Source organism: Sander vitreus, chromosome 5 (genome assembly GCF_031162955.1).
Source record: "Sander vitreus isolate 19-12246 chromosome 5, sanVit1, whole genome shotgun sequence".
Lineage (NCBI taxonomy): Eukaryota > Metazoa > Chordata > Actinopteri > Perciformes > Percidae > Sander > Sander vitreus.
Genome location: NC_135859.1, coordinates 8,365,761 through 8,584,513, shown reverse-complemented (window position 1 = coordinate 8,584,513; position 218,753 = coordinate 8,365,761). Strand labels below are relative to the sequence as shown.

General features: G+C 40.2%; 1 protein-coding gene across 1 annotated transcript; it reads right to left on the bottom strand.

The window, feature by feature from the left end:
* Window positions 1-22,904: 22,904 nt before the first annotated feature.
* On the bottom strand, window positions 22,905-201,762 carry cacna1ba (calcium channel, voltage-dependent, N type, alpha 1B subunit, a). Its single transcript, XM_078249618.1, is given in 46 exon segments — window positions 22,905-23,459; window positions 28,040-28,254; window positions 42,279-42,513; window positions 44,244-44,282; window positions 49,483-49,602; window positions 49,754-49,889; window positions 52,079-52,260; window positions 53,081-53,199; window positions 57,210-57,317; window positions 58,364-58,469; window positions 60,372-60,468; window positions 61,705-61,832; window positions 70,101-70,251; window positions 72,685-72,776; window positions 72,927-72,992; window positions 73,210-73,326; window positions 77,425-77,430; window positions 78,132-78,215; window positions 78,295-78,405; window positions 79,258-79,422; window positions 80,400-80,601; window positions 82,485-82,622; window positions 82,764-82,924; window positions 85,729-85,825; window positions 98,025-98,131; window positions 99,010-99,069; window positions 99,753-99,882; window positions 101,154-101,274; window positions 104,844-105,028; window positions 106,293-107,078; window positions 113,569-113,675; window positions 120,295-120,362; window positions 120,524-120,641; window positions 120,727-120,799; window positions 122,239-122,370; window positions 122,467-122,579; window positions 122,752-122,864; window positions 124,995-125,213; window positions 127,310-127,390; window positions 143,652-143,738; window positions 143,849-143,964; window positions 171,122-171,225; window positions 196,997-197,184; window positions 199,418-199,570; window positions 201,060-201,151; window positions 201,737-201,762. Coding segments are annotated over 46 exon segments (6,609 nt in total).
* Window positions 201,763-218,753: the final 16,991 nt, after the last annotated feature.

Genomic DNA, 218,753 nt, shown 5'->3' with positions numbered 1-218,753 from the left:
CATCAATCATCAATCAATGAATATAAATATTAAAAACATCATCAGCTTTATCTTGGCTGTAAAAAAAAAAAAAAAGTGACTTGATTTGGGACTTGACTTGCCTACGTATGTGCCTAAGTACTCGACTTGAGTTGACATAACCTGTGACTTGACCAAAAAAGAATATCTCGAGACTTGCTCGAGACTTGGACCGAATGACTTAAGACTTACTTGGGACTTGAGCAAAGATGACTTGGACACAACACTGCTTGCATGGTTCTTGCAATTTTTGGATTGTATGGTTGAATGTACTTAAGTAAGGATTGTAAGGTTAAGCATCAGCTTAATTATTAATAATAAATAAATGTAATGTTATGTTAAAGTTACTATATGTAATTTTTAAATGTTTCTGAAACTGTGTCATTTTTCATCTGATGATCATAAATGACCTGTAACAGCAAACGAGACTAACAGTGAAAAGAACGCTATTTTATATAGTTTTTATTAATGCCTTTGCCTGGGTCCGATTTTTCCCGAGAAGTCACAAAATGATTTACAGCAGGTAGACGGTGCTACAGAGCACACATTCTGACGGGTCACAGATTTCGGTGTAAAACCGGAAAAGACTATTATTGTATCCAGGGTAGCAGGAGATTTCTTTATATAGGCGTAATTGTATTTTACTTTTATTTTAGAAGTTACGCTATAGTTATGGCTAATAGTGGGGCAGGAAAAGAAGGAAATTAAACGAAAAACAACTAAAAGCTAAAAGGGAAAGTGAAAGACAACGGGCGAAACCGAGTCAATCTCGGTCGGGCTTTCAACAGATGGAGACAATTATGGTATTGTAAATACCAAAATTTATACAAAAATGTCCCCGAATTGGCCTACTATTTTATTTTCCCTTGTCCCCCTATACTTGTGTTAAGCGTCCTTTGGTTTCATGAAATGCCCTATATAAGTTATTATTACGTTGGTTGCTATAACAAACTCTTAATGCTTTGGCTCATGACACAGTGACAGTGATACCAGGTTTAGCTCACGATACATCCAAAGTACGCTAAGTTACCGTTTGCAACACTTGAAATGCAACATATTCTCTTGTTGTAAATTAATGATTGTCTGTCTAAGCAAAATAATCAATGCGACTATATGACCTCCCGGTAACGCTAACTCAGTAATATACAGTGGACAATAAAGCACCGTAAATAAAAGACCTTTACAACAGCAGGTGTGGTAAAAACACTACCGCATTTTTCCAAAGCGGCCGCTAGAATCAACACAAACTGAAAGTTACATATAGCCACTTTAAGCTCATTTCCCCCCATGTAAAACAATATGCAACAAAATCCATTTAAATTAAAGTAATTCATAATGAAGCACCATACAGTATAACATGTAACGTATAGAAAAATACATTTTAGTTGTAGCACTAGCAAATGTAGCTTGGGGGTAATACACCCTCCAAGTCTGCAGGATACCTACTGAGCAAAACACAGCAAAAACCCTTCATTTACTGGTTAAAGCTGCACCGATACATGTTTTTACATGGGCAATGGATCAAATGACTACATGTAAAATGAGGAGTTATATGTCTAATACTTTTTTTTAGAATTATCATCGGACTGCAGTTCCCCTCAGATCTAACAGAGCTCTTTAGCCTTCTTTAGCACAACGTTTTGTATTTCCAGCCCCGCAACTCTGCTCCAATTGACCCCATTTATGCACTTCCATTTAGGTGCTATATCAATTAGTGTGTTAAATGTATTAAAAACCTCACATAATTATAATTCCGTTTTACATTCTAAATGCCTGATGCATATTACAGAGGTATTGCTGTAATTGTTCTCCTAAACAATGTCCTCAGTTTAGCAATCTACGCTACCATTTATAATTTTGAAAGCACAAATTACTAAATTGAGTGCAAGGTCTAGCACACCTGTGTTTCTGTCTATTGTATGTTCTCTGATAAATCCTGTATATTGGTGACTTGTAAATCAGAAATGTTTGGACTTGTTGAAAGATTCCTTTTATCCTCTTTTGACAGAGGCTTGATGTTTTCTCCTGTTCTCAGTCTTACTGCTGAGCTAGGATGAGTACTTCTATAACCAAACAAACAAGAGTATTTCCCAAAATATCAGAGTACTTGTGTGGCAACAGTGGAAGTGACAGTAGCAACATTTATCCAGAAAGCTATTTCAACTAGTTTCAGACTTACTTAGATTATCCTAACCTCAATCCCATGTTTTTGATTTACAGCCCAGGGTTGGGTAGTATTGAATTACATGTAATCTGGATTACGTAATCAGATTACAAAAATCAAGTAACTATAATCAACCCAGATTACAATAAAAAATGTGTAATCAGATTACAGTTACATTGTTGAGAATTACCTGATTACATTTTATCATGTAAACAATGCAACTTTTTTATGATAGCCTGTTTTAATTTGACAAGCAGTTCATTCGTTTGTCCACTAGATGTCACTATCATCCAATTGCCTGTGTACTTTCTTGACAAGAAAAAGGTTCAAATCAAAACTCAAGATGGAGGAGCCATCGACCTCAAAAGACAGACCTGTTTCAATTGGGGAAAATGCGTTTACTAGTTGGCAATATCGCCACAACTTCGATTTAAAGACAGTGGAAAATAATAATGTGTATGTTGTGTGCAAGTTGTGCAAACCAAAAGTGCAAGTATTGTCAACGGCGCTAACATCTACTTCAAATCTGAAGAAACACTTGGAGGTAAGTTGAACATTAACATTAACATTACAGGAACATGCTCGGCATCGTTCAAACATTGCTAGCTATCAGGTGGTCCAATGATGATAAACTAATGGTTTCAGTTATTTCACCATTTAGTGGAGGTTAAATTTGCATTTGCCACATCAGTATTGATCATGCTAACTCAGTAATATACAGTGGGCAATAAAGCACCGTAAATAAAAGACCTTTACAACAGCAGGTGTGGTAAAAACACTACCGCATTTTTCCAAAGCGGCCGCTAGAATCAACACAAACTGAAAGTTACATATAGCCACTTTAAGCTCATTTCCCCCCATGTAAAACAATATGCAACAAAATCCATTTAAATTAAAGTAATTCATAATGAAGCACCATACAGTATCACATGTAACGTATAGAAAAATACATTTTAGTTGTAGCACTAGCAAATGTAGCTTGGGGGGGTAATACAAGCTACAACTTCGATTTAAAGAAAGTGGAAAATAATAATGTGTATGTTGTGTGCAAGTTGTGCAAACCAAAAGTGCAAGTATTGTCAACGGCGCTAACATCTACTTCAAATCTGAAGAAACACTTGGAGGTAAGTTGAACGTTAACATTAACATTACAGGAACATGCTCGGCATCGTTCAAACATTGCTAGCTATCAGGTGGTCCAATGATGATAAACTAATGGTTTCAGTTATTTTACAATTTAGTGGAGGTTAAATTTGCATTTGCCACATCAGTATTGATCATGGTAGCGATGGTTAGGCTAAACGTTATATTGACCGCTCTTAATGTTATATTGGATTTTTTTAATGTTTCTCTTAACGTTATCCTCGGATTCATTGTAACATCACTCGACTTGTTAGTTAGCTTAGGTAACGTTAATACAGCAGTGTTCTGCGGTAGTAGCCTAACTTACTGTGATCTAAGAGTAATCCTAAAGTAATCAGATTACATTACATGTGTTGGGTAATCCACTGATTACGTTACTGATTACAAAAATTGCCATATAATTTGTAGTTGTTAATGGATTACATTTCAAAGTAATCTAACCCAACCCTGCTTACATCTTACAGTTGGATGTGATCTCCAAACGATCATGTTTTAAATGCTACAGTAGTAGATATTGTAGTGTGTGTTGTTGATAACTGAGGTTGGAATGGAGACAGACAGGTCTTGAAGGTGTGAAGTCACAGTAAACTTGAAAAGCATCAGCTGGGCTACCCTGGTTAGGGTCAATGTAATACATCTCTGAAGATGAATTTTCAAATGTATTTACAAAATTACAACACAGTACAAACAACAAACATGTTGTTAACATACTCCTTTGCCTCTCTACAGATAATTGATAATGATGGTATATGATTTATACATCATACACTTATTAAAGTGGAGCAACAGTTTACATTATTCCCTTAAAATACTTTATGCTTGTAATTATTCAGCGCATCAGTCAATGATCCAGTGTCAGTGTGTTACCATTAGTGGAGTTGGGGTGAGTGAGCCACAGCTCCAGACATGTAGTAGCTGGGTGTTGTTTGCTGCCATCTGTTGGCTATATAAGCCAGTGGAGATCTCTCTGAAGGGAGTCCAAGAGAGTCTAGACCAGGATGTAGTTGGGCTTGTGTGACATATGCATGAGCTCCTGAGATATTAATTGCAAAATAAAGAGTGATATACAATATGCATGGATGAAATTACATAATAAATTATTAGATAAGTGCTAGTAAAAGCTACTTCCTGGCAATACATCTTTTTCTAAATCTGATTCTGATTCTACATTGAAGAAACTACAAGCAGCAATTTAATTTAATTTAATTTTGGAAGTGCAGTACTAATGCTGTACACTAGATACTAATCAATCCAGAAATAAGTCGGAGACATTAACTTTGTTGCATATCAACATTGTGGAATCAAGCAACATTTTAGTCACATGTTGACCTTTTTTTTTTTTTTTTTTTTTATCTTGTCAATATTAAGATTTCACAAGAGTGATCTTATTTAGATGTGTTTGTAACCTTTGACCTTTTAGGTAGAAGACACTCTCTCTAACCTAATTTATAAGATAAAATAAGATAAGCCTTTATTAATTAAAATGTAATGACTACAGGCCTGTCTCCCTTATGTCTGTGGTCATGAAATCCTTCGAGAGACTGGTGTTGGTCCACGTGAAGGACATCGCAGGACCCCTGCTGGACACCCTTCAGTTTGTCGACCAGGCATACAGGTCAGTGAATGATGCATTTAATATGAGACTGTACTGCATCCTGCAATACCTCAACTCCCCCAGGGCCTGTTTGTGGACTTCAGCTTGGCATTCAACATCATCATCCCAGAAGTCCTCCGCTACGAACTTACCCAGCTCACTGTGCCAGCCAGTGGATCACAAACTTGAGGAGTCAGCAGGTGAGGCTGTGGAAAATCCCATCCAGCACCCAGACAATCAGTACTGGCATCCCCAAGGATGTATGCTCTCCCCACTGCTCGTCCCCCTCTACAACAACAACTGCACCTCAAGAGACCCGTCTGTTGAACTCCTGAAGTTTGCAGACGACACAACAAGTCATAACAACCTGGAGTTGAACACGCTCAAACCATGGAGATGACAGTGGACTTCAGGAGGAGCCTCTCAATACTGTCCCCCATCACCATACTCTGCAGCACTTTGTCTGCTGTGGAAGCCTTTAGGTTTCTGGGATCCACAATCTCCCTGGAGGTCCAACATAGACTCTATTATCAGTGCCAGCTCAGCTAGTTCAACCTGCCTCAGGAGCTGCTGTTCCAGTTCTATACTGCAATAACCCAGTTCTCTCTCTTGTTCAGCCACCAAACAGGACAGGAACAGACAGTCAAGACTGCAGAATAAATCCCTGGTGCCAACCTGCCCTCTATTAAGGATTTAAATATATGTACAGAGTGTGATTTGCCAGGGGGAGACGTGTAGGATTTCCCCCTTTCTGGTTATCCCTGCCTCTGCTGAATTATTTTTATCCCCAGTGGGGAAAAGATTTATCCCCCCCCCTTTAAAGTGATGATTGCTACTTCACCAATAGACCATTATACACCCGAAATAGATATATTTTTAACCAAGTACTGTAACGTGAACAGTTTATGGCGTTTAGCCGCAATAGGTGACTGTGAGCCGGGTAGAGGCTCACAGTCATGCAGCGATGACAATTAAGGTGAGGCACCAAAACGACTAGTTAAGTTTAGGACAAAGAACGTGGTTTGGATTAAGACATTTCCGAGGAACGAACGAGAGTTTCCTGGGCGAAAGTATTTTGTTTTCGCCGCAAAGTGAACTCCACGCTTTGGCTTGAAAGCGCTGTTTTCCATTGAATATTGAAGTGCATATTTAAATGTTTGGCATGCCTGGCACTATATCCATAGTATTGCAATGCAATACACACACACAGGCCTTGTTGTTATGACAGAACAGACCCAAATAAAAGGCTTCACAAAAACAAAGTTTTATTTAAATAATTCAAAGGGAAGGAGGTGGGGAGGCGGACACGGACAGGAGCTAGGGCAAGAGGGCAGAGGTAGGATGGCGAGGGACTGATAGTCAGGGTAGGATGGCGAGGGAACACAAGGCGGATGCCAGGGACAGGAGGTAGGGCAAGAGGGCAGAGGTAGGATGGCAAGGAACTGATAGTCAGGGTGGGATGGCGAGGGAACACAGGGGAGCGTAGGGAAACCGGGGCCGAGGAAGCCGAGGGAAAGGCACTGGAATCCAGGGAGCCGAGGAGCTGGAAGGGAGGTTGGAGGTGGAACGGAGCAGGGAGCTGTGAGGGGGGGACTGGATGGTAGAGCCAGCTGATTGGAGACAGCGTGAAGGTGGAAGATGACTGCGGAGAAACAAACACAAAGAAGGGGTAAGGTACAGACAGCAACAACAAGCTGAGACAGGTAAGTACAGAATCTTGCTCTGGAGCTTGGAGCGAAAGTCACCAGTGTGGCTGAGACAACGATCAAGCGAAAATGGTGAGTTGGTCCGGGGTTCATATACTGAGCTTGATTGTAGATGACTGGCAGGTGTGTACGGCAGGAGAGGTGATGATGGGATGGCAAACAGGTGTGCGTCGTCAGCTGGCAGCAGTAGACTGGAGGGGAGAGAAAACAGAGGAGGCACAGAGAGAGGCAGGACCAACAGAGAAACTAACCATGGAGAACAAAACAGAACGAGAAAATAAACAAAAACTCACAGCCAACTGACCCCAACCATCACACTTGTAGGTCATTTTCAAATATATTCTTAACCTAATGGCAGAACATTCTAGATTAAGTTAACAATCTAAAGATAATTATAGTAGTCTAGGTTCGAAGATATAAAAGCATGTATGCTTTTTTCTGTGTCATTAAAAGAGAGCTTGTACTGTACCTTGCGTTTCTGAATTGATAAAAACAAGCTTGGATAATACTTCTAGAATGCTATTCAAAGGATAAGTGGCTATCAAAAGATACCCCAAGGTTCTCTGCCACAGACTTGACATTGGCATTCAGTAAACCAAGGGAGGACTGTATATGTATTTTATGATGTTTTTGACCAAAGATTAAAACCTCTGTTTATTTGCTATTGAATTGTAGGAAGTAAGCTGCCATCCTGTCCTTTACATTGGATAAAAAGCAATGTTATCTGTGTTTTCTGTGAATGTTTATTCCTTAAACATTGAAATATGTTATGTTGCTGTATATGTCCAAAGAGTAACATGTACAGAGAATAAAACAGGTCCTAAAATAGATCCTTGGGGCAGTTGATGACAGGTGATGCTAGCTGTTGAAATTGACGACAATCCCCCATCATCCTCCAGCTCTGCCTCTAACATAGAGGGCATATTAGTTGGATTTAGGAGTTCCTCAAAGTGCTCCTTCCACCGCCCTATTACCTCCTCAGTTGAGGTCAACAGCGTCCCATCCTTACTATCCACAGCTTGGATGGTTCTCCGCTTCCCTCTCCTGAGGTGGCGAACGGTTTTCCAGAAGCACCTTGGTGCCGACCGAAAGCCCTTCTCCATGTCTTCTCCGAACTTCTCCCACACCCGCTTCTTTGCCTCTTTCACGGCAGAGGCTGCAGCCCTTCCCAGAAACACTCCTTCAGTCGGACGGCTTCCCTGACCACCGGTGTCCACCACAGTGTTCGTGGGTTACCACCCCTTGAGGCACCTAAGACTCCCCGCCACAGCTTGAGCAATGGAAACTTTGAACATTGTCCACTCGTGTTCAATGCCCCCAGCCTCCACAGGGATGCACGAAAAGCTTCGCCGGAGGTGCGAGTTGAAAGTCTGTCGGACAGGGGCCTCCTCCAGACGTTCCCAATTTACCTTCACTACCCGTTTGGGCTTACCAGGTCTATCCAGAGTCTTCCCCCACCCCCTGACCCAACTCGCCACCAGATGGTGATAGGTTGACAGCTGCGCCCCTCTCTTCACCCGAGTGTCCAAAACAATCGACATCAGATCAGATTATCATCATATATATATATATATATATATATATCTCATTATAAAATTGATCATTGACTTTCGACCTAGGGTGCTCTGGTACCAAGTACACTTATGAGCATCCCTATGTTCGAACATGGTGTTTGTTATAGATAATCCATGGCTAGCACAGAAGTCCAACAACGAACAACCACTCAGGTTTAGATCAGGGAGGCCGTTCCTCCCAATCACGCCTCTCCATGTGTCTCCATCATTGCCCATGTTGAAGTCCCCCAGCAGAACTATGGAGTCCCCCACTGGAGCCCCATGCAGGACTCCATTCAAGGTCTCCAAGAAGGCCGAATACTCCGAGCTTTTGTTTGGTGCATATGCACAAACAGAGTTTTCCCCCCTACAACCCGCAGGCGTGGGGAGGCGACCTTCTCGTCCACTGGGGTGAACTCCATTGTAGCGGCGCTCTGGTACATCTAGTGTAGAAGCTTTTATCTAATTTTGTATAGTCGGGTAGTAAGAATTCGAAAGTTATTAAAAAATGGTCTGATAATAAAGGATTCTGCAGAAATACTATTACATTTTCAATTTCGATGCCATATGCCAACACAAGGTCGAGGGTGTGGTTAAAACAGTGGCCTTATGCACACTCTGACTAAAACCATTGAATCGAATCCTGAGATACCAAAAGATGCACAGCCCTACAGTTTTCCCTTCAGTCCGTCTTGTCTTAGCTTCATTTAGCACTTTTAATTTGGCAGATGTATACAGAGCTCTGCTCCCTCCCCTGATGGCTCAGTTATGAAAGGTGAGTGACATTAACCCCCAACCGGCACCGTCAGACACCGCCTACCAAGAGTCTGGGTCTGCCGAGGTTTCTTCCTAAAAGGGAGTTTTTCCTCGCCACTGTCGCAATAGCTACTGCTAATGCTTGCTCTTGGGGGAATTACTGTAATTGTTGGGGCTTTGTAAATTATAGAGTGTGGTCTAGACCCACTATCTGTAAAGTGTCTCGAGATAACTCTTGTTATGATTTGATACTATAAATAAAATTTAATTGAAAATTGAATTGAATTAATTACTGGTCGGACTCATCTGCTCGTCAACACTCAGTGCAGACTTAGACGGATGCCCTAACTGGCTGTCAGTGAGCTGGACGGCAGGCACTTTGATGTGACATGAGAGAACACTGAGCTCACAGATCAACTTTCTGCCCAGTGAGCTGTTCAAACATTGCATCAGATACAACAGAGCTGATAACACCACACTGTCTGTCACACATCCAAAGAAGGATTTCCCTTTAGAAGAGATACCTATCAATCTTTAATAAACTTTAGAGGGATACTTTAGGCCTACTGTCCTACTCAGATCCAACTGTATACAGAAGGGCCATAGTGCCAAAAGTACTAAACCAAAAACCAATAAGTAGCCTACCAGAAACCAAAGTGCATGGAGCATCAGAAAAACTGCATTTCTCTTTCCTGTATAAGAGAAGATAAGCTAAGATAGACTTTATTAATCCCATTGTAGGGAAATTCCTATGCTACAGCAGCTCAAAAGAAAATGTACACACATCGGAACAACACAAATACACATTAATTAGACATAGGATAAAAAATATACATAAATAAATCAATACTGACTCAGTTTCTGACCCTGCATTTATTTGGCAGGCAACTAAAGGATTTATTAGAGATTTCACATCTTCCTTCGCGGTGAACTTGAAGAGGAAAAGAGAGGCAAGGATGGCAGAGTTGGAAAAACACTATACATTTTTAGAGCAGTCTCTTAAGACTTGTTTTTCTAAATCTACACATGCTCTTTTAGTCACAAGTCGAATAAAGCTAAATGATCTGCTAAGAAGGAGAGCTGAATTCATAATGCACAGAGTGAGGCAAAATTATTATTTTAATGGCTGTAAACCAAGCAAATTGTTTGCTCTGAAATTAAAACAAAGCAAATCCACAAGATATCAGCGCCACTGTTCAATCCTATTTAAAGTTGTATGAGTCCTGCAACCCAGATCCGACACAGTGCCAGGAGTTCCTAAAATAACTAAACCTGCCACTTCTTGACCCAGAGGAGGCAGAAGAACTGGGTCAACCTTTAACGTTAGAGGAACTTGAACAAGCATTAAAAATAGTTTAAAAAAATAATAATAGGACTTTGGGTTAGATTTTTTTGACAGTTTTCAGTGGTTATGAGGAGCAATATGTGAGAGCATTTTGTTGATAACTGATATGTGTTTGGGTACATTAAACCACGTTAAGCTTTTTCACCTTAAGCTTTTTCCCCTTAATGGAGCAGAAACGCTTAATGTCAGCTAACATCCATAATAATAAGACTTTGGGTTAGATTTTTTGACATTTTTTGCTTTCAGTGGTTATGAGGAGCAATATGAGAGAGAATTTTGGTGATAATTGATCACTGTTTAGGTACATTAAACCACGTTAAGCTTTTTCACATTAGGCCTTATAAAGCATAGAGAATCGTGGAGATTCAACCCCCAGCCGCTCCGCTGCCCTGCAGCAGAAATGCTTAATGTCAGATAATGTCCTTAAAAATAGGACTTTGGGTTAGATGTTTTGACAGTTTTCAGTGGTTATGAGGAGCAATATGAAAGAAAATGTTGGTGATGATTGATCGTTGTTTAGGTACATTAAACCACGTTAAGCTTTTTCACGTTAAGCGTTTTAGAATGTCCCCTGCTAGTCGACCACAACATGCATGCATTATTAATATTATTCACTTTAGCCTGGATTGATATTATATGAATACAATGGTGTCATGTCAGTCAACTAGTGTATTTCTTCCTAATTTCCCTCTCCAAAATCACTTCAGAAGAGTAATCACAGCGCTTACTTGCTTTGGTTTTTGTAAAGCATTAAAGTTCAACAAAGACTGGTTCACATAAGAAAATTTCCTTTCATTTTTATTTTCTTTGTAGATGCACTCCCCTACAAAATCACCCCAGTAGTTGAGAATGATTTACTATTTCTAAATAGGCCTATTTATGTCTCTTGTAAAAATTAGTCTTTTTTTCATATCGCAATATATATCGCAGGGAAAAAAAATAATCGCAATGTAAGTTTTTTCCAATATCGTGCAGGCCTACTTGAGACTGAAGCCGTAAGTGAACAATGCAGCAAGCCAGCGGTGATCCATAGCATCTAGCTTGGCAGACGTCAACACGTAGGTTAACGGGTTGTTATCCGTTCTCACTTCAAACATTGTCCTGTACAGGTAATCATGTAGTTTGTCCACCACCGCCCACTTCAAGGCCAAAAACTCTAGTGTATGGGCCGGATAATGTAGGCTCGGACGGGGAAAGGCTTTGACTAACAAAGGCAACTGGTCTTAACCCTTCTCCTTGGTCCTGATACAACACGCCACCTAGACCTTCTTGGCTAGCATCCACATGCAGCATATATGGTAGTTGTGGGTTTACGAAGGCCAACACAGGAGCTTGGGTAAGCCTCTGCTTCAGCTCCTGAAAATCTACTTTGTCATCCCACCTACAACCAAAAGGCTCCGACGGGTTTAGGTAGGTGTTGCCCTCTTTCATCTTAGACTTCTTGGCAGCGGGTGGGTAGCCAGACAACAGCTGGTTCAACGGATCGACCACTTTGGAGTAATCCTTCACAAAGCGTCTGCAGTATCCACAGAACCCAAGAAATGACCGCAAAGCAGTCACAGTAGTTGGTCTGGGCCATATGGTTACAGCTTCAGTCTTCTTTGGGTCTGTGGATACCCCATCTTGAGAGATGATATGTCCCACATAAGTCACGGATGGTAGACAAAACTGGCATTTATCCAGTGACAGTTTGAGACCCTCGGTCTTTAGGCGGTCAAGCACCTTTAACAGCCTTGCCTTGTGCTCTTCAAGGGTTCCTCCAAACACGATAAGATCATCCAAATAAACTAAGACTAAGACCAGCAAATTCATATCCCCAAAAGTTTGTTCCATGATCCGCTGGAAAGTTGCTGGAGCCCCTGTCACTCCCTGCGGCATCCTTTCAAACTGATAGAAGCCAACTGGGCAGATGAAAGCTGTTTTCTCTGTGTCAGCTTGATCCATAGGCACTTGATAGTATCCACTTCGGAGGTCTAGCACACTAAACCACTTGCTTCCACTCAGACATGCCAATGCATCTTCAATCCTTGGCACTGTATACTGGTCAGGAATAGTGCATCTGTTTAGTGTCCTGAAGTCCACACACATCCTAATCTTTCCATTCTTCTTCCTCACCACCACAATGGGCGAAGCGTAAGGACTTTGTGAGTCAGTGATGATCCCAGCAGCTTTCAGTTGTGACAGATGCTGTCTCAATGCCTCCACGTCAGCAGGTGGCAGCCGACGCGACCTCTCTCAAAACGGTTTGTGCTCAGTGCATTTGATAGTGTGGTGTGTACTTCTACAGCAGCCGACATCAAACTCATGGGTTGAGAAAACCTCACTGTGTTCCATCATTTTCCCCACTAATCTGTCCTTCCATTCCTAAAGGACTGGCGAATCTCCAAAGTTGAAGATGGGGTCACTTTTTCAGCTGACTCAACATTGGACTCTTTATTTACAGAATAAGATGGCATGACGTTGACGGGAAACAGGTGAGCAATTGGCATTCCTCTGGTCAATGTGATTTCTCTTGTTGACACATCTTCTTAGACATCACACCAGATGCCTGCAATTCTGGTCTTACCAAGACCCCTTCCGGAACCCGCGGTTCCTCTGCAAGCTCATCAGATGAGTCCACAAGTATGGCATGAGTACTCCGCATTCCTTGAAACTTTGGCACACCTGTCACTCTGGCTACCCCTCCAGGGCGCAAAGTAATAGGTTTATTTTGTGTGAACCACACAGTTCCTCTCTTGTTGTCGTCATTATCATCTTCAGGTGGGAGCTCTACAAAAACCTTTCTGAAAGCAGGGTGAATGTGCATTGAGCTTAAGACATTTTCTCCTCTTCTTTCTTTACAGCTTTTAAGTAGTCGTCTCACGGTCGGTGTGTTTGTACCAACAAGTATGGAAGCCTCACCTATCACAACTGGGTCGGGACAGACCAACACAAGGGCATCAATGGTCTCAGTCAGTCCTACGTCAGCTTCCAAACACTCCAACTTAAGTGACAAATAGCCATCGTAGGGGTAATCAGAAGAACTAAGACCCCATAATTGCAAAACACTGATGGGTGCCGTAGAAGGATCTGTACAGCAAAGTGACTTGATAACCACTATCCAGTATGGCTTTAGCATAAATGCCCTCAATCTGCACTGGTACAGCAGAGCTTGGCCCCACTAAGCCTTCTGGTATAGCGTCTTCAACTTTCTCGTCTGGATTGATGCACTTGGTGGAACGTGTTTTCACCACCGGGTTGCCAGGCCGTTCCTCTACTGGTTCCCACGGTAGTTTACCGACTTCCTTGTTAGTTTGATGAGGCGCTTGTTGACTTTCTTTAGGTTTTCTTCACCTTTACAATCCCTCTTATAATGTCCATCCTCCCCACATCTGTAACAAAATACTCTGGATCGTTCATCATCGTTGCCAACCCTTTGTGAGGTTTCATTACTCCTGTATCTTGCCGTGATGGGGATTTCAGGCTGTGGACTTTGGGTGTCGGGCTGTGTAGAAACTGTAGCAGCTTTGAAGCTAATCATTTCAGCTTTCATGACACTAATTTCTTTTCTCAGTTGTTCCATTTCAGGATTGACTTTCGTTTCAGAAGCAGACTTGGAAACAGGAGTAACAGTGTTGGATATCACTGTGCTCTTGACATCATTCCTAGTCTGAAGCATGTCCTCTTCCTCTCTTACCTCTTTTAACAACTCACTGAAAGTAGGAGGATCTCGCAGTTTGTGTCATACGGCTGCGAAGGGCAATCATGTCTTGTGGCAATGCACCTCTGAGTCCTGCAACCCAGATCCGACACAGTGCCAGGAGTTCCTAAAATAACTAAACCTGCCACTTCTTGACCCAGAGGAGGCAGAAGAACTGGGTCAACCTTTAACGTTAGAGGAACTTAAATCAGCATTAAAAATAGTTGTCTAATAGATGTCTTGTGGCAATGCACCTCTCACAATCTGCTCAATGCGGAGTTGATTCATTTCAGACAGCTCCACTCCCCCTTTCCAGAACACACAGTGTAGCAGTTTATCCAACCTAAGCAAGAAGGCCGACATTTTCTCCCCTTCACATTGAAATGTGTGTCTGAATTTTACAAGAAGGTCAGACGGACTCTCAGTGGGGTTCTGCGCCCGTAGAAACCTCACTATGTCAGCAGCAAGACCTTTTAGACTTTCTACTATCCTTTGTTTCTTCACATTGTCACTGCATTGCCACTCCTCCAACAAATGCATTGTCTGCTCCGCCCATGCATCATATTCTTCTTCCCCACTGGGGGGTAGGTTTTACACCAGAAAACATGCGGAGCTTTCGGTAACTTTGAGAACTGATTGCATTAATCAATGCAGTATTCATGTCAAGAGGTGAAGGGTTGAGTAGGCCTTTAACGTCAGTCATGGACTTTCCTTCATGCTTTAGAAATGTCAAGAGTTTAGCTTCAAAATCTTCACCCTCCACAAGAGCAGGGAGCACATGGGCAGGCCAGGTTCCAGCCCCTCCAGGAAGCCCAACACGATCAGGTAAGGTATGTTTAGTAAGGTCAGTGGATGTCTGAATCAACACAAAATGTGTCTTGGAGGCTGTATCTAGGCAGCGATCAACTATCTCAGTCTTTACTAAAACTTTAACTAGACTCAAAGCTTCAAGCAGAGTATCATCTGTGACATCAGTAGCAACATCACTTAACAACTGCATTTTCACGACATAACTGCTTCCTTTTACACCAAGCTTCAATCTCAGCAGCATCCATTTTGTGTGCTCAAAACAAAACAGGGAATGCACAATGTTAATTACACAGCTTAAATATATTCTACATGAAAGTGTCAATCTGCACTCAACATCAAAAACATCTATACAATTTACACAAAAAGAATCCCGGGCGGGCCCCCAAAAATGTAACCCTTTCACCATAGGCTCGTAATATGAAAAAAACACTTTATGCAGCAATCATAGTGTTACACCCTTGGACTACATACTTGATAAAATGGTGAAAAAGACATCTCAGTGTATAATAAATCTATCTAGGGTAGCTATGACTCTCGTTATGACTTTAGTAACTAATGAGAGGCTAGGGGAACAATCCTGATTTAATAACAAAAAACAATATTAACTTAATACTCAATATATATGAATTAACTAGAGATGCACCGATTACAACTTTCTAGGCCGATTCCGATTTCCTTTGAGTTAGGCCAGCCGATACCGATTTTAGCCGATTCCGATTTCTTTTTTTCTAACCACTTTACAGCACACACAAATATTTATTTTCTATCATTTCTTTAATAGAAAATGTTACATTTTGCATAGAACATTTTTTAAATAGGTAATTGATCGCTATAAAATACAACTATATAAATTACTCCTGGTGTGGGAAATTTACACACATCTAAAGTGCAATGTTACGGAAGAACCATTTCCTTCTTTTCACATCCAATATCCAACTAAAAAAAATTTGATATATTTAGCAAACTAAACTTCTGTATGTATGAAAACAGGGAAAACAGGTAATGGCAATAAAATAATATAAAAATAACAAATAAAAATACGAAGGATGCGGCCGTCGTCTCTCCGGCGATGGTGGCGTGTTAGCTAAGCTGGCTAGCTGCTTCAATCCGACGAAACCACACTTGGCCAGCAGCAAACAGTGCCGACTCACACTCGTAGAGCAATAAGGAAAACAGTTCACAGTCCTATGTATTTAAAATACACATTAAAACGCTAGGCTATACGTTTTGTCTCTCACTATGTGCTCAACTCTGCTCTACTCTACACCCTCGTGTTTCTCCTTTTTTTCTCTTCCTCTCCTTCTTCTTCTTCGCGTGATTACACTGAGGTCAACAGGAAATCAAACTCTCAGGTCACCTCTAAAGTAAATAATTAAGTTCTTTTGCTCTTTTACTAAACAAGCATTGACACGTCATGAAAATATTATTACCTGCAAATAACTGTATGAACAGAATGACGAACTTATTGATTTCAATAAATGTAATGCACATAAACCAAAGAAAAGTTATGCATCTTATCAATAACCCACATATTTAAGAACAGAGAAAAATACAAAATAACTGATGTGAATCAGGTTATTACGTAGCCTACAGCTAGCTTTAACTGTTCAAAATTCATTAAATCACCTCGTTACTGCATTCACTGCCGTCAAACTGGTCCTATAACTTTTAAGACATCTTAATGACAAGTCCAAATGGTTCCACTTTACTTAAGGTTATGGATATTATTCATGACACCGTCATATAAGCATTTGATGATGAAATCAAACTTCATGACAGGTTCAAATTGTTTCACTTTACTTGAGGTCAAGGAAAAATATTCATGACACAATTATAATGGTCTCATGACAGCCAATGTAAAAACTAACCTCTTAATGACAGTTTAATGTAATGTTAACACATAATGCCAAATAGTTTATTAAAGTTTGATAATTGGGCCTGTCATGACATATTTATGTTGTCTAGGTTAATGTTAAGTTGTCATTACAAAGACACTGACAGGTTGTATTGTCTTGTTTAATGTCAAGTTGTCATAACACAGAGATTGTTGTCTTCGTTAAAGTCAAGTTGTCATGACAAAGACATCTCGGACAATGCTAACTTTGCATTAAAAGTGTCATAATTTACAGAATGAGACTTAATGACACCAGTCATGAACACTCAAAATGACTCCTTCATGTTCATGACGGTGTCATGTCAGTCTTATGCACTCTCCTTCAAATAAAGTGTTACCCAATTCCAGTAATTCCCACAAGAGCAAGCATTCTTCGCTGAGCAGGACCACGGCAACAGCTGCAACCATGATTTAATCCAAAGAAAACTGTGGGGGCGAGAAAACATAACGGCTCCAGGGAATAAGCTCCCCAGAGCTAAGGTGAATGCACACTAAGAGAGGAGCTCAGTGTGTCAAAGGAAGTCCCTCTGTCAGTCTAAAATTATAACAGCATAACTAAGAGCTGGTCCAAGGCAAACCTGAGCCAGCTCTATAAGGGTTGGTAGATAACAATGCATAGAAGAACGAAATTGTGTAAAATGTAGTCCAGTTTATTGTCCTGAGCGCGGATATTTACTGTGAAAACACTAGGGAGTTAGTTAGTTTGTGTTTTTGTGTGCCTTTCTTTAGCATTAAGCAAAATAAAGTCTGTGCTAGCTGCTAGTGAAGGCTAACCTTACCTGCGCTGTGTTCCATAGCAACCGCCTTGGTATGTGCAGGCATTTTTATTGTGAACCTGATTATTTATTAATACAAATCAATTTAAATTTGAATGTGACAATAGCTCCCATATTGCCATACTCGACCATTTTATAAAAGCAATAGCTTACTTCAGTCCCTGCTATGTTGTGAGTTTATCAAACACCTGATGGTGCGTGTCCACAGGTGTTTTTTGAAGGCAGGGATCACCCCGCTTCCCAGCATTGGACGCTTGATGACCTTGCCAATAGCAGTTATCACTAGGCTTGTTCGAGATGAGCCATGCCTGCGAAGAATCGATCACCGGTGATCGCTGCCCAATGCACGCTGGTTAGATTTGTGTCTGACTTGATCCCGACTTGATCTGACATCATAAACACGTTGGCAACGATAACCTCACGAGATCAAGGCGGACGCAATTTTTGGAGTAAGGCGCTGCAGTTGCTTTCCACCGACTTCATGACCCAGGGCATGATGGGAAACTCCTGGCTCTCAGCTGATCTAACAGCTGATTGGGTCACAATTGACTCAACATGATGGCGTTTTATATAAACTTTTTATTGTTTTTGAATTGGATGGATTGGCTGACGGTGACTTTAGAAGTCAGAGAGACTAAATCTGTTTAGATTAGGTATCATCTACAGTCTGTTGTTTATTAACATCAGCAACAGATCGCATGTAGAGCATTTTAACAGGCTACTCTGTCTTAATAAAAACAACTGGAGACTGCGTACAAACTGATACATGGGTCTGATTACATTTTAATAAATCGTTATCGGATCTAACAGGATGTGAGTGTTTCACTTCCTATTCAGACTGAAGGCTGCTGTAAACGGCTGTAAACTGACCGCGGCTTTTTGTCACCGCCCCCGGCTGCTGCTGCCTGCTCTTGTCCACTTTACAGGTGAGGCGCAATTAATCTCGAACAAGCCTAAGTTTCTCTTCAATGACCAATGACAAGAAAAAAGAAACGCGACTGCACCTGATTGGAAGAATGCTTTACTTGTGGGCTGTCTGCTCCTGGATTTCAAAACAGACCAACATGGCCGCTCATTTGGAAACTTTCTCTAATTTTACGAAAATAGTTCACCGAAATGTGTTTCTGATAACATTTTCAGTGAGTAATAGGCTATGCAGTTGCTGAATCTGTCTTCATTTTAGATCAACAACGGTCAGTTTAAAAGATTCTTCGAGAGTCTTTGAGAGGCGGCGAGTTGAGCTGGACGCCCCTAAAGTGCATAAAATAGCCTGGACCTCAACTTTATACAAATGAGCAGACAACTCGACGCCCACGCAACTCGAAATTCGCCGCGACACACAACAGAATGCATGCTGTAGACATAACAATCCAGCAAATTAAATATAGACAGTGTACCACAGCTGCATCCAACACTCAAATCATTTGTCTTATCAGAGGCAGTTTCATTTCATTCTTTTTTATTTCAAGGAACTTTGCTTCATACAAAAATGTTTAATGTAGAAACAACTGCAGAATTCAAAGTCTTGCCAAGAAACAAAATCAGGAAAACAAACATTTCACTGAATCCCAAGACCCAAATAAAGGAATGTTCCAGCTCTGCGGCACAGGGTGGAACTGTCAACAATGTCTAATACTGTTTCTAATAGAAATGTGTCCTTTAAACCCCACACTTTATATCAAATATTAAAAATCAACAACAAAATAACACATGGTATCTAAAAGTAATAAGTTTTCTACATGCACATACATTGTTAGAACATGCAATCATTTGTATTTTCTCAAGAAAAAGCCACATCTACACTGATAATGGTATGCAGAAATAAAGCGATTGGATCCCTCCTATTGTTTGGTGGACCTATTCATTGGTCCAGACTTGGGGATAGGTACTTTTCCTTTGACTCAATACAGAGGCCACATTGTTAAAGAAGATACAGGTATTTTTTTTTCCCATAGCGTGACAAAACATTTAGAATAATGAATGTATCTGCAGAATAATGTGCTCCTGTCTTTGAGAAAAAGAATCACACTGACAGTTTTCAAGGTTGACTTATAAAAACCCTTTTATTGTGACCTAACAGGACACACCACTTCCTATTTTGAGCCATGGGATTTCCATTTGATATTGTCAAAGTGGGTACATTGTATGCATGCAAATATATGTATAAAGTTGCTGTAATCCTACATACTCTGTTTCTTGTTTACACTTTCTGCCTTTATGCATTTTAAGTGTTTTTTCTTTGCATGTTTTTTTTTCATAGCATTTTCTATAAAACATTTGGTCACAATCATGCTTAAGCCTGAATCTGAAGAGACCAGCATGTAAAGCTACATAATGGATGGAGAAACTGGTTGTCATGTTGCATAGCTCTACTCTCTTGTCTTCAGCTTGTGTATGGCGCTGTTATGTTTGTCACTGTGGTTAAACAAGTCTTTCTCCTAGTACTACTGAGGGGTCAATGTCTCTCAAGGAATCCTCCACAAATACCTTATAGCCAATCTGCTGCTGCAAAGCTTAACATTTTTCCCTCATGTTGCAGATTGCTATGTAAAAGCACAGCAATAGATCAACATTTCACAAAAAACAATCTGATGTTGATGCCAGTCGTGTATCAATCAAGTTGCATATAACAAATATTGTGTGCCAACATATCCAGTTCACAGCAGAGTACAGCTTCAGGCATCAACAGACAGTCCTCGAGAGCTTTGTGACTGATAGATGTTTTGACGATTTAAGTCTGGAAATCTAAATACTGGAGAGTTTCATTCTTCAAATTGGAAGCAGAGGTCAGTGAGGCAGCAGGGCAGGTTTTGGCCAGTAGGACCACTTGAAGGAAAAATCCACCCCCCAGGACTGTCAGATCCACTTCTAACCATTGTTAGATTTTAATCTGTGGTATTCCGAACATTCCAGGAGTTGTTTTGTGATTTGTCTTGTAATTTATCTTTTGGAGTTGTAGCGGAGTCTCAGTATTTGAAGGTGCAATAGGTAAGACTTATACAACTAACTTTCTGTCATATTTTCTGAAACTGACCCTATGTTTGAGTAGAACCACATGAAGCAGGTAATTATATTAATTAATTATAATAAAAAAAAAGCAAAAATCCACAGCTCCCTGTTCAGATGCACCAATCAGGGCCGGGGGGGGGGTGTGTCTAACTGCGTGTCAATCACTGCTCATGCACACGCATTCATTCTCCCTTGTGGGGGGAGGGGCGTAGGAGACTGTTTTGGGCTTTAGCAGAAAAGGGGGAGGGACTGACAAGTTGTCAATGTTCCAATTTTTCGCAATCCTACCTACAGCATCTTTAATGCTTTTTACACAGCTGACAAGATTTACTCTATCTCCCTCATCTCCTACTTCTACAGTACTTCAGTTCTAAATGGATTTCCTACTTTTCCCAGAAATGTGTTTTAACAAATCCCAGCAAAAAGGCATCAACTTGTTGCTTTCAATCAAAAGTGTGTATGTGGGGCGCCTGGATAGCTCACCTGGTAGAGCGGGCGCCCAATGTGTTACTGGCATTGATGTAACTGGATTGATATATTTATGCAGTTTTCAGTTGGTAAATGCTCGCATGTTGTTTTCATAATATTGATTCCACCCATATCAGATTTTATGGTTTATCAAAAAAAAGAAAAATCATTGAATTTTATAAGTAAATTTTTACATTTCTGTTTTTATAGCGTACTGTAGGTAGAGTTCTCTGCTTGCAGATAAGGCTTTCTGTACAACATGTTTTCCTGCAGAGCTACATACGGAATGAAACAAACATCTACTTAAGTGTGGATGCATTAGAAAACAATTGACATTGCATCTTTTTCTACGGTATATCTAAAAGGATAGGCACTTTGTCTTAAAACATCGCAAAGAAGTCTATTAGAAACATTAGACCTGAAACGATGGAAAACCGTAAGCAGTTCACATAACCACACCCTTGTTTTTTTCATGTCATATAAAAAAAATGCACACAATGAAAAGAACATCTACAAGGACATTTTATAGAAAACAAATCAGTCAGTCAGGTGCTTTTCCCCACCACGCATTGCTTCTCTCTTGAAGTTTGCGAGAAACATTTAACCAACAGGGAATGTCATAAAGGATTAGGCATCATCATGGAATGGTAGTAGTCCTAAACTAAAGTACAGTGTCATGTCTTTGAGGTGTTCCAACATTTTAAATCATTTCTCTGAACTATTAACTTCTTTTTCATCTTGTTCTTCATGACATTGCAGTGCCATTACTTTCTGCTGAAACTGCCATACTGACTCTCAAACGCTCTTCAAACCTTCAGCTACTCTTAGAATCGATAACTTTACTTACAGCTTAAAAATTGCCTGTTATACAGTATGTTGTGCTCTTGGCTGTAATAATGTGGAAGAAGGTGAAATGTTAACCAGCTGATGGAGAGCACAACTTATCTTGAATGTGGTGTTGTCTTTAGACATGCTCATATTATCATGAAAAAAGTGCTTTTGCATGTGCCTCTTCCATTATTGTGTATGTGATGAACAGAGTGAAAGTCCAAAACTTACATTCTCAGGTGGTCAGAAACACGACTCCAAATGAATGCTGTTTCTTTGTGTCTTCTGTATCTGTAATTAGGCAACTGTTTGCTAATATGTTAACTTTATGTCAATGTTGTATTTACAGGTTGTTGTTCTACTCCCAAATGGCAAATAAACAAAAAAACAAACAAACAATGAATGCATCTTTAAGTTTCTATTTGCAAAATTAAGCCAAATAGTCCGATGCACAGACAACCCCGAAGAATGTTTAGAGCAAAGCAGCATGCACAGTGCAAGAGCCTCATTTGTAATTGCTTTAAAGCTTCACTGCTTACTAATCAGAAGCAAATCACCCTGAAGAAAAACAGCAAAATACATCAGCACTTGTCTTTACATGAATGGTTTCCCTGGAATACAGACTGGAGTTATGAACGACGCACAACAAGTCTGGTAGTTTCTCTTTTCTTTGGATCTTCCCTTTTCTTCAAACGTCAGGAGATATTTTCATCTTAAAGCAACACTATGTAACTTTTCCAGCTTCGGTCCCCCTACAGGTTACAGGAAAAGTTACATAGTGTTGCTTTAATGTATAGTCTCGTCTGTGTTCATAATGTAATGCTGTTTGAGGGTCAATATGGTGGTGTCAACAAAACACTGAAGTCAAAGCAAATCAAGGGCAGCTTGTTGTAAGACATTGGCAAAAGTCTAGTCTTCTGTTTGATAATGCTATGTGCCCTTTGGTGAAGATGACACTTTTTATGTTCACATTCAAATACTACCCACTTCTAGCTTTCTCCCTGTTTAGATGCACTCCCTATCCTTTGCTTTCCACATTAGAATTAAAATACGGCATTAAACACACACACATTGACAATGTAAACTAAAGCCTTCAAATAAGATGATAAAACTCATCACACTTCCTCAAAAATGCATTACAAAGGATGGTTTAAAGCCATGCTAGCACCATTAGTCCTCCTCTGCCTCCTGGTAATACCTGGGTGCCCTGACGCCAGAGCCTGGGCTGGTTCTGCCCCCAAAGCTGAAGTGGTACCCGTTGGGTACCCCAAGGTTCTGCTGCTGAGCAGGTAGCAGGGCTCCCATCATGCAAGGCAGTGCGGTCCGAGATGAGTGCCCGGCACAGGGGCTGGGCGACCGTGACACCGCATCCTGAAAGACGTCCAGCTGATCACGGAGGCTGCCGTAGAGTCTGCCCAGGGCCTCACCGTGGCCCTGGGCCAGGAAAGGCTCGGAGCTGATACGAGTGACGGGGCAGGGAAAGTGGTGGGAGCCGCTTTGCCGGAGGGTATTGTGCTCCGACTGGCCGCGGCTCAGTCGGCCAGGACTCAGAGAGGCCTGGCTGGACACAAAGTGCACAGGGGATGAATTGGCAGTCTTGTAGGCAACCCCGGGCCGCGGGGTGAGGGGGGTCTGGGGGAGCTGCCGACGTCCGCGGCTTGGTGTGCTAGAACTGGAGCTCAGTGCCACTGGGCTTCCTTTAACCCAACCACTGCCCTAGATGAAAATTGGACAAGCAATTTGAAACGATAAAATGATGAGAAAATTATGTATGAGAGGAAAGGAAAAGGGTAAGAAACAGGGACAGGGCCACCGGAGGGAGGAAAGGAAAGACACCAAAATGTGATTTGTGATGATACGAAAGATGAAAGATCAAATGAGGGAGAGAACACAGACAGAGAAGACAGAATGAAAGAACAAACACTAATGGAAAGGCATTGACAGATAGACAAAATGGATGGAACATGATGAAAAGAGAAAGTGGGAAAAGAAGTGAAAGGCCATGAGAGGCTGTACTAAAGGCAGACAGAAGAGAAAGTAGTACTAGAACATGAAGCGGAATCTTAGTCGCATTCAATTTCCATTTTTCATTCTCTCTTTCTCCTATACTTCCATTCCCACATTTAACACACTATGCTGGTCTAAGGTTGCTTCATCTAAATGTGTAATGTAATATATAGAAGTCTGACAATGAGATAAAAAAAACATATCTGGTCAATGTGGCTCACCTCTGATATGAATCTTGGTATAGTTTAATTTAAAACACATTTATCATAAAATTGGTCCATTTATACACAGACTGTTGAAGAATCCCTGAGGCCTCTAGTTTCATGGTGGTCCAGTGGCAGGAATGGCAGAGGTCTGTCTCCCATTTGCGCTGGTTCAACTGCTGTGCTGTGTGTGATGATCTGACGTTTGCATGTTATGAATATTTACTTATACTGTACAGCTTTAAATAGACATCACCATCTGTGACAGACAACTGGCAGATAAATCCCTTCCCAGTTATCTGGAGAGCATCTGGACAGGACGCACAGATGTTATACTGATATAAAATAAGAAAAGTATCATATTAAAGTTTGGGAACCAGTGTTATAATGAATGTATGTTACTATATGATATGATCATTTAAAACTAATGTCAAGCTTGATGAAGGTATACATATACACAATGCAGATGACATAAGTATTGGAGTATGTTTGTTATATTGTTATATTGATATTACAAATTCCGTACAAAAATGTGGAGTATGTAAAACTAACCGTAAAAACCTGCAAGAGTTGCTGGCTTTACTTTGCTTTTAAGTTGCTGTCGGAATATTATTATAGGAATACTAAACAGATGTTGAAATTGTGAGCTAAGTATTGGTACAAGTCTTTCAATAGGGTAAGGCAGATGTTACATATACATATTTGTTAATGTTGACAAATCCCATTAAAAGACCTAAACCAAAAATGGAGCCACCCATGCCAACAGACATGTTGTTATGTGGCACGTAGGATTGGTTTAGTTTTTTTATCCAACGTTACTCAAACAGGAGGACATCAGCTATGGATGAATACACATTTTGGGGTTCTAGAGATTATTAGGGGCATCAGGAGTTTAGAGTATGTGGGATTGAGTCAAAATAGACATTATTCAATTAAACAAATAAATATTTGAATAATCGGAAAAATAGGAAACTTCTGGGTTAGGGTAGTAAATATTTTTTATGCAAACATAATTGGAATTGGTTACATAAGCCACCTAAAGAAATTAAAAACATTTTAAGCTGATTCACTAAGTGTTTGTCCTTAGATCTGAGTCAGAAGCTTGAGTAAATAATTAGTATTAGTAGTACAGTAGTATGTCTGGAGGCTAATGAATGGGGTGAACTCTAAAATGTTACTGATAAACTTCTGTTAAACTGCGTTGACGTTCATCACATCAGATGTAAGCTCATTATTTTTAATTATCTCTACATTTCTAGCAGCTTTGCAAATACTGCCACTGGTCCTTCTGCCAATACATGTCACCCTACCACATCGCCATGAAACTAGAGGTCTTAACCTTAATTATTATAACGTCTCATTTTGATCAGGTTCCACATAGTGTGAACATAGTTCAACAAAAATTATGACGAAATATCTTCGTCAACGAACCTTTATCACGTGACGAAAACGAGACGAGACGCAACGTAAATGCTGGTCATGTGACGATGACTATAATTAAATGTATAATGCAATATTATTGACGAATAAAAACGAGACTAAATGTGGTTTACAAAATAAAAACTATGCTAAAATGTCTCTTCATTTTCGTTGACCAAAACGAGACGAGACGAAATGTTATGACGTTATTTCGTCTCATTATTTTGCAGTATTTCTGTTTCCTGTGTCTTGCTTCAGGGGCTGCATCAGGTAGTGTTGACGAACTGACCGAAGAGCCGGTTAATTAACCCGACTCGTGTCACTGAACCGGGAGAATCGAGTGCCATACATCAATGAACCGACTCACTCCTGTTTTTTTACCTCATTCGTGGCGTTGTGTGTAGCTGGTATTCTTCTGCTACTGTGTGTGTAGTAATCTAGCTCATTAGCGCCTCTACTGGAGTGGTGGTAGAATCAATCAGGAAATGGCCTAGACCACGCACCAGGCTACTGAACGAGACCGAATGTAATAGTGTTGATGAACTGACCGAAGAGCCGGTTAATTAACCCGACTCGTGTCACTGAACCGGGAGAATCGAGTGCCATACATCAATGAACCGACTCACTCCTGTTTTTTTACCTCATTCGTGCCGTTGTGTGTAGCTGGTATTCTTCTGCTACTGTGTGTGTAGTAATCTAGCTCATTAGCGCCTCCACTGGAGTGGTGGTAGAATCAATCAGGAAATGGCCTACTAAACGAGACCGATGTAACCACGCAACCGGCCGCTCGAGTCTAATGTAATCTAGCGGTGTCTTGGTTCTCGGCAAGTTTGAGTTATTAACGAAGCCTTGTTTCTGGTGCATCTTAGATGATTGTGTTCATGGCAATTCACACATTATCGATGGGGAAGTACATCACGTACAAATACACGTCATGTTATCTTGGTAGTTATGTTAAGTTAAATGTTTGTTACATGGTAGGTACGCTGTGTAGTAACTGTGCATAATGCATGAGTCTATGTAATCAAACGGGTCTAGGTCTAGGTTCTCGGCAAGTTTGAGTTATCAAGCGATCCCAGAAGCCTTTATGTTTTGTGCATTTTAGAATTGTGTTCATGGAAATGCATAGGCTACATTACCAAGGGGAAAGTATTATATCACATACATATACACGTAATGTTATCTTGGTAGTTATGTTAAGTTAAATGTTAGAAGTGAATGTTGCTACATGGTAGTTAGACTGTCACGAGGAGACCGCGCACCAGGCTACCAAATGTAACCGTGGCCAGTGCGTGAGTCTAGTGTCGGTCAGAATGAGTGTGTAAATAGCATGTCGAGACCGAATGTAACCGCAACCGCTCAAGTCTAATGACTACAGGTGAAAATTAGCATTTATGCTATAACCTGGCTCATTTACAGTCTGTACAGAAATGTTAGATTGTTCATTAATGTGCCATGTCCCGAATAAATAAAAAAATAAAAAAAATAAAAATAAAAAAATGTAATCAAGCGGTGTCTTGGTTCCTGGCGGGGGAAGTAAACGCGAATTTGGCATCAACAACATGATGAAATACTTTATTCTAGACCACTACATAAATTTAAACAAGTGGTATTGGCATTAACATGCCTCCCGAGACTACTGCTTAGACTACTTCTATTTTGATAATGTAGACTTTTTTTTCTTTTACGGACAGTCAAGTCACTCACTCAGAGGTTGATTTACTATGGTAAAAATCATAGCAAGGATTTATGCTACTTAATATTTACAACAGTTTCCAAAGGCTGTATCTATTCCTGTGCTAGATTCCAGAAATGGCACCAGTGAAGCAAGTCCCACCCAAGAAGATGGACAAGCCAACTAGTGCTCAGGATTTCTCTGCCACAAGGAGGTACAACTTGAATATATACATTTTTTTCTGGCATTGTCATGTGATGCCATTTTATTTTATTTAAATGTATGTGTGTGTACTTCTAACATGTTTGGTTGGTAAAATATGTTGTAAATTCAAATCAGAGCATCTTCCGTGTCTGGAATGGATGTATTCTTGAGTCTATAAGGTAACAATAATATAATAAGATAACCTTGTTTGAAATGGGTTTGGCTAAAAGAAAATTTTGGTTTTGTCTATACTACTAGGTACGTATACTATGTTACCTGGGTTAAATAGAATTGCATTACTAAAAAGAGACTAAAATACAATTTTCATTGACTAAAACTAGACTAAAATCTCATCAGTTTTCGTCGACTAAAACTAGACGAAAATAGTCATGGATAATTCTGACTAAAATAAGACTAAAATGCTCAGACTTTTAGTCGACTGAAACTTGACTAGACTAAAAATAGTATAAACGTGATTAAAACTAATACAAACTAAAATGACAGCTTGACACAAAGACTAGATTAAAACTAAAATTAAAACAGGCCGCCAAAAACAACATTCCACACAGGTCTAAATTTATCTCATTACTATTATGATTTAAGAGTATTAGCGTTCTTTGATATAAATGGAGTTTTCTAATTGATAAGAATGACATTCTGAGGTAAGTAGTAAGTAGTATTCAAAGATAATGAACACTGAACCCAAACTCGATAAAAACCCTTTTAAAATCCCTTCACCTGGTCTAATGCCTTGTGTATCCCTACTCTACATGCTGTTGCCCTCCCACCTGCTTGGTGCTGGTTTCCTGCCCCTCGCTGGGGGAGGCGGCACAGCTGGTGGTGGCAGATTTGGTGTGGCAGTGTTCCCGACTGCAGTAGCGGTCGCAGGAGTAGTAGCGCTGCTTGTCCGCTGAGGAGTGGTGTTTTCTGTCATGGGAGCGTCCACGGTCGTGGGCTCGCTCTCTGGAGGCAGCTGGGTCAGACTCTGGATCTTCTGTTGCACCTGTGGAGGAGGACACAGTCCATCGTCCATACGACTCTGAGATTTACTTTTGTCGGGTCCGCTTCGTGGAATGGATGATTAAGTTAGACTCAATGTTTTCTGAGATGCTGAAGCATTGACGTCATGCTACTATTGTGATAAGCTAGTTCGATTTTGCAGTAGACACACTGTACAGTTTCGTTTTAATTACGTTTAAACTGATTCCAAACTTGGTACACTTTCTGTCGTTTTTTCTCCAGCCTGTCTCTTCTGTTAGTCCCTCACTATTTACACTGCCATCAGTCTTCATGGCATGTGTCGCCTGCAGCGTCAGCCCGGTGTGCGACAGTAATAATCATCCGTGAGCGATACGACGTTGGTAACATTGATTAAACGAAGCTTCGAGGCAAATCATTTTGCATCGAGGATTTTTAGTAATCGAATTATTCAAGTTACTCGAGGAACTGTTTCAGCTCTAGTTATTACTTCTACCAAGGCGGTCATGTTTTTGGATCAGTTTGTCTGTCAGTCAGTCTGTCAGCAGGATTATGGAAAAACTACTGGCCCAATTTTCATGAAACAAGGTGGAAGAGTGTAGCATTGGCCAAGGAAGAACCCATTCAATTATAGAGCGGCTCCGAATCACATGTCAGATACATAAATTATTTATCACTTTTAAAAACATTGGGGCACATAGGGCATTTGTGTTGCAATCATGTAGTTGGAATAATGATGAATGATCATAGTGAATACATTCCAATGAGAGTGCTCAAAAGCACATAAAGCAATCATGGAGCTTGGATCTTCCGCGTTGACTGGCCCATGACGTCACGACAGACATGCGCACTAGCAACAATTTGTTTGTGTTGTTGTAGCAACCTGGTAGCAACATGTGCGTTCATGAGCTTCTCTCTGGTGTATCTTACAACCACGGTAAACGTAGCAAACTCATGAACTCGCCGTTTCATTGTCTAAAATATTCACTAACGTTAAACATTATGTTTTCGTTGTTCTTGATCTTTTACATGCTTATCTAAATAAACGATGGATGTATTTAGACAACCAAGGAGATGTAATCATTATGTCATGCTACTAGCTAGCTAGTAGGTTAGCCTGCAGTTTCGTGAACAGAGCTTCTCTTAATACATCCATGGCTTTATCTCTCTCATCCACGTTACAGGCTTTACAGCATAGAGCCCTCGGATGTATCGTAAGGTAAGTGTTAAACCCTAAACCCACATCGGCTCTTAGGGACATATAAGATATTACATTAACATTAGCTACCTAACTAGCTCCATTATTTAGCTTGACCTGTATTCTGCTTTTTTAGCTTTTGCAATAAACCACTAAACCAGGTCGAGTAATAGTGACACTGTATTAAAGTTACAAACAACATTTTCCTTATTTTAAAATGAATTACCTTAATTTAAGATTAATACTGAAACTTTCACTCATTGTTTTGTTAAATCGTAATAACTTTTCTCTTTTTTTTCACAGACAACTCCAACCTTGGGAGTGCAGTTATCATCTATTCATCCATCACCTATCTTCCAGCTGCATGACATCTATGAAAATATTTTATCTGGGATTCTTGAGCGCAATATACAACTATACAACTATACCTCACAATGAGTTAAAACCATGCATGTATTAAAACCTTCTGGTGAAATTGTATGCATAATGTGTAATAACAATTTCAACTCATGCTCATTACAAGTTACATGTACTCCAACATTTTTGTTTTCTGATATACAGTGGGGCTCGAAAGTTTGGGCACCCCAGGTAAAAATTTGTATTAATGTGCATAAAGAAGCCGAGAAAAGATGGAAAAATCTCCATAAGGCATTAAATGATAGATTAGACATTCTTATAATATGTCAAAAAAAAGTTAGATTTTATTTCCATCATTTACACTTTCAAAATAACAGAAAACAAAAAATGGTGTCTGCAAAAGTTTGGGCACCCTGCAGAGTTTATAGCATGCACCGCCCCCTTTGGAAAGCTGAGACCTGACAGTGTCATGGATTGTTCTCAATCATCGTCTGGAAAGACCAGGTGATGTCAATCTCAAAGATTTTAAATGCCCAGACTCATCTGACCTTGTCCCAACAATCAGCACCATGGGTTCTTCTAAGCAGTTGTCTAGAAAACTGAAACTGAAAATAGTTGACGCTCACAAAGCAGGAGAAGGCTATAAGAAGATTGCAAAGCGTTTTCAGATGCCAATATCCTCTGTTCGGAATGTAATTAAGAAATGGCAGTCATCAGGAACAGTGGAAGTTAAAGCAAGATCTGGAAGACCAAGAAAAATATCAGACATAACAGCTCACAGGATTGTGAGAAAAGCAAGTCAAAACCCATGTTTGACTACACAATCCATCCAGAAAGATCTGGCAGACACTGGAGTTGTGGTACACCATTCCACTATGAAGAGATACTTGAACAAATATGGTCTTCATGGAAGAGTCATCAGAAGAAAACCTCTTCTACGTCCTCACCACAAAAATCAGCGTTTGAAGTTTGCAAATGAACATATAGAGAAGCCTGATGCATTGTGGAAACAAGTTCTGTGGACCGATGAGGTTAAAATAGAACTTTTTGGCCGGAATGTGCAAAGGCACGTTTGGAGAAGAAAGGGCACAGAATTTAATGAAAAGAACCTCTGTCCAACTGTTAAGCATGGGGGTGGATCAATTATGCTTTGGGGTTGTATTGCAGCCAGTGGCACAGGGAACATTTCACGAGTAGAAGGAAAAATGGATTCAATAAAATTTCAGCAAATTTTGGACGCTAACTTGATGCCATCTGTGAAAAAAGCTGAAGTTAAAGAGAGGATGGCTTCTACAAATGGATAATGATCCTAAACACACCTCAAAATCCACGGTGGATTACATCAAGAGGCGTAAACTGAAGGTTTTGCCATGGCCTTCACAGTCTCCTGACCTCAACATAATTGAAAATCTATGTATAGACCTTAAAAGAGCAGTGCGTGACAGACAGCCCAGAAATCTCAAAGAACTGGAAGACTTTTCTAAGGAAGAATGGGCGAAGATACCTCAAAAAAGAATTGAAAGACTCTTGGCTGGCTACAAAAAGCATTTACAAGCTGTGATACTTGCCAAAGGGGGCAGTACAAGGTATTAACTCTGCAGGGTGCCCAAACTTTTGCAGACGCCATTTTTTGTTTTCTGTTATTTTGAAAGTGTAAATGATGGAAATAAAATCTAACTTTTTTTGACATATTATAATAATGTCTAATCTGTCATTTGATGCCTTTTGGAGATTTTTTCATCTTTTCTTGGCTTCTTTATGCACATTAATACAATTGGGGTGCCCAAACTTTCGAGCCCCACTGTATAAAATATTGGTAACACTTTACTTTAATAAGTGTACATCAATTAGAATTACTAAATGCATTAATAAGCATTAATTAATAAAGTAATGAATTAATAATTACGTAATGCCGTAACTGTTAATCACAGTTAACTAAGGTGTCTGTTTTACCATAAGTTAATGCAGTAAGAAGCCTTGACTAACTGTTAATAACAGTTAACTAAGGTGTCTATTTTAACATTAGTTAATGTACAAAAAAGCCTAAACTGGAAATAACAGCTAACTGAAGTGTGTAACTATCATTTACATTTTAAATGATTTACATTTACATTGAAAAGGTCTATAAAGATATTACTATTACTACCGTTTTAATGTTGGTTTTGAGCGGTATGCACCCCCACTAACCTGGAAAGCGTTTTAAACAGTAACGTTAATACAGTGTGTCGGAGGAATACAGCGTCTCTTTTTACAGTGTCTCCTATAGTTGCCAGCGGGGCGTCAGAGGCATGGATGTATTAAGAGAAGAGCCCATGGTGGCTTTTAGACATGGCGCTCTTCCTGGGGGCTTGGTCAGAGGCAGAGGGACCACAGTGTTTGCTAACGTTAGCTTCTTGTCTGATAAACAGTAAATTTATCAAAGTCAGTGTGTCATATTTCACGGGACCCGCGTGAGTGCGGTTTTCATGTTCCAGTTTTTCGGCCTCAGAGGGGAGAGAGAGAGAGAGAGCGACTGACTGTTCGAGCCGTGTATAATTACGACTTTATGACATTTCATAAACAGCTGATTGAGCGGCAGTGCACCGCTGCTACATGCATATAGCGGAAACCCTGCATGTGCACGTGTGGTGCTGATATTGCGCAATGTAAATCATGCGGCGCCCGAGTGAATTTGACCGGCATAAAATCGGCATATGTCAGACTGACCGGCAGGTTGCAGGTCATGGCCGATGACGTGAAAATCGGCCAATTCCGGTCACCGGCCGGTCAATCGGTGCATCTCTACTACCTATCTATCCATCTGTCTATCTATCTTTCCATCTATCTATCTATCTATCTTTCTATCTATCTATCTTAATGTTAATTAATTTAGATTTAGCCATGCTTGCTAATATGAGCCTATGTTAGAGGTGATATAACAGCTAAGATAGCTCAAAATGACCCTGATATTATTTTTTCTCTCATTTAATAATTCATAGCCGTTTTCTAGCGCTTTTATTTTGAAAAGTTCGAAACCGGACGTATTTTAAGCGGGCTGCAGGCAACATGTGCTGCTTATACTCTGCCAATGAAAGCAACGTGTTGTATGCTTATCTTGTTTATCATCTGGCTGATAAGGGCACAAGGTTTGTCAGTGTTTTTCCTCTAATATTGTTTGTATTTTAAGTCACTTTATGATATGCCGTTTAAGAGTTTTACGGACTTGGAGATGAGTGTTGTGCAAGTAAAGCTAGCATGTCAACATATTAGCCTGCAGTTAATATTACCAGGCTAATGAGCCTGTTTAGCTACATGAAACTGCGTAACTTGAGAGCTAGAAATGCAATTACTACGGTATATTGGATGTGACAGAAGGTTCAAAGGAGAATCATTTTATATTGCATTTAATATTTTATTAGGCCTTTAATTTAGGTTGATTTCTGCTACACTATGATAATGATTATTTATGGTCCATAGTATACTGTGATCTATACAAACATTTGAATGCTATGATTGCTGGCTGTTAGATGCATCAATGCATTAATATTCTTGACACAATCTAGATAATGGATAATCATGATCGTCATTGGTAGAGTGTGCACCATTAAGGCTGCCCTATCATGTTTTGTTATTATTTGAGTGTACAACATGTGTAAAGATATGATGTTGATCTAGTGAACGATCAATCCTTGCATCCGTAGCTTTTGCATGCATTTAAAATAAATTGATATATCCCACTTGGTTTGTTAGGTTTCAAGAGAGGAAAACTATCCAGAAGACATGCCAGTGAAGATGACAAGAGGGGGAAAATGTCCAGTGTAATCTCCATACAGGACTCACACTGTTATAGCTCTGAGTCTTCAGTGGAGAGAAAGAAAAAAACTGACTGAGTCAAACTCAGAATCAAATGAAAACCTTTTTTACAATTTAAATATGTGTGCATAACAAGGTTGTCATGAAGATTTGATTTCACGTTGACAATGTTTCACTTATGTTTAAAAACTGTGTGAATGTCAACTTTACAATAAGGATACCAAAGAGCATTAATAACTGTTTAGTTATGATTTAGTGATGCTTATTCAGTTTTGTTATACATTAATTAAGTGTTAGTTAAGGTGTATATGTTCTCAACTTTACAATAAGGATACCACAGAGCATTAATACCTGTTTAGTTATGGTTTAGTACTGTTTATTCAGTATTGTTATACATTAATTACGTGTTAGTTAAGGTGCATATGTTCTCAACTTTACAATAAGGATACCAAAGAACATTAATACCTGTTTAGTTATGGTTTAGTAACGCTTATTCAGTATTGTTTTACATTAATTGTTAGTTAAGGTGCATATGTTCTCAACTTTACAATAAGGATACCAAAGAGCATTAATAACTGTTTAGTTATGGTTTTGTCATGCTTATTCAGTATTGTTCTACATTAATTGTTAGTTAAGGTGCATATGTTCTCAACTTTACAATAAGGATACCAAAGAGCATTAATAACTGTTTAGTTATGGTTTAGTCATGCTTATTCAGTATTGTTATACATTAAGTGTTAGTTAAGGTGCATATGTTCTCATCTTTACAATAAGGATACCAAATAGCATGTATAACTGTTTAGTTATGATTTTGTCATGCTTATTCAGTATTGTTCTACATTAATTGTTAGTTAAGGTGCCTATGTTCTCAACTTTACAATAAGGATACCAAAGAATATTAATAACTGTTTAGTTATGATTTAGTGGCGATTATTCAGTATTGTTATACATTAATTAAGTGTTAGTTAAGATGCATATGTTCTCAACTTTACAATAAGGCTAATAAAGATCATTAACAACTGTTTAATTGTGGTTTAGTGATGCTTATTCATTATTGTTATACATTTATCAAGTGTTAGTTAAGGTGCATATGTTCTCAACTTTACAATAAGGATACCACAGAGCATTAACAACTGACCAGTTATGGTTAGGTAATGAATTTATATAGCATGGACAATTAGTTATATAAGTTGGGCTTTAAGTTAATGTCTACATGAAGACAAAGGAACAAGCAAACCTCTGCATGGAGACTATGGAGTCTTTTCACTGATCTCACCCTCAACCAAAAGTAAGTCATATGTTGGAGGATGGACAAATATAGTGGACAAAAGTATGTAGACAACCATAACCCATAAGTTAACAATAAAAACAGTTTTCTCATAATGAGATGCTGTGAACCTTAAGACATACAACCACCTAGTAATATTAGGAAATACCTTAATTAACATCAACTAAAGGTTTACTTAGACACTTTAGTTAGCTGTTATTTCCAGTTTAGGCTTTTTAGTACATTACCTAATGTTAAAATATACACCTTAGGGACCATTCGGTATTTATGGAATGGACCACCGGAGGAAAATAGGGGAGGGTCATGTCTTTTTATTCTTTGCTGAGGGGAGGGTCATCCAACATTTTTCAGTCCGGGGGGTCACCCAACTTTTGTATTCATGAAACAGCAACATTTCAAAGTGGCTTGTTTGGTGCATATTTTTCCATGTAGCTCTTAGTCTCTGCCCTCCTTCGCTACCCAGACATGAAAATCATCACCTTTCGGCGAAATTCGCCGTTTCGAAACCAAAATAGGTGACCTACGTGAATCGTGTAGATTCGATGACAAAATGTTTAGGGGGGGGGGGGTTAAGTACTCGGGCCTGGTGCCCGATTTCTGGCGTATGACTATTTTAGAAAAATAAATAAATTAAAAAGTCCACATAGGATTTGTTTTGATGCACTGGATTTAACCAATCATCGAACTTCCACCTACCAATGAAACAAGTTCTAGCCAATCAGATGCAAAGTAGGGCGGGTCTTTGCCGAAATGTGAGAGTGCGGTGCCGGTATGGTCTCCGTGGGCATGAATAGAGGACAAGAGGAAAAGGGTGGAGACGGGAAGCTGTTTAGCACTTGGTGCCTCAGATTGAGGGAGCCGGGTGCTTGCTTCTGCAGCGCATGTTCAAGGAAGACACTGTATGGCAGAAGTAGTAAGACAGTGCTTGCTAGTCACAAAGCTTCGGCCTGTGCAATCTGTCATACGAGTACGTTACCGGCAACGACCGCTACCGTTGCGACTGCGACTGTTCCTTTAATGACTGACCGTGATACAAACAATACGTGTGTGCACGTTCATAGCGGAACATGATTTGTCATTAACGATGGCCACTGTGTAAAAGCTATCTGAAGCCCAAACTACATTGACAAAGCTGTCTGTTTGGAATTAGCATGGCAGGTATTTAAACATAACGGTCTTGTCCCAGAGTTTAGACGTCTAGCTATATGAAAAGATAAACAATGCAACGTTTTTAATAAATGTAAATAAAGCAGCTAATATCAATATGGACAAAATCATGAATGTACTAATTCGCTTTTTTGATGATGACCTGGCCAAAGTAGTAAAGTTTAGTTTTCACAATGATTCATTGTAGGATTATGATATTATTGCAATATGTAAATCCACATTGACTCTTTATTTAACATATGGTTGGAAGAAGTAAAAATGTATCAAAAACTTTTTAGTTTTAAAAAATTATGACTTTTATTATTGTGTAATGTCAGAAGGACTTTAACTGTTTTGCCAGTCAAATTCACTTTAATGAATGCATACTGAAATATTACACTGTTGGTTGGCAAAAAATGCATCTCAAAATACATCAGATTGATGCTAATATGGAATATTTAAAATTTTCTTCCGGGGGAGCATGCCCGCGGACCCTCCTAGAGGGGTAATATCCTTCTCACCTTTTTCACCCCTGACCCGTTTTCATGCCTGGCTACCAAATGGGTCTGACCCATGAGTTTGCTGGGGGGCAGAAGGAGCTGCCCCCCTGGTGGCTGAAACGAATAATTGCATTGTTTAAAAAATTTGTGGAATAATTACGTCTGACATGATCAGATATTTTATAAATATCTTAAATAACACAAAACAACTAACTGGTGGTAGGTAATACATCATATTTCATATACTGCTTTAGTAAAAAAAAGTATTTCCTGGCTGACGATGGGAGCAGCAGGATGCAAAAAATGAAAATGACTAGACATCTTACCGTGCCAAGTTTGCAATAAAGGTTTCCTAAATGCCACATTTCATGTCAGCTTACTAATTGATTGCGGGTTTTGTGTAGATTTCGACTTTTATACGTTTATTCCACTTTGTTTAAATGGCGAAGTGGAGGAAGCCTAGTGACGAGTCCATAGCAACCAGTTTGTGTGTTGAATGTTACCCAGAGTGCCTTGCTGAATGGTCTCAATATTTTATTGTTTTATTTCATGTGAATACTAGTTTACTAGAGGAGTAACTTAGTATCTGAAGTAATGCAGTAATGCAGGAAGTGTGCATTTAGTTTCCATGCTTATTGTGTTTCCACAACAATGTTAGTGAGTAAATCTACTGAAATGGCCACCACACCATAACAGAGGAGTTTGATGCGTCAGATGGGAATGCAGAGGTTTAGTCACATATGTCATGGCTGTTAAAAAATAATGGGAATCTGTTTACATTTGCCAAGTGAAAACCAGTACAGAAGGTATCGATAAATTGCTGGGGGAGGGTCATGCCTTTTTTCCAAATCGTTTTGGAGGGTCATAGAATTTTTTTTACTGGCGAGGGGAGGGTCATGTCTTTTTTGGCTAAAGGTCCCAAAACTCCTCCGGTGGCCCCTTAAATAAATAACAAACAGTCCCTTAGTTAACTGTTATTAATAGTTAGGCTAGGCAATAGGCTTGTTACTGCATTAACTAATGGTAAAATAGACACCTTAGTTAACTGTTATAAACAGTTAGTCAAGGCTTGTTACTGCATTAACTAATGGTAAAATAGACACCTTAGTTAACTGTTATTAACAGTTAGTCAAGGCTTATTACTACATTAACTAATGGTAAAATAGACACCTTAGTTAACTGTGATTAACAGTTAGTCAAGGTTTAATATTGCATTTACTAATAATATAATAGACATCTTAATTAACTGCTATAAACATTTAGTCAAGGCTTCTTACTGCATTAACTAATGATAAAATAGACATCTTAGTTAACTGTGATTAACAGTTAGTCAAGGCTTCTTACTGCATTAACTAATGGTATAATAGACACCTTAGTTAACTGTGATTAACAGTTGGTTAAGGCATTAACTAATGGTAAATAATGCATCAATAAATACCTTAGTTAACATGAGCATTGTTAATAAATGTTTATTATACAACTTATTAAACTGTTAATAATGGCATTAACTAATGCTAATTAATGTACCCTTATTGTAAAGTGTTACCAAAATATTACACACTTTCATATAGCCTACTGTATGTAATATATAAACATATGCTACTTATATGTAACGTTACACGTTTTGCTATTTCTTAATAAACTCTTCTATCATTGTTGATGTTGTACCGTCTTTGTCTCATATTACTTCATGAAAGGAAATTAAATGCTTTTATTATTATCATCACCAGGAGGTGAAAATGAGTGCCACCATACATAACGTTTAACTTTATTACAGACAATAGGGCATACAGTAGATATATTGTATATAACTAGTCATTGACATCAACAGTCAACGACAATGTTTATTATAACACTTCACTTTGGCATGTATTAATTAGTAATGCTTATAAAAATAAACAATGGATGTTTTGAGAAAACCAAAGCGATGTAATCACTATGTCTGTAGTAACGTTATCTAGGCATATAGCTATGTACAGTGTTACCATTCTCCCATGCTAGCTACCGCTGATGTTAGCTACCGGCAGTTTTGGGAAACACTACTGACGTTACATCCACATAACAGGCTTTACAACATACATCCATACTTCCCTCGGATGTATCATAAGATAATACCATGGATGTATTAATAGAACACATGGTGAATTACAACCATTAGCTGGAGATATATCCATTATTATAGCTACAGGATCCAGAACAGTCATATGAGCATGCGCAGTGCAGGCGACGTGTGCGGGCGCAGTCCCACGTGTCTGCTCGTGTCCATTATGCCCGTTCATCATGCCTAGTTTAATAACTCTGAATTCGGCTACTAGTGAATGTTAAAAATGTGACGTTTTAAACAAGGACCCTTTAAGTGTTTGGGCTGGTAAGTTGATGTACCCCCAAAAAAATTATCCGCTGAAATATAGAAGTTTCTTTCGCTATGCAAAGTCTATGGAAAAAGTCTCTCTGGGCCACAGGGTGCAATTCCACCCTTATCCGCTAAGCCCATGGTGGCTTTAAGACATGGCGCTCTTGGGTGCCTGGGTAGCTCATCTGGTAGAGCGCGCCCATACACAGGGGTTTGCTCCTCGGCGCAGCGGCTGTGGGTTCGGCTCCGACCTGTGGCCCTTTGCTGCGTGTCATTCCCCCCCTCTCTCTCTCCTTTCATGTCTTCAGCTGTCCTATAAAATAATAAAAGGCCTAAAAGAAACATGGCGCTCTTCCTGGGGGGCTTGTGTGACAGTGTACAAGCATGAACAATACTAGGACCCTGAAACTGAGGCAGCTAAATAGAATCCCGCCATTCAGTTTATTATTAGGGCCTGAGCGCTGACAGCGGCGAAGGCCCTATTGAAACTGAAGGAATTATTATTATTACGGCAAATGAATCGCCTTTTTGAGGAGCTTAACATACTCAAAAACTCACCAAAATTGGCGGTCGCATCAAGCCTGGTGAAACTTTACGTATTTTAAGGGTTTCGGGAATACGCGCACGAAAATGGCTCGCTAGTGCCCCCTACAAGATTTCTAAAATTGAGCCCCTGCAGTATGTTTAATGTAGACTAACGAAACAAGGTACACATATGTAGCATGTCAAGACGTACAAAAAAGCTCATTGGAGCCATACCCTTAACGCAACAGGAAGTCCGCCATTTTTAATTGAAAGTTCGAAATTAGTGTGATTTTGGCCATTTCCACGTCATACTTTAACAAACTCCTAGAGATTTCATTTGATCGACTTTAAATTTGGTCTGTACCATCTTAAGACGTTAGAGATGAAAAGTTATTAAAAGAAACATTTTTTGTCATGGGGCCTGGCCGTGGGAGGGTGGCCATTTTGTGCGTTTCGCAATCGAAACAGGAAGTGGGTGTAACTTGAGTGTACATTGTCCAATTGGCTCGAAACTTTTCAAGATTCATAAGACTCTAGCCCTGAGGACATCTACCTGTCAAAATTGACTAAAAGTCATAGCGTCCCCTAGTGGCAACAGGAAGTAGGCCCAAAACTATAGATGCTATACTTTAACGAACTACTCTGAGAGATTTCATCCGATCAACTTCAAATTCGGTCTGTCATTTAAAGACCTCAATGATGAAAAGTTATTTAAAGCAAAACTTAACGGTGGCCATTTTGAGCATTTATCGATGAACGAAGGCCTGAGGACATCTATAGGCCAAAATTGACTTTTGGTCATAGCTGGCAACAAGAAGTCCGCCTTATATGACAAGTGGTCTACATGTGATACGGAGCCGCCCCCTATACTTTAACCACGCCCATGTATTCAGGCCACGCCCCCTTTTATGGCTTTTGAACCGTTTAAGGTAGAGCCTTGTGTGAGGTATCATTGAACTCAGCAGAGAGTTCCTTTTTGATTGGTGATGGTTTGACTCGCCTCTATGCTTTAGCTATGCTCCTTTTTGTTTTATAACTAATGACCCGTTTGATGTAGACTATTGTGTGAGGTATCACTGAACTCAGCAGAGTGTTCCTTTTTCATTGGTGACTGTTTGCCTGCCCCCTCTACTTCGTAAATTTGCAATACACCATTTCCAACGCTGCACACTCCACCATGTGCGCTGTGTACGACCGTTGCACAAATGCAGGGTCACGTGGAGCGGTGTCCGCCAGTAACCCCGACGCGCACAGAGGAGCGAGGGCCCGTCCAATGCTGCTTGCAGCTTTAATTTGCTTAGTATTTTTTATAAAGTTGGAAACTCTTGATTCTTCATTAATGAACATTTGTAACTGCAGACTTTATGGATGTTACCCTTCATTAATGACTTTTGAATAATAATGTACAGCTGTAGAGTTGATGTTTATTACTGTGCTACTAAGTCTGCAGCCATGCTAATGATGTTTACCATCTGCGTTTAGCATGTTAGCATGCTAATATTTGCTAATTAACACAAAACACAAAGTAGAATTGATACTGAAGTGTCATTAGTTTTGCAGGTATTTCATCACAAACCAAAGTATTGGACAAAGTATAATTCTGATCTGGCACTAGATTAAAGCAAATGATCAATGTAGCAATTCATCATCAGGGGGACATGGATGTCTGTACCAGATTTCACAGCAATCTGTCCAACTTCATGAAGGTGAAAAGTCAGGGCATCACCACAGATTCATCCTCTGGGGACCACGAATGAATTTACCAAATTCCATGGCAATCTATCAAATTGTTAGATATTTTAGTCTGGATTAAAATGGTGGACTGACAGGACATCAATAGAGCCACACTGCTAGCTTGGCTAAAAAGGGAGTATGGTGAGCTTCTGTTTATACTGAGTTGAAAGGATAGGAAATATGCATTATGCAATTGCAAAACATTATGCTGAAGCAAATCACAGTTTACCCTCTTTATTAAAATTCTGTGAGATTGAGAGTTACGATGCCTACTAGAGGAGGTGATGTTCTGAAGAAACTGGCCCAGAGATAAATGTTTTGGATACACACACTTAACACCATGACACCAAATGGACTTATTGATGACTACAGTTTAAAATGTTTTCTAGGTTAAGTCTTTTTGAAATATGTCTTTTTAATGTCAACCAAGGTATGGTCTCAATGGCCAGAAAGTGTGTGCTTTAGAACTTTGTTAGATTGTATGTGAATCACCTATGTTTTTTGTTATGTTAAATTAGGCCCCAACTCCCAGCTGTATTGACTCTGCCCTTGTATGTATAACACTGGATGGAGCCTGATTATTTTAAATGCTCTGAAGAAGGCTTTGTGTCGGAATGCGTCAGTGTTGATTTATTGTGATGTGAGCCTAATTACATAAGTGAAATGACAGTATTCTGGCCTCCTTAACTTGGGAAACTGAGATGTGCTACCCTTTCTTAACTTTGGAACATGCCTCTCTTTATACTGTAATAAGATGCCCCCTGACTAAAGCGTGCATGCAACTTACTTAAAGCGTGCAAGCAACTTACTTAAAGTACATGTGCAACTTACTTAAAGCACGCTATGCTTTATAAAAGAAATCCGTTCATATCACTTTCCGGGCTCCGACGTCTCACAGCCAACCTAGATAGAGCATTGCTGATCTCCATCACAGCTGAAACCTGCCAGGGCGGCCACGACTCATGCTTTAACACTCTTACATAAGGTGCTATACCCTAGACGTTATACTGAAATTATAGCTGAGTAAAAGTGCTGCTTTGCATTGGACATGATGAGGCAGTCCTTGGGGTTTTCTGGTTAAAATATCCAACAAATGAGACTTCAGGATAAAGTGTGTTATGTATGCTGTGCTGTGTGTGTATAAGTAATGACTAACCAGCAGAGCTAAGTGGTTGTCCACCCAGAGGTGCATCCAAAGACCTCTGCCTCTTCTCTCTGTCTTTATCTCTGTCCCTGTCTCTGCGATGGTGGCAGCGGTGGTGATGGTGATGGTGGTGGGGTCGGTCCTGGCTGGGTTTCTCCAGGGTGTAGTCCCGCAGGTTGACCTCTTGGGGCCGCTGTGGGGCTGCAGTGGAGGCTGAGCGCTTCATAGGGCTGGCATCAGGGACAGACTAAGAGAGGAGGGAGAGAGACAGACACAGAGAGGCTCACTAATAATCATGTCTGCCACAAGGTTTTTATCCAGCATCAAAATACTTCTAGTTTTTGTATAGCTACAGCTTAGTACAATTATGCTGATGCCTTGAACCTGAACCCAAACCTAAACCAGTACCTGATCTGTTCCTGCTTTTCTTTATTGCCGGCTTTCTGACCTGCTCACCTGTCCTGCCTCTCTTGAATTTGTTTATTCAGACTGCCATCCTGTTGGCTACTAGGGGTGGGGGAAAAAATTGATACAGCATAGTATCGCGATATTTTCCGTGTCATTACTGTCTTGATACACAGATGCCAATATCAATCTATTATTATATACACTGAACTAAATTATGAACGCAACACTTTTGTTTTTGCCCCCATTTTTCATGAGCTGAACTCAAAGATCTAAGACTTTTCTATATGCACAAAAGGCCTATTTCCCTCAAATATTGTTCACAAATCTGTCTTATCTGTGTTAGTGAGCACTTGTCCTTTGCCGAGAAAATCCATCCACTTCACAGGTGTGGCATATGAAGATGCTGATTAGACAGCATGATTATTGCACAGGTGTGCCTTAGGCTGGCCACAATAAAAGGCCACTCTAAAATGTGCAGTTTTACTTAATGGGGGGGTCCGAAAACCAGTCAGTATCTGGCGTTATGGTTATGGTTACGGTTCATCCACTCTCTCTCTCTCTCTCTCTCTCTCTCTCTCTCTCTCTCTCTCTCTCTCGACCTGACTGCAGTTCGTCGTCGTAACTGACTTGAGTGGGCAAATGCTCATATTCAATGGCGTCTTTAAATAAAAATCAACACATTTAAAAAAAGAAAAAAAAGAAAAGATTATTAACTTATCAGAATCGATAATCGACTCATTGTAGAGAGAATTGCGATGCATCTAAGAATTTATTATTTTTCCCACCCCTAATATTTTTCTTAATAAACATTTTTTCACAGCAGACCTAGTAAGAAAAGCACAGGTGTAATTGATGACATTGAAAACCCAGTCAGGTCAGCTAGTTCCAGCGTGCTGGTATTGGCTAGGTCATGGCTTACTGGGACAATTTATGGAATCTAGCCATCGTTAACAAAATTAGTTTCACCTGTGTTTTTTTATGACGAGTCAAAATGTCTGCCGGCAAAAAGGTGAAGAGCCAGGCTTTCTGAAGTCCCTCGCTGTCATTTGAAAGCGGGACCCTGAGTTAGCCCAAGAATTGTCTTTCTTCTTTAGTACTGCATGCACTGAGACATTCCAGTGTTAGACCCTGCGTCCAACTGTTTCCACACATTCAGATGGTAACATATGAGACTTTTATTTATTCTACCATGTGATTAAAGGCACAGACAAAAGAAAAGGCATTAGACCAGAAATTTAATAATTTGAAAATGTATCATGTTTTAGAAAAAAATTCTTATATGCCACATGGTACAGCAAAAGGAATGACAAAGCTTTTATCATCTTTACATTAGGAACGCTGCAGTGGGAACACCTGGCCAGTCTGCAGCTACAGCCCTGACCACATTTTCATTGTCTATTGAAAAAATAAATGATAAAGAAGTGCGCTAACACTTCTGGGAACAAGGTGGAGAAATGACTGGTATGGGTTTTTGGTAAATGTAATTTCTTGTTGAAGAGGTTTGGAAAAAAGTAATTTTCAAACTACAAACAAGTGTGTGACATGTTGTGTGTGACAGTGTGTACATACAGCTAGATGGATCCCTGGAGAGTGGCGTGAGTGGCTCCGCTGTTATGCAGGTGATGGATAAAGGGCAGACAAATAGAAAGAAAGAACAGCAGAAAAAGAGATCAGGATTCAGGAATATTAACCAAGATCCACAACAGCTATAGTTTGTTTTGTGTTCACATATTTTACTAAAAGCCACTTTGTATAGAATCTTTAGGTAATCATAGCATTTTTGTTTGTAGAAAAATTATACAATCTCACTGTTGAAAATTGATGCTCTATAGATATTTAGTACAGAGGAGGTAGTTGTCATTGTTGTATGCCATAATGTCTTTTTTGATACCACCACTGGTGGGAGGCAAAGTCAGAGATTTTTTAAATCCTACACAAAGTGTGTTTAAAGGGCCTGTACTCAAAACACTGAAAAAAAGAGGTCTGGGATTGCCTCCAAGCGGTTCTCCCAGAGCGTTTCCCAACTTGTCAAATGCCAACGACTGACAGCCAGACCCGCTATCAAAACAGAGAACAGAGAAGCTTGGATTACAACACACAGAGAGGGAGTCTGTGTTCATTCTCTGTTCAGGACTCCATTACTCCACTATATCTTTACATAGCAAATATTTGCTTACTGCTCTATTCATGTTCTAAAGATATAAAGTACAGCCCCTTTAAGTATAAGTTAATCATCGAAAGATAGTTAATTTGTCTAAGTATTAGCAGCAATATGTACATACTTATCAATAGTAAATGTACTGTAGATGTATTGTAATTACCTCATTTATTTCAGAGTGAATATTCATGTTAAAGTTGCAGGAGCTTTACAATATATACTGTACATTTGGGTGAGAGGGGACTTTGCACCCCTGTAACCCTGGCAGTTGTGTTTTTTAGGGGATATAGCTCCTGGTAGGGCCCCCTAAGGCAAATTGGTCTAGAGGAGGGGCCAGACTAAGAGCCATTCACAGACCCCATATGAATGGGACAAAAAGGAGCTGCAGCACCTTGCCCGAAACAAAGAAACCGGGGCTCTCTCCTGGAGCCAGAACTGGGAGTGGAGCTTTCCGGCTGCCGGTTCTTAATCCATGGGGCCTAGTCAGGGCCAGAGCAGAGCTGTCAACTGATCAACACCTGGGGTCTCATTTATAAAACTGTGCATAGGATCCTTACTATAAGTGTACATACGCCCAAAAGCCCAAAATGGTGTACACCAAAAACAATTCAGATTTATAAAACCGTGTATACGTACATCTGTAAGCAATGTTCCCTTTATAAATCACAGATTACCTACAAGTGTGCGTACGTGAATCAGCCTCTTATCCCGCCCTGTACACGCCCATTTTTAACCATAAATAGTCAATGCAAAGCACCTCGTGAATGCTGATAAGTATGTTAATGACACTGGCAGTCACCGAATCATGCCGAATCATGACGACTGGCAGAGAAAAAGCAAAAAACCTCTCAGACGCTGGTGAATTGCTGCCAATTGAATTATAATTTCGTTGTCACGCAGTGTAGGGAAACCTAATCTATAGACTACCTTTATTAATAACATCTTCCAAAACGGCAGGCATTATGGCACTCGGGGACAGCTTTGATATACCAGACCTATAGATAAGATTAAAAGAACTATACTGTATATTATATCCAAACAAGCCTTAGTGATAAAGGTGAAGATTATATATAATATTTATTTAAAAAAAAACACTTAGCTGGCCATTTCCCTCTGGAAACAGCCGATTGCCCCCAGAGTGGCAAGTACCTGTATTTGGACCGGGATGGCACGGTTTCGGCGCGATGCCCTCTCTACTGAACCCAATTCAGTACATAGATCCAAGAGCGCAGCTTTAGGGAATTTAAATCGGCATATTAGCCAGTCATAGTCATGGTCCCTGAAGCATTTTTCTCTCCTGATTCTTCCATTGGGGGTTAGTCCTCCTGCAGGGCCAGCAGTGCCATCATGCAGCATTACGCACGGGGGTCACCGCAGTATTAATATGTTTATAACAATTAGAGTGATTGTAGACACCTTGCCAAAATCACAGCATCAACTAGTGGTATTCCCCCCCCCCCCAAGATACAATTTGAAGACGAAAGTCTAATAGGCAAACACACTTTTCTTCATGCAGGTTTTGTCACAAACAGTATTAAATTTCGGACCGATAACGAGGACATTAAGTGTAACGATTGCTCAAGAGCTTAACGGCTGTATTTCCAGACTTTGACATTTGATGATATGTGCACAGTATTAAAGACTAAAAAATATTGAGTTATTTACACTGTATTCCATGAAGTCGGGCCATATCCTCCTGCACTCCGTAGCGGACAATGTGACGGTGAGACAGCGGCGATTAAATATTAACAAGTTTTGATTTAAGATTTGATTTGTATTTTACAAGGTGTTTATCATGTTAGTCATGACCGAAAGAACAAGATCCAGGGTACAAGCGGCCGAAATGGGTTTCCTCAGGAGGGTAGCTGGCGTCTCCCTATCCGTGAGGAGCTAGGAGTAGAGCCGCTGCTCCTTTGCGTCGAAAGGAGCCAGTTGAGGTGGTTCGGGCATCTGGTAAGGATTCCCCCTGGGCGCCTCCCTAGGGAGGTGTTCCAGGCACGTCCAGCTGGGAGGAGGCCTCGGGGGAGACCCAGGACTAGGTGGAGGGATTATATCTCTAACCTGGCCTGGGAACGCCTCGGGATCCCCCAGTCGGAGCTGGTTAATGTGGCCCGGGAAAGGGAAGTTTGGGGTCCCCTGCTGGAGCTGCTACCCCCGCGACCCGACCCCGGATAAGCGGATGAAGATGGATGGATGGATGGAAGGTGTTTATGGAACAAGTATCACTCAGTACAAGCGCAAATAACACTGCTGGATTTAATCTACATGGTAACGTGGATGATATGGAGTGAAGAAATGTGCGTGAGGCATTAATACTTGAAAATATTAAGAGTAATCTTTATTCCCACATACTTTCTGCACCTCACCATCTGCGTCGCCAATTCCCATTGTCTCCAAAATGTGCGTACGCATGGGTCAGAGTTTGCGTGGAGGACCGCACATTCTCCCATCAAGTTTGTTTTTTATAAATCACAACCTTTGCGTGGGAAGTGGCGTACGCACATTTTCAGCCCCGTTTTGTGCGAACACCACGTTTATAAATGAGACCCCAGGTGGTGAGTTGGATCAGATGGCAGAGAGACAGATTGGACAGATCTGGTAAACCCAAACATGTAGTCAGGGTGAACTGGGAACATGTTTCATCAGCTGCCAATTTGACAAACTGATGCACTGCAGGATGCACTGGAGACATTTTTCTATGTATTTCTGCACAGCACTCCCTCTGCTTCTTTCAGCACATCCTGGAGTCTGCCTCTGTGACTATCACAGATATCTCTAAGAACATTTCAGTTTCTGTTCTGGCCGACAAGAGTATACCCTGCACATTACAATATGGTTCTGCACATACTGTATTAAAAGGTGATGAAACTTGAAAGTTAGGATCAAATCCCAAATCAGCTGGGTTAAGGGAACTTAGTGTTGGCTTTGATTTCCGTGCAACTTCACTGTGAACAGATCAGGAGGCCAGATGGCTGACTCACTGAGGTTTCCCATGTCACCACGGCAAAAAGAAGGATCTTAATAAAGGTACACAGTTGATAACATATGTCATCTCATGATCCTGGCAAAGATGATCTCAAATTAAGCAAAAGAAAAGTGCTGTGACTGAGGCTGGAGCCCCAGAGTTCAGACTGTACAGTACAGTTCCCATCACACTCAAGCATGAGGAAATTTACAAAAGGCCAGCATTAAATGAATTGGCTAGAGGATTTCCTGCCCTCTGTCCCAGAAGGTGAGAAAAATAAGACAGCAAGTCAACAAGGCAACCTTCCACACACATTCCTTTCATCCATTGATTAATCCTCCGCTCCAGATTATTTCTTCTCTACACTAACGTAATTACCCTCTTCCTCTCTCAGTAAATCTTGGGTCCAAAGCCATTTGGAGCCACTATCATCTCCTCGGTTGGCAGCAAGAGAAAAATGATACTGGACAAATAGCTGTCGGCCTGCCAGGATTTACTTCTCTGCAGTGAGAGTAGGATCAACAAGCTCTTCCAATTGGGCTGTAAAAGGAATGCACCTCAAATGCATGAATCGATCAACATCACTCAGGAAATGAGGAGCTTATCATATTTATATATAAGATCTAATAAAAGCTTTATTTAGATTTGTTTAGCCTTAACCTTAAATAGTTAGTCCCAGCTCCTACATGTTTGTAAGTTCCAATCACAGTGGTATGTTTGTGTTTGCAGGTGAAATCAGAGATGTAGGTGTTGTGCAGTGGTAATTGTGAACAAAAACTATAAAAGAAAAATAATTGACAACCCTGTTCCCAGACAAAAAAAATAAAAAACATGTGTCACATGTTTCAGCTGCGTTTTTAAGTTGTCTGTCTCACGTTCTATTTTAACAGTACAGTTGTCGAGGCAACAGCGTAACGCTCACATTTTACCCAAGCTATACAATACTATACCCAAAGCGTATTTTTACGCTTTGTCTATTTTCTTCCATTTTACAAGCCTAATCCTGTAAAGACACGGTGTAATCTACAATCCCACTGAAAACAAGAAAAAACAGCAGGAAAAAAACAGCTGAAAAACATGCAGGCCAGCATGCCCGCATTTCTACTTGCTTAACTTTTACTTTAAGTTGGCTATCTTTTGTGTTTTTAGGCCATCAGTAACTATTGGCTAAAGGAATATTATCCCATGAATGTTATCTGACTGCTTCACGACCTAGAACAGATGAGTAAATCCAGCTTCTGCAATGCAGTGGAGGGATCATGCAACTGTGATAATGCCACGTGAGCAAGAACAAGAGTGAACAGCCATGAGTTTGGAACTGACAACTGGATTTATTGTACTGAGGACAGTCAATCTGTTGTATAACTCTAGAGCAGAATGGCATGGGCACTGTATGTGGGTGAACCATTACAGTCTGCTATTAAGAGATACGTACAGGGCCTATTCTGCTAAACTCGCAATAGTCAAGAAACAACGCAACATTAAAACAAAAAATGCACAACAAAAATTAGACGAAAATGTAACAATAGAAACTAAAGTTTAGTTTTTGTTTACTAAAAGCAACATAATATTGAATGATGACTAAAATGTGACTGAATAATATGCATTTCCGTCAAATGGCTAAGACTAAAACAAAATCAAAAGGTCCTAAAATGAACACAGTTGTGGTGAAGATGAGGTGTTACCTGCAGCTCAGCACTGAGTCGAGGCATAGAGGCAGCTCTGCCCTGGTTCTCCAGACCTGAGCCAGGGACTGGGATTGTACTGCTGGCACTGGTCTCCATCTCGCTCATTTCCACCGACTCCTGGACACACAGACACGCATGCACTGTTTAACTATGTTTTTAACAAATAGTATTCTAACTTTTGTCATTCTGTCATTTCATGACCATGAGCCATATAAACAGCTCTGTTCAACAATGAGTAAAATATTGAAAATGTGTCTGTCTATAGTACCTGAATGATGGCAGTGTCTGGTGTGTCCTCAGATGGGCCCCTGGACATCGTTCTCTTGGTCTTAGCTCGGGGTGCTTCCTTGGGTTTCTCCATCGCCCAAGAAGATGATGCCTTGATGTTGTGATCATGGCCTTGCCTGTGTGTTGTAGCAGTCACAGCTCAGCATAATAGTTATACAGTGGGAATCTAGGTCAGAGGTTTACATTTCATCTGCTGACACCCAAATGGAACTTCATTTGACAACTTGATAACATTTGATAACTTTCATCCCCAATGATGAATGCATGTGTGTTAGTGCTGTATCCACAGTGTGTGTGACCACAGTTTAGTGATTTTGGGGAAACCTTGAATTACTGTTCAATAGTCACTGATACATTCTGTATAACTATTATTTCTAGTAACTAGTGAAATCAAACAAAATTGTTCTCGTTTTTTTAGAAGCTCTTTTAGCACTGTAGGGGTCTCTTGAAACCACATTGTGTTAAATTACATTATACATATAATCTGCCCATGTCTGTGGAGATTTTCAGTTAACCAGGTCATAGGATATCTATAATTTAATTACTTTAATTCAAAGTCAAAGGCTAATGGACTTGTGGTAGATTTCTTGAGGATGTTTCAGCTCTCATCCAAAAAGCTTCTCTAGTTCTGACTGACTGGTGGGGAGTCACAGACATTTACATCACTCAACAAAGAAGGAGTCAACAACACCACTTATCAGCCACTTCCAATGCTGTCTTGACATTCCTTCCCAGGCGGTCGCTTTGCCAGACCTTCCTCCACAGCGCTGCGGAGGAGGGTCTGGCTAGTCCACACAGCATTCTGGGATGGGAGAAAAACGTGCTCTGGTTTATTGGCATTTCTTTAAACCAATCACAATCGTCATGGGTGGCACTAAGCACCAGGCAAAGCCACGGTGCTGCTGGAAAATAGCCTCGGGAAGGAACTTGGTTTGGTGGAACGTGTATGTTCAGAAGTTGTTTTAGTTGTGCAACAGAAAACTCTGTCTGATTGGACAGATAGTCTAGCTGGCTGTCTGGATTTACCCTGCAGAGATCTGAGGAGCAGTTAACCACAGTCGTGGATATAGACTAGATATTTGACAAATGCCAATGGCATGATGGACAAGTTGACTACCCCTAACTGCACTGATGCATATATACTCTATAATGAGCACTGAGATATTGGATCTACTTTTTTGTTCCATTGAGGGGATTCTCAGCCAGAATTTGAACAATCAAATGAAATGGTCGAAGTTAAATATAATAATAATCATAATAGGTAATAAACATTTTCTATAAAGCACTTTTTCAAAACAGAGTTACAGAATGCTTTATATGAGAAAATCAAGATAAACAATTCTGCCTCGGTCCCCCCTCTGATGTAGAGATGGAGATGGATGCAGAGATGTCCATGTAATAAATTGCCCTATCTAGTAAACAGTGAGTGATACCTGACACAGCCATTGTGTTGACATCTCCAAAGAGGTTACCGGCCTGTCAACAGTCAGGATTGAAGAAGCTTTTCGGATGAGCTCCACTTTCAGCTGCTGGACCTGACCCCCTTTTCTGAGTTTGGTGATTTGCACCAACTGAGCCTCATGTCACTTTATCTTTATACACTTTACTTAAGAACTGTTTACGCCTCTGTATATATATAATGCATATATTGAATACTACATTCCTTGTTACATCCACTCTTTTTAATTGCAAAACTGTCTACACAAATGTATTTATTATATAACTGTACTACTTCATTCAATTTGTTTTTCTTATATTTTAGCCCTATATCTTAACTAACACTATTTTATAATATTTTGTCTTTGTCTTAGATTCAGATTTTGCTTTTACTTTTTAGTTATTTAATGAGCATTGTTGGAGGTGCATGAGGCCTACGATTACGAACGACTACTTCCGTAAAGAACCTTGAATCTGACGTCCTTCATTCACAGAGTGCGTCTGGAGCGCAGTACCGGGATCAGTCCAGCTGCCAACTGTGTGACAACCTTCTGCTCTCTCTTACTAAATCAGCCACTGAATACGCACAGCTTGCACCCCCAGCACACAAGCACAATGCCATTCTCATAAAAAATCTGGCCCTCTGTCTTCGTCTTTAATTTTTCTGGGGTGAGGATTTAATGGTCAGGATAACATTTTTAAATAGGGTGCAGTGAACTACACCTTAACCTACTGCATGTTTAAAAACTACCTTGATTGAAAGCGTTGATGTTGTAAATGTTGTTTGTTAAATTTGATTTAACTCTGGATGTAGTTTTAAGTGTTGATGTGGTAACTTAGGTTTTAGTTCCTGAAGCGTTGAACTTACAGTGTGCCTCCATTGTTGAGGGAGTTGGAGCTAGGTCTGGTCTGTGGCTGGGACTTGGCATGGGATTTGGGCTGGGGCTGAAGCATGCTCGGAGGCTCCACACTGTTTAACATCATAGGTAGATCTTTCTCCTGCATGTGAGTCAGAGGCAGCAATGGCTTAAACAGAGCCCCGACCTTGCACTGTGGAGGAGAGACGTATGGCAACATGCTGAAGACATTCAGAGGCAGCAGGCAGAATATTGTTGCGCCCAGGTCTGGCAGCAGGGTCTCGGTGCCACCCAGATGTGGAGACTTGGGCCAAAATATTCACTCCTTGCAGTCATGCTTGTATGTAGTACATCTGTGTGTATCTGTGTGAGTGTTTGTGTGTGCGGAAACAAACATGCACCTCTACAATAGATGTGCAAGGTTGCAAATAACCACCAGCCAGCAGCCAAATGCAAGTTCATCTTTGGCTGCAGCTGCTAAGTGTGCCTTTGATAAAAGCTACTTTAGAAGGTAACCAATTACTGGGTGCCTTTAATACTGAAAAGTATAATATAAATATATATATAATTAAATTAGCAAAGCAGATAACAGATTTTGTAACCCACCAGCGAATGACTAGTGGATACAAAAGCATCTTCTTTGCATGGGTGCTCAGGCAAAGTGTGTATCAGTGAGTATGTTTACATGCACACTAATATTCCACTATTATTTCGAATATGGCTTTATTCCCAAATATGGTTCATGTAAACAGCATATTTCGTTTGGATATTCTGATTAAGGCCTTTTGCCGAAAATAGCATTTCCCAATTAAGACATGGGGGATATGCAGGTACTATTTGGATATCAACACTTGTTGGTGGATGGATTAATATATGCATGTAAACGTAGTCAGTGTGTGCAAGCATAATATATGTGGGTGCATGCATACAGGTTTTCAATAGTACATCCAATGTGTGTGTGCTTCAGTGTGTGTGCGGTGTGTGTGCAGGCAAGAGTGGTGTGGATGTTGTACCTGGGAGCCTGATGTGCCTTGTTGCTGCTGCTGCAGCTGCAGCCTCCTCGCTCGATTCTGCTTATAGTAGTCGAAGATCATCAGGGCTGCATAAACCTTCCCTACCGTCAGTTCATTGTCTGAGAAGGTGAGGAGAGAAGAAAGGATGTGAGGTAGGAGGACATCATAGGAAAAAAAGAGAGGAGGAGAGGAGAGGAGAGGAGATTCTGCTGACTCATCCCTATCTACTTGCTCGTCTCCCTAATGCTTTACTTTACAGAAAAGGAACTTCTTACAGTAAGTGATTTGATTAATTCACAGTAAGTAATTAAAATAGACATTTAAGGTAAATAAAAAAAGAATCTTGATAGAACTGACTGGAAATGCCTTTATGTAGTTTGGTGGTAAACACATATAATATGGGAACATATCTATGTATGAATGCATTTTAGCTTATAGGTTTTAGCATTCATTATACAGAAATCTACATCCATCTAATATAGATTTCTTTGGGATGGTTTATCATTGTTACTATATAACGTGTTGTATTTAAGCTCTATATGTATAGCAAAAAGATGTTGCCAGCTATTAAATTTATCTTTGCAAGTTAGACAGCGTGCAGGAGTTTCTTTGCAAATTTTGACCTACTCTTCCTTCTTTTACGCGCCTGTCTAATTTAATAATAATTAATATTATAATTAATAATTTTTATTTTAACACAACACACGAAACATACAATTTGCATTTACACCCCCCCCCATCCGCCGTCATAACCACCCACGCAGACAAAAGTATAAATAAATAATAACAAAATAGATAAACTATAAACCAAATAAACATGTATAGATGACAACACCATAAGCCCATCATACATGCTCAAGTACCTACCCCATGCTCTGAACAATTCTTACCAAAAGGTGAAAGCAAAACCAAACTCACAGCTGCAGAGTAAGTCTTGTCTTTTGCATGCACTTATGTGGATCGACACACACAAGTGTTGCTCTTTGGAGAGACTGTACAATATCAGTGGTCATGATAGATTATCATACTCATACGTCATACTTAGGATTCTGTTAAACAGTCAAAGGTGCTGCATTTCTCTGTTCCAGGGTGAACGTTTTTAACGGCTGATTCACGACAAAATGTTATTAGAATTGAGTAGTGGGATTCAGCCTTGAACTCTCGATTCTCAGCAGACAGAGAGAGACTCTAGACATAAATGTTGTAACTAGACAGACGAAACACAATGGCTCTCATTTATCAACCTAACGTAGAAACCAGCGCAGATATGAGCGCGGAAATCATCTTACGACAGGCTTCAAGTGTGATTCATGAAACGTTCGTATCACACCAATCACAGCGTAAGAATGGTCGAACATTGATAAAATGCAGCTGGAAACGATCGTAATTTAAATTTCACGCCCCAATATATTCTCGGTTTTGAGGCCTCGCCCTTACAATTTACGACATGGCGAGACGTAATCCGGCTAAGAAGCGGCACTTTTCAGAGGTGGAGATTGAAACCCTGATATCTCAGGTTCATTTGCACTAACGTGTACTATTTGGCAGCCTGAAAACTGTTTTTTTCAGGCTTTTTTCATCGTTCACTTGTGGCCATTAACGACACTTTAAAAGAGAAACGAAAACCTGAAAAATAAATACAAATGTTGTGCATCGTCATGTTTTCCTGTATTGAGTATCATTGCCAAACATTACACTATACCTTTTAAAAGCGAGGAATAATATCCTGTCTCCTTGGTATAGCCCGAGTTGGGACTGTGCTGGACACTGCTCTCTGGGCATCGGGTCATCTGGCTCCATCACTACATTTACGGCACCCTGTTTTCCTGCGCGATGTTGTACAGAACCCCACAGGCTAAAACAATGTTGCAGATGTTTTATATAGCATAGTAGGGTCCCTCCCGCTGATGCAAGACAGAGCCATCTGCCCTTAATCAATCCGATGGAGTGCTCCACCGTGGCCCGTGCGCATACGTGTGCACTGTTGTACCGGTGCATAGAGGTCCTCTAAAAGAGCCAGATCTGCCAATGCTGATAAGTGATCAACTGATGACTTCTCATTCTCCTGTTAAACTGATTATATGCTGCACCGCAAGTCCACACTGACTCGAAAACCTGCGTACACGAGTTCAGACCAGACGTTAGATTTTACTGCAGCCTACACTCACGTTCAAATTGATAAATGCCTTGCTTTGCGTAGGAATCAGCGTACGCCTGTCGTTATAGACGTTATATTTTATTAGGCTAAGAGGAAGGTTTCCACAACAGTACCACTACATATGTAGACTCGCATTGCCAGACCTATCTCCACAGTGCTGTGTAGTAAGGTCTGGCTACACCCACATACAGTACATTCTAGGATAGGAGAAAAAACTCTCTGGGTTGTTTGCATTTCTTTAAACCAATCACAATCGTCTTGGGCAGCGTTAAGCTTCGGACGCAACGAAGGTGGCTCTGCAAAATAGTCTCGGGAAGGAACTTGTTTTGGTGGAACATTTGCACCCCGCAAAAGAAAACGCCACATACATTATTAAATGAATTTAACTGTTCACACAATACAGTAATGTGAGCTATTTAAATTAGCTGGATACATGGTTAAACGTAATTAGCTCTTACTAGTGTATCGCCATGTGAATTTTGTCCATAGAAAATCCCCACCAATTGGCCCCAAAACGTCCCAGTTAGAGAGTAAATGCCATAAACATATTCTTTGTAAATCTTTACAATAAATGAAAGAACCAAGCAGGCCTGCTTGCTAGCTCAAAGGTTGTTGTTTTTTCTGTAGCAAAGGGATTTTAAGAACGGCAACCAGAGAGCAGGCATCCTGCACGTCAGCCACACGCCGGATGTCAATCCTGGAAATGTACTTCCTAATTTTGTGGCAAAGTTAGGTCCTCCATATATTTTATGCATTTTGCAACAACTAGTGCCGTGCCCCAAAATTACTTACAGAAGGACCCCAAACCACTTCATATGCCGCCCCTGTATACCCTACTACAAACATAATGATTTACCTGACAGAGAACGTTGCAGATTCAGAATGTAATCACAAAATATCACAATGAAAATGTGGAGTAATCAGACATTAGCGTCATGGACTCATGGCAGTGCGCTACCCAACCGGCCCGTTATGACAGCTAATCAGCACATATCTGCGTTAATCAACCACCAGAACCGGACTGTGTGTGTGTGTGTGTGTGTGTATGTAGAGAGAGAGAGAGAGAGAGAGAGAGAGAGAGAGAGAGAGAGAGAGAGAGAGACGGTGTTGTCTTGTGTCGTATGATCGTTAAAGAATTTAACATTTCAGTAAAGGTGTTAATTTCCATACAGGTTTAGTGGCTTGACAGTGACGGTGAAGTAGGGGATTTGATTCGCGTGGGTATTTTGGCGACAGTAATATTAGTTAGCAGTATACTTAATTAACCCAGGGTGAGTCTGATGAAAACTGCTGTCTGCTTGGTTCAGCTTTGAGATTATCTCGCATTGCACAGCGCTGTGAAGGAATAATCTCCGAGATTACGTTATGTTCTGCCTCTGTTTAGAAGTCGTGAATGTAGGCTACAGCTCACAGCAACTTAATACTATATAGTGTCTGGCTTTTGTTTGATATTTAGTGTTGGCAAATGGGTTTTTGTTGAGTTTCCTCTCAGCGAAAAAATAGACACGGAAAAGCGTAGAGCCTTTTTGTCGTCAACCTTATTCCACACAACAGTCCGATACTTTTACCGATATATATTTAACAATATCTTTTGCATTTCTAATCCAAACAATGTCAAACCTGGCACCGCACTGACTCTTGCCCGTAGCAAGACACCTGTCAAGTTTGAAATCAATCGGACTAACGGTTCAAGAAATATGCACATATCACACAAACACACAGACAGACGTTTTGCAATTTATAGATAGATCACACACCATTCTCGCCTTCCATGCACACCACTAATGTACACATCCAATGTTTTTTAATGTTCTGTTATATGCATGATTTAGTTACTTTTGTTAAATAAAGTGTTATGTAAACTTTAAACAGCACCTCTCCCACTTAACCATGGTCATAGGACTCAGGTTGTGACAAGGACATTGTGTAAAAACAGAAAGTTCAAAATGTAGATAATGGTGAAATGCTTACGTTTATGTGGCGTCACCAACAGATCCATGGTCTTTTGAGAGAGGCTGGGCCACACTGTCGACAACTCCTTCTTTAACTCATAGTCAGATATTCGCTGAGCTACCATGCCTGCAAATCCACAGAGAGAGAGACTTTTAACCTCTTTTATTAAAACACATAGACCATCTGCCAGTCACAGCACCGTGTACAGTGTTTTAAATTTAAAAAAGAGACAGAAAAAGTGCCAGAAACATCTTCTAACTAGTTTATTCCAGATTTACAACAAAATGCAAGCAAGGCTATAAATAAGTTGTTCCTGAGGCAAGATGCAATGAGAAATCCTCATTAAAAGTGCAAATAGAGACAGTGAAACTAGGAGACAAAATCCAGCAGACACACCCAGCACAACACAAATATTCCTAATGAGTACAGATGGAAGCAATCTGCTTATTTCCAGCTCTAAGAACAATAAATAGCAGCTGGCTATCTGTAACTCTGGTCGGAAATGGCTGGCTGCTAAAGCTGCCATTTTACATAATATAACAGGTGAGTGAGGTGATGAGGTGAGTTTTGAAATTTCAATACATCACTTCAAATACTATATTTAAGATGATAAGGAAAAATGCCACAGAATTTGTTCTGATTGTTCTAAAGTCTTAAAATCTGGTACGGGCACATTTTGGGTTTCTAACAGTAAATTATAAACCCATTAAAAGCATAGCTCATATATAATATGACAAATATATTATTAGTTACTGTGGTACACTGCTATAAATTATTTCCCCTGTATCATTTGCACATCATGTTTATTTAGTTTAATTTAAGCACTACATTTATCTTTAATTGGTCTTGGAGGAGGAGGAGAACACACTACCCTAATTTAGCATCCCTTTATTGGCTTCACATTTCTTCAAGAATACAGTTCAAAAGTCTATTGATCACTTGTAAGGTGTTACAATTGGCTAAAGTGGCTACAAACACAAACTCTACATAGCTCTGACTGACTTGTACTAGTAGATCTATAATTTATGTTGTAGTGTTTTCTTTCTTAAACCAAGGTTAGAAGGAGGCAACGTTAACATTATTCATATGTTGTTTTTTCTTGGGATGGAACTGTCTAACCTAGTCATTTTTATTCTATTCTATTCCAATGATGTGAGGTGTGTTTCTCTGACCTGAGGCCAGTTTGATCCCCAGGGCAGTGCGAATCAGGGCCATCAGAGTGGAGGTGAAATGGACGCTGTTGTCATCAGCGATGGGCATGTTCATTTTGACGAGGCGCTGAGGAGAGGAGATGAGTGGTGACAGAGACTTAAGATCACTGAGTGATGGCAAACAACCCCATCAGAAAATACAATTCACCCAGAGAAATCAATCTGTGTGCTGCTGTGATCTAATACCCTCCATTGATTCACTCTCTTAGCATAAAGTACTTTACAAGTGCTTTGCTGAATTCTGTTGAATACGTGCAAGTTTGGCCATGTTAAAAAAGTTACTGAGACTGAGTTCAGCACACAAAAAGCCTTCTCTACAAGTACATACAGAGGAGACAAACTAGACATTCACATTCACTGCTATTGGCTACAGTATGCACTACGCTGCAAGTCAAAGTGCACTGGTGCAAGACTGACATTGACCGAAAGAAAGGTGAGAGTAGGCATGTAACGCATAACCATGAAGGTGCCTCGACAGTCACAGGAGCTCGACTCTGTGGTTGCCATCCTAGCAATCATCAACTTGGAGTTGAGGGGGTTGAGTATGCACTACATGTACAGTGGCAGCTAGCAATAAACAGTGTCCATTCCTCCAAGCTTGGGCAGCCTTAGCAGGAAGACTTGGTTCATATAGGACTAACGGCACCACTAGATGCATACATTATGCTGTGGGATTGTTGTTGTAAGAGTGGAGCTCCCCTGGACACAAAAAGCATTCACCTACATGTGCTATCAGTGGCAGTGCAGAAAGTAAGACAGACCAGAGTCAGAATGAGATGAGGATGGGGAGCTGAGACACACACACACACACACACACACACACACACACACACACACACACACACACACACACACACACACACACACACACACACACACGCTTGTACAACCACGTCAGTTTGCATGTCGTCACACATTCATCTACACATACATACAAACACAGACACAACCTCAAGCTGCACAATCAATTAGAAAGACATAGACTCCCTGCTGCTTTCGCCTATGCCTGGTATTATCATCTTGATTCTGCTTACATTGTAAGTAGACTGAAACATTCATTAGGTAGGCAAAGCTGTTGGATATGTGAACAAACATGGTGGATCTCAAAGAGCTTCATCTTTAAATCATTTTCATGTCAGTCTAATGGTCATACTCTATGACAGAAACAAAAAACATGTTGTACACGCTAAAAGTGTTATTTATTAAAATGGAGTCTGGTGAGTTTGGCAATTCAGCCAAAATAAAATAAAATTAAAAAAAACAAAAACACATTGACTTATTTTTGTCAATGCTGTGCAGCACTAACATTCTAACACAGACACACATGCACAATTTTACACACACACACACACACACACACACACACACACACACACACACACACACACACACACACACACACACACACACACACACATTTCAAACAGTGGATAGACTGAGATGAGAGAAAGAATGAGAGGGAATGGGCAGCAAAGACAGAACAACAAAGTGAAAAGCACACATAGAAAGTATTACTCCTACAGAAAAGCAACAGAAGCTACATATATACACACCCACCTGCGCGTGTTCGCGCGCACACACACACACACACACACACACACACACACACTGCTCCACAAAATAAAACACATACTAGGGCGTACCATTCAAAGGAAATAATAATAAAAATGTATAATAATTTTGACAAAAGGGAGCACATTTCCTCCATAAACATTATATATGCTAATTGTCATTAACTTTAAGTCTTCTTAGTTAAGCTTTATGTTATTATCATTAGTGATGGGTATTAGCCCACACAAAGAAACGGTAAAGACAGTAAAGATGAGATAGGGGCTTACACCAAAAATATCAGCACACTAGCAAAACAAAGTAAAGAAAAGAGGGAACAGAAACATTGGCTTGACTTCACTCCAATCGGAAAAAAGATTGTCGAGCATAGGGAACAAGGTGGAGGAAGATGAAGGTCTACCTTGTAGGCGACTCTTGGCGGACATTTCTTTCCCAAACCTAAGGGTGGGGACATGTGGAGCAGCATCTGATACATATCGAGGTACTTGATACGGCCACTTCACAGGGTAGGAAATCAAACATAAACAAAACGCAAACAGAGAAGGATGGGGAGTTAGAGAGGGAGGAGAGGAACAAAGGAAAGAAACCAACAAAACAGGAGAATAATGGAAAGGAAAAACAGAAATCTGTTGTTAATAGATTTCCTAGAGTGAGATGTAAGGTGGATGTCATCCTTGGCCGCTGTGATGGGGCACAGGGATGCATCACTGTGGAGCTCAGGATCCCTGACAGGAAACATGAAATGGTAAAGAGTGAGTTTGGTGGGAGAGGGGAGGAGGGGAGAGAAGAAGGGATGATGGGTTGACCCAGCACACCGAATGCTGATGGGAGGGAAGAGAAATGACAGCATTGTAACGGGGATGTCTGCCTCAGCATGCTAGCAAACATCCCACTGGTACGTCAACCAGGGTGCACGGAGACAAAGGTTTCAATGCCAGCCCAAGCTTTGGTTTGGGGTTAGCCTGGCTTTCCTCTGGTAGACATCTTCATAACAAAATATATCACATTCAAGTCAAGTCAATTTTTAATTTTATAGCCCAATATCACAAATCTGCCTCAAGACTTTACAATCTGTACAGTATACGACTGCCTCTATCCTTAGACCCTCAGATGTAGTGATCAAGACTTTTGAGGGTTTAAACTGATATAAATGGGAAGTAAAATGTGTGTACTGTTTAGCCATTACAGTAGACAGTAGAAAGTAAGCATGGCAGGTGGCATGTTGGACTATGCCGTGGCTTTGAAAGCTTTGTTTCCACTCCGGCATCATCAACCAAAGCCAGTCAGTTTGGAGGGGTGGGTGCTCGTGTAAAGGCAATTTCATTGGTGCACAGCCATTCAGTTAAAAGTCTTTTGGCATAGAGGTACACAAAGCACCCTAGTGACGGAAATGTCTGGTATTTGCAAACCTTGTATGCTACCCTATTAGGGCAGTTCTTCCCTAAGCCAAGTGGGGGTGAGATAACGCGTAACAAATTGTACATATCCTTATAGGAAATCCGTCCGCTGTGGAAAAGAACAAGCACATAAATAAACAACTCGTTCAAGACAAACTTAAAATAAAACAATGATCATTAGTGGGCTGACTGCATACAACAAGTACAATGCTTGTGCATGAGGCTTCATTTAGCCACCAGTCACAAACAGGGAAGAGAGGAGTAAAGTTAAGGTCTGTTCACCCCACTTTACTTTGTGTGCTACTCTCTGGGGCCCAGAGGGACGCGTGAACATACCATGCAGCCGGGTCGTACTCAGCCCAAACCCGGATGAACTCATCAAGGTGATGAGGCCCCAGGATGGAGGAGTCTCTGGTTAGGTACTCAAAGTTATCCATTATGACAGCCACAAACAGGTTCAGCATCTGGAACACAGACATTAGGTTGAGTTTAAGCCAGTGTTTTGGCCTGGTCGCAGCAACAAACAAAGTCATTTTGGAGCAAAATTAATTAATCTCAATGACACCGGCAAGGACAGCTGAGCTGCTTTTGGAGGCGAAGCAAATCTGCACAAATCTGTTGTCTTGACGGTGCTGACCTTTGAGGAAACAGAGAGCGTCTAATTTATAGTATTATATTTTAGCATTTTAGCTGTGTTGCACCATCTACTTAACCCTGGTCTGTCGGAGTATACTGCTTCACAAAAAAGACATGGCTTAAAAAAATAAATAATGATACAAATATGTCACTTGAATAAACTAGCGATCAAGATTTAAAAAACCAGCTAGCTTGATAGATGGCAAATTGAGCCTGCTAGCTTGTGACTGACTAGCGCTAGCATGTTCCTGGCTGGCTAGCTTGTTAGCTAGTCTGGATCAGCAGAAGTACATTTCCAGGATAAAGCCTAAGATCAGATGTCCTCATCTTCCGCTCTCTGTGTGTTGCCGTTCTAAAAAATCCCTTCGCTACAGGAAACAACAACAAACTTCAAACACGCTGAAGATGGCAAATTTTGAAGAAAATGTGGATCGTGCAATAAGGCAGGCCTGCTTGGTTCTTTCGCTGATAGATTGTAAAGACTTAAATAAAAAACGTTTAAGGCATTTACTTTCTAACTGGGACGTTTTGGGACAGATTGTTAGGGATTGCTGTGGACGAAGTACACACGGCGATACACTGGTAGAGGCAAATTACGTTTAACTATGTATCCAGCTAATTTAAATAGCTCATGTTAATGTGTTGTGTGAACAGTTAACTTCATTTAAAGTCCCACTCCAGACCCGTTTTAAAGTATGTTAAAAATACATACTCTACTGTTATGATTAGTTTACTGTAACATGGTTTTCCTACATAAAAAGTAACAGTGAAAAGGGACTGGAAGCACATCTGCTCTTTCTACCTCATTGAGAAATTCTGGATCTGACCTCGCCCACTACACCTGCTTGCGCTAGGTTGATGCTTGTTCAGTGACTATATTATAAGATAAGATAAGATAAGATAAGGTAAGCCTTTATTGTCTCCTATAGGAGAAATTCGTCTTGGGCATTCGAAAGAAACGAATGGCGACACATAAACACACAATAAACATACATTATCCCTACATAGAAACATAATCATACATTATCTCATCCAATGCTTCAATGAACACCTAATAACCACACACAATACCCCCCCCACCTTTCCTCACATTCACAGAAGAACAGAAGAGAACCCACAACACATCCTCCCCCTCGTATTGCACTTAATTTTGATAATGATTGCACATTTCCCATTAACTCATGCCCAATTGCATAATACCATATCAAATTTAACATAGCATATATATATATTAGGGCTGTCAGCATTAACGCGTTAATCGCGATGCGATTAAGGGCCGAGCATAACGAGTTTTTTTTTATCGTATTAATCACATGCCGCCATTTATTAATTTATTTTCACTTCACTCGGCTTTGCGTCGTGCCTAACAGGCTACTATTTTGCCGTACTTCCTCGTAACACATCCTGCTGCTGCAGGAATAGCAACGCGGATTTCGGTGCCTCATTCTGGTGCCACTGATATGCCTGCACTTCTCTCTGATGGTCTGAAACACACATTACAAGCAACAGAAACATTGCTGCACGTGACGCTAGTTAACACTATACTCGACAGCAGCTAACGTTAGCCTACCGCTAGCTAGAAGCTGGATTAAACACGGTTACAATGCTGACAGCTAACGCTAAACGGTGTAAAGTGTGACTGTATTTCACTGTAGAGGATTCAACACCGGGATGTAACAATCTGCAGCTGCTGTTGTCGGAAAAACACAGATGGTGCGTTCAATGAAACTGGTAATTTACAGCCTCGTGGTGCATTCAAAGTTGTTGTTAAATGCCCTTTTCCCATCTGGTGGTTGTTTTTGTCATTCAACAGCTATTTACTAGTGAAATAAGTTATTGTTATAGTGATTACATTATTATTAAACATTTAATTTTGACGATATGGCCTTAGCAATGAACAAGCCGTTCTTTAATGTCGGCAACTGTTTAGTACCCTTCTTTTTTTAACTTTCTTAAAATGTTCAGGCACCGTTAAGGCACCGGTACCATTTTAAAAGTACCGCTTTAGCACCGGTATCCAAACCAAACAATACCCAACCCTAATATTGACTCTAGATTCAAATGTGTGACTAGATTAAATAAATAATAAACAATTACAAATCTTAAAATCAAGTTCATAAAGTAACTTTCTTTGCATTCATTTGATTCCCAATCAAGATACACTGGTAAGAATGGCAGTTCTGAAATGCAAAATAATAGAATTTTAATCATGTGATAAAACATGCGATTAATCGTGATTAACTATAGAAATTCAACAATTAATCGCGATTAAGAAAATGTAATAGTTTGACAGCCCTAATATATATATATATATATATATATATAAAATGGCATGCCGTTCAGGAAATGATTATATGTGAAGTTTGAATATATTGAATGAATCTTATTCTGAATATATTGAATGAAAGTCAGAATAATTGAATGTCTGAATATATTGAATGAAAGTCTGAATATATCGAATGAACATCTGAATATATTGAATGACCCTCAAATATATTGAATAGGAATGGCACGGTTCACAAAACCCATGGTTCGGTTCGTATCACGGTTTTAGGGTCACGGTTTTCGGTTCTGTATGGTTCTTGTTATTTTTTCTTTTAATCTTTAACACTACAGAAATATACTTCAGCATATGATATTTAGCTTAATTATCCACAATGTAGGATACAGTATTAAAAAATAGTTATATCATGTAATCATGCACAAACTGAATTTGACTTGACTTTAAGCACATTAATGGGACCATCTCTGAGGAAAGCTAGGTGAAATTTTGATACAGCAAGAGGGAAGACATTGATGATTTCAACAAGCTTTTCATTTATTTGGTAAAAAAAGGAGAATGTGTATTGCCATCTACAGGAATTTATGTGTCTTTTTAGCACACGAAGATTAAAATATTACAGAATATCAATTGAAATAACTTGCATTTATCTTACAAAAATGTTATCCTTTAAAAGAAAAAGAGAGGAAATCTTAAAGCTCCGTCTTTTGAATAAGTCTGAATACATTAAACTTAAACTTGTTTTGGGGAGAATAAATTTACTCTAGGCTGAGTTTTCCTAGTAACCTTACCAAAAAGGTTCAGGATGCTGCAAATGTTGGTATAATATGAAAATGGCTGGTGGATTTAAGACAAAAAATAATAATTTATGAATGAATCAAATTTGATGTGACATGTCTGTCAGTGGCTTGTTGATCTTTACATTATTAGTTAATTTCCTATTCTGGCCTGGGCTGGGACACACATTCATACGGTTTGATAAAGTACTTATTGGACTTTAACTTATCATTGCACTTACAATAACAAGTGTAGCTGTCCTCAATTTAGGTCATCCTGTACGTCTCATCTCCGTTTTTTCCTGCATTCACCGTGTGTGTTTGTGTGTGTGCGCGTGTCAGTCGCGGGGCAGAGAGCCGACAGGACTGAAACAGCAGCCGCTCCAGCGGCTTTAGAGTGAAAAAACGCAGCGTTCATTGATGTTGAAATGTTTACAGGTTGGCAGGACGTTCTAAAATGTTTTGTCTTTCGCTGTACGTTTTGTTGGTAACTTGTCCACACCTCTTCTTTCGTGAAAAGGGAAACACACTGTCTGAGGTCACATACGGGCACCTGACGGGCACGAGGCTACATTGCGCATGCGTCGAACCGTGCGACGCACACACGCTCCGATCCGAGACAAGCGGACCGAACGGTTCGGATGTTTTTTCATGAACCGTGCCCCCCTAATATTGAATGAACCTCGAATATATTGAATGAACCTCGAATATATTGAATGAACCCTGAATATATTGAATGAACCTTGAATATATTGAATGAACCCTGAATATATTGAATGAAAGTCTGAATATATTGAATGAAAGGCGTGTTGACGTCGCCTTCATCATCGTCCATGATGAAAAAGTGAATAAACTTCTTCATTGGGAGAACGGTACTGGATACGGTTACCGTTACCAGTGTTTTGGCCCATACATGCATTCGCCAGTGTGTTAGTAATCTCTTCATTGCTCAAAATTGCTGACACTAGATTTCTTGCTGATTCACTCATAGTGTGACACTTCGGTTAAGATTAATCACAACGAAAACACAAGATGGCGGCAGACAATGACGTCAGATTCCATTTCAACTTTCATTCAATATATTCAGACATTCATTCAATATATTCAGACTTTCATTTATATATATATTCAAGGTTCATTCAATATATTCAGACATTCATTCAATATATTCAGACATTCATTCAATATATTCAGACTTTCATTTATATATATATATTCAAGGTTCATTCAATATATTCAGACATTCATTCAAAATCAGCTCATACTCACTATACAGGCATCTAGCACCTATTCGAGCATCTACCTAAGGTTGACCCATAGTCTCGCATTGCCATACCTATCTCCACAGCGCAAGTAGATTGGTAAAAGAGCAGCGCATCAAGATGGAAAGAAACATTGGAGAGATTCAGCTATGGGCCTACATGTATGAGCCTCTTCCCGGATTCAGACAGGAGGCGGTGGGCAGCCGTCTTGCAGAGCTTCGCTGGTGGACAGACATCTAACAGACCCCTGGCAGCCCGTTCACAGAGCTCCATGGGCTGGCAGCTTGCTTGGAGCAACTATAGTTTCTGTCTGAACCAGGGGACAGTCAGATCCAGACTCAGATGAGGAGTCTGTTGTGCACCAAAATTGGCAAATAACAGATGAATTAGTGTGGTAATTTTTTTTTTTTAAGATTGTTAGCTTGTAACTGGCAGTGGCTGACAGCAATGATGACAGTGTGTTTTCGCTTGGACTGACAGTCCGCTATGCACAGGTTTCAGGTTTTCTTGCTGGCTTTTGCATATTAAACAGCGATTGGTTTACGGATTAGTGACGTACCTAATCAAACTTGCCCGTGAAACGTTTGAATCTCAGATTTTAGTGAAGTGCATAGACATCTCTCCCTTCAGCAGAAGAGTGTGAAAACACCTCTCTAGTGACAAACTTTGCACAGATAAAAGTGAGTATGGTCAAGGTCTGACATTTTAGGTGACAAACATAAGAAAAACACATTTGAGTGGAGGGGGACTTTTTTTATATGCGTTTTATTTTTGCGGGGTGCAAATGTTCCACCAGAACAAGTTCCTTCGCGACTATTTTGCAGAGCCACTGTTGCTGCATCCGGAACTTAGAACTTATTGTAATTGGCTTGAAGAAATTGCAAAAAACCCAAAGCTTTTTCCTCCTATCCCAGAACGTACTGTATTGACCCGAATATAAGACGACCCCGATTATAAGACGAGCCCCTTCAAGACTCATATTTGGAAAATACCTTTTGAAGACCAAATCTCGCTTTTATAGAGAAAATCATTTGACCTGAAAATAATGATATTAAAAACACATTGAATAAACTAAGGTAGGCTGTTATTTTAATATCTTTTAAATACAATCATGTTTTCAATATCTTTTAGATGAAATTGTCACATTTAAAATGAAATCAAATTTGCATTTGTAAATTAACAACTAATGGTATTTATCTTAAATACAATAACATTTAAATGGTGTAAGGTATTTTATTGTGCAACCTCTCAGTGTAATGTTCAGCGGATGTTAAGTCATAGAGGGTATCTGCCTAAAGCTTTTATTGTGAAGGGTAAACCAGATGTGGTGAATTCTGACATTTGTCATTATTAAAGAGAAGACGTGCACTGCCGTCTCGGTTCAAAAGTTGTTTTTATTTCATCATTCATTTAATCTATTGATAGGCTTATTTCTAATTCCACTTAGGCTGTTCAAGTTCTTTAAAGTGAAAATATAATCTGTCAGCTTCAGCAGTGGCCCCAGACAGACATACGGACAGAACTAGGTGTATGCATCCCGAGCCGCACTCTCGACAGCATACCAAAAACTCGTGCTTCAGTTTACATTAACTGAGTCAAGCTCGGGTCGGGTTTGGACATAAAAAACAGAATGCCTGTTGTGTACAGGTCAGGCTCGGTTAATAATAATGTGAATAAGCCAGAAGTAGTAGAAAAGAAGAAGAAGAGAGCGGAAGTAAAGAAAAGCAGGCTGGCTGCCTGACAACAGTTGTAAACACATCCATGACAAACAACGATATACCGCCTAACATTACATCTATCTACTCTAATTGTTAATATGTAATTTTTCTTCAAATCAAAATTACTGTCTGCATCTAACACTGTTAAAAACAGTCTTTCAATGAGGCCATTTTTTGGCTTTGACAAAGCGATCTCTCAACCTCCACCAAAATGCTTTTTCTTATCCCAGTGGGGTGTCTCTCTCTGACCACATGGTTAAGGCTGTTTGACTCCCTGTGGTCTGTACATTAACAATCATACAGATGTTTGTAGAGATGAACCTACTCGGCCAGTCTTTCCAGCCGACCATGTTGAAGTGAAAGCACAGGGCGCGCCGAGTTACACCGCTGCGTCGTGGTGACGTCATTTTTTGGCTCGCGCACCTCGCACCAGGAACCACGGCTACCATAAACCTAGCTTTACTGTTCTCTTAATACATCCATGGCTTTACTCCACATCGCTGTGGAGATGGCAATGCGAGACTAGGGGTTAGCTGACTAGCTACAGTAGTTCACCAAAATTAGCCTTGCAAGTAATACTGTAAATACATTTTACTATCTATTCTCTTTACTTTTATTTATTTTGTGTTTGTTTATCTTTAGAATGTCTTGTACTTTTTCCCTATCCCTAGCTGCTGCAACATTGTGAATTTCCTCATTGTGGGATTAATAAAGGATTTTGAATCTTGAATCTTACTTCATCTTTTGTTTCCAAGCTTCTAGCACCACCTATTTCTTGATGACACTTGGATGAACTGAGCTGGGGTGACTGGAGCTGTAATCATTAGGTCTAGGAGAATGAAGGGCATTCACATTAGGATGCTCCTGACTGTGTCAGCTACTTTCTCACTATAGTGATGTAGGCAATAATTACGTACATAACATTGATCTTGTGAAATTTTTGCTACTCACTGTGTGGAAAAAGCCCACCTTGCTTGGCAGTGAGGTGCTTAAAAAACTTATATCAAACATTTTCTTTCAAATGCATAGAAGGTTCTTGTTTAAAAAAAACTAAACTCAATACTTAAGAAAAAACTATTTCTTTGGCCACTCTACTTGGTTTAAAGGATCAACACATTCTCACTCCCATCTTGTAAAATACGGACGCTTGGTCAGGTGCCTTTGTCGTTATTGATGCTAAAAGTCTCCTTTAGCGTCATATAACGCGCTTTAACTAAACACGCTTGGTCGGGACTATTGGCATCCCTTTTGACACGTGGGTTGGCTTACGTTTCCGTGACTCACGGGAACGGGACGGTTGAGTTTAGGGAAAGGTCGTGGGTGGGCTTACGTTTCCGTGACTCGCAGGAAGATTGATTTACATACTTTCTCTCTTGTTATTATTAAACTGTTTGCATAGAATAATATTATACTGAATACTCTAAACAACATAACATGGAGCCATTGCGTGTCCTTGTCTGAGCACGGTGTGTTCCACAGGGCATACATGCCCTCTCAGATCAGATAGGGGAGACGCCATCGACTCTGACAAGATAAACAACTGACGACACCAACTCTTGTATCATGATTATCACATTCTACGTTGTATTACAATGCTGCTGTAGAGAGCTTTTCGTTAGGTCATTGTCTGTACTATTCCGTAGTGCGGAGAAGGCCTCCTCGTTGGGTTCTCGAGTAAAATGAACTTTAATATCTCTTCAGTGGTCTCTGTCTATCATTTGATAATGAAAATATTCTAACAAACGGGACGGTTGAGTTTAGGAAAAGGTCGTGGGTGGGCTTACGTTTCCGTGACTCGCGGGAAGAACGGGACGGTTGGGTTTAGGAAAAGGTCGTGGGTGGGCTTACGCTTCTGTGACACGTGGGAATAACGGGCCGGAAAAATATAGTAAAAGTGATTGGACATATACAGTGAGTCACATTACATTTATTTACACTACAAAATCAAATGAATCTAAACTTTTCTGCAAGGCCAGTGTGTCACATTCATGTCACATCTGACAAGATAAATCAGGCCAACAGTTATAGTGGCTACATTTAGGTGCGTTTCAGTACTAACCAGGAAGGAGCAGAGGAAGATAAAGGAGACAAAGTAGAAGTATGCGAAATCACTGCCGCACTCTTCCCCATCGGACCCTGATAGCTTGTCACAGGCTCGATGACTCAAACATGATAACATGATCTCGTGCCAGGCCTCACCAGTTGCACTCCTGATGCACATAAAAACACAGACAAAGAAAAGACAAACAGAGAAGCTTTGATTTGAGAGACATAAAGGGCTGGCAGCATTTTGGGCATATACAGTTCAGCTTCAACAACATCAGACAAGGTTGAATGATAATTTAATTATATCTAAAAAAGAAAAAGTCAGATAATGCAGACTCAAAAGAAGTTGAATTGAAAATGTTCAGTGTGCTTGATGCTACGTTGACTTGGTTGGCAAACCTACTGCAGCTTTATGTTGCTTTAACTCTCTTCCTAAAGCCCCTGACAACCTGGTTTCAAATCTTAAATATTTCTCTCACATTAAATATTCATGATTAAATAAGCAACAATCAATGTATATACGTATATATAGTTTAAGACTCAAGGAAAAGACATCAGCACATTATATTTTATTGACAGTAGCATGTCAATATAAGCAACAACCCAGTAACTGCCAATAGATTTTGATATAAAGTTGCCTAATTCTGATTAGAATTACACTGGATTAATTACATCTTCTTCCAACAGAGCCCATCCACTTCAAATCAGTAGGAGAGCACAGACAAAAACACACAAAGACACGAAATCTCTCATTAAACAACAAAAAACTTTGGACCTCATGGCTAGAAGCTGGGTAAGAAGCTGATTGAGAAAATAGGTTTTCGGGTCCTTTAATGATTAATAAAGATCAAATTTGAACAGATACATGAGTTACGATCTCCCCTTTTATAGGACCATCTGTTATCATATGATTGAAGTTTATGTTGACAACTGAGCTAATTATATGAGCAAACTCCATACACTAAGGGTGACTGCAAGATGCCAATGAAAGCTTTTGCAAAAGCTAGTAAATGAACGTTGAGTTGAACCTTTTCACATTATTGCTTCCAAGGTCAAGAATGAACTTTCATGCTCAACATCTTGCACGGTTCTTATGGCAGTATGTGATAGAAATGACAAATTTGCCATGGTTCATAACATCATTAGAGGATGGAGGTATGAGGATGCAGAACTTGTTGGTAGCACAACTTCATAACTCTTAATACAAAACTGACTCTGCTGCGACCTGATGTCCTTCCTGGCAGTGTAACACCCAGCCCATTGAGTTAGATGTTATGCGGCTTTTCCACGGTGTGTTAACCACATGGCTGGTATCCAAGTATTTACAGAAATTCAAATAAAATGAATAATTCATTTTCAAGACAAAAAATGATTTGGCCACAGCAAAATCTGAAAATTTTTCCAGCCATGGATGGTATGTTTAAATTCACCACATTTCAAAGTGCAACTTGCAAAGCATCTTTGTTACAAAACAGCTGTGCTCAGAATTTGAGGATGCTACACTGTTTACTAGAGCTCGTTCCTGGCTCTTGACGAACATCACAGAAATACGGGTGTTCATACACACTAATTCTCTTATAAAACGGCTGAAATTCCATGCTTTTTGGTCTAAACGGCATACCCAAATTAAAAGTGGTACAGCTCCCATATACTTTGACACTCTGGGGTGTGCTTGATATCATTGGAAAGGTAACACTCTCAAGTTTTTGTTACAAGTCAAGGTGATTCTAGGCCTTACTGACACAGAGTTACAGAGGCTAGAATGGAGGTTTATTATTTCTGTCCAAGTCTTACATCTGTAAAATGACTAAAATACACTGCTGTAAACACATCTAGGCGAGATACAAACAACACAAGGCCATAGCCACATGTCTCAGCTTACTACAGAAAAAATGGATTTTATATGAATTTCTTTCTACAGGTATGTCTGTGCGTTTTTCTTAGGTCCATTTGAAAAGTGCAAAGAAAAAAGCCAAAAAAGTGCAAAATAATATAATAATAATAAATAATTTGAATCGTCTCCTTATTGGCTAAAAAGGTAGGAGGGTCTTGTAACATGAAATTGCAACTGGCTCAAGCAGCTGTTGATCGCACGCAACTTTTGCTATTTTTTATGAAAGTTACCTACCGAACCTTTAACCTTTCATATGTTAATGGTTATTAAAGTCAATGATTATTCAATCAATAATATTTGTGTTGCCATAGGTGAGGCCCGTAGACTCTATGATGGTGAGGGCCTGTGGTAGCGTCCCTACACACCACTATTTTTGCCTTTAGTGTCTACTTTCTAGTTTCGTAAAGAATCTTCATTTTCCTCCTCTGCTCCCTCAGTTTTTGAGCAGTTACAGTTAAGTTAGATTGTTTGACTGCGCAGAGTGTTTCCCCACTGGGTTCTTGTTCTTTATGATATCATCAAATCTAGATAAGGCGCAACTTCAGCATTATGGTTTGTGTACAGTTGCTCATTACCTGCTGGGCTGTCTGCCCGTCTGGAAGTCCAAGTGATTACTTTTTATAAAATAAAAAACTGTCTGTATTTGGTCAAAGTGATCTAATGTCCTTCTGAGATTTACATCTGATAATGAAGCTTCTTATACCTGAACAGCAGCATGAGCGCTTGGAGGAATGTGCGGAAGTTGTTGTGGTGATTGATAGCTGTGTCCTCATTCATCTCAATGTTGCCAAACACCTACAGCAGAGACACAGTGAGGAAAATGGATTTGTACTGTCTTAGCAATGTGCAAATTATGTTTTTCACGTTCAGGTCACAACATTTTAATGGTGAACCAATATATGAATATCATGGCCTCTGTGACCACAGCAGAGCGGCATCACCCACCTGCATCCCAATGATGGCATAAATGAAGAACAGCATAGCAATCAGAAGGCAAACATAAGGCAGGGCCTAAAGGACAGGAAACAGGAAACCAAAACACATTTACTTATTAATATCCACTCTGAATTATTCCAGCCAGAATGTTTGAGTTCAATAAAATAAAAAGACAAATTACTTAATAATAACTCCATTGCTATTTTTTACACACACACACACACACACACACACACACACACACACACACACACACACACACACACACACACACACACACACACAGACGCACCTTAAAGGACTGGACGAAGGTCCACAGCAGGATGCGGATGGTGTAGCCCTGTCTCAACAGCTTGATGAGCCGAGCGGCTCTGAAAAGCCTCAGGAAGCTCAGGTTCAGCAGTCTGTCCTGTTAGACACAGATGGGACATCAAGCACTTAGCAACCAAATACCCTTATAGCTCACTGATAAACACACCCTTTTCAGGGCTGAATTATTTCAAGTCACTTCAGCTGGTTACTAAATATCACAGTGGTGATATGCTGACTCCCTCTAACAAGCATGCTTGAGAAAAAACATACAAGGCCCAGGTTTCAAGACATTCAAGATGCATTAAAGATCCAATCACCATACTCAGATAATTGTGGTCATGTTAATAACAAAGTGAACAAAAACTGATTTCACTGTGTTGATGTTTTAGCCATTTATTATTTATTGATGTCTTTAGTCATGTATTGAATGAATCCCCAGTTTGTTTCTGCATTTGTACATTTAGGGAAATATTTATTCATCAGGACTAGGATTGTACAGTAATCTGGGTCCCGGGTTAAAGAAGGCATTCTCAACATACCCATCCTGACTCTTTCTTCTACAGCAGGGATCAACAATATACTGTGGAGGAATAAAAGTCTACAGGTTTCCAGGAGCTTAGAAAATCTGAATCGTGTCTTATGTGGGAGTGAATGCGAAAAAGTACACTGGTGTTATACCCATATTACAGTAATGTATCTGCAGCTGAAATATCTGGTTGCATCAGAGTTTAACACATTAACGTGCACTAGGTTCCGAAGTTGTTTTGAGTCTATATTAAAACAATACTGACAGCCCATATGTAAATTGAAAGAGTTTTTGATTGCTGTAATTGTCCTGCCCATACTGGCCGCAAAAAGATTGCTTCAGCCATTTCAATGTGAGTGATGGGGGATAAAATCCACAGTCCTCATTATGTGTACAATCTTCCAGTTTTTGCAGTATAAAATTCCTGATTGGTGTTACTACCGCTGCACTATAGCTCAGTAAGGAAACACTGTCCGTGGAAGCAAAAAGAGGGAATTTCACACCAAAAAATGTGAACCTATCCTTTAAGCCCATCACTAAATATGATTGCCAGGCCCACATTCTACACCAGAAGATGTAAATTATCATGCCATGAGCTAAGCTCATTAAAACATACTGTGATGACCCAGTAGAAACAAACCCACTCCTGCTTTGGGCCTTAAAGGGGCCATTAATTCAACGTTTCAACATCAGAAAACAGCTGTGTGTGGCTTTGGAGGAGCTTTGTCAAGTCTAAGAAAGTAACCCTCAATTAATATAGGCTACACAAGATATGAGAAAGACATGTTTAAAAGATAGTGGGTGTTTCCAATGCAGTGAGGGTCTGACAAAAGATATTATCAACTTGCATCATGAAAAGTGGAGCACCCACTACACTTCCATAAGTGTAAAAAGCTTGATCCATAATAGTGAATAAAGCCCTTTTAGGCATGGAATCTGTAGCATTCATTTTTCTGTTAAGGTGATGGGTTTAGTCATTCAGACATAGGGTTCTGTGGTATTTTTTATGGCTCTATTTATGACAGGACAGAGACATGTATGTGTCAATATTTGACACCTGGTGCATCAGAAGCAGCAGTGTCACAGCTGCAAGTCTAAAAAGAAATTGTATGTTCTCTGTTGTCTCACAGGATTCATCAGAGATGGATTTCAAAATGTTTTTCTTAATGAAGGCTTAGTTAATGACCATCAGGAGTCTGAGGGATAATTAACCCCTGCTTTCAAAGTGAATCTCCTAATACATTTTCTAATCAACTTCATAATTCATTAGAATTCTGCTGCCTGTTTAATAGAACATAAAATGACGACTGAGAATGAAGACATTGAATCCGGCTGCACATTATCCGCGGTAAAACTGCTCTGTGCTGGCTATGCCATTGTTTTCCTATAGGGACAGCGGTGGAGACAACTCGGAGGAAGAGCTACCCTTGCCGTTGCGCACTGCTCGGAATTGCTGCTGAGCGGTGCGCTCAAAGTTCAAATTATTAAATTAAAATCGTTGCCGCGCCCTACCTCGCGGTTTTACCTCTTATCATGTGTAGGCTTAAAGGTTTAGTGCTTTTGATATTAATGAACGTCTATTACATTCAAGCCAATGACAAATGAGTTGCTACAAAGCTAATTAAGACTATCAGCTCCACACAACTCTCTCTGTATTTCTAAGTATGGCTATGTTCAGAAGATTGTGGTGTCCGGTGACTTTCCCGCGCAGAATCCTCTGTGTCCTCCTCGGCTACTAGCAATTGCGTGGGGGAGGGGTAGGGTGCTGTTCGCGACCACTGAATGCTTGTATCATGTGGATACGCCAACAGTTTTGTTGTCATTACTTTGAATTCCTCATGGGGGCGACAGAAACTACGCACTATAGCTTTAAGCTGATACTCATTTAAAGGGGTGATTCAGAATTTTGGACATAGGACCTCATTTCCAAGTTAGCCAGTGTTTTATTTATCAGTGGAGACCGTTTTCAACACTTTTCATCCAGTCCTTCCAGTTGCAGAGTTCGCTGGTGCTAGGCTAGCGCAAGTCAACAGTAACTGCTAGCCTGCCATTAAAAACTTAGTCTTACCCACTCCACAGTACACCTGAGGCAAATAAATTATAGCACCAGACTATCGATGTAAATGTCTGTTGATAGAATGTTAAAAATAAAACTACCATTGCATCTCAATGATCGCATTACATTTTGTAACTAGTGCTTTGCTCCAGTTAGTAGTACTGTGCCGAAAAGTAAACAGAGAAGCGCACTCCAGTCGGGACACCTAGTAGTAGCCTAGTACATTGGTATTGAAGCATTGGATTGGAAACTAAGGACTAGGCAACATGGTGATTCAGTGTGCATTTAGAAATTGTAAAAATAAATCAAACAGATGGGCACCACAAAGTTTCCACAAATTTCCATTGCAAGATCCAGAAAGGAACCAACTGTGGCTTCTTGCTGCTGGCTTGGACATCAAGACACCGGCGGAGACTCTACTCAAGTTACGAATTTGTAGTGATCATTTTAGACCAGACAACTTTGAAAAACCCCGCAATCTAAAGGACCACAACGTTACAGTTCAATGCATTGTGGAGAGTGCCAACGTTAGCTCACGGCTACTCTCTTGGTAGATACCTGGCTTGGCTAACCGCTAATTTTAGGTAATTACTGACAGAAAAGTCATGTAAACCAGCTTTCTTGGTAGCCTAGGTAATATCACTCCGCCACTGCTGTAGCCTATGCTACCAACTACAGGGAACAAAGTATAACTATTGCAATGCGATGCAAGGCTAGTTTTATTTCTAACATTATTCTATCAACAGACATTTACATCAATAGAATGGTGTTGTAATTTATTTGCCTCGGGTGTACTTTGGAGTGGGTAAGAGTTTTTAATGGCAGGCTAACAGTTACTGTTGACTTGCGCTAGCCTAGTACCAGCAAACTCTGCAACTGGAAGGACTGGATGAAAAGTGTTGAAAACGGTCTCCACTGATAAATAACACACTGGCTAACTTGGAAATGAGGTCCTATGTCCAAAATTCTGAACCACCCCTTTAATACCGATTAATTGTATGTAAAGTGTGTTGCTGGATATTCATAATTTCATTCATGCAGCTGGCAGATGATGGCAGTGTCTGGCAGTAAGATGAAAATGTAGGGATGGAGTCCGGGTCTGATGGTTACTGTGGTTCTAGTTGTACAATTTCTCTTTTTTTTCCTACCACAAGGGGAAAATATTTTTTTATAGACTAATCTGACATCAGAAAAATCTCCTTAACAAATTAAAATTGACTCATACACACTTTCTGTTTTACTAGAATGATTTTCTTTTCTTTGTGCATAATACATGATAGTTAAGTGATACATATATATATATATATATATATATATATATATATAGTATTACAGTGCTATTGACAAGGCAAAATAGGATTTTCTGGTTACAGATCTGACCTAGTCAGAGATTACCATTGTGACTATATCAAAAAAGTGACTTGGGGACCTCAGATATTTAGTTACAAGATTTGTAGCTTTTTTTAAGGCATCTCTCATAAGTTCCCCAACTTTATAGAAGGACAATACTAAATTGCTGAAGTCCTCACATTTAAAATGACCACAACATTGTATATATTAAATAAAATAGTAGGGAAGCTATGAGCAGAGAATGGCAACAGAAAGTCACTCACCGTAGTCTGGTGATGTTTGGGACCAGGGAATGGCAACAGCGGTGATGACATTCAACAAGATGGAAATGTAGAGAGAGAGAGAGAGAGAGAGAGAGAGAGAGAGAGAGAGAGAGCGAGAGCAAGAGGGAGACAAAGAGAGAGACAGAAAGCAGAGGAAGATGAGGAGAAAGGACAGAGAGGCAAGAGAACAGAAACAGTCATATTGCACGACAAACTGATACAGTTCAACAAATATACACATGTAAATCAGTCAAAAGCTACTTCACAATACACACATGTATACAGGTGACTGCACAGAAAGGAAGTGTCTGGAATGAATAAAGAAACTGTCAAAACAACCAAAAAAAAAGCATAGCAGAGCATAGCTCCGCTGTAAACCTCACATTAGAGATTACTCTCTGAGGTGGATTCAATGAAGCAATCCTTCCTTAACTCGTTAGCATCCTTCCTTATCAGCCCTCTGTGATAAATTGATCATATCAACAAAAGACTGGCTCACAATCCTCCCCTCTTTCCTAGTCTAAAGCTGTCTGGACCGCTGCCATGTGATTGTCTTTGCTGATGTGGCTAGTTAACTTGTTTGCACAAAGCTTGCTGTACAGGATGTCCCTGTCCCAGCTCAATACCATGGCCGCTGTGTTGTATGGATACAATGCATTTAGCCTTGTTGAGGTGAGGGTGGAGTGGGTGGGTACCGGTGCTCTTACATTGATTTCAGTCACCAGGATGTCAGTGATGCTGCCCAACACTGTGACAAAGTCAAACACGTTCCAAGCATCCTTTAAGTAGTTCTGAAAAACAAGAGTTGAAAATCATTAGTTCTTATATATTATTCAGAATATTTAAAGTTGTTTCCTAAATGTTACCCACCAATGGACCAAAAGCAATGATCTTGAGGATACACTCCAGAGAGAAGAGAGTGGTGAAGACTATGTTGAGGTTCTTCAGCATTGCTTCATAAAAGTCTGGAGCTCCATGAAACTGAAAGATAGGGGCAAATGATCACGTTTTCCTTGCTGGCATGTAGGTGTAACACTGTTATAGAAATAGTTTGACTATATCCATGGCGGAGGACAAGATTGACACACTGCAAAAAATTGTGGAGAAACTTGAAAGGACGGCAAAACTCCTAAATGATAAAGCGGAGGACTTGGAGAGCAGAAGCCGGCGCAATAACATCCATGTACTGGGTGTGCCTGAGAGGGAGGAGGGCTCAGCCTCAGATCCCTGCTCTTACATGGAGAAGTGGATGGCGGACATTCTGAAAATATCCCTTGCTGTTCAGACACAAACGCAATACTTTGAAGCTAGACAAGATGGATTTTGGTGTGATGTGTGATCCGGCGATTTTATGTGATCTCGTGATATCACGAGAATCCAGCTGGCAAGGTAAGCCTCGACCACCAGCGTATGAATGTGTGTGTAAGTGGGGTGAATGCTTCCTGTAGTGTAAAACCCTTTAAGTGGTCACTAAGAGTAGAAAAGCGCAATATATATAAATGCCGTCCATTTACCATTAAAAAAATTGCCTTTATAATTAGTTTTTTGTACAGATGTTACTTTTGGACAGAGCCTGGCTAGCTGTTTCTTCCAGCCTTTTGCTAAGATAACTGGCTGCTGGTGGAAGCTTCATATTTACTGTACAGGCATGAGAGTGGAATACATTTTCTCATCCATCTCTCGGCAAGAAAGGGAATAAGCGTAAGTCTCAAAATGTCCAACTATTCCTTTCCTGAGATAACAAATTCAGGAATTCATATAACAGTCAAAAAAGCCTAACAAACTATATATATTTCGGATTGTATTATTAATATCCTCTTCAAAAGTTCTTACCTTCATCATGAGTACCACAGTATTGAGAGCAATCATGATCATGATGGAGTACTCAAATGGAGCTGACACCACAAACTTCCACATCCTGTACTGGAAGGACTGCATGTTCTGGGGCATGTAGCGTGTCAGAGGTTTGGCGTTTATGGCAAAGTCAATACAAGCCCTCTGTAACAAAGAAACCACATCTCCACTTCACTGTCTACGGTAATTGAAAGGAACTGCTCTTAAACCTCAGTCTTGGATGAAAGCATATATTTTCTATTGATCATTCAAAATCTGCTCTTGTGTGAGCAGCTGGCATCTAAAACTAACCATTTTATACCAAAAGAGTACACAATTTCAGTTTTTAATTACTGTGGATAACTAATGTGAACAAACATTTTGGTCCCAGGTGTTTTTATGGTTTAAAAACTGTGGCTCATTAAGTATCAAATGAACATACAGCTCTTAAAGTTGATAAACCAGGAACAGACTTAAAGATTATTGAAACCTTAAAAGACTAGACACCCAACACACACACAACCAATGTTAAGACCACCATATGCAGATCTTTTTAGTTACGGAAGCCAAAAAAGGACACATATTGTACAACAGCTTAAATACAGAGACAACACACTGGGCAAGTGGATCACCAAATAACAATCAAAATCCTGCAAGAACATGAATTATTGTGTGTTACTGTACGAAATAGAAAACAGACACTCATCAGAAAGAGTCAGTAGAGCCTTGCTTATGTATAGTGCAGTCAAGGGTTAGAAGAGAAAGAAAAAGAAATGGAGGGAAAATGCTACATTTACAGTAGATGAGTTTTATGGATGCAACATGAGGGCAACGGTAAACTCTGCACAGCTGGAGAGCTGGAGTAAGGTAAGTATCATGTAAATTGTGGTTCTTCACTAAAACCTGCTGAAGTGGATTATACAATAACACTGGTCGCTCTTACTGGAACTTTACTGGAGGATGAGCATTCTTCCAAAATATATTGACATATCGCTCCAAAATCTTGTAAAGATGTTCAATTGGGTTAGGATCTGGTGACTGTGGGCCACAGTATATTACTTGTTTATAAAAAGGCTGTGTAAGCGATTCTGACTGTCAACATAACATAAAGCTCAGAGTTGTTTGTTATGTCTCTGCTTTACCTCATTCTTTTCCAAGCTGCACTCAGACAATGCCTTGTCTCCCTGCTCCTGGAAGGTGATGATGATCAGAGCCACAAAGATGTTGACAAAAAAGAAAGGGAAGACCACAAAGTAGACCACATAGAAGATGGACATTTCTATTCGGTAGCCTGGACTAGGACCTGTGTCTTCAAAGGTAGCATCCACAGAGTGCTTCAAAACACTGCGAAGAGAGAACACAACACAAAGCAAGGAGGTGAGATAGGTGCATTCCAATACCCATACGACCATACTATGTGGTATGCCAGAAAAAATATTTAGTATGTCCCAATACATAGTATGTTAATGCATGCCAAAAATACCAGGATTTCCTACTGCATCCAGTTGCATTATGAGAGGGCACAGATGACAGCTCAACTTTAAAGTTCGCGCTACGGACTGCTACGGATAAATGAGGAGTATCAAAGTTCAAGGTGCAATATTATGATGATGAAGTATGTCCTAATTGTATGCCTACAGTACTGCATGCAACAGCACATACTTTGTAGGGGCAGCTGCAGTATGTACTAAAAGTTAAAAGAAAATTGTGAAATTGTATGGAGCTATATATATATATATATATATATATATATATATATATATATATATATATATATATATATATATATATATATATATATACTCCCCGTCAAAAGTTTGGGATCACTACGAAATTTCCATTCTACTCCATTACAGACAGAATACCAGCTGAGATCATTTGCATTGTTTTTTTAATCAGGGCAGCAGTTTTCAGATTACATTATGCGTTTACATAATTGCAAAAGGGTTCTCGACTGTTGTAGAAAGAAGTGTCTGATCTTTAACGCAATATCTACATTGCCCATTATCAGCAACCATTCAACCAATGTTCTAAAGGCACATTCTGTTATCATTTTAAAAGGCTAACTTAGAAAACATTGGAGAACCCTTTTGCAATTATGTAAGCACATAATGTAATCTGAAAACTGCTGCCCTGGTTAAAAAAACAATGCAAGTGACCCCAAAATTTTGACCGGTAGTAAGTATATATATATATATATACATACTCAACTAATGAAAAAGATGACACAGCATATTTGCCTTACAGCAGATACTGACAATTAAAAGTCTTTCGTGTGTAATAGGCATGAGATTAATATTCAGCATTACAGATATGAAGGCTTATTTTCTCACTAGGCCACAAAAGCCCTCAGGTTATGAGAAGTGACTTGTATATAAATAACTTTAAGAAGAAGCTCATGTCTAGCATTTTTTACATAATTTGTCAGCAAATTACTTAGAGAACAAAATCATGAAAGCAAGTGCAAAGACACCAGCAGGTCTTCAATAAGTGGGTCACCATGGACAAATGACCATCCGGAGCAGCTGGATCCAACAGCAGGCAGCTGTTTTCAGCAGCAAATCTCTGACTTAAAAAATAGAAATAGAAAATTAAAAGTGTCTATTTGTATAGCACTTTTAAAAACCAATAGGCAACTGTTTGCCAACATGTTAGCAATAACACCTTTAAGGTGGCCCAAAAAAAACAATTAAAGCAAAACAAATCCTTCTTACTTCACACTGTCTTACAATATCATACGTGTGTGTGTGTGTGTGTGTGTGTGTGTGTGTGTGTGTGTGTGTGTGTGTGTGTGTGTGTTTGTGTGTGTGTGTGTGTGTGTGTGTGTGTGTGTGTGTGTGTGTGTGTGTGTGTGTCAGAGACCTTTGAGGCTCATAAAAGTGCCCCTAGGACTCCCATTCAAAAGGCCATTTGACCGAAAAACGAGAATACGGTAAATCTTAAAAGTGACGCTTCCGTCCTAAATATGCTTTTAAACGAAAGTTTGACTCGGGTACATTCACAAAAAGACCCTAGGTTGCTTTGACAACTCCTTTCATACTAATGCCAATTTGTATGTTCTTAATATGCAAAATTTGTTGCAAAGTTGAATATCGTCCCAGACCTTTTAGTATATTTTGTCTTTATGTCCTTTTCCTACTTGCATTTTGCAGATAGACATCGTTTCAAATATGACAGCCTTACACATGTCTGTAACTTAAAGAGGGAATTAAGTCAGCTGCACTTACGTTGGCCAGCCCTCCCCAGTGGAGACAGTGAAAAGGGTCAGGAAGGCCCACAGCACATTGTCGTAATGGAACTCATATTTCTTCCACTCTCTGGGCATGGCGGCCACCTCGTCCCTGTCGTAGTAGAGGAACTGTCCTCTGGAAAGCATAAGGACATAAATAAAGCTGAGTGGGGTAAGACAGGTACAGGGTCTGGTTTTGACCACACAAACATTTGACGGTTTACAATTTAGCAGTTTCTGAGATAAGAAATGAGGAAGTGAAGGATTCTAGACCAACTTGCAGTCCTTCTGCAGGACCTTGGACTCATCTGTGCAGTAGAAGAATTTTCCCTTGAAGAGCTGAACTGCGATGACAGCAAAGATGAACATGAAGAGGATGTAAACAATGAGGATGTTCAGCACGTTCTTCAAAGAATTGACCACGCAGTCGAACACCGCCTGAGGACACACAGCACACACATTTTATTTAGGGATGAAGTGGAAAATTATTTCTGAATATAGTTGAACACTATCATCTGTCAGGATGCTGAAATGTTACTCTAACTCTTCATTCAAATCTGAATCAGATTTGATAGAAATCTGAGTGGGACTAACCTGCAGGCCCAGCCTGGCCAGCAGGCCAAGCCACTGAGAATTCTCACAGTATTCTATTCTTAGTGGCTTGGCCTGCTGGTGCGTCCAGCTCAGTAAGTGCATTAACATGTAAGATACACAGCATAATAACTAATATGCTTGTTTAAGATCACTTTGCAACAATTCAAACACAAGTTAAAAAATAAACTAAAAATAAAAAAGAGAGTAAGATGGAGCTGAGAGGAAGAAAAGCCTTTAGGGACCGTTCGGTATTTATGGAATGGACCACCGGAGGAAAATAGGGGAGGGTCATGTCTTTTTATTCTTTGCAGAGGTGAGGGTCATCCAACATTTTTCAGTCCAGGGGGGTCACCCAACTTTTGTATTCATGAAACAGCAACATTTCAAAGTGGCTTGTTTGGTGCATATTTTTCCATGTAGCTCTTAGTCTCTGCCCTCTTTCGCTACCAGATGGGTCTGACCCATGGATGTATTAAGAGTTTGCTGTGGGGCAGGGGGAGCTGCCCCCTGGTGGCTGAAACGGATAATTGCATTGTTTAAAAAATGAGTGGAATAATTACGACTGACATGATCAGATATTTTATAAATATCTTAAATAACACAAAACAACTAAATGGTTGGAAGGTAATACATCTGATTCATATACTGCTTTAGTAAAAAAAAGTATTTCCTGGCTGACGATGGCAGCAGCAGGACATAAAAAACAAAAATGACTGTTGCTAGTCTGGACATCTTACCGTGCCAAGGTTGCAATAAAGGTTTCCTAAATGCCACATTTGATGTCAGCTTACTAATTGATTGCGGGTTTTGTGTAGATTTGGACTTTTATACGTTTATTCCACTTTGTTTAAACGGTGAAGTGGATGAAGCCTAGTGACGAGTCCATAGCAACCAGTTTGTGTGTTGAATGTTACCCAGAGTGCCTTGCTGAATGGTCTCAATATTTTATTGTTTTATTTCAAGTGAATACTAGTTTACTAGAGGAGTAACTTAGTATTTGAAGTAATGCAGTAATGCAGGAAGTGTGCATTTAGTTTCCATGCTTTTGTGTTTCCACAACAATGTTAGTGAGTCAATCTACTGAAATGGCCACCACACCGTAACAGAGAAGTGTGATGCGTCAGATCAGCATGTAGAGGTTTAGTAACGTATGTCATTGTTTTTAAAAAACAATGGGAATCTGTATATTTGCCAAGAGCAAACCAGTACAGAAGGTTTCGATAAATTGCTGGGGGAGGGTCATGCCTTTTTTCCAAATTGTTTTGGAGGGTCATAGAAATTTTTTTTCTGGCGAGGGGAGGGTCATGTCTTTTTTGGCTAAAGGACCCAAAACTCCTCCGGTGGCCCCTTAAATAAATAACGAACAGTCCCTTAACAGAGAAGTAACTTAACGCTGTAAACTACTGATGCTATGTTCAGCACGATATCAAGTCTGTCAGGGGGAAAAAGTAAGCTCCCTGTATTCACAAAAGCCTGCAGCAAAATATTATTAACATCAAAACAATGTAAACACTAAATTGCCACAATGTGACTCCATTAAGAAAATTAAACAAACTCAGGAGAGAAATTGAAAGCTACAGAAGGGTGACAAAGAAATAAAGAAAAAAAAATACTTTATCATAAATAATACTATAAGAAATACTTTACAATGCACAAGCATCACAGTCATCAAATGGGTGCTGTCAACCACAATTTCTAACCCTATTTACTGATGTCTTTACCACAGATCTAAATGCAGGTGTCATGCTTGTCACTTTTCCATTTGAAACATTAACAAGTGTGTATCCAAAGCCTGATATATCTTACTCCTCTGTGCCGCAGATCTCCATTGTTGTCCAAAAACTTTTAAAAGCACATCAGTGATCAACACTGTTGCACTGGGTGACATGTTCCTTCATTAGCATAAAAGTGGTCACAGTCAAACATACTGTATGCACAGTCATACAGTATGTCATAGGGTAGTCTGGATCAATGGAAGTACATTTCCAGAATAAAGCCTGACATCCTGCGCGTGATGTCAGACTTTGCACCTCCACTTCCGCTCTCTATATGTTGATGTTCTCAAAATCCCTTTGCTATGGGAAACAACACCAAACTTCGAGCTAGCAAAGTACACGCTGAAAATGACATGTTTTGAAGAAAATTTGGATTGTGCAGCAAGGCAGGGCTGCTTGGTTCTTTTGGGGAATGATTGTAAAGATTTACCAAGAATATGTTTACGGCATTTATTATCTAACTGGGACGTTTTTGGAACCGACCATAGCGGGATTGCTATGGATGAAGTACACACAGAAAACTACGTTAATCCATCCATCTTTTGCGGGGTGCAAATGTTTCACCAAAACAAGTTTCTTCCTGAGACTATTTTGCAGAGCCACTGTCTTTGCGACCGAAGCTTAGCGTCGCCCAAGACATTTGTGATTGGTTTAAAGAAATGCAAACAACCCAGAGTGTTTTTTTCTCATATTCCAGAATCTGTAGTGTGGCCAAACCTTATTCCACAGCGCTGTGGAAATAAATGCGGCAATGCAAGACTAGTCATAGGGCAAAAAACTAGCGCTCCTGTGGCCTGCCTTAATCACAGCCCTGCAAATATGGCTAAATAAATTAAAAAAAAGCAACAACAAAAAGCAGCACTGGAGCAGAACCTTGAGTTTTGGCAGACGTTTGATGGTCTTGAGAGGCCTGAGCACTCGGAGAACCCTCAGTGACTTGATAGTGCTGATATCTTTGCCTTTGGTCCCCCTGTGGAAAGCAAACACTGTTAGACCACACATAATTATTTACAAATGACATGTTGTTCATCAGATCTTTTTCTGCATTACTTATATTACTGAATAAAACTAAAAACTAATAAGCAGGACAGCAGGAAAAAATATTTTTCAGATTTAACTATGTTTGTGATTCATTTTGTCACACTTGTAACTATGTTTGAAATGTGGCGGGAATCTGGATATAAACAAAAACCACATCCATGAGAAGTCCATTTTAAGTACAGAGCTTGAGTCAGGACCAGGACGTGGTTAGTCTATATCGACAACGATTTATTAAGGGGATTACTCAGGTGCCGCCGGATGTCCCTCATTTTCGGCTGGATGTCCCTTACCTTCCGCTTTCTTTGTGTTGGCATTCTAAACTCCGATGGATTTATGAGGACTATGATTAACTGTTCCTCAGATCTCTGCAGGGTAAATCCAGACAGCTAGCTAGACTATCTATCCAATCTGAGTTTTCTGTTGCACGACTAAAACAACTTTTGAACGTGCACGTTTCACCAAAACAAGTTCTTTCCCAAGGTTATTTTGCAGCGGCACCTTTAATGCGTCTGGCGCTTAGTGCCGCCCAAGACGATTGTGATTGGTTAAAGAAATGCCAATAAACCAGAGCACGCTTTTCTCCTATCCCGGAATGCTGTGTGGACCAGCCAGACCTTCCTCTGCAGCGCTGTGGAGGAAGGTCTGGCAAAATAACATTTAAGACGTAGACGCAGCATTTTGTTTCCTTCAAAACATATTTGCTTTGCGTATTAGTACTATATACATTTACATTTATTTATTTGGCACTTGCCTAAAGTGAGGTATGAATCAGGTATAATCTAAGCCACAGTAATGTATAATAAAGGAGAGTAATGAAAGTGGAGTGACATGAGCTGTTTTTGGCTGGTTAAAGACCAGACCTGCTATTGCGTTAGTCTTTATGCTTCCAGTCTTTATGCTAAACTAGGCTAACCATGGCATGACTCCAGCTCTGTGGTTAACACAGAGATATTAAACTAATATCGGTCTTCTTGTCTTACTCTCAGAAAAAAGGGGAATATGCCTGTTACCAAAAACTAATCATTTTTAGAGAAAGCCCAGCCAAAACATCATTACTTTGTCTTGCCAAATGTGTTCCCACTGTTATTTATTTATAATTCAAATTGACTTTAAGCAAACAAAAATATTAGGGTATGTTGAGCAGAAATTAACAAAGCAACCCAGAGAACAGTTCTTGACTTGATCCACAATTACAGTCTCTTGCACAGTAAACAGCTGATTCTATCAAAAACAAAACATCCAACGCAATACGTTTAAACATCTGTAAGCTTTACAGCTAAAATGCATGCATTTTAGTATATACATGTGTATGACTGTACAGGGGTGGAGCGAAAACATTTCATTGACACTATTTGGGGTATTTTTGGGGTGTGTCATGGTTTTCCTAAATAGTACACACTCCAATACAGACCTTACACGGGGACATCTCCTAACAATTCAGATGTGTGCATCATGTAATCTTACTAAAAAAGTACAAGTCAGTGTGAAATCGCATGCAATTAATCAATATATTCACATAAAGGTTCGTCCTTTTGTTAAAAGGTCTCCATTTGAACAGTTAGTTTCTGTTTCTTCTCTCATGACTTGTGTGTTCAACACAAAGACATATGACGAGCAGAGAGTTGGCAACCAACTTACCACTGTGCAACAAGTAAGAATAGTTGCTTCTCCTACTGTCTATGACTAATATTTATTTTATTTTCACTAGGACATGTTAACACTTGAGCACAGTGTCTATCCTGGAGATTGATGAAAAGGGAATGGACAGATGGCAAAGGGCTAACTTTACAAATAGCTTATTGGCCAGAAAGTCTTTATTTTTATTTTTTTATTTAACCTTTATTTAACCAGGTTAGTCTCATTGATATATAAAATCTCTTTTTCAAGAGAGACCTGGCCAAGATAGCAGAACAAATTAGTTACTTATAAAACAATTTACAATCACAAAACAAACAAAAGAAATTTGGATATGTAACATGGGAGCATGCCTATAATGCCCTTATATATGAAGATATAAAGGTGAGTGAGCCGGCGATTTGACAGAGAGGACAAATTCACTGTGAAGTAAAGTGTACAGTGATGAGTGAGGGGTCTGCAATAAACCTTAAAGCTCCATGATACACAGCATCCAACATCTGAAGACACTTTGATGGGGCATTCATATACAACAGATCGCCATAATCAATAATAGAGAGAAATGTGGCATCGACTAGCCTTTTTCTGGCAGAAAAAGTAAAATAAGATTTGTTCCTAAAGAAAAAAACCTAGCTTCAATTTCAACTTTTTTTACTAGGTTCTATGAAGCTTAAAAGAAAGGTGATCATCAATTAAAAATCCTAAATATTTATACGATTTTTTTAGAATAGTAGACTCGCAAGTACTCTCCCTACAACATTCTTATGATACTTTAAAGGCCCTAAAAACCTATTGTCTCAATGAGCTTCTTACTATGCGTGATGGGTTCCTATATGAACACACTTTCTGCCAAAGATAGAACAGTGGTTAATTCACATGACATATTTCTATATTTGTGTTTTTCTCTGCGACTGTACTAGATTGAAGTGGGCAAGGCGCAGTTGGAAAAACATGATGGCACATAAGTTCGTGCATTCTGATTAGAGGGATTATTACCTTATATGTCTATTGAATCTAATCAAACCACACCCACACAGTCCTGAGGAAGTTGTTTTCAGTGATAACCTTTAAAAAAAAAAAATTGGAAAAAGAATCGGAAAAAGAAGCGCAAGAGAAAATAAATATAGGTAGATAGATCAATTTTTATTATCTATGAAATTTGTTTATATATATATATAGTAAATGCACACATACAAAATTATAAGGTGCATATTTTCAAATTCCCAATATAAGTTTGTGGTATATCTATAAATACCTGTCTATCATTTAACCAACTATATTAAAGAGTACCCACAAACTATATAAATGCATATATATATATATATACATATATATAAATGCATATATATATATATATATATATATATATATATATATATACATATATATAAATGCATATATATATATATATATATATATATATATAAATAATGGTGAGCCAGGCCACCCTACGCACAGTAAAAGCTTCACAGCTTCCATGCTCTGATACACATTAGTCTAGAATGCATTCATGGTGACAGAACCAGAGTGTGTGTGTGTCTCTCTCTCTCTCTCTCTCTCTCTCTCTCTCTCTCTCTCTCTCCCCATTTATCCTGGAGAGTATGGATTGCATTACTCAGCAAGCCAGCTGCATTACAAAATAATTTAAAGGATGGGTCTGTCTTAATACTCCTATGTCATTTGTGAGAGTTATAGGTTTCTCATCTCCACCTTAGATTTGAAGCATTACCTTCGCAGAGCAACAATACTGTAAAGATGTGTTCAGACCATAGACTGTATAAAATATGGACGTAGTGTCCTTAACGTCACCCATACTTTTCTGAAGCGCCAAAATGAAGCTAAAAGTGGGCGGCTCACGGTGGCTCCGACCGTCGCCATCTTGGCAGTGTCTGAAGTCGACTATTCCAAAAATGGGCAAAAAGGTGGAGCATGGCTGAAGCCTACAGTCTATGCTGGCCTCCTGTGCCTGCACCCCTTCGTCACTCAAAGCAGAACACCCTTAATTATGCAAAACTTTAAGCCTTACTATCATTTAAATTTAAATGGGTGAGTTATCATGACAGTTGTCATGAAGGGGAACTTAGTTATAAACAGTTTAATTCTGCTGTAAAGTTGAGCATTTTAACAAGGGGGTCTATGGGGATTAATCGACTTTGGAGCCAGCCATCAGAGGTTGCCGCTTGGTTCAGACGTAACATTATACAAATTTTAGAGGCAGAGTAAATAGAAATGATGTCCATGCAAAGAGGCTAGTGTGAGGGAATTTTCCCATGCCGACCAGAGCGAATTGAGGCAAAGACACAACCACGCAAGTTGAAAATGTTTCAATATAACCCTAACGTCGACACACATCAGCCACTACATACAGTTTTGTGTAATGTCCCATCATTTGACTCCAGTCAACCGGTACGAGAACCACACACCCCAGCAGAGGTTATCTGAAGACCTTTTGTCATTTTGATAGTGTTATGGTTTTGGTGTTTTGTCTTGTCTTATTGTAGTCTGTTTTCCTGTCATATTTTGGTAGCCTGGTTTTCTGTCATGTCTTGTTTCCTTCTGATTGTGTGATTTTCGGTCTTGTCTTGTTTTATGTTCTGTTTCCTGTTTTATTTTGATAATCTGTTTTCTGTCTTGTCTTGTCTAGTTTTACTCCCTGTGTTTTCCCGCTCTTGTGATTGCCTGATGTTTTCCACCTGTTTCCCAGCCCTTGCGTCACCTGCCTCTTGTTACCTCGTTACCCTCTGTATTTAGTCTTTGTGTTCCCCTTGTCCTGTGTCAGATCATTGTGTGCGTTTGTGTTGGTTCCTGTCGTGTTTCTCCGTGTCAGCTAGTCAGTTTCTGTGCTTCTTATATTTTCCTATTTTTGTATTTTCCTTTGTTTTTGGATTCCTTTTTCTACATTCTGGAATTTGTTTTTTGCCTGCTGCAGTTCTCAGGACTCCCTTGGTTCATTTTTGTGTTTTGGTCTAATACATCCTCACCTAGCTGATATTATCCACTCGAGACAGTATTTTGCTACGTTAAAGCAGCTAGCAATTCGTCTGTGTTAGCAAGCAAGCTAACATTAGCTAACATTAGCAAGCTAAAACCATAATATCACAATATATTTCACATGCTTTGCAGTAATGTTAGCTAATCTGTCCAGTAGGAAGAAAGCCAGCTTGGGGTCAGTTTTGGAAGGTAGCCTGGCTCCACCCTCCTACGTACCTCTGCTCAATTTTCATTTTCCTTCAGTACTCCATCTGGGTTTGCGGTATATTCGCGGGTTTTCTCCAGCAAAATCTTTACCGGTCCAATCAGTGAACAGAGGGAGTGGCTGAGAACGATGACGTTGAGGTTGTGTGCTAGTTTGAGTTGTAGTTCCGTAATGGCGGTGGAGAAAGATGCGAGCGAAGCCATTCGGTCCGTTGTGGCAACGCTGCCGAATATCCAGAAGTTAAAGCCCGAGCAAGAACAATCTTTGAGTTTTGTTGGTGGCCGTGATGTTGTGGCCCTCCTCCCCACGGGGTTCGAGAGAAGTTTAATTTTCCAGCTTGCTCCGTTAGTGATGGAGTTGGCTAAAGCGAACGCTAGCGATGCTAAGCCGACGTCACAACCAAACGTTAGCAATTGGTTATGGCAGATCCAGAGTGGCTCTGGGCAGATCAAATAGTTCTTCAACAGAGTACCCGCCTTCAAGGAAGTTAACACTTGTCAGTGGAGAATGGCCAGACTCAAATGAAATGTACGAGAGTCTGGTAGGACCAGGCTAAAAGGAAGGTCCCTTCATGAACTGAATACCCTGCTCTTCTTCTTCTTCTTATTATTATTATTTTATATATATTTTATTATCACATCCCTGTTTTGGCCAATGCCCAAGATGCTCGCTCATTCCTATGGAGTGCGAGCACGAGTGCAAACAGGATGCTGACTGTACTGTCATTAATAACAATGATTTTATGAAAATTCAACATAGTACCTTTCAGTGTGAAACAGTACAGTGAGTAGGCCTACTGAAGGCTAGTCATATTCTCAACCCAACAGGTTATTCATTACATAGCAATACTGTGTTCAGGCATTTCTCAGTCTAAACACAAAAATAAATGTGTGCAGAATTTGTTTTTTCATAATCTGTTTTGAGTGATTCATACTCCCCCCCTATAACTTCATACTCTCATGCTGAAAAACACCTGCTGATATCTAAATGAGTTTTCATTCCAAAATGCAAAATAAAGAATTTGTTTATACTTTATATATGATATATCTTAACTTAGCACAAAAAGTAAGGACATTTGTGTTTGGTAGATTATTTCTCTGTGGCAATAAATCTTATACCGTTGGAAAGCCTGTTTAGTTCCCTTTCAAATGGTGCCCCATTTGTCAGGAACATGCATTTGTGGGATGAGCAGCAGCGCTGAGTATGCGGGTTGCGCCCATGACAAATGTGCCAAATCTTCTCTGCCAATGCCAAACAGCTTATTCTGCCATTGACTCGTTTGGTGTTTAGTGGATTGGATGATTGAAGTTTGACGAAACAAGACATATTGGCAATTGAACAATTTATTCATTTCACAAACAGGAGCCTCAGTAGCGTGTGGAAGAACCATACACAGCCTGGCACCTCCTCCTCATGCTGGTCACCAGCCTGGTCACGCACTGCTGTGGGATGGCATCCCATTCTTCAACCAGCATTTGTCGCAAGTCAGCCAACGTGGTTGTGTTGGTCACTCTGGCATGAACAGCACGCCCAAGCTGATCCCACAAGTGTTCAATGGGGATGAGGTCAGGACTGCTGGCAGGCCATTCCATCCTCTCTACTCCCACATTCTGGAGGTAGTCTCTGATAAACCCCGCCCTGTGGGGGGGGCGAGCGCTGTCATCTTGGAGGATAGAGTTCGGTCCCAGACTGTGGAGATATGGGATTGCCACTGGTTGCAGAATCTCATCTCTTTCATGGGCGCAACTCACATACTCAGCGCTGCTGCTCATCCCACAAATGCATGTTCCTTACAAATGGGGCACCATTTGAAAGGGAACTAAACAGGCTTTCCAACGGTATAAGATTTATTGCCAAAAAGTATTGTTACCACAGAGAAATAATCTACCAAACACAAATTTCCTTACTTTATGTGCTAAGTTTATTTAAACCCAACCTTTTGATTATGATTGTTATTACTGAAAATGACTTATAAAAATAATTAATTCAATTTAGGGTAATTTAAAGAATGAAATTGAAGTTATGACCTAAAATGGAAAGTACTGTTTGATTTCCACCCAAAAGGGTAATAGCATTTTGGAATGAAACTGCTAAAATCATCAGTTGTTTTTGGTAGGCTGAGGCAGGTTTCAATTGAAAGCTGTCACACAAAGGTTACTGTTGTGTTAAAAAGGCATTTGAGTCACTGAATTATGGGTCTGATTGTTTTATACATGAAGCTGGTCTAAGCATAAGAAGAATGGTAGTAAGAGAGGGTTGGATTTGGGGAAAAGGGTTGGGGTAAGGCATGGGTATGGGTTGGGGTAAGGCATGGGTATGGGGGGTCAGGGTAGCATAGGGAGGTTCCCCACCTGGTCACACCTTGTTGCGATCTATTTGGGGTAAAACAGTGGTAAAACAAAGCACAGCACATTTATAGATGCTTCAAACACACCAACAAAATAAAGCATAAGTTTGCATCAAATGACAACAGCATAGTTTATACCAATGAAAACCAATATAAGATTATATATTATGGTTGGTAGCAAACAACTGAGTGGGTAATTCCCAGTAAAGAATAGGCTTCACAATGAATTCAACTCAATTTAGCAGGTGTGAATGGGCCTGTTATTTCTTAAGGTAGCCTATCACTGAAGTAACACAAATCAAAGCTGTGACTATGATGCTCAGCTCTTGTTCTGTAATTTGCACGTTGCTACTTCTAGTTCAACCAAAGCATTAAAAAAAAGCCTCTCAAAACAGGCCTTTTTCTAAATAATAATACTGATAATTTAATAAAAGAAAATAGAAATATCATTGCAGCCCTCAAAACCAAGTTATCATCACTAGCATATGGAGCTAATATTAAAAAGCAGTATTGCAGTTTGCAGCATTCAATATGAAATGCACCAAAAAGCTGCAGACTGAGCTAAACACTTTTGGCTTTGATGGAGATGCTATGATTCGTTGTCTTTGCCACAGGCAGTCAACCAAATGGATTGCAGGCAGAACGAGCTTCAGCGACATGCATAATGAGTGAATGACAGCTATCCATCAAACAGAACTTTTTATCTGTCAAATCAGCCCCTGACTTTTTTTTTTTTTTTTGGAGTTTGATTAACCTGCTGAAGCATCATATATGTTGGACTTAATGCATAAGAACAAGACAGAATCATAGCTGTGGAGATCCAAAGTGTTCAATATCAAATGAATAGATCAGACACTATGAAATAAATATTCACAAGTAAAAACTGAAAAATATGTAATATAACCATGAAATAAGCATACAATATATTTTTAAAACTCAGCTCATTGTTTTGAAATTATATTTGTATCCTGCTTCTTTTCACAATCACAGAGATACTGCCGGTAAAATTGACCTATAAAAATTTGATTTTTATTTGAAAACTGACTTTTCCACGTTTTTATTCCACAACACAACTTTTAATAACGAAATCACGGTCTGTCAATCAAGACAGACAGGGCAGAGCCAGTTATGTGATTGGCTGTTGCTTTGGTCTGAATGATGCAACAGTCAATTCCCATAACTAGTGCTGCCCTTTTTGTTATGAGTGACAGACAGAAGTGGCCTACCTAAACATTAAAAATGGCCATTGGGAAAAACGGTTTTGTGAAATTAAAACTGTGTGAATTGAGTGTTTGCTAAGCCCTGCCCCCCTTACTTACTGTTGCTCCGCCTGTTAAGATCACCCTTGTTGGCACATATGTTGTTTACATTGATACACTGTAATGGTGGCAGATTTAACACTCAAAATGCTTAGAAAACAATGGTTTATTGATTCTAAACATAGGTAGCTGGCATCTCATTTCCAGCCAATGGACATCAATTTTTCAGCTAAAATAACAACTGTCAGATTTTATCAGCTGTACCTAGCTAGCTAATAAAGCTAACTTTAGCTCTATTTATTTTCTATCTAATTTTTTTAAGCTGACTCGTTTTAAAACCAAGATATTGTAAAACACACTTACATATGCTACATACATGATGTTATTCTAAGACTGGGGTTAAAGCTACATGTCCCAGGCAAAAAAATCAGCATCCTCACCAGATGATGAGCCATCCTTGAGACAAAATTACACATAGGCCTACTTGTTTGTATATTTAAATAGCATGTTTTCACTTTTTACATTACAAGTGACAGGGCACTTATTTGGCAAAGTTGTGCTTCTCGGGTTGGGGTTGCTGGAGTGTAACCTTGCCCTAATCCAATAAATATCAAGACAGAGCTCGTAAGTGCTGTTAAATATGTGCTGTTTATGACGCATAATTAATGCAAAATTCATAGGAAAATTTATAGTTTATACTCATAGTCTCATACAGTAAATAAATAGGAAATGTGTTTAATGTAAAGGTTAAAATGAATGTGACGTAATAGTTATTTTAGTCCACTGTTTTTTTTTGTTTCTCTTGGAACTAATGTTCTCTGTTGTGGTTTCCACTGCTGCGGAATTTGTTAATGGATGAGGAAAAAAATCTAACGTCAGCATGTTACGGTGCCTGGCTCTGCTAATTAAGTTGGAGTTACACTGTTGTAGAAGGCCAAGGCGAACAGTGAAGGATTTTCAAAGGATTTAAGAACCTCCTTTTCAGGACAAGTAGCCAACGAGGTATTTTATCTTACATGTGAAGCTTTATTTATATTCGCGCTAAGCGCAATTTGTATTTTTATTTTCTTCGGTAATGTATCATTAATTTGACGTGCTTACTATGTTCATTCACATATAGTTCTCACGGTGTGACGTGAATGCATTAAGGACAGAAGAGCAAAGCAATAAACGCCCGTTTCATAAAACCAACCTGTGTCTGTGTTGTCGTGAAGAGAGCTACAGAGCTGTTAACGTTACTCTACCCTAATGTTAGTAAAATGATACGTGAACTCTTGACCTCGCAAGCAGCGCTAGGCTACTACTTTAGATAGTAAACAAGTTAACATTATTTCATAATATCAATTTACTATTGAACATTGTGTCTCCATATTATACAGGTTGTCCGTCACTGAAAAGTACCGTTTATGAGTTTCACTGATGAAAAACTATTCACAAATGCTATTCAGCACAGGTGTGGAACCAAAACATATATAATAATTATCCCCATCTACAGTATGATGCTGAGCAGGCAGACAAAGAATAAGTAGGGTAGTGTAGAACATGGTGCATTTAAATGGTGATGATGTGACAGTATGGTTATATGGCAGTCATTAAAAACCTATAGCTAACAGAATACATGTCATACATTTTATCTAATGTGCATGCTAAGAACACAGAGAAGATTGCTATTCCCTGAGACATACTCATGCCCTCCAGCAGCACCTTGCTTGTAACATTAGCAAGCCTCTGGTGAATTAATGATAGAGAATGTGAAATTGATGGTATCATTACAGTCCAAGCAGAGCTGTGGCAAGGCAAAGTGCTAATGAAAACACCTCCCATCAGAGGCTCGGGGGAAGATAAGGATGATGAACACGGTAACATGCCCCTCTATAGGTTAGGAGAGCATGGAGGAAAGACCTTTAGCCAAGCAAATACAGGAAGATCTTAGATGGACGACGGGATGGGAGTGTGTCTCAGACACAGTGCACACTGCAAAAAAACACCCATCCTCACAAGCAATTTCTCTTCATATACTGAATGTCTTACAGTCTTTTAAAAGAAAAATACACCTTAACAGCTGATGGTGATGCATCTTGTAAGTTTGAGCTAACTTTGCTGTTTTGCTCCTTCAACAATCACCATTCTGCACTAAAAATCAAAATCATGATGGTGAAGGAAATCTAGTGAAGCAATTTTTCACTGACAGTAGCATTCAATGCAGCGGTGTGTTGTGTTTTGAAAAAAACATGGTATGGTTCAATTCAGAGAATTTAGGAAATCAGTAAAGAACAAGCATATTTGTGTCTTAATTCCAAATGATGGGACACTTTCAGAGACCGATTTTTTGCATGTACATAGATTATATTTTGAGCACAGAAGGGATAATTCCTTGTCTACATTCTTCTTTGCTTGTATTTCTCTACAAAATATAACTTATGTGTGTGCAGAAATGTCATATGTGTGTTCTAAATGTCAAATTTTTCTCTCAGAATTGAGGTGCAAATATAATTCCATACAGTAGACAGGGCAAGTTTAGAAAGAGTGGTTATACCAAACCAGTTAACTCAATAGTACCAACAAAATTATCTTCTAGTAGAAATAAAGTTGTATTCCTCATCCTTTGACTTTAAAAAAAAGCCTGGATCCATTTCAAGAAGTAAGACTGAATATGCGAGGAAATTACTTGTTTTGGCAATGTAGGTGTATGTATGTATGTTTTCTCTCACATACAGTACATACACACATATAATGACACAAACAGGCAAGATGAGAGAGGTAGAAGAGGCATTACCCCATGAAGCTCCTTCAAATCGATCCCAGCACAGAAACAGGAAGAGGGTCATGTCAATAAACACACTACACAACAGCACAACACACACACACACACACACACACACACACACACACACACACACACACACACACACACACAGACACACACACACACACACACACACACACACTTCTTGCCATTCTTGATCTTCTTGTAAAATCCAAGAATTAAAATATCAATAATAGTAATAGAAGTGTGGTAGTGATATAAATAAGTGAGATAGCTGAATAACTGAATTACAAATACACCTATAATGCAACAATTGAACTGTCACATAAAAACACCATATTGATGATCATGTACTATAATTCTAGCTCTATGAACACAGACAGGGCCTTCTAACATGGGTTTAAACTTTCATCCTAGTGGATCCATACAATGATTTGCATAATGTTTGCTCAGCCATCAAACCTGGGACAAGTCCATGAGTCCCATAAGAAAGTGGGCACTCACTCATCCGCTGAAGTTCGGCATCTAATGGAAAGGCAGGGTTTTACATGTGTTCACAGGACTTGAACTATAAGACATCAATCGTTGTTTTATTATGCACAGGCTTTGCCCTGTAACAGGGCATTAGATGATCTTTACCAAAAGATGAACACTTCCTCTGTTAATTTACTTTCCAGTTTTTGATTTATACATACTGTTCCTTTTTCTTCTAATAGACATTTGACAGACCAGATGCTGTAAGACGGGTTCCTGCCCCCCACAGTCCACATTACATTACATTTAAAGTTTATTATATACAGTATATTACACCTGACACACCAGATTAGACCACCAGTCACCACCAACTCTGATGATCAGGATTAACTATTTACTAATTGGAGACATCATATTTTATGACAAAGAGATAGGAGTTATTGAACTTACGAAAATGCAAACGCCACCAGCGCCCCACTGACCACTATGAAGTCCAGAATGTTCCACAGGTCTCTGAAGTAGGCTCCAGGATGAAGCAACAGGCCAAGGTCCACCATCTAAACCAAAAACACCATTATGTCTTTTTATTTTCATTTTACTTTTTGCTGTTTTATTTAGTTTAATATCTCTTACATTTATTTATTTTAAATTAACTTTGTTTTGATATGGAACTATGTTATTATGCCTGTACTAAGTGAGTCTATTAAATTATATATTTTGTGATTATTGATTATCCTATACTCTTTCTATGGTTAATTGTGTATTGATTAATACATTAAAGCTATAGTGCGTAGTTCCCCATCAGGAATTCTATGTAATGACAACAAAACTGTCGGTGCATCCACATGATACAAGCCTCAGCCAGAAATATCACGGGTCTGGAAAGAAGTAGAACCAAAAATCTCCTTCGTGCCAAAATTGTACTCTGCTTCTGTTTAGTGGCCATAGCCGACAAACGGTGACTTAACCTGGGTACGTGATCTTTTAGCGATTGTTGCAGTGACGTTTAGCCGAGAAAGGGTGGCTGTGAGTCCATACAGAGCTCCGCACTTTGCAGTCTTTTTAGCGGTTGTTGTTGTTGTTGCGTTTAGCGAGAGCACAGGCTTTTATGACTGTCAACATAGCCAGCATCTAGCTACTGCGCTGCGGAGTAATGTCTGGCAATGCAAGACTAGCATCTAGCTAACACTGACATTGTGGGATATTGGGTTCAGCGTTTTCAACCTGGCAACACCCGTGACCTTCGAGTCTGGGGAGGAGGGGGTGGGGGAGACGGCTCTCTCCAGTATTTCGAATTTGGACTGCAGTAACCATTTTAAACGCTACCTGTCAACATTACATATTGCACCTTTAATTGAGGATTAAAAGGTGCAGTGAAAGACAATGAAGTCACAAGGTTATCAGTGTTTTAATGTGTATTCATCTGCATGCTTACCTTGATCACCATTTCAAAAGTGAAAACACCAGTGAAGGCATAATCCAGATATTTGAGCACCTGCAAAAGAGAGACTAAATCAGTGCTGAAACAGACGACAAATGGAGAAATGTATTCTGCTCTGGGTGGGGTCATGGCATATAATGCTGTGTGTAATAATCATGTAATCATATCTGTCTGTAGGTTTGTGTGGCCTGTTTTAGGCACTGCATATAAAGTTGTTAGCATTGAACACCAGAGTCAATTATTTACCAAATGGCAGATAGTATATATGTTCTTATTACTTAACAGGTTAATGAACTTAAGGGTCACTTAGTTTTTTTTCAAACTATTTTCCTATGTCTTTGTGTCTAAGTGACTGATGGGAACAACGCTCTTTGAAATTGGTCCAGTATTAAGCAAAACCGCTGCAGCCAGCACAGCGAAACAAGCTGTAATGTAACGTAAATGGGCAATTGCAGAGCTGTTTCTGGTTAAACAAAAAATATTTTACTCTTTAACAGAAAGGTCTATCTCTGTAGGGATTTTTTCCATAATGTTGTCACCAATTACTGGACCAATTTCAAAGATTTACAGGTTTACATTAGTCACTTAGACATCAATGCATGGGGAAATTGGGTCCAGGTTGAAAAATACAAAAATGACCCTTTAATTATGTAGCAGGCAAAGCCCCATGCTGACAAGAAAAGAAGTGTGAATGTGCATTGTTTATGTGTAAAGTTCATATACACTGTGTGTCTCACATTGTTGCGAGGGGCGTTCGTCCAAACAGGGTCCTCTGCTGCCAAAGCGATACTGCTCATAGCAATGACAACCAGAATGGACATCTCAAAATAACGCAGAGTCACAATGTAATGACATAACCGCCTCACCCTGAGGAGAGAGAAGAAGGGATGGACAGACAAAGAGAGAGGTAAAGAAACAGCAAGCAGTGGACATAGAGATTAGGCTGTAGCTGCAGCAGCTACTATCTCCTCACTTTTAATTTGCTAAAAAAGACCGATGTAAGACAAATCTTAAAGCTTATGATGACAAGAAATAGAGCAGACCTCTGGTTTTTCACATGGGAAATGCAATGTACACGCGCTTCAGATACAACATACTAGTAGTAGAAGTAGCAAAATGGCAGGAAATATTAGCACAAATGTAGATCATCATAAAGAGCAGTACCTACAACCCTCAAAGGCATACTGTAAGTTAACTTCAAGTATAGCATAATGCTCAGATCAAAATCCACATTGAAACTTACAGGATGGAGAGAGCCTTGTGTATACCCTGATTGCTTTCTGTATTGATTTATTTCCAGTGTTTGTGATATAGTATCTGTGGATCTTTATATATTTGGACCTTAGGGACTATGTGAAGTACATTTCCCATTTTGTAAAAAATTTGCCATGATAAAGGTGTAATGACAAAAAGCTTGGCCTGCATTTGACGTTTGAAGTGTGCACAGCCTTCCTTTCTCCATATTTGACATTTTTGCCCTTCTGGCACCTTAGCTTTGTGTCTAAGGTGCAGTCTTCTGGACTTCTAAATAATAACTAGAAAAGGTAGAATAAACAGTATATATATACATATATATATATATATATATATATATATATATATATATATATATATATATATATATATATCATATATATATATATATACATATATTATGGTAGAAATATAGCAACTGTATTAAACAGCCTATACACACAGGCTTACTAGAGGCTATATAAAAAAATGCAGATATAACTAGATACTACTTTATTTTTTTTACTGTGTACTGCAGCCAAACCTCAAATAAAGTTATCTCATCAGTACACAAGTTAGTGAATAGGCTTAACCTAAAATTATTAGTGTTGACTGTGAGTGTGTTGGTAGTGGAGGCACTGGCCTCTTGAGGAGGTACACTTTACTGCTTTTACTAGGCGGGAAAGCAGAGAGGGGACAGATCAACACACACACAGGCTAGACCTTAGCACTTAGAATTGTGGTGTAGGATTGGGTGATTCCTTATAGTATAATAATGATATGATAGCCTATAGATACAAAATAAAAAAAGTAATATCATCCAATCTCTCCATGGTTCAACTTCCATAGCGTGTGGGAGGTCCTACAGGGAGGTGAAGAAGTTGAAGAAGGTTGAGGTGACTCACGGATTAGTCTGTCCGAAGATGAACATAGAACTGTAAGGCAGAATGGGTTTGGGTCCACTTTGACCTCGATCTGCCAGGGCCTTCTCATTCATGGGCATTGTCTCACAGTCAATACTGTTAACTGGGGAGATAGATAGGTTGTTTACAGCAATGTAAGCAAGCGTCAAGCAAACAGTCACATTTGACCTCTAAGAGGCATCAGTTTTCACCAAATACAGCATGTAATTTACATTGGGACCTTATTTAATTATTGACATGGCAGAGTGGCATTGAATCACAACCCCCAACAATCGTTCATCTAATTCATTGCCCTCAAAACACCAACACAAGGTTCATGTTTTTATTACATTGTAAACATTTGATCGGGTAAGTTTTGGTTTCACACTGCAGTTATGCAAGCGCACTAAAGATCTATACGTGACAAAACTACGTCCTGCCGTCATCACATACGTGAGATGCGTCTCCAGATGCTTATAATTGATTGGTTTGTAGACGGGCTTCCCCGTCCTCTCGTATCCTCTCTCTGTGTCAGAGTTTTTTCAACTGACTGCTGCTCTCCCCTACTGCCGCGGGCCTTTTTGTTTTGTTGTGATGTTGAGAAGCAAGAAACGGGAACTTTCTTTCTGGAGCATTTATTCAGAGACAAACGGAAACCTACACTGTACATTTACTACCACTTAACAAGTAAACTGCTGATGTATTCTCAGCTCTGATAGCCGACAGCTGTCTGCTCTGAGCGCATTCACCGTCACTCTCTCTCATGTACAGGCTAAGCACCGAGCTATTCCTTAAAGGAGCTTCCCCGGTCTTGTAACACAAGGAGAGCCTGCTAGAGCTTCTTGTATTTGGTCCGAAAGTCCGAACCATCCAAAAAATGCTTTCACACTATAAACGAACTGGACCATGGTTCAGTTTGATCCGGACCGAGACTACCTCTTTTGGTCGGACCAAATTTTGGTCGTTTGGTCCGGACCATAGTCTGGGGGAGGTTTCACACCTGTCATTTTGGTTTGGATCAAACCCCCTTTGAGAAGGAATTAGATCTCTTCTTCGACCTCTGCAAGGCAGAGTCTGATACAATAAAATAATCTTCACTGTTACAATTAAACCAAGGTCTGGCTGTATCGTTGTCGATCTCTAGATACCAACCATTACATTTTAATCATGTACCTGTATAAACAACTATTGTTTGGAAGTATTTAATACAATCTCACAAAAAGCCTCAGCGCCTGTTGAACCATCTGTTATCACTGCTTTATTTGGTGTTACACTTAAATCTTTACTCCAAAGTCATATGAAAGACCTTTTGGCTGGGTGCTTGATTTTTCCTGTTTTTCCCGCCTATCATTCATGGATTTTAGACTTTTTTTTTTCTCTGTGGGACAGCACGGTGGCCTAAAGACACTAACCATGGAAAGCAACATTCCCAGTTAATGTACAGTCGGAGTCCTTTGATGCATGTCACTCCCCATCTTTCCATTATTTCCTGTCATCTTTCTACTGACGGTTATAGTAAAGGCGTAAAATGCCCCAAACAATATTTAAAAAGATCATCTACTAATTTTAAAAAGACACATTTTCCACACAAGCTAAGAAAATTGACATTTTCTGCCATCTCAGACTAACTTTCTTATTTCCTGTTAGCGATCAACCTTTTTTTATTCTACCTTTGTATTTTATACAACCATTTTTCTTTTATTATTATTACTTTATTACTATTATGTATTACACGTAGTGTTAATTTCGTCAGACGAGAAAAGACTAAATATGTTCGTCAACGACCTTTTTTTCCATGACTAAGACGAGACGATGACGAGACTGCACCAATGTCCAAAAACGCTGACTAAGACTAAATTAACATGCATTATTGTTGACGAAAAAAGACAAGACTAAAATGTTTTGCATAAAATAAAAACTAATCTCTCTTCATTTTCGTCTACAATCATCTATGTTTTCATCATGAGATAGAATATTCCAAATGAGTTTGTGCTGTTGCTGCCAGCCTCTGTCTTTTCTCAGAAAACACTTCTCTCTCTATACGCCTTTGGGGGTGTTGTGACTGAAATGGTTATCAGAAATAATCTCAGAAATAATTTGTTATTTAAAAAAAGACTAAAATGTTGAGTCAAGTTTTCTTTTGACTAAAACTAGACTAAAATGACGAGACTTTTAGTCGACTAAAACTTGACTAACAAAAAAAGATGTCTGAATGACTAAATATTACTAAAGCTAACAAGGACATTTGGCACAAGACTGAGACTAAGACTAACTTAAAATAGGTGACAAAGTTAAAACTAATTACACGGCTTGGTTGAATACTTGATTGTGATTAGTCAATCACGGCATTCTGTGGTCTGCTATTTCTGTATAACAAACCAATGCTAAGTATAACTGACCATTGCCATGGAGGGAGTTCTGATCATAGACTCGGGTGGACCATTTTTAAATAAAAAAAAATAGTTTTTAAACAATATTTAAATACAGCTGATTAATGGATCACAGAGCAAGAGAGAGGGAGGAGGAAACAGGGATCGCTGACAGAGTAACCTTTGTATGAATAGCCGTATAATAAGCCGTGTAATAGGGCTGGTCGATATGGAGAAAATCAAATATCACAATATATTTGACCAAATACCTTGATATCAATATCACAATGATTTTGTAGGGTTGACTATTGGTGCTTTCACAAACATATTTACACAATGAGATTTTTGATAAATAATTATCAATGATGTGAATATAAGGCAAATAATAGAACAGCTAGAACAGTCTGGTAAGTTCAAAAAATGGTATCACTTTACTGTAATGCAGCCTGTAAAACCAGGAAAATTATGACACTTACCCCATATTACGATATCCAAAATCTAAGAAGATATCAAGTCTTTTATCACGGTATCAATATAATATCATATGCTAATTAGAACCCCTTCAGGCTGATTCGAGTCCTGCATCAACCTGTCTGGGTTCTAATTCGCAATAATAACCAGTTCGGTTCCCTTACTTATTTGATTGTATTTATTTTTTTGCCTTTGTATTTGCAGAGAACAGTTCCTATAGTAGGCCAATTAAATACTCAAATAAACCCAAAATGATGTATTACTCTGACTCCACAGCCCTTATGGACCAAACTGGAACAGCTCTTACCAGAGGGGGTAAACCTTCCAGGTCTTAAAAAACAAATGCTTATTAAAGAACCTGTTTAATATGCTATTTACGTAATACTGGCCTCAGCATGCTGGTCGCCCCGAGATGGTGTTACTTTGGTTCCAGGTTGTGTTGGGTGCTTCTACCCTGTATCCCTGTACATCTGCTTGCAGGTGTATTTAGGTTTGGTTTTAATTTTTCTGTCTGACATTTACTTCCCCACATCAGCTTAATTTTGTATGTCTTAATAAGTAAGTAATATTCATCCCTTGTGAAAAGACAAAGACCTTGTCTCCTGGGGTGATCATGGTACTGATAATCAGATTTAAAAGTCAGATTTCACCATCCTTGGGCCATCTATACAAAAATGAATGTCATCTGTTTAAAAAGTTCCTCACCCTGCTTTCTTCACATTAAATGTAAATCTGTACTCAGCATACTCTACTTAGTTTAGCTGTATGTGGCTATAGAAAAAGACCTTCAATGTATTGGCCGCCATGGAAGTTAAATTATGTGTGCATCCTGCAGGCCTCAGTTGGTACTGACTTTGTATGAGGGTGGTATCTCCAGGTGGGGAAGTGATAGTCACAGGAGGAACGTGGATGGAGGTTTGGCCAGTTCGTGTGATGTTCCTCTGGTTGTCTGAGTCCTCTGGTCGGTCAGGACAGTTGCCCCCTTCAGAGCCCTGCTGGGGGGAGATGGCGAGCAACTCACCCTCTGAGTCACCAAACCTATCCCGAGAACAGAGATAGCACCTTAGATATGAATACACTGTATTTTATTAATTAATATCTCCTACTGATGGCCCAATGATTTGTTACCTGCCACCAATGTCAGTGACATTTATTCGACTGATGGATATGGCTAAACATTTACCGACCAGTAGAAACACCATTTAATACTGCAGGGTCACTGAAAACCTTTGATGATCTCTTTCAGTGCAATTATTATTTTTTCATTCCAGAAGGCAAGGTCGAAAATTAGTAAAAAACCTTGAAATATCGCAAAAAAAGGTTTTTATGCTTGAAAGCACGTGACTTAAATGTCTGCTGAAGCTTCCGCTCCACTGGAGAGACGAAAAATGGCGGCAGATGAAAACATCAGACCTGTGTGGAGAGATGCGTTTAACCTTCCTCAAATAAATACATGAAACATATTTACATCAGGTTTTCTACACGTTTTCCCCACCAATTGGGGTTTGACTGGTGCTCTTTTGATTATGCCATCTTATTGCATCTTCTTCTACTGCAATAGTATAATGGCACCTGACTGGAGAATTAGTGCCATCTATTTCTTAGTTCAATGAACCAACTCGCTAAAGTTGCATGTAGTAGATAGAAATGTGCATACATTCGCATTTTTTTTCCTGAAAATTTGGTTTAAATTTGATGGAATCCTGGCTACTGACTACAAAGAACTTACAACCCGGTTCTAAATTTGATGACTCAACTTTATGTTGACCAATATTCCAAACAACTTCAAACGACACTCGAAACTGGGCTTCCTTGGGTCCTGAGCAATACAGTATAGAGTATTTGCTAACAGCTAGCCGTTAGGGAGCAGGCTATTTCCTGGAAATGGGCCATTCTGCATAATGAGTGCTTTTACTTTTTTACTTTAGTTTCGGTACTTTAAGTATATTTTGATGCTAATGCTTTTGTACTTTTACTCGAGTATAATTTTCAATACATGACTTATGTATTTTTTGATGTAGTGTTGTTACTTTTACTTGAGTAAGATCTGACCATGCATACACGCCCGACCGCGGCACGTCCTTGGGTACCTAGCCATGCACCTGCGAAGTGTGTAGCAGATTGGATGAGTAGTCCTCGAGATATGCGATGGACAAAACGGACAGGCAGAGATTCTTTGCTTTATAGTTAGAGCTATTATAGCTATTGTTTCATTTAAAATCCGATGTACTTGAATACAGAGCTAAAGAGCCACAGAGCCTGTGAAGTCCTGTATCGACCATGCAGTAGTTTTGATTTTTACCTGTGACTCTTCTCTCTCTCGTTGGACACCTCTCCTTCAACTGTGGATTGGCCCCTGGATCCATGAGTCTGATGTCTCCTCCGCTCTCCATTGGCACCACTGTCTCCTCTGGAATTCCTATCCCCATCCCTGTTAGACGAACGTCCATTTTTGTGGCGGGATCTGCGCTCTCCCCTCCCGCCACTGTTCACTGTCCCATTGCCCCCTCGGGACTGCCGGTGTGAATGATGATGCCGATGCTCTCTCTCGCTCATAGCTCCTCCACCTCCGCTGTCATCCACTGAGCTCTGATGGTGATGTCTCCTGCCTCCTTCTTGGCTTCGGGACCTCTCACTCTTCCCCTCTTTGCCCCGGCTGCTGTCATGGTCTTTGGAGCGGCTGTGATGGACGTGGTGGCCTCCGTCCTTACTGGTGCCACTGTTATCATTCGTCACCTCTCTTGTTCTGGCCCGGTCCCTGTCTCTGTGACGGTGGTGGCGACGGGCCTGGTGAGGCACAGGAGGGGCGCGGTCAGTGGCAGTCTCTGCCTCCTCTGGCATGGAGGACTTGTGATGGTGGTGTTGATGGCCGGCCAGCAAAGGCCCGTCCCGAGGCTCAACAACCAGCGGCCGATCGAGGTGGGTCTTCATGTCAGGTCGGATGTTCAGGGCCGAGGACAGGCGAAGACGCTCCTCAAGATCCAGCTCACTGTAGAGGGCCTCGCAGCTCGCCTGGTTCTGCCTCCTCAGCTGATTGGCCCTCTGCTCCCACACCGACATTGTCTTCATTGACTTCTGCTGCTCCTTACTGGGGGAGGGGCAGAAGAACCAGACAAATCAAAATTAATGACATTAATATTAACATATAAAATACTGTGGAAATAATTTTCTAAATCCCTCTACTTCGACATCAGCGTCACAACAGATTGTCATTTCTACAAAGGGAATAAGTATCTCCAATGGATACACTTACAGATATGGTTTCATTTGAGGCATGACACATTCACTATGTATGTACTTTATACTTCATGGCACATAATAACAGTTGTATATTTCATTTTACATCTCAGGATGACACACATAGTCCCTACATGCTGAATGATTTACAGTATGACCAAGGTGCAATGGAGCTTTCAACATAGCAAACCACTGGGTCCATTTATCACAGGCTACTATGGAGAGAGCACTTTCATGGATATGTCTGAACAAAGGCCAAGCATGGCCACATTACCATGCTTTGACATGCTACTTTTTTCTGTCAATGTCGGTGTGTAATACAGTACTTTGAAATGGCTGATTGCATGCACTTTTCATACCGTGTAAACTAAAAACAGTCCTATCTCCTCACAGTTGTAAAATGATATCTTACAATGCCATCTCTTTATGAAGCATTTCATCAGAGAAATGAATCTGATCAATACACAAAACACAAAAGGAACACAAAATAACTTTATCCCACTTTCTCTACAGTAGCATTCTTTGTACCCACCGTTCTACATTAGTACAACTTCAAGAGCAAGCACACTGCACTATGGATGGACAATATGGGACTGGACTCATTGAATGAACAGAAAAGCCTGTAACATGGTGAGCATGATAGGAATGCAGGGCAGCTCTGTTTTATGTGTGTGGTCTTGCTTTCAAGAATGTAAATAATGAGATCATGATGAAGTATATTTTAAACATGTAATCATCATCGACCACCTCGCTAGCAGGCAGTTGGGTTTACCTCAGGTAGTGGACTGGGGTGCAGACATAACTCCTACAAACACAAAAAGGGAGCAACAAACAGAAAAGCAAACACAGGGAGAGAAGGAACTTCAAAGGGGCAGAAACAGGTTACAGACAAAAGCACGTGGGGGCAAATAAGCTTCAGAAAACTGACAAGGGGAGAAACATGTACAGTACAGATGCAAAATTAAACAAAAACCCAAAAGAAATTGTTTTGCTGAGAAGAAGCAGGAGGAATAATGGGGACAGGAGACAAACACTGAATACACACCTGTGCTACTACAGTGTAAAAGAGCTGTGGAATGTTTGGCTTGCCTAATAATTCTCTTCCATAGCATTTGTTTCAATATACATAGTGGGATATTAAACTGATGCTTCTCAGTTGTTTTATTTAAGTAACCTTAAAGGACAATTCTGGCGCAAAACGAACCTAGAGGTTAATAACAGATGCGTACCCACTCTGTCGTTCTCTGGGACATGTTTTCATGCTAATCGAATGTGTTTGTAGCTTGAAACAAGCTAGCGCGGACCGCTGATTAGCTTACAACGCTAGTATTCGGGGCACAGGGAAAGTAAAAACAAATCGCTATTTATACCACTAAAAAGGATCAAAATATCACCACACTTCAACGGTAGCATAATGAGGGTCCCTAAATGTTAACCGAAGCATTGAGAACTTTGTGGTGATATTTTGAGCCTTTTCAGTGGTATAAATTTCCCTGTGCCCCGAATACTAGCATTGTAAGCTAATCAGCGGTCCGCGCTAGCTTGTTTCAAGCTACAAACACATTCGATTAGCATGAAAACATGTCCCAGAGAACGACAGAGTGGGTACACATCTCTTATTAACCCCTAGGTTCGTTTTGCGCCAGAATTGTCCTTTAAGTTGTTTTTCATAGCGTTTCGTTCGTGTAACTGAAGAACTAAAGAAACAGTGTGTGACCATTAACCTATTTACAGGGGACATTGGTATATGTATGTATTATCAACCCAATCTGTTTGATTGATTGAAACTACGATGTAGTTTTTATTATTGAAAACGAAATATCTACAAATAAAATGCTCTAATGCTTTTTAATTAACGAGTGAGTGTGATCTGATCTGAGAATAGGATGGTAAACCACCCCCTTGCTTGTTGGTAACAAAGTCTGCATATTACAGAAATTGTAGCAGCAGCAATAAGCAAGCTCTTAGTGGTCTGTCACTTAATAAAGGTGCTACAACAATTTTGGATGTAGTGTGGTAAAGTGTAAAGTATCTGGTACTGTTATTATTGTTCAGGCTGTTCATATGAACCATTCGTATATAAAGCTACGAAAAATAATGCACTGCAATTCGTATGCCATATTTATTACTGTATGCACCACATTGACTGCCGCTATATAAGACTGCAAAGACCTGCGATAGGAGGAGGTTGGAGTGGATGGTTGGGTCCTAAAACACAGGTTAAAGTTAAAGTTAAGTGAAAAACACAAGACGTTTACCCAGGAAACGGGTTTCCCTGGGAGTACTACTTACAGTAAGGAAAACATAACTGCAACGGCCACTGAAATGCCTGTCCCCTCATAGTGCCCTGTACCAGGCTCACAGTCACATTTTTGTTGGCTAAACTTAACTGTCACGTGACCGTCCGGCGTTCGTCCTAGTTTTGTAGGATATCATACAAATTGTTGTGCATAAGTTTTCATAAAATATTATACGAACCCGTTCATGACAATACGTTGTATTGTTATAGGGTAATCAATATACTCAAAATGGTTATTAAGTTACTACTTTTTGTGTTCTTAGTGCATGACGATGAAGAATGATAGTAACTCAACAACTGCTGTGTTCAACTACTAAGTTACCAAGCATCTGTCTGTGTTTCTACTGAGCAGTCATGTTTTTCATCTGTATAACACAAGCCTAAAGCTGACACAGCAGCAATATAACATACAGTACAATACATATTTACAACCAGCTTGGGAAAATGAATCACACTTGATATTATACATAATGAACACACATACATTATGAACAATGATATGTGCCATCTTCAAATCTACAGAAGCAGAGGTGCAGTTATTGAAAACAATCATTCTCAGACAGAAGGGTGTCGATTACAAACAGTCAGATAGCATGATCACTGACACAGACACTTGTTGATCACAGGGAAGCAATAAAAACAGAACACAGTAATGGAAATATTGAAACACTCACGCAGCTCTACCAGAAGGTGTGATCACAGAGGAGCTGTCATGTTGTTTTGGACAATTCACACAGAAGAATGACATAATGACACCAGAAGAAGACAGGGTTAGACAGCAGAAAAACAAGGATGAGAGAAGGGTAATGGGAGGATTTAAAAATTGTAACAGAGAGGTAATAACTCACAGTGAGTTAACGCTGCAGATGGATGAGCTGCTAGAGTGCGCGTTACCTCGACTGCGTGTTAGAAAACTGCACATGCACAAAACAAAAAAGGGGAAGGGGAACACCGTATAGGATGAAGTCAGAAAAAATAGCCAGAACACAAGGCTGAGACTGAACCAGAAAGGAAATGTCACACAAATGGACCATCAGGGAGATTTTGACTGCCATAGTGACAGTTTATTCATTACATATTATTTATGCTAAAATGAGCAAGATAAATACCATTAAAGCCCAGATATAAAAGCGTAGGGTTATACTGAACACAAAATACAAAAAGCAAATTGAATTTTACGGATATTTGTAGAGGTAAAGCTGCTCTGGATACAAGAACAATATCAAGGGTGAAGCTTTAAAATATTAGTCTTAATATTGAGGTCTGTACCAAAAACTCAGTAGTGCTGCAGCTCAATTGCAGCAGCTAGAAATGTTTGTGTGGTGACACAAAGTATATTGTGCTGCTATTGGCAATCATGTTAAATCCATGAATTTGGTCAAGTCTACTCATGAGGGATCAGGTGAGCTTTGCATGTTTTGATTAAAAACAATGTAATCAGTGTAATCACATTATAGTTTTACTGATGGCAAAATGGCCTGTGGTTTCTGTATGTAAGACCATTTTTTTATTTACATGTAACTGGCCCCACTTAAAGTGCAATGGTCTCAGTTGTGGTTTGAATTGGGGCACAACTTTCACAGCCTAGTTGTCTAGTAGCTCTTGCATTTGGTTTAGATTAGGTAAACAAAATCAAAACCATGAAAAACTTGCAGGACTTAAAGCTACATTCATATTTTTTTGTAGACCACTTGTAGGCAACCTGATAAAGTTGTTACAGTAAATGTGTTGCCTATTTACACATTCAGCAAACAAGGAACAACATTAGCATTCAACTGGAATGGGTTTATATAAGTATAATATTCACTGTCCTTTTGTCAAGAAAGGTTGATGAGAGTGGAGTTTGTTGACTGTAAAACTAAAATAAGCTAAAATATGCTTAAAAGCTCCATAGGGCTGAGGGCGACTGCATAGCTGAGTCGGTAATTATCTGTGATTTTGTCACTACGAGTGACTACTTTTACATTACACATAGTCATTTAATCTATTATTTATTTAAAAGTATTGATTAGTGCAACTTTAAAGACCAGAATGAAAGAAGATAATACCACTGCCATTTATATTAATTGTCTTTTGATCAAATGTCCCTCCTTCACAGTCTAAATAAACAAAGTCACAAACTAATACAATTTTAAGTCATTGTAAGTCTAAGGATATATTTTGAAGCATCCTGCAATGCTAATAAATTAAAATGTACTTAAACTCTGCATGTCCATTGTGTGTATAAGCCAGCACCTCAAGATTAAAGGTGTATATTATTTTTGCCATGCAGCTTTGCCACATAGGGTATGTACCATGTGCTCAGTTTTTAAACAGTGAATAAGTCTTTTTGACGCTACTCGATGAGGATCAACACCACCAATGAGATTATTTACGACTCCAGAGCAGTACTCTTAAGATCTTTGTTACACAAACTCTATGTATACAAATGAGCCTTAACATGCATAATAACACAGTTTGTTACAGAACACCAAACAGCATACAAAGCAGTATATTTAGAGGAATGGTAAAGAAGAGTTAACAACAATGCAATGTAGATTGTTCTGTATATAAAATATTTTAAACAAGAATAAAGCAATATATATATATATATATATATAAGTTCTATCTATAACTATCAGTTCATATTTTAGTATACACTAGGGGTGGGAATCACAGGGTACCTCACGATATGATACACGATACATGGCTCACGATACCGATAATATCACAATACAGCAATTCTGCGATAATCAATATATCGCCTATCTACTATATCGGTCTAAATCTAAATACAAAACGCCCGTGAAAAGGTTAAGTGCATGTTTTCTCTCTTTATTCACTGCAAGTTTCAAACAAGTCCAAACTGTTAGAAAACAGCACAATTCTGCAGCACTAGTTTTTCAGTCTGTAAATTAAAATTACAGAACCATAGAGCAACTATGGATCCAGACTTTGGACTTAAACGTGGCTGGGGCATCTGTTATTAGCCTCAAACTGCTGTCCGCTATCACGTTGAAAACCTCTTCCTCTTCGGCTAGGTAACTTAGGTTCAAGTTTCCCTCATTCATGTGTTGAGCGACACTTGGAGCAGAGAAATCTATTTAGAGCGCCTTATTTTATTAATTAAAATATAGATATTTGGCGCCTGCGTATCGATTCTCATATCGCACGAAGAAGGATAACGATATATTGTCATATCGATATTTTGTCCCACCCCTAGTATACGTATCATATACTGCCTGGGGAATCTACAGTAAGTCCATAATAAGCCTTGTGAATGGTTAGACTGAATTACAAAACAGCTGTCTTTGCTTGTTCTGTAAAGCTTTTTGTTAAATATCTGTCTATCCCAATATCATACATAGTATATGTGTGGTTTTTAGTGCCCATTCTGCCAACATGTCAAAAATATAATGGGATATCAAGGACATACTGGCTGTAAAATATATATAACTCTATTTGTGAGTAGTATTCTGTCAGTGGATGTTATAATTTGTAGTCCATGTAGTCAGATACAGTAGAGGTTATTTAGGAAACAGAAAACAGGGATCTGTCTTGTGAAGAAAAGAATGTGTGTAGGTGAGGAGATTAACATTGACTTTCACTCGGACATAGACTCTGAGGAGGTTAATCAACATTATGCTTTGGGATAGCAAATAGCAAATATCTTCTGGCATAGCAACCCAAGAGCTGAATCAAACAGAGACCATGCATCATGTATCAACGAAAGAAAATTCTGACTAGGTTGTGTATGTTTGTTTAAATACAGACAGAGAAACAGCGAGGGCTTACATACATATTCTACATATTTAGGCTATAAGTAGAATGTAAATCTTTTTAGCTATAGCCATGGATTGCCCCTCAAACAAAAAAACTAATTTTGGACACTGAATAATAGGGCAGGATGGAGAGAATTACATTTTAAAATTCTGTATATGTGCATCCTGCATGTATCGACAAAACAGCAAACTGGTCTTTCGCAAGGGCAGTACAACAGCAAAAGTACACCAAATTCCCATGTGTCTTAAGCCAGAACAGACATTAGAAGAGATTGACTTACGCTGTGATGGACATGTTAGTGGCTGACATGGGGCTGACCTCCTTTACCTCCATGGCCTTCTGGAGTGCGATCTTCTTATTGATGGCCACCTCTTGCTCCTCTTCATCCTGGACAGTATGTGCAAAAAAAAAAAAAAACACACACACACACACACACACACACACACACACACACACACACACACACACACAGTACATACATACATACACATATATGATGAGTTTATCTGTGGAGTACAGTACAGTTACAGTATTGTTTAGGGGTGGCACGCTTGTCTCGGTGCGTCGCACGGTTCGACACATGCGCAATGTAGCCTCGTGCCTGTCAGGTGCCCGTATGTGACCTCAGACAGTGTGTTTCCCTTTCGTGCGAAAGAAGAGGTGTGGACAAGTTACCAACAAAACGTACAGTGAAAGACCGTGCAAAACATTTTAGACCGTCCTGTATACATTTTAACATCAATGTACGCTGCGTTTTTTTCACTCTAAAACCGCTGAAGCGGCTGCTGTTTCAATCCTTTCGGCTCTCTGCAGCGGGCGGGGCTGCTCAGTTCCCCCCGCGACTGACGCACGCACACACACACAATCACACACGGTGGATGCAGGAAAAAACGGAGATGAGACGTACAGGATGACCTAAATTGAGGACAGCTACGCTCGTTATTGTAAGTGCAATGATAAGTTAAAGTCCAATAACTACTTTATCAAACCGTATAAATGTGTCCCAGCCCAGGCCAGGACAGGAAATTAACTAACAATGTAAAGATCAACAAGCCACTGACAGACATGTTCAAATTTGATTGATTCATAAATTATTATTTTTTGTCTTACATCCACCAGCCATTTTCATTATATACCAACATTTGCAGCATCCTGAGCCTTTTTGGTAAGGTTACTAGGAAAACTCAGCCTAGAGTAATTTTATTCTCCCCAAAACAAGTTTCCTTTTTATTTTTAAAGAACTATACAAAATACTTTGGACCGTAGCTCGTCTAGGACTGCGTCCAAATCCAGTGCAGCCTCTCAACTGCAGCTTTTTCTTAATACTAATGGTATAGCTGATGCGTGGCGTTTTCAAAATCCTACAGCTAGAAGTTACTCCTTCTTTTCTCCGGTCCACGGAACATATTCCCGCATAGACTATTTCTTTTTGGATAAAAGCCTTCTTTCACTAATAAGAAAGTGTGAATATCAAGCTATAATTATTTCAAATCACGCCCCTTTGTTGATGACTCTATGTATACCAATTTTTCATGCCAACTATCACCCCTGGAGTCTTAATACTTTACTACTTTCAGATGAAGACTTCATTAACTTTATTTCTTCTGAAATAATTTTTTCCTCGAACATAACCAGACCCCAGGAATGTCTCCTTTAACAGTGTGGGAATCCATGAAGGTGTACTTGAGGGGACAAATAATATCATATAGCACACAGCAAAGAAAACGTCACAATATGAAACTTGAACAGCTAACAAATGATATTCTCAAATTAGATACTACACTTGCTGTCACCCCATCCAATGATTTATTCAAACTGCGATTAACTCTTCAAACAGAGTTCAACCTGCTATCAACAAGACACATTGAAAACCTAATAAATAAATCACAGAGTAAAGCATACAAATGTGGTGAAAAGACAGGGAAGATTCTTGCCCATCAGCTCCACCAGAAAACCGTGGATAGGACTATAGCTGAGATAAATGATGATGAATGAATGAATCGGACACTAAGCAAATAGATCATTCTGAGATTAATTCATGTTTCCATAGATTTTACTTATAAACGTCCCCACAATTGATAACAGAACTGCATCCGAACTAGACAAACCATTTTCTGTAGAGGAACTTATTAATGCAATCAAGTCCATGCAAACTGGAAAATCCCCAGGACCCGATGGGTTCCCGAGTGAATTAAAAAATTTAAAATATTTGCGGACCAGCTTTCTCCTATTCTGCTCTCTGTATTTGAGGAGTCACATGCCACTGGTTCCCTTCCTCTGACTATGCGACAAGCGGTCATATCTCTTATTCCTAAAAAAGATAAAAACCTTCTGGATTGCAGCTCATTCCGTCCAATTTCACTCTTAAATGTAGACAGTAAAATCCTTTCTAAAATGCTGGCCTGCCGCTTAGAGGCGGTCTTGCCCTCAATTGCAGCCGACGATCAAACAGGCTTTATTAAAGGTCGTCACTCTTTTTTTAACATTAGACGCCTATTTAATATTCTTTATGGTCCCACTCCACCTGACATTCCAGAAATATTACTATCACTGGACGCTGAGAAGGTGTTTGATCGAGTGGAGTGGGATTATCTCTTCTATACTCTCAAACAATTTGTCTTTGGTGAAAAAATCATCTCCTGGATTAAAATTCTGTATTCTTCTCCATTAGCAGCTGTCCGAACAAACAACAACCTCTCTTCTTACTTCCCTCTCCATCGTGGCACCCGACAGGGCTGTCCACTGTCGCCCCTCCTATTCGCTATTGCGATTGAGCCATTGGCTTTAGCGTTACGTGGTGAAGCTAATATAAAGGAAATACGGAGATATGACTCGGATAATAACGTGTCCCTGTATGCTGATGATATGCTTTTATATCTGTCCCATCCTTTAACTAGTCTACCAAATGCCCTGAACCTGCTTGAGGAATTCGGCAAAATATCGGGGTACAAAATTAACCTACAAAAGTGTGAAATTATGCCACTGAACGCAGCAGCTAAGAAAATTAACTTTGGTTTATTCCCACTTAAAGTCAGTCCACAGAAATGTAAATACTTAGGAATCTGGATAACGCATGCCTTTAAAGATATATTCAAAGCTAATTTTTCACCACTATTAACCCACCTTAAGCGAGATTTGGAACGTTGGAGTTTACACCCCCTGTCACTAGGAGGCAGAATTAACATAATTAAAATGAATGTTTTGCCAAAATTTCTTTATATATTTCAATGCATTCCCCTACACTTATCTAAATCCTTTTTCATGTCAGTGGACAATTTGGTGTCGGGATTTATATGGAATAAGAAAAACCCTTGAATACGGAAAAGGCTCTTACAACAGCATCGTCAACATGGAGGATTATCCCTCCCTAACTTCCAGTTTTATTATTGGGCTGCCAACATTAGATCTATGCTGTTTTGGAAAGATTCCCCATCTGGTGATACTACCCCCGAGTGGTTACGAATGGAAAACTCCTCTTGTCTTCATACTTCTTTACACTCATTATTCTGCTCAAAACTTCCTCTTTTGGAATCTATATCTAAAGTCACCATTAATCCAATTGTGAAACACTCTTTTAGAATTCTGACGCAGTTCAGACAAGCTTTTTCTTTCAGGGATCTGCCCACTGCTCCTATAATAAAAAATCACCAGTTCATGCCATCAATTATAGACAATGCTTTTCATGAATGGGCTAATAGAGGAGTTGCCACAATAGAGAACCTATTCATTGATGATACTTTTGCATCCTTTGATCAATTAACGCTTAAATTTAACATTCCTAATTCTCATTTTCTTTAGATTTTTGCAGCTCCGTAGTTTTATATCAACATCATTTATTCACTTCCCATCCCAGCCACCCAACTCCCTCTTAAATTCCATTCTGGAGCTTAATTCAGGTTCTAGAAGGACTATTGGGAAAATATACTCCTTACTAAATACATATAATTTGGAATCTTTGACGTCATTAAAGACTCAATGGGGGAGCGAATTGGGGTTCGAACTTCCTGAGGAGGTCTGGGAAAGAGCCTTAGATAGAATTCATTCCTCTTCAATCTGCTTACGACACACAGTTCTCCAGTTCAAGGTTATGCATCGCCTTCACTGGTCTAAAGTAAGGCTAGCAAAGTTCACACCGAGCATCAATCCTATTTGTGATCGGTGTAGGCAAATGCCAGCCACCCTCTCACATATGTTCTGGTTTTGTTCAAAACTAGATCATTTCTGGCAGTCAATATTTGTTTGAGACGTTTGTTTGAGACGTTGTTTGAGACGATGTTCTACAAGTAACTACAGGACTTTCTGCCATCACTGCCATATTTGGAATAACTCCACAAGACACTCACCTTAACCTCCAGGCAAAGAATATGATAGCTTTTGCATCTCTCATAGCTAGGCAGTTAATACTCTTTAAATGGAAGGAGAAACTTCCTCCAACCTTTAACATGTGGATCAATGACATTCTACATCATTTGGTATTAGAGAAGATTCGCTATTCTACAAGTGGATGTATTAAAAAATGTTATGCTACATGGAAACCTTTTTTAAGTTATATAGAGAAATTAGATGTCACTAATATTGATGTTTCGTATGACTGATCCTGTATTCTGTATAATTTGAAACCCATAAGGACCATTTTTGATTACTTATTGATTTTATATTTATTTATTTATTTTTATTATTATTTATTTTTTTCTTTTTGATGTATTATTTTTATTTACTTATGTATCATACTGTTTTGTTTTAATTAATATATATATATATATATATATATATATATATATATATATATTGTGTGTACATTTTGATTGTAATTTTGATACTTAAGTGACGCATGTAATATAAGTGGTTGCATACAAGTTCAATCAATACTAGGCTGTTGAATGGTACAGTAATGTTGCAGGAACGGGGCTCTGTTGGAGCAAAGGGGTTTATACTTAATAATATTTCTGTTCACCTATGCTTCTGAATTTATGTGCTTTGTACACTATCTCTCTATGTATAAATATCAATAAAAAAGACTTGGAGCAAAAAAAAAAGAAGACGTTTAACGTATTCTGACTTATTCAAAAGACAGAGCTTTAAGAGTTCCTCTCTTTTTCTTTTAAAGGATACAATTTTTGTAAGAGCTACACTGAAGTTGGCAGTTTGATAAATGCAAGTTATTTCAATTGATATTCTGTAATATTTCAATCTTTGTATGCTAAAAAGGCACATAAGTTCCTGTAGATGGCAATACATATTCTCTTTTTTTTGCCAAATGAATGAAAAGCTTGTTGAAATCATCAATGTCTTCCCTCTTGCTGTATCAAAATCTCACCTAGCTTTCCTCAGAGATGGTCCCAATGATGTGCTTACTATAATGTATCCTACATTGTGGATAATTAAGCTAAATATCATATGCTGAAGTATATTTCTGGAGTGTTAAAGATTAAAAGAAAAAATAACAAGAACCATACAGAACCGAAAACCGTGACCCTAAAACCGTGATACGAACCGAACCATGGGTTTTGTGAACTGTGCCACCCCTAGTATTGTTGGTGATCCACCAGCCAATTCGATTCCCAAATGTCCTCCTGCTAATTCTCACATTTAACTAAACGGCAGAGAGAACAACAACTTTATTTAAAACAGGCTTATATTTGAGACAGCCCTTTATTTCTAATTGTACAGGTTTACCAGGTATAAATACACTAGTATAATATGCATTTCCACTGCACTCATTCCATCAGTACAACAAGAGAGTACACTAGTCACTACGCTACTGCTCTCAGTTTCTTTCTTTACTGACTTACTAATTATTTCCACTCACTTCCACTTTCCTGTTTTGGATTGCTGTTAAGCTACTGTCAATGCTTAACACTTACTGCACAAATTACTGCACAAATGTTTCACATTAAAAGTCTTCCAGCAGTTCAATGGGCTTGATCTCTTCCTATCCTGGTAGTCTTTTAGAGAAGAGAAACTCAGAGCAGCAGAGTGGTGAGAGTGATGATGTTGTAAGACCAAATTCTCATTGGTCGGACAATCGCTACATGTCCATCAAAGCATTTATTTCCAGCTGAAAATGCTAGGCGTTCATCTGGAAACACCCAGTTCGGAGTGCTTTGGAGGCACAGCATTTTTTCAACTGAGGCACCTTTAGTGTGGCTGCTATGATACAGAATATCCGCGGAAGGAAAAATGTCGGCAGTCAGCAACATATGGGTCGGCACAAGGCCCTTTGCTCTGGATGAAGGGTATGCTGAAGCACGTAGGTAGGGAGGACAGATATATAACTGTCTGCGGTGTTTGTAGCATTGTGTGAATATGCGGCGCTTCCACTGGAAAAAAAGGCTTTGATAGACACACAAAGCTACCAGGTAGAGTGCACTCAGTGTACTGTGACAATTAAATTAATATAGAGATAACATGCAGATGTTTGTTTTTTTTCCCATCAACCAATCAATTGGTTGAGGAGTAGGTCGAATTTCAGTCGACCAAGATTTTCTTTGTTTGAATACAGCCCTAGTGGGCTTTATTTGTTTTTGCTGGCTAAGACTACTACTTGAGACTTTGTCATTAGGAGCACTTTTAGGGATCAAACTCAATTTATTCACTTACTCACTGGCATTTGCAAATGGACAAGACATGTAAACATGAACTTCTTAAAGAAGTGGCTCACATAGTGGGTAGCAGGCTCTCCTTTAGCGGTGAGATATTACAGAGCTGCAAATGATCTTGCCAGTTCATTATGATGAGTTACTGATCTGGCATTACATCAGTCATACTACAACAGTACCATCTTCCAGAGTGGACAGTATTACGAAACCAGTAAAACAAGGTACCCTCATTTAAGACAGTATGATACTGTCTTAAAAAAATGGGGGGATAAAAGGCCATGTGCATGTGGGATTTGATTTAAGGTAAAATACTTTTATTGGTGGATGCTGGTGGTGCCACTGCCTATATGTCCTACTGTAATCTGCTATAAAGCCAGGATGTCTCAACCTATAAAGAAATTCTGTACCTTAGTGAGCTCCTGGGCATTTGCGAGGTTGTCAACAGCAATGGCCAAGAACACGTTGAGGAGTGTGTCTGGTTATGTGTGGTCTCAGGAAAAGATCAAATGATTGATAAAAACATAATCAATAACTACAATTGTAGTTGTTCATCAAATCAATAAAACATTCTTTCAAAGTGCGATAAGGCTGCCTGACAGCCACAAAGGATGAAGCGATTCGATCAGGGAAGGATACAGTTTCCAAAGAGAGTGAGAACAATGAAATAAATGGAGGAGAACATCCCCCTGTGAACGCCCCCCTGTGATTCGATCCCATGGTACATGACTGCGTTCCAGTCTTCCCCAGTTAGGATCTGTGGGGGAGACACAAGCTCAGGTTACTGAGTCCAGTTCAGTGCTACAAGCAGAGGAGGGGGGCATGATGTAGTTGACCTTTACCTGGAAGACAGTGAGAATTGCTGCTGGGAATGTGTCAAAGTTGGTTGTTGGCGTTTCATCTTCAAAATTAAATCTACAGGGAGAAAACAAGCAGTCTTTGAATGTAATCAAGCTCAAAAGCCACAACACAGGCACAGTCCCTCCTGCCTGAGGATGGAGCAGCTTATCGTCCTCTCCATTAGGCTGCTGCACATTATTCCAGCAAAATATATGCCTATTACATTTGAGTTGTCTGTCTCTGTGACCTTATGGCTGACTGTTTATTCTTCTCAAATGGATGAGTTGTGCTAACGCTGACATTTTGTATCTGTGTCCGTCTACTGGGACCTAATTACATCTCCCCCCAATGTTAAGAATGCAGATAGAGGAGGTTGGAATGATAGCAGAATGTGTCTTGTGCCTTCTTAAAAATCCATGGCAGCTTTTCTTTAGTCTGGATCTCATTAAAAGACAACCAAAAAAAGCAGAAACAGAAGACTGTATTTGTTTCAGGAGCCTGTGAAATTTGTTTATATTTTCATCTAATTCAGTTGGGAGTTTTCCTCCCAGATATTAGATTATTGACCCCTTTAATTACCATTGGTTTTACACTTGATTGTTAATTTACAGTATGCAAAGAGATGTTGATAACCCTTTTGACATTTTGCAGTTTTAACATCTTTTATCAATACTTTTCAACATTTCTAAGCCTACATAGAAATGTTATCAATTGGCCTGTCAGTGGTACTACTGATAGAGTTATAATTTTTTAAACATTCAATGTAATTTGAATTTGTTTTGCCTATAGATCCACAGGTTTTCAACACACAATAAATATCTGTATATGACTGGATGGAAGAGAGTGTCTGTGTTCCTGGGAATAAATATAAAATAAAATAAAACATAAATTGTAAAAAGAAATTCCAAGTTTATCAAATGAATAGATTTTGGTAAAATAGTAGTGTGTTGTTGCCATGAAGACAGTGAGCACAGATAGCCTGGCGTGATTCTGCCTCCGAAATCGCATACTACGCATAGTTTTTTCAAATTTCTTTAGCTTCTGACAGTTCCTGTTTGCACTGTAACCACGGATAATTGAAGATATTACAAGATCCTACTGTACATTTTAAGAGGTTTCTTTTTTATATAATAATAATAATAATGTATGAATTCAATGTATTCAAGCATACGACAATCTTTCGAAGGCTACAATTTTGCTTAACAAAAAATTGAAGTCCCCTATAGAGTGGACATGGGCTGACTTCCATTTCTGAATACACATCCTCTAACAGCATTGCAGTTGGGGAGGACAGATCTTTAGTGTAAGAGGAGTTTTCTATAATTTCTAAGCAGATTTCTGGGCTGCCATCACTGGAGTAAGTTGCATTAATCGCAAGATCATAATATGATGTCTGTGTGTTCAGATTTGACTGAGCAATAACTGAGAAGTTTTATGTGAATTGCGTCAATCAGGTTTGATGGCTTAATTAAAAACCACAGGAACCAACGAGCAGCAGCAGTCAAATTACTCACTGGCCACCAAACAGCTGCATGCCCAGCAGAGCGAAGACCACGATGAAGAGGAAGAGGAGGAACAACAGGCTGATAATAGACTTCATGGAGTTGAGAAGGGATACGACCAGGTTCCTCAAGGAGTTCCAGTACCTACACACACACACACAGACAAATGAATATATAAATAAACATTACGGAATAACCAGTGTTCTTAGCACACAGGCAGACAATTTTTTTATGACTCACTTGGTGACTTTGAAGATCCTGAGCAGTCTCAGAGCCCGCAGGACACTGATCCCAAATGAGGCCCCAGGTTTGATGGCAGCCCAGATCACCTCAAAAATACTGCCAATAATCACCTGTGAACACAGTTTTCATTTCCAAACACTCCAAATACTGTTGTATACTATGTTATTCTGGCCATAATCAAACACGCTTTCCTCAAGTACCAGTCCTGAATCATTTAAATAACTTTACAAATGCTCACACTCTAAAAACTAATGTGGATTGATTGAAATCAGGACGACTTACCCCAAAGTCAAAACAGTTGAATGAGGAGTGGAAGTAATTCTGGGGTCCGAGGCCATACATTTTCATGGACATCTCTGCCAGAAACAGGCCCAGGAATACAAACTCGGCCAGGTCTGTCCAGGGACAATAAGAAAATACACAGATCAATGCCCTGGGTTTAAAAGGGCCTCCCTTGTGAATTCTACAATTCAATAGTGCAGCTAATGCTGCCTGTTCAGCTACGCCCACAACAAATAAGACACAGAAAGAGTCTATATATTGTTTGGAAATAATGCAGTATACTCCCATGATGGAGTATGTGAGATGCATGTTTGCTCACGTGTGTTTGTGAAATGTACAATGGTACTTGTGTGATTTATGTTTGCACATCTGCCTAGGCAGTTTTCCCTGTAACCTATCTACTGCATTTCTCGACACCAAGATGTTTAAACATGAATTAGAGTGGCACTTACAGAGAAAACAGGTGCATGCAATATTAGTATTCAGGCAAGGTTAGGTTATAGTTACTTACTTCTACTACTATTACAGTAGGTATTTTCCAATAGTTAGAATGCATAGAGGTTGGTCTAAATCTTAACTTTCTCATGCACGGTAGACTAAAGCTAGTGCTGTGAACTTATGTTTGCCTAGGTTTAATACCAACAAGGTAATACTAGGCTTAATATCAACATCAGTATCTACATTTGTACATTTTGTGGTGCCAGGCACAATAAAATAATAAGTCACCATCACAATTTTAACAAGGAGCTCAAATTTTCCAAAATTATAGCTGATATAAAATTACTAACAAGTGAGCTTGTCATACTCTTTAAAATGTATGTGTGTAGGTTTTTTTTGGGGAGTATATATTTATGTATATATTTTAATGATGTCATATTAATAGTTTTGTTGTCACTGGGCTTCTGGACTCCTACCTTTTTGTGTGACTCATATAAACTGAACAAGACATACATGATTTTTTGGTAAAGAGAAAGAAAAGGTGGCACCTCAGTCACATTATGAACCGTAATTATTTGTCTCAAATAGAATGTAAACAAAAATAAAATGCAAACGTGCATAAGGTTTGTTGAGGAGCCACAGTATTTGAGTGGCCAACTTTAAAGCACAACGATTTTGCTAAACAGCGGCCACACCAACCGGATTATCGGTTGTCGGACAGTCTGGCGAGGTCGGTGACTCGAGTCTGTTCGGTGTGTTCCGTGCCGTCGTCAGCCGGAGGAGCCGTCGGCCTTTCATTTTGGCCGATTTGACTTGTTGAATCGGCCAGTGGGCAGTCGGACTCAATGACCAATCTGATTGGTGGAGTAGCGAATCAGTGCACGAGAAAACCGGAGCTGACAACGCCAGTATCTTCTTATTACTAGCCATCGTATTTTCTTCTGTTCAGCGAGTAATGACAACAACGATCCTTCTTGACTACTATCAACACTCTCTGATGAAAACAACGACTGACGACAGCGTGCTCTGTGTTTACTAGGTCTAGAGAGATGTTCCGTCATTTCCGTTGTTCATTTTTTGGGCGACAATACAGATTAGCGCCGCCTGCTGTTATGGAGACATATTGCGTCTCGCGCACGCGCAGAACGTACGCTCAAGTCGGCATCGCTTTGGTGTGTTCCGAGGCACTTTTTTGACCTCGGGGAGCCGACTGATCAGTCCGACTGCCTTTTCTGCCGACGGTCGGCCGTCGGGTTGGTGTGTCAGAGCCTTAACATAACACAGCAGCACTAGAACAAGTCAGCAAACTGACTGAGTAATGTCAGTTACACAGCAATCTTTATTTGAACAATTGCCATCATAGGCTTTTGTTCGAACTAGGTCAAATAAGGCTGTACTGTTTTTAATTAAGCAAGATTGAGTTTTATTGATTATGAATTCAACGTTTTTATTTCAATTCACTATGGAACAAAGGAACAAATCCTGCGCTCTCCTGCATAGCAAGAGCAGAGTGCGGGATTTGTTCCTTTGTTTCAAGTTGAGGTTATTTTCCAACGCACCTGCACAGAAGAATTTTTGGGTGTGCGAGTTGTTTCTTTAAAAAAAAAAAAAACACTATGAAGTAAAAATCATGTCAGTGGTTGAAGCCACTGGGTGAATACTTTTTAGGGGGATATTCTAATGTATGTATAAATGGTCAAATATAATAATATTGGTAAGATAAATAGTGGCACAATATTGGCATACATGTATTGGTTTACATGAATATTATTCACTTTGTATACAGTACAACTGCTGATGCTCACATAATGCAAAGGTGAGCCATTCAGGCTGGTCATAGTGTACTATGGCTACACACAACGTGTTGAGGCCAACCAGACACAAAACAGTCCAGTAGAAGCTCTGGGACTTGACCAGACGGCGGATGGTGAAGCGAATTCTCTTCTCTTTCCTCCTGAAGTAAGACGAGTTCTCGTTCTTGCTCTTCAAGCTGGCCCGGGTGAACGGCGACCCTGGGGGGGCAGTTGGAGCAAAACATACAAAATGCAATAAAGTTACCAAGTCTTAAAATGAGGTGGTCTTACCAAATCAAGACTGTGTTTGAGTGTAGTTATATTCAACCTGAGCTAGTTTGAAGTTGGCACACCGGTACAATCTAGCCTACAGAGACAGAGCGCATTTAAGTCCCAATTCATCGCTCTTCCTTGACTTATACGTGAAGGTGAACAGAAATGCCTAAAAGCTGCTGTGTGATGGGATGCACTAACAACAGGGTTAAGAACACATAACTACTTTTTGAAAAGCTGCCAAACAGAAAAACTGAGCTTTTATGAAGACAAAAGTGGATACAGGCATGAGTAGTAAAGAATAGGAAGACTGTGGGATCCTGACACTAACCTAACTTTATGTCTAATGTTATGTGTGCAGCAAGCATTTTGTTACCAAGTCAAATATCCAAATGTAGTTTAATAGTTTTAGGTTAACTATATATCTGTAAGTTAAGCTAAAGCATTCTGTACACAGTATGCAACTTGTATTATAGTGGAATGTGGATAAATCAATAAGCTATGCAAGTGCCTTAGCTTGTTAACACATAACTAACATTAGCTTACTAACAGCTTAATTGTCTTCTCTGGTCATGTCTTCATAGGTTGTTAAAATAATCCTTTGGCATACTTAAATCTAATGATTTTAGATAACTACAGGCACTTTGTTAGTGTTAGTTGTATATTGTGGCGCCAATGGTTTTCCCCTCTGGTGGGCGTGGTTTATAGTATGATGCGATGCACTCTGTCTCTATATTTTATAGAGGTGAGTTCCACTGACACAGTAAAGATTATGGAAAGAATCACAAGGACAACTGCACCAAATGTGACATAATGAAATTATACAGTCTCATCAGAAGATTTTTCATATTCTGACGAACTGAAACTGTGATGTAACCAAAGTGAAGCATTTGGCTCTTTTAGATTACAGTGTCATGGTCCTCACCACTCCCTTTAGTCTGTACTATATTAAACCTTCTGTAACTTAAATTAAGTCCAAATGTCAAATGGGTGACTGGATACAATTAGAATGTCATTACTTGCACAGGAAGAAGAGTGGCCACATCATCTCCTGATCTATTTTAATCCAGACATCTGACTCATACTGTATCACCTGAAGACCCATACTAACTCTCTCTCCCTCCCTCCCTCTCTCTCTCTCCATATTATATATATATATATCTATCTATCTATCTATCTGTTGTTAGGTTATTATCACACTACAAAATCCTTTTTTTAATAGACCTTTACAAAGGAACAATGTGTTTTTGGTAATACTGTAAGTCGATAAGGTTATATCAATCTTGTACTTTATTAAATCATTCAATTACCCATGTTTTCCTCATCTGACTATTTCTACAACTGTTTCATAATCAACACCAGATTACTGTAAAATTATTTTTCATTTCTTATTATTAGTATGCAGGTGTTATTGTCTCATTGAGTTCCTGCAGTAATGCTGTAAAGATCAACCTCAGAGGTCCCCAGCTGATCAGCAGGACCAAAAAAAACAACATGTGTAAAATATACAGTATATTCCTTTAACCTTTGGTTTTATATATGGAATGCTGAATCATTTTACTTCTTCAGACCTCTAAAAACTTATAAAAGAAGGAAGAGGAAATCAGTCTCCAGTTGCTCTTCCAGCCATCAAGACAATTTAGTGCTTTAGTACTGATGTTGTTTCATGAACGAATATTCTTTAGAACAAGTGAAAAGTAAACGTCTGAAAACTTTTGTTTGTAACAATCGATGAAATTAATAGAAAAGTCTATTTTCTGAACATATTTTTAATGTTCTTGTCAGTGGTGGCTTATCTATAGAGGGCGCTGGGGCGCGATGGGGCGCGATTAAAAATTCCAGAAATATAAATGTATACAAAAATGATATAAAAATGAAATAAAAATGAAAAATTTAGAGCAACACATCAACCAAGCTGCTCGCAGCGTGAACAGTGAAGCATTTTGTGTGTTGCCTTCAACATACAATGCCAACACAGTTTGAAGGCTGGACTGTATGGGGACTTGCAGTAAATAATATGGCAGATGTTGTGTCTCAGGTCTTTTTCTCACCAGCAGATGAGATGTCAGTGAAGTGGTCTTCGCCTTCCTCTGCATTGATGAGGTCATTCTTACTCTTTTTGGTCCTTTTCAGCACTGCAAATTCAATATGGAAAACAATTAATCACACAGGTCATAAGGCAGCTACTCTGATTTAACCAAGATTCATGATGCTTTTGTTGAAGTTTAATAAGGAAGACACTTTCTCTCACAATTTCTCTTTTATTCAGTTTAGCTTATTATTTTTTGGGGGCATTTTGGCCTTTGATTGATAGGACGGTTGTAGACTGGAAAGGGGGGAGAGAGGGGTAGACATGCAGCAAAGGACCGCAGGTCGGAATCGAACCCTGGGCTGCTGTGGTAAGGACTGAATCTTGGTATATAGCGTGCATGCTCTACCGGATGAGCTACCAGAGCACCCCAATTTCTCTTTTATTCAGCTTGTAGGGAATATATAATTACTCTTCCCCACGCTGCCCTGTGGCAGTCTTTATTCAAAACACGTTTCTATAATTTCTGCTTTTAGCACAGTTTCAAATTTCGTTTCACTTACAAGTTTCACATGTAGCCGACTAGTTCACTATACTGTTCAGTTCATATACTGTATGGCTATGGAAATTGGATGGAGGTTTTAATAGGGATGAAACGATCTTTAGATTTTGGACGATGGTCAACAAAACCTGTGAACCTGTGATAGACATTTGCTACTACTGGCATTTTATGTTTTTTATAAACATAATCATCAGTTGCAACCTAGTCTCGCTTTGCCAGACCATCCACATGCTGCGGAGCGGAGGAGGGTCTGGCTACTCCACATAGCATTCTGGGATGGGAGAAAAACGTGCGTGAGAAAACTCAGATTGGACAGATAGTCTAGCTAGCTGTCTCAATTTACCCTGCAGAGATCTGAGGAGCAGTTAACCGTAGTCCTCATAAATCACTCAGCAAAATCAATAACCCCACTCTCACCATCGACGGCACCATTGTCTCCCCATCTCCCCAGGCCCGTAACCTTCGTGTGATCTTTGACTCCACCCTCTCCCTTGAGCCCCACATCCGTCATGTCATTAAAACCTCCTTCTTTCACCTCCGCAACATCGCCAAAATCAGACCCTCTCTCACCCTCATTGAGCAACAAACAGAGGCCTCCGATTCCAGCTAACATGTATGTGTCAGTTATAAAGTATCTGTGTTGTAAAGATACCATGTGCTATAATGAACTATAGTACTGCCAACTCTTCCACATTTCCTAGCTCACTGTTTTATAACAACACAGTTCAGTTTTGCTGTTGAGATCTATTAAAAATGTCAAAACTACAGAAAAGAATAGAGCTTTAAAATTGTGTGAAGGGCCCTTGCACTCCTACGCTGCTTCTGAACTCCAGTGAGCCTCACTCTCTGTTCTATATTATAATCTCATTACCCTTCCACCCTGGCACCCATAATCACTGTGACTGTTACCCTGAGTGAGGCTACAGATGAGAGGCAGCATGGCCTTGATAAGAAGAGAACACACACACACACACACACACACACACACACACACACACACACACACACACACGTCAGCCATATACTGATTACACAGTAGAAGCTGGTGGTAGGTCTAACAGTATGGAGTAAGCCAGTTACCCATACAGACATAAGTATAATCTACTAACACAGCGTAGTTTCAAAACGTGTCATTTGAACATGATTATATATAAAATATTTCAAACACTGGTTCTTTTTAATTGTTATACATAAAATATTACAGTATATGTTATTGTTATAAAACGGGTAGCTCAAATCAAGCAATCTGATTGGTTCATAGCTGTGATATAAAAACCACATATAATGGCTATGGTTCGAATTCCTTTGCACAAAAAGTATCAGTCCGCGTATGAGGTCAAAACGGTACACTAACAAACTGATAGCTGGTGCCACGGAGGGAAATCGTTCATCTGCACACACACTGCCATATAACAGAGCTGGTTTAAAATGGGCCTAGTATCCTTTAGGTGTATGCTATATTTGGAATATTTACACTCCCTTCAAAGCCACCAGACTCCATTGATAAAAACAGCAATTTTACCTCGCAGAAAATGGTTGTTGCTGATCTACCGCTGCCTTCATCGGTTAGTTGTTAGTTGCCTACTGCTGCAACAATGCCCCTTAGTTGTGATATAATCACAACATACCACAGCCTGTCGTGAGCTATTGCTTAAACATACTGTAGGTTGATGTATATTGTAAGTATATAATGTGGATATATCCATATATAGTAATACAATACTAGTGAAGTGCATGAAAAGGAGCATGGGGTTAAAAAGATTAACACTAGAGTGATGATGGGAGCTAAGTGATCTTGAGCTGCACAGGGGAGAACTAAAGTAAAGCTTTTGTCAGAGCAGACATTTTGAATTGTCATCGTAGGAAAGACACAGGCGGTAATAACATGAACGATGGCTCTGTTCTATTCAAGTGGAGTATATACCCTAATCTATCTGATTTTCTTGAACTGCATATTTAGCAGTTCATTAACAATTAAACTTTTTTTACCAAGTGGAAGATATTGTAGCTGTCAGAAATTCAATATATTTCTGACTTGAAATTATAACTAGAAAGCAGATGTAAATGGTTTTTCCCCACTTTGCTGCTCTAGTGGTCAGAACCATAAAACAGACCATAGACAACAATAGTGGACAAAGCAGCAGTGATGTCACCCACTGTTACGGTTTCAATGGCACTGCACTAAGAGGGTTATCCCCATGTTCCCTCCGCCCTAATTTAAATTTTTTTAAAGTGCCCATATTATGAAAAAATCACTTTTTCTGAGATTTGGGGTTATTTTGTGTCTCTGGTGCTTCCACACGCATACAAACTTGAAGAAAAAAAACATCCATGCTGTTTTGAGTGAGGGCTTTTTACGTCACTAGCCGAAACGAGGTGGCTAACCGTAGCATGCTAGCGCTAGCATGCTAGCTCGTTCTGAATGGCAAAACACTGCTACAACACACACTAGTTCACCATAATCTACAAAAGAACTAATTACATGTCCCTATTCTGCAGGTATTCCACGCAAAGTTGGAAGCGTGCACTCGTTTAGAAGAAGTCTCTCGGCTAATCCTGCCTTGTACTACTGAAGTTGTAGAAACAAACAGCTAGCTAGATGATGTGATCCTTACTACTGCGCATGTGTGACTGCCAACAAAGATGTTACAACAGTGAGAGGGCTCACTCTCAAGCTAAAACAGAGACCTGAACACACAGGGTGAAAAGAGGAGCTGCAGCAATATGCAGTACAACAAAAATATGGTGTTTTCTGAAAATTAAACCATGTAAACCTATTCTGGTACAACCTCAAAATACAATTATGAACCTGAAAATGAGCATAATATGGCCACTTTAACCTTTATTTATCCAGGTGAGTCGATTGAGAACAATTTCTCATTTGCAACAACGACCTGTCACATTCACACAGTTATACAGTCATACCTAGAAGCTGCCCAGTACAACCACAGTCTGATGCTGGCCACGGAGCAGCTCAGTTGGGGTTGGAGGAGGAGGGAGGGACAAGATTTTATCCTGACGGTCTGGGGATTGAACCAGCAACCTTTCAGTCCCAATCTCGCTTCTTTAACCTTTAGGCCACCACTGACAAAGCCATATCCAATGTAGGCCCTCTGTTTTCTCAGCCCTATGTTCCCAAATTAGGCCATGTTTTCCCTCATTTCAATAAAATTTCTGCTGCATCAAAATTAGGCCCTATGTTTCCAGAGCCCAAATAATGTGTGAAAGGGGCTTAAGAATAGCTGATAAATGTCTGTCGAATATCCAACTTAAACCGCCTGGTTTAATGGGATATATGTCAGACTTTTGTGCAGTCGGAATAATGGGACGTCGGAATTAGGGCAGTCCCCCTTTGGATTGTAATCTCGCTGCACAATTTTAGGAAATTGTGTTTGTTGGTAAAGCACAGTTAAGGCTCAATTCTGCTCAACATCTAATGGGGATACAGATGGAGCCTATTGAACACTCAGCGTTCATTTTGTCCATATTTGTGCACTTCTGCTGGATGCTTCTGAATATGGATGAAACAGAGTAGTATAAGCATAACCCACACTTCTAATTTTCTAAAAAGACCTGAGAGTGCAAGTAAGAGGAAAAAAGTCTTAGCTAAATCTTTCTTAGTTCCCTAATATTTGTTCCTTACATTTTTTTCCCATCTGTGGGAAAAAAAAGGTTTGGCAGCTGACTCTTTTTTTTTTGTAGGATCATTTTTCTAAGCTACTTCTTTCATCTGTGAAAACACATGAAAAGCAGGTGAAATTCTTAATTTTATTATTAAATCTGAGGGAACATAGGGCTGAGTTACTTGCTAAAGAGGGAAAATAGACGATTTTCAACCAGCTGAAGCGAGTCATCCGGTGGAGTTTTGTCGGCGGGTAAACGCGGCCCTCCGGGTACTGGCGCCATTCATCTGCAAATATGTCAGTACAAAAAATTCGCAAATTTTCCCTAAAGTTTCCAACTAACGCTAGCGTTAGCTTCTAGCTCGGTTGGCAAGGTGCTATTGAACGCTAAACAAGACATTTTTAGGCTACCAAAATGTTCCAATTAACTTTGATGAAGTAAAATCACAAAGTTAGAGGGTCAAAGTTTAAGATTCAAACAAAGTTCACGACTATTTTAATGTAGACAGGGCCCCGGATACACATTGCAAAGCCTCCGTTGTGATTGACAGATCAGTGTGTAGCCACGCCCCTGAAGCATGCCCTGCTTAATCGTCAATTTTAATAAAAACGTAACCATAATTTACTAAATAAACATCATGCTGTATTGAGCAAGACTTAAAAACTAATGATGAGGATGGCAAGAACAGGTAAATGCAGCAGTTTAAACAGCCAATGGGCCAGTGCAGACAAAATAAGCTAGCTGTCATTCAACAACTGTGTCATCTCTGGTATATTGTGGTATATTTTCAAAAGCTAGTCATTTCTCACCTGTTGACCAGGTGTTCTGTATTTTTATGCTGCTCTGTGACACCTGTGGCCAGATGCATAAAACTCTGTGAAGAATCAAAACTAAAACTGTGTATACGCACAAAGACAGAAATATGTATGCAGATGCATTCTTTTTGTCAGATTTATAAAGCCGCGTGTATGCCTGATGTAGTTTCATAAATGTTGTAGCTGGGGGCACGTGCACAAGCCTCATTTCCACACTCACAGGTAATTCATTTAGAAACGTAAACATATATCTTTACAGCAAACAAGCAGCACAATTTTATCGACTCTGTTGCATTGGCGAGGTTCAATTACAGCATCAGAGCAGCTATCATTACACATGGCTGTGGCTTTAAATCATCAACCTTGATGGGTACATTTGCCTAGTTAGTGCGGTTTGTTTGGGCTGGTGTGAAAGCTGTCAATCAGTGGCGGCTGTGGCTCAGGTGGTAGAGTCAACCCTCCTTTTGGAAATTCATACCAAGCCAGTCTACATAGGTATAGCCCTGGTCATGACATTCAGAGATCACCTGGGTCAAACCGGGAGCAATGCATAACAATTACATTAAGTTCTAGAAATGGGCGGGGCTTTACACGTCATATTTAGTGAACAGGACACCTACCGTCACATACTCCGTCTGTCCGTCTGTATACCACAAGAACGAATATGTTTTGTAGCTACTGGAATCCGTCGTTGTACAGTAGGGAGAGGTAAATAAAGCTTATTTTATGATTGTTTCGCAGTGATTACATTCTAAAGCAGAAAATAAATAACCAACACTTTTTAGATGATTTGTGCAGAGTGATTTCTCCTCCTCTGCATATTGCAGCAGCTGGAAAAGGAGGTTACTCTAGTATTGATTTTTGACTATTTTAAGACGAGGGGAGAACATTTAAAGTAAAGTTGTTCTTTGTTGATGGGATCACGACTTAAAAAAGACCAAATATGAATATAAAAGAAAAAATAGAGAGATTCACGCTACTGCAGCAGCCACACTAAACTGCAGGCTGGAGACTGGTGTCGAGAGGAGTTAGAGCGGCGCAGGGCTCAACGCTAACTTTTTAAAGTGGTTGTCGGCTTGGCAACCAGGCATCAGCTTTTGTTTGCCGGAATTGATAATACGGTTGCCATGTTTTAAATTGCCTATATTTGGAGCAATTAATTTCTTATGTTTTACACATTTTAATAATGAAACGATGAGATAATGAATTGCCAGAGATGGGTACTCGAGTCTGAGTGTCATACTTAAGTTGCACAAACAGCTGACTTCAGACTTGACTTGCGACTCGACCCAAAAGACTTCAGACTCGAGCTTCGAGACTCGTCAACAACCTGTTTTCATGCAATTATTGCTTTTTAAATCTAAATTTATTCATGTATTTCTATTTTCTTTTCTTGGCGCATATATGTTGGGGAAACGTATAACGAGCTTCATGTCCCCTGCCCTTTGCCATAATGTGCAACGTAACGCATGCGCTATGCCTTATGTGCGCGCACTCACATATAAAAAATGCATTGACGATTTGTGTCTTTTGTCATTAGTTTTGCTTTCAATAAATTCCTAAACAGTGGCAGTAAGCGAACAGCTACATGCAAGGTGTGCGGAACCAAGTTAAATGATGCATTTCACTTCATCAGGCATCTCAAAACGCACCCAGATAGGTCAGTCACTTGCTAATGTGAAAGAGACGTTACATTTTGCATATATCGTCACAGGTAACAAGCTAACCATCGCAAAGTGTTGTATGTTATGCTAGGAACAGGCAAATTGTATCTTTATAGTTAGTAGTTGCTGAGGCTCAGACATCCATGGTGCACAGGTGGCGGGACACACGGATCTATCTCCCCAGGAACAAACGCTGTGTCGGGTGGGCAAACTCATGTGACGCGTAATTGATCCCGTGGATGATTTGTAGGCTATTAAGTGAACAAGGTGTACCTGGTCCACCAAACACTGGGCCATCTTGACTGTCTTCATGCTGCACATATTTCTGTCACTGTAGTCCTATTTACTATGTCATTATTTCATCCATGCGTGGCGCAGCGGATCCGTGCACGCACTGTCACCTGCCGTGGAGACGCTGGCCTCACTAACCTCTCGTCCTCTGAGTTGGATCTCCCTCACGCTGGACTCCGTTTCACTGAGTGTACAAACACTTAGAAAATAAATGTAATTACATCAGTGAGTTTAAACTGCTTATTGTGCATAATTTGGACTGACACTGAGATGTATGGCGTTATATATGTGCCTCATTTCTGAGCGAGTAATTGTATGTTTTGAGCACAGAGAACTATATTTTGCAAGCACATTACATTGCATTTTGAACAGAAATTAACACTCGCAAAAGATAATTTAGTTTGAGTAAACAAAAACCTATTCCGTGCACAATAAATGTATTTGCTTCTGTATTTGTCTTTCAGGTAGACACTGCTGCGCTCCGGTCTCCCTCGCTTTCAACCTCTTCACGCTCAACTCTTGACACACTCGCTCAAATTTTCACAGCGTTACAAGTGTGCCACAAAACCAACCAATCGGAGAATCAAAGGTCAATTCTGATTGGCTGTTCGTCTCCAATTAGATGGTATTTAGATGGTAAATTAGATTAAGGCTAATTATTGCTAACTAAAATGCTAGTTAACATTAGTAATTAAACTTAAACAGCTAATGTAAGTCCAAACTGTCTGCGAGCTTCTCCTGTACTATACAATAATTCCTTTACTATCTACTTCTTTACTATAACGTCTGCTACGGAGCCATAACGTGAGACACAAGGTAATGGAGCCTTTTATACATTGTTGTGTTTCTTTAGAAATAAAAAATGGACAAATAAAGTCTTTAAACGCTTCAGATGTAATATTCGCTGTCAAAGTGACGTCAAAATGAATGGCAGTCAATGGAATGGAACGTCGGGTGATCGTTTGGTAGCATCAAAATGGCACCATAGGAGGTTTGAGTTCTGAAGCGAAGCTTACCACCTTGGACACAACACCTGCAGTGATTCCCCAGCAAGGGGCATCTCTGCTGTTGCTACTGGGTACTTGGAAAGATTGTGGAGCAGCTTAACTAATCAAAAATAATAATTGAAATTATGATTTATTTAAAACAATATATTAGCTATAACAGCTCAACACAGATGTTTAAACATATAGCGAAGTGAACAATGGTAGAAATAAATAGCTAAAAGTAGGCTGACTTAACAGTTCAAATGATTAGCTAAAAGTAATGGATGACTGTTGAAACATGAACCACACTTCTAGTAGTAGGCCTAGCTAGTAGAATTTCTGACCAAACCAACCTAAATGTTTACAGTTCAATTGCATGAAAATGTAAGAATATTCACTTTAATATGATAAATAGTGTGAACACATTGGGAATTGATAGGGCGGGGTATGGGAGTTAATATGACAGGGCTGCGGGGGAACCTCAGACCAGAAGGGTTGGAAACCACTGATCTACAGTATTTTATATTATTGACCTACTGGCATATTATAGACATGCCTTAACAGTTGTGTTAATCACAATACCGTTGTGTTGTTTGAATTACAATAACATATCTCCGTGTGTGACTAACGTCATCCTTCACAAGCAATCTAACGTCCAAGCATGGATAAAGTCTATGCATCCAACATGTAATCTGAACACACCTAAAATGTCACAATACAGCCACTTGTACGAAGTTTGTAATACTGGTTACATAGCTAGTTATCGTGTTTCATTAACCTTAATTCTGTTTGCCAAGGCTATATTTTATTGGCTTGCAAAGTAGCTAGCTATCCGTTGCTAACGCTAACGTTAGCTAATTTATGTCAAAAAGCAGTAGCTAACTAACGTTACTGCCAAGATGTGGTTTCATTTTAAGACAGTGCAAACACATGACAACACTTGACGAGTCTTACAACACCTCTCTGGTCTCCAGTGAAACCATATATTGGCAGTATTTAGCTAACGTTTCTGCTTTTTGAGATAAATTAGCTTTAGCAACGGATAGCTCCTTCGCAAGCTATTAGCTATATCAACAGAATTCAGGTTAATAAAACACGGTAATGTAACCAAAGTATTAAAAACTACTTAGCTACATGTGGCTATAGTGTGACAGGTCTACTGCTGTTCAGTCTCGCATTGCGAGACCTAATTTAGCTACAGTGCTGCAAGGCCTGTACAGATGACATGTCAGCTGCAGTGTGCTAAATTAGCTAGCTAGATTGCTTGTGAAGGATGAGTCAAACTAACGTTAGTCACACAAGGAGATATGAGTCAAACAAAACAACGGCATTATAGTACACACAAATATTAAGACATTTCTGTGATATAAGTCAAAAATACAAAATACTGACCGCAATGTGTCCAGTAACGTTAGTCGAACAGCTCCACTGTAGCCAGTATTTGCTGTATCAGTAATTCTGACCAACAGGTGTTGTCTGAAAAAGACTGTTCCTCCAAATTTTTGTTTCCTGCTACTTGCAATCTAATTGGAGACAAACAGCCAATCAGAATTGACCTTTAATTCTCTGATTGGTTGGTTTTGTGGCACACTAAAGGCTCTTTTACACTAGACGCATCCAAGGTGGCGCGCGCCCTCGTGACGTCAAAATGACATAATATCCGGCGCGCCCAATTTATGGTGCGTGAGCAGAGGTTGCGCACGGCTCTTTTTTTTTCAGCGGTGCGCGACAAAGCAGAAACGGGAGGCCTGAACGAGTTCGCCAACAACTGGCTCACAGTGACTGCAAGTCTCTCTTGTAAACTTACTACGTTAAGATGAGTTCTTTTATGGCGAATGAAAGGCTTGATCCGACGAAGTAGGTAATCGAATCAAATCGAAGCATTGACAGCAATGCTGCTGCCAGTTCTGCCATTGTTGTATCTTTTTCTTCTTCTTCTAGTCCGTATAAAGAGCAGTATGTAGCCTTTGCTCATTAGCGCCACCCCTGTTCAGGAGAAGACTGCAACTAGTGTTGCGAGCACCAGCGCGGGTGTAAATAGTCACGGCGATCCCATGACGTCACATTTGCAAGCACCAGCTGGGCTGCGTCTAGTGTATAAGAGCCTTAACGCTGAGAAAATTTGAGCAAGTGTGTCAAGAGTTGAGCACGCAGAGTGAAGAGGTTGAGAGCAAGGGAGACATGACCGGAGCGTAGCAGCGTCTACCTGCGAGCAGAGAAAGACATGCAAATACATTTATTGTGCATGGAATAGGTTTTTGTTTACTCAAACTAAATTAGTTTTTGCAAGTGTTCATTTCTGTTCAAAATGCAATGTAATGTGCTTGCAAAATATAGTTCTCTGTGCTCAAAACATACAATTACTCGCTCAGGAATGAGATACATATATAACGCCATAGAGAGGCATGTTGTTCTGTAACTGGTGTGGCGCTGCCACTATTCTCTTGATTTCAACTTCAACATTAGACATTTTTTGAGTGAAAGAGACGTTACATTTAGCATATATCATCACAGGTAACAAGCTAACCATCGCAAAGTGTTGTGCTAATGCTGGGAACGGGTAAATTGTATCTTTATAGTTGACCTGCTTTTTATACTGTCCTTGTGGTAGCTACAGGACATGCTTTGAATTCATAAGATTTAACAATACAGTGTTAGGGACAGATCAGATGGCCAAAGACTTGAGACTTGACTTGGACTCGTTGCAAAAGACTTGAGACTTGACTTGGACTCAAGCTCAAAGACTTGAGACTCGACTTGGACTTCCAAAAAATGACTTGTGAACATCTCTGTGGATTGCAATATATTTTCCCATCCCTCTCAAATAGGGGTGCAACAGATCACAAAACTCACAAAAAAGAGGGAAAGTTAAATGATTATTAAAAATGTAATAACAATAACTTTTAACAATTATTACTTCTTTCACCAGTGAATTGCTGTTAAAAGACAAAAACAGATGAGAAAAGGGTATTTTACAATAACTTTGAATGCACCACGAGGTTTACCAGTTTACCAGTAAAAGCAACATTTAGTCCCGTCTGTTTTGTTTTTCCGACAACAGCAGTGGCCAGTGCTAGTTTGTGTCTTTAGCGCAGACTGTTGTACGTCCCGCTGTTGGAATCCTCTAGAGTGAAATAGAGCTCAACAGTCCCGCCCACAGCGGGTTCCGGAAGTAAAAATACAATGCAATTTCTCCATTGACAATTGGAGTATAAGCCATAAATCATAACCATCGATGGTAGACTTAAAACCAGCATGCCAACATGACTAAGCGATTGTATATGCTCATATAGACGCCAAAGGTTCATGGGGCACCAACCTTGTTTTGAGATAAATGTCTTCTATTCGCGATGTCTTGGATAAGTACTTCATTACCCACAATCCTGAACAATCCCACAGTGATGTCTCTGATTGGTGGAACTCATGCTGGTGAGGAGGGGGGGTGTCAGTACCCGATCTGTGCTGCCTGCACGATCCATCATGCGCATGCGCAAGATGATAATCCTGTTTTACGAGGATTTACAACACTGCACGAATCATGATCTGTTCCACAAAGCTTACGTTAGTTTAGCTAACAGCTAATTCAGCTAAACGCTGGGAAAAGCAGGCTACAGCTGACGTAACAGCTGTTATATATTTTAATGGTTATTTTCAGGTTTTATTTTGAGGGTCTTTTAAAGTTATTACATGCTGTCTCAGCTAGCGGTTAGCCAAATTAGCTGTTAGCTAAACTAACATAGCTTCCTTTATTCAGTGGTGTGCGGTGGTTTATGGGATGAGTAGTTCCTTCGCACTGAAATGAAAATATTGTACCGTAGACTTTTTGGGGATTTTCTGTTAGTTTTTTCACTCTAAATGATATGTTGTATGCTTATGAGTCACGTACCGTCTGGTTAGCCTAAGGCATGGTCTAAAACTCTTTATATACGGATTTTTCCAGACGTCATAGGGAGAAATTAATGGCAAATGTACTTCCGGAACCCAAGGTCTCTCGGAAGAGGGGCGGGACTGTTGAGCTCTATACAGTCACACCTTAAGGTGTTTGGTATTTTAAGCCCCCAACGTCATCTTCCAGGCAGCGCTGCCTGGAAGGCACTAGGATTAGGCAATGGTTAGGGCACAAGGGGACTACTGGTGTGATTAAAACACTTAAAGTTAAGGTTGAAGTCGACGTTGGGGGCTTAAAACACCATCAAGCCACTTTACACCGTTCAGCTGTCAGCATTTTAACCGTGTTTAATCAAGTTACTACTGTAGCTAATAGTAGACTAACGTTACCTGCTGTGTAACATGTTATTAGTGTTTACTAGCGTGACATGCAGCAATGCTTCTGTTACCTTTAACGTCTGTTTCGCAGCTTCGGAGAGAAGCGCAGACATTTAAGTGGCACCGTAATGAGGCACCGAAATCAGCATTACTATTCCATCTGGTAAATAACGGGGACCGGTGTCATATTAGCACCGTATTTTAACATTTAACATGCTGTTGACGTGAACAGTAAATTGCGTTGCCTGTATCTTTTAACGGCAAACACGTGTGTGTGGAAAGCGGTCGCACAACAGCTGAAATGTTTTCTTTCTTCTTTTGAAATAAGATTTTGCATTTTGATTTTATATATTTAAAAATAAAACACACACACAAATATTGAACAGGTGGTTGCCAAAGGGGGCAACCAGAGGTCACGAAACGGTTGCTAATTGACTCAATATGGTTGCCAAGGGCAACCGGGCAATTACTGTCGAGCCCTGCGGCGGTAGCGAGAGAATTAAACAAGAAAAATGTTCATATGTTTACGTTCTAACACTGGGTTTTTACAGGCAGTTTTGCCTGTAAAACTCTGCTACCGTTCTGCAAAAGGCAGACTAGTGAACATCCGGGCACCCGCTGCCAGCAGACTGACAGAAATGAATTGAACTGCTCCGCGCTGCTGTTGTTGAAGCTGCCTGTGGAAATCCTAGTTTTATACAGTCTATGGTGAAAACTTAGCGTAAAGCACAGTGAGACAAAATGTATGCTGTTGTTTTTGCGGCGAACATAGGCGGCGACCTGTGACGACTGCCCCACTGTCATTTCCAACCAATCACATAATTTATCCCGGCCCGGCTGTTTGCGACCCAGGTCGTGTGCAATTCACACTGAAATCAACCTATTTTTACTCTGATCAAACCCACCTCCCTACCTGGGTCGCAAAGCCGAGTAGATCGAGGAGGGTTACCCCATTCAAACACACAGTCGACCTGGGTATAACAGAGTCATTGGTGTGAAAGGGGTATTGGATAAAAGCGTCAGCTAAATCAAATGTAATCAAACCCTGGTGCGGACTAAACAACCAGTCTGAGACCACATTAAAAGAAGGGTCTCAGTCCGCTTCCAAGTGTTTTTTGTTGTGTCAGAGCAAACAGACCAATCACAGTATTCTATGGTAATGGATATATGATTCTGTTAATTAAATCTAAACTTTAATTAAATCCGTCTGCAGATTGTTAAGTGGCAGCAATGCATAGAATAGTGGTTCCCAACCTTTTTGGTCTGAGGTACACCCACAGCCATGTCAAATGAACTTACATACCCCTTTATTCAGGGGCTGACTGGCCATCGGGAGGTTCGGAAGATTTCCTGAACGGCCGGTCCTCAGCCGTGACATGGGCTGGCTCTCACATCCACAGACAGAGCAAAACGGAGCTCTGACCCTCGGCCGGAAAACTTACATCCCTGAAGTTCAGTGAGACAACTCACGTTTAAAATGTTTATTATAACAGCAGAACAGTGGGCCTCATTCAGCAATATCTTCCTAAGTTTTCTCTTAAATATGTTCTTAAAGGAGAATTCCAGCCAATTTTTACGTTAATCTTGATCGCTATAGCTATGCGAGTACTTTCGATAGAAAAAAACCCGACCCGAATCAATGCAGGTAACACGGAGAAGCTGCAGCTACGTACTACAAGTGTCCCCTGAGCTAAAACGGCAGTGGTTGGGGCAAGTTTTAGAGTGCCTTTGTGCCTCTTACCAGACACAAAATACAATTAATATGTCTGTGCCACATGAACAGGGCCCTTACGTGTCAACAAGATGCGTTTTCAACTCAGACAGTGTTGAATTCACCTACCCTGGTCCCTGTCTCGATCCTGCCGGTAGCTTGCTTGCCCTGCTAGCTGATAGCCGTTAGCCGTTAGCTGCTAGATGCTGTCCGGTGAGTGTATTCAGACAGGCTTCTGTGATAATCATCCCAATAACAATCCACGGAGCGGCGGTGGTGTGGCTATGTCCTCCAGAGGACAGGTCATATCACGTCTTGAAGTTTATTCCCCCTAAAAAAAACAGTAGTGCGGTAGTAGCTGTTAGCTGCTAGCTGCCCTCCGGTGAGTGTGTACAGCCAGATAGCCGTTAGCTGCTAGCTGCCGTCCGGTGAGTGTATTCAGCCAGGCTTCGCCGCTCTGTGGATTGTTATTGGGATGATTATCACAGAAGCCTGGCTGTACACACTCACCGGAGGGCAGCCAGCAGCTAACGGCTAACGGCTATCTGGCTGTACACACTCACCGGAGGGCAGCTAGCAGCTAACGGCTATCTGGCTTTACACACTCACCGGAGGGCAGCTAGCAGCTAACAGCTACTACCGCACTACTGGTTTTTTTTTAGGGGGGGGGGAATAAACTTCAAGACGTGACATGACCTGTCCTCTGGAGGACATATCCACACCACCGCCGCTCCGTGGATTGTTATTGGGATGATTATCACAGAAGCCTGTCTGAATACACTCACCGGAGGGCAGCTAGTAGCTAACGGCTAACGGCTATCAGCTAGCAGGGCAAGCTAGCTACCGGCAGGATCGAGACAGGGACCAGGGTAGGTGAATTTAAACAATGTCTGAGTTGAAAACGCATCTTGTTGACACATAAGGGCCCTGTTCATGTGGCACAGACATATTAGTTGCATTTTGTGTCTGTTAAGAGGCACAAAGGCACTCTAAAACTTGCCCCGACAACTGCCGTTTTAGCTCAGGGGACGCTTGTACATGTAGCTGCAGCTTCTCCCTGTTACCTGCACTGATTCGGGTCGGGGTTTTTTCTATCGAAAGTACTCGCGTAGCTATAGCGATCAAGATTAACGTAAAAATTGGCCAGAATTCTCCTTTAAGAAAGTCCTTAAGAAAAGTCTACGTCGGATTCACAACAACAGAATTGTTCGCACCTGTGTTCTTAGGATTGATGAATCCCACGTCTTCTTAACTGAAAGCACGTGCCAGTTGTTCCTAATTAGCATAAGAAAACGCCCCGCAAAAGTGGGGTTTAAGAACACATTTCTTCGTAAGAACGGGTGGTGAATGAGGCCCATTGTGTTTGGTGGCCAGACTCCAACCTCATCACTCCCCACAGTATGGGTTTACATGAGATATTGGGGAGTGATGATAAAGTAGTTTCCCCCTGGCCAGAGCCTGTAGGTGGATGCTGGGGTGGTGGTGTGGCTAACAGTGGGCAGCGTTGACAAGGCAGAAATGGGGAAATTGTGAAGCTTAAATAGACCGCCAAATTGAGGGGGTGTGTTTGGTAAATGATCCGGGGAGTGAGGCATGTCACGTGTGTGTGTATGCAGTGTAGCTCAAGTTGGCTGCCTGAACTAGCTCGCAGGCGTCGCCCCATTTGTGATCACAGAGAAAACTTGCAAGAGACTTGCAGGAAACGAAAATGTGAAAAAGTTAAAAAGGTGGTGGAGATGAAAAAGAAATGGCCGGCGCTGAGAAGTTGAAGTTAAAAAGAAACAACAGTTAGAGCAAGATGCAGCAAAATGCGCACAATTAACCTCCGAAGTGGAAAGGCAGGACCAGGACGTAGCAAGAGGGACATGACTAATGAATAATGTGTGCATTATGTCAAAGCAGGTTTAAGAGGGAATAGTTAAGGTATTTATTATTATAACAATGCTTCCTAAACTTCTAAACTCATTAATATAGGCCTATAATTTAATTTATTGTATTTGTCTTTTATTTTGTTATTGTCTTTGCATGTTAATACAGTATGCAAAGTAAGTTTACTAGCCTATTATAATCATTAAAGTTTGTTATTGTTACTATTGTTATTAGTCAAGTCCAGTGACTACAGAGTAGGCACAGGGTGACAACAGTCATAGTGGTGATGAGACGGAGGATGAGGAGGAGGAGTATGGAGCAGCAACCGTGTGCAGTGTGCAGGGCTGGATAGGCAATTGTTTTATGAATAGAGTTCAAACATATGGAAAGAGTTGTATGATTATATTTTAATTTCTATAAAACAGAAATTAAGAGAAGATCCACTATTGCCTTTAATGTAATGGCCTGCTGAATTGAAGAAATCTGTGTTACTTTTCAATGGTTAGATACTGAACTTGTGTATCCTGTATTACATTGTTTTCTAACTTCACAATTGATTCTGAAGAAGGCAGTCCTCACCAGAGTTGTTGTTTTTCCTTTTGTACCATGCTCCATCCAGAGATTTCTCCTCTGCGTTCTTGTCTTCCTCGGCCAGCATCACCTCCTCTGAAACACAAATACCACACCTGAATTAAAAGTCATAATCTGGCCATATTTGTGTAAACATCAATTACAGCAACACTTTTTATTCAAATGTGTGTTTATTTGTTTCTGACCTGCTTTGCAGATCCACTCCAGGTACCCAGTTAACTCTCTCTCTATTTGCTGTTGTCTGCGGAGTTTCAGGAATTCTTGCCTCTTCTCCACCCGCTCTCGCTCCTTAGCAAACTCCCTGTAAAAACCACAAAGAAAACCACACACACACACACACACACACACACACACACACACACAGAAATGTTTGTTGGAAGCCAACACACAGACCCTGGAGCATTCTGCTGTTGACAGTTATACAGCAGAATGGCTTCCAGCAGGTAAGACAGACTCAGTGTCCTGTCATGTTGTGGAAAAGCTGAAGTCATCGTCAACAGCAGGATGCTCTCAGATGTTAAAAAACTTACAGCAACCATTTAGTTCAGAAATGACTATTAATTGTAACTGTGAGATAGACACAACATCAGTTCTGCCAACCATTTTCACTGGAAAGTAGCTAGATGTCGATGTAGATGATGTGACATGCTTGTTTGCATGACAACAGTGTGAGTGACATTATCACATAAGAATTTGCATATATATTTACATGATTGTTTCAGACAATGAAAGTAAACAAAATGGGTCAAACTACACTTATCTAACTCTAACTAGGTTGACTCTTGACAACAACCATGTTATGTCCTTTAGAACACAAGCGAAGGAGAATGGTTATTGGTACAGTCTAGTAGCCTGTAGGGTTATGAACTGCGTCTCCCTGGTTTGCATCATGAGACTTTTGTTTGTTGATACTTATCTAATTTAAGCAGGGAAGAAATGATTGTGTATTGTTTATTTATTGTGAGAAGATTTGATGTTATCCTTGCTATAGCCAATTCAATTATTTTTAAATAATATTACATTATTTTTGTTATATTACTCATTTGTTAAATAAGAACATTATATCATTTGCCACTGTATTGCTTTGGCAACATAAGGTTGTTAGTTAGTTAGTTAGTTAGTTGTTGTGTACTCACATTATCCCAAAATGTTTTCAACAATGTTTCACTTTTTTGATAATTGTTTTGTTGCCATTTTGGTCTTAAATTGATAGAACAGTCGTAGAGAGGAAAGATGGGAGAGAGATGGGGAAGACATGGAGCAAAGGGCCGCAGGACGGAATCGAAACCTAGACTGCTGCAGTAAGGACTGGACCTTGGTACATGGGGCGCTCCGCTAGGTGAGCCACCAGTTCGCCCCACAATGTTTACTTTTAATTTAATCATTGTAATTTTGTCATTTGGTTGCCTGTCAATGGCGTCATAACCTTCAACACGCTCGTAAGTTGTTTTTGGTATGATTGTTTTGACCACGGTTAACAGCGCTGGGCTAACCCACAATTAAATTTACAACGTAACTTTAGCTGTATGGGTAGTTAATAATCTAATGCGATTCCCTGAGGGAACAGACCGTATCAAACCCCAGATGCCAATCAAGCTGCAACAGCGGCCATCTGGACGTCTCTGTTCAGCCCAGTAGATGCCGCCCTCCACCCCAACCCCCACTGGTGAAGTAGATCTCCCAGGTTTTTTTCAGCACTGGGGGAAAAGGGGTTTGTTGTAACATTACTCCCCGCCACTGAAAAAAAACTGAGAGGTGCACTGACGTGAAATATATTGTGATATTATGGTTTAAGCTGCTCGCTAACCTGTCAGCTAATACCACAAATAGAATCTAAGTAATTATGTGGGAAAACTGCAGCTATTTCTTTAGAATGCCAGACGTGAATAAACATTTCTAAACGTAACGTAAAAAAAACTTCAATACTCGCTCGTAAACAGATACAATCGCAAATGGTGGTTAACAAAAATGACAACAACTCCCATGATCCAACACAACTTCACAACGTCAAGGTCCTTCTGTGCATCCATGGTTTCTATTGAGAGATCCCTAGCGGCAGAAAATTACATACTGTACATTTAAATGAGCTAGGAAATTAGATATGCGAGAAGTGAAACAAACGAGGTAGACAGACATAGAGACCAATAAAGAAAGACGGAGAGAGAGAAGAAGAGAGAGGAAGACAGACTATTGAAATAACAGAGCAAAGGATCTCAAGTCCACCCGTGCTGTTCAGTGATTGGTGTCTCCTACACAGCGGAGGGGAAAGCTCTATTCTGCATTGCAGTGGCTGTCTGCCTGCATTCCTGAGGGGCTGTGTGTGTGTGTGTGTGTGTGTGTGTGTGTGTGTGTGTGCGCGTGTGTGTGTGAATTAGATAATTACAAGCATTTACACACACAGTGCACATTTATTCTCCTCCATTCACACAAATTGCAGTAAAATATGCACATGTATAAAAATACACCCAGATTCTCCTCTAAATGCTGCTTTACTGCACTTCTGTTGGAAGCTGCATTATCATCATCAAACCAAAGCATTCAAAATATATTGCATATTCTTTTTATTATTATTGTGGGGTGTTGGACGTCAGAGTACGGGCTTATCTGCTAATGTAAGCTACCGACCGTTACCTTGAAACCATCCAGAAAATAGACGGTACTGTAGGGTGATTTAACGTCACCGCTCATTTTACACACAGTTTAACAACAAAACAAAACGCTGAGTGAACATTAATAGCTAAATTTTTCATGTTGGTTTTGAGCGGTATGCACCCCCACTGACCTGGAAAACGGTTTTAAATCAGTAACGTTACTACAGCGTGTCGGAGGAATACACACAGGCGAGTCAGAGGCAGAGGGGCCGTCACAGCAGCGTGGCTAACGTTAGCTTCTTGTCTCATCTGGGGTCTGATTAAATTGGGGTCTGGGTTATTTTCCAATAAACTGTAGCTGTCATATTTCACGGGTGTGAGTGCGGATTTCATGTCGCAGCTTTCGTTGCTGTTTATCACTTATTGAGTGAAGTAGTACTCGGCCTGTTGTTTATTTGGTTGCCATAACTTTGCGAGTGATGACATCCTGTCACTGTTCCAGTTGCTCTGCTCACCCTAGGGGGAGAGAGAGCGGATGACAGTTGCTTGAGTTCAGTAGAGCAGACGGCGCTACGAGTTTATGACTTTTCATAAACAGCTGAAGGAGTGGTGGTGCGCGGTGTACATAGCGGAAACCCTGTTGTGCGTCTGCCCTATTTCTGATACCATGGCGCTGGAAATTTTACCGTGGCGGACCGCCACTATGCTATCAACATAGAGGAAACACTGAAATCAAATATTTTTAACCACACAATAATAATAAATCATTTAAGTGAAGGTAAGATTTGACTTTCTTTTTAAAATGTACCTTTCCTTTCCGCTGCAAAGGACTCAGCCTACATGGGGTGCATGCTCTGACTGGGTGAGGTAGAGGTCGCCCCATGTACCTTTCCTATGATAAAACGAATGTTACTTGGGATATTATTCCACAAAGAACTTGCTCTGTAAATGAAAGGTTTTTTTCAGGTTATTGGATTTTGGTAAAGGTGCAATCATCTTCCCCTTACTGGCTCCTCTTGTTAAATAAGTGTGGATATCTGAACTGTAAGTTATGTTATCAAAAATAAATGATGGTGTCTGAGTTTGAATAACAGAGTGCAACAAAGTAATCACATTTGCTAATAGTCTTTTTTTCAACACTCAACCATTTAAGACGTGCATGCATTTTAACAACATTGGACCTAGAATTGCACGTCAGAACAAGTCTAACTGCTTTGTTTTGTGCTACTTGAAGTTTTCTAAGTAGGGTTTTTGAAGCAGATGACCAGATTACTGAGCAATAATCCAAGTGGTAGAAAACTAAAGAGCAAACAATTTGCCTTAGCAAAAAAGAGGGTAGAAATGGTGAGCATTTCCTTGTGAATGGCAACTGCTCTGCACATCTTAGAAACCATATAGTCAATGTGATCGGACCACGACAAGGCACTATCAAGCCGTAGTCCTACTTTATTTACTTGTTTTATAGATTGACCTGCAACTTCAAGATTCAGTTCAGGCCCATGTGCTAATTTATTTAGCACATTTTATTTATATTAATTATTTATAGAGTAAAATATCATGCAGACTCTTTTTGATGCATTAAGCAAAAGTTTGTTTGTTTAATGTTTGTTTAATGTTATCCAAGTACGATGTTGAGCTCGCTAGATAGAACCTGATTAAGATCAGAGCATGTGGATGCGGCATAATGGAGGGTAGAATCATCAGCATACATTGTCAAATTTGCTTGCCCAATTGCAAGTGGCAGATCATTGGTAAAAATTGCAAAAAGAAGAGTCCCAAGGCAACTCTACGGTGGCCCTGAAGTGCAACTCACAACAGCAAATAGCAAAACGCAACAGCAAATCATAAAACACAACAGCAAATATGAAAACACGACAGCAAATATGAAAACACAACAGCAAATAGGAAAACACTTCAACAAATCATAAAACACAACGGCAAATAGGAAAACACGACAGCAAATAGGAAAACACAACAGCAAACATGAAAACACGACAGCAAACAGGAAAACACGACAGCAAACATGAAAACACGACAGCAAACAGGAAAACACGACAGCAAATATGAAAACACGACAGCAAACATGAAAACACGACAGCAAATAGGGAAACACGACAGCAAATAGGAAAACACGACAGCAAATATGAAAACACGACAGCAAATAGGAAAACACGACAGCAAATATGAAAACACGACAGCAAATATGAAAACACAACAGCAAATAGGAAAACAAAACAGCATTAACTTCTACCGGAAAAGGTAGGGCCTATCTAGCAGAGGACGGAGCCTCCTGATTGGACTGATCTTTCCAAAAGTAGGCGTAGTCGTGTTTTCCTATTTGCTGTCGTGTTTTCCTATTTGCCGTTGTGTTTTCCGATTTGCTGTCGTGTTTTCATATTTGCTGTCGTGTTTTCCTATTTGCCGTTGTGTTTTCCTATTTGCCGTTGTGTTTTATGATTTGCTGTTGCGTTTTTCTATTTGCTGTTGTGATTTGCACTTCAGGGCCACCGTACAACTCCCCTGTGGAACACCACAGTCTAACGCCTTGCTGTTTGAAAAAGTGCCATTGTAATATACTCTCTGTGATCTACCGGACAGGTAACACTCGCTATTTTGTGGTTAAGAAAACCATAAAATAAAGTTTACCAATTAAGAGATCATGATCAATCACATCAAATGCAGCACTGAAATCTAGCATAACTGTGCCCACAAACATCGACCTGTCAATTGATGCAAGCCAGCTATCAGACATTTGTAACATCAGACATTGCCAGTAGAGTGACCAGCTCTATATGCATGTTGGAACATAATTCAATTCAATTCAATTTTATTTATATTATCAAATCATAACAAGAGTTATCTCAGGACACTTTACAGATAGAGTAGGTCTAGACCACACTATATAATTTAGAGACCCAACAATTTCAGTAATTCCCCCAAGAGCAAGCATTATGCGAGGGAAAACTCCTTTTAGGAAGAAAACTCGGTGATGAAAAGAACTTCCTTTTAGGGAGAAACCTCAGACAGAACCAGGCTCTTGGTAGGCGGTGTCTGATGGTGCCGGTTGGGGGTGTGATAAACAATGGCAATAATAGTCACAATAAAGATAATTGAACAGTGACCAGAAATAGTAGTTGTAGTAGTTCATGGCATAGCAGGGCACTGCAGGGCGTTAAAGGACGTAGCAGGGCACAGCAGAGCATGGCAGGGCGTAGCAGGACGTAGCAGGGCACAGCAGGATGTAGCAGGGCACAGCAGGATGTAGCAGGTTAAACCATTTGTAGAAAGATAGTCTTGAATTTGCACAGACACCATTTTTAAAGTACTGGAGGACGTAGTCGGTGCGGCCGAGGGTGCGGAGACGATACCTGCTACACCGGGATATCGACCTGTCGGCAAAATGTGATAACTTCCAAAACAGACTGAGACGAAACAATATCAGGATCTTTCAAATCTTATTGGGCAGTGAAGGGAAATATATGGCTGTATTTGTTAAAGACCTACTCCAGAAGGAACTTAAACTACCATCAGACCTGGACATTAAGATTGAAAGGGCACATCGTTCACTGGTAGCCAAACCTAAAGATGCAACAGCTCCGCCAAGATCAATATCAATAGTGAGATTTATGGATGCAGCGGTGAAGGACACAGTCATAAGGCAGGCATGGAGCCAGGGGCCAGTCCTCTTTCAGGGCAAACGGATTTACTTTGATCAGGACTACTCCCCCGATCTACAGCAGAAACAGACGAGGGTCCTAGAAGTCATCAAATAGCTTAAAAAGATGGACATACAGGCGAGGTGTCTGTACCCAGCACAACTGAGAGTGAAGCTGAACACCGGGGAGAAGACCTTCGCATCACTAACGAGTGGCGCGGTGCTGCTGAAGGAGCTGTGGGGAGAGGGAGTGCATCGAGGAGGAGCTGAAGGATGGATGGAGGAGCCAAGAGAGGAGAAAGAAGGGAGCGTTTCTGTCACCAGCTGATCTCAGAGCCCTCCTGCAGGAGGAGGACTAAAGGGAATCTACCATTAAGATGGATAAAAAGTTAGTTTCAACTAAATCAGTGGTAAGGTTATATAAATAACGGACCTATAGGAATACCATAAGCATCACTAACGTATACATATAAATAACGTATATTGTTGTCATGTCGCAAGGTAATGTGTTAGAGAGTCCAGAAGGAGGATATGCTGGACTACATGAGTATACACTCACCCGGACCTTTTTTACATGTTAGTGTAATATTGGTTACACTTGCACTGTGTGTGCTTTTTCCCACAGAGAGGGTAGGTCACACCTCTCTGCCCCAATACCACCGGGGACCTGGTGCAGCCATAGTTCACCCGCTGCGTCAGGTTGATGAGGTGGAAGTTCAGTTCAGTGTTATATACAGTGTTCTTTGTTTTTAGTTTTTCCTGACACATGTTACAGGCATTGTTTTGTTAATGATTAGAGTCACTTTGATATCCAAGTGTTTGATATCCAGGTAGGGAGCAATATCGTAAGACTATACGAAGTCCATGGCTGAGCTGAATTTCATAACTTATAATATAAGAGGAATTAATAATCCGATGGGAGGGGTTACACTGCTCTGTTGCTTTAAGTCAGGTAACACACCTGTCTGAGACTGAGCATTTAAAACTGAAGAGAGAATGGGTGGATCAGGTTTATAGTGCATCATATAAGAGGAAAAAGAAGAGAGGGGTTGCGATACTATTTAATAAATCGGTGTACTACAACAATGAGAAAATCTTTCAAGACGATGAAGGCCGGTATGTTATGGTGATAGGCACAATTGGGGGAATAAAGATAACCATACTTAATGTGTATGCCCCAAATGAAGATTGCCCACACTTTATCAAAAAAGTTGCAACTCTACTAGCAGATAAAAGTGAGGGTATTATAGTGGGAGGCAATCTTAACTGCACTCTGGATTCAAAATTGGACAAGTTACCTGCAATAAGAAAATCTCAATCTAAAATGTCTAAGGGGCTATCAGGCATGATGAAGGAACTAGGCCTTGTAGACGTTTGGCGACAGCTCCACTCAAATGAGAGAGATTTCACTTTTGTGTCTCAAGTACATGGAAGTTATTCGAGGATAGACCTCTTTTGCATATCAAAAACTGAACTATATAGAATTAAAGAAAGTACAATTGAGCCAGTCACTATCTCAGATCACGGCCCTGTGACCATGAAAATTAATTTAGGAGCAGACAACCACTTTAGACACTGGAGACGTGTCTCAATACTAACAGATACAAACATCAGGCAATAAATACAGAAAGCTCTAACTGAGTATTTCACTACAAATGACGGTGGTAGTGTCTCCCCCTCAGTTGTATGGGATGCCAGTAAGGCCACGATGAGAGGAAAGATTATCTCTATAGGATCTAGAATAAAGAAACAAAGGCTCGCAAAACAACAAGGATTGGAAACTGAAATTAAAAAAATTAACAAGGGAGCATAAACAATTTGGAAAGGAAGATACTCTTAAAACGTTAAAGGTAATTAAACAACAACTGGATGAGACTCTGACATATAAGGCAGAGGGAGGTCTCAAATATATTAATAGAAAATATTATGAAATGGGGAATAAAGCTAGTAGGCTACTGGCTTTTCAACTCAGAAAAGCCCAATCTAACCGTGCAGTTCCCAAGATCAGGAACCCTGAAACCAGTCAGGTTGAGACAGATCCCACTCATTTGCTACATATTACAAACAGCTATATAGGGCTGAAGAACTAGAATTTAAGGAGAGAAAATTACAGAGTTTTTGAGACCCCTTAAAATTAATAAACTATCAAGTGAGGAAGCAGAACTCTTAATAAAACCCATCACAGAGAGTGAAATTAGAGAAACCATCACCAAACTAAAAAACAATAAAACACCAGGAACAGATGTTTTTTCTGGAGAATACTATAAAATCTTTGTGAATGAGCTCACTCCCATATTATGTAAATTATATAATTCTTTTCTAACATCTGGAGACCCCCCCAATTCATGGTCAGAAGCCATATTAGCAGTCATACATAAGGAGGGGAAGGACCCCATACAATGCACCAGCTATCGCCCAATAAGTTTACTTTGTATAGATTATAAAATCCTGACTTCTATAATGGCTACCAGAATCCAAAAAAAATATAAAGAAATTAATTCAACCAGATCAGACGGGATTCATACTAGGACGTCAAGGAACAAATAACATAAGGAGAACCCTGAACCTGCAGGCAATAGCGGCAGGGGACAAACAAGCATCAATGCTTCTCAGCTTAGACGCAGAGAAGCATTGATGGGGTATTTCTGAGGCAGACACTGATAGAAATAGGCTTTGGGAAATAATTTGTGGCCTGGATCAACCTATTGTATAAGGAGCCCAGCTCCAAGGTTAGAGTTAATGGTCACTGTTCTAGCTTTTTCAGGATCGAGCGGGGTGTGAGACAAGGGGATTTGCTGTCGCCCATCCTATTTGCTCTTAGTGTTGAGCCTTTGGCAGAAGCGATACGTCAAAATATACAGATTCAAGGGATAGAAGATGAAGGGGGGTCAATCCATAAGCTAGCTCTGTTTGCTGATGATATTTTACTTTTTGTAAAAAAAATCCACTTCTTTCCATCCCTGCACTTATGAAATGCCTGCATGAATATGGGTCAGTGTCTGGATACAAAATTAATGAAAATAAATCAGAGGCCATGATGATCTCAGGTACCTGGCCTACACAATTAAATAACAAGGTCTCTTTTTGCTGGTCCAAACAAGGATTTAGGTATTTGGGAATTATTATAAGACCCAACCCCATTTGATTGTTCGAGGCAAATTATAACAAATTACTTAAACAAATAAAAATGATGTGACACATTGGGAGGTCCTCCCCCTTTCTTTAATTGGCAGAGTAGAAACAGTAAAAATGAACCTATTACCAAGACTTCCTTTTTTTGTTTCAATCCCTTCCTGTAAGAGTACCTGCTTCCACTTTAAACATGTTGGACAAATTAATCTCAACATTTATTTGGCAAAAGAAGAGACCGAGGGTAAGATTAAAATCCCTTCATTTACCCAAAGACAAGGGAGGTCTAGGTTTGCCAAACCTTAAAAATTATTATTGGGCTGCACAAATAAATGCAATAGTGGCTTGGATCGGAAATGTAATATGGACTCAGATAGAGCAGGACTCGGTTAGGGGCATTTCCTTATCAGTACTACCATTTATTGATACAAAGTCAGTCAGTAAAATCAAAATAAAGAACGAATGGATAAAACCCACTTTGAAAGTAATAAATAGTAAGATGTGTTAAGAAAAACTATAAAAACAAAACAGACCAACAAGCAAATGCTAAAGATAATAGCTAAATTTCTTGCCACTTTAAAAATGTGTTATAGCTAACTGTTGTTATATGTGTTATAGCTTTTCAGAATTCACTGTTCAACTTTGATCACAGCTACATCTTATTTCAGCCTGCCTACACTGGTGGGATAAAAGCTGAGTGAATGGCCCTGACCTCCCATGGGGGTCTGCAGCCTTTAAACCCTGCATGTATCTGCTCTGCTGCCTGCTCTGAAGCTCAGATCGTGGCCTTTAAACAATGACATGGCCACCGCATGCCCCTGCCAGACAGCATCAGTGACCTTCCACCTCCCCAGTAACTGTAAAGCCATCTGACAACTTTTGTGAAGAGAGCAGTAAACAGAGAGGACAAGATAGCCAGAGGGGGTGGCTAAAGGCTACCTGCCCTCTAAAGTTTTTTTTCCAAGTCTTTCACTCTGTATGAATGCATGCAATGAATGGCAAGCTGGGGGGCTGTAAACATTAAAATGATAAATTGCAATAATCAATACTAATGACTTATGGACACCCAATATATACAAGTTTAGTTTTACAAATTCAGATTCAAAACATTAAAAACTATAGCCAAATATTTTTACAGGTAAGCTGACATTTCAGCTTTTTTGCCCCTGAGACCTAAAGCTGTCCTAATCAAAAGTGGCTGCCTAAAGAATGCATTTCGCGGGCATGCCTTCACTGTGTTTAGCTATGGCTCTGTACTTCATTTTATTCTTGTCTTCTTTCAAGGTTAGTATGATCATTTATTATTTACAGTATTTGTTTTTAGTTTTAATCTTTATGCTTACCTTGCACGACAGCTGGATTCTCGCACAACATCACACAAAAGTCCATATTGTCAGGCTTCAAGTATATGTGTTTTGGTCTGAACTACCATCTTACTGTACCAATCAGCGTCCGGTGAGGAGCAACTGGCAGCTACGGACGTGGTTTGGCGGAAGTGATAGACAGATGGTTCATCCAATCACCTGCCAGGTATTTTTTGAAAGTGCCTGCCCTTTTCCAAACAGTTTCCAATGACTCATTCAATTCTCAGATGGTTCTGTGTAACAAAGCATCTTGCGCATCAGGTTAATAATATGCAGGATTTTACTAAAAAACAATTTATAGACTTATGTTCTGTAATGTAATGTATGTGCAGAGACCTCTGCCTGTATCTTCCATTTTCTTCTTTTTTTTCTGTGCAGGACTTTTATGGGCATCTGCAAAGAGCCTTTGGGCCCCACGTGGGTCCCTAACCCTCAGCCAGTAACAAAGCACAGGTCAGTCCCTCCAGGATTTCGCGATGTCGCGATCGCGCCAATTCACTTTGAATTTACTTTCTTTTCCGCAAATTTGACCAATAACCAGAAGTTTCCCACGACTTCAACCAATCCCAGCAGACTGACGCGCGCACACACACACACAAACAACACAATCACACACGGTGGCTGCAGGAAAAACCGGAGATGAGAAGACACGACCTAAATTGAGGACAGCTATGCTCGTTATTGTAAGTGCAATGATAAGTTAAAGTCCAATAAGTAACGTTCCTTTATCAAACCGTATGAATGTGTGTCCCAGCCCAGGCCAGGATAGGAAATTAACTAAAAATGTAAAGAGCAACAAGCCATTGACACATATGTTCAGATTTGATTCATTCAATAAATTATAATTTTTTGTCTTAAATCCATCAGCCATTTTCATATTATACCAACATTTGCAGCATCCTGAGCCTTTTTGATAAGGTTACTAGGAAAACTCAGCCCAGAGTAGTTTTATTCTCCCCAAAACAAGTTTCCTTTTTATTTTTAAAGAACTATAAAAAACTTTCGCTGTCTCCCGCAACTTTTATTGCAACTTTTTACAAAAGCTCCCGCGAAATCAGGCATTTTGGGCCGCAACAATCTCAAAAAAAGGCAGCGAAATCCTGGAGGGACTGACAGGTTGTGCAGCCCATTCTCATTACCAGGTTTCGCCGCTTTGTCATGTACCTCTGCGTCTGATACCGACACACAAGTTTAACCGATACACACACAGACATGATGGAGCTCTGCTTTCACACAAAATCTGCCAATGTGGTACCTTACCGCTGAGATGTGGGTGTTTATGTGTGCCTTAGAACGTAACCGCCGTGAAATAATCAGAAAAAAAAATGTATTTCCTCTGATTGATTGCTTTGTTCAGCGCTCTCATTCATTTCACTCTCTAGCTCACTCTACCACCACTGTTCTCTCTTTTTCACTTTCACACATTGTCTCTCTCTATGGCTTGTTTAGCCGGGGAGGAGGAGCCAACTTTAAACGCTGTGTATAGAAACACCAACAGTCAAAAGCCACATATTATAGTACATTTAAATATAAATAATGTAAAATACTGTAAATCAGACTGGCAATACATAATCAGAGGAGGCTCTTATCACCATGCCCCTCTCTGGGGCAAAACAATCCTGCATACACGGCAACATCGTAAACAGAGGAATTTGAACAACCAAAATGTTACTTTAAACAAACCATTTTAAATTACTAATGCTATGCGATTTGTTCCCTTGCCATGTCCTAAAAAACATTCTGGGCTTTGGATGCAAGCTATAGACCAGACCTGCATCGCCAAGGCTCACTTGTGGGGGAAAGAATGGTGCTTTCAAAGGTTAATTGCGACTTTCACACTGACATTTGAGGTTCTTAAGATACGTGAATCTTCACAATCAGTGTGCTAAAAGTGCTGGTGTCAGTTACTACTGATGGATAGCTAACGTTAGCTTAAGTGGGAGGCTGCTACATATACAGCATAGCAGCATCATCTACTGTCGTCTCCAAATTATTTCTCAGCCTATAGATACTTTTTTGTGTTTGTTAACAACAATGACGTGTTTTGTGAGTGGAACCTAACTGGTAGCAGAAAGTGACAGTCACTGTGACGGCTATCATTTTTTCAAACCCACTTTAGATGAAAACACAGCCACTGAAGCCTGGACAGCTATGTTTGTTCAAAGAATTTAGGGTTTATCTGACCAGAATTTAGACAAGAAGTAGTAGGGTTTAGCGATTATTTTAGCCAATTTTTGTTTAGCTAATGTAATGGTCTGCCTTGGAAGAACAAGCCGCTGCTCCGTGGGCAGTGAGACTGACTGATAGCAGGAAAACAGCATGTGAAGATGGCGTATGTTTACATCTTACTCTGTGAATTAAGGATTTATTTCAACCAAACTAGAATTGGTAATTGCTGGAACTGTGTAAATACCAAGTTTTGGTGAGTTTAATAATTCATAAGGTGTACGGCCGTTATTTCTGTTTAATAAGGGAAATAGGTGTAAATATACAGCGACAAACACAAATCAACAGAGAACTCTGTAATGAAACATTATCTAACAAGTGTAGTGAAGCGGCTCTGTTGTAAAGGCTAACGGTGCTCGGTTAGCACAATGACATCATGTTAGAAAGCACAGCCGAAACGATTCATAACGAGTCATAAACTAAGTAACAATAGTGTTAGCTACGATGCTAACAGCATTAATAATTAAGCCAAACGGTGCTGTCACTACTATTTTAGTGATTTATAAGCAACCTGTTTCTTGCAGATTGTCACGTTACTGAGACTACAGCTATTTTATGGTAATATATGAAGCCGAAGCTAACTCTGACAGCTGTAGAGTAGCCAATACAAACTTTAGCTAGCTGTCTCCATGAAGCTCCCAGCTAAGCTAACGTTTTAGCTTGAATTTGAGTTTGAATGAAGTGGGTTTTTTGGTGGGTTAAGGTGATTATTTTAACGTTAGTCTTTGTTAGGTTAAGGAGAGAAATATAATTAAAAGGTGTACAGTCTTTTTCTGTTTAATAAGGAAAACAGGTGTAAGTATATTTCCTTTCTTGTCAGTTTGTGAGTTTATTTTATTTATACATCAGACGAGAAAAGGGGGTAAGGGTAGTCCCCGCCGCCACCGCCATTTTAATTAACGTGATAATTCTGTGTTAACACCATACATTCCCGTTTTATTCATTAGCCTACTTATTATGTTGATTTTTAGTAGTTTGTCTCTAATATATAAATACATTATTCATTTATAAAGAACCTGGGTATGTGAATTTTGTATTATTTTGGAGTATTATGACCTCTGTCACCGAGTATACTGAACTTTATCTCTATAGCGAGATACCTCCAAATTATGAAACTGAACTAAGGCAAATGTTATCAGCATTCTCTTTATGAGTGGTGCCCCGAATTTAATCTTGAACTCTTTCATTTTTAACTTTTGCTGATAACTAGCCTACATAGCATGCAGGCTTTCTATGCTCTATACATTATATTAATTAATGTCAATTAATTAAGTACCCATATACGCTACACTACTATTGTGTGCCCAAGTCCTGTGTGCTAGGAGGAGGTCTGCATGGCACAGTTTGAAAATGCAGGTAAGGTCCCTTAGCGAAATTGTGCCCAAGAAAGGCCTCTGGTCATGATAATCCAGCTTCATTAGCTGTTACTGGTCCAGCTGTGTGAGTGCTGTCAGTTAAAAAATTAAACGTAATATTATAATTTTGAAGGGAGGAAGCATTAATAAAGAAAACAACTGGGATCTAGAACTAACGGCGTATGGTCCGTATCTCCACGTACCTACCCATGTACCCACGGCGTCAATTTAACACAGATGCATAAATTGGCCTTAAGCCTCAAACTGCTTACGTGTTTAAGCTTGACCAGACATGAAAAAACTGAGGAAAATAATGGTCGTGAAAATGACCCCGATGGGAAATAAACATATTAATGGCTCTGTCGTGCTAACTTTACAGTTTGTTTACTCTAGTCATCAAACTCCTCTCCCAATGGCAACCAATTTATTGCCATCAAAATGATGTAACATGAACAAGTTAGGCTTATTCCTCCTGCAAGTAGCTAAAGGAATTAAGGTAAGGAGAAAAAAAGATGTTCCACAAATGACTTAGTCATTGAGGGACAGTCAGCCTCTCACCATGATTTCAAAGAGAAGCACATTAAGAAAATAGATTTCAGCATGGAGAAAATTTACCTTATCAGCAAGGGCAGAGCAGCCAGTTGGAACATAGTAGAACAGAGTACTTATTCTTTCAACAAAAAAATAACATTAAACAACATGAATACAAATCTGTGTTCATCCATTTCAATTAATTAAAATAGATGAAAAAAATAAGGGGAACAACAGCAGTCTCACAATGACACCAAATGACCTTGAAATCCTTCTTTCTATTTTCCTTTATGGGTCTACACCATAGATATATATCTATGGTCTACACAGCCATGCTTCTGTTTTAGAAGGCGCAAACATCTCCAGTTGCCTCTCTATTAGCTCTACAAAACGTATGCTGAATACTTTAATACTTTACAAATATAAGATGTGCTTTACATGGTTGATGTTCGACGGTGATAACGTGGCTATGAGCCCCTTATCAGATCGGGAAATCAACTTACCAGTCTTTTGCCAACTTTGCTCACCTTCTAACTTAATGCCGACTCTGCTAGCCTGAAGGCTATTTCACAAAACCAAGATAAGGGATTAAGCCGGGTTTTCCCAGTTATCCTGGCTCCATTTAGCCTTGATTCGGTTTCACAAAAGTAGAGGCACCTAAGTTACCATGGATATTTATTCTGTACAGCTACCCTGGTCCCGACCAGGCTAACAGCCAGGATTTTCTGACAATAATTAACAAAGATATCAGAACAGTATGTCAGCATTTATTTCACATACCGAGAATGCTACCAAAGGCATGGAACGTCGAAGATTGAAGCGGATAGTATGGATAGATGATAATACAAACCATGAGGCTGTCCTGCCAAGGGGGTAAGCTTCGCTTCAGAGCTCGAACCTCCTATGGCAGCATTTTGATGCTACCAAACGATCACCCGACGTTAGCATCCCATTGACCGCCATTCATTTTGACGTCACTTTGACAGAGAATAACTTTACATCTGAAGCGTTTAAAGACTTTTATTGTCCATTGTTTATTTCTAAAGAAACACGACAATGTATAAAAGGCTCCGTTACCTTGTACCTCACGTTATGGCTCCGTAGCAGACGTTTTTGTAAAAATAGGCTAACGATTGTGTCATAACCACGCAACTTACTGTCGCATAGTAAAGGAATTACCATATAGTACAGGAGAAGCTCGCAGGAAGTTTTGACTTTATTAGCTGTTTAAATTGAATTACTAATGTTAACTAGCATTTTAGTTAGCAATAATTAGCCTGTGCCCATGTTATCTCCTTACATATACCTACGCTCTCCGTCTCTGCAAAATTGGGAATGATTGAGATTTCTCTTGGCACAGCTACCAGAAGACTTACAACTTTCAGACAGGTTGCTCACGTCACATTTACGTCGTCTCTCTCAGTTGGAGGCTGCGCAGTAACGCTCAGCGCTCACCGGAAAAGTGCTTCTAATATCCTTCACTGGTCTCCGTCCAGAGCAACGGGATCTGTTGGTCCATTCTTATATACTGTCTATGTGTCCTGCTCACATTCAACTTCCTGACTAAATCCCATGGTGCAAAGGTCCTACAGTTCTTAAAGGAACACACGCATGTGGAACAAACTACTGCCAGCAATGGCAGAAGAAAAACATTTAAGTAAACTAATGTCCTGATGGGGACAGAACAAAATGAAATAGAAACAAGTAGTTTTGCATATTGCAGCACTGATTCATGGTTGTTACACAGAAAGAAGAAAGAAGACGTGTTTCAAGGTAAAAAGTCACAAGGTTAAACATATCATTTGTAAAGTATTACCTTGAAACAAAAGGGAAATATTTGGAAGATAAAGGGTGGATACATTTCAGAATTATAATATGGTAGTTACCCATTTTAAATTCCAAGAATTTTGATCTAATTTGGAAGGTATTACGCTGATAGTAGCTTATAATACTGTGAAAACATCAACATATATTACCCAATTATTATCATGTTATTACAATATTAATATAACTATATTACCATTACCCAGATATAGTATAGTTTGTTCCACATGCGTGTGTGTTCCTTTAAGAACTGTAGGACCTTTGCATCATGGGATTTAGTCAGGAAGTTGAATGTGAGCAGGACAGCCTCATGGTTTGTGTTATCTCTCCATACTATCCGCTTCAATCTTTGACGTTCCATGCCTTTGGTAGAATTCTCGGTATGTGAAATAGATGCTGACATACTGTTCTGATATCTTTGTTAATTATTGTCAGAAAGTTTCATGTGCAATATGTATATTTTTGATGATGATTGATAGCTCATATTAGACTGACATGACTGGTCAAGTTGTAATTTACTGCCCCTACCAGCAGGCGGCAGCATAGCCATGTAATACTGTCTATTTACAGAGGGCATTTAAATGTATGTCTGATCGTTTCTATGTTAACTGTAAGCCCATAGTAGTAGAAAAAAAATATTTAAGTAAAGAGTATATATAGTAAAATAAAAAGCGCTTATCCTGGATTTATAAATTCTGCTTTTGTGAAACAGCCCCCTGGTCTAGCTAACCAGCTGGCTAGTTTTTCAAATCTAAACATCAGAGTAAACATTGAGGAAAATGTGGGGAAGATGAACAAACTAGCAAGACCATCTCTGCGGCCATCTCATGACTACAAGTTGCTCATCAGAAGAGGGAACTCAATTCACCAGTCCCCTGATGACTAGCCTGGTCAGTCAAGGTTTTCAAATGTAAACATCAGAGTAAACCCAGAGGAAAAGGTGAAAATGGCTATCAGCTACGACCTATGGCTACGATCCTGACTACATGGACAAGCAAAGCCATCACTGCGTCAAACTCCATCTCTACATCAGAGGGAACCCCGACTGCCACATCTCTACTGGGCATCCTGCTAGCCAGTGTCCTGCATATTCTCCGATCTGTACAGATGTATCCCGGTGGTACACATGTGCGGTAGTTTGAATGCACATAATTGTTGTTCTAAAATTTCCTTCGAGATGAATAAATCAATCTATCTATCTATCTATCTATCTAAAAGAGGATTCAAGATGGGTGACACTCGTTTTGCCTCGCCAATCTTCGGAGAAAGACAACAGTCCAACCCCCTATGGGCGGACTGAAAACATGTGGAAGTAGCTCCTACTACTGGCTGTAGTCCATTGCTTCTGGGCAGAAATGCCTCCGGCTTTTTTCCAGACCCACAATAAGAGAGATCTCTCGTCTCAGGGTGACATGAGGGAGGGAAGCACGGTCATTCAAAAATACTACCGTGTTTCTACTGATACAAAGCTTGATGCTAAATCGGTGAAGTATCCCTTTAAATTGGCAACTATGAGGTTGACTAACCATGTTGGAAATGTAGCCTGTTTTATCCATTCCCCCAAGGGTAAAAAGAACTATGATTCCTATGCTGTTCTAAATATGGATGTGAACACCCCCGAACACCCTTCAAGCTAAGAAACATCCCTTAAACCTTTCACTTAAAATCCAATGTACTGTTATAGAACAACAACAATGAAATAGAATACAAAATCCAAAAAGGTTCAAGAGGTTCCCCCACACCCCCTGAGAGCCTGGTGTTCTTCTATTATTGAATTTTGAAAATCTTGACTCAAACACAAAGGGGACCTAGCCTTTGCTGCCAGGACTCCTAGACTTATTATAAAGCAATAAGTAACTGTGTATTTGCAAAGTGCTATATAAATTAAGATTAGTACTATCATTTTCCAAATACTGGACTGCACTGTAAACAGTATTGTGGGCTTTGCAAACGTTATTAGTGCATAGTTAGTATGTTAATGTGTATTTATTTTTAACTAGTTCTGTCAGTTAAACTATTAACGGCGTTAACGCAAACCCATTTTAATGGCGTAAATTTTCTTTATCGCGAGATTAACGTTCTTTTTGGCCTAGCAAACTTTGTAGTTTTTTTCACATGCTGTTGCAACAACTAGTAACGTTAGAAAAACTACAACACCACACCGGATCTAGCTAGACAAAGAGTAGTACATACCTGCAAACTAGTCGCTTTTCGGCGAAAATCGCCATTTTGAATGGGAAAATGTCATCCACCGAGACCTGGTGCTAATATGGCACCGGTGCCTTAATGACCGGATTTCGGTGCCACTGAAATGCCTGCGCTTCTCTCTGATGCTCCAAAAACTGACGTTAAGAGGGAACTGAAACATTGCCGCACGGGACGCTAGTCAACACTACACTTAGCAGCAGGTTACGTTAGCCTACCGTTAGCTATCAGCTGGAGTAAACACGGTTGAAATGCTGACAGTTAAACGGTCTAAAGGTGTGTCTGGATTTCACTGGAGAGGCTTCTAACACCAGACTGTAGCTGCCATTGTCTGAAAAACACAGACTCAGCCTCGCCTCGCCAGCCTCGTGGTGCATTCAAAGTTATTGTAAAATACCCTTTTCCCATCCAGTGGTTGTTTTTGCCGTTTTGTGATCAACTTTTTATTGTTTATATTTTTGAACATACAGAACACACAAAAGGTGCTCCTTTTTTAAATATATATAAATCTTTCGGTTCAGGCACCGTTTTAAAAGTATCGTATCATGTTGATAAGAGCATTAAAATGAGAAAAAATAATAGGACAAAAAGAAATCAAGGGACATTTAGAATAGATAAAAATGTGCGATTAATTGCGAGTTAACTATGTCATTAATGCGATTAAATATTTTAATCGTTTTACACTATTTTTAACAAAGTTTTTTTACAAGAAAACCCCACATTATACCTTTAAACCAATAACTAATTAAAGCAGCTTGTAGCTCTATTTTTGGCAAACCAACCCCTGAGGGAAATATCTGTCTTTTAAGCTACTAAATGCTCCCCTATGTTCACCAACTAGTCTCTAACTGTGTTAGAGATTGTGTCTGCTGTTTGGTGCTGAGCAGGTATTGTACAGTAAGGAAAACAGCTTTACACAACAAAAGCTTTAAACACCAGAAATCCGCAAACCCTCCGATCTATCTATGATAAGTGTTTATTAACCCAATGGAAAAATGACATTGCTATCATGATTTGGTATGGATGATACGCTGTAAGTTAGATGTTGCACATGAGTGGAGGATGGGGAACAACACCCAGACTGCTGGTGCTTAAGTAAGATGATAACTGCAAAGCAATAGTCCAAAAGAGGCAATAAAAACACAGTCTCCCTTTTCAAAAGTGATGACATACCAGTTCAATTCAATTCAATTCAATTACATTTTATTTATAGTATCAAATCATAACAGGAGTTATCTCAAGGCACTTTACAGATAGAGTAGGTCTAGACCACACTAGGGCTGTTGGAACGAATTCCGAAATTCAAATATAATTAGAATATAAAAAAAATCAATACTATTCAAATCACACCTGACAACGTTACACCCTGACAAGCTAGGCGATCTGTCCGAGGAATTGCCTCTAAAAATGGGCAAGAATTACTTTTTTTCTGCCTCTCTCCTCATCACGGGGCTTACCAGCTGTCCGCCAGGCGATAACGGACAAACTGACACAGTTCAAATGTAAAGATATGAGACCGATCAACATCACGCAGGGGTCTGGATTTAAATATTTTATTCACGAGCTTGAGCCAAGGTACATTAAAGTTGACAAATTCAAGTCATTCATTTTGTGCCGCTGTTTTATTGTTAATAAGAAAGCGCTCACCTGTTTTCAAAACAAAACATGTCCTGTCCCTCTGGTAGACAGAATGTGTAACAACAACCACATGCTGATAGTGGCATTGGCGATCCATAAACCTGTGTAATATCGTAAATATTAATAACAGGATGAATTTGAGCATTTAATATTCGAATATTATTCGAATATTAAATAAAATAAATAGAATTCGAATAGTATTATAGAGGAAGATTGACAGCCCTAGACCACACACTATAATTTACAAAGACTATTACAAACTATTCCAGTAATTCCACCAAGCATTTAGTGCAACGGTGGCGAGGAAAACTCTGCCTAAAATCCTTTTAGGCAGAAACATTGAGTGGTGAGGAAAACTTCCTTTTAGGGAGAAACCTCCGACAGACCCAGGCTCTTGGTGGGCGGTGTCTGACAGTGTAGGTTGGGGGTACGATAAACAGTGCCAATTATAGTAACAATAAAGATAATAGAACTATGACTAGAAATAGTAGTTGTAGTAAAACAGCACAATAGTTAGCATATCAGTGGCTAACTACATTAGTTTATAAGGTTACAGGTAACATTAAAGATGCAATTTGTAATACTGACAGCTAGCGTTTAACCCTTGTGTTGTCTCGACCATACAACTTTTTGTTTTTCTGGGTCAAACTTTTTTTTTTAACGCTTTTGTCACTTTTCCCGAAGTTTTTCAATCTTTTCCCGAAGTTTAAATTTATTTTACTTCTGAAGTGTGTTGTCTCCCATGGCCCCTCCTCCCCAGACTCGAAGTTCACAGGGGTTGCCAGGTTGATAACGCAGCATCCAACAATGTTGCTAGTTGCTAGTCTCACATAGCTAGACATTACTTCATAGCACAGTGGAGTAGCTAACGTTAGATGCTGGCTATGTTGATAGTCATAAAAGCTTGTGCTCACGCGAAGCTCTGTACCCGACTGATAACCACCCTATCTCGGCTTAAAATTACGGCAAAAAACGCTAAAAACACCACTAACTCGCCATCCTCTCTACCCGACTGACTGACACACTTTCTCGGCTTAAAATTACGGCAGCAACCGCTAAAAATACCACTACCTCGGCGTCATCTCTGCCCGACTGACAGACACACTTTCTCGGTGTGAGTACACAAATGTTGAAATGACTGAAAATGCCCGTCCTCTAGTAGCCGTGATAAATTAGCCTGAAGCTTAATGCTTACCTGTTCAGGAGGAAATTAGCCAACTCGGCGTCCTTTTGGGCTCCAAGCTGTCTCCATCTTTTAAATACATCTCCAATATTTACCCAGATTTTTTTACGTCTCTGGTCATGCAACTGTTTACAGTTTTTTAGGTCATGTAGAATCAATCTCTGTTCGTTTGTTTGCTGCTTCCATGGCTGTAGCGCGCTGGGTTTGCGTTTTTACAGGTATATCTGGTACCCCGGCTCGGCTGTCAAAATGGGTAATTGACACCAACATACAGGCCAAAACACAAAAAGACGTCTAAGCCTGTCCCACCAAGGAAGCACAGGAGGGACGAGAGGAAATCATGGGAGGAGAGAGGAAATGAGCAAATATGTTTTAGAGGGATGAGACGTCCTTTCCTCTGAAGTGTCATGTGAATTTGTCAGCTGTATGGGTTGAGTTAGCAACCCTTTGAGCTACACGACTTCCGGGAAGGCTGCTCTTGCGTATCCTCACTTATAGCTCCTCGGTGATCCCTCCTCTATGCTAGATCCTCAGGGCAAAAATAAGAGTTTTGTGACGGCCTTCACGAAAGAGGGACAGAACAACTTCCGGTTCAGCCGAGGACCGAGGAGCTATCAAATAAGGGAACTGAGATGTACCTATCATGTATGTAGCAGTCAAGTATATTTTAGACCACTTTAACAGGCGGAGATCTTTAGTGCACCTGCTCTATGGGACCCATAAGGTGGAAGCAGTTTAACTTTTTTGTGCCACTGAGCAACTCTTTAAGGAATCAACAGGGCTCCACCTCAAATGCTGTATCCAGTTCTTATTGTACATCCATGATCTTAACATGCAAGTTTGATTCATTGAGCTAGCTGATGTTAGCTCGCTTTGTTGATTCATAGCACACTAGGTCGCTTGTATACGTGCTAGCTGGCTAGCTAGCTAGTTTCAGTGTGCAGCTGGCCAATGAAGTGAAACAGAGGGGAGAACCAGACTGACTGCTGAACCCAGCTGCTTTTTTGGAAAGAGAAGGTGATGGCAGACAGGGACCGAAAGAACGCGACAGGGCGGAAGTGCATCAGGAGCAGCTGATGAGTTCAGATTAGAGCGGAAAGTCGCTGCTGCTGCGGGAGCAGGCTGATCCTGGACCAAAGACTGGTGGGATGGACGAGGCTCAGCTGAAGAGCGAGGGAGGCTTAATCATTTTAATTTAACTAATACTTGTTAGTTTAACCAACAAGTATTTCTGGTGCCAACTAGCCAGGGTAGCAGCGTTTAATCGACTAGTCCACTAGCTGCCATGGCGTCGGTGGGTGCGCCAGCCGTAGTACCTGCTCCGTCTGTTTTTTTTCTGTTTTTTTACTAAATCAAGTAAAAAAAGACACTCTAAACAAAAGTCGAGGGGAGGTGGAGTATGTCTCATGGTGAACAACTACTGGTGCGACAGCAGAAACGTCCATCATCTCACACATTCCTGCTCACCCAACCTGGAGCTCCTGACAATTAAATGTCGCCCATTTTACCTTCCTGGGGAGTTCAACTCAGTTATCATCAGCGCCGTTTATATCCCAACACAAGCAAACTGACACTGCTCTGAGGAGGACATTCAGAAGTGTAAACATCAGGAAGGCAGCTAGACCAGATGGTATTACCATGGCCATGTCCTTAAAGCCTGTGCTGACCAACTAGCACCTGTATTCACAGTAATATTCAACCGCTCCCTCTCACAGTCTATTATTCTCACCTGCTTTAAACAGTCAGTCCTAGTCCCTGTTCCAAAGAAAGCCCAGCCTAGCTGTTTAAATGACTACCGCCCCATAGCCCTTACATCTGTGGTGATGTAGACCCCTTGTGATCCACATATCGTCCCAACAGATCTACAGATGCCATAGCCTACATGCTCCACAAAACGCTAGCCCACTTAGACACCAAATGTTGAAATTATGTTAGACTGCTGTTTGTGGACTATATCTCAGCATTTAACACCCACCAGACTGGCCACTAAGCTGAGAGACCTAGGTCTGCACTCCTTCCTGTGCAGCTGGGTCCTCGACTTTCTAACCAGCAGACCCTAGGTAGTGCAAGTGGGCCACCATGTCTCATCCCCCCTCACCCTCAACACCGGATCCCAAGGCTGTGTATTGAGCCCCCTGCTGTACTGTATTATACACCTACGACTGCATGGCCACGTCAGACTCCAACATCATTGTAAAGTTTGCTGACGATACAGCTGTGGTAGGTCTGATCACCGATAATGATGAGAAAGTTTACCTGATGGAAATCAACCACCTTTAGAATTGGTGCCAGGAAAACAATCTCTGTGCTGAACGTCACAAAAAACTAAAGAGCTAATTGTGGACTTCGGCAGGAAACAGCAGAGGATCTACCATCCACTCAGGATCAGCGGGGCTCAGGTGGAGAGGGTGGACAGCTTTAAATACCTGGGGGTTCATATCACTCAGGACCTAACATGGTCACTCTACATCACCTCCCTAGGAAAGAAGGCCCGTCAGCGTCCCCACCATCTCAGACGCCTGAGAGACTTTAAGCTCTCCGTCAGGGTGCTCAGGAACTTGCGCCGTAGAGAGTATCACCACCTGGATAGGCAGTAGCACCCAAAAAGACCACCTGGCCCTTAGGAGGGTGGACCGCTCGGCTGAGCGGATCATTAGAGCTCCTCTCCCCAATATGCAGGACATTTACCTCAGGTGCTGCAAGGTTAAGGCCACAAAAATTCTCAGGGAACCCAGTCACCCCAGCAACTCACTGTTCTCTCTGCTGCCATCAGGGAGGCGTTATCGCTGCCTGAGAACAAACTCTGAGGGGATGAGGAGGACCTTCTTCCCTCAGGCTGTCCGTCTGCTCAATGAGAACTGTGGCTAGCCCCCCAGCCACCACCTCATTTTCTATTCTCTTACTCTATTGTGTTGTATATAACTATTTTTTATGGATTTTATTGGTGTGCTTTTGACTTCTGAGGAGACTTACTACTAGACAGCTAGATATTAAGATAAGTACTTACTTTATTAGGCTTCTCTGCCCACTGTCATTAGATCTGCTGCCTTAAGGTTAAATTGACTGCGTTTGTTCTGCTGATTTTGCTCATTATGCTGCCTTTTGCTGTTTGCTACTTGGTTTTGCTGCTTTTGTTGCTTGCCTCTTATCTTTGCTGCTTTTACTGTGGGTTCTGCTACTTATTCTACTTCTGCTGTGTGTTTTGGCAAGATTTTCAGGTCTTACTTAAAGTGACTGAAACGGTCAGACTAGCTTAGTGTGGAGTTGGGGAGTGGTGCTTAACGACTGTCCAGGTGCTTTGTTGAGTGATTAGCTAGGGTGGGGCCTCCTCACCTGTAGCCAACACCAATCACCTCCTTGTATTTAATATTGGCATTTGCGTGAAGTGGCAACTTCAGCGGCAGCCTCATCAGACGAAGACTCAGAGGACAAAGACAAAGGAGTCTACGCAGGAGTCTTCGTGGGAGGCTAAGTGGGAAGTTAAGTGGGCTTGATATCTTACTTGATATCTAATATCTTACTTACACTGCTCGTTGTCTTTATCTGGAAATGTGCTGCTTCTCCATTCCTATCCATGTATCCGATCGGAGATACTACAAACCTTGCATAAGTTCGCAACATTTCCGCAACCCGACCTCTCTTACCTATCCAACCCGCTCCACACACACTCAACACCTTGTCGCAGGTGGCCTGTGGAAATGGCAGTCTGCAAGACTGAGTTCATCTCTGACTTTGCCAGCCAGCAATCCCTTGACTTCCTTGCTCTCACTGATACCTAGATTACACCAACCAACACATCCACCCCTGCTGCTCTCTCTTCCGCCTACTCTTTCACCCACACACCCAGACCCACTGGTAGAGTTCTTTTGAACTTCATGCTGTTACCATAACGCATCAGGTACAACTAATCCTTGTTGTTATCTACCGCCCACCAGGTCCTCTGGGAGAGTTTTTGGAAGAGCTGGATGTCCTTCTTTCAAACATCCCTGACACTAACCCTCCGCTGGTACTTCTGGGCGACTTCAACATCCAGACAGAGAAGTCAACTGCCTTTTTACACCTTCTCTCTTCTTTTGCCCTCTCACTCTAGACTTCCCCACCAACTCACAAAGCTGGCAACCACCTAGATCTCATAAATACCAGAAACTTCTCTACATCCAACCTCACTGTTACTCACAACCATATCTCAAGAGACACTATACCTGTCCGCCGTAACATTCGTTCACTCTCTCCTTCTTCTCTGGCGTTATGTACTTTAGCAACCCTCCCACCATCTGACTCTTTCTTACTCATGCCTCCCAACGCTGCCACAGACACTCTCCTCTCTACTCTATCCTCCTCTCTTGACTCTCTCTGCCCTCTTACTTCACGGCAAGCTCGCAAGTCCTCCCCAGCTCCATGGTTATCTGACTCAGTGCGTGCTGAAAGATCAACTATACGGGCAGCGGAAAGGAAATGCCGGAAATCTAAACACCCAGATGATCTGCGTACCTATCAGTCTCTTCTTTCCTCCTTCGCTGCCTCTATTTCTGCAGCAAAAAGCTCTTTTTATCAAACCAAAATTGAATCTTCTTTCTCCAACCCCAAAAAACTTTTTTACATCTTCTCTAACCTCCTAGATTCCCCCAGTCCACCTCCTCCCTCCTCCCTCCTTCCTTCTACCAACCCACTTTGTCAACTACTTTGTAAAAAAGATAGATGACATACGCTCTTCATTCTCCACCACACTTCCTGAAATCATCAGTACTCTTTCCTCTTTCACCCCTCTATCTCCAAATCCAATTCTTACTTTGATTACGTCCGCCCGCCCAACCACCTGCCCCCTTGATCCTATTCCTTCTCACCTTCTCCAGTCTATTGCTCCTGACCTTCTTCCATTCTTCCATTCCTCACCCATCTAATCAACATCTCCTTGCCAACTGGCGGTTTCCCCGACGCCCTCAAAGAGGCAAGAGTGACCCCACTACTCAATAAACCAACACTCGACTCGTCTGAGGTAAATAACTACAGACCTGTCTCCCTTCTTCTATTTCTATCCAAAACACTTGAGCGTGCCATTTATAATCAACTCTCTACCTATCTCCACCAGAACAACCTTCTTGATCCCCACCAGTCTTGTTTCAAGGCTGGCCACTCAACAGAAACTGCCCTCCTTGCTGTCACTGAGCAGCTTCACATCGCTAGAGCAACCTCTCTCTCTTCCGTTGTCATCCTTCTGGACCTTTCTGCTGCCTTTGACACAGTGAACCGCCAGATCCTCTTTTCGACACTCCAGGATCTGGGTGTCTCAGGCTCTGCGCTCTCTTTGCTCACATCTTACCTGACAGACTGAACCTACCGGGTAACTTGGAGAGGATCTACCTCAGAACCTTGCCCACTCAAAACTGGGGTTCCTCTGGGATCAGTCCTGGGTCCCCTCCTCTTCTCTCTGTACACCAACTCTCTCGGGTCTGTCATTCACTCGCACGGCTTTTCTTATCACAGCTACACAGATGACACCCAACTAATTCTCTCCTTTCAGCTAAATGACATGTAATGTAATGTAATGTAATATTGTTATTGTTTTTATTGAGCAGGTACACAATGAATTTCACTGCACATTGTACTGTGTGTGATTGTGTATGTGATAATTTGAATTTGAATCTTTAGTCCACTAATCATGCACATCCCTAGTTAAGATTGGGGCAAATCTTGGTAAAATGTAAAGAACATCTCTTGAAATGCTCTGCTTAGGTCATCCACACAGTTTGTACTCACCCTGACAGCACACCTAACACCAGGTTGAGCATGAAGAAGGAACCGATGATGATGAGGGGGATGAAGTAAAGCCAGTTCCACGTGTTCCCTGAGGCATCGTTGGCCTAAACACACACACAAATGTAGAGACAAAGAAAGCACTGTTAATACTGTTCACTTCACTCCACCACACTTGTTGATGCGGTTATAAGAAGTGTATCTATGTTTTTCTTAGTGTCAACTAATCCCATGAAAAGACCAAAAACCACAAACAACATATTCTGTCTGTGGCTCTCTGCCCCAAACCCACTGGTTTCTGCTCAAGATGTAAATCTTATGTAATGTGAACGGCTCACACATATATACAGTTACAAATAGTGTATTTGTTGTGAACTATTTTCAGAGGCGGATTAATACACAGTTGGTGTTCTGAGGAGTATTTGGGGCAGAAGGACGTTGTATGTGGGATTTAGTCAAAATAAACATGGTACATGTTATGACACCCATTGCAACAGTGTGGCTCATTGCTATGTTTTAATACTCTTTGGACAACATGAGAATTGTACTATGAGTAAAATGAGCACCATACAATATAAAGCATTGGTCATCAACAACATTTTTCCAAGGGACATCATTTTTCTAAGACACTGTGGGGGCAGTGTCTGCTTACAAAATAAAATAAAATGTATTCATAGCTAATAAGCCTATCATTGTTTGATGTTTTCACTTTCTTCCTAAAAAACATGGGAAATTCATAATGATAACTAGATAGGCTGCTTAACTAGAAAATGATCTCAGACTAATGCCTACCATACACTAGAAGACTTTGAAAAGACTAAAGTCTGACACCATCTCACATCTAAAGACAATCATCTCACATCTTACGTTATAGACTATCATAATATGGAAAGACCGGGGATCTTACAGGGTCACACATAGAGGTCGACCGATTAATCGGCTGGCAGATTAATCAGCCAGCCGATTAATTGGCCGATTTTTGGCATTTTTTACATAATCGGCATTGGCCAATATCCGAGTATATCAAGCCGATTAATAGGCAGGCGCATCTGCGGGCAGCCTAGTGTTGTTGTTGTTGTGGAACACGTGTTCGACGCACGCTGCCCCTAGAGTCAATTACCAGCAGAGTGAGCAGACCTCATCCAGTGCCTTTGGAGGAGCTAAGTTCCTTGGAGAAAATGGTAAGGATTAAATTCTTAAAGTCCTATATATTTAATTAGTTAACTATGACATGTTACTGCCAACTTCGAGAAAAAGTATGAAAAGGCAACATAATGTTCGGCTACTTTGGATATTGATAGCGTAGTTGAAGTTGCATTAGGTTCATACACCTTTTCCAAGGTAAAACCACTGCTGATGTTATATTTGAAAAAACAAATATTTTGCCATGTTTAAAAAACATGGCTTGTCATTCGAAATAGTCAACCTAATGGTCACAGATGGCACTCTGGCAATGGTCGGCAAAAGCAGGGGTCGGGAGAGCAGAATTAAGAATGTCGCTCCCGAAACTAATGCACTTTGCTGTCTCAATCACTAAAGTGTTACGGGTGCCAAACTAATTAGGGTAGGGTAGAGCCATTCCCCTGCAACATTTGGGCCTTTGCATGACTGTTCTACAAGTAAGTGGCGGCTTACCACCTCAAATGAAGTTAGAAAGACTCTTACCAAGTTGAGAGAACATCCTCACGGGGGATAAAAAATGGGGATGTTCTGAAAATAGTACAAAGAATCAAGGCACACTATTTATTTTAATCAGGTTAATATAACCAACCACAGGCAGGCTGCGGCAACGTTTAAGATCTGATCTGCATTTCTTAATTAGAGGGGTAAGATTAAGCTTAAATAATGTTTTTAGTATTTGAAATAAGAGCCAACCCTACGTAAAGGGAATATGGTAGACGGAATGTTAAGAGCTAGGGAATTGATTGGGAAAAGTTCACTTTTTTCCAGGTTGAGTTTGTAGCCTGATGGTTTTCCAAAGTGTCCCAGGATAGCTGGAATAGGGGGTATAGAGAGGGAGTCGGATTAGATAGATATAGAATGAGGTTGTCTGCGTAATGCAACACTTTGTGGGTAATACCTCCACTAAAGACGTTATTATACCCTCATTGCAGGAAAAAAGTCAGGGCTTAGAGGTGCATTACCGCCACCATGTGGACTGGAATCGCTAGACTCTTAATATGGGCTCTCTTATCAGTCTGACTGGAGAGCGGTGGAGTCAAGAGGACACCTAGTGGTAAAATTTGATATATGGGTCCAGTCCGGTGTTTGGCTTGATATCAAACCGGTTTGAAAATGTTTATAGTGGCCTATGCCTACTAGGCCGGGAGGGGATAAAATACACCATGAGACGTGTACAAATTATAAAATACGCCATGATACCATATAAGCTCACTGAATTTATAACCTCTTACACTCAAGTTCCTCATGCTGTAGGTAATTTTCTGAACAGTTCTTACTATCCAGTATTGTCCAGTATTGAAAAGTAGGACTAAGTAATCTTTGCAAGATATGTGCATGGTCTGCTGCTTTGATAATATTCAATTATTACAAACTAAAAAAACTAAATATATTTAATTTATAACCCTTAATTAACTAGTCTTAGGCAGTGTCCTCATCTAGGATTCTAGTGGCCTGAGGGTAGAAGCTCTTCCTGAGCCTCTCAGTGCTGGCCTAATTTATCCGGTATCTTTTTCCCGATCTGAACAGGGAGAAAAGGCTGTTATCCGATTAGTGATTAGGATCTTTAATGATTTTCCTAGCCTTATTCTTGCGTCCGATGTGAATATCCTTTAGGCAGGGTAGGGCCCCGCCTATTGTATGTGCAGCCAAACAAACCACTCTTTGCAGGGCCTTGTGGTCCTGTTCAGTGTGGTTTCCATACCAGTCAGTAATGTTCCCCGTCAGGATGCTCTTAATGGTGCAGGAGTAGAAATTCCTCGGTATTTGAGGGGATACCTAGAATTTCCTCAGGCATCTAAGGTAAAACAGTCTCTGCCTTGCCTTTCTCATCATCAAGTCAGTATGCAGCACCCAGGTCAGACCCTTGCTGATGTGGACACCAAGGTACTTGAAGTTGTCCACTCTCTAGCAGCTAGGATGCCTGTGTGTTTCGTACGGGGTTGTAACGTTACTCACACAAGATGAGCAACGGGTCTTGCTTATTCTTTCGCTTCCCAGGTGATAAAAAGATGCAATGTGTAACATAGCTAAGCTAGCTAGCACGCCAAGCAGCAAGCAAGGTGACGTTTATTGTGTCAGATAAGATGTGTAGTTCAGTAAGCACAAAACTAAGTGGTACTAGGACAAACCTACAACAAACTGACTTTCTTCACTTGCAAAATTATCTATAAAATTGACAGACATATGGCTCAATTCAAACGGGATCAAGAAATGATGAAGCTATTTGCTTCGACCTGCTCCTCGAACTAATCCTTTTTTTTTGGTTTTTGTTAAATTCTGATTGTTTGTGTTTTATTTTGTGATTTACATTTTTTTGTTTTATTTTCTTTTGCAACATTGTTGATTGTTCGAGATACATAATAATAATAATAATAATAATAATAATTAGTTTCTCCCCTTTCACAACCTAACATATTGTATCGAAATAAGGTCTCATGTGGTGCACCTAAAGGGAAGGGACCTCACATCTCTATGCAGTAGAACTTTTTTTTTTTTTTAATTAGTGCTACATGGCCAGAGAAAACAGAGCAAAGGGGCTGTGGTATTCCCTTTCACTCAAAAGATAGAAAACCTACAATTACCAGAATGCACTGCACCAGACCAATAAACGCTCCTGCTGGTGGGTGACTAAATGCAAGCATGTCACAGAACCAATATGGCGGCCAGCTGGTAACAAACAATCCCTAGATATACGTAGATAGCATATCCAGCTTGTGAGATGCGTCTCTGCCGCATAAAATATATACGTAAAAATATTACAGAGGAGGAATGGTCAAAAGCATGTTCTCTAGCTCAAACCCAATCAATAAATAGTAAAAAAACATAAAACTCAAAACTATTGCAATATAAATGGATAAGTAGATTATACATAACCCCAGCTAAATTGCATCGCTTTAATCCTAACATACCAGATACTTGCGTCAAATGTAAAGACCAAAAAGGAACACTCATTGTATGTGGGAGTGTCCACAGATACTCTCATTCTGGAAGAAGGTGTTGGACCTGGCAAGCCAGATCACTGGCGAGGAGGTGCCCCTTAGCCCTAAATTATGCTTATTAAATCTCTACCCAGACGGCTTTATAACCTCTAACAAAGTTAGATCTCTAATGAATATTTGTTTTTTAGAAGCCAAACGATGCATTGCTTGCTCATGGAAATCGGACACACCTTGTGGCACATCGCAATGGTTGAGGGGAATTACTTTTTACTTAGCTTTAGAAAAGATAAGTTACACAACAAAAAATAGGCTTGACAAGTTCTGGAAAATTTTGAGTGTTTTCTTCAATTTCCTTGAGAATAACAATATGGATGTGGATGGTTGGAGAGATAACTAGCTGGACTGAGCGGTGTTTATTTTATTTCTTTTTTCTTTTTCATTTTTTGTCCAAATAAGATAACATACTCCTAATACTGGTAGTGTGCCATCTGTACTATATGGTGTTGAGATAAACAACTACTGTATGTTTTTAGTGTAAGCATACACCTATGGATGTACAGATTCATAGCTACTACACTTGATCCTTGGTCTCTTTGGTCTGTTTTATGTTATGTGCCTTGTTGTACTGTGTTTGTCTGTTAAATGTACAAAAACTCAATAAATACATGTTTAAAAATATATATATATACGTAAATATTTAATACATAAAATCAATACATGTCTGTAGCAAAGCAATCGGCTTGAAAATCTGTTGAAATTTCAACGAGAAATGCTGATTTTTATTGTGGATAAACCACCTGCCTCAATAGAGGTGATAGTGGGATTGTTGGCAAAGAATACATGGCATGACCATTATTTGTTTTGTTCCATAATGGGAATTATTGAAGGAACTACAGTCAAAGTTGAATGGTTCATTTGCAAAAACAGATCTCTGTTTTATTTATCTTACTTATCATTTTAATTTTCATAAATCATTTTTTATGTGCATTGTGCACTCAAAGGAATATCATTCAAACTGGTTTCAGTTTATTCAATTTAAGAATGGCTTGTATCTGTGTTTGCAAATGAACTCTTTTCTCTCTCATTTATTTTGCGTTCAGAATTATGTCACTCAAGTAAGATATGGCGTTATGTATGTACTTCATTCCTGAGCGAGTAATTGTATGTTTTGAGCACAGAGAACTATATTTGCTCAATAAATGTATTTGCATGTTTGCTATTATCCATCTTAACGTGCAATAATAACCCCTCTCAAGCACTTTACTCATGTGCCCTCTCAAAAACTCTTTCTCTGCATGCAGGTAGACGCTGCTGTGCGCAGGTCATGTCTCCCTCTCTCTCAACCTCTGCACTCTGTGTGTGCTCAACTCTGACACACTCGCTCACATTTTCACAGCGTTACAGTTCAAATGATTAGCTGAAAGTAATGGATGACTGTTGAAACATTAAGCCGCACTTCAAGTAGTAGACCTAATAGTAGAATTTCTGACCAAACCAACCTAAATGTTTACAGTTCAATTGCATTAAAACGTAAGAATATCCACTTTAATATAATAGTGTTTGGAACACATTGGGAATTGATATAGGGGTATATGAGTTGTTACAACACCTCTCTGGCCACCAGTCAAATATCTTTGCAGTAGTTAGCTAACAATTCTGCTTTTTCAGATAAATTAGCGTTAGCAGCGGATAGCTCCTTCGCAAGCTAATATATCAAAAGAATAAAGGTTAATAAAACACGGTAACTATGATTGTGTGTCTTTTCCCAGTTTCATTGAACACACCGTCTGTGCCGGAAGCTAACGCAGTGTGAGAGTGTGGAGGGAGAGGAGACAGACGGAGGAAAATAGCATTATTATTGAGAATAACGTTGTACTATTTGCTTAGTTTTTGTTTATTTTCAATCCCCTTAGTATATAGAAAGAGCCAGCATCTACGCAAATCTAAGTACCTGTGCGTGGAGGACTACACCTTTTCTACAAGTAGCTAGTAAACATTAGCCTCAGGCTAACCCCAGCTCCATGGCTACATCTGCACCTGGCGAGTCCCCACCTCCCCACAATATTTCCTTGTTGCTTGAAAAAGCAAACAAAGAAATCGCTGACCTTAGGGAAGAAGTTTGTCGGCTCTCAGAGGACTTAAAAAACAAAGATGCCTTGTTATCCACCTACCTGGACGTTGCTCAAAATCAATCACTCCAAATCACAACTCTCTTAGCGGCCTTCCAGGATACTGTGCTCTGGGACCCATCCACCTGCCCACATCCATCTTCTAGTTTGACACCGACCATCAGGCCATCCTGGACTACAGTGGTTCGCGGCTGAAAGAGAGCCTCGGGTAGGGCTCCGTCGCCTCCTGCCCTCAGCCTCTCCAGCCGCTTCGATGCCCTGTCGAAGCCGAACGTTCCCCCGGTAACGGCTAACGTGGTTACCCGGGCGAGCCACACTTCAAAGCCGACTGACCAGCTGTCATCACAAAAGAACACAGCTGCCTCACGGCGAAAATTTCGGAGGGACGCGGTAATCAGATGGTCCGGTGGCCTCCCTTGCCTGAACCGGCCAAACGACAACGTTCCTCAAAAACGATCTCCCCTACCGAACGGTAAGCAATATTCCTCTTCTTCTTCTTGTTCATCTCAAACCGATACTGGCTGTGCTGTTCCTGCCACCGGCCATTCATGTCCCCCCACTCCTCGTCCGCTTTTCCCCCCAACCACAATAATTATTGGTGACTCCATCACCCGGGATATAAGGTTTTTTAATGCTGCCTGGAGCCAAAGTTGCAGACATCCTGGCTAAAGCTGTGGACCTGATACCCTCACTCCCGACCTCTATTAAATGCATCGTGGTCCATTGTGGACATAACGACATGTCCTATCAGCAGAGTGAACGCACAAAGAAAGACTTCGGCACTCTCATTGAAGCTTTAAAAGCACTGGGAAAAAGATTTTTATTTCGGGACCACTACCATCTAAAGGTCGCGTAGATTTCCTTTTTAGTAGACTACTCGGCCTTAACGCCTGGCTCCAGCATACATGCAACACCCACAAAATAGGTTTTATTGACAATTTCAAACTGTTTTGGGAACATAGCTCCCTGTTCAGCAGGGATGGGATTCATCCCAATAGACGCGGCAGCCAGATGCTACGTGGGAATCTGTGGCTCGTCGTGCAGACACAAATCTTCAAATGACTGTTTGCACCTCGTAAACAAACGCACAAGCGCACTTCCCAGTTATATTCTCCCATAAGCTCTCACTCCTTTACAAATAACTCTGCTAACCCACAGACCAGCTATATCATTCCAGTAAGAATCAGTAATATCAGTAATCAGAGGCACAGTGCAACACGCTCATCTGTACTTCATTTTGAGCAACCATCCATTTATAATCCCATAACCACAGTATCTGTCCCCGGACTGAGACCGATTAAATCAAACACTAACAAAAGAGGTGCTATACTCAACAACCTAATTAGAATTAAAACAAGCACTGCAAGGATAGAACAGAATAGGATAATCAAATGTGGACTATTAAATATTAGATCTCTGTCGTCTAAAGCAATATTGGTAAACAAATTGATATCAGATAACCAAATTGATTTACTCTGCCTCACCGAAACCTGGCTGGGCCATGAAGAATATGTTAGTTTAAATGAAGCCACTCCTCCCAGTCATAATAACACTCAAATCCCATGAGGCTCAGGCCCTGGAGGGGGAGTTGCAGCCATATTTGATTCAAGCCTGTTAATTAATCCTAAACCTAAACTAAATTACAACTCGTTTGAAAGCCTTGTTCTTAATCTTCAACATCCAACATGGAAAACAGCCAATTATATTTGTTGTTGTTTACCGAGCACCAGGTCCGTATTCTGAATTTTTATCTGAATTCTCAGAGTTTTTATCATGTGTAGTCCTTCAATCAGACAACGTACTTATTGTAGGTGATTTTAATATCCATGTGGACGTTGACAGCAATAGCCTTAGTATTGCTTTCAACTCACTACTAGATTCAATTGGTTTCAGTCAGAGTGTGCATAAGGCCACGCACTGTTTTAACCACACCCTCGACCTTGTGCTAGAATATGGCATCAAAATTGACGATTTAATAGTATTTCCGCAGAATCCTTTATTATCAGACCATTTTTTAATAACTTTCGAATTCCTACTACCAGACTATACGAAATTAAATAAAAGTTTCTACACTAGATGCCTATCTGACAGAGCTATAGCTAAATTTAAGGAAGACATTCCGACAGCACTTAACTCAATGTCACGCCTTAATATAACAGAGGACCCTTATGTTAACTTTAGTCCCTCCCAAATTGATAACTTTGTAGACGATGCTACGGCCTGCCTACGCATGACTTTAGACTCGGTTGCTCCTATCAAAAAGAAGATGGCGACGCAAAGGAAACTAGCACCTTGGTATAACTCCCAAACTCGCAAATTAAAACAAATCTCACGAAAACTTGAAAGTAAATGGCGCTCCAACAAACTGGAAGAATCTCGTGTAGATTGGCAAAATAGTCTGAAAAATTATAGGAGGGCCCTCAGAAATGCCAGATCAGACTATTACTCAACACTAATAGAAGAAAATAAGAACAACCCAAGGTTTCTTTTCAGCACTGTAGCCAGGCTGACAGCTCTATTGAGCCATCTATTCCTATAGCTCTGAGCAGTGAGGACTTCATGACCTTCTTTAATGATAAAATTATAACAATTAGGGATAAAATTCATCACCTTTTGCCCACAGCTTCTAACGGCTCACTATTGGGCGCAGGGGGGCTGGAGAGAACGACAGGACCCGATACATACTTAGACTGCTTTTTTCCTATAGACCTTCAACAATTAATGTTAAAGGTCTCTTCAGCTAAGCCAACTACCTGTCTCCTAGACCCCATTCCAACGAGGCTACTTAAAGAAGTACTACCCATAATGTAAACACCACATTATTAGACACGATCAATATGTCTATATTAACAGGTTATGTACCGCAGTCATTTAAAGTAGCTGTGATAAAACCTATTCTGAAAAAACCCTCCCTCGATCCCGAGGTCTTAGCCAACTATAGACCTATATCTAACCTTCCCTTTCTCTCCAAGATCCTTGAGAAAGTAGTCGCTAATCAGTTATGTGACTTTCTACATAGATATAGTCTATTTGAAGACTTTCAGTCAGGATTTAGAAAGCATCATAGCACAGAGACGGCACTGGTGAAAATCACTTACGACCTTCTAACTGCTGCTGACAAAGGACTTGTTTCCATACTTGTCTTATTGGACCTTAGTGCTGCATTCAACACTATTGACCATACCATCCTGGTACAGAGACTGGAACATTTAGTTGGCATTAAAAGAATCGCACTAAGCTGGTTTACGTCCTATTTATCTGAGCGATCCCAATTTGTTAATATCAACAATAAATCCTCCAAGTACGCTAAAGTTAGCCATGGTGTTCCTCAAGGCTCGGTGCTTGGACCAATTCTATTCTCCTTATATATGCTTCCTCTAGGCAATATCATTAGGAAACACTCAATTAACTTTCACTGCTACGCAGACGACACACAATTATATCTGTCAATTAAGCTAGACGAAAGCGGTCAGTTAGCTAAACTTCAAGTGTGCATTAAAGATATAAAATCTTGGATGACCTACAATTTTCTGATGTTAAACTCCAACAAAACTGAAGTTATTGTCCTGGGACCCAAGCACCTCCGGACTTCAACATCTAAAGATATAGCTACCTTAGATGGCATTGCCCTGGCCTACACCACTACTGTCAGAAATCTAGGAGTTATTTTTGATCAGGACTTATCCTTTGACGCCCACTTAAAACAAACCTCAAGAACAGCCTTTTTCCATCTTCGTAACATTGCCAAAATCAGGAACATCCTATCCTAAAAACGATGCTGAAAAACTAGTCCATGCATTCGTTACTTCCAGGCTGGACTACTGTAATTCCTTACTAACAGGATGCTCAAATAAGTCCCTTAGGACTCTCCATCTGATCCAGAATGCTGCAGCACGTGTTCTGACAAGAACTAAGAAAAGAGCCCATATTTCCCCTGTACTAGCTTCTCTGCATTGGCTTCCTGTAAAATCCAGGATTGAATTTAAAATCCTTCTCCTGACCTACAAAGTTCTAAATGGTCAAGCACCATCATTTCTAGAAGAGCTCTTAGTACCTTATTGTCCCATTAGAGCACTGCGCTCCCAGAACTCAGAGCTACTAGTGGTTCCTAGAGTCTCTAAAAGTAGAATGGGAGCCAGAGCCTTCAACTACCAGGCTCCACTCCTGTGGAACCAGCTCCCAGTCTGGGTTCGGGGGGCAGACACCGTCACCACATTTAAGAATAAACTGAAAACCCTCCTCTTTGATAAAGCTTATAGTTAGGGACGTGGCTCATAATCAGTCACTCCGGATCTCATCTCTCCCGGCGGCCTCCCAGGCTACTGCGCCGTGGGACTCAACCACCTGCCAACGTCCATCTTCTTGCTCGACACCGGTTATCCTTGCTTGAGTCGGAACCGGTAGCGGCCGATGCGGTTCGCCGGGCTCGCCCCCCTTCAACGCCGACTGACCAGCCGTCGTCACAGAAGAGAATTGCTACCGCGCGGCGAAAGCTTCTGAGGGATGCAGTAGTCAGACGGTCCGGTGGCCTACACTGCCTGGATCGGCCAAACGACAACGTTCCTTAAAAACAATCTCCCCAACCGAACGCTTATAGTTAGGGAGTGAGGAGTTGCAGTGTATGCCTAGACCGGCGGGGCAGGGTGTATAGTTACAGACACAGCACCCCAGCTTCCCTCTGCTTCTCCTCATAGTCATCAGATCTACCTATCATATAATCAATAATATAGTGAGAGTAGAGGGAGGCAGGAAGTACAAGCCCGACCTGGCACCTCTCTTTAGCCTGCCTCTCTTAGTTATGCTATTATAATTCTAGACTGCTGGGGAATTTCCTTCCACCCTATGACACAATGAGCTGCTCTTTCATCTCTCTTTTCATTTGTTCCTTTTATGTGCATCCTTCCCCCAGAAATGCTTGTTACTAACCTAGCTCTGGGGAGTTTACTCCCCGGAGTCCTTATGTTTCTTCTTCACCCAGAATATCGCACACAGAGTGAAGAGGTTGAGAAAGAGGGAGACATGCCGGAGCGCAGCAGCATCTACCTGCGCGCAGAGAAAGAGTTTTTGAGAGAGCACATAAGTAAACTGCGTGAGAGGGGTTATTATTGCAGTTAATATGGATAATAGCAAACATACAAATACATTTATTGAGCACGGAATAGGTTTTTGTTTGCTCAAACAAAATTATTTTTTGTTCAAAATGTAATGTAATGTGCTTGCAAAATATATTATATATATTTTCTGTGGTCAAAACATACAATTACTTGTTCAGGAATGAGGCACATATAACGCCATAGTAAGACAGAGGGTGAATATAGTGCACTATATAGTAAACAGGGAGTGATTTTTGACAGACCGGCAGTATGAACAGTATGATGCTGTTGTCAAAAAGCTATTTTTGTAAAATAAGGAGAACCTAATATCTAAGACCCCGTTTACACCTTTCATTCCAAGTGCCTCCTATACAGATTAAATTCAGATAAGATTTAAGACACTTTCATTTATGGTCAGCTACATATCAGATCACAAATCTGATCAACACATGGATGAATCCTAAAAATGGACAAAGAGCGAGACAAAAGTTTTATCGTCTGAATGTATGCGTTTCACAGCGGTCGAGCCAGGATGAAGTAATTTGGATAGATGCACGTTCACGGCTTTCCTTAACAGACCGCGAGGTCGATCCCAGATTCACTGATGCTAAAATGGAGATACGCATTGTGCATACTTTACGCAGAGTAAGCAGCAACTTCTAATGGAAGTTTGAAGTGAAACACATTATTTAATATAAGAAGAAACACGTAATTATTACATTCAAGAAGTTAGGCTACTGATCATTTGCACAAATTAACAGTTGTACATTTTGCCTTAAAAGTGAGAAGAATGGTTTCACTTAAGAGCAGTGGTTCATAAACTACTCACAAAAAGTTAGGGATATCTGGCTTTCGGGTGAAATTCATGGAAAATGTAAAAAGTTCAAGCTACAGTGGTATAATATCATGAAAGTAGGAAATTTAAGTAGAAGCATGCAATGGTGATTTCCAAACAAAAGCCAACAACAGTGGTGGGTATACCACAACAAAAAATGTCAATGTCTCAATAAGTTATTGTGGCAGCCCTCAGGTCATTGAGGTACTGGGGTACAGAGTTACGGGCCTCAACACGGTGACTCAGCTGATCCCATAGGTTTTCTATAGGATTCAGGTCTGGAGAAAGTGCAGGCCAGTCCATTTGAGGTACCCCAGTCTCCAGCAGCCGTTCCCTAATGATGCGACCTCGATGAGCTGGAGCATTGTCATCCATGAAGATGAAATTAGGCCTGTGTTGTTCATGCTGGGGCACAATGACTGGATTAATGATGTTATTCAGGTAGTATGGGCTTGTCACTGTACCATTCAGAAAGTGTAGGGCAGTTCTGTATTGACTAGACACACCTGCCCACACTGTAACACTACCACCACCAAAGGGTCGTCTGGTGACAACAGCGGCTGATGCATAGTGCTCTCCTTGACGTCTCCAACATCATTGGCGGGCTCAACGTGACTCGACTTTCATCAGAGAACAGCACTGAGGCCCACTGGTCCCTTGTCCAGCATAAATGATCCCTGGCCCATGCAAGACGATGACGCCTGTGCCTGGTGGTGTGGTAAGGTACCCTTGCAGGTCATCAAACGGTTTTGAATGGTCTGACGTGACACTTGGGTGCCTCTCATCTTCCTTAAATGTGCCTGGAGTTGAGTGGCATTCATCATCCGGTTTCGCAGGGCACTGTTCACAATGAAGCGGTCATCAGTGTGGTATGTGGCCAATGGGCGTCCACTTCTATGCTTTTCTGTGACTCTTCCAGTCTCTCTGTATCTCTGTTGCAATCTGCTGATGACACTCTGTGACACTCTAAGCTCAGTGGCCACTTCCGTCTGAGAACATCCTGTTTGAAGCCTCGCAATGGTGAGGTACTGTTGATCAATTGTTAGGTGTCGTCTTGGTCTCATGATGTCAAAATGTGAACAGCATGATGAGGAGGACTGTTTAAATACCAATTCTAATTGAACGAGGAAATGTATTGGTCGATTCATGGATCAAACACCTGTTGTGAATTTTGCCGTTAAGCTCTTTGTTAGAGAACAGCAAGTTGTGCAGGAAGTACTGAAACATTTGAAACTGTTGGACATGTGCATTCAAAAGTTTAGAGGTAAAGGTTATAGTGGATTTTAGGTTAATCCTGAAATTTCACCCGAAAGCGAAATATCCCTGACTTTTTGTGAGTAGTGTATATAGCCTAATAAACTATCATTCATTCCGTTTGCTATTGACTGCCACGCTGCCAGTTTTCTTCTTCATATATGCTTTGCTTCCTCGACATAGAAAAGAAAAACACTGAAGAAATTGGACTCTGAAATCTAGAAACTATGAAGATAATTAAGGGATAAACTCAATGCACACTGTAAACATGACTGTAATTCTTCCCCCAGCCAAATATAAGGTCAAAATGCCTGTTGTTTCATGAATGTACAGTAGCCTACACTATATAGTTACTGGTCCAGTGAACTAAGACTATAATTGGGAGGATTGTACAGTTAGGATAGGTTTTATAAATTGTACAATCCTCCCAAATTAATAGTCCCAGTTCACTAGACAAAACACAAATGGTGTGCTAAAAATGCCAAATAAAATGCACATGGAAGAGTAATATACATGATCCTTTATTGTTAAAGAATACAAAAATAACTAAATCAACTAATGTATGTATGTATTGGTCTCTGACCAGTCTCCCATTGTTAGAACCATTATAGAAACACGTGTATATGACTTTATAAAGGTCTACTGCCCTTCTATCACAGACTTCATTTAAAATAAATTTGCATATCAGTCTTTTCTAATCATCTCAACAACTACCATACTATATTTACCAAACTTCTAACAACAATATGAACAGCAGTCTTCATAAACGCAATATAACAGCACCAATAACTGTCACATGAATCATTTAAAAAAAAATAATAATAATAATGATCAGTGTTTCCTTTAGGATTTTTTTTAGTAGTGGGGGCAGGTCTGTCCGAACAACAACCCCCCGCCAAATGTTTTACGTATGAAATGGAACTGACACTTCGCTGCAACACAAACAACATTACTTGCATTACGACGGCAGTGAAACAGAGGGGTTTGACCTAAGTGATCTAAAAGCAGCAGCTATAACAGTGCACAATGATATTAGCTGTAGCTGTTACCAATGTTACAAGTAGGCTACAGACATGGAGCGTTGAATAAATCACGAGGTGATTAAATGCACATATCCTACACTATATTACAAAAGTTAACTTTAACATATAAACACTCAGAGCACACAGAGTGTGATATAAACCGGCGTTATCACATATTAACGGCGATGATTAGCTAAGTAGACTCTAATGAGTGTGCTGTGGAGAAAGGAAAATAAGGCTTTCATGACAACTCCTGCCATAACTTCGATCTAAATAGTTAAACTATACAGATATATTTGTCCTGCATGGTGTCACACAACAAACTCCACATGTACAATAATCACGTTTTCCTCACGGACGCACAAACCAGACATCAAAGCGCAGTGCCGCTCACTCAACCGACATCAGACTGCAGTATCGCCGTCCACCTGTGGGGGGGCGTGGACAGGCTTTCCAACAGGCAGGATAATTTAAAAAGCAACCGCAACTACATTGTGCGTCTGCCCTATTTCTGATACCGTGGCAGCAGATATATATATATATATTTGGCATTTCCAAATTAACATAGAGGAAACACTGATAATGTATACTTCATTAATCCTGCAAAGGGAAATGTTTTTCACTCTGTTGTTATTACACACATGTCTGAATTACACACACATGCTCAGCTCACCTATACATGCACTAATGTCATTGTGAGGGAGCTGCCCATGGAAAGGCACACTGAGCAGTTGGGGATTCAGTGCCTTGCTCAAGAGCACCTTGGCAGTGCCCAAGAGATGAATTGGCACCTCTCCAGCTACCAGTCCGCCACCATACTTTGGTCCATACAGGGACTTGAACCAGCAACCCTCCGGTTCCCAACCCAACTCCCTACTGCTGAGCTATTGCCACCCTGTGAAACTGACTTTCATCCAGGATAACTGGGAAATCCCGGCTTAATCCGCTATCTGGGTTTTGTGAAATAGCCCTTAAACTTAGTTTATAGTAGCTGCGGTGTTCCCGGCATGAATTCCCGGCACCTCTGAATTTTTGTAACTACAAACCCACTGCGCTCTCAGTTCGACGTGGTCGGCTGGGAAGAGCTGGTTCGCCTGTACAAACATCTGTATGATTCTTCATGTACAGACCACAGGGAGTCAAACAGCCTTAAATACGTGGTCAGAGAGAGATACCACAATGGGAAAAGAAGAAACATTTTGGGGGAAAGTGTGGAAAAACATGAAAGATTGTTTTGTCAAAGCTAAAGCTAAAGCTAAAAAAAAAAAACCTCTTGGAAAGAGTGTTCTTAACAGTGTTACAGGCAGACAGTCATTTCAATTTGGAGACAAACGACAGTCACGTTAATGATTAGAGTAGATGAATGTAATGTTTCACGGTACGTCGGTGTTGAACATGGATGTGTTTACTTCTGTTGCCAGGCAGCCTGCTTTGCTTAACTTCCGCTCTCTTCTTCTCTACTACTTCTTCCTTATTCACAGATTATTTTGTTCATACGCCCTTTGGTGTTTCGGAGAATACTGCAACGAACGATGCGTTGAGCATAAACGTCTCGTGTGCATGCTCGTAGGACGCGTGCCATCTAAGGAGGCCTGCGCATGGTGTCGTGCTCGAGTATAGCCGCCGCTTTAGAATTCAATTTTCCAATTAGTTTCATCCATGTATTGTTTGATGACGAAAGCCACCAACTGGGCAGTCTACTTCAATACAAAGACAACTAGGCGCAGGCACTAACAGGGGAAGGGGTTGGGCAATATATGTTGAACTGCTGCCAGTGAATCCCTACAAGAAGGCGCTGTATTGGAAAGATGGAATAATCTGTCATAATGTAGCTCTGAGTTGGAAGTGGCTGCAGAGGGCTGGGCATGTAAGTGCATTAGCTGGTGTCGGGGTGAGGCTGTCTCAGGCCTTGGCTGACAGAATGGAGAGAGCACATAAGGCAATAGAAAAAGCCATTAGTAGCCCTGTTCTGCCCCTAAAAGTGTTAGCCCGAGGCCAGCCATTCACTCAACAGCAATGCCACACCTATATCGTCTGAGAGACTAGACACAGCCCAGGAGATAACTGGTTCATAAAAACACAATGAACCAGCTTTATGTTTAGACTTGAAATAAAAATCCTGACACTTGTAATATACTCAATCTTTATATTTGATCTCTTGATGTTTACAGTATCCCAAGAAATGGAGATTTCCTGTAAGCATGGCAGGGTGAGACAGGGGTTGTATAGCAGTCCTGGACGACAAGAGGCAGTGCATGCTCAGCACTGTATCTTGTTACGCACAGACACGGGGCTCACGTAGTAGGAGCAGAAAAATAAATAATAAAATTTGTGCCGTAATGTGTAATGTTGTAATTAGGGGTCCAAGCCCGAGGGGGCTGGGAACCGCGTTGCCTTGCAAACGCAGTTCACAGATCCAGCGGAGCTGTGGAACCCTATTGCTTTCCTAAGGTTTCTCATTTTTCTCCGCCTAAAACAGATACTACAGCCTAAACCGTACATGGTGGGGGGGTGCCGTTTTCAGGACTGGTCCAGATCCCTGCACGGACCTTGGACAAAACAAATTGCACCACTAGGTGGCGCTATAGCAGAGATACGCATTTGGCCGTATAACTCCCAAACCGTACATTGCACATTAAAAATACACATAGCCACGGGTTCCCTGAATTCAGCTGAATCTCGTGATATAGGCCACGCCCATTTCCGCCTAGACTTTTATGCTCGAAAAATCGCGATTTATCGTAAACCATATTGTTTTTTAAATGGAATGATGTAATTAATAGGCTTGAAAAAAATCTAAATCCATCTTTTAATATTGCTGTTATAAGTAATAACCTTACTGATGTGCAGAAGTAATGCATTTGTTTGGACTGAACTAAAGAAATAACTTAATAATATTTTCTTTGCAATGCGAAAACAATGATTGAACAGAAAACTAACTACATTTTTTGACTTTTATTATTACTTATTATTATTATTAACTGACTATCCACTGTAAAAAGTCAGAATTGCTATGTTTCTAATGCAGTTTGATACTTTAATCAAGATTAAATGACAACACTAGTCAATGTTATTCTTCGCCTACATTGATAAACATGCCAAACCTCAGACCAAACAAAAATAATTTGGAGAACATCCACCTGACTACCAGTTGCATTTCATAAACACATCTGACAACTCCCACTGATTGCTCATCTCTAGATTAATTTTTTTCTTCTTCGCACACTTCCTATAACAATGTTCTTCCCTCACTAGCATGTTTAGCATTTAGATCACACTGAAACAGAAATCGAACCCTAATGCTCAATGGTCCCATTCACACCTACATTCTCTTCTAGAAGGCAGAGACATCTCCAGTCGCCTCTCCGTCAACTCCGCAAAATGTATGCTGAATTGTCTATTAATCAATTCGTCATTCTAAAAGGGAAACCGGATACAAATATTGCTATGATACCCACAATGATACTGAATCAACAGCGGCAGAACTAACGGAGCCTACGGTCCCTCTGCTTCACTCCTCGCCGGGAAGACAGCGGACACCGGGACATGGCCGCTTGCTAACGTTAGTGCTTTCCTATGGTGTAACAAGAGAGAGTGAATGAAACACTAATTTAAAGGGCCGGCCGGCCAGCTAGTTAGCTGGTTCATCCAGCACCAACCACGGTTCAGGGAGAGGTCTAACGCTACGGTCTTTATATTAAATTTCACGGTAGAACATTTAGTTTATTTTGTAATGTGTCTGTATATGTCGAACTTTTAAAAAAACATGTTTATGTTGAAATAAATACAACTACACCAGTAGTTATGTATCTCGTTTTTCATACGTTTGCAATCTTCTGGACATAAATGTGTTTTGGATTGATCAGATTAGATAAAAAAATGAGGAAAGCCTTCTATGTGCGCTCTCACAGTCGTTTATTTGCTTTCGTCACTACCCTTTTCAAGTTGAACAGCCAATCAGATGGATTGGATAATTCACTTTGTTTATAGCATAAGGATAAGGAAGACAGAGCTATGTTACTGTTTTTATTTTTTATTTTATTGAACCTCATGAAGGTGCAAATATATGGTGGTTAAAAATACCATTTAGGTATATATGAAATAGAAAAATAGAAAATAAAAAATACAAGCGAAACTCAAATTATAAATACCATATTTTCTGGACTATAAGTCACACTTTTTTTCATACTTTGGCTGGTCCTGCGACTTATAGTCAGGTGCGACTTATATATCAAAATATATATAATTTAACATGTTTTTAAATGTTATTTCATGCTGAAAACATTACCGTCTACAGCCGCGAGAGGCGCTCTAGGCTTGTGACAATTATATGCTGCTCCTAAAGACAACTGAGAAAGAAAAGAAACTGCAGGCGACTGCAGGTAGTAAAATACGCAGCCGAAAACAGTAATCGAGCAGCAGAACGAAAGTTTGGAGTGAGTGAGAAACTTGTGAGGGACTGGCGAAAAGGTTAGTCTTACTGCAATGAAGAAAACAAAGAAAGCTAGTCGCGCGCTGAAATCCAGATGGCCAGAGCTGGAGGAACGAGTCCACAAATGGGTGCTTGAACAACGTGCTGCTGGGAGAGGCTCGTCAACAGTGCAGTTACGTGACGTTAACATACCGGACACCTACTGTCTTCAGCCCCTTGTTCTGTGTGCTATTGTGTAGTTTAATAACTTGCGTTTCCAGATGAAATGTCTGTTCTTGGTCTTGGATTTTGTGAAATAAATTTCTAAATAAATGCGACTTATATATGTTTGTTTCCTCTTCATGACGCATTTTTTGACTGATGCGACTTATAGTCCGGAGTGACTTATAGTCCGGAAAATACGGTATATAGCCAAACTATATAAAAATGGGACCATCTACTGTAATAGCACAAAACAGAATAGTTTTTACATGATAAATAGCTTAAACAAAAAGTTGAAGCTCATGAAATAAAAGGCGAATTGTTTGAAGAAAATACATATGGCCTGAACAAGAAAAGTTTTATATTTTTCTGACAATGTTGCTGCACGGAGTTTATTGTATTTTGACGAAAAATAAATCACATCTGAATAAGTTTTATATTGTTCTGACAATGTTGCTACAGAGTTTATTGCATTTTGACAAACAGGCTATATCGCGTCTGAATGAGACATTTGTTACTAGTAGAATGCACTTAGCGTAGCCTATAGTGTGGACAGGATCAGGAAATAAATATTTTCTGCGTGCATTGCGTGCATTACCTGTCCTGACAGTCAAGGTGTCCTGACAGTGGAGCCTGCACCGGAACAGACTCCACAGTGAAGGTCTGTAGCCAGACACTCTTGACCAAATCTCCTCTGCTCCTAGGTTTACGCTTTTCTTTCTTATCCTACAAGCTTACTGTAATCATATGTTTATCTCTAATGTGTAGGTGGTATTTTAAAGGTTCTCTACACACAGAGCTATGGCTTTGCATAAAAAGGTCAAAACCACGTCATAGTTCATGGCTAAAAGGTCTGCTAATGAGAAATTGACAGTCAGAGTTTTGCTCTCCATCCCGAACAAAGAGTCAGAGCTTTGGCAGGAACAGATGAGGGAGTTGTCAGGCCATGACGGATTGCCACTCTGATGAAGACGACACAGCTGGGTCCCACAGCGGCAGAAAATGAGACAGCCGTCACTCCTCCTTTGGTAATTCAATCTGAGAATCCACCAATCATATTCAGCCAGAACAATGGCGGTCAGAGTGCATTACCAGTCTGTCAGTGATCCGGAAGACAGGAAAAAGGGATGTCTAACCCTACAGTCACATTAGCAACAAGAGACATAGACAAAGCGACAGGCTACCATTCATTTTCAATGGGGGTGGCCGTTTGCCAGCGACAAGCGACGAGTATCATCATCTTCGTATTTTTCGTTCAGGTAGTCCAGCATCTTCTTCTTTATGTTCTTGGTCAGGCCTGTGTCTTCCTCTTGCATTTCCAGTAATTAAGTGTTGAAGAGCTGAAGAACTGGCTTTACAAAGGACACACTGACGTATTCATCCCCTGAAAGTGCATCAGTGAAGTCCAGCATTGGTCCCAGTGACTTGCTTACAGATTCCAGGACATCTATAGCTTGCCAGGTTTGACCTGAGTTAAAGCCTGCTGCTGCTCTAATATCCTGCTGATCATCATCTGTCTGGAACCCCAACTTGTTTGGCATTCTGAGATGAGACAATGTGATGGTAGATTGAGTTCCTTCTGGACTTTTGCCAGGGCATCTCTTGCCTTCCAGCTGTGAGAGAAGTGGCTCACCAGCTTCTTGCAGACTCCTACAGCACGATCAATGCGGCCATCCTTTTTCACTGCATTTTCTAAGGGGAGTAAACAAACAAAACAGTGCGAACTTTAATTATTGAATCACACTGTGTTATTTTTAACAATAAATGTGCACGTGCATGCAAACAGGTTGTTTAAAATTAAATGTTTAGTTTCTGTATTTTATTTTCTTACGTTTTAAAGCTCTACGCACATGCAACACATTCATTTTCAAATTTTTGTCAGGTTCAGGACAGGTTATTAAGTAAAACAGCTGAGTAAAAATGTATATTTAGGACAAGGATCATGGTTATTACTCACCAACTGCAAGATGCAGTCTGTGGCCAAAGCACTGCAGCCTGGTCCACTTGTTCAGAGCGGCAGCTTTCACCGTGTTCGCTGCATTATCTGTTGTTATACAGACTTGACGTGTCTCATCTAAGCCCCAAGCGGTCAACGCTTCTCTCAGGGCCTCTGCGATATTCTCGCCTGTATGACTCTCCGGGAAAAATGCCGTCTGCAAACAGCGACTTTTTATCTCAAAGTCCTCTGTGAGGAAATGGACTGTCAGACTTATGTAGGGCTCCGTTATCCTGCTGGACCACAAGTCTGTTGTAGCTGCATAGTATTCCACGTGTGACAGCTCTGCCTCAATCTTGGATTTGCATTTTTCATACAGCTCTTTTATCGCAACTTGGGAAAAATATGTGCGGGATGGTATAACATACCGCTTGTCAAGCATTCGGATCATGTTCTTAAATCTCTCTTTGTCGACGGTGTATAATGGCAACATATCTTTAGCGACATGAAACGTTATTGCGTCTGTTATTTCTTTCTGTCGTTGAGAGCCTTTCTGGTAAGGTGTCACACTGGCAAAGGCATCGCAAATAGTTTTTTGTTTTGGTTGACATCCAGATTTGACTTTGTATTCGTCGTAAAGAGCTTTGTGGTGCCGTTTTAAGTGATCCGAACTTCCGTGGTGTTTCCTTGTTTTGTGGCAACAACTTTATAACACTCCAGACAAAGTACCTGTTTTTGGTCAACATCCTCCTTTTTGTAGCCAAAATAGGCCCAAATAGCTGATTTTGACTTTCTTTTTGGTACGAAATCATCCTTTTTTTGCAGCGGATCCTCTTCGTCGCTCATTTTTAGCTACAGGACTGCCAGAGAATGTTGGCTGTGAGCGGTGAGCAGCGGCACAGCGAACCAATCACAGCAAACCAATCACTGTGCAGGCACGCGGAACGTGCATGTCACCCCAGCAACAAGCCATACAACAAACTCGTGTTTACTGTGTGCTACCCATGTGTGCTACCCTTCTTCACATCGCATGTTCCGGCGATGTGACTATCGTGCACGCGCACATCGCGATGTCGATGCTAAAACACAATATCGTTCAGCCCTAGTAGCAGCAGACTGACACACATGCATCCTCCGTACTGTCTAAACAGACTCCACCAAAGCATGCAGACCGTAACAGCCAATAAGTATTCAGCAGGGATCACAAACCATCCCATGGCTCTGATCTCAGTAGAGATCAACATGTCTGCTGAAGATGCTGCAACCCATACTCTCCTGACTCAGTTTAGGTAACTCAGCATCCAACTGGCAGCTAATTTAAATGTCAAATGTGCATACCATTGCTGCACTGGAAAAAATTAATTGTAGCAAATGACTGAGTCTCATAAAGAAAAAGCTGCCAAAGAGATCCGAACTAAATTCATTTCAAATACGAATTAAATGGTGTTACCTTGATATAAGTGTGAGGCCATACTCATTTCTTTCTACTCGAATATACTCTTATTCGAATGATCTGCTCAATCTGCTTTCCCTCTTGCTCTTGGGTAAAATAGCTAATTTGTAGCTCTGTCCTGCTGTCCATGTTCCTGTTTACATGTGTAACTGTTACAGAGTATTTGACATCTCCCACACATTTTCTTGCTCTCAGCAACTAAACTACTATTGATTATATTTTATATATTAACTTCCCTCCTCTCCTTTCTCTCTTACTCTGTTTCTGTTTCCCTCTTTCAATCCTACTATGAAGCTCACACTGCTAAACACACATTCTTTTCCCACTACAGCTGTTTAATAATTTATCTTATTGCATAATTGTTTCCTTGACATAATATAATTCTATGACTATGCAAATGGAAGAACGCTGTGATTTGTTTCATGCTCGCAGTTAGGTTGGCGTGCTGTGGTCCTAATGGGAGCTGTGGCTGTGTGTGAGTCATCCTCCCTAGGCTCTTACGCTTGCCTCTAATCATTCCCCCGAGTAATGCTGGGAGGGGAAGGAGCAGTCATGAGGAAAAGAACAGTGTCTCAGCAACGATGCACAGGACAGACTAGCCTGTACATTCACACTGACACTGTAAAGTAAACATTTTAACAATATATGATATCATACGAAAACGTATGCACACAAATTTGTATGATATCCTACAAAATTACAGCGACCGCAGCCCTTTCACTGGATGACCGGTCACATGATGGTTAAGTTTAGCGGTCTTTACAGTTAAATTTAGATTATTTTATTTTACTATGAGCCGGGTAAAGGGCATCGTGAGGTTAAGGTCATTTCAGTGGCCGTTACAATTAGGTTTAGCAAACAAAAGGTAACCGTCATGCGGCCACGATAGTTAAGTTTAGGTACCAAAATGTCGAGTTAAGAAGATCATTTCTAAATCATTAGAAAAATGATTGTAGTTTGGGTTAAAACACCAGTACCCTTAAATAGTACCCCTGGGACACGAACACCTGTTTCCTGGGTTACAGTCTTGTGTTTTCCCCTTAACTTCTTCTGGGACACAAACTCCACTCCCCTGCTGAAAAGTCCTGTGTTTTAGGACCCAATCAAACAACGATATCTTCCTTCTTACGCGGATCTTCGCACTCTTATACAGTGGCAGTCAATAGCCTCTTTCCGACCAAGTAGATACAGGAACGTAGTTATAGGAACAGTCCACTTCTAAACAGTTCTAACTACTCTCCCCCAAAACCGGTTTTTCCATTTGCATTTGTACTGGCCAGGTGGCCACAGGAACTGACCTTTTGTTATTTTAACACAGCCATCTAACCACCACATGCGAGAAAGGGAAAAGGGAAAAGACCCTGCCCTGAACTGCAAAAATCCCTCCGGTCGGAAAGCGGCTCATGTGGGGAATACAGGGGGGTGCTAAGTCAAATCTGTCCTGCTGGTGCCAGCACTTTGTTTCCATTAATACAGAAGCTGCGTTTGTTAGGAGTAGTTAACATTGTTTTTCATGATGTTAAAAGAATATGATGATTGTGAGTTGTCATTTCTCTAAGGTTACTCAATCTGTGTGTGCCTGCGAGCGGCCCACAACCTGCCATCCAACCATAGGGGGGCCACTAGGTGGACAGCAGCCCTCTGCGGCACGGGATGGACAGATGACCCCTCCATTCCAAATTGCATACTACATACTATATATACAATAATACAAGTAAGCCAGAAAAAAATTTGTATGTTCCAATAGCATGTCAAGTGCAGTATGCCAAAAATATATAACCAGTGGTTAAATTGGGCCGGGGCTCTGCGGGGCTCAACCCCGGCACATAAGCCTGCTCGTTTGTGTCCGGATGTACTTGCAGTCAGTTGCCTACTGGAAATATGTCACATAAAATTTGAAAGTGATGCTTTTGAAAACATATATATATATATATATATATATATATATATATATATATATATATATATATATATATACAATAATATTTCTGACAATAAATGAAAGATTTTTGAAATGGCGTGTCTATTTTGTCTCGGCGGAGCTGAGATGAGAACAATCAGAACACGGCAACAACCCGTGCAGCACTGCAGACAATTCACCACTGTGGCTCAACATAATGCGTGCATAAAGTGTCTACGATGGTAGGATTAACAGATAAATTGCTTTCTCCTAAAGCTAAAAACCCTGTTCGCAGCGGTGGAAGCCCGGTGCTCGGAAGCTTCAACAGCCGCTACGAGTTCATGTCACTGACCAAGCCGTTGAACCGGTCCTCGCCGTCGCATCTCCTCCAGCGGCATGGCTCCGAGCTGGCCACAGCTCGCCTCCGGAGAGCCCCACTCGGCTGTGTGTGTGTGTGTGTGTGTGTGTGTGTGTGTGTGTGTGTGTGTGTGTGTGTGTGTGTATGTGTGTGTGTGTGTGTGTGTGTGTGTTGTACTAGTAAAGAGAAAGAATGGGAGAAGGAAGTTTGTGTGAGGTGGACCTGGTCACCACAGACCCAAATCTTGTCAGCTGTTGCTACTGTCATATGCTGCACTGTCTCTTCATGTGGCACATTATGTTTGGCATATTGTATGGGTCACTTCTTATATCATAGCAAGGTAATACAATTTGTAATCAAGTGATGACTGATTAACAGTAATGTAAATGCTAAATGCCGTAATACCTGTTGATACTACAACAATACAAGGCTCTTAACCTTGCAGCTTTGAACATATCATGTAAGACTCGATTTCTCCATTTCTTTGCACAAAACTCTCCAGAAAGTGCCATTTAATGATTTTTTTTTTTTTTTTAATTCACACGGGGGGCATATCCCCGGACACCTCTAGGCAGAGCCCCCCCCACATAACAAATTCCAATTTAACCCCTGTATATAACCATATAACCCCAATGTGTAGGTCAGGAGGCTGCACTGTTAACATTAGCCACACTGCTGAGTCGTTAGTTATGGGAGGGTGTGGTGGTACTGTACAGCATAAATTGGGCTATATGGATTATCAGTTTTTGGCTGAATACCAGAATTAGACATAAACTGAGGACTAATGTACGACAAGACACTTTCTCTAATGCCTGAATTGAACTGAAAAATACAATAGACTTTTGCTGATATCATGGATAATTTCACACGAGTCGTGGAACTGCATTAGATAAGGTAAGACCACTTTATGGTTACTTTGGACTTATAAAGTGTAGCCTACTTGGGTTTGTTATATGTGGTACCAGCTTGCCTTGCTGTCAACTGGTTTTGGGGATGTTAATAAACGTTTCTCTTATTTGTGGTTGAGAGTGGCTTATCTGGCCCACAAATCTCTGATTGGTTGTACCCCCAGCCCCTACGAAACATGGTGCTTTACAAACAGCATTTAGGCCCAGATGTGGGTTTTTTTTGTAAGTGGACTCACGTTATAGAGAATGTCCACCCATCCCTCCATGGTGATGCACTGGAAAACAGTGAGAACAGCGAAGAGGATGTTGTCAAAGTTGGTGATGCCATAGTTGGGTCCGATCCAGTACTCCCTGCAGGCGGTGCCGTTGGCACAGGTCCTCGCCGGAGCCTCCAGGCCACATGGGAAATCTGCAGCTTGCTCGTCTACAACCACAAACATACACACCACATGCAGAGGTATTTTTAAGAAGGCTAGGGAAGTATTATGTAAAAGTACCTTTCTATAGATACAGAAAAACATGCCTTCTTATGCACAATATATGGGTTCTACTGCAATGATACACAAAATGGCCACATTCAAGCAAATACATTTCCTGTTATTGTTCACAGTAACTTACTGTTAGAGTTCAAGTGATGCTGGCTATTCATTGCTGATACAAACAGTAACATGTTATGCTCAACGTCTGCTATGATCCACATTTGTTATTTATCATTGCACTTTATTTACCTAATGTTGACATTGTGTTTGTCCATAGTGTCATTCTTCTAGTAATCCCTCCTCTGAGGGTTCTATGCAGTATCTTAGCTGTTCCTAGGACTGTGCTCTTTTGAAAAGAGGTCTCATATGCTGTTCCTGGAATTTGCTGGAGCCACTTTCCCAGTTTTAGGGGTTACAGCCCCGAGTGCTCCGAGTTGACAAATATGCAGTGAAACACCATTTGCGAAGACAAAATACACATATTTATGAAATCTATTGTGAAATCTAATTATTTTAATCAAATATAAGGGGTCACTTATTTCGGTAATTTTTTTGATGCTAACTGAACTATACAGTAAATGTGTTCTATGGTGTGATGTAAAAAAAATCTTTAAAAAAATGTAATCAACAAAATGAACCTTGACTTCTAATATTTTTAGGACTTAACACCAAAAATATATTTTTTAAGTTAATTCATGTGTATTTAATTGAATTGAATTTAAAAACACAATTTGAAGAATTGTTTCTAAACAGATGCTTGACCCAATGTCATATCTGAATTAATCGTTTAAAGTAGATTTTTTAAGCATTTATTAAGTATATAATTACTGCAATTTTCATTTAATTTCAATTTAGTTTCTGTCGTTCCTTATCCTTTCTGTGTCCATACTTCCATGCCCTCTCTCTCTTAGTCATAACATTATCTCTCCCTCAAAAATATATAACGTTACAGTTGACAATATTGTAATTAATTCAAAAACACTGAAAATGGTTTAATAAAAAAAGAATAAAAAGGCGCTAAAAATATATATAATTATTTAAAATGCTTTTTAAAGAGACCTTGTCCTCTTGTGTGACATCTGTTTCAGCCTTTAGTGTCAGTTAGAACTGCAGTGGGTTCCATAATAACGCGTTAATGACCATGTCATACCCTGGTCATACCTAGCTAACCATTAGTCACTGCTAACTGCCAATAGTCATTAGCAGTTAGCAGTTAGTATTTGCAACATTTTTCATAATTTTTATTTCAAAAATATGTATATAATTTAGAGCTGTCACACCAAAGGACAACAAAACACAACACTTTTAGTCGTGGTTCAAAAAAGTTAAATATTTGAACACTTACCATGCGCACATCATGAGCTATACAGGGGGCTCCAGTAAGATGATCATGACTTTTAATGGTAATCCTTTAACTAAATAAAGTTGTCTGTGGAATTGCCCGATTAAAATCAAGATATGGTGTCACACCGCAGGACGTGAAATGATTGTAATTTACTAAAATATACACTTGTAACATTATGCCTGCCTGAAGTATTATTCAACATTATTATGCTTTTCTTTCTAATTCATAAAAGTTGTAACCATGCTTGAGGTGGTCACACTAATGACAATTTTGAGATTTGGCTAAAAAATTTAAGAAATCTAATAACAAAGAAGTTTTTATATCAACAGGTCCTTGTAAAACAAAAAAATGTTTAACCATTCACTGCATTTTAAATCATGACGATACAAATTATATTCATTTTTATCTTGTTTGACACTTGTTTTGAAAATACCATGTCACTATAAAGTAAATATATAAAGATATAGACATAGAGAAATGTGAGGCTAATTGGAATATATCATAGAAGCGAGGGCACCCTCTTGTAAAAAAGCGATCTGTCATGGGGAGTTGGAGCCTTTTCAAACTTGGGTGTAGCCTACGTGCATGCAAGTTGTTTGTGCTTTGCAGAAAGCGCAATAAGTTACTCAACAATATGATGTTTTTGACAGCTGGAGCACAGTAAACAACGAGCAGAAATGGATCAAGTTTTATGTCACTGTACAATTAATAAAAATTGCCTCAAGATCAGCCATGTGTGCTTAAGATAAGATAATAACATAGGGATGATTAAGGTCCTATGAACGTGTGCCTATACAGCAATAACTTGTTTCCCTTGTTCTCCTCTTGCTTACCTGTGTCTATTCTGAAGCAGGTGCGATGGAACTTGCCCATATAGAAGTCGAGGCCGATGATGGCAAACATGAGGATGGCGAAGAAGAGCAGCAAGCCAATCTGTAGCAGAGGTACCATGGCTTTCATAATGGACTTCAATACCACCTGAAGACCTGATGCAGACAAGAGAAACATGCTGAAAAATGTTATTTTAATAATTAATAATTTTTTGTTTACCTTTTTTTGGGGAGTTACAATGTGATGGCAGAGAGAGAGAGAGAGAGAGAGAGAGAGAGAGAGAGAGAGAGCAAAGGTCCCTTGAAGTATTGCCGGATCACAAAGGTAGAGATTGTTAAAGGAACTCAATTCTTAACCTTAATGCAATTTATAAATCCTTGTATATGCATATTTGTAAATGCAAATATTTGCAAAGGTTCAATTCAATTATATTTGTAGTGTCAAATCATAACAGGACACTTAACAGATAATTAACAAAAGGTTCTCTGTATTGCTGTCGAAGTCTTATTCACTTTAACCTCTGCTGATATTCTCACATATATGAATGAAAGAAGTGCAGGTAATTTGTTTGAGACAAGTTTGGTTCACAAACGAAAATCAGACTGAATTGCTATTTTGTTACACTTCATTCATTTAGTCTGTCATCATGTTAGCAGTTTTCTGTTTGGGAGAGGTGGTAGTTTGTTTTGTTGTAACTAGGTAGTGACATATCGTACCAATGTAATTTTTAGTCACCATGGAAGCTGAGGTACTTAGTAGTTGATTTAACGTTTTCATGAATGTAACTAAGTAGCTAATAAGTCATATCATAGGTCTATGTATAGGCCTAATTTATGGCTTAATACACTACAGTACATTACTTTCCGTAATAAAGAAGGACTGCACCTCTTTATGCAGCCATCGTTACACCTGGGGCACGTTCAATCTCAAAATGGTGTGCACCGTTTTGCTGCAGTTTCCAGCTTAAACGACATATTCCTTGGAAAGGTGTAAATGGTGTGCACTGTGCAAAAAGCTTTAAGGTATGTTTTCTCTCGTTTGGTGGGTGTGTAAGAGATGTTACCCAATCAGCAGCGACGTTTGCTACATTTTGTCAGGGCTTAATGTGCCCCTGAGCTTTTCCTGCTATGACAAGTCAAATGGTCTGTTCTGTGCTTATGGTTTCAACATTCTCTTAGATGCAATGCATTCTGGTACATGTAGGCACAGGTAGAAACCACACACTCTGAGAGTGAGATGAGAAGACCAATACAAATCTCATGTCTGTGTGTTAAGTACTGAGCCAGAATCAAGACTTGGTTAGCCTAGCTTAGCATAAAGACAAGAATCAGGGGACACTGCTGGCCTGTCTCTCTCCAAAGTTGAAAAATTCACCTCTTAAGCTCAATGATAAACACATTTAGTTGTTTTTCAGAAATGTTATTATAATTATTATTATTATTTGGTTTAAGGGGGGGCGTTACATTACCCAACAACCATTTATCCATCCTCCCAGTGTGGGCGAAGTGTTAATTAGCCAGTTTCCAGTCTTTATGCTAAGCCGGGCTAAATGCGTCCTGACTTTAACTCTGTTTCTGGAATCTTTTTGATAGTGCTGTATTATTATCAGTAGCATAGTAGCTACAAAAAAAAAAGTTAACTTACTTGGAATGCCAGAGACCAGTTTGAGCGGCCGCAGTACTCTCACTGCCCTCAGTGTTCTTAGATCAAAATCTGCCCCCACAGTGGCCAAGATCCTGCACACAACAACAGCATGGGATCAAGATTACAGGTAGCCTACATGTCATAGTCAGCAGCTGTATGTCTAAAACACATCTGTGGGAAAATATGATTATAGGTGCTACATGTATGATTTTAAACAGCAGTTAATCATTTAAAATAACTCATGAGGCTGGTAGACAAACTCGAAAATGAGACAATGGTTAGTGAACTGATGCAAATAATATTGTACCAGTTTTGCTCACAATTAGAACATCTCATATTATTAATAACAGCTTTGAAAAGATAAATATCCATAAATATTACTCAGTACATTGTACTATTGAACAGTATTGAAATATTACTGCATTACTGTAACTACATTGCAATGCGATAAAGCGTGAACCGAAATATTGTTTAATGATGCAGTATGTTGATGACCGATTGACCGCACATGGATTAATTCTGGTTGAAATCCTGAGACTTATCAGGGGTTTTAAACAGTATTTAGTCATTTTAACAAAATCATAACTTGTAAACAGAAAGCACTCAGTTTTTAGCTTCAACTACTTTGAGATCATTTATTTTTAAATGGCAGCCAGCAAAACTACGGCGTAGCCTACACTACGGCGTACACTACAGCAAACATGTACACTACAGCGTACAATTGATGAAGTGCAGATGTTCTTTTTGGTCGCAGAAAAGTAGTGAGTTGAGTCGAGCAGAGCCTACCATACAGTGGAAACAATAAAATAATCTAAGCCAAACTTATTATGCCCATTCCTTTTTTTAAGTCTAGCACCTTCTTTAGTCTTGTGCTGCGTCAAATGTCTACATGATGGTCACTTGTATTTCCATGTAACAAAAACAAGTTTTTAAGTCTAGCTTTAAAACTAGAGTTGTTCCAAAACTGATACAAGTATCGGAAAAGCCTCTGATACCGCCTAAAATGCTGGTATCGGTATCGGCAAATACTGGAGTTTATGCACAATCCGATACCACGTAATTTAGCCCTGAAGAAATCTACTTTAAAGCATAGTTTATTGATGTCCTTTTTTCGTTATGACTCACTGTCAAACTGGATAATAACAGAAAGTTTTGTGGCATTCATTGTTTGTGTTTGTTCATGTTTCAAGAGTTTAACCTGAGCCAGGCTGTACAACAATGATAGCAATCATACAGTATAACATCCATACAGGGATAGTAGTATACAGCTGTTAAAACATAGTAAACTATATATGCATTTTTTTTTAACCCTCTGAGGGCGAAGGACGTGCTGGAGCGTCCAACAATGTTTGGACAACAGACAATACTCCTACTCAAAAAGCAATGTTACAAAATTTTATTTTAGACATTTATTATACATTTATTCACTATTTTATTCATATATCACAAGAATTTTGTAAATTCATTTCAGGCACTAAGGTTTTCACCTTTACGAAATTTGAGGAATTCCAAAAAACGAACTTGTACAGAAGGCTGAGTTTGTTCTAAACATTTTGATATGCAACACATCAGGTTATGTGAAAATACCCATAAAAGGAGATTTTAAGAAGATATCTAAAAATCTAGAAGATGCCCTTAGATTTTAGAGGGTTAAACACACTGGTATCGGATCGGTACTCGGTATCGGCCGATACACTGTTCAGGTATCAGAATCGGTATCTGAAAGAAAAAAATTGTATCGGAACGACTCTATTAAGAACATCAATACATTAGCATGACAAAATGTAATTTCAGACAGCGCCACCTCAATTGTTTCCACTGTAGACACAAATCCACCAAGCTGGATGGCAGCAGGAAGGGTAGAAAGGGCAACTGCTGTTGAACACGTGAACAAGTACAGCTATTTGCTAGTTAATGACGGCTCATAGCCGACAGCTATTTTTACTGGAATTCTCATACCTCCTCGCCAGCAGTTAACAAACATATCAATAGTCAAAAGGTTTTTGGATTATTGAAGTTTGACAAAAAATGTAAACTCAATATCTGCTTACTTTTTCCGAGAGCTTTCAATCGGGAGCTTTTATCTCATAATCTTGTGCATGGAGTTTAGTTGTAAAGAAGATGACTTAGTTGTCATTATGTAACCTAAGAATGGAACGTTTTATCAAACTACTAAATATCCACAGTCAATAATGAACTTTTGCACTCAATCAGCTTTACAGTTTGTTTATCTGGTCTGAGCCAATTAATGGTTTGTATGTTATTATTGAGATAAACTTTCTGTATTCTTATCATAACTGCTAACCATTGCTGATGTGTAACATTTGATTAGGTTTTATTTGACTTCCTGGCACAGAAATGGGCAGGAAGTGACATCAGAAGAAAAGGAGCCTCTCGGCCATTTATCCTCTGGGACAGCACACACTGAATATGGTTTAAATAGGTAAGATTATGGGCCAAATATTGTATGGGGTAATTTTCCTCCATGGATATGTCCAGTGCCCTGTGTGGACTTGTGGAGCAGAAGAGAGGATTGATTGAAATGTGGATAGCATTGGATATTTGGTTCAAGATTATGTGAAGAATTATTAAAAGTATATGCAAATATTTACTGATGGATTTAAAGATCCAGGGAGTGGACATGTAGGAACAGGAGTGTACAGACCTGAGATTTATCAAAAGAATGAATGATATTATCTGTATTTACAGCAGAAATAGTTGCTATAATTGTAGGATTTCAATGGATAGAAGAGGTAAGGCCTGAGGGAGTCATTTGTTCAGACTCTACTGCAGCTCTTAATAGTTTAAATAAAAAATAAAAAGATTTATTGTTAGCAATATTTACGATAATCTTGAGAGTACAAAGAGTTGGAATCATTGTACAATTTTGTGGCCTGGAGTGTAAAGAGAAAACAGACAAGATTGCAAAGAGAGCGTTGAAATTAAATAATTGAAATAATGAAAGTTCCCTTTGGCAAAGATGAGGCCAAATCATGAATAAGAAAGGCAATGAGGGATATTGGACACATTTTATCATTTTATTTTAGGTAATGCGCCACATCGTTGTTTGCCAACCGCCAATAAACCACAAAGAAGAAGAAGAATTAAATCAAAGAAGAAGAGAGCACACTTTGGAGCGGATATGTCAATGTTCGGAGCGCTTCGGAGCGCTAACCGTTTTCTTAATACATCCATGGCTAACATCCAACGTTACTGACTGCTTTTGAGACATTTGTATTCCATCTTTGCTTTACAAAATGGCATCAATCGTCCGATACAGCACAAAAGAAGAAGATAAACTAGAAGGGCCAGAGCTGGAAAGTGAAGACGATGGAGAATCAGGAGCGGAGAGTTTTCTCACAGATGAAGAGATGGCTTATCTAGAGGGATTTGATCCAGCTGAGGATTTGTAAGTGGCATACATTTATTTTCAGTATTCTATAAGCTATTTGAAATAAAATATGTACGTGTACGTTTTTATATCTGTCCATTTGGTGGGCAATTGGGCAAAGAAAGTGTTTTATGATTTGATCAAGGTAATTTAGGGACTGTTTGTTACTTAATTAAGGGGCCACCGGAGGAGTTTTGTGGCCTCTAACCTTAAAAGACTTGACCCTCCCCTTGTCAGTAATAATTTTGCTATGACCCTCCAACATGATATGAAAAAGAGGCATGACCCTCCCCTTATGTGCTAGTTTGCACTTAGCAAAGAAGTACAGATGCCATTGGATTTTTTTTACAGTCATGACATACATGCGTTAACCTCTGCATTCTCATCTTACACATCATACTCCTCTGTTATGGTGTGGTGGCCATTTCAGTAGATTGACTCACTAACATTGTTGTGGAAACACAATAAGCATGGAAACTAAATGCACACTTCCTGCATTACTGCATTACTTCAAATACTAAGTTACTCCTCTAGTAAACTAGTATTCACATGAAATAAAACAATAAAACACTGAGACCATTCAGCAAAGTACTCTGGGAAATAACAATTCAACACTGGTTGCTATGGACTTGTCACTAGGCTTCGTCATTGTATATTTTAGCACATAGGTAAAGGTGCCGAAGCTAAACATTATATTCCAAAACACATGTTTATTTTTAAAGCAGATTTTAAATTACATTGTAACAATTTAACAATTCGCCCTTATGAAATCCAATCGCGGCACGGCTGTTTTGGAACGCAATAGACAGACAATGGCGGAATGCCCCGACACTTAAATTCAACTAAAATGTAACAGTGAACAATCAGTGTGACCTACAGTCTGTTGAGATGCCTCTCCAAACTCACCATAAAACGTTAAGACATGTTGAGAAAAAAGATCCGTATTTTGCCGTAATCCAATGAAAAAAAGTAATCCACAGCGATCAGTAGATCCACAGAGTCACGGTGTATCCAACAAGGCCTATACGAGCGTCACATTCACCAGCCAGCTTCAAACAGGTGAACGAGGCCTCTCCACTTCGCCGTTTAAACAAAGTGGAAAAAACTTATATTTTTTTTACTAAAGCAGTATATGAAATCTGATGTATTATCTACCAGCATTTAGTTGTTTTGTGTTATTTAAAATATTTATAAAATATCTGGTCATGCCAGACGTAATTATTCCACTAATGTTTTAAACAATGCAATTACCCGTTTGAGTGCTCCTCCTGCCCCCCCAGCAAACTCCACATATGGGGTCAGACCCATCTGCTAGGGGGCCAAGACTGAGAGCTACATGGACAAATATGCACCAAACAAGCCACTTTGAAATTTTGCTCTTTTCATGAATAAAAAAGTTGGGTGACCCCCCCACACCAGACTAAAAAATGTTGGGTGACCCTCCCATCAACAAAGAATAAAAAGACATGACCCTCCCCTATTTTCCTCCGGTGGTCCATTCCATAAATACCGAACGGTCCCTTACAGGTTAACGTTACACCAGTGCATACCTAAAGGCTGTTTTATGCTTCTGCGTCGAATCGACGGCGTACCCACAGATTAATGTTAATATTATACAGTCTGTGGTGTGTCTTTCAACCTGTGCCACAAGTCAACTGATTATAGCTGTGTTTAATTTCATTAGACCTATATTAGGAATCTGAAACAGCAACATCTGAATGTTATCAAACTCTCTCAGTACATCAAAGTTCTGTAATCAAATACCAAAATGACCCAGTGTTTCCTCTATGTTGATTTTATTGTGGCAGTGCGCCATGGCAAAATGTCTTCCGCCACGCTATCAGAAATAGGGCAGACGCACAATAGTCGTGGTTACCCGGACACACAGAGCCGATAATCAGCCGTTGGACAGTCTGGCGAGGTCAGTGACTCGAGTCTGTTTGGTGTGTTCCGTGCTGTCGTCCGTCCGAGGGGCCGCCGTCCTTCATTTTGGCCGATTTGACATGTATAATCGGCGGGGCGGGCACTGCCGGTGTTACACCGAAATCTGTGACCCATTGAGATCGGTGTCCCCCTACCTCAACCTGAACCAAACCCTTGTCCCTAACCAGTGTTGGGAAGGATACTTTCAAAACGTATTCCGTTACAGAATACATGCCCAAAAATGTAATTTGTAACGTATTCCGTTACGTTACTCAATCTGAGTAACGTATTCTGAATACTAGGATCACTTCCACATTGAATTGCATTTTATAAGTGTAGGAATGCAGCCATCACATACAGCTTACTAAACAGGCCTATTCTGGTGTGGTTCTCCCTTCTCTTTCTTTAATGTGAAATGCTGTTTGAATTTCCAAGATAGAAACGCCCTGGCTCTGTCCGGCTCCAGCTCTACCTCTATCAGTGATCACGCAAATAGCTAATTTTTTCGTTTACATATTGGTGCTTCTGGGAAATGCATGGAGTTGCAAGAGTGCATAAACTCGTGAAACAGAGAGCTATCGTCATGTAATCCATTGAGTTCAACAATGTAACTGTATTCTAAATACCAACTATTTAAATTGTAACTGTAACGGAATACAGTTAGTCATAATTTGTATTCTGAATACATAACGCCGGTACATGTATTCCGTTACTCTCCAACACTGTCCCTAACCTTAACCACGGAGGGCGGAGCAACGCTTTTAACAGGAGGGACACAGATCACGACGGGTCACAGATTTCGGTGCAACACCGGCAGTCGGACTCAAATGACCCATCTGATTGGTAGAGTGCTAACCCGGAAACGGGGAGCGGAATGAGCGTGACTAGAGTCTCTCAAAATCTGACGAAAATCTTTTAAACTGACCTTTGTTGATCTGAAATGAAGACCGATTCAGCAACTGCATGGCCTATTTCTCGCTTAAAATGTTTTCAGAAACACGTTTCGGTGAACTATTTTAGTACAATATGAGATCGTATTCTGAACAAGCCGCCATGTCTTTGAATTTCCGGAGAAACAAGACCCACATGATGCGTTCGTCCAATCAGCTGCCGGTTTTCATTTTTGGGCGACAATACAGATTAGCGCCACCTGCTGTTACGGAGACGTATTACGTCTCGTCGCTTTGGTGTGTTCTGAGGCACTTTTTTGACCAATTTGGGGAGACTGATCAGCCCAACTGCCTTTTCTGCTGACGTTTGGCCGTCAGCTCTGTGTGTCTGGGCCTTTAAATGATCCTGCCGACATAATGCTGTCGCTCACATTGCAATTTAACAACAAGTAGAACTATTCAGAGGTTATTGGGCCCGAACAGTTTAACTCCACATACTCTTGTCTTGATGTAGTTTATTGTCAAAACCTTTGCTTTCTTCCGAGTCGACTATTAAACAACCAGCTCCGCCAAAAACGTCACCGCGGGAGATGGCTTTGAAACGCAGACACCAAAATCAAGGTAAGAAATAAATAACTATGGCTAACATTACAAGAAACATGAACAGACTAGCTAGCTAACTCTTATTGATCTGACAACGTGACTTTTTGCCCGAAGACAGCGTTGTGTAGAGTGAAACGGGAGACTAGAAAAAGGCGCTCAGGTAGTGTGTTGTTAGGATGGCTACAGTAAATCATAAAGCAGTTACACACCGGGCCGATAATCGGCCATCGGACAGTCTGGCGAGGTCAGTGACTCGAGTCTGTTCAGTGTGTTCCGTGCCGTCGTCTGTTGGAGGAGCTGTCGACCTTCATTTTGGCCGACCTGACATGCTCAGTTGGAGACAGGGCAGTCGGGACTCACCCAGAAATGGCAAGCGGGATGAGCGTGACTAAGCCTCTCAAAATCTGACGAAAATCTTTTAAACTGACCTTTGTCGATCTGAAATGAAGACAGATTCAGCAACTGCATGGCCTATTTCTTGCTTAAAATGTTTTCAGAAACACGTTTCGGTGAACTATTTTAGTACAATATGAGATCATATTCTGAATGAGTTGCCAGTAATGGCCGTTCGAAAAATCCAAAATCCAGAAGCAGCAGCCACATCCATGTGACACGTTCGTCCAATCAGCTGCCGGTTTTCATTTTTTGGGCAACAATACAGATTAGCGCCACCTGATGTTATGGAGACGTATTACGTCTCGTCGCTTTGGTGCGTTCCGAGGCACTTTTTCGACCAACTCGGGGAGACCGATCAGTCCAACTGCCTTTTCTGCCAACGGTCGGCCGTCTGGTTGGTGTGTAACTGCCTATAGGCTCCTGTTATCTAAAATATTTTCAATGTAATGGCTCAATATCTAAATGATTTCGACAATGTGGATGAGGTCGTTATAATTGGATGGCCTGCAGCTTCAAGCACAATTTGTTTGGATACAAGCGTTACATTTTGGAAGATAGACGGGATTCTGAACAGTGATGCCCGCACTGCGTGCACACACACACACACACACACACACACACACACACACACACACACACACACACACAGCAGAGATGTGTTACAACACGCAGCACATGCACCTGACTGGGAAAGATACCGTTACGCTCGTTACTGTAAGTAGGCTACAATAAAACCTAAAAGTAAATTTGTATCAATACCCACTCTCTGTCTACAGGCATACACATGTAGGAAGCGATATATTTCAATCTGATCTGTCTGGGCAGTCCACTCTCGTCCACACAAACACAGCTCTACTCTACTCTAAATAGCAAATTTTGTCAAACAAGCTAAAACAAAAGCTGTTGGTTTGTAGTTTATCTTAGTTTGCCTCAAATCTTGAAATTTACACTGCGAAGAGGAGAGTCAAAACACGGGGTGACGACTGGACCACCAAATGCATTCCATGCCCAACACCTATTGGGGAATATAACAAACACATGGGCGGTGTTGATATATCTAACCAGCTGATACAGTATTACTCTGTACATCACAAGAGCATGCGCTCGTACCGGACCTTGTTCTTTCACTTCCTGGACATTGCAGCCACCAACAGCTACCTCCTCCACAAGGAGCTTTGCAGAGAGAAGCAGGAGGAACCCATGAGCCACAGGGACTTCCTGCAGGAGCTGACAGCCCAGTTGTGTGGTGTCACAGTTAAAACCCCTCCTGCCCAGACACACCGTAGCCACGTACCTGTAGCTATTACTAAAATACTTGATTTAAGCAGGAAGGCTTCGTATGGACGCGGACCCTGCGTAAACTGCAGACAGACCAGGAAGGCCAACCAGGCTGCCCCCTGGAAGTGTAAGAGGTGTGATGTGGCCCTCTGTGTCATTTCAGACAGGAACTGCTTTGAGGCATGGCACAGCTAACGTTTTGGACAAAAAGGAACTGGGACTTGACTAAAAGAACTGTAAATAGTTTTTAATCTGTGTTGGCTACAATGTTTGTTTTTCCCCACTGATCACCAACGCCTTAGTCTGGCTCAATGGATGTACATTATATTTCAATCTTAACTCCAAAATATTTTAATAATTGTAATTTCCCCACTGGGAATCAATAAAAGTATTAAAAAATAATTGTTGACAAAGAAAGGAGAGAGGATCCCAACAACTCAACTTCAACAACAGAAATCAGAGGTCACTTACTCAGTGCTCTGCAATCAGTGGTGGAAGAAGCATTTAGTAAAAGTACTAATACCACACTGTAACTCTGTTACAAGTAAAAAGTCCTGCAGTGTAAAAGTATGTATCATCAGGAAAATGTACTTAAAGTATTAAAAGTAAAAGTACTCAATGCAGAAAAATCCTCACATTTTAGAAACTGGAAATAATGAAAACAGTTCTGTCAATCAGCTCAGTGTTGGGTATTTTAATTCATAATAAAACCTTGTATTTTATAAACTACATGTGTTTTGTGTGCAAAAATCTTAATGTGTAAAGTAACTAGTAACTAAAGCTGTCAGATTAATTTAGTGGAGTAAAAAGCACAATATTTCTCTCTGAAATGTAGTATTAAGTAGCATGAAAAGACTAGAGAGAGTAGTTGCAAAGAACTGACACTGCTTGTAATTTATCAACTTTAATTAAGTTGATGAATTATACATTTTCCAATGCCTGAGTGAGTGGGCTTATATCAGGCTTTCTGTGCAATCAAATGGCACTGTGCTGTACTACTACAAATGCTGATACATTAATACCAAAGATATGAGTTATATTGAATAATTAGTGAAGCTAAAGTGTATGACATGACATGAATACATGAAAATGTATAGCTTCATCCAACGTCTCATTTCAGGTAAAGAGTCAGATATACAGTAAATAACTTTACTTCCACAATAGTTTTGTTTGGTGCATAAAGTAATATTTCAGAATTTTTTTTTACACATTTTTTTGGTCAGAGCCAGCTGTGTTGTTGCTGTATTAATACTGTAAAATAATATAACTGCTAACCATTTTCTTGACTCTATTATACTTCTTGACACAGACATGGGCAGGAATTGACTTTAGAAGAAAAGGAGCCTCTATAGGCCAAATATTGTGCGGGGTAATGTTCCTCAATGGATATGTCCAGTCCCCTTTGTGGACTTGCAACTTGTAGAGGAGAAGAGAGGATTGACTGAAATGTGGATAGCATTGGATATTTGGTTCAAGGTCATGTGAAGAAGAATTATTATCAGCTAAGGCGTAATTTCCACTGGGGACAGAGGGGACAATTCTGTGTGCATATAAGAGAAATGTGATTTTAGAAATGTTCCTGAAAATGTAACACCTCATTACTACTATGGTGTGTAGTAAAACATAACAAACATCTACTTGATAAGATATATGAGCTAGGATAGTGATGGAACTTGGAAGGGATTTTAGGTTTGAGTAAAAAATGAGGGAAATTTGCAAGGCTCTCTTTATTTTTCTTAAATATACAGCATTACATATACTGTATACATTTATTTAGTCTGAAGTACGCTATATGAACCCTGGTGTTACACGCTCTGGTACAGAGGGTGGCGGTATTCAGCACCTATACATATGGTTTGCGATCCGCCATTAAATCAGAGAAGAAGACGAAGAGGGCACACAAAAGAGCCTCTGGTCTGTACGTCTCTGAGCACACTTTGAAGCGCTAGCTATTTAACTGACTGCTTTTGAGACATTTTATTCCCTTTTTGCTTTAACAAAATGGCATCATTCATCCGATACAGCACAGAAGAAGAAGATAAATCAGAGGGGCGGGAGCTGGAAAGTGAAGACGAAGGAGAATCAGGAGGAGAGAGTTTTCTCACAGACGAAGAGGGATTTGTTCCAGATGAGGATTTGTAAGTGGTATTCATTTATTTACAGTAGCGAAAATAGTTTTTATATTTAGCGATCATTTGGGCAGAGAGAGTGCATATTTTTAATGAGGTAATTTACCTACATCAGTGCAAACCAAAGGGGTATGGAATTTCAAGAGTGTGAGTGTAGGCTTCCGGACAAATAGCCGACTCATTTAAGTCCATTCGGCTACTTTATTTATTATATTATTAATTTGACTCTATTAGCATGTTTTGATTTAATAAGTTGCGATGTGTACATGTTACCACTCGCCTCCGATTCAAAACAGTCTCCTGCCCCGCCCCACACGCTCGATGAAAGCAGCACATGCACATCCAGCTACTTTCATAATAGATAACGCATTGGCCGCTGCTATTCAAAAATGTATACGTAGATACCGCTTCCGGCTTGTGAGATGCTTCTCTGCCGCAGACATCTTGGGACGGACATCTGAGCCGTTCTGACTATAAAGACTCCCAGAAAAAGACCTTTTGTGCGACTTTTGTCCTGCTTTTTGATGGGGATGCGAAAAAAAAAAAAAAAGCCAAACTGAGCAACATAGAATAACCTTTCCAAATGAAAAAAAGGTGTTTTACAATATTTTACTGTCACGAACAGACGTAAGTAACTCTCCCGATACTAAATTAAGCTAATGCTAATGTCTGTAAGGTAAAGTATGTTTTACTAAAGTAATTAATATATAGGAATGTCACAGACCAAAAATCTAGTAGACGGTACCGATACCACGAAAAGTACACAATACCAAAGTCGATACTGGGGTGTACGGCTGCACGATATGAGGAAAATATCTAATTGCAATTATTTTGACTGATATTGTGATTGCGATATGATTCACGATATTGGAGTAGGGCTGAACGATATTGGAAAATAATCTAAATGTGATTTTTATTTTTTATTTTTATTTTTTTTACCAATATTGCGATTTAAAATGCAAGAAGAAATATATATATATATTTTTTTTAACCTCATTATCTGCTGTATTATTTAACAAAGACAAACAAATGATGGTATGACTAACACAATATTAGATGGATTACACATAAACTGTCCTTTTACTGTTATTATATTGATTAAATTAGGTGATGCATGAATTTATTTTTTATTTTATTATTTTAGGACAATGCACATTGATGAACATGTACAGAAGTACATGTAAAAATGCCAGATTGTAGCCCAGGGACTAATTTCCATCTGTAGTCCATTAGGCAGGTTGAAGTTACAATAAAAAATGACAAAAGATATACAATAGTAACATTTGCTATATAAACATTGACACATGACATTATTTATTTATAAACTACTTTAATCACAGTGACTGATTTGTTGAACGTCCAGCCTTGTAATACAGTGACATGTAATAATTACCATAATAAAATAAAGCACTGACAAATAAGCCTGGTGTAAACATTAATATTAAAGTTGGTAAGAAATCACACTTACTAAAGCGCAGATTGCAGAAAAGCACTTTTTAAACACTGTCTGTGAACTTTACTGGACAGTCTTTAAATATGTATATGTGCACAACGTGTATGGCAGTGCCAGCTGTAGTGATCCTACAGCTTGACCACGTCAGTTGAAACAGCGGAAAAAACATTTTGTTTACATTTTTTTGTGTAATGTTACCTTCGGTATGGCAACCTGGCTAAAATATGTGCGGAGGGCATGATGTACCGCTTATCCAATGTATTTATCAAAGCAGTCACCACAGGCTTGGTCACAGTACTGAGGTGCATCCTTTCTTTCGCGATAAACTTTTACTGCTTGAGTAATTTCCACGTCCTGTTACAGAAGTATGTTCATATGGAGGTACGTGGTCAGTGATCCCTGTCGGCTGGCATTTCGCTTACTCAACAGTTGACGCCCTGGTGTTTGGCTTTTTAGCCATGCAATTATCATACATGGCTTTGTGGTGTTTTTTTTTTTTAAGGGGTGATACAGGTTAGTGGTGTTGCCCCATGAGGTAGCCACATTAGCAAGGCACGTTTTGCACAATACATGACGGTTTGCAGCAACTTCTCTGCAGTCTTACGCTCGCGTGTCACATGACCAGGGTGTAATCGCAGCCTCTGCGATTAGTAAATCTAATTTTAACATATCGCAGTTTAATTGCAAATGCAATTAATCATTCAGCCCTATTGGGGTGTGTAAAAAAAACTACTTTCTGTTGTGGAGTGGAAGGAGAGCGTAATTTACATGTAATCAGGAGAAAACGCCCTTTCTTCTGGACCCACAGCTGTGTTATTATTACAGGTGTTCCACTGTCTGACGTTGATCTGACACGTTTTAATCGTGCAACAGCGTTAACGTAAATAACGGCGCAGAAAGGAGTAGTGTCCGAAAGTGTTTTCATTTTGCCACTGAGCTCCCTATATAGTCCTCTACATTAAACTCCCTAGATAGGGAGTAGTGAATGAGTGGGTGATTTCAGACACAGCCAGAGAGACCGCAGGATGCGCTAACGTTAGCTTCTTGTCTTACCTGGGCTCTGATAAACAGTAAATTCAGTCAGTACAATAACACTATTTTCCAAGCTACTGTAGCTGTCATATTTCACAAGGTTTTCATGGTAAATCAGCCGCCGATGCTTTGGTCACTGTATGTCTCTGCCTGAGGAGAAACTACTGTACTTGTGCTGTTTATTTGGTTGCCATGACTTCGCGAGTGATGACGTCCTGTCACTGTTCCAGTTGCTCACAAATTCATCAAAATATGCAATAATTTCAGATCAGTGCATATGGATGAATATATGATGGAACAGTGGAACTATTATATATATATATATATATATATATATAATTTTTTTACTTTATTTATTTAATTATTTATATTATTATTATTATTTAGGGCTATCAGCGTTAATCGCGATTCATTTTTTTTTAATCGCATGCCGGCATTTATTCATTTATTTTACACTTCACTCGGCTTTGCGTCGTGTCTAACAGGCTACTATTTTGACCCTTTGCAGCACCGTTAATTATCATCAAGCTGCCACTTCCTCCTAACACATCCTGCTGCTGCAGGCATGATGGAGAAAGACAGCACCAATGAAATCCTGAATGGAGCTTTTTATTTTCCAAAACTCCCGGACAGCTCGTAGACGAGTCGAAAGCCATATGCACATTGTGTAAAGCCGAATTAAAGTATCACCGAAGCACGTCAAGCTTGAGCTACCACCTACGGAGCTAAGCATAGTTAACGTGATGCTACCTGCTAGCGGGCTAAACGGGTGGCAACTAACTGCAGACCTGTCAGCATCGTAGAGGACTCAGGTCTTAAAGACCTACTACGGTTGACCTGTCTCGTTGCCGTCGAGGGAGACAGTAGTTTCACCATACACATACACACGGAGAAAGCAGCCACACAGAACTACTGCGAAGTGCAAACGCTGTCTCATTAACCGGTGATCACTGGAGTGAGTAATCCACATTATTTAGGAGTTACTAAACACTATATTGACTCTGGTAAGGATAGGGATTTTTAGTTAGGTACTTGGAGGAATTGTGCAATAATGACAGATTCACACATTTTTCTTTTGTTTACAGTAAATAAATAATTACAAATCTTAAAATCAAGTTCATAAAGTCACTTTCTTTGCATTCATTTGATTCCCAATCAAGATACACTGGTAACAATTGCTTTCAATTGTTAATATGTACTTAAAAGCTGTTCTGAAATGCAAAATAATAGAATTTTAATATGCGATTAATCGCGATTAAAAAATGTTAATCGTTTGACAGCCCTATTATTATATTGCTGATCAGGATTTTTCCATTAACGCCCACATAAAACAAATCTCAAGAACAGCCTTTTTTCACCTGCATAACATTGCCACATCCTGTCTCAAAACGATGCAGAAAAACTAGTCCATGCATTTGTTACTTCAAGGCTGGACTATTGTAATTCCTTATCATCAGGTTGCTCAAACAAGTCCCTTAACCCTCCCAATCACAAATAGCGCCGGCAGGTTTGAAAAAGCATGTTTTGATTAAAAGGTTGCAGAAAAAAAAAACACTTACCCTAGAAAGAAGCTAAAATAAAACGTATTGTTCGTCGGATTCTCAAAATTCTGACCATCCGTGAACTGCAACCCACAGCACCAAACCGCAGCACAGCCTAGTGTTAAGCAGTGGTGTAAGAAGTATACAGATCCTAAGTACTGATATCACACTGTAAAAAATACTGTTACCTTAAATCTCCTACAATGTTACTTAAGTAAAAGTATGTTACCATCATCAGGAAAATGTACTTAAAAGTTTTTCCTCACCACTGTCGCACCAAATGCTTGCTCTTGGAATTGTTGGGTCTTTGTAAAGTATAGTGTTGTCTAGACCTACTCCATCTGTAAAGTGTCCTGAGATAACCCCGGTTATGATTTGACACTATAAATAAAACTGAATTGAATTAGAATGGGCCAGAGGCAACCAAATGTGTGCTTTTATGGCCAAAACCGTTCTCCAAAGGTTTTAGTGTAGGGGGTATCAAGCATTCTCAGCCGATGTCCTCAGGACCTTTGTAACATGTGAAAAATAAAGACACTTATATCTGATACTTCAAACCTTCAATCTTTCTAATGATTTTTGTTTGTTCTACAGTGATGATTACCAACAGGATGATGAAGAGCCTAGCACCTCTTCTGGAGGACAAGGTGTCAGCCCCCCTGCTGAAGAGCCTAGCACCTCACCTACAGGAAAAGATGCCAGCCCCCCTGCTGAAGAGCTTAGCACCTCACCTACAGGAAAAGATGCCAGCCCCCCTGCTGAAGAGCTTAGCACCGCTCCTGCAGGACAAGGTGCCAGCCCCCCTGGTGAAAAGTCTACCACCTCTGCTGCAGGACAAGATGCCAGCCTCTTTGCTTCTACAGAAGGAGAGCAGCCACCCCAGCATGGGAGAGATCGTGGACAGACTAGACGACGATCTCCTCCACCACACAGCAGGGCACAGGGATCCAGGTCCAAGCGTGCACGACGTTTATCAAGTGGCTGGACCAAAACCACATCCAGATCTCCTCGTAAGCCAAAACCAGTATACTCACCCACTTCGTGGAAAACTGAGGAAGATCCTGATGTATGTCCAGAGCGAAGAAGGTTTGTCCCAGCAAGACCCCCCGGAAATAAACTGAACCCAGACAAAACGTACACACCAATGGACCTTTTCAAACTGTTTTTCAGCAATGAAGCAGCTCTAACCATTTGTCATCACACAAATAAACAAGCTGCTAAAAACATTGCGAAAGGAAAAAAATATCCATGGACTGACATCACCATGGAGGAGTTTTTCATGTATGTGGGACTGACTTTCTTTGTAACACTGGTGAAACTGAGTAAGATCAGAGATTACTGGAAAAAAAACACAATTTTCAGTGTCCCTTTTGCAGCCAGTATCATGTCACGGGACAGGTTTCAGGTGATATCTTGGAACATCCACATGAGTGATCCTGAGGAAGATGTTGAGAATGACAGAAAGAAAGGGACACCAGATCATGACCGCCTGTTCCGACTGAAGCCCCTCCTGGACACCATCAAAAATGCTTGCTTAGCATATTACCACCCCAGGCAGAACCTTGCGATTGACGAGAGGATGGTGGAGACAAAGGCCCATACTGGAATGACACAACACATGAAAGCGAAGCCGATCAGGTGGGGTTTCAAACTCTTTGTTTTGGCTGACAGCAGCAATGGCTACACTGTGGACTTTAATGTGTACACTGGAAAGTCACAGTTTGTCTCAGGCGTTGGACTTGCATATGACTCTGTGATGTCCCTGATGAACACAGAATATCTGGGCAGTGGCTTTCATCTATATGTGGATAATTTCTACACCAGTCCAAAACTCTTCAAGGATCTGTTTAGCCTGAATGTCGGAGCATGTGGCACATACAGAGCCAATCGAAAAGATTTTCCCCACACAGACTTGCATGCGCTGAAGAAAAATGCTCCTAGAGGCTCTATCAGGTGGATCCGTGAAGGCCCACTGGTTTTTGTGAAGTGGATGGACGCACGTGAGGTCTCTATCTGCTCTACAATCCACCCGGCATTCTCTGGAAACACTGTGAAGAGGAGAGTCAAAACACGGGGCGACGACTGGACCACCAAATGCATTCCATGCCCAACACCTATTGGGGAATATAACAAGCACATTGGCGGTGTTGATATATCTAACCAGCTGATACAGTATTACTCTGTACATCACAAGAGCATGCGCTGGTACCGGACCTTGTTCTTTCACTTCCTGGACATTGCAGCCACCAACAGCTACCTCCTCCACAAGGAGCTTTGCAGAGAGAAGCAGGAGGAACCCATGAGCCACAGGGACTTCCTGCAGGAGCTGACAGCCCAGTTGTGTGGTGTCGCAGTTAAAACCCCTCCTGCCCAAACACGCAGTAGCCACGTACCTGTGGCTATTACTAAAATACTTGATGTAAGCAGGAAGGCTTCGTATGGACGCAGGCCCTGCATAAACTGCAGACAGACCAGGAAGGCCAAACAGGCTACCCCCTGGAAGTGTAAGGAGTGTGATGTGGCCCTCTGTGTCATTTCAGACAGGAACTGCTTTGAGGCATGGCACAGCTAACTCTTTGGACGAAAAGGAACTGGGACTTGACTAAAAGAACTGTAAATAGTTTTTAATCTGTGTTGGCTACAATGTTTGTTTTTCCCCACTGATCACCAAGGCTTTAGTCTGGCTCAATGGATGTACATTGTGGTAGAGTTTTGGCAAACTAAAACGTAGCCTACATAAGCAACCTGTGCCGGCACTAAATCCAACTTGTATTGCAGGCAGTGTTGGGCAGTAGCCAGTCCCTCCAGGATTTCGCGATGTCACGATCAATTTTGACCAATCACCGCAACTTTTCCGCAAATTTGACCAATAACCTGAAGTTTCCCGCAACTTCAACCAATCACAGCAGTCCCACGTGCACTCTGAGAACCAATGACCAAGCGGGAGTGAGAACGGGTTGATCATTTCCTCGTTTGTGATATGAAGACGAGAAGTGTGTGTGACTCAAACAGCTCACATTTACCAACAAAACGTACAGCGAAAGACTGTGCAAAACAC